Raw genomic sequence first — 288,358 nt, 5'->3', positions numbered from 1 at the left:
CTGCAGTGATGGTGGAAACAGAGTCAGCATCAACCAGAGCTTTCAAAAGGGATCAGAGTTAATGAGGGTGAGAGGAACTTGCACAGAGTAGGAGTTGAGACCTGGGGTAGATCAGCCATGATCATATTGAATGGTGGCGAAGGATCGAGGGGTCAACCGGCCTACTCCTGCTCTTGGTAGGCACTTTCTTGAGGGAAAATAATTTGCAGGGCAACATGAGTGGGGGAATGGATCTAAATAATTGCTCAACATGCAGTTAGCATGAACTCAATGGGTTGAATAGCCTCCTTCTAACAATGAAATCAATCCCAAAGAAGGTCAGCCAGTTTGATACTGGATTCTCACAAATAAGATCCCATTGCCCTGCTCTTTTCCTGTACTGTTGTAAATTCCTTTGCTTCTAATATTTTTTTCCAATTTCTCTTTGTTTTCTGTCTCAACTGCTCCCTCTGTATACCTGGAAGTTTTTCCATTCAGCTGACAGCGAGATCCTTTCATACCAACTACTGCAACAGCAACAATAACAACTTTCATTTACTTATCAACAACTCAGGGGCCAATCCAGAAGAATTCCAGAAATGCCTATTGTGAGCAAGTCCCAAAGAGAGGAACCCAACAGAGTACTAGAAATCATGGAGAAACAAAGAACTGCAGATGCTGGAATCTAGATGAAAGACACGATGATGCCGGAGGAACTCAGCAGGCCAGACAGCATCCGTGGAGAAAAGCAGGTGGTCAATGTTTCAAGTCAGGACCCTTCTTCAGGACTGAAGATAGAAAAAGGGGAAGCCCAATATATAGGAGGGAAAAGCAGAGCAGTGATAGGTGGACAAAGGAGGGGAGGTGGGGTGGGCACAAGGTGGTGATAGGTAGATGCAGGTAAGAGATAGTGATAGGCAGGTGTGGGGGAGGAGGGGAGAGCAGATCCACTGGGGGGTGGGTCACAGTTATGGAGAGAGAGAAAAAAAGTAGAAAAAAAGAGGCTAGGAAATGGAAGAAGCAGCATAGTGGGGGTTTGGGGGTGGGGGTTACCTAAAGTGGGAGAATTCAATGTTTATGCTGTTAGGCAGCAAGATTCCAAGACGGAAAATGAGGTGCTGCACCTCCAGTTTGTGCTCGGAATTCTCCTTGTGTTTTTATTAAGACCTCAGGTTGCAGTTTCTCCATTCCCTGCAGAAGCTGCTAATCTCTGCTTTTAATAAAACATGCAGTAGATTGGAATTTAACGAAGGATTACGGAGAAAATGTGTGTCTTTGGTTGTCAGTGCCAAATACATGGGAGAAACAGCCATTAGCTGCACTTGCCTGTGCATATTTCATTTCAAGGCAGCTCACGTTATCTTCTGGTATTTGGGGTAAAAAAAAGCTTTATAAATTATGTTAACTGCAGTTTTTGTAAATCTGAGACTTGTCAAGAAACATTTGAACTATTAAACAGAAACACAACTGTTATCACACTCAGCACATACCTGAGAACAGCACATCTACTCCCTCCTGCTTTAGGACCTTCATTGATTAGTGAGGTGACTGTTATGGTGCCTGTTTAAAAGCAATAGTACACCAGCCATTACACATTGATCCATGGGCACAGATGCCTATTGAGGATGTAAGGGAAAGCCAGAGAAACACTGGAATCCAAGTATTTTTGTTAAATTACCAGATCAAATTCATATCAAATCCAAGAGAATTTCCAGGCACATTTACCATAAAACATTTGAAACTTCAATAACTCTAAATAAAGACATTCCTTCTACAGGAACATTCGAAAGTCAATGACACTTACCCCACCCACTCCCCAAGATTATTGAACCTCCAACTATTTTTCCTAATTTACCCTATAAAAAATATATATAGATATATATCTCCCCTTAACCTTCTTTGCTCCATTGCAAATAGTCCTTGGCTCCCTCCCTTTCACACACCAATCCTGATCCCCTTCCTGATTCAGTTCTCCTTTGCTCAGTCTCTATACCTCTGTTCCCTACTCCATTTGCCTCATCCCTCAGTCTTCCCTCTCCCTCTCCCTATCAGCTCCCTTTCTTCCTTGCCTCATGACTTCCCCATTCACCAGCCTCTCCCCCAACTCTCTAACTGCAGGCTGCTCAACCAAGAGCAAGGGTGCCCACAACCGCCAGTGTCCACCTATATCAGAGCCATCGCTGATTGCTCTCTATTCTGCAGCCCGCACAACTCACTCCCAGCGGCCACACCATTGAATTCTTCAGCTCAGTCTGGATCCCCATCCTCTCCCAGAAAACCTCTGGGGAATCTTCAGCTGCAAACCTTGTGTCTGATGTCAGCAGATTGCAACCCTTGGTGTTCCACAGGCATCTTGTTGAGTTCCAGCATGCAATTTCCTGGCCAGTGGAAGTGGATTTTTCCTGCGGGAGTGGGACCCTTTCACTCAGTCACTGTCATCACTTACCGGATGCAATGACCCAAAACTCGTGGGGCCTTTGTCTCCTCTACTGCCTCTTGGATCATTCTTTAATTCGCTACCAATTCACTACCACTTCTTTTCCAAGAATATCTTGAAGCTTTGCTCCTCTACCCACCAGGATCTTCATTCATATTTCACCTTGTTCCCCTTTATTGAACACCTCCATTTAGTCTGCAAGGGTGACCCTGTGCTTCTAATTGCCTGTCACTTTAATTTTTCAACCACTCCTTCTGACAGTGTTCCAATGTGGCTCAGTGTAAGCTCCTGACCCGACACATTACAGCCTTCAGGATTAAGCGTCGAACTCGACAACTTCAAGTAAACAGCCGTATTCCAAACATTTCCAGGATTCATTTTATTCTCTCTCCTGTTAATTCAGATTTCATTTGTCTCGTCCTCTGTACGCTTCCTGAAGACAAACCTTCAATGCTCTCCTTCACACAGTATCACCACCACTTATGCCATTCACTCTCTCCTTGTTTCCATCCTTTCACAGCCATTTCCATTTGTTCTCTCTGCACCCTCAGAAGGGTCCTCTGCAATTTAAAGTCTGGTGCATTTCCCAGTCCTGACCTGAAACATTAACTCCATTTCTTTCTTCAAAGATGCTGAGTATCTCTAACAATTTCAGCTTCTATCACTTTAGCTTTCCAAGACTTGGTTACTAAGGAGGCCACGACAGCTCTGTTATCCCATGGCAGGCAAATGCTAGCAGACTGAGTTCAGCCCAAGTGGCTCATAACATATTATGATATCTCCAGCTAGCAAGGACACAGAATGTACTCAGGTGGGGTCTTTAATGTCCTTCACCAAGACTGGCTCGGCAGCACCACTGTAAACCAAGCTGAATGGTAGTGAGAGAACTAACACAAGTGATACACCTACTTGACTCTATTCACACTATTCTATATTCTCACTATGCAATTTTCACCAATCTACCTATGGCAGATGCACCTGTCCATAATAGCTTTGGTAGAAGTGACCACTGCACAACCCTTGTAGAGGCAAAGTCTTTTCTTCATAACGTTGTCAAAGTGGGGTGGACTCAGGACAGATCTGGCAGTTCAAAACTGGGCACCCATAAGATGATGTGGACCAGCAGCAATAGAAATGTATTCTATTGTGAAGTGCAACCTATAGACCAACACATCCCTCACTCTACCATTCCTATCAAGCCAGGTGAGCAACACTGGTTCAAACAGAAGGCGGTGCTGTTCCTACAAACCTGCTGCCCTTGACCTTCTCAGTGGTGGAGGTTGCAGGTTTGGGAAGTGCTGACAGCAACGCCAGGTGGAGCTGAAAATGAAGTCCTGGCTTACAAAACTGCAACGTGGGACTACATGCATTATAAGCAGCAAAAACAGCCTGAAATACACAGAACAAAGCAATCTCACAACTAATATAACAGATCAAAGCTCAGTGATCCTAGCACAAATGAAGCAGTCCATGACTACATGCAGCAAAGCCTCGGCAACCTTTAGGCATGGGCTGATAAGTGGCAGGTAATATTTGTCCCACAAAAGTTGCAGGCAATGACCATCTCCAACAAGAGTGAGTCTAACCACCTTCCCTTGACATTTTATAGCATTATCGTCATTCAATGATTATTACAGAGCTCCCCAGCATCACCATTAACCAGAAGCTTAAATGGACCAGCCACATACATAGCATGTTTACTAGGGCAGGTCAGAGGCTGGGTATCCTGTGCAAGTGACTCACCTCCTGATGCCCCAAAGTCTTTCTGCTATCTACAAACCACCCGTCAAGAACATGATGGAATATTCTTGGATGAATACAGCAGCAACAAATCTCAAGAAGCTTGACACCATACAGGCAAAGCAGCCTGCTTGATTGGCACCTAATCTACCACCTTAAACATTCATTCCTTCCACCACCAATGCACAGTGGCTGTAGGGTGCATCATTTGTAAAATGCACTGCATTTAACCACCCAGGCTATTTTGACAGCAGTCCCCAAACTCGCAACCTCCATCACTGAGAAGGACAAGGGCAGCAGGTTTGTAGGAACAGCATGACCTGCAGGGTCCTCTCCAAGCTGCACACCACACTGATTTGGAAAGATACCACCATCACTGCTTAGTCTAAATCCTGGATCTCCCTACTCAACAACATTGTAGGACTCACCACTACCTCCCTTTAGAGACAATGACAGATGGGCAATAGACACAAGCCTTCCTAATAATGTCCAAATCCCCAAAGTATATCCTCATTTTAAATATTTTAAAAAACTTTTTGTCATTTTTGACTTGTCCTTCTGATTTCACTGCATTGCTACTTAAGTGGACTTAATATCGTTCCAGCAATTAGCAGTAATGATTGAGGCTTGGAAAATAGCCTCCTACCCTTCCAATATGAAAAGCTGCCAAGGACTAGGAATTCATAAAGATTGGGTGTAGAGGATGAGGGGAGGAAGACTGAAAGAAGTCATAAAGTAAGTGAAAAGTAAAATAGGAATAGTACTGCTGACAACCTATTATACCATACATTTTGCAATGACCAGTGATCTAATTGAAAAATAAGATTCTGAGTGGGTGTTAATACTGTGAGGCCGTACCTCCTGGTGGGTGGATCTGGAACTTGGGTAAGAGTTTTGTGATAAATAGTCACCCATTTAAGACTGAAATATTGGAGAAAATTCTTCTCGGAATGTTGTGAATTCTTCGAACTTTTTATCCCAGAGGATTGTGGATTCTGAGTCATTAAGTTCATTCAAGGCCATATTGTCTGCTCCAGCTCCATTTCCTGTGCTAGTCAAAGAACATCAGAGCCATTGTAACAAATGCATTTCCCACTTTTCTTTTAGTACTTGCACCCCCCGCAATAGTTTGAAAATGCAATGCAAGCACTGAAGAAATGAGAAAACTAACAGGGTATTTATTCATGTCTTTATTGTTGAAATAGAGCATGCAAATGGATATGTGGGTGGAAGCTGTACAGATAATCAAGGTGACCGAAACCTGTAGTGACAACACCCAAGTTTAATTTCAATTTACATCCAGAAAATGACTGGATACTGAAGGAACAAACACTTTTGCTTTGTAACAAAAAAGCCACTGTGCATTCTATCATGGAGCATCTGTTGAATTCAATTAAGATTTATGGTCAATTGAAACAGAACAATAATCAGGAGAAATCAATGTAATTACATTATCGAAAAGCTGAAATATTAATATTACTACTATTCCTTCATCATTTCTAGAGGCTTGGCAAATGATGTCCTTAAAATGAAAGTCAACTTAATATGTTTAACATTGAGTATTTCCTCAGTTAAGGCAATTCCAATGGAATTTGAATGGAATTTGTTTCTCGAGTATTACTGCTCCACTGCAAAGTCTCTTCAAGGATGCCTAGAAGTTTTCTTCCTCTTCAGTCCTGAGGAAGGGTCCTGACCAGAAACGTTAACTACCTGCTTTTCTCCAATGGATGCTGCCTGGCCTGCTGAGTTCCTCCAGCATCATCGTTTCTTTTCATTTTGACTTTGAATATCTCTGTACTAAAGGGGATACAAAAGCTATAAACTAGGTGTCCATTTCTAATCTGCTGTTCTTCCAGGGAATCAGCACGTGCATCCACTTCAAAAGTGGTCCAAGATCCACAGGTCTGGGTCAGTATTAAAAACGAACCAAATACCTTTTTCCAACATGGAAAGTAAACCCACTAATGGGAAATCATTGATCATTTTCTGAAGAGGTGCTTTAACCAGAGGCAAATTTCACTTTTCACAAATACATTGTAGGAAGACAAATTACATTACTTTTAAAGGATTAAAAAGAATGACATCCCAATGTTGGAGGTGGATATAATTCAATTGAAGAGGGTGGTTATTCCCATCTTAGGTGTCTCTCCTTTTGAACAACACATTCTTTATTGAGACCTCCTAGCTTCTGAAATAAGACTGATGACATGAATAAATTCTGACACTGCATCAGATATGATTATGTACATTATGTATGAATGTTGCATGGCTATGTTAATCAAGGTTGTTGTCATGGGTGATTTCAACTTCCTTAATATTGATTGGCACCTCCTTGGTGTAAAGGGGATAGATGGGGCAGAGTTTGTTAGGTTCCTGACATAACATGTGGACAGGCCAACTAGAGAGGTCATTCTGGACCTGGTACTAGCAAGTGAGCCTGATCAGGTTTCAGATCTCTCAGTGGGAGAGCATTTTGGAGACAGTGACCATAACCCCTTGACCTTTACCGTAGCCTTGGAGAGGGATAGGAGCAGATGATATCGGAAAGTATTTAATTGGGAGAGGGGGAATTATGATGCTATTAGGCAGGCGCTTGGGAGTGTAAATTGGGAACAGATGTTCTTGGGGAAGTGCACAACAGAAATGTGGAGGTTGTTGAGGGAGTACTTGCATGGGGTTGTGGATAGGTTTGTCCCATCGAGACAGGGTAAGGATGGTAGAGTGAAGGAACTATGGCTGACAAGAGACGTAGAATATCTTGTCAAGAGGAAGAAAGAAGCTTACCTAAGGTTTAGAAAGGATGAATCAGACAGGGCTCTGGAGAGTTACAAGGAGGGTTAGCCAGGAGGGAGCTTAAGAATGGACTGGGAGCTAGAAGGGGGCATGAGAAGGCCTTGGCAAGTAGGATTAAGAAAAACCCCAAGGCATTCTACACGTATAGGAAGAATAGGAGGATGACTGGAGTGAGGGTAGGACTGATCAAGGATAAAAGAAGAAACATGTGCCTGGAGTTGGAAGAGGTAGGGGAGGTCTTTAGGGAATACTTTGCTTCAGTATTCACCAATGAGAGAGACCTTGACATTTGTGAGAATGGCATACAACAGGCTGATACGTGACGTGTATCATGTCGACGTGAGGATAGAGGATGTGCTGGAACTTCTGAAAACATTAGGATAGATAAGTCACTGGGGCCAGATGGGATATATCCAAGGTTTTAACGGGAAGTGAAGAAAGAGATTGCTATGCCTTTGGCGACGATATTTGCGTCCTCACTGGCTGCAGGAGTAATGCCAGATGATTGGAGGGTGGCAAATGTTGTTCTTTTGTTCAAGGGAGTTGGGATAACCCTGGGAACTACAGGGCAGGGAGCCATACTTCAGTGGTGGGCAAATTACTGGAGAAGATTCTTAGAGACAGGATTTATGGGCACTTGGAGAAGCATAGGATGATTAGGGATGGTCAGTATGGCTTTGTGAGGGGCAGGTCATGCCTCATGAGCCTGATTGAATTCTTTGAGGATATGACAAAGCACATTGATGAAGGTAGAACAGTGGATGTGGTGTACATGGATATTAGTAAGGCGTTTGATAAGGTTCCTCATGGAAGGCTCATTCAGAAAGGCAGAAGGCATCAGATCGAGGGAAACCTGGCTGTGTGGATTCAGAATTGGCTCGCCCGTAGAAGATAGAGGGTGGTGGTAGATGGAGCGTATTCTGCCTAGAAGTCAGTGACCAATGGTGTTCTGCAGGGATCTGTTCTGGGACCCCTGCTCTTTGTGATTTTTATAAACGACTTGGATGAGGATGTGGAAGGGTGGGTTAGTAAGTTTGCTGATGATACAAAGGTTGGTGGTGTTGTGGATAGTGTAGAAGGTTGCTGTAGGTTACAACAGGACATTGATAGGACGCAGAGCTGGGCTGAGAAGTGGCAGATGGAGTTCAACCCGGATAAGTGTGAAGTGATACACTTTGGAAGATTGAGTTTGAAGGCAGAATACAAGGTTAATGGCAGGTCTCTTAGCAGTGTGGAGGAACAGAGGGATCTTGGGGTCCACATCCATAGATCCCTCAAGGTTACCTCACAGGTTGATAGGGTTGTTGTGAAGCAGTATGGTGTGTTGGCCTTCATTAGTCGGGGTATTGAGTTCAAGAGCCGCAAAATAACGTTGCAGCTCTATAAAACTCTGGTTAGACCACATTTGGAGTATTATGTTCAGTTCTGATCACATTATAGGAAGGCTGTGGAAGCTTTAGAGAGGGTGCAGAGGAGATTTACCAGGATGTTGCCTGGAATGGAGAGCATGTCTTATGAGGATAGTTTGAGCGAGCTAGGGTTTTTTTCTTTGTAGAGGAGGAGGATGAGAGGTGACTTGATAGAGGTGTACAAGATGATAAGAGGCGTAGATCGAGTGGACAGTCAGAGACTTTTTCCCAGTGCGACAATGGCTAACATGAGGGGACATAATTTTAAGGTGATTGGAGGAAGGTATAAGGGGGATGTCAGTGGTGGGTGCGTGGAACACACTGCCAGCAAAGGTGGTGGAGGCAGACACATAAGGGACATTTACGAGACTCTTAGATAGACACATGAATGATAGAAAAATGGAGGGCTATGTTGGAGGAAAGCTTAGATAGACCTTCGAGCAGGATAAAATGTTGGCACAAGATTGTGGGCTGAAGGGCCTGTACTGTGCTGTGGTGTTCTATGAATCTGGATGAGAAAAAGCATGCAAGTCAAGATGCAAAATAAAAACACCACTGTTCAATAAGAAATATCAAATAATATTTAGTCCAAATCACTCTTTCTATATTGGTAATCAGTTTACTATTAGCTAAAATTAAATAACATTGTCATAACATTCTCTGCAATCATTAAGCTTTATTTGAATCTTGGGTTTTGAATACAAAATGCAAAGAAAAACCTCGATTTCTCAATAAAGCCACCCTGTGAACCTCAGATTTGGTCACATTCACAGACTGAAATACAATAGCGAAAAAAAAACAGGCACAAAGGAATATCTTGCAGCTCTTAAAATAATTCACGGGAGATTAAAAATAAACTTCTCAGGCATTCAGCTACACTTTCATTAACACTAAATGGAATCCTATTACTAGTCTTTGTTTTACATCTGTTTCAACAATTTAGTTTGAGTATCAGAAATGTTATTTAAATATTTTGGGTTTTTTTTCACAGAAAATATAACATTTTAATGTGTCATGGAATACCTCCAGCTTGTTAACACAGCTGCATGACTGATGTAAAATATTTTCCACACTCCATATAAATCCTTTCTAACATACTGTGATGTGTGGAGAATGTCTTCTTTTAATTCACTATCCCACCTGCCTTCCACTTGCCATTGAAATGTTGTGTACAGTGGGTACTCTGTTAACATTCCAACATTATAATGGAACATTACACTTTCCCACTCTTCAACTGCCTAAAATTAGAAAAATATTTGGCTAGCAAATGTCTGAATGATTTTACATTGCTCATATACAAATGAAATGAGCATACTAGTTTTAGACTTAAAAGTGCTTCTAAATTGAACTCTTACCCTTTGATACATTGTAATTAGTAATCAATTCAAAAAGGCTAATTCAAAGGTTGAACAATTTCTGCAGTTATAGCAACTAATGTGAAATATTGATTTGTATGCATGTGTTCTGCACAGTACAATATGTATAGAGGAAATCTCTCCGTCCCCATCCCTGAAAAAAAAACTCCAGTTTGATAATTCATCAGTAGTAAGGGGATTTTGTTCTCCCTTTTATGAGACCGAGAAATTATTGCATTGTCATTTATTGTCAATTTTATGCATTTTCCCAGCCAGAGTATCAGCAGTGAATCTATTTGAGAGAGACTTTGCATTTGCTATGTCTACACACTTTGTTCCATCAGGAGTCAATGCCTCAGAGTCCTTCCTTATAGTATGGGGAAAAATTTTCCATCAACTTTTCCATCTTTATTGCCACAGATGCTAAAATCCCACAAAATTGTAGATAAGGAAGGGCTTATGCTTTATCATCTGTTGTATGGGGGGGGTGGGGGGGGAAGCATTTCATGCCTTCAAACATCACTGTATTCTCCTGGTTCCGATATCAAGTTTTCAGCAAGATTTCATTCTTCTCAGATTAAATGTGGTAAAGTACCCAATAATGTTAAGGATAGCTGAACAGTTCTATTTCTTAAACCTGATGACCACATTGAATTACAGAACATTGATAATTGGTGGCTCACAATGATCAGCTCCACTTTAATCAGAGCTGGAGGTACTTGTGTAAGCCAGGGAGCTAAAAATCTTTGCACTAAAATCACGTCATCCTCATAAGTTTGTTTGCCAGAGGTAATAGCCACTCTAGCTGGCTCTAAGATAGCCTGTAGATGCACTTGTTACATAAGGCCTCTGTGGTGCCCTCATCGGGGGTATTTGTGCTGGATCTACCCCATGTCAGCACCTTACTAGGGAGACTACCTGCCATAATTGTCCTTCACATTTTGACTCACCTACATATTATACCCAGCAATTCTAGCAGCTTCACAGCCAGCATAGCTGCTACCTAAGAGGAATCACATGGTTATGAAGGTTAGTGCACCATGAACTTTCTGGGCATCAAGAAGCTTAAGGTTTTTATCCCTGGCTGGAAATTGAATCACATGGTGCCCATGAGAAATCATCACTCCTACGTGATCTAATCTCAATCTTATGGAGTAAATCATTCTACTGGTCATCTCTGGGTGAAAATGCCACTGTCACTAAACTGGACCAGGTACTTACTATTGGGATCCACACCAGTGAGTCTGAGTTTCTACACAGCAACAAGGACATGTGTAATGGCGTCACAAGTTCAGTACCAAATGTTTCATCTCGTATCGACTGAAATTTGACTTAAATCCAGAGAATAACAGTCACAAAAAACACTGAGCAAAGGCACTGAAATCCCCAATGAACTGTGAATTAAAAGTCTTGGTTTACAGTCACACAGCGCAGAAACAGGCCCTTCGGCCCAAACGGCCCATGCTGACCAAGATTCCCATCTAAGCTAGTCCCACTTGCCCATGTCCCTCTAAACTTTCCCTATCCATGTACCTTATAGATGTTGTTAATGTACTTGCCTCAACCACTTCCTCTGGCAGCTCATTGACCACTCTCTGGGTGAAAAAGTTGCCCCTCATGTCCCTATTAAATCTCTCCCCTCTCACCTTAAAGCTATGCTCTCTAATTCTTGATTCCCCAACCCTGGGAAAAAGACTGTGCGCATTCACCCTATTTACGGCCCTCATAATCTTATACACCTCTGTAAGATCACCCCTCATTCTCCTATGATCAAATGAAAATAGTCCAAACCATAACTCAGTCCCTCAAGTCCTGGTGACACCCTCGTAAATCTCCTCTGCACTCTTTCCAGCTTAATGGCATCTTTCCTATAGCAGGGTGACCAAAACTGAACACAATATTCCTCACTAATATCTTGTACAACTACAACATAACATCTCAGCTTCTATATTCAATGCCCCAACTAATGAAGGCCAGCATACTAAAAGCCTTGTTCACCACCGTCTACCTGCAACTCCACTTTCAGGGAAACATGTACTTGTACTCCTAAGTCCCTCTGTTACACAACTTTCCCCAGGGCCCTTCTGTTCACTGTGAAAGTCCTACCCTCATTTGTCTTCCCAAAATGCAACACCTCACACTTATCCAAATTAAACTCCATTTGCCACTCCTTGGCCCATTTACCCAGCTGATCAAGATCCCTCTGTAAATCCTGATAAACATCTTCACTACAAACGACACCACCTACTTTAGTGTCATCTGCAAACTTAATAATCATGCCTTGTATATTCTCATCCATATCATTGATACCGTTTAATGAAGTTTTGAAGATAAAATTTGATAGCCTCATAGTCCAGTGATCAAAGTATTCTCTCAATCATTTTTCTCTGCTCCATCATTCTTTGCAGCCTTTTTGTTTGATGCACTTCAGTACACCACATTGCCGTGCCTGTCTCAGACCCCCTGGAGCCTTGCAGTGGCATCAGGCTACTCACAGTATGGGGGGGGGGGGGGGGGGTGGCAGAGTGATGCAACAGGTAATGCTGCTGCCTCAGCTCCAGCAACCCAGTTTCGATGCTGACCACCTGTAGCATCTGTGGAGCTTGCACTTTCTCCCTGTAAGCTTGTGAGCTTCCCCTGGATGCTCCGGTTTCCTCCCACGTCCCAAAGACACGCTGGCTGCTGCAAACCACCCCTACTGTAGATGCATGGCAGGAGAATCAGAGTGGAGTTGATTGGCATGTGAGAAAGAGTAGGTGACAGGGAAATAAGTGGGGGTATGGGATTACTCTGAGAGCTGGTACGGACCCAATGGGCCACATGGTCTATGCCATGAAAAATTACGAGGCCGCACCAGGGCACTGGGTGGCGTGCAGGAGGGGCTGCAGACACCACTGCTCCCTGCGTGTTTTCTTTCTCCTCCACATAGCTGGCATGGAGAGCAGCCCTTTCCCTTTAAGGTCTGACGGCTCAGTAAAGACAGGACTGTCGTAATGATTCTCTGCCACTCCCGTCATGAATGGGTTTGGACATAATGGTTCATTCATGGTGGGAACAACATCAGTACAATTTATCTCACCTCTAAAATGAACTTTGACAAGGAGGGGCAGTTGAAACATTATCTGACACTGACATTCAAATTCAACGACTTCTCAGTGCATATAAATAGGTCCAACCCAACATTTCACACTTTGTTGTTAATCAATGCAGTCTAACAACAGATGTTAAAGGTACAAAAAACTTTAATGACCTAGCTCCTGCTACCCAGCTATAAAGAGTTTTCCTCGTCCCAACTAAATTAAATTCACTTATACCTTAAGTTAATAAATCAGATGCAATAAAGTAGCACTGTTTGCATGGTAAAAGCATTGAAAAGAGAAAGGATTTGCAATTTATCCACAGCAACTTTCATGACTTCAGGACATGACAAAGCATTCTACAACCACTGAAGCAGTTGGGAGCTTCCTTTCTACTGACCACATTTCACAATGTGAGGATCTGCTTCGTAATGATTACTGAGAAATAACTATAAGCTGCGACAACAGCAAGAGGTCCTCTGTTCTTCTTCAAAATAAAGTCACAAGTGCTTCATCTGAAAGACAGCATCTTCAGTAATTCTGACCCCCCTCAGTCGTGCTCTAAAATATGACTGGAGATGTGCTCAAGACACTGGGTTGGTGCTTTAACTTCAAAACATGACAAAGCCAAGACCACCACTATTTGAGGCCTGGCTGACATTTAAACTCAGAAAAATTACTACCACCGTAGTTGCAAATTGTGCTTCTGCCACATTCCATTATACTTGCTGTAATTTTACACAGTGATGCTGCAGATATGAAACCTTAATCCAAAGCATCACAATAAAACATTAGAGATGTGCTCCTAGGACTCTACAATGTCAAACAGTGCAATTAATATTTCAGTTAAAACATATACAGAGTTCAGTGAGCAACAAAACAAAAGCATTTACAGGTTTTATGAAATACTACTTTGTACACTTCAAGATGGGTTAAAAATTGCCTGAAGATTGATGGCGAAGAAATTTGATTGTGCAGAGGTAGTCAAACCATCGTTCAATATCATTGCTCATCTAATTGCTTTCCATTGTCTTCCCCTGCTAAAAACATAGGTGTTGGGCTCCAGCTTTTCCATTTGTGAAGTGCTAAATCAAACCCAAGATACAGCTTTTGGGGGAAAAAAAACTTTTTTTGAAAAAAAATCACAATTTAAGTTCATTCATTAGATTAGCAATCAAGAACAGGGTTTAATTCTGTATTAAATTACCATTAGATTAGCGAAGCTGATTCTATTGTATTCAAAGTTCAAATCCACAGGTTCAAGTACAACAAAAACTGTTTGTTCATTCAGCTTCAAATTGTCTGTGCCCTTACTCACAGTTCAGTTTTGATTTTATGTACCAAATCTTTCTGATCAATCATATCCAGATGTTGGTTCCACCGACTGTACGCCAACAAGGCTATGTTTTTGGCAGCAATGGCACTCATTTCAATGGCACTTGCCGTCCATTCTACACCATTCAAGTAGTATACGTTGTCATGAAGAATTATGGGAGGAATTCCTTTACCAGAGTTGTATTGAGGATATGCCAGCCAATCAGTGACCTGCACAGAGTAGTAAGAGCGGAAGAGTGTCTTCAGTTGTTCTTTAGCGAGGGGTTTGGGGGAGAAGACTTTCCATACTGCTGCTTCCTGTGGTTGTTTTCTTCTGTAATTAGCGGTGATATTCACTGGGCATATACTCCCTATGCTAAGCATGAAGAGCTTCGGACTTTCTACTGTTAAAATTGTTGCAAAAGGGAAGAGCTTGGGATCTGGGAACCCAAAATAGGAGGAATTAAGGTAACCATGAACTACAGAAACAATTATATGTTTGTATTGACCTGCAAATGGTGTGAGAGGTGGTGTAAAACCACTGAAGGTGATGTTTGTAGTTTCATGATGTAAAGGAGTTGCGATGACTATAATATCATAGAAATCATAACCACCTTCATTTTCATTTTCATACTTCACTTGGTAAAGAGGTTTATCACCTACAGAAAGAAGATATTACAATTACTTACAGAAATAGATCAAAACTTGCACAAAATATCATTAGTTTAGGGTTTAGGGACTTGACCGGCGTGTGATGCTCCATGTTTACGGCTTCTGTAAAAGAACAAATCTGCCTTCTCTATTTGGGCATGAAATGGGCTATTGCTACAGTTCAACAATGCAGAGTAGATTGTGGAATTCAACCCAGCAACTCTGCTTGCTGTTTCCACTATCCTATTGCCTTCTCATGCCCCTATTATGCAGCCAGATGAGTCAACTGCCAGACTGGAGATCTGATGGACCTATTCAATTCCTTTCAAAACAGCATATTCCAAAGTATTTCTGGTTCTTTTAGAGCATGTGATCATTCTGCTTAAGCAGCATAATCCTAGTTAACAACGTTAAAAGAACCAACACATGTACATCAACAGTAATTTCTTTTCAGTCAAATCATCTCCACTTTGTGTATGTGTTCGGCTTAATTTACTTCTGCCAGGCTGTGCATTGCCAAATATCAGCACTCCCTTTGATATAGTCTTTGGAGAATGGTGCATTGGGAAGCCGTAAACATGGAGCATCACACTCCGGTCATTTCCCTAAACCCTGAACTAGCTTTTCACAGGATGATGCTCTACTCTGTAAGGGAAATAATTTCCTGCACTTCTGAGTCTCAGCTGGAGCTCGTTAATTTAAAACCTAGAATTACATGCTCACAGGTCACGTCACCCATCAATCCGGCATGCTGCATTACCAGCCCGAACATCTCTTATCATCTTGTTCTGCTTGCATCTACATCATTTACACTTCTTGGGGGCATAACTAGACACTTCAGTAAATGTCAAAGGAAATGAATTCAGCTTATCTTTCATCTCGATTTATGAATCTTGAGACTCAGAATTAGCCCTGTTGCCCTCTTCTGAACCCTCTCCAATGAAAGCAAGTGAAACAGAGCAACTAAAACTAGATTCCAATCATCTGAATGTAGTCTCAGTAGTGAACTATACAACGTTAGAATTCACTTCTTTTACAGTTACATACCCTCAAAATTGACAAATTATTTGATTAGTACTGAATATCAGTTTTGCACTGACTGCACAATTTCAGTAAAATATTAATAATTTTCATCAATTTTGCCAAAACTATCTGCTTAATTAACAAGATATTAATAAATATTTGTTTATAGTGGTTTGTTTAAAGGGTTGAACATATCCCAGCTTGATGACGAAAGGCATATACATAGAATAAAAGCATAAGAACATAGCAAACAGCAGGAGCAGGTCACCAGGCACATCAAGCCTACTCTGCCATTCAATAAGATCATGACTTATCTGTTACCTTGACATCACTTTCCTGCACTAATCCCATCTCCCTCAATTCATTTATATCTAAACATCTGTTGATCTCTTGATTGAATACACTCAGCAACAGAGCCTTGACAGCCCTCTTGATACAGAATTCCAAAGATTCTTTGGTCGAAGCAATTTCTTTCCATCTGTCTTGAATGCCCAATCCCTTACTTTGAGACTGTGCCCTCGGGTTCCAGACAAGGAGCCAGGGAAAACATCAACCCTACATCTACCCTGTAAAGTTCCATAAGAATTTTGTGCATTTCAATGACATCTCCTCTCATTCTTCCTGACGAGGCAGTCTACTTGGTGTCTTCTCATATGACAAATATGCCATTTTAAGAATCAATCTGGTGACCCTTTGAGGCAATTTCTCTCCTACGTACGTCAATCCTTAGGGAGGGAGACCAGACCTGTACAGTATTCCAGGTGTAGTCTCACCACGGCCCTCTTTCATTGCAGCAAAATGAGTCTACTCTTTAATAAATGCCAAAATGCCTTTTGCCTTCCTAATAATTTACTGTACGTCCAACATTTATCTTCATCAATTCTTGTACAAGACTGATCACAACACCAACATCTTTCAATGTCTCACCTTTTAAAATAAAACTCCTTTCATTTTTTTCTACCAGTGGATGGCCTCATTTTTTCAAATTATATTCCATGTCTTCACAAAGTCATTTAACCTGTCCATATCCCCCTGCAGCCTCTCTGTATCCCCCTCGCACCTTGTAGTGCCACCTGATTTTCCCATCATTAGCAAACTTGATCCCCCTCATCCAAACCACTGAGAACAGCTGGAGTCTCAGCACCAGCCGCACTCCACTCCAGTAGCGACAGCCTCCCATTTATTTGCACTGTTTTCTGTCTGTTAATCAATCCTCATCATTATACAGTATTACCCCAATGCCTTGCACTCTAATTTTATTATCACACTGAAGGCCACTGAAAGTGGCTGCACAAGTCGATAGGGTGGTGAAGAAGGCATACAGTGTGCTTGCCTTTATTAGTTGAGGCACTGAGTTCAAGAGTCAGGAAGTTATGATGCAGCTTTATAAAACTCTGGTTAGGCCAATCTGGAGTACTGGTTTCAAATCTGGTCACCCCATTATAGGGAGGATGGTGCAGAAGAGGTTACCAGGCTACTGCCAAGATTAGAGGGCATGTGCTATGAGGAGAGGTTGGACAAACTAGAGTTGTTTTCTCCGGCATGGTGGAGGCAGAGGGGAGACTTGATAGAAGTTTATAAGATTATGAGAGGCATAGGTAGAGTAGATAGCCGCTATCTTTTTCCCAGGGTCAAAATGTCCAGTGCTAGAGGGTGCACTTAAGGTGAGAGGGGGCAAGTTCAAAGGAGATGTGCAGGGCAAGTAGTTTTTTTTTAAAACACAGAGTGGTGGGTGCCTGGAATGTGCTGCCAGGGATGGCAGTGGAGGCAAATATGATAGAGGCATTTAAGAGGCCTTTAAGATAGGCACGTGAATATGCAGAGAATGGAGGGATATGGACATGTAGGCAGAAGGAACTAGTTTAGTTAGCCATTTAATTACTAGTTTGATTAGTTCAGCACAACATCGTGGTCTGAAGGGCCTGTTCCTGTGCTGTACTGTTATATGTTCTACAACTCTATGAGAAGATGACCAAGGCTGTAGATGTTGGTCCTCAAAATATTGATTCATAGACTACGGGGAATAAAACTAGAAAGGGATAAAAAGCCTAAACAGTCATGAACTAAAACTTTAAACTTTACTTCCACTTTGCACTGATGAACAAGCCACTGTCTCAACAAGATACTCAGAACTGAAAAAAACTCTATTTTTAAACATTTGCTTACCTAATCAATTCTGCTCCTAAAACTCTGCATGCAGAAAAGATTCTTATTTAAAATGCCTTTTCTTCCTCCACACTTTATCCTTTGCCTCCAGGAAAGCCAGTCTACTGTATTAAGGGTGTGTGGGAAATGAGATGTAGCCCACATCTGAGAGTCATTAATATCACGTTAACTTTGGTTGCTGCAATGCATCCTAGAGAGATGCTATCAATGCTTGTATCTTGCAGCTACAGAATTTACAAAATAAACAGGATAGCTTTGAAGATTCACAAGAATAAAGCATGGCTAATCCTCTACTCCAAATGTCTTCTATGAGAAACATTTCTGCAAACAGACTGAGCATAATGAGGGCATGTGATTAAAATACCAGATCAATGGCCGGTATTTATACGGCACCTTTGGCATAATAAAATGCCCCAAATCGCATCGTGAGCTTGGTCAAAGAACTAAGTAGTGTCTTTAAGCAGAAAAGCAGGAAGGCTTAAGGAGGGGACTTCCAGGGTTTAGGACTTGAGCCAATAAGGCAGTGTTTAAAATTAGGAATGCACACAAGAGCAAAAATCTCAAAATGTTGTCGGGCTGGAGCTTGCAGACAGAGATGATATGAGGTTTCAATTGCTCAACTGAGAGTCAAAGGTTGGTATAATAAACATAGGTAGAACGGTCTATTAGCCATAGGATAACAACGGTTAATAAAACTATTCTTGACAAGTTTCAAAAACAATCAAGTCAGAAGAAGCTTTGAAATAAACAGACAAGTGTTTCTGTGAAGGACATTTTTCAAGGGTTCAGAAACGGACACAAAAAGGTCAAAGTCATATTGTTGGTGTTGGAAAAACATGGGCTAGAAACTGTAATGTGTCTGGTGAGCTGTGTGTGGGGGCTCTGCTCCAGTTTAGTGCAGGCCTCTGCTTTCCAGATCCCACCCTGTGCTTGATAGGACAGGGCATACTTTGTGCACACAAAAGCCTTTCATCTTCTGACTCTTGCACTGTAGAACTAATGGATGATGCCAGTTGATCTGTAGCTCAAAAGTCAAGCCAGGATAGGGGTTGCTTGGAGAGAGAATTGGAATGAAGGTGACCTTTGGCTGGTCAGCGAGGCATTGACATATTGGGGTCAGAGGTCAGTTAATTGGAAGATATCAGTGGTGGGGCAAGGATAGAGAGGACACTATGAAAATCACTTAAAGGCCAACCTACTTGAGAAACAACAGCTGTCTTAGACTTTTGGCAGTCAGCCAGATTAGACTGGGCCCAACTTAACAAATACAAACCATGCCTCAATGCTTCTGTTAAGGTCTGCTCCAGTGTGCCATTCAATTCCAGGGAAAGTTGTGTAAGTAACTTCAAAGGTTACACTGCACCACATTTCATGTCAACATTCATCAAATGAATGGGAGAACTGGACCTAAAATCTGGAAGTCTACCATCACGGAATAAAGCATCCAATAGATTTGATAAAATTCTGTCACTTAGCACTCAAAAATACCAATAGATATTTTAGACCTTGCTGTATAAACAAGCTAGAGTGGCTTTAATTTTCTATCCTCAGAAGAGCAGTATAGATTGATCACCCAGGGACATTTTTATATTATCTAACTTCCACTGGTTTACTCAAACCACTAAAATTCAATGCCAAGAGTTGCCAAGTTGCCCAAATAGTTTACGTGGCGACTTCTTTTTGCAAAGGTCAGCAAAATTTCCCCAAAATCGTGACTTGTACTTGAAAGACAGATGCATTGGCAATAGTCTAGTAGCAGATGGTCTTAGCAGTTGAAAATACTCTAGCTATTATTTTGATATTCCCTTGGAATTCCCTTCAAACCAAAAGTTTGACCCCAGATGCCTCAGTTAAGATTTTGTTTCCAGCAAAATCCCATTGTTCATTTGTAGTCCTGGATAAATAATACTGATCTGAATGGACCTACACAGTTAATAATCCATACTGGAATACAGCTTTAAATTTATGGGCCTGGAAGTTAATTTACATCAGCTTATCATCCTGGAAAATATTCCTGGACAGAAAACAGCAAGGCAGCACAACCCATAATAGGTCTGGCACCCCACTTACACAAGCCTACAAACTGCATACACGTATCAGGCCACCCATGCATTAACACCGCAGAAGGGTCTTGGCAATTTATGCTGGATCAAAGCTATCCTTAAGAATATCCTGTGTTATTACAATGATTTTAAAATTAATTGATTGAACATAAAACATCATCACGAAGATTATTCTTGCAATAACTTACTTCGCATCTACATCATTACTTCCATTTATTTATATAAATCTGGAGGTAGAAAAAGTACATACTTTTCAACTGACAAGCTAATTAACGTACCGATGATAAATTCCAGTCTGGGCTGCAAATGTTAACCCCTCAGTTTTGACTCGAAGTATTTGGCAAGCATACATGTATTTGGAGAACTACAACATTACCTCGCTTCCCCTCAGGCCCAGATAAATACAGAAGAACATTAGAAAACTGGAGGATGAGCCCCTCAGCCCCCAAAATCCGTCCCACCATTCACCATGATGGTGGGTCTGTCCCAGGGCTCATTTCCTCATGTGCCAGTTCCTCATAGCTATCAATTTCACAATCTTTCAAAAAATTATCTCCTTTCTTTTTAAGTACCCCCAATGTTCTAGCCAACACAACAGTCCAGGGTAGAGAACTACAAAGATTAACCGCACTCTGCAAGAAGCACCTATGCATCTTGGCTTTAAATGGTCGCACCCCAACCTTGCAATGACGTCCCCCAGTGGAAACACCTTAACATGCCCTCTAAAAATCTGGTCTGTTTCAATAAGATCACCCCACATTCTTCTAAACTCCAAAGAATAGAGATCTAATTTCTTTAGCTGCTCATCCCAGGAATTACCCTGGACCATCTCCAATGTCAGCATATCCTTTCTTAAATAAGAGGACCAAAACTGTGCACAGTGCTTCAGGTTTAAACTTACTAGTTCCCTGCACAAAGGTAACAATACTTCCCTATCTCTAAACTCCAGTCCTCTTACTATAAATATGCCATTTGCCTTCCTAACCATTGTTGTATCTGCCTGCTAACTTTTTGTGGTTCATGCATAAAAACACCAAGATCCCCATGTAGTTTGCTAATCTACCATCTTTCTCAATTTAGGTAATAATCTAGTTTTAAATTCCTCTTACCAAAGTGGTTAACCTCATTCCATTTGACAAGTTTTTGCCCATTCACTCAAACTATCCATATCCAGTTGGAGAATCCTAATGTCCTCATGCAACATGCTCTTCCACCTCAGAATCTGGAACATGAAAGGTCTTGGGTCATCTCGTGTTAAACAGAGAACTGCTAAAGTTCCCAGGATTGTTAGTTTGTCTTTAAAGAGTAATGAATGTTTCATTGTAGGGCCTTTTTGAGGAAAAAGTTGTCACACATTCACTGAAATAAATATCTGTGCACCCCCCCCCCCCCACCCCCAGTAGATTAAGGGTCCATTTTGCAGTGATTATAGTTATAGTGCATTCCACACCAGTTTCAGAATGTTCTAAAGTGCCTTATGACTAGCCAAGCACTTTTGAAGAATAGTTACTGTTATATTGAGGGAAACCAACACATAACTATCACGTTTAGCTTTAGACCTTCTCCAGTATTCTTATCAGAGGAGTTAATATCTTCACAGGTGGCTGATTAGAATCATACAACACAGGAACGGCCCTCTCAGCTCACCTCGTCCATGCCAACTGTGATGAGAGGTATAGACAGTGTCCGTGGAGGGGAGGCTTATTTCCATGATGCACAGGGCTGTGTGTACAGCTCTGCAGTTTCTTGCAGTCCTGGGCAGAGCAGTTGCCGTACCAAGCCGTGATGCATCCAGATAGGATGCTTTCTATGGTACACCGATAAAAATTGGTGAGTGTCAAAGGGGACATGCCAAATTTCTTTAGCCTCCTAAGAAAGTAAAGGCACTGGTGAGCTTTCTTGGCCGTGACGTCTAATCAGGTAATAAAGGAGTCTCCATGGATGCTGCCTGGCCTGCTGAGTTCCTCCAGCATCATCTTGTTTCTCTTCTGGTAAGTATAGCCCTCCATTCCAGGCAACATCCTGGTGCATTTCTTCTGCATTCTCTCCATTGCTACCACACATTTCCTGCAGTATTGTGACTAGAACCATATACAATACTCCAAGTGCAGTCTAACCAATGGCCAGTTCAACTACAACATGACACCCCAAGTTTTAGACTCAATGCCTCAGCCTATGAAGGCAAGCATATTGAATGCTTTTTTCACTACCCTATCCACCTGTGTTGCCACTTTCAAATTGTATTAAGATACACATTACAACAAATATAATCAAATAAACTGCTACTCCAAACTTAAATGGAGAAAGTCTCCACAGATTTTTTTTAATGTAGTATTTCTATAATGTATTAATTAGGTGCACTTTTATGGAGACATAAGAGACAGCAGATGTTGGAATCTGGAGCAACAAACAATCTGCTGAAGGAACGTAGCGGGTCGAGCACGCAGGGTTTCAACCCAAAACATCGACAATTCCTTTCCTCTCATAGATGCTGCTCGACCCAGAGTTCCTCTGGGAGAAACTGTTAGGTGCACTTTTATCCCAGGCACGTACAGGGCAATAAGCACAACTTAATCGTCTGCTATTCCCCATCTGAAGACAGCAGGAACAAATTACCAATAATTCAACTTGTCACCTTTGGTTTAAGAATTAAAAATCAAATTCATTCCAGCTAAAATATGCAGGACAAACGTAGCAGTTTGCAATATGATGCTGGACAACTCACTCAGAGCTTTGTAGGCATCGTCACCAGAGCTGTGCTGATAATACAGAAAGAGAAAACAAATCAGACAGTTCTAAACTCAATTGGAATTGGCTTCTTGCTGCTAATGGGCAGTTTATTGGATATTTGAAAACTTATTTTCACACAATTGCTAAGCGAACTGAATTCCTGCAAAGTGGTAATGGTCTTCCTTTATTACCTGATTAGAACGTCACGGCCAAGAAAGCTCACCAGTGCCTCTACTTTCTTAGGAGGCTAAAGAAATTTGGCATGTCCCCTTTGACACTCACCAATTTTTATCGGTGCACCATAGAAAGCATCCTATCTGGATGCATCACGGCTTGGTACGGCAACTGCTCTGTCCAGGACTGCAAGAAACTGCAGAGCTGTGCACACAGCCCTGTGCATCATGGAAATAAGCCTCCCCTCCACGGACACTGTCTATACCTCTCACTGCCTTAGCGAAGCAGCCATCATAATCAAAGAACACACCCACTCGGGTCATTCTCTCTTCTCTCCTCTCCCATCAGGCAGAAGATACAGGAACCTAAGGGCACATACCACCAGGTTCAAGGACAGCTTCTATCCCACTGTTATAAGTGGGATATTATAATGGTTATAATGGTTCCCTTATACGATGAGTTGGACTCTTGATCTCACAATCTACCTTGTTATGACATTGCACCTTATTGTCTACTTGCAATGCACTTCCCTGTAGCTGTGACACTTTACTCTGTATTCTGTTATTGTTTTTAACCTGTACTACCTCAATGCAGCTGCACTGTGTAATGAATTGATCTGTACGAACGGTATGCAAGACAAATTTTTCCACTGTACCTCGGTACAAGTGACAATAATAAACCAATACCAATACCTGACTGCTGCAGAGAGATAGAAGTCACCGTGGTGTGGATGACGTGGGCTTTTGCTGATTCGAGCATCTGCGAACAAACCAGTTTATTCCCTCCTTCCACAGCCCAAAGGCCAGACTGCACTCCTGCCATCGCTACTGCTCCTGCACACAGTCAAAAAGTAATTTGTAAGGATATCACATTCAACTTCCATTCACTCTTTAGAAATGGCAAAACAGTTGCTCTAGATGTTTATTACAGGATGGGTGCTATGACTTAAAAATGGAAAATGTTTCTCCTAAAGCAAAATGCCAACTTTACAAGACTTTCAACTAATCTTAGTTTCTGAAATATCTGCAGAATAACCTGCTACCTGATGGATGGCGAGGGCACTTTGTGGAGCCCACTCTCCCCTGATGAAGGTGACTTATGCTAGGTTAACTCATATTGAAATGTCTGCTGTTTGGTTGACTGTGGAGGGGGTGTCAATCAAGCCTGATTCAGCCTTCACACAAGAAACACAATTAAGTAGACAAGGTCTTCAATTAGTTAATACATCTTCAATGTGCGCCAGACACTCTTTGATACAATTCAAGGTGGTTCACAGGACCCATATGTCGAAGGACAAGTTAGCCTGTTTTTATCACCATATAAATTCTACATGTGATAGATGTAATTCGGAGGTGGCTTCCCTGACACGTATGTTTTGGTCCTGTCCTCTTTTCGAAAAATATTGGAAAGACATTTTTTAAATTATTTCAACTGTATTGAATGCTGATTTACAACCTCACTCAATCACTGCAATATTTGAGCTGCCAATGATGGAACCTGGCCACTTATCTGCTGCTGCTTGTTGTACGATTGCCTTTGTTACATTAATGGTCAAGCAATCCATTTTGTTTAAATGGAAGGATCCAATACCTCCCACTACTCTTCAATGGTTTTCTCAAACTATATCATGTTTAAACTTAGAAAAAATTAGGAGTGGCACTCTTGATTCTTCGCTTAAATTTGAGGAAGTTTGGAGTCCATTCATTCAATATTTTCATATAATATAGATCCCTTTTCAACAATCTTTGAACTTAGAGGAGCGGAGTTGACGACATAATAATGCTCTTTGCTTATCAAGAAATGTCAGTCTAGTTTTTTTTCTTCTGAAATTTATTTCTAGTTTGTTTCGTTTTATTACTTATAATTTTTTTCAATTTGGGTTTTTTTTTATATAAAAAATCTTTTTCTTTCTCGTTTTGATTTTTCTTGTAATATATTCGTTCACTAAGGAACCTTGGGGCTTAGAATATATATTTTTTTATTCTTTATGACTATATATATCATGATTGTCCTCCTGATCTCTTTGTATTACGTGTATAATTACCGACGTTATATGTATTATTTTGTATCAATCTGAAAATTAATAAAAAGATTGAAAAAGAAAGTAGACAAGGTCACTCAAGAGATTCTGCAGATGCTGGAATCTGAAGCCATACACACAAAAAGCCGGACGAACTCAGCAGGTCAGGCAGCACCTATGGAGAGAAATAAACAGTCGACATTTCAGGTCAAGACCCTTCATCAGGACTGGAAAGGAAGAGGGCAGAAGCTGGAATAAGGAGGTCAGGGGAGGGGGAGGAGTACATGCAGGCAGGTGATAGGCGAGTTCAGGCGATAGGCGAGTTCAGGCGATAGGCGAGTCCAGGCGATGGGGGGAAGGTATGAGGGTGGGGGTTGGGGAGAAAATAAGAAGCTGAGAGGTGATAGGTAGAAGAGGCATAGGGCTGAAGAAGGAATCCAATAGGAGAGGGCAGTGGACCATGGAATAAAGGGAAGGAGGTGGTGGATAGATAGGCAGGTCACGAGGGTGGGGGAAGGGAGCCACAGGAATGAGGGAAGACAAAGGAGAGCGAGAGGGAGAGAGAAGGAAGATGGGGGGGAAGAAGAGGGTAGGCGTTACCGGAAGTTCTCTTCCTTCCCCCTCTCACCTGAACTCGCCTCTCACCTGCCTGCGTGTGCTCCTCCCCCTCCCCCCACCTTCTCATTCCGGCTTCTGCCCTTTTCCTTTCCAGTCCTGATGAAGGGTCTCAGCCGAAACGTCGACTTTTTATTTCCCTCCATAGATGTTGCCTGACCTGCTGAGTTCCTCCAGCATTTTGTGTGTGTAGGTAGTCAAGGTAGATAGATCCTTTATGAATAGGATGTGAAAAGTTACTGTAGGTAGACAGGAATGCAGAACTGAGGTTACAATCAGATCAACAATGATCTTATTAAATGTTGGAGGAGGCTTAAGGGACCAAACGGCTTACTCAGCTTACTTGCTCCCAATTTGTATGCTTATGAACAATTTTCTATAGTTCAGGCTTGTTCATTTGCTTGCTCTCAGGTACACTTAATTCTAAAGGCAAAGTTCAACAATTTCATTGCATTTATCTCCACAACCAAAGAGGATTGAAAAATTAGTGCTTTCTTGGAAACAAATATTGCTGGTAAAACTGTGCAGTGCTGTTAATGAACTAAATGCATTAATGTTTCTACCAAATGGGGTAATTTGAACCCAACACTCCCCTTGGTAAAATGACATGCTCAGGGACAACACAACCCAGTTTTATTTTCCCTGAAGTCAATTGAGAATACCATGGGACAAGATGCAAAATTAGGCCAAAGCAGGTTAAATCAAATTATGGGATATTCTGGTTTAAGAACAAACCAGACATACTGAACATCACGGCAGCCTGTAAATAAAATTCAGAAAAATAGGCTTATTAACGGCAAGTAATAACACTGACAGGTGAATTGCTTTGTCATTGAGGTCATGTGATCAGTCTGATTTCCTGTTCTGAAAATGAAGTGGAGGAAGTAAGCTTCTGTAGAATCTGCATTATTACATGACATAAAGAACATAGAAAATGTACATTTACTTTTCTATTCAACACAAGCCCAAACATTTACACTGTCCTGGCACAGTTTTACAGGGAAATACACTTTCTCTATGGCAACAGTTGCATGGGTTAACATCTTATAATACAGATTTAAATAAAAGGATGACCTCATGGTCTCATGGCAAAGGCAGCGTTGAAAACGGCATTCCTCTGTGTATCACAACCATTTTAACTAATGGAGCATTAGTACTGAAGAACAAGACAGTATATAACAAATAAAATTTTATTTACTGCTAAAAGTCAGTAAATTTCTGCCTACGAAAGTAACAATGATAAATGCACTAACATGTCTGTGAAAAGAACACTTTAGAATCTACAAATTTAAGTGTTTAATAGAAGGCACATTAATTTTTTTAATGCTTCAAAGCATGGGAGATCCATCTGCACCTAAATGGTGAGAAGTGATTCACATTTTGGGGCAGGTCTTTTATCAGAACTTTAAGTGTGAGGCAGTGTTATATTAATAGCATATTCTGGATTCCGGGAGACTGGTGGTCGCAGGATGGGATGCTAAGTTTCTACACTACAACTTGTAATTGCATAGTCCTTTAATTGTCAGGAGGTTACTTCACAGTTGCACAAGTTATGCCGAATTTGCAACAAAACTGAAAAGGACAGATGGTCAAACACTTAGTCAAAAAAAAGGTTTAAAGTAAAAGGAGAGGGAGGGAATTATCTAGCTTGACATCTAGATAGCAGCAAGCATGGTCACCAAAGGTAGAATAAAGACTTTGGGGGAATGTTAAAGAGGCCAGGGTTGGGAAAATAAAAAGTCCTGGAGAGAAGAGGAGCTCCTGTATTCCCCTGAATGCAGGTTTTTGTGGGCCTACAGTTCCACTGATTTAATAAATGGGCTGCATTTAGTACAGGCTTGAGAGCTGGCCTTGTTTGAATCTGCACTAAATAGTTGCTTGTAAAACCTCCACATTAAATACCAAGTTATTCATTGCAATTATATTCAGAAGATTGCAGGGCTGTATTTCAATTAATGGAGCAAAATAAGCTGGAGCCGTTGCAGCCACATTATTTTAGTTTTACAATATTCACTGTGCCCAGCATACCTCACTACAAATTAGGAAAAACCCTCCCAATGAAACAAAATCTGCAGTTCAACTGCAGGAAAAAGATTATAGATCAACTAATATTTCACCTAGCATGAATCTTGAGGGAATAGATAGGTTAGTTTGTCCAGGCTCATGCCACCCATTAAAAAGATGCTCTATAGAAAGTATCCTGATGGGTTGCATCTCAGCCTGGTATGGCAACTGCTCTGTTTTGGACAGACGGAACCCACAGAGAATAGTAAATGCTGCCCAGTCCATCACAGGCTCATCACTGCCTTCCATCCAGTGTATCTTCATGATGTGTTGAATCAGGAAGGCTAATAGTATTGTCAAGGATGCCTACCACCTTGGCCGTTTCCTTTTCTCCCTTCCACCTTCTGGGAGAAGATACAGGAGCTTGAAAGCCCGGACAACCAGACTCAAGAACAGCTTCTTACCCACAGCTATCAGACTTCTGAACCAATCACCTCTTTCACATTCCCTTCCTGGTGGTGCTGCCACATTCTCAAACCTTTAATTCCACCTCTTCTGTTATTGTCACTTTAGCATTTCTTTTTGCACTAATTCAATTTGCACTCTCCTACAACCTAAGCTGAGTGGAGGCAAATTACTCAGAACAGCTTTGATAGATCTCCAGCTTTTGTGCAATTGGCTGGTCTTAGAAGAATTACAACTAAGGTCTCATTTGCTCTGGAGGTTGGGACTGAAAAGGGAGAAGCAAAAAAAAATTATTCCAGCTCCTGACCACAGAATATGAGGAAGGAGGTTTTGCAGCCTTGAAGCTCATTAAGATGGGCAAATTCCCAGGGCCTGACCAGTGCACCCCGGGACCTTGTTTGGGGGGGGGGGGGGGGGGTCAGAGAAGGAATCACGGAGGCCCTTTGTGAGATATTTGCTTCGTCGTTACCCACTGGCGAAATTCCAGAAGACTGGAGTGTGGCTAATGTTGTTCCATTGTTCAAGAAGGGTAGTAAGGACAGGCCAGGGAACTACAGGCTGGTAAGCTTGACTTCAGTTGCGGGGTAGTTACTGGAGGGAATTCTGAGGGGCAAGATCTACCATCACTTGGAATAGTCAAGGCCTGGTCAGGAATAGTCAGCATGGTTTTATGCGGGGTGGCACAGTAGTGTAGCTGTTAGTGTAATGCTATTACAGTGCCAGCTGTCTGTAAGGAGTTTGTACATTCTCCCCGCGTCTGCATGGGTTTCCTCCGGGTGCTCCAGTTTCCTCCCACATTCCAAAGACGTATGGGTTAGTAGGTTAACATAGGTATAATTGGGCAGCGTGGGCTCGTTGGGCCAGAAGGGCCTGTTACCGTGCTCTATAAATAAAGCTTAAAGTCATGTCTGACGAGCCTTTTGGAGTTTTTCAAAGGGGTAACTAAGGGGATAGATGAAGGTAGGGCAGTGGATATTGTGTATATGGACTTTAGTCCCACATGGCAGGCTGATCTGGAAGGTTAGGTCACATGGGATTCAGGAGGAGCTAGCGAGGTGGATTCAGAATTGGTTCAATGATAGGAAGCAGAGGGTGATGGTTGAAGGTCGATTCTCCAACCGGAGGCCTGTGACTAGTGGGGTGCCCCAGGGGTCAGTGTTGGGATCTCTGTTATTCATTATGTATGTAAATGATTGGATATGAATGTACATGGCACACTTAGCAAATTTGCTAATGATACTAAATTAGGGGGGTCTTGTTGATAGTGAAGCAGGTTACAATGAATTACAAAGAGATCTTGATCAGTTTGGGAGATGGGCTGAGGAATGGCAAATGGATTTCAACTTAGATAAGCATGAGGTGATGCATTTTGGACATTGAAACCAGGGTAGGACTTGTACAGTGAATGGCAGGGCGCTGACGAGTGTTGTGGAACACAGGCACCTGGGAGTACAAGTGCACAGTTCGCTGAAAGCGGCTGCACAAGTAGACAGGGTGTTTAGCATAAGCAGAAGGCGTTTAGCATGCTGGCCTTCATCAGTCAGGGCATCGAGTTTAGGAGTAGGGACACTATGTTGCAGTTATACAAGTTGCTGGTGAGGCTGCACTTGGAGTATTGTATACAGTTTTGGTCACACTGTTATAGGAAAGACATTGTCAAGCTGGAGAGGGTTCAGAAGAGATTTACGAGGATGCTGCCTGGACTGGAGGGCCTGAGTTATAGGGAGAGGTTGGCCACGGTGGATCTTTATTCCTTGGAGCGTAGGAGAATGAGGGGCGACTTAATGCAGGATTAAGTATGTTTTAGTTTGGAATAACAGCACCTTGCACAAGATGCGCATGAACTTGCATCTCAAAGGTCAATGTTGGGGAAGATAACAAAATAAGGGGAAAAAGGACCATGTACATCTCACAATTCCAATTTACTTGTCAATCATTCACACCAATTCCATGCTTCAACAGCTCCATTTTATTCTCCTGACTGTAGGCATTGTGATAGGCTTCAGAACATAGAAAAATGCTGAAACTTTGAGAGCTCTCACTTGCATGTCAGACATCCCTTGAACTTTACTCCATTAATTATAGCTCAGGATAACTGAGAAAGTTCTAGGGCTTCCAGGAATGGGCTGGCTGAATCCTTTTTAGTGACTTCTGAATATAAATGTTATCTTTGCAGCCAAAATTGTAATTCTCTTGCTAAATTAGAGGACAATTTTAAGTATGAACATGCTACTCTGATAACACTATTTGTTTTCGAAAGTTGCAGCATACAGATTAATAAATAAAAGGAGAGACTTGCAAGGCTTTATCTTGCATCTGATTATAGCTTTACTCAATTATTGGTTTATAAGTCACTGGCATGTTATGTAGAGCTAATTCAGTCAACTGACATCAATTACTCTACAAGTTCAGGTGGTGCTTATGGAAAGTTTATTCAGAGTCTGTGGAATTGGACTGCTGGGAGGAAACTTGAGAGTTAGCACTTCAATAAAACATCCTGCTAAATCTCCTAGTCACAAATGAGAAAGCGTCTGCCAATTCCAACCATTACAGCAAATGTTAATTAGCACCAAGACACAAGCAGTCACCAGTTTTAAGAACTCTGTTCTGCTTGCTCAGCCAGAATAGAAGTTAGTGCTTTCTAAAACTCAGCCTTATTGGTGAGCTTGAGAACTTTGTTTGCAGTGTGGTCCATTGGAAAGGAGGTTTAGTAATTGAGTAAATACTTCTAGAGCATACAACATTAGATATCCAGGTTGGAATACAGAATTTCTGTAACTTGTTTGAGAACATAAGAAATAGCAAATTAAAAATAGGGACAGGAGTAGGCCACACAGCCCTATAAGCCTGCTCCACCATTCATCAAAGTTACGCTTGAACTTGTTCAGTAAATGTTCTTATTAATAATGGTCATTAAACCAGAATCTCAATGGTCTGTAACATAAATTGGCCCGGCTTGACTGCTTGCTTTCCGTGAGCTCCTTTTCTCCCTCCAAGAGGTAACAGAAGTAGGACTGCATCAATTATAGTGATGGGAAAATATTTGGCCTTGAAATTCTTCTGCACCAAGGAAAGCACACAAAAGGCCATTTTGTGCAAGGCCACTCCAAATCTTATCAAAGGCCAAGACGTCAGAGTCAGACTGATAATGTATGGGCAAATAACATTTTAATATTTTAGCAGTTAGTGTGACGCTATTACAGTGCCAGCAACCGGGGTTCAATTCCTGCCACAGTCTGTAAGGAGTTTGTACGTTCTCCCTGTGTCTCCAGGTGCTCCATTTCCTCCCACATTCCAAAGATGTACGGGTAGGTTAACATGGGTTCAAATGGGTGGCGTGGACTCGCTGGGCCGGAAGGGCCTGTTACTGTGCTGTAAATAAAGTTTTTAAAAGCTTTTTTTTTTAAAAGTTAAGCTTTTTTTTGATTCGGGCCCTTTGGCCCAACCAGTCCATGCCAACCAAGCCAGTCTCATTTGCCAGCAGTTGGTCCATGTCCCTCAAAACCCTTCCTATCCATGTACCTGTCCAAGTACCTTTGTTAATGTACCTGCCTCAACCACTTTCTCTGGCAGCTCATTCCATCTACTGACCACTCTCTGGGTGAAAATGTTGCCCTTCAGGTTCCTACTAAATCTCTCCCCTCTTACTTAAACCTGTGCCCTCTAGTTCCTCGTTCTCCAACCCCAGGAAAAAGACTGTGCACATTCACCCTATGGTTGCCCCTCAATTTTATACACCTCTACAACATCACCCCTCACTCTCCTATGCTTCAGTGAAAAGAGTCCCAACCTGCTCAACCTCTCTCCATAACTCAGTCTCTTGAGTCCCGGCTACATCCTTGTAAATCTCCTCTGCACTCTATCCAACTGAATGGCGTCTTTCCTATTGCAGGATGACCAAGACTGAATGCAATATTCCAAATGCAGCCTCACCAATATCGTACGACGTGTAATAGAATAATCAAATGTGAACAAGGCCTTCCCTCTGCGAGCTCCATCATAGAGGAAGGCAGGTAAACTATGGAGGGAGATAGATTATTGGGCCTGGAGCTTGGCAGGATCTGGAATATGGGTGGAGTATCAAGAGATGGACATGCCTGCTTCAGACTGCACAGCAGAACAGGTCTCCTTAAACAGCCTGCCACTTAAAGAGTCTGTTCTTCACATCTCAAATGCACAAAAGAATTTTCAGCATCTGATGACAGGACACACACTGTATGCCAATTGATGTTGCAGAATATGCCCAATGACTACGTGTCATATGCATGGAAAACCCAGGATATCTTGATTAATTTTAGGAATCAAATTTCAAATAAAACTAATCCATGTTGCTCACAGGGTACATGGAAGAGTTTTGAGCTGTGATTAATTTCCCCTCTCAAGAAACAAAACTACATTGTTAGACATTAAACAAAATTCCCCCAGAATGAAACACTTAAAAATAATTTCAGGGCTGTTTCACAGCTTCCAGAAAAGTCAACTGGAAACACATGGAAGGGGGTCGCTTTTGCGATGCTAACATGATTCCTACCAATTCCCAGGCAATGCTCCCTTGAGTGCTGCAACTCCCTTCCGCATATGGAGGGGAAATTGATCATGACCACAATAAGTGTGCCTAACTACATTACTTTTGGATGAAGCTTTTTCAAAAAGAATAATGTTTCAATATTTCAGCAGAATAGGAAACTAGAGAAACTAGCACTGTAGAGGAACTTTGACTTGTAGTTGGGTACTCCTGGGACAATGTGGTCCTACTAAACTCAGTGCCAAACTGGGAGGCTTGCGTGTAAGTAAATTACACACTCTCCAATTCCCCACAACTCTCCGAGAACCACTCCACCAATCGGTTCCACCACACCAACTCTGCACAACTCTGACTCCACAATTACATCCACCTCCCAACCTGCACTGTCTGCCTTATTGCCCTCCAACCACTGCAGTCCCGTCTCTTCCTTAACCCAGGACGCAGTGTTTTACCATAAATACTAAACTGCCAGTTTCACCTTGGAAATCAGCTAATACAACCAAACCCTCCCCCTCTCCCCACATAACCCCCACCCCACCCCTCAGCCACCACAGAGGCCCGATAACCTTCTGAGCCCAACCATTGAAAAGGAACAGGTGGCGCATTTGCAGTTTTCAAAATGTGTTGGGACAAGCACCATAATGGGTGCACTATAATTTCCAAACAAGTTTAATTTACACAATCTATCAGCTTGGTGATTTTCCACCTGGAGGGGAGATAGCAAGAGTTTAGTAGATATCTCGGGTTATATCAGGCATAACTCAGCAGTAAAATGCATGCTTGAAATGGGCAACCAAGCAGTCATTCTGTGCAGAAATAATAAAATTGTGTGTGCGTGCGCCTGTGTGTATACACACACACATCTATATACATACATGTAGGCAGCCATTAAATTCTCAAGATCAAAACCTGTAATGTATTGACCTCAGATCTTGGCCGATATGTGATCCCAGGTATAATGGTATAATCTGATTATTAGTAGTCTTCAGCTTAATCCAACAAGAGTTTAGCCACATTACCATCACCAAGTCCCCTATTATTAGCATTCTGGGACATCATAATGCACCAGTCCCCTAAATACAAGAACAGACCATAGTCTAGATATTTTACAACAATGACTCAGCTCTTCATTCCCTGAAGTCTTTCTGCCGTCTATAATACATAAGCCAGTTTCCCAAATGCTGCTCCAACACTCATGAAGCTCAACACCATCCAGGACAAAGAAGCTTGGCTGATTGGCATCATAGACTCCATCTTCACTCCCTCCACCACCTGTGCACCATGACTGTAGAGCATTCCCAGCAGCTGCAATTGTCCCAGATCCCTGCTAGATTCTATATCCGTCAGCTTCTCAGACAGTGCATTACAAATCCAATCACTCAGTGCAAATAAAAGATATTCCTCATGTTGCTTCTGGTTCTTTTATCAATCACCTTCAATATCTGCCTGCTGGCTTTTTACCTTCCCACGATGGAATCAGATTATCTTAATTCACTCCATTTAATGTTGTCATATTTTTAAAATAGACTTGTGCTTAAATCATTTTTGACTTCCCTTTCTGAGCCATTGTAAAATTTCTAACAGTGAGAGCAGTTGATTTTCCCCAATGTGATGCTGTGGAGTGGCAGTGTATGGAGATGTAGCATCTGGGATAGATTCAATGTTCACCCATCTACCAACATAATTCATTCCCTTTTGTTAAGGCACCTCAGGGGTGGAAAATGGAAATGTCTGAACGATAGCTGACCTGGTGCTCCTATTGTGCTGCCTCTAGCAGGCCATTTATCTTGACACTTACGGAAGTCTGAAGACTAACTCACTGCTCTGTTAGCTACAAGACACACATACATTTACTGGGAAGATTGGTTTAGGAAAAGCTAAATTATTGGCTACGATGCTTGGAAATCAGAAAGAAAGGTAAGATTTTTGTTCAAAACCTTTCTGCCCTAGGGAGGCAAACGGGAGCGAAATCACAAATTCATTCAATTTGGATTTGTTAATACAATTGAAGTACCATTTAAGCTTAATTGATAGCCCACTGCAAACCACATCTGACCTTGAAAGGGCAAGAGAGGCAAACCACGAAAGCATTTCTTTTGCTATTCTTGTCTATTGACAGATATATACTGCTAGCCAGACAAAGGCTGGCTAGACAGAAGCTCACTCTGCACAGACCCCTCAATTCCACATTCGTTCTTGTGCAGGTGGCAGCACGAAAAATCTTGACCGTTTCCCCTTTAGTCCCAATCAAGGAACAGGCACAATGGGAGCACAATGGAAAAATAAAATAAGTAGTGCTGCTCCTCTGGGGGAAAAAATAATTCTGCTGAAAGAATATGTGGTCTGCAAATTAAAATTCTGTCAGTGCAAAAGACACCCACAGCCAGTTGCTTAACAATATTTTAAGAATACATGACTTTGGATAAAGAAATGTCACTTTGTTGGCCCTCAAAGGAGTGCATAAGCACGCTGCACAAGCACCACTGTTACAACCTACAAACAGTGCTGCTGTGTGGGGAACAGGGGTAGGAGAGGGGAAGAACCAGCTCCACTGACAGGGACTTGCAACTTCTATTAGGAGGAGATCACCAGAAGAGCACAATCCTCCGGGCAGGCTGTCCAAGGCGACAACGATATGGTCCTGATGGAAGATTGCTTGGGAGATTTCTGTTGGGAGAGAAACCACCGTCTACAGATCCTGTACTTTTGGGAAGCCTGCAATGCTCACAAGTCCTAGTGCCTGCTCCTGTGAGTTGGAGGAATAGTAGATGAAGAAGTGTTCTCTCGTTGAGTCTGGAATTTGGGTCAGTTCCTCAGTGCACAGGTTGCAGCAATCTGTGGGATGTGTAGCAACCTGGTGTGATCTTGTGTCAAAGAAGTTGAGTGGCGAGGACCTTTAATTGCAAGATCTGTCCAAGTCATGTGCAAGTCTATATTTGAGGTCAGGGATCTGAGCGAGGATAGTCTTGCTGATGCAGAGCCAGTAAAGATTGTTCCTCAGAGAGGTTTAAGTAAGACCGCATTACTGTAGACCTTGGATGGATCAGGTTCTGGATGATGAGCCCTTTTCTGCTTCCTGCCATATACCTCTCCATGACTGCCCACGAGGCCTCTCTATCTCCATGCCATTCAGCAAAAGAGAATTGGGTGCAGGCAATACCCCTTGGAAGTAAGTTTTGTTGAAATGTAATTAAAGAGGCAAAGAAAGTTCGATCTTAAGTGAAAACAGCAAGACCGTAGGGTACTCTGGAGCAGCCTGGCAAATAATGTTTCTTACAGTGTTGTCCATTTAAACAGCTTGGTTTCAAGGGAAGCAGCAGCAGTGAAAGTTGCTTGTTCCACAAACGAACAAGGATTGCTGTCATTCAGACCAGCGGGGGGGGGGGGGGGGGGGGGGGGGGTGGAGGCAAAAGGCACACTAGAGCACTACTGCTGGCATCTACTGTGGTGAATTTAATGCTGGAACGTCAGGAGTGAAATTTCCCATTAGCATCAACAGGCCTGAAGATGGGCAGAATTCTGCTCAACTCCTTGTCAAACCTATTTTCATCTACACAACAATTTTTTCCAGTGTTGTGAGAACAAATTCCTCAGCCTATATATTCTAAAACACAAAAGGTCCAGGAAGTCTTCTAGTGCTTTCCCAAAAATAGAACTCCAATTTATTAATAAGCATCAGCAGTGCAGGCTGTAGAGCACATCAGCATCTAGAATCAACAGCTAACTCTGCTCTTGCTGGATGGCATGGAGATGGAAGACACACCGACACAAATGCACCCAAATGGGTGCCACAGTAGTGCAGCGAGAAGAGATCTGGGTTCAATCCGGAGCCCCAGTGCTGTCTACATGGAGTTTACATGCCCTCCCTGCTTTGACTGCATGGGTTTCCTCCAGGCGCTCCAGTTTCCTCCCACATCCCAAAGGCTTGCAGGTTGGTGGGTTAGTTGCCCACTGTACATTACCCCAAGTGCATTGATTAATTATAGGGGCGTTGATGAGAAAGTGGGGAGAATAAAAATGGAATTAACGTATGATTAGTGTAAATAGGTGGTTGATGATCAGCTTGGATTCAGTGGGCTGAATGGCCCATTTCCATGTTGCACCTCTCTGACTTGATCAGTCTTTTCGTAAAAGTCTGTTATAAGAATGCAGGACTCTCTTATTAAGAAATCTTAAATGCAATAGATATTGCTTTACTATGCACCCAGATTAAGATTATTAAATGAACAATGATTTCATTTCTGCTGTGCTGTTTCAACATTGCTAATTAAGAATAATTTTTTAAGCATGCTATTTATACTTGGAACTACAATTATCAGCAGTAATATTCTTCCGTACCTTTATTAAATGAGCAATATTTTAAATAAATTATCCAAACATCCGGTGTTTAGTGTATTGTACAGCTTTTTATACCTGTTAAACTATTGTATGTTGATTAATCAGATCCAAAAGGGATACATACCAACAAATGCTGGAATGGATGCCGACTGGCCATAGTTGACTCTGGTAACCGCAGTAACTATTTCATCAATGAACCGCTGAGTGATTCCCAGTTCCTGCAGGGTCTCTGTCACAGAGCGCTGTGTCAGGTTAATGAAACGCTCTCCACCCAACGACTGCAACATCTCTTCCATTGTACTGAACGCGTAGCCATGGGCCTGATACTTATAGATCCTGTGTCAAAATTATATCATAGGATTAAATGACTTCTTTTTCCTTCAACAACTTTAGACTTAACTGATTGTTACCTTACCGTTAGAAGATGATATTCTTTTTTAAGAAATCGTTATTGACTGTTCAGAAACAAAGTCTGAGACTACTCAGGTCGGGCTGCATCTGTGGGAAAAGAAGTTTCCCCAGAACAAATGTAGATTTTTTGGCCCAGCATGTTTAGCTCATAAATAGCCTATCCTGCATTACTACATGTTGGCAACTGCAAAGTCAACTACCAGTGGTAAAGAAACAAAAATCAAAAGCCCAAAGCAACAGACATGATAAATGACAAATTTGAAACTGGTGGTTTCAATGATCTTAGTGACAGCACTATTTCTAACATAGGGTCACAAACCCAAAACATTGACCGTTTCTCTTTCCACAGATGTTGCCTAATTTACTGAATTTTTTGTTATTCAAGAGAAGACAAGAGATTGCAGATGCTGTAACTTGGAGCAAAACTCAAACTGCTGGAGGCACTCAGCGGGTCAGGCAGCATCTGTGGAGGCAAAGGGATAGTTGATGTTTTGGGCCAAGACCCTGCAGCCTCCACAGATGCTGCCTGACCCACTGAGTTCCTCCAGCCACTTGTTTGTTCCTTTTGTTGTTCCATCTTCTCTGCTCTACCACAGGCTTTGTGTTTTGTTCTTCCTCCCTCCACCGTTTTACAAATGTCATACTTGCTTAAAATCTAATGTCCCAGTTCAGAATTGAAACATCAATTTTGTTTCTCTTGCCACAGATGCTGCCTGTCCAGCTCAGCATTTACTGCTTTTACCCAAAAACCGAATCCCTGGTGTTTATTTCATTGCTATTTGTCGGATAGTCTGTACCCACACAGGCTGTTGGCATTGTACATTACGCCTGCCACCACACAACAAAAAGTACTTTGGTATATCCAAATATCATGGAAAACACGACATCAATGCAAGTTTACTCTTTCAGTGAATTTGCAAGAAAGATAACTGGGTGAAAATTGCTTCAAAGTGCCCCTTCATTGGAGACATGCACATTTTATACAGTATATTGTACTCTCAAGCTACAGTCAGTAACACAATAATTACACGATGTCCATACCTCATAAACTTTTCCATTATTTCCTCTACCCACATCTGCAAGCGCAGTAAACCAAACCCATACCGCCACCACAATTTAAACAGATCCTGGAGATACCAGTCAGTCTCTTCAAACACAAAGTGATCCCCATTGAAGATTGCCGCTTTCTCAGGGACACCTTTTCTGTGCTTTAGCCCTTGGATAGGGAGAGAGAAAAGAAAAGATTAACAAACAACAGATTAATATGTTGAAAGATGTCAGTTAAATCAACCCTGTCAACTTATACAAGATATTCTTGGACTTTCATCCACGTACATTTAATGATAAAAGGACTCTTTAATTGCTGCACCATTTAAGGCAGTGAGTAAGCAAAAAAGGAGCCAGGTCCAACGCCTGCTTGTGTCCTCAGAGCAGGGATGGTAGCAGAGGGCCTAACATTGGCTTTGGCATCATGGTTTAGAATTGGGAAGGAAGTTAAATCAACCTGGCCCTGCTCTCATTGAAGGACACTTAGGTTTGATTCAACAGTCAAAGTTGCCAGGATAGGAAGTGGAGAAGAGCCAGAAACTGATAGAAAAAAGGCAGGCTCTAAGTCTTCTGGGGTTGCATCTAACAATCTTTGCTGATAAGCTTATTTTAGTTAGAGGAAGAAAAGTAATTCATAAAGCACTGCCCTCATCATCAAAATTTTTTGGTAAGCAAGCATGCATTTTATCAGGCTCCATATCGCAAAGAATATCAAATGAAAAAGTTATTCATCTGTAGTGAGTGATTTAACTACTTTAAAGATTGTTGTTTGTGGAACTGCTCAAACAAAACATAATTGTTACTTTATAGAATCAGTCACAGTTGCAATGTTGCTTGCTGATTAAAGTCTCATATAACACTGTACAGAAAGTAAGAGGGAAAAATGCACTGCAATCAAAGTTTCAATGAGTTTCTTTGCACAGTGATTGCCAATAAAAACCACACTTTACAGCAAATGCAAATTGTTGATCTGGCATATTGTTCTTTAAAATGTTATGGATGGTATTTCAACAAAAGATTTGTCTGTATTTTTTATGCTGTTGCAGACTTTAACCAATGCTTTTAAAAGAGGTAGGTATAAAAGGTTAGAGTTATGTATCCCCATCATATATCAATATTAAAGCACCACGAGTCTGGTTTTGATACAGATTGGAATACAGAGCCAGAGATTCCTAGCAGGCTGACGCTAACAAACACATGCAGAATTTCTGCTTTGATAATTTAGTGGGGTAAAAATTCTTCTGCAATACAATACTGAGCTGAAGGGGCCCTGCACCAGTGAGCTGTACAAAAGAATCTGGTTACCTTAGCTGAGCACAGTCAAGCCCAACAGAACCCAACTATCCGCTCTGGGTATCAAAAGAAAATCTAGGTTCTCTGTCTTGGGCTGGAACACATCAGCTCTTTATTAATACTTGGACACTGAGGATCGGAACTGTGAGACATGGTGGAACTGAATGCTTGCAAGTAGCCAGGAGAATGCAAGTGGCACAGGATGTGGTTCCTATTCATGAAAGCAAGGTTTCAATGTAGAGACCAACTAATCATCCCGAGTCAATTGGATCAGATATTAGAAAAATTAGTTCTTAATCTTGGGTCTGGCTTGGATTGAATGTGGTTGAATTGGATTTTAATTTTATACCCGAGGCAAACTCACTAGTTTCATGCAAGGCCACAGGAGAGGCCTGTGGCATGGCATCGCATCGCACATCATGAGAAGCATGAGCTTTACTTCATGATCTCTGACCATGCCAGGAACTCCCAGGTCATTGCTTAAAATGGTGGAGCTGCTTCTGCCCTCGAGTTGCGTCTGGGCAATACAGATAGATGCTCCAGACCTTGGATGGCTGATGGCACATCGCATCTTTCAGATATGGGATCCTGGTAGTTCGGGCTACCCAGCAATAAGGAATGGAGTGCTAATCTTCCATGAAATCAAGTCATCACTTTAGCCCATCATGCAGGAGCTGCCCATCATGCTCTGACTAAATCAAGCTGCGTGCACTTGTGTGATGCATTCTAACTGGATATTTCCATTAGTAGGAGAGTCTAGGATCTGAGGGCACCGTCTCAGAATAAAGGAACATCTCTTTAGAACTGAGATGAGGAGGAATTTCTTCAGCCAAAAGGGGGTGAATCTGTGGAATTCATTACCACAGAGAGCTGTAAAGGCCAAATCTTTGGATGTATTAAGACAGAGACTGATAGCTTCTTGATTGGTAAGGGGTTATGTGGACAGCCATAATTGAATGGCAGAGCAGACTTGATGGGCCGAATGGCCTAATTGTGTTCCTATATCTTATGGTCTGACTAACGTCTCTAAAAAATCCTGGCTGCCTAAGTTTATCTATTATGAAGGCTCACTGTCATTTTCCCAAGTCTGTTACACTTGGTTATTCAGGTAAAATTCCATTGTGTGATGCATTAAATCCAATACATCAGTAAGTCATTTTATAAGAATTTGATTTGGGGTAATATTTAATACATTTGGAGAGACTGCACTAAAATCACTTACCCTGAACCAAACTAAACCTGGAGCAACAAAGGGAGACAAAGGACAGAACTAATTCCAATACCTACCAAATTAGCAGTGACCTGCCAAATTTTGAGGTGACAACTGGACACAAGTAACATCATCAGGGCACCCAAACCCCTCCTAGACTGCGGGATCTAACTTCTACTGTAACTAAAATTACCACATACAGATTGATTTAGACACCTAGGCAGACTCAAATTAAGGGCTATTGAGATCTGGCACAGAGGAGGAGATCAGTCGTGATTATACTGAATGGCAGAGCAGGCATGAGGGTCATGTGACCTACTCCTGCTCCAATTTTCTTGTGAAGCAATCAGCCACCCATCAGGATGAGTAACTGCAAAGACTATGGATTGCAACATTCACTGGAAGAGCGCAGGGGACAGAAGAACCAAGGAATAGACTCATCACTCATTCTAATTTGTACATGTGTTGCTCATGACTGCAGAGGAAATGAAATTGCATTTTATTGGCTGAGACTGAATTAAAGTGAGTTGCTCAGTTCAGGAATCGGAAACGTTAGCTGTTCCCCCACCCACCCAAGGTGGCAAACATTTCCAGTGTCTTCTGCTTTTATTTCAGATGTTGTGAACCAGTTGCAGTTTGCTTCTGTGCTGCACTTAGAGCTGGCTCACAGGGGTCAAAAATTTTTCCTGGTCACCTTTGTTAAAGACACCATAGAACAGCAGCTCAGGATTCTACTCTGCTTCCTGGATAAGGGTTTCATTGAAATCTGTGGAACCTAATTTCAGAAGCAGAGTACAGTGCACAATTGTCATGATATTTTATATTTAGTCAAACAATCAAGGAATAATTTCCACCCCAAAATACCACACATTGCTTTGCACTGTAGCAGGCTCTTGGTAAGTAACAACATGACCCTCCTTACAAAAAGCATAATTTTTTATTCTAGCTGAAATCCAACCAAATTTAACACTACAGTTTAGTTGAGGTTGTACCCTTATAGAAGATGAAATCCACTGAGCAACAAGAATGATCAGAGATGCTTGGATTAATTACAAAAACCTATAATCCATAATGCTACAAAATAAAATAAACAGAACTGCAAGGGACTGTCTAACTTAAATCTGGTGTCTGATTCGGAAGCATTGTATTACTAAGAGATTAATGCATAAATTGAGTGAAAAGACAACCCCATGGCAAATAGATTTTACTGTAGACAAATATGAAGTTAATTAATTTGGATTTTAAAAATGAATATAACAGTATCTTCCACCTGGTGAAAAGAGGTGGAGAGAGACTGGCGTTTCTGTGCACCGAGATTATTAAATGCCATGGGCAGCTGCAGAAAGTAATAAAGGCTTACACATTGTGGGCTTTTATATCTGGAAGACTGGAATACAAGGAGAGTAGAAGTTGTATTACAGTTATCCAATTACTGTAGAGGACACAAGGGAGTCACCATACACCAAAAAGATATGCTAGCCTTGAGGGCCAGAGCTGAGATTTACCAGAATAATAACTGAACTCAAGAAGGTGAAATATGGAGGAAAGATTATGGGAAGGAGGATTATATCTGGGAACTGCCATCCTGTGAAAGTAACTTGAATGCTAATAAATATTAAGTTGTACTAAACCTTGGTTTAGAATCTCTTCGTTCAACATGTCAATTGATAGAGCTAATAGGGTCAACAAGGGAAACTATTTTTGTTATTTAGAGAATCCAGGAAAAAGTCAAAAAAATTAGAGCCAGACTGTACAGGAGTGAAATTAGGAAATGTTTCTACAGAGAGGGTGCCCACAATTTGGACACTCTTCTGCAAACAACAGATGCCAGATTAATTCCAAAGCAATGAGGGGAAAAGGCAGGTGGAGAGAGTTAGGCCCAGGACAACAACCACCTCACTAAATGGCTGGATAGGCTTGAGGGGTTAAGTAGTCTACTGCATATGTATATGCCTTTGGAGCAAACCTCTCTGGCTACCTCCCCCTTTCTTATCAAAAATCTGGATTCCATTTGACATTCTATCACGGCAGTAGTGTGGAATGTGAGGATGCTATCATGTCTTCAGTATTACAGTACGAAGACAAAAGGCCCATCAACAGGCAAGTCCAAGTCAGCAGGAATAACTGGACAACAAAAAGGAGGAAAAAAAATAATGTGATGTTTTTCTCTGAGTTGGAGAGATTAGCTGCAATGTGGGTTAGCAAATTCATTGCACAAGAATGGCTTTCCGGTGAACTATACAAATAAGTTTAGTTCAATACTTTCATTTGTAAACAAAGTGTTTAATATTTACTAACCCAATGGTCAGAGAATCCATTCCCTCACTGATGCCACTTGATTTCAGGATAACATTCTTTCCACAAAAACTTTGTCATAAAAGCTGCAGTAAGTGGCCCAATTCTCAAGAGTATGAACACGTCAAAGAAAATGTGTGCCATGTATATTGTAAGACATCAATTTACCTGCATCATAACATCTAGCTAAAAGAGCTAGTTAAATCCTTGCCCTTTTACCAGCAAAGTTTGTGTCTGCACCTAGCTTGATGCCTACTCCAGAAAATCTTATTATTCTGAATTTAAGCTCTCCTCAGTGTTCTGTAGAAAAATTATTAAGAAAATCAACCTGCTGAAAACTTTGAAAACAGAACTACCAACCATAGTCTTACCTAACTGTTTAACAAATTCTTGCATATGAAGATTGAGTGGGTGAATGACAGAGCCACCAATTTCATACTGTTGACCATTTACAGTAACTGTAGCCAGACGACCTCCAATGGCACCCTTTTCATAGACATAAATTCCAACATTGTGACCAAACTTCTGTCTAAGGAAATAAGCAGCTGAAGATCCTCCAACTCCTGCCCCTATTATAGCTGTGGAAGATAGGAAACAGACATTCATAATTCTAGTGTGCATATTTTGGTTACATTGGTACAACAAAAACAATATTCGTATACAAAGCAAGTCTCAAACAATTTGGTAAAAGTGACAAAAGGTTAAACTGATTGTCAACAAATATCAGAACAAAGATTCTCCTCTTAAAAATCTTTGATAACAAAATGTCCAGAAGTAGCCAATTCAATTATGCTCTGGAAAAAAGGAAACATGCTCCTGAGGTGTGATCAATATCACTTTTTCCCAATATCGTATCCCAGAAACCCACTTACTAAATTGGTTTACTTTTCAATTGATAAAGTTTACTTCATCAAGTGTTTGAAAATGACCTTTTAATTACAAACAGTGATCATACTATGGTGCAAAAAAATTGCAAGTACTACAGTTTTGAAAGAATTCCTCATTTTATTGGTGTTAATTGCCTGTCCTCCCTGTCTGAATGTTGATTAGTTGCGGTCCTGTTACCAGGCACCACCCAGTACCTTGTTCAGCTTCCCATTATTCTTGACAATATACCTATCCACGATCATCCTCATTGCCATGTCCAGCATGAACTACTATATGATGAGCAGAGCTAAGAATTCTAACAGATCTGCCAAATGCCCAAACCTACAATCCTGGGGCCAATTGAAGAACCAACTTCTGACAGCCAAGATCTCAACATCAACATAATCTCAGCTAGTCATGAAAATTCTGCACCCCCCACGAGTTTCCTTCTCACCTCTCCTGGAAGTAGAAACGTAGGTGCGGGAGGGTTGCCTGGGTGCTGGTATTGTCACCTCATTGACTCTAAACAGGGAGCATCCAAACGTCAATCAGCAAGAATTTCACAACCCAACTTGACACTGGCCTCACCCGATGTGTGCAAACACACATACACCTTCTACAGAAGGAGGCTTGCCATCACCAAGAGATGGGACTTTCACTGACTCTTCCTTTCTTAGACAAAGGACTACAATATCAACTATAGAAACTCAAAATAATACTCAAAAGATTACATCAATTTTTTTCTTAACACTGTTGATATGCAAAAATAAATGGCAGTTGGCAAACACAGCACATCAGGGTAAAATCCTGAGGAAACGGACAGACCTCGAGCAAACTTCCACTCCTACTAATGACCTTAATACCACAAATCAGAGCTGACCTTTGATTCCAACATAGTCTTAGATCAAGCAAGGAAGCCATTTGACTGACCTTGCTCATGATGGTTAGAATCAAAACCCCCAAATCCCATTTGCAGCTCTCAGCTCCAGTGCAAATCCAGGTAAAGTTTTTTTTAAAGTGTTATGAGGACTTTTGCTTCACCACCACTCAGGCTGTGACTTTTAGATCCACAACTCTTTTGATGATTCCCCTCCCCCTCCAAACAAAAAACTTACAACAATTAACTTAAATCTATTAACGAATCAAAGCAAATCAAAATTCCGAGCCAAATGGAAATTAATCCAGCATCTGTACAATCACCATACCAACTTCACCTATATACAGCTAGAAGCATATCCCACACATTATTCTTTCAATCCTTTCTTGAAGCCTCCATGACTTACATGCAAGTCTTTCTGCACAACTTCAATTTTTGTTTCGTGTAGGAGGCATGATGCTCTTTGACGACAGAATCAGCGGACCAAAGTAGGAAGCAAAGAAATCCCAGAGGGATAACGCCAAAGCGTCGTCAGGTTCCGGGGATCATTAATTCAAATTGTACCAAAGAGCAGCTTTGTGAACAACATTAGAGCAAGACTCTTGTTCAACCTCATGCGCCGTATTCTCCAACGCACATAACTGACATGCATTAGTACCCAGTTCCTAATGCATCATTTTTGCAAATTGGTAAGGACCAGTTCTCATTTTATTTTAACATTAATAGATGACATTTCTACAACATATTATTGCCTGCATTATTAGAAGGAAAATATGACATGCATTATCAACATTGCAATTTAAATATGATATTCCATGTAACAGCTTCCACAACAAAGTCACACTGCAGGCACAAATCTTACCTATTTTTTTAGGAGGCGCTTCTACCAGATGGCATAAGATGACTTTAGTGTTGAGTAAGAATACAAGCGTTAGCCAACCACTAACAGCCATATTGCATGGAAGCAAGGCCCAACAGCACAATGCAAGGTGACACAGAGAACAGAGCGCGGCCCCGAAGAAGGAAGCCCCTGCAGCTGAAAGGCTGGGCGTCAGGGAGAGCTCACATCAATGGTGCGTCTGACTCAGCGCGGTCATCCGTGAGCCGCCGGTCGGGAGTGAGCTTCTCGCAAAACCCGGAGCCGGATTTCAACATGCTCCATCCATATCAGAGGCTAAGGCTGCTGCCTGTCACTCGCTACTTTGTGGAGGCAAATCATGAGATGAAAAGCACTTTTTCTAAACCGCCAGATTTTCTGGTAATATTTTAATTCTTCCATTCTGATCTCAGGCACCCAGTTCAATTTCTGAGGTGCTCCCAATGCCCCCTTCTGCAGAATCCCGCAACGTTCACAAAGACCGACAAACACGCAGGCGCAGTCTCTCAGCAGGAAATCTGGGGAAGGTTTCCCCTTGGTATGTGAAATGAATAGTCAGTATGTTACAAGCCCAGGAGCTGATGAATTCCCCGCTCGTTTGAAGAGATGTGTAAAAAAACAAACAGTAGATGCGAATGGATAGAAATGCTCAAAAGTGATTGTTCATATATTTAAACATAAACAAGACATCCACTGTTGGAGACTCATAGGTGCTGCCTCACCATGCTGAGTTCCTCCAGCCTTTTGTGTGCTGCTCAAGACATCCATTAATCTTCGTGCACGTCTGTCTCTTAAATTCCTTGGTTGTGCAACAAAAGGATTTTATAAAGATACTTGCCAAGGGCTTTGCCACAATTGATTTAAAAAAGGCAGGGTGAGGACTCATAGCAATTGAATTCTGGATGTAGAATTTCAAGCAAGGATTGAACCATTTGCAGAGGTATCAAAGCTGTTTCAGGTCTGTTTAAATGTCTGCCTGTATGCAATTAGCCTGTGTTTCCTACCTGCATATTAGAGAGATGGGTGGCAATTTACTGCCTGTAAAATTTACCATCCAAATTCACTTTTATTTTGGAGGCATTAAAACAACTATTTTGTTGCAATTAAAGACACGGGACAGCTTGGGAGTTTAATCTTTTTTTTGTGATTTTAAAAAAACACAACCTTTTGGTAAACGCAACTTTAATTATTGAGAAAAAATGAATTTTTTTGAAAGATTGGAGCAATTCGATTGGTTCAGCTTTTAATTACAGTTCCCGAGATGATTAGTTGCTTTCAAACGTACTAAGTAAATGTTCATTTTTATTATTCTACTTATATTCTTCACTTTTGATTTGCACACTATCACTCTCTTCACTTTTTTTTAAACCGCTGATTTAGTTTGAGGAAATACCAATTGGAAACAATGTCCAAGGCACTTCACAGGATCAATAAATAAAACAAAATGACCCTGAGCCATATGAAGAGATGATGGGGCAATCATTAGGTTTTTAAGGAATATCATAAAGTACGGAAAGAGAGGTTGGGAGGTAATGAGGTTTTGAGATGGAATTCCAATGCTTAGGATTTTGGCAGCTCAAACGACTGTGATTAAATTTGGAGAGTCCAGAGTTAGAGGAGTTCAGAAATCTTGGAGGGATATCAGACTGGTGTATATTATTGATATTGGACAGTGATAGATCATGGAGGGATTAGAAAACAAGGAATTTTAAAATCCAGGTGTTGCTTACCTGGAAGCCAGTGTATGTGAGCAGCCATGGAGTGGTGGACAAGAGGGACTGACAGGAAGGATTTAGATGACTTCAAGTTTACAGACAACAGAATAATGGAGTCAGCCAGAAGTCATTTAAATAGTCAAAACAAAGGCACAGAAGTACAGTGGTTGTGCTGGGCTAAGAGTGGAGAGGAGCAATGTTGGAGAGTTGGGTATGAGATCAAAAACTCAACATGGTCAAATATAACACAAAGGTTGCAAAAGTCAATGTTAAACATTTGTCAGGAAGGATGATGGAATCAGTGGCGAGGGAACAGAGTCAGAGATGGGGACCTATGGAAATGCCATTGATATTTAATTGGAGGAAATTTCTGTTCACCTAGTCCTGGATATTGAACAATTTAGAAAAAATGGAGAAGATGACAACGCTGGTGCATCTGGGTGTGATCGGGTACTTGTGGACACTGATGAAGTGCTTTCAATTGACATTGCCAAGGAGCAGCATATGGATGAGAAATATGTGAAAATCAATGACAGATCACTGGACGGCATCTGAGGTGCTGTTGGGCACAGGCAAGATCATGAGAAGTGAAACCACTATACGTGATGTTTTGGCTGTGACTGGATAGTCAAAGATGGAACCAGGTGAGTGGAGTCTATGTGTGTGAAGTGGTCCATTCCTTTTGCCACTTACATAGGGCCTATCGTGTCATAGTGTCATACAACATGGAAACAGGCCCTTCGGCCCAACTGGTCCATGCTGACCAAGATGCCCATTCCAAGCTAGTCCCATTTACCAGTGTTTGGCCCATAACCTTCTAAACCTTTCCAATCCATGTACCTGTTTAACTGCCTTTTAAAAGTTGTTATCGTACCTGCCTCAACCACTTCCTCTGGCAGCTGATTGCACCCTTTGTGTAAAAAGTTGCCCCTTAATTTCCTCTTAAACCTTTTCCCTCTCACCTTAAACCTATGACCTCTAGTTCTTGATACCCCAACTCTGGGAAAAAGACTGAGTGCATTCACCCTATCTATGCCCCTCATGATACTGGTGTGCTCCAGTTGCTTGGCTTTGAGGATCTTAGTACCATCCCAAGTACTCCTCCATTCTGAGCATTTCTTCAAGAGGCTTAGAACATGGTCCTCGAATGTGTTGCTCTGTCCACATGGTAATCACTTTCCATTTCAAAGTTTGGAGTAGAATGTTTGTTTTAGCAGTCTGGTGTTGGGTGAGTGAATGACATAGCCTGCCAATATCATTAATAGGTCAAGGGAATAATACAGGTCAATTATATTAAAAAAGTATTTTGAGTGAATTTGTTAGTTTTCTTTTCCTTTTATTGGTAGCTGACAGCTAAATCTTTGATTTGTTGCACTTGAACATAATAATTGATGTTTAATTAATATTCAGTTATCAACTGGAAAGAATTTCCATTGACAATGTAGGACAGGAATTATGAACAAGAGGAAACATGATGCCAAAGTCTTACGGACAAACTGCATAATCGCAGACACTGCTTTTGTTTTTTTTAAATTCTTCCAAATATCTTTGTTGCTATCATGGCAAATCAGAAGTGTTTCTGCTATAAGAATAGGATTATTCTAAATTTTAAAACAGAAATTGTCCCTATTCAGCTATGAAGTCCAAATGCAGAAGGTCTCCATGCAGTGACTCCATCTTTTTGTTTTCTGGGGAGCATGTTTTTTGGAGGTTTGATAAATTAATGTGGCAGCTGAAAGACAGGAAATACACACTAGTATCCTCCGAGTATCCCAAAACAGATTGTTCATGTTTTATTAGGTTATAAAACAAAAAAGGTACCAGTAAATAAAAACAGCAAGTGCCACAAATACTCAGCAAGTTAGGCAGCAAGGGTGGAAAGGAAACAGAGTTAATGTTTTGGGTCAATGACCATTCATCAGAACTGGAAAAGTGTGTTTCATGTCACAGAATGGGGAGAACAAAGGGAATATCTGTAATAGGATGAAAACCAGGTTTGTCCATGCAACAAAATGCCTTTGGTGATGTCTGATTAATCAAAGAGTGAAAGCAGTTAGAATGAGAGAAAAAGGACAAATAGAAATACTGGAACTGTAAGGTGCAGAACAGAGCCGTTGCTGAAAGTCTGAAACCAAAGAGGATGCTGGAAGCACCCAAAGGTTCAAGCAGCATGGAAGTTCTACTCCTCTCTAACAGGTTTCCATCAGTTTCTTTTTGTCTTGTTCATCCTCAATGATTTCTGTTTGCCATATTGTCTTTAACAAGGTGTGACTAGATACCTTATGTGAGTGGCCAGATTCTGCTCTAACTCCATCTACAAGTTTGCAGATGATACCACCATAGAGGGCCGTATCTCAAATAACGATGCGTCAGAGTACAGGAAGGAGATAGAGAGCTTAGTAACATAGTGTCGTGACAACAACCTTACCCTCAATGTCAGCAAAAAAAGAGCTCGTCATTGACTTCAGGAAGGGGAGTGGTGCACATGCTCCTGTCTACATCAATAGTGCTGATGTCGAGACAGTTGAGAGCTTGAGTTCCTGGAGTGAACATCACCAATAGCTTCTCCTGGTCCAACCACGTAGATGCCACGGCCAAGAAAGCTCACCAGCACCTCTACTTTGTCATAAGGCTAAAGAAATTTGGCATGTCCCCTTTCACACTCACCAATTTTTAATCGATGCACCATAGAAAGCATCCTATCAGGATGCATCATGGCTTGGTATGGCAACTGCTTTGCCCAGGACTGCAAGAAACTGCAGAACATAGAACAGTACAGCACAGGAACAGGCCCTTCAGCGCAAAATGTCGTGCCGATCCATTTACGTTAGTAATAAAATGCCCAACTAAACTAGTCCCTTCTGACTACACAATGTCCATATCCTACCATTTCCCTCACATTCATGTGCTTATCTAAGAGCTTCTTGAACACCCCTATCGTATTTGCCTCCACCACCACCCCAGGCAACGCATTCCAGGCACCCACTGTGTAAAAAAAACTTGCTCCGCACATCTCCTTTGAACTTACCCCCTATCAGCTTAAATGCACGCCCTCTGGTATTAGACATTTCAACCCTGGGCAAAAGATACTGGCTGTCTACTCTATCTATGCCTCTCAATCTTATAAACCTCTATCAGATCTCCCCTCAGCCTCCGCTGCTCCAGACAGAACAACCCAAGTTTGTCCAATCTATCCTCATAGCACATGCCCTCTAATCCAGGCAGTATCTTGGTAAACCTCTTCTGCACCCTTTACAAAGCCTCGACATCTTTCCTATAATGGGGCAACCCAAACTGAATGCAATACTCGAGATGCAGCATAACTAAAGTTTTATAAAGCTGCAGCATAATTTCCTGACTCTTGGACTCAATGCCTCAACTAATGAAGGCAAGCATGCCATATGCATTCTTTACCGCCCTATCAACCTATGTAGCCATTTTCAGGGAGCTATGAACTTGGACCCCAAGATCCCTCTGTTTTTCAACACTGTTAAGGGTCTTGCCAGTAACAGTGTACTGTTTCTTTACATTTGATCTCCCAAGGTGCAACACTTGACATTTGGCCGGGTTGAACTCCATCTCCACCCATATCTGCAACTGATCTATATCCTGCTGTATCCTTTGCCAGTCTTCTACACTGTCCACAACACCACCAATCTTCAGATCATCTGAAAACTTACTAACCCACCCATGTACATTTTCATCCAGGTCATTTATATACATCACAAACAGCAGAGGTCCCAATACAGATCCCTGAGGAACACCACTAGTCACAGACCTCCAGCTAGAATAAATCCCATCAAACACTACCCTGTCTTCTATGGGCAAGCCAGTTCTGAATCCCATCAGTCAATTCACGTTGCATCTTAATCTTCAGGGTGAGCCTCCCATGAGGGACCTTGTCAAACACCTTACTGAAATCCATGTAGACAACATTCACAGCTCTACCTTCATCAAACACCCTCATAAGGCATGACTTGCCCTGCACAAAGCTATGCTGACTGTCCCTAATTAGGCCATGGTTTTCCAAATACTTATAAATCCTATCCCTAAGAATCCGCTCCAGTAACTTCCGTACCACTGACACGAGACTCACCGGTGTATAATTACCAGGATTATCCCCATTTCCCTTCTTGAACAATGGAACAACATTAGCTACTTGCCAGTCCTCCGGGACCTCGCCTGTGGCTAGACAGGACACAAAGATATTGGTCAAGGCCCCAACAATCTCATCTCTTGCCTCTCTCAATAACCTGGGGTACATACTATCAGGCCCTGGGGACTTATCCACCTTAATGCTCTTTAAGAGACCCAACACTACCTCCTCTTTTATCTCAAAGTGCCTCAACATATTAACGTGCTCCACATTGATCTCCCTATCCTCCACGTCCTTCTCCTTGGTAAATACTGATGCAAAGTACTCATTAAAGACCTCACCCACATCCTCTGCTTCCAAGCACATGTTCCCTTCCTTATCCTTGAGTGGTCCTGCCCTAGTTATCCTCTTGCTCTTTATGTATGTATAGAATGCCTTGGGATTCTCTTTAATCCTACTTGCAAGGACTTTTCATGGCCCCTCCTGGCTTTCCTAATTTCCTTCTTGAGTTCCTTTCTAGCTTTTTATAATCCTCAAGGGCTCTGTTAGATCCTATCTTCCTAAGCTTTACGTATTTTTCCTTTTTCTCTTGGCTAAATTCACCACCTCTCTCAACATCCAAGATTCCCTTTCCTTGCCTTTCTTGTCCTTCCTTCTTACTGGAACATACCTGTCCTGTACTCTGTGCAGTTGGTCTTTAAACACCCTCCACATGTCAGATGTGGACTTGCCCAAAGACAGCTGTTCCCAATTAATTCTCCTGAGTTCCTGCCTAATGCTGTCATAACTTGTCCTGCTCCAATGTAATACTCCCCTGCAAGGTCCATACTTATCCTTAGCTATCTTAAAACTAAAGGAGTTATGGTCACTGTTCCCTAACTGTTCTCCCACTGAAAGGTCGGTCACCTGGCCGGGCTCGTTACCTAACACCAGCTCTAGTTCAGCCCCTCCTCTCGGACTATCTACATAACGATTTAAGAAACCCTCCTGGATGCACCTAACAAATTCTGCCCTGTCTAAACCTCTTGCACTAAGGAGGTCCCAGTTTATATTAGGGAAGTTGTAGTCCCCCACAACAACAACCCTATTAGTTTTACACCTTACCCTAATCTGCCTGCATATCTGTTCCTCAATGTCTTGGTGGCTATTGGGGGGTCTGTAATATAATCCCATCAGAATGATTGCACCTTTCTTATTTGTGAGTTCTACCCATATAGACTCAGTGGACGAGCCCTCCATTATGTCCCCTCTGAGTGCAGCTGTGATAGTCTCCCTAATTAGTCGTACAACTACCCCCTCCCACCCTATCTTTTCTAAAACATCAAAACACTGGAATATTAGGCACCCATTCTTGTCCTCTCTCAACCAAGTCTCTGTTATGGCCACAACATCATACTTCCATGTATTGATCCATACTATCACAGAAACCAGCCTCCCCTCCATGGTCTCTGTCTATATTTCTCACTGTCTCGGTAAAGCAGCCAACATAATCAAAGACCCCACTGACCCCAAACATTCTCTCTTCTTCCCTCGGGCAGAAGATACAAAAGCCTGAAAGCACGTACCACCAGGCTCAAGGACAGCTTCTATCCCATTGTTGTAAGACTAATAGTTTAATAGGTTCCCTAGAATGATAAGATGGACTCTTGACCTTACAATTTACCTTGTTATGACCTTGCATTTTACTGTCTACCTGCCCTGCACTCTCCCTGTAGCTGTGACACTTTATTCTGCATTCTGTTTTACCTTGTACTACCTCAATGCACTGTGTAATGAATTGATCTGTATGAATGGTATGCAAGACAAATTTTTCACTGCACCTTGGTACAAGTGACAATAATAAACCAATTCCAATTCCAATTCTATGGAAGAGATTTGTGTAAACATCCCTTTCCTTAACAAACACCTCAGGCCTCAACTCATCCCATGTAGATTCCAACTAAAATTCACCCTTCACAAATCCACCCAGCATCACATATATGTTCAAACTATCCAGTGTTTCTACGGAGCTAGTGAGGGATAAAGTCATGGAGGGATTTGAAATCAAGGGGAATTTTCAAATCAAGGTGTTGGTAGACCAAAGCTAATGTAAGTCAGTGAGCACAAGGCTAGTTTGTGAACAGAACTTTGCATGAGAAATGGGCAGCAGAGTTTTGAATAATCTTATTGAGCAAAGTGGAATATTAAAGGTTGGCCAAAACTGTATTGAACTGGTTCAACCTAGAGATAACAAAGGAATGGAAAATGGTGAAAGCAGCAGAAGACATAAAACGGGTAGAATTGGAGAATCTATGAAAATAGAAATAGGCATCCATCTGGGTTGGGATCTGTGGTTGAATGTTCACTTTTAGGGCACAGAGATGGAAGCACAAGATCTTCCTTTGGCTGAAAATTCCATTCTGCAGCAGGGTTTTGTTCACAATTGCAATGAGAAATCTAATGATGCAGACTCCAATCTCAGCCTCCAATAACATCCTTCAGCCAACAAGAGTGTTAATTGCAGAAAAAATGTACAAGTTTAAGGCTTTTTAATGATACACTTTTGCCATTTCAGAATTACAGCCAGCATTTTATCACAACATTTAAACCAGCTACAGGCCAGCAGTGGCCATTTTTGAGGGGTTGGGGTGGGTGAGGGGTGAAAAGAAAGCAAAATTGTTAAGACACAAGAGATTCTGCAGATACTGGAATCTGGAGCAACATAGACAAAAAGTGCTGGAGGAGCTCAGTAGGTCAGGCAGCATCTATGGAGAGAAATAAACTGTCAACGTTTCAAGTTGAGGCCCTTCATCAGGACTGGCTATAAAGAATTAAAGAAATTATTGAAGGTAAAATAAGAACTCATTTCCTTACTTCTCAATCGCAGCTGTTTAAATAAGGTTTGAATTTTTCATTTTATATTATTGTTCAGTTAGAGCCTTTTCTTGGTTATTGTTTGGCAAGCATACAGTTAGTTATTAAAAAATGTATCAGCTTTCAGTGACTAAAGAGAAGCAATTAAGTTAGTTATAACACATGCAAAATTATTATAAACAATACTCATTCAATATACTCTGGTCCTTTTTTTCTTTGCTTACACAGATATTAAATTATTAAAAATATACATAAATGTAAAACGTAGGGTTGAAGTGCAATTGTCCATATTAAGATTCAGAAAATCCAATCATGGCAAACATTTTGAATGGGTTCGCAGAAATTGATGATTTGAGAGACGGAAGGCTCCAGATTGCGTCAGTTATAGAGCAGCTATTTTTGACCACTTGCATGTTGCGTTTTTCAGTAAGCTAGTGCTCTGATACGTTACATCTGTTGTGGGCGGAGTGAGCCTGTTTCTAATAACTGGTTCTGCAATACTTCTTGACGTCCTGTATTAAGGTTTTAGGGAAATGCTCATTTAGAGGTTCAGTGACTTGTGTATTAAACCCAATCTTTCCTGAAATTGCAGTGTCTCGGTGCCTCATTATTGACTCCTGCTTGGTAAACATTGATTAATTAAAAAAGAAAGACATAAAAAGATGTTTCAAACCTCTGTTCTCTTTGAAAGGAGCAGGTGGAAGGTCGGGCTTTATCACCTGGATGTCGAGGGATAGCAAGGGCTGCATAGAGAGAAAAAAGGAAGCATATAACAGTATAGAGAATTAAAGATGGGGGAGGCCCATCAAGAGCATAAAAAGTGTAGGGTGACATTTGAAAAGGAAATTAGAGGTGGTGTCACAAAATATCACTGGCAGACAGGATTAAGGTAAATCTAAAGGTGTTCTATAAATATGTTAAGGACAAAAGGCTAAGCAGAGAAAAAGGAGGACCCATTAGGGAAATCTGTGCATGGAACCAGAAGGTGTAGATGAGGTCATTGGTGCTTTTCATTGGTATTCACAAAGGAAACAGATTTAGTAGTTGGAGAAGGGGAAGGTGAAATTCTAGTGCAAATCTCCATAAATAAAAGATACTCGACTTAGTGGGCTTAAAGGTGGATAAATTCCCAGGACCAGTTGGAATTTATCCTAGGCTGCTATGAGAGGCAAGGGAAAAGATTATTGGGGCTCTGGCTGTGATGTTTAAATCTTTGCTGGACACAAGTGAAGTAACTGAAGGAAGACAGCAAACACGGTCCCCCTTTTACAGAAAGGCAGCAGGAAAAAGCCTGTAACTGTAGACCTATGAGCCTAACATCAGTGGTAAGGAAGATACTGGAAAAAAATTCTGACAGAGAGGTTTAAGTTCACTTAGAAATGCAAGAACTAACCAGATACAGCCAACATAGCTTTGTCAAGGGCAGATCTTGTCTGAGCCATCTGACTGAATTTTTTGAGGGAGTAATAAAGTGTATTGATGAGGGCTGTGTGGTATATGTGATTTACATAGATAGATCTCAGTAAGGCCTTTGACAAGGTCACACATGGGAGACTGGTGCAAAATGTTAGGGCCCAGGGGATCTAGGTCAACTTGGAAAATTGAATCCAAAATTGGCTTGGCAGTAGGAGACAGAAGATGATAGTACAGGGCTATTTTTGTGATTGGGTGCCTGTGGTGATACACAGGGACGGATGCTGTTTGTAATATATGTGAATGATTTGGACATTGATGTAGGAGGCATGGTTAGTAAGTTTGCAGATGACAAAGATTGGTGGAGTTGTTGACAGTGTGGATGGTGGTCAGGCTATTAGGTGTTATTGATGTGTTGGTGAAATGGGCTGAGAAATAGCAGATGGAGATTAATCCTGATAAATGTGAGGTGAGAATAATGAAGCTATGAAATAAACTGTGAATGGTAAGGTCCTAGGGAGTATTGAAGAACAGCGGTCCAAAGATCCTTGTGGCAGTGCAGATAGATTAGTAAGAAGGCACACATGACACTGGCCTTCATGAGTCGAGGCATTGAATTCAGAAATAGGGAGGTTATGCTCCAATTTTATAAAACATTGGTCAGACCTCTGCTGGAGTACTGCATGCAGTTCTGGTTACTGTGCTATAGGAAAGATGTCATAGCGCTGGAGAGGGTGCAGAGATTCATCAGGATATTGACTGGGATGGAACATTTCACATATGAGACTGGAGAGGCTAGGCCTGTCTTCGCTGGAGCTTATGAGGGGACATGATTGAGGTATAACATAAAATTGTTATATTTGGTTATAGATGGGGTAGATGGCAGGAAACTTTTCCCTTCAGAGGTGAATAAAACTAGAGGACATAGATTTAGGGGCAAGTAGCTGGAATGCACTACTGGGGAAGAGTGGTGGAAGCACAGAGTTGCTGACAGCATTTACAAAGTATCTAGACAAGCACTTAAATCACCCAGGCAAAGGAGGCTATGGGCCAAGTACTGGAAGATGGGATCAGTATGGATGGGTGCCCACAGTATGAACGTGGTGGGACGAATGGTCTCTTGTAATGCTCTGTGACTCTAACCATGAATCTAACAAGCAGTAGGTCTCTGTACATTCATTCCTGCAATATCAGGGGAAGCAGGTTTTAATTCACAGAATCTGTGCACAAACATAATCCACAAACCCATGACTTTGAATCCTGTAGATATTTACTGAGAATATTACCAAACTGAGGGAACTGCTACAAGCACAATTTTCATTTGATCATTTCGTCCTCCCAAATATTTCTTTCTCAACTCACAGCTGATTGACTATGCTTCTCAGGGATTAAGCATAGTTGTTTTTAAATCACCCAGCAAGCTTGTAATGCATCTTAAGTAATTTACAAATATCCCTGGAAATACTTGCTGTAAAGTTACTATGCATGTGATAGTTTTAACATCTCAGCAAGCAGATTCATCCGCATGATTCAGAGCAGCCCCCAGCTGCATCATGACTCACAAATTCATGAGTCATGTCCTCCTTCCATGCTTTCAAGTTTCTGTTAGTGATGTTCATATCTCAGCAAATTAATCTACGTGCACAACCCACATTTTGAAAGCCACATGCAGCATTCTTAAAGAAAATTGCAATTGACATTTGTTCTAAACACAGAATTTTATCAGTGTAAATAAAAAGTCCAGATTAAAATAAGGGAAATGCAAACCCAATTTATGCTAATTAGAAATCAGAAAAAAAATCTGTTGGCAGATGCAAAGGTTAGAGACACATCTCACCCACTCTGCCCTGCATAACAGCTTTACCCACTCAACTATTCAATTATTATCATTAGTTGGGCTGAAACAAAAATCATTTGTATCACTCTACACAAAATAAAAACGCTGGACTAAAATTGACTCATGCCTCAAACACTAGTTTAACACCCAAGACCAGCCAAAGGAAACCTGCAAATTTGAGACAGATTATTTAAACCCTTGTTTTAGACTAAGATATAGGAGCAGAGTTACACCATTTGGCCCATTGAGTCTGCATCACCATTCAATCATGGCTGATTTATTCTAGATAAATCATGCATTTACAGATGATTTAATAAAGTACTTGCAGGTAAAACAGACTAACATAAGCCATGAGGTTACCCTATATGGTTTCATATCTTTTTCTTTCTCACACTTGCAGTAATAGCAGGAGATGACCAATGGTGGCACAACTTTTAAAAATCTAGAAAGCAAGACAAAGTGCAAGTTCCATTTAGAAGAAGAGTTTAAGTTTTTCAAACACTTTTTATTACAAGAAATGTTTTCTGGTCAACAATGTATTTTTTAGTTTTAAGCTGTTTTCCATTCACGTACAATAACACACTTATTGGCTCAATATAAAATAGGCTTTTGGCACACAATAGGTTTTAGTTGACACAAAAGTGACAAAATAATCCAGATATGGTACAAATATATTACAATTTCCATTGGCATACCTACACTACTTGATTACAAAAAATAAAATCTTGCATGTCATGGTATGTTATAAATACATTTACAGTTTAACATCACTGTAATAAATAACATACTATTTTGTCCACAGATCAGGCAGAAAAAAGGCAATTTTACATGTAAGTACAATGCAGGCCCACACAAAATCAAAAGTCAAAATTCAAGTGAAATATTCAGGGAAAAACACTAACCAAGCCCATACTTCCAAAATAAGTGATGGGATGTGATATAGAGGGTTGGTTTAACCAACCCTTGAACAAACTGATTCACTTACATGACTAGATTTAACAGCAGCCTTATTAAATTCTCCAAAGAAAAATAAACAAAATTGTGGCTCTCTCCTTCATAGGTATGTAGGTTCTATATATTCCTTCTGGTAGTTTCCCCCAGATGGAATATATAGAACCAAATTACACTTCCAAAAACTCCAAGTAAATTTAACATGCAATTCGTGTTAAAAATTCACCCTGCATGCTTTCCACTTTTACCTCATACATTTCCTTTTTCCCCCCATTGGGATGTAGTTCAATAGAGTCCCTCTTTTACTGCACCCAACCTATTATCCACTGACGCTCCAATGCAACCAGATGAAATTGCTAATTTCTTCACTGTCCAGATGAATTTCATCCCCACAAGGGGACTACCAGTTTTGTTATTGAGTGCAAATACGAACTGAGGAAAGAAGAATTTAGGAATACTAAGGTAAATTGTACCAACTCTACAATCACTTCAACTAACTTGGCACAGTCCACAAATAGCTGCTGACTTAACCCTCTGGGAAGCATCCTCTTTCATTCCCATCTACCACTCACTACACCCAAATGGACACAGTTGGCAGGTCATTGGCAATGATCGGGAGAAACCATCCATTTCAGGAAGGCCTTAGCTTTAAGTACATTAGGAAATCACCTTGATCTGACTTCCTTGCAGTGCATGAAAGTGGCCTAGCCACTTTCACATAAAGCACTTACGAACTTGTAGAATTTTGTACTTTCTCCCTCCTTGCTACAAAGACAAATCTTAAAATTAAGGCTTAAAATACTATAGCTAGCCATAATGAGAAGTACAGGATGTCAAAATTTTTTTTTCATAAATTACAGTTCTTACGATCATAGACTACATTGTGACCATCATGCATTTGTCAAGATCTACTCCTGCCTTTTCTTAAATGTGGTTGAGTCTCAATAGCCAGCCCAACCTGTGCAGTTCTCAGGATTCTCCCATGAAGCTTATAACCTTCTTGCACTATCTTTACCACAGTACCAGGTAAAGCTTCCACAGATGGAACACGCGAAACAATCTCATGTTCTGCTGAGTTGTACTGGCGGCCAAAGGAGTTCATTTTCTCCAACCCATGCTTGGCAAATATTTGGCATAATTTCTCATTTATTAAGCATAATCCTTCGCAGAGGTTCTTAACTGTTGGAGTGGAATTTGCAAGCTCCACCTCAGTTACATTCTGTGTGATCTTTTCCAGTAAATCAGCCACTGCCAGGATATCTTTGCAAAAACTATGGATACCTAGTGAGGCAAAAATAAGCTTTTGTTAAAACATATGAACTGCTGAAACTTCTAATTTGGCACTTGCTTCCTGGAACTGGGAGCTAAATCAACACAAGCTAAGGTTTCCAAAAAGTCTTTTGGAGCCTGTCACAATAGTTTGCAATGACCAATTTAAAGACATTTAAAAGCATATTACCAACATTAATAAAGTACTCTAGGCATAAGGCAACCTCATTCCCCTTCCTCCTAAATGTACTGATTAACATCGGGACTGGGAAATTTAATAGTGTCATTGGTCCTTTTTATCTTACTCAAATTCTTAATCAGTTTGCTACAAACACCAAGGACACCAGTAAAGTGACTTTAATTGGAACAGGAAAAACCAGAAATCAAAAATCAAAGCTCAATCCCTAATTCTTCCTGCACCAAGTGGCTGGCAGAAAGCAGATAAGAGCTGAGCCAATCCCAGAGATATACTGCTGAACCTGATGGTGTTTTTTTTAAAAAAGCAGCCATCTGGTAGATCATCTCATCATCATCAAACTAGGCTTCCAATGTAATTAACCAAATTTAAATTCCCCCAGTTGCAATGGTAGGGTTTGCACAGGTCTTGAGATCATTAGTCCAGGTAACTAAATTGTAGTCCAGCAAGTTAGAGACTATAATTAAAACAGTTATTTGACTTGAAATGTTAAACCTGTTTCTCCTTCCACAGTTGCTGCTGTGTCCGGCATTTTATTTTCATTTCAGATTTCCAGGCTCTGCACTTTTTTGATATTCATTTCAGTTATTCACTATGCTAATATACCCCATTGACATCAAGATCTCACTTTCAGCTCATTATTTGTACCAAGTTACAGATATGCAATGAAATTTTTCCATTGAAGGTATCAGCTTCTAGTCATTACTCTGCATGAAGTCCTCTTGCATGACTTCTTTAACCTTCCAACAATTTACACTAGGAATTCTTCTCACCATATATCCTGGCATCTTCTACACATTTTCGAACTCTTCTATTGGTGTCTTCAGCATGGGCTAAAACCCTTCTGTAGTTATCCTATAAAATCAAACAGGAGATGAAACAGACACTTAAAATATAGCTTTGGGGAAAAAGCTTGTACAGCTAAAATACCAAAAAAAATAAATTTAGTTCCATTTCAAAGCAATTATACTTTATCCAGGGGTGCTTGTGTCAAAGCCCATAATGTCCTACAGCTTATAAAATTGTTAACAGAACACATCATAAAATACCAATACTCCAATCTTTCCAAACAAAACTATTCTGTTGAAAATATGTGCAGTTCAATACATTTTCCAAATATTCAATACACACTTGATGAAATCTGGAGGGATAAGTTCAGTAAACAACAGAAGGTGAATAGGTGATAAAGATGGCACATGACAAGCTTGACTGGTGTGGCAAAGAATATAAGAATTGGAATGTTATGTTGCAACTTTACAAAGCACAGGTTAGGCTGCACTTGGGAGTATTGTGCGCAGTTCTGGTTGTCACACAATAGGAAAGATTGCCTTGGAGAGAGTGCAGAGGAGATTCACCTGGATGTTGCCTGGATTGGAGGACTAGTTATAGGGAGAGATTGGATAGGCTGGGCTTGTTCTACCTGGAATGAAGGAGGCCAATGGGTGACCTGATAGAAGATTATGAGAGGCACAGATAGGGTAGATAGTGAAAGTCTTTTTCCCTTGGTAAGGGTATCAAAAACAGGAGGACATAGTTTTAAGGTGAGAGGTAGATTTAGGGGTAAGGTCAGGGAATTTTAGTAGTAAGTTTTTCGTCCCCCCCACCACACAGAGTGGCTGATATCTGGAACAGAGGAGGTGGTGGAAACAGATACAATGACTATTTTTAAATATTTAAACAGACACTTAAGGCAATAGAAGGATACCGTCCTAATGTAAACAAATAGGATTAATGTAGATGGGCAAAATGGTCAGCATGGATGTGGTGGGCTGAAGAGCCTGTTTCTGTGCCATACATCTCCATGACCCCTGACTCCTCAATGATCAGTTGAAGCACAGAATCAAAGGTTTTACCCTTGCCTTGTATTGTACGAGGAAAAACCAGCTTGGATGCCTGCACCTAACTCAGCAGCAATTTGTTGAGACGTTAGTTGGGGATCTTATTGTGTTCACCAAAACCACCAGTTGATTAGTGCTGACAACCTGGCTTTGTAATATCAGATGGCCACTTGGAACACATGCTGAGATAGGCTGGGAAAAATACGTAAACTAAAGCTGATAATTACTGTACATTTGTATTACCATTTAATATATTTATGCTGCAATGCAACTTACTTAAAAAATGAACTTAAGTCATTCAGTGCCAGTTGCTAACTTAAAAAAAAATTGCAACCAATTCCCAGTTTGCCACCATTTTCCCACATGAAGTTGGCTTGCTTTGTTTAGAATCAAGAGCTTGTTCTCAACAAACTCCTGACAACACACCTTCAACTTCAAGAATCAGAGCCCCTGCAATTCCGTTTCACAACAAATCGCTCATCCACCTTGATGCTGCAAGTCACCTGCAGAGAGCATTCGGATGGTCCGGTGCAGAATCCAAACTTCTGATGTTCCACACAGGCCTGAAATTTGGCTTCAGGAATACAATTCAATTATTAGAATGCAAGGTTATAATCCAGCACACTTTAAATATCACTTTCAAGTAACATTTGCTCACACTAGTGTTAAAATTATATACGTTTCCACATTTGGGAGCTAATTGCAAACTGGCTATAGCTGAAAAATAATTGAAATGAAAAGTTAATTTGGTCAATGCCTTCAAAGGGCAATTCTAAATTTTGAACTGTATATCAAAATAGATGTGATAATTTAGTGTCAATAAGGTAAATCAAAATCTACAATGACAAAAAAAATGACACGGCTCCATTGGGCAACCTTAATAGTAATTGCAGTTCTTGGGGCATTTCCTACTGGACAATAATCAATGATCTTTGAACTGTTAGATGTATTCTTAATTTCATCAGCCAATGACAAAAGAGATGGATGACATTACAGATAATATAACCAGTCAGTTCCATCCATTAACGATGTAATAAGATCAGAAATGCTGAAGATACTCAGCAGGTCAGATAGATTCTGCAAAGAGAGAAGCAGTGACCCTTCTTCAGAAATGGAAAAGGTCTTGGTTAACATTTCAGACCAATGGCCTTTTCCTACTGACCCAAATAGTTAACTCTGTTCCTCCCTACATAGAGGCTGCCTGACCTGTCAAGTATTTCCAGCACCTGCAGTATTTCACTATTCTTGTATTTATAATAGTGCCCGATCACATTATAAGTTTGTCTCACGAATTGTCTTTATTTCATATTTCCTGCATCTGGAGTTTTTTGCTTTCCAAATATTAGTATGCAGGTGACTGATCACCCAAAGGCAGTCAGAGATTCAATGGAGTTTAGTTTCTACGACAAATGGGAGGTCCTTCCAAGTTGCTAGCAAGGTTGCAAAGGAAAGTACAAGTAGCATGAAAAAAAAATACATGTAGCATATTTGGCTCGTTTTCCAATACCTCATTGTTCGGCTATGTATCCACCTGCTCCAACAGTTTATGTATTATTCCCAAAAGTTAATCCTATTCTTCTCATTAGATCTGCTTTAAGCAACAAATTGCTCAGCATAGCCTTCCAGGCACATTCCAAAAATTGTTCCAGTAATGCATTAACTCTAGTAACCAAGCAGATTTTATAAATTCCTGCACCATTCAACCTTGTAGCCCTTGATGATGATTGCCAGTTGACTGCACAATGACCTGTGCTAGAATTAGATGACTTTTGAGATGAAGCCACACAACTGGGCTAGATTGCAGCTTCTCATAACAACACCCATCCATCACCACACTACTACCCTATACAATATTATCTGGATCAGCAAATAAGAGACCCTCCTGTATTCAAGGAAGGCTACAAAGGATTTTTTTTAATGTTTATTCCCAATGAAAGCTATACTCTTTTATAGTTTCCCAGATGTTAATATTTCAGCAGTCACAGACAGGTACTAGTTCAGCGAGCAAAAATGGCTAATGTAATTGGCAATCATAAATAAATCAGGACAATGCATGGAGCAGGAATTCATAAAACTTGTCACACTCAAGACAGGCAGAAAATAAGCTGATTGGATTTGATTGGAGGCACCTAGTTGTCAACTTCTCCCAAAGTTCCACAGATTTTAATATGGTTCTCTCCAATTAGAAAGTAGCAAAGGAGGGAGAGAGCAAACAGAACTACAGACCAGTTAGCCTGATATCAGTACTAGGGAAAATGCTGGAATCTATTATTATGGGAGAGGCAAAAAGGCACTTGGAATGGGCAAAGTCAACATGGATTTACTTAAGAGAAATCATGTTTGCCGGTCAATCAGCACTTCCTGAGATTCTAACTGACAAAATAGATAATGACAAGCCAGTTGAGCTGGTGTATTTGGACTTTCAGGAGACCTTCAATAAGGTGCCACAGAAGAAATTATTAAACAATAATAGAGCACGTGGAATTGGGGAGGCAAATATTGGCATGAACTGAGAATTGGTGAATGTACAAAAAGTTAGGAATTTGCTGGGATGGCAGGCTGTTACCACTGGGTTGCCACAGGGACCACTGCTGTTCGCAATCCATAAAAAGAAAATGCTTTGAATTCATTACCCCCGATCCCTTCATCTAAGTTACTAAGCTGGGTGGCAGTGTGGGTTTGAGGAGGGTACAAAGAAACTTCAGGGGAGTATAGACAGGTTAAGTGAATGGGTGAGAACTTGATAAATGGAACATAATGCGAGATAAGAACATCCACTCTCATCCAAGACTTTAAGAGTAGAAAAATACAAACATGGAATACTTGAGAGACTGGAAGGTCTGAAAGAATGCAAGTATTGGAGTTCAAGGGACAAGTGCATCCCTGTACACAAATTACTTGAGAGTTAACATGCAGATGCAGCAAGCATTTAAGAAGGCAAATAGTATGCAGTTCAAAGTAGAAATGTGTTGCTATATTTATTCAAGGCACATGCAAGAACGCAAATGGAATAATGTGCGCAGATCTGCTCTCCGTGCGCAGATCTGCTCTCCCTACCCAAGGAAAAATATACTTTCAATAGAGAGAGTGCAGCAAAGATTCACGAGACTAATTTGTTGGATGGTGGATTTGTCATACTTGGAGAGATTAAGCAGAATGGGCATGTGTTGAGAGCTTGGAAGGATAAGAGGCGAGCTCATTGAAATATACCAACATTTTTTCCAAGCTTTTAATAGGGCAGATGCAGGGATAATGGTTCTCATGGCTGGAGTATCTATAGCCAGGGCTGCCTCATAATAAGTAGTCAGCCATTCATAAATGAGAAGATCCTTTAACCCAGAGGGCAGTGAATCTTCGGAACTGCCTTCTCAAGAGGCAATGGAGTCTCAGTTGTTGAGTATACTCAATACAGTTTGACAGAATTTTTGATAATGAAGGAATTAAGGGTTACAGGGTTAGAGTGGGAGAGTGGCACCAAGATAAAGGATTAGCCATGATCTTACTGAATTGTGGAGCAGGCATGAGAGGCTAAGTGGCCCAATCCAACTTCTTTGTTCTTAAGAATACACAAGTACAGGGCTCTTTCCTGGCAGTGCTTATTCCTGATGCTAATTGAGAATGCGTTCTACTGTCAGCATTCGTGAAGTTTGACATAAATGGGTACAAACAGTTGGAGCTTATTTAAGCACATCATCCTATGATATCAGATGCTTCACAGGAACTTTACAACATATATGCACATATTCAGATCAATACTGAGCTAAAACTACTGCAAAAAAACATCTAGCACCTAAAACTTACATGTGTGATACAACTTTTGACAGTTCCTAAGAAAATAACTGCTCCCATTAAAAAGTTAAAGTCCTGCAATTTCACCAGGTGAGCAACTTCTAAGCACTAGTGAAAAGTGTGCACGCAATGGGTAACAAACATGGTAGCAAATAGAGGCTTGGCTGCAGATTCTATTTTTGTCGCAATCACTGCCAAAAGGAGACTTGCCTGCAGGGTCCTATATTCTCTATCCAACTCATTCATTTTGAGTTGTAGCATGCTTTGACCGGCACAGGGACTAGAATTCATCTTGTGTTGCACCGTATTTTCAGCAGGGCACTTAGTCGTTTTTGCAGTATTCAATGAACCTTGATTTTCTTCAGTTTTGTGTTGGATGGGAGTAGCGCAGAGGGTCAAAAAACTCCTATAATTCAAACAAATAATACATGACTTAGAAATAATTTACATTTATATCTTGCAGCCTTGTAATATGCCAACTTATTCACATGCACTTATGTATTCTAGCAGTTCTACTTCAAGTAGTTACAGTCAGATCAACCATGATCCTACTAAAATAGCAGGGCACAATTCAGGGCCTACTCCTTTTAAATGGCATATTTATAAGGGGTTAGGTTATTTCATAAAATGACTAGCAAAAAAAATTCCAAGGTTCATCCCTGGTCTTATGTAGTTGGGAGACAGCTGTACTATTGTTTAGCACCAAGCTAGCTTGAAATCTTAGCCACTCGTTGCCTCAAAGCAGAAACCAAAACGTTCATTTTAAATGAATCTTGCCAAAAACACAACCCAAATTCCCTGGTCTTCTTCATAAAGTATCAAAGCATCATTTACCTCCTTCAGCACTACATAAACCTGATAAAACTACATGCCCAAAGTCTGGGAAAAGTAGTATACAATCTAATACTCAATAGTCCTCACAAGAAGCCTCAAAAGCAGAAGATAGTTACAAATATTAGCCAGAACCTATTCCATCTGAGACTTAGACTTAACTTTGACAACTTCTGTTGTTTAAAAGTCTGTAATTATTAACCAGCTGCAAATTTTAAAACCATTAACTGTACATGCAGGAGAGTGCATACAGCATGTCTGCCACCCTGTAATTCTACACCCAATTCCTTAAAAGGAATTTAAAAAACTGCTAGATTTCAGCTGCAACCAAAGAGTACTCATGGGACTTTTGCCATTCAATGAATCAGAATGCCTAATTCTATTCTCTACATTCTTGCTATCAGATAAATGTACTTAACATAGGGACCACAGTAGTGACCATAGCTTATTTCATGCACAGCCAAGCCACATTAAACCTGAAAAACTGTTTCTCTCAAATTGGATGCCCTCAGCCTATTGGGGATAGCAGGGGGCACCTTAAATTAGCTTTCTCCTCCCAACTGCCAGTGTTCATGTCATTCTGTCAGTGCATTTTCCTTTCTTCAGAATGAAAAAAAGTGGTTTTAATCCCTTTTCACGTTTTGAGAACAATTGGAATGCTGACAGTTCATCTGGCACTGGTAAAGGAGTTGTTGCTTCGTTTACTAATTTCTCAGGAGCCATAAATTATGGGCAAGGGCAACTGTTATTGCCCATCCCCAAGTGCCTTTGAGGAGAGACCAATGAGCCACCCATCTGGAATTGCTGCAGTCCAGAAATATTTCCAAGTCTGGATGGCGTATGACTTACAAATCCATCATCTAGAAGTTCACCTACAAGTATCCTTATCAACATATTGCTCTGAACACAAGTTAGATTAAAAAATCCAATCTGGCATTTTCAGGATGTTGGTGTCATGTTACCACATTAAAGTAATCATTGAGATTGTGAATTTGGGACCTCTAAGCATCGTGTTAATTAGTTTAATGTCAAAGGATAAGCAGTTATCCATTCGTCAGTTGTCCGTGGTCTACAAAAGCTACTGAAGTGAAGTGAAATACAAGAACAAAAGAAGTTAATAATTCTTTTAGGACAATTCCATTATATCTCACTTAACAGCTTTATACTGAACCTTACTGACCTAATTCAGTTTCAGCTCTGTGTTAAATAAATCCATCATCATGGCAGCTGTGGGTAACTTAGATAAAAACTCACTTAAAAAAAAGCATTTCTATCCAGGGTAGAGGAAATACAGCATTGTCAAACTTACCTACTTCCCATTGATGCTTGGCAACCATTCCAGAAAAAAAATGTTCAAATAGGTTTGGCTGTGCTGGTTGAAGATGATGCTACCAATATGTAGCACAAAGTCAAATAAAATTATTTGAGCAAGATGACAATAATGTGTATGTAGTGGTCCTCTACTGAGGGGTAATTCAGCGCCATGCAAGGGTTAGAATTATTTTTTAAAAACCGTAAAACATTGTTTAAACAATGCAGCTTTCTGGTATACAGTTTGAGGATACACATCCCAAAATCCATCAAACTCTGAATTACATGAATGCATGAACAGGTTGAAAATTTAGAGGTCTATAGAGAATAAAACGAGTAAAGTGAATAAAACAGCAATGATCTTAATAGTTCAGAAATAACGTTTATTAAATAATTATTTTGATGGTTTTAAGTAGTAACAAGTAATCAAAATCTCTGTATCTCCTTTGGCAGTTGCTTACAAATTAAAAATACACATCAAAATAATCCGAAATCTATCCTGGAGCTCCTAGAATCTAACAAAGCGTTGATTTTATCTTGTAACAGCACCAGATAAAACCAGTTGAATGGCGTAGTAAACCGGAAACCAGTTCAAAAAACCCCAACTGATTTCACGTTATTACTAACACCACCACCAGCCCTTCCCTGCTCTATACTTTTCCAAAAATTAATGAAAATATTATCTTCGAAAAATCATCAACGCCAAGCCGCTTACGCGAAAAAAATCCCCAGTCTCGAGTACCCACCCAGACACAAGCTCATTTTAAAAATGCGGCTGTGAATTATAGATTGCTTAATATGCGAACCCGCTTCCCGGTCAGTTTATTCACTACACTGCTTCTTTTCGAAGACTTTGTACATAATCCGCACAAAATTACAACGAAATTAAACAATGATCCAGTGAAATCACATATCAGTTATACAAACACACTGAAATCCAAGTGTGGATTTCCAGAGATTTAGATTTCTGCTGGTTTTACACTTGGTTTCCTGCTCCTTTAAAGCAAACCCAAGCGCCTACGTGACAAGCAACACGATGCAATAACTTGTTTAATATCGAACTCGAGGGGGTCAGGCGTCAAGCACGGCTACACATTGCACATCACTACAGTGGAGACCAGGGCTACCCGTGAATGACTGACGGCCAGCACCCCGTCTGCATTCACTCCTCCAACTCACCGTTAGACAATCAGCATGCGGGTCAGACAAAGGCAAAGCAACAACATCCGCAGGGAGGGAGAGCAGAGAGCCGCGCTTAACCTCTCCACACTGCACCACGATCGGGCACCGTGCGGCCGGGAGGGGGGGGGGGGGAGAACTGTCGGGAGATGCGGGGGGGGGGGAACTGTCGGGAGATCCGGAGGGCGGGGGGAAAGAACTGTCGGGAGATCCGGAGGGGGGGGGGAAAGAACTGTCGGGAGATCCGGAGGGGGGGGGGGAAAGAACTGTCGGGAGATCCGGAGGGGGGGGGGGGGGAAAGAACTGTCGGGAGATCCGGAGGGGGGGGGGGGGAAAGAACTGTCGGGAGATCCGGAGGGGGGGGGGGGGAAAGAACTGTCGGGAGATCCGGAGGGGGGGGGGGGGGAAAGAACTGTCGGGAGATCCGGAGGGGGGGGGGGGGGAAAGAACTGTCGGGAGATCCGGAGGGGGGGGGGGGGGAAAGAACTGTCGGGAGATCCGGAGGGGGGGGGGGGGGGGGAAGAACTGTCGGGAGATCCGGAGGGGGGGGGGGGGGAAAGAACTGTCGGGAGATCCGGAGGGGGGGGGGGGGGAAAGAACTGTCGGGAGATCCGGAGGGGGGGGGGGGGGGAAAGAACTGTCGGGAGATCCGGAGGGGGGGGGGGGGAAAGAACTGTCGGGAGATCCGGAGGGGGGGGGAAGACTGTCGGGAGATCCGGGGGGGGGGGAAGAACTGTCGGGAGATCCGGAGGGGGGGGGGGGAAAGAACTGTCGGGAGATCCGGAGGGGGGGGGGGGGAAAGAACTGTCGGGAGATCCGGAGGGGGGGGGGGGGGGAAAGAACTGTCGGGAGATCCGGAGGGGGGGGGGGGGGAAAGAACTGTCGGGAGATCCGGAGGGGGGGGGGGGGAAAGAACTGTCGGGAGATCCGGAGGGGGGGGGGGGAAAGAACTGTCGGGAGATCCGGAGGGGGGGGGGGAAAAGAACTGTCGGGAGATCCGGAGGGGGGGGGGGGGGAAGAACTGTCGGGAGATCCGGAGGGGGGGGGGGGAAGAACTGTCGGGAGATCCGGAGGGGGGGGGGGGGAAGAACTGTCGGGAGATCCGGAGGGGGGGGGGGGGAAGAAACTGTCGGGAGATCCGGAGGGGGGGGGGAAAGAACTGTCGGGAGATCCGGAGGGGGGGGGGGAAAGAACTGTCGGGAGATCCGGAGGGGGGGGGGGAAAGAACTGTCGGGAGATCCGGAGGGGGGGGGGGAAAGAACTGTCGGGAGATCCGGAGGGGGGGGGGAAGAACTGTCGGGAGATCCGGAGGGGGGGGGGGGAAGAACTGTCGGGAGATCCGGAGGGGGGGGGGAAGAACTGTCGGGAGATCCGGAGGGGGGGGGGAAAGAACTGTCGGGAGATCCGGAGGGGGGGGGGGAAAGAACTGTCGGGAGATCCGGAGGGGGGGGGGGAAAGAACTGTCGGGAGATCCGGAGGGGGGGGGGGGAAAGAACTGTCGGGAGATCCGGAGGGGGGGGGGGAAAGAACTGTCGGGAGATCCGGAGGGGGGGGGGGGAAAGAACTGTCGGGAGATCCGGAGGGGGGGGGGGAAAGAACTGTCGGGAGATCCGGAGGGGGGGGGGAAAGAACTGTCGGGAGATCGGGGAGGTGCGGGACGGTAGGCCTGGGCAGATTCCTCCCACCCCCTCCCACATCCTCGCCTCACTCACCTCCCACTCTTCCAGGGACCCCAGTTCGCCGCACTGCAGCCCATCCGCACCACCCTCAGATACATGGTCACCATTTTCTGCCGGCGCTCAGCCGCCGCTTCCCCGCTTTAACGGGCAGCAGAGCGGCCCCCCCCCTCCGTCACCCCGCCCCCACCAGCCGTCGTTTGTGACATCACAGAGGAGAGGCCGGCGCGTCATGTGACAGCCCGGCTCCGTTCCAGTGATTGACGTGTCTGCCGATGGGTCACGCAGGGGATTCTGCAGATGCTGGAAATCTGGAGCAACACACACACACACACACACACAACATGCTGGAGGAACTCAGCAGGTCAGACAGCGTCTGTGGAGGGAAATGAACAGTCGACGTTGGGTCTCGGCCCGAAACGTCGTCTGTTCATTTCCCTCCATTGATGCTTCCTGACCTGCTGAGTTCCTCCAGCATTTTGTGGGTGTTGCTCCGGAGTACTGCGGGTGTCCCGTATCGGAATAAGTACAGAAATAGCTGGAAGATGTCAGATCCATCTGCTAGAGGGAAACAATGTTTTGGCTCCTTTACCCTTGTTCAGATGCATTGTCTGTTTCTTGTCTCATCGTCAAGCTCTTGCAGAGCAACGTATCCCTTTTGTCATTTAATGAGTCCTGGCCTTACAGATTCCCTGTTTGTTTTAACAACTCCCTCTTTCCCCCCTCCCCCCACAAAATCTGTTAAATCTTTAATTTATGTCCATTTCAACTTGAATTATTAACATTCCCCCCCCCAACCCCTGTCAGAAACTGTCCAGAAATCCTTTATTTCACTTTTCCTATCTTCCTTCCCATTATCCAGGGCTCCAAATACTATGTCTGGCTGAGGTAGCGATTCCTACTTTTTGCAAGATAATGTCTGATATTTGCTACATGATGTCACCTCCACTTTTCCAAAGACCTAAATTCCAGTCCACAAACATGATTCTGGCTACTTGACATCTGTCTCCCCCCCTCAGATCTCTCTGTATTCAGCAGGAGAGCCTGTTGTGCAGTTCAAAAAAGAAGCACATTTGAGAAGAAGCATCTCATCCTTTTACAGAACAGTATAGCACAGGAACAGGCCCTTCGGCCCACAATGTGTTGCCAAACTAATTAAGCTAATGATGCCGAATTAAATTAATCCCTTCTGCCAGCACATGGTCCATATCCTTCCACTGTCTGCATATTCATGTGCCTATCTAAGAGCCTCTTCAACACCTCCATCCTATCTGCCTCCACCACAACCTCTGGCAGTGCATTCCACACACTCACCAGTCTCTGTCTTAAAAAAAACTTGCCCACACATCCCCTTTAAACTTTCCCCCTCTCACCTCAGATGCATGCCCTCTGGTATTAGACATTTCAACCCTGGGAAAAAGATACAGGCTGTCTATCTATGCCTCTCATAATTTTAAGAAAAACTTCCACCAGGTCTTCCCTCAGCCTCTGCCGCTCCAGAGAAATTAACCCTAGTTTGTCCAACCTCTCCTTATAGCACATCCCCTCTAATCTAGGCATCATCCTGGCCTTCTGCATCGTCTCCAAATACTCCGCACCCTTCCTATAATGGGGAGACCAGAAATGAATGCAATGCTCCAGATGCAGCCTAGCCAGAGTCTTATACAGCTGTAACATAATTTCCTGACTCTTGAACTCAATGCCTCAAATAGCCCTTCCATTGCATTAAAATAGCATTAAATAGCCCTTCCATTGAACTTACCAGCTTTAAGTTATGATAACAGCTGAGATATAGAAACATAGAAATTAGGAGCAGGTGTAGGTCATTTGGTCCTTTGAGCATTCTCCCATTCAATATTGCTGATCATCCAAATTCAGTTCCAGATCTCTACTTTCTCCCCATGGGCCTTCATCTCTTTAGCCATTAGAATTATATCTAATTCCTATTAGAATATAATGAATTCACCTCAAGTGCCTTATGTGGTAGAGAATTCTAGAGGTTCACCACTCTTTGGATGAAGACATTTCTCCTCATCTCAGTTCTAAATAATCAAGGACCACTCCCATCCAATCAGTCTCTCTCCTCCCCCCTCCCATCGGGCAGAAAATACAAAAACCTGAGAGTACAAACCACTAGACTCAAGGACAGTTTCTTTCCTACTGTTATCGGACTCTTGAACCTAGTTTGTCCAACCTCTCCTTACAGCACATCCCCTCTAATCTAGGCATCATCTTGGTAAACCTCTTCTGCACCCTCTCCAAATCCTCCACGTCCTTCCTATAATGGGGAGACCAGAAATGAATGCAAAAGATGCTTTCATATGCTAAAAGATGACTTCTTGGACTCCTTATCTACCTCATCATGACCCTTGCACTCTATTTGTCTACCTGCACTGCACTTTCTTTGTAACTGTAACACTATATTCTGCATTCTGTTTTCTTTTTACAACCTTGATGTAATTTGTATGGAATGATCTATCTGGATGGCAGGCAAAACAAAAGCTTTTCACCATACCTTGGTACATGTGGCAATAATAAACCAATACCAAAATGGCCTAGCCCATCCATATCCTTATGCTGTGATCCCAGGTTCTAGACTTCCCCTGTATTGTGAATATCTTTCCCACATCTAGTCTGTACAGTTCCATCAGAATTTTTTAAGTTTCAATGAGGGCCCTTCTCATTCTTCTAAAGTCTAGTGATTATAAATTCAATCATCCCAATCTCCCTTCAAACACCAGTGCTGCAACCCCAGGAAATGTTCTGGTGAACCTTTTCTGTGCTTCCACGGTGTGGTGTCCCAAAGCCCTGTACAATTACAGTAAGACATCCCTCCTTCTGTATTCAATTCCTCTAACTAAGAAGGCCAACATATTATTTGTCTTCTTTACACTGACTTTCATCAATCAGTGTACAAAACATCCAGGTCTCAATGCCATCATTCGTCATCTCACTTGCTCCATACAGTAACCTCCCTTCATCCAAATACAGACTTTCACTTATTTTTAGAAAGCATTTAGTCCCTAATCTTTATGCTCTCCATTACTGTCCTGTGCTGAGCAACCCCATTCATTTGGATTGAAGAAAATTTAAAAAAATTAATTATTGTCACTTAAAATGTACTGGTAAATAAATGTAATATTTCTTTTGTGATTTATTTTTTTAAGTGTTTCAACTATTTTTTTAAACCAGGGACAGTTAAATATAGTGTAAAGGGCCTTGATTGCTGTGGTCTGGGATTGGAATTTCAGGATATGTGTCCTGAGGCCCAGACACTGCTCACAGACTGTTTCACTTTGCAGGAAGGCTGTGGCAGAGGCTCTGCCACAGATTGAAGGCTCTGGGAAAACTCCCAGAGGAATTTTCAACTCATGGAGCTGCAAAAGGTGCGGCTGTGGGAACAGAGGAGTAAGTATGTTGGATCATGCACCATCTAGCCTAATGACTGTGTAAGAGTTAAACATTTTTATTTCTTGGATTTTAATGTTTTTTTGTTGTTTTAATTGTTATTGATCTTTTCTGATGTTTCTGATGCATAATTAAAAACATGACCAACAGAAGCAGGAGTGGGCCATTCAGTCTCTTGTATCTGCACTACCATTCAATAAGATCAAGGTGGATCTTTTAAATCAGTACCTCTTTCCTGCATTTATCCACTATCTATCTGTATCTCCCTGTATCCCCACTATCTATCAACTACTACCCAGTGGGATAAGTGAACGTCTTCAAAGTCAAAGTCTAGTTTATTGTCGTATGCACAGGTGCAATGAAAAACTTACTTGCGGCAGCATCACAGGCACGTAGCCCCATAAAAGCAGCATTCACAAGAAAAGCATAAATTAAACACAACTTTTACAGGAAAGAACACAATTTGAACTAAAAAAAACAAAGTCCATTTTAGTGCAAAGTGATGGAAGTGGCCATAGTGTTGCTAAACTGTAATGATTAGGATTGTGCTAGTTGGTTCAAGAACTGAATGATTGAAGGGAAGGGATTTCAGGCTTGTATACCAGCTGCACGCTGGTAGCTGCAAGATGACATAGCCCAGAAAGTGAGGATCTTTGATGATGGATGTTGCCTTGTTGAGGCAGTGCCTCCTGTACGTACTACTGATGGTGGGAAGGGATATGCTCATGATGTATTGGGCTGAGTCCACTACTCTTTGCAGCTTCTTCCGTTCCTGCAAATTGCCATACCAGACCATGATGCAATCAGTCAGGATAATTTCAACAGTACATCTGTAGAAGTTTGTTAGAGTGTTTGGTGACAAGCCAAACCTCCTTAATCTCCTAAGAAAATAAGGGCACTGGCATGCCTTCCTTGTGATTACATCTGTGTGCTGGGCCCAGAACAGGTCATCTGATATGATAACGCCCAGGAATTTAAAGCTGCTGATTCTCTCCACAGCTGATCCCCCAATGTAGATTGATACATGTTTATCCTCCTTCCCTGTCCTGAAGTCAGCAATCAGCTCTTTAGTTTTACTGACATTGAGCGAGAGGTTGTTGTTGCAGAAACATTCAACCAGGTGTCCTACCTTGCTCTGGTAAGCTAACCTATCACCACCTGTGATTTGTCTGACAATAGTGGTGCCATCAGCAAATTTGAAGATGGCATTGGAGCTGTGCTTAGCCATACAGTCATGTGTGTACAGAGAGTAGAGCAGGGGGCTAAGCAAGCAGCCTTGAGGTGGACCTGTGTTGATGGTCAGCGAGGAGGAGATGTTGTTACCAATCCACACTGATTGAGGTCTGTCGATGAGGAATCCAGTTGCAGAGGGAGGTACAGAGGCCCAGGTCCTGATGATGAGTTTCGATGGGATGATTGTGTTGAACGCTGAGCTGTAGTTGATGAAAAGCAGCCTGACATTTAGAACCATAGAACCATAGAACAATACAGCACAATACAGGGCCTTCGGCCCACCGTGTTGTGCCACCCTTCAAACCACACCTAAGGCTATCTAACCCCTTCCTCCCACATATCCCTCTATCTTAAATTCCTCCATATGCTTATCTAACAATCTCTTGAACTTGACCAACGTATCAGCCTCCACCACTACCCCAGGCAGCACATTCCATGCACCAACCACGCTCTGGGTGAAAAACCTCTCTCTGACATCTCCCTTGAACTTCCCACCCATTACTTTAAAGCCATGTCCTCTTGTTTTGAGCATTGGTGCCCTAGGAAAGAGGCGCTGGCTGTCCACTTTATCTATTCCTCTTAATATTTTGTATACCTCTATCATGTCTCCCCTCATCCTCCTTCTCTCCAATGGGTAAAGCCCTAGCTCCTTTAGTCTCTCCTCATAATCCATACTCTCTAATCCAGGCAGCATCCCGGTAAATCTCTGCACCCTTTTCAACGCCTCCATATCCTTCCTATAATGAGGCGACCAGAACTGGACACAGTACTCTAAGTGTGGTCTAACCAGAGTTTTGTAAAGCTGCATCATTACTTCGCAGCTCTTAAACTCGATCTCACGACTTATTAAAGCTAACATCCCATAAGCTTTCTTAACTACCCTATCTACCTGTGAGGTGACTTTCAGTGGTCTGTGGATATGAACCTCCTGATCCCTCTGCTCCTCTACACTGCCCAGAATCCTGCCATTTACCTTGTACTCCACGTTGGAATTTGTCCTTCCAAAGTGTACCACCTCACACTTCTCTGGATTGAACTCCATCTGCCACTTGTCAGCCCAGCTCTGTATCCTATCAATATGCCTCTGTAACCTTCGACAGCCCTCCATACTATCGACAACACCACTGATCTTTGCGTCATCTGCAAACTTGCTAACCCACCCTTCCACCCCCTCATCTGTCATTAATAAATATCACAAAAAGTAGAGGTCCCAGAACCGATCCCTGTGGGACACCACTAGTCACAGCCCTCCAATCCGAATGCACTCCCTCCACCACAACCCTCTGCTTTCTACAGGCAAGCCAATTCTGAATCCACACTGCCAAGCTTCCCTGGATCCCTTGACCTCTGACCTTCTGAAGAAGCCTACCATGCGGAGCCTTATCAAATGCCTTACTAAAATCCATGTAGACCACATCCACTGCACTACCCTCATCAATCTTCCCGGTCACCTCCTCAAAGAACCCTATCAGGCTTGTGAGGCAAGATCTTCCCTTCACAAAGCCATGCTGGCTGTCTCTAATCAGTCCATGATCCTCTAAATGCTCATAGGTCCTATCTCTTAGAATCCTTTCTAACAGCTTACCCACCACAGACATAAGGCTCACTGGTCTGTAATTCCCTGGACTATCCCTACTACCTTTTTTGAATAAGGGGACAACATTCGCCACCCTCCAATCCTCCGGTACCATCCCCGTGGCCAATGAGGACTCAAAGATCCTAACCAACAGTTCAGCAATCTCCTCCCTCACCTCATGAAGCAGCCTAGGGAATATTCCGTCAGGCCCCGGGGACTTACCTGTCCTAATATTTTCTAACAACTCCAACACATCCTCTCTCTTGATATCTACATACTCTAGAACATTACCCTTACCAACACTGTCCTCAGCATCATCAAGACCCCTCTCTTTGGTGAATACTGAAGAGAAGTATTCATTGAGAACCTCACCCATTTCCACAGCTTCCAGGCACATCCTCCCACCTTTGTCTTTAATCCGACCCACCTTTACTCTAGCCACCTTTCTGCTCTTCACGTACGAGAAAAAAACCTTGGGATTCTCCTGAACCCTACTCGCCAAAGCCTTTTCATGTCCCCTTCTTGCTCTCCTCAGCCCCTTCTTAAGTTCCTTCCTTGCTACTCTATATTCCTCACAAGCCCTGTCTGATCCTTGCTGCTTACACCTTACGTATGCTGCCTTCTTCTTCCTAACTGGTTGTTCTACCTCTCTTGTCACCCACAGTTCCTTCACCCTGCCATTCCTTCCCTGCCTCACCAGAACAAATTTATCCCTAACATCCTGCAAGAGATTCCTGAACAATGACCACATCTCCATAGTACATTTCCCTTCAAAAATGTCATCCCAATTTACACTCCCAAGTTCTCGCCTTATAGCCTCATAATTTGCCTTTCCCCAATTAAGTATCTTCCTGTCCTCTTTGCTCCTGTCCCTGTCCATGACAATTCTAAAGGTTATTGGAGCAATGATCACTGTCCCCCAAATGCTCACCCACTGATAGATCTGTCACCTGTCCCGGTTCATTACCTAAAACTAGATCTAACATGGCATTCCCTCTAGTCGGCCTGTCAACATACTGTGTCAGGAATCCATCCTGGACACACTTAACAAACTCCGCCCCGTCTAAACCTTTCCTGTTCCTGTTGTCCAGATGGTCCAGAACTGAGTGAAGAGCCAGAGAAATTGCATCGGCTGTTGACCTGTTGTGGCGGTAGGCAAATTGAAGCGGGTTATCTCTGAGGCAGGAGATGATTTGTACCATAACCAATTTCTCGAAGCACTTCATTACGGTTGATGTAAGCGCTACTGGACGATAGTTATTGAGGTAGGTCCTCACACACTTAGATACAATAGATGCCTTTTTGAAGCAGGTGGGAACCTCACACTGCAGAAGCGAGAGGTTGAATATGTCTGTAACTACTCCAGCCAGTTGGTCTTCACAGATCTTTAGTACTCGCCAGGTATGCTGTCTGAACCAGATGCCTTTCAGGATTCACCGTCCTGAAGGATGCCCGGAGGTCAGCCTCAGAGACTGAGATTACAGGGTCATCCAGAGATATGGGGGCTCGTGTGGGTGTGTCATGGTTCTTCCTATCAAAGCATTCATAAAAGCATTGAGCTCATCCAAGAGTGATGGGTCGTTGCCACTTATGCTATCCAATCTCGCCTTGTAGGAAGTAATATTGTGCATGCCCTGCCACAGCTGTTGAACGTACATCTGTGATTCCAGCGTAGTCTGAAATTGCCTCTTTTCGCTCGCAATGGCCTTCCAGTGGTTGTACCTGGACTTCTTATGATTTAGGCACATCCTAACACACCACACTATGGTTATTAGCAAGTACACCAAGTAGCAAGGTGTTAGGGTTTCTAAGCCAGTGATAAATCAATCACTTTGGATATTATAGAATAAAATGAGAAGGAGCTACGTATGAGATAAATGTTTTTTTTCTGTTTGTTACTGCTGTTTTCCAATTTTTGTATCATTTTCACTGGATCTATTATGAATTGTTTTAAAGTTTCATCCATCTGTCCACTGTAATTTTAGTGGAAAACCTGAGTAAGTACTAGGGAGTTGCCTTAAATGTTATTTATATCATAACTCCAAGCTTCCATTGGTCTGAAGTTGTTAGAGATAATTGGGTAAAGGCTTTCTTGTGTTTCTAAGAATTATGCACAACAGGTTTTAATAGGCAAATGCATCTTCAGACTCTTTTCTAAAGGCTAAGAGGTGATTGGAGACGTATCTAATTCACTTTTATTAGACCAGAAGCAACATTCACTGCATGAATACCACTGTAGGAATTAGCACAGAAAATATTAGTAGAAATGCTTTTAATTCAATTCCTGCTCACTGCCCTGCACAATTCTTCCCCATCACCTCTTCTTAGTATGCCTGTTAGTCTCTGGTACTTCATCAAAAGGCTATTTCTTTATGTTAAATCTATAGAACATTTAAAGATAAAAATAGGAAAAGGATAAAAGAAGACAAACTATTCACTATAAGGACAATAGTAAATTAAGTTGCATTTTTAACATGTAAGAATTCTAAAGAACCACACAGGAGTGTTGGCAAACAAAATTTGTCACCTCACCACATAAGAAGCTATAAAGGCTATTGGCCAAAAGGCTGGTCAAAGAGATTTGTCTTAAAACAGAAAAGAGGGCTAGATAAATGAAAATTTTAATTGAGGACGTTCCAGAGCTTGGTGCCTTGTAGTTAAATGCACTGTCACCAATGGTTCAGACTTTATCAATAGGCCAGAAATGGAGGAGCACCATGTGTCATAGAGCTGGAAGGATTACAGTCCTGGAGAGAGGTGAACTATTTTATTTTTTTATCAAAATAAACTTTATTCATAATAAAAGAAATTTTATACAGTAATAAAACTGTTCAAACCTTTACATTCGTGTACAGTTCAATTCTTAGTGTTACCTTTTTATATATAAAAAAACACAGCACCGATGCCACATGTGTGGCTCCCTGGGGTGATACCCCAATCCCATATTTACAACATTTGTGCGGCTTCCTCGCCTGACCCCGCCCCTCCTTCTCCTGTGGCAGAAGAACCCTAAACTGTCGTCCTTCCCCACCGAACCCTCGTGCTGGCTGCACCTAGCTTCAGTGCGTCCCTCAGCACGTACTCCTGCAGCCTGGAATGTGCCAGTCAGCAGCATTCCCCTACGGACATCTCAGACCAACAATTTTTGGGCAGACCAAAGGGCGTCTTTCACTGAGTTGATGACCTTCCAGCAGCAGTTGATGTCTGTCTGTGTGTGTGTCCCTGGGAACAGCCTGTAGATCAGAGAATCCTCTGTTACGCTGCTGCTGGGGATGAAACGTGACAAGGACTCCTGCATCTTTCGCCACACCCTCCTCGCAAACCCACAGCCCGCGAAGAGGTGGGCGACCGTCTCGTCCCTGGCGCAGTCCTCCCGGGGGCAGCGCGCGCTGGGGGTGATGCCCCAACCGTGCAGGACTAATCTTACTGGGAGGGCCCCTCTCACTGCCAGCCAAGCGAGGTCTTGGTGCTTTTTGGTAAGTTCTGGCGATGAGGCATTCTGCCAGATGGTCTGGACAGTCTGCTCAGGGAACCACCCCACGGTGTCCATCGAGTCCTTCTCCTGCAGTGTCTGCAGGATGTTCCGTGCTGACCACTTCCTGATGGACTTATGGTCCAAGGGGTTGGTCCGGAAGAACTTTTCCACGAAGGACAGGTAGTGCGGCAACATCCAGCTGACTGGGACGCCGTGTGGCCACGGGGCCAGGCCCATCCTTCACAACAGCCGGGACAGGTAGAACCTCGGTACGTAGTGACACTTGGTGGCCACGTACTTGGGTTCCACGCACAGCCTGATGCAGCCACAAATGAAGGTGGTCATCAGCATGAGGGTGACATTGGGGACACCTTTACCCCCATTGTCCAGGGACTTGTGGTTGGTGACCCGTCAGACCCACTCCATCTTGGATCCCCAGACGAACCGGAAAACGGCCCAGGTGATTTCCAAGTCGGAGGACCAAGGAACAGGCCACACCTGCACCAAGTACAGCAGCCCTGAGAGCACCTCACTCCTGATGACCAAGTTGTTCCCAGTTATCGATAGGGAGCGCCGTTCCCACAGTCCCAGTCTCTGCTTCACCTTCCCAATCCGCTCCCGCCAATTTTTGTTGCATGCCCTGGCCCCTCCAAACCAGATCCCCAGCAACTTCAGATAGTCGGGCCTGACGGTGAAGGGGACGTTGGATCGGTCGGGCCACTTGCCGAAGAGCATGGCCTCGCTCTTCGCGCGGTTGACTCTGGCCCCTGATGCCGACTCAAACCGGTCACAGATGCTGATCAATCTGCCGACTGACCTCGGGTCCGAGCAGAAGACGGCGACGTTGTCCATGTACAGGGAGGTTTTCACCTGGGTGCCCCCGCTGCCTGGCAACGTCACCCCTCTGATGCTCTCGTCCTTCCTGATGGATTCGGCAAAGGATTCTATACAGCACACAAACAAGACAGGGGAGAGAGGGCAGCCCTGCCTGACTCCAGACTTGATGGGGAAGCTGTCTGTTTTGACTGTCCTGTGCACTGGTGGGAAGCCACAAAGGAGAACATCAAGAGGTTCTTCATCTGCAGGGGGGTCCAGAAAGCAAGACAGAGTCAGAGGGAGCTGTGTCAACTCCAGACAGACTTGCAGCAACTCCTCCTACTGCAGTCGAGGGGGGTGGATGTGAGGGAGGATCTCCGAGAGGTGAAGAGCCGGCAAGCCCAGCTCCACGCCTCCGAATCCTCCAAGATATCTTCCTATCCAAGGTGCGCTTGGTGGAGCAGGATGAGATGAGCTCACGTTTCTTCTTCCAGAAGGCACACAGGGGGAGCTCTGTGATCCACAGCCTTAAGGAAGAGGACGGCTCAGTAACATCCTTGCAGACGGACATATCAAGGATCTGCAGATCCTTCTATGCCAGTCTGTATGACACGAAGGCCACAGACAGCACAGCCTCCCAGAACTTCCTGTCCTCTATCACGAAGGTCTTAGAGGACAGCAAGCGGGAGAATCTGGACCAACCACTGACCCTGGAGGAGCTGACTGGCTCCATCTGTTCCTTTGAGTCGAATAAAACTCCCGGAAGCGACAGCTTACCGGCGGTGTTGTACTCGGCTCTGTGGGACTGGATGGGCCCCGACCTGCTGGAAGTGTACAACGCTATGCTTCGAGCTGGCAGCATGTCAGAGTCCATGAGGAAGGGTACCATTACCCTCATCTACAAGCAGAAGGGGGAGAGGGAGGACATCAGGAATTATAAGATCCTGTCCAAGGCCATCGCCAACAGGGTCAAGTCTGCTCTGGGACAGGTGATCCACCTGGACCAAACCTGTGCTGTGCCTGGCAGGAAGATCTTTGACAGCCTTGTGCTGCTCAGAGGTATGATCGCCTACGTGCAGGACAGAGGGGTGGACACCTGCCTGGTCAGCTTGGACCAGGAGAAGGCCTTTGACAGGATATCACACACGTACATGTTGGACGTGCTCTCCAAAATGGGCTTTGGGGAGGGAATCAAGAATTGGATCCAACTGCTCTACACAGTCATTTGTGAACTATTAGGGATTTGAAATCAAGGCTGGGAGTTTTAAAAACACCAGCCTTTGGAGAACAGATCTTGGCATTTTTGAGAAGGGCAGCAGCTTTTTGGATGATGGAGAGTAGGAAAAGGGAGACTGATCAGGAGTCAAAACAAAATCAAAAGTAGGAACTTCTAAGCTTCAAAGTAGAAGATAAACAGAAATAGTTAAAACAATTAAACTAAAGGCATGTAAGTTGGTATGTTAATTTGGCCACTGCAAGTTGCCTCTAGCGTGTAGGTGAGTGGTAGAATTTGGGGGTGGGGAGGGTGGGTGGAGTTTGATGAGAATATGGGTAAAGATAAAATGGGATTAATGTAGGATTTGTGTAAATAGGTGGGCCATAGGCCTGTTTCTGTGCTCTCTCTAAAACCAACAATAAACTTGTGCCGGCCTACAAACATCCTTACACAGTTCACCAATTAAGGCGATAATGACTGAGCAGAATTTCCATTTGAAGACTGGAAACATTTTTGATCAATTTTAGCCTTGTATTTATTTGCACAACATACATGTAAGAAAACTCTCACACAGAATGCCCAAGACTGAATGGTAGATCCAATTGTAAAACCATACTTAGAGAGCAGCTGTGGAATGTGCAGCTCAAATTGTACTGAAAATGGTACAGAAAGTGTAAGTATGGCAATGATATTCCCAGAACTTATGAAATGTGATACTGTTCACAATAAGTAAGCCAGATACAGAAATGATGTTACAAAACGGAAATTAGTTACTTTTGTTGCAGGAAAATTGGCTTATTCAAAAGGATAAATACCATCGTGGTGCCAGAAATGGAGCCCCTGCTGATGCTGCACACTATCAAATGCATAAGCAAGCAAATATGCAGATGGTAGCTGATATTCAACAATGACACCATGTTAAAAATCACGCACAAACGTCTTCCACGCTACAATATGAAGATCAAATGAAATGCAGGTAGGAAAATATTGTCTTGAATTAAATGGAATATTTGATTTAGACGAAGGGATCTATCAGTTTAAATCTGATTCCCAAGAATAGCAGTTCTTCATTTAAATTATCTATTTTTTTCAACCGTGATGCAGCTCTGAAGAACAGGTCTTGCCCGTTTACCTTGTAGTGGAACTTCCTACGACTCAATTGCATTCTGCCACCATCACCACATAATCAGTTTCTGGGTTGCAAACTATGCATATACAGTATTGGCCTTCAATTAGCATCTCTTAATACATCTGTTAGTCAAAATTGGCTCCTTTCGCACTTGTATTAGATTACCTTGATCTATAGACTTAAGAATAACTTACTCTGTTGGTTCACCACTTGAGCTAGTAATCAGTCACGTTGGCCTAGGATAGTTGAGGAAAGAAATTGAGAAGAGGAATAAAATACGTAGTAATACATAATTATTTTGTTTATCAGAGGGCGACAGATATAGAAAACCTCAACAACAACAAGCATTGACATAGTTTCTTTGTCACAGTAAAACATCCTAAGGTGCTTCACATGATTGATGGGGTGACAGATTTATGGATGAAAGTTTCAGCAGCAGATGACCTGAGGCAGGGAGTAAGAGATCATTGTTACACTGATGGAAGTAGGTGGTCTTGGTGATGGCATGGCAATGTGACTGTAAGCTCATCTTGGTGTCAAATTTGACAGCAAAGTTAAAACCAGCTTGTTCAGCCTCAGACAGATGCCAGATGTGGGCATGCTATGTTGGCGCCAGAAGAGTGGTGACACTTGCGGGCTGTCCCCAGCACATTCTCAGTAGCGCCAAAAGACGCATTTCACTGTGTGTTTCGATGTACATGTGACTAATAAATAAATATCTTATCTTATTTTATCTTACCTTATATCTTATCTTATCTTAGATGTAATCGATGGTTAATAGTTTGTAAAGATGGCTAAAGGCAATTTCCGTGGTCTTCCAATATTTTGTTTAATGAAATTAATGTTCATTCAATCTTTTTCTAAGGCAGTCCCTCAGGATCAAGGGTAACTTGCTTCCCCTCCACGTTTGTGGAATCTAAGGTAGTTAATGAGGCCAATGTGAGAATCACAGGCTCTTCCACAAATGGAGCAAGAGGTACCTGATGCAGATCTCCCCACAACAGCGTGTCTGCTTTGGGAGTCTGGTGTCAGGCATGCAAACCAAGTAGCGCAGTGGAGCTGACTGAGTGTAATTAGGGCCTTTGGCCAATGGGGAAAAGGTATGTGAGGATCAAGTCAAGTCACGTTAAGGTGAGTTTATTGTCATGAGCACAAGTACGGTGAGTTGGTATGGAAACTCCAAAGCACAGGAATGCAAGAGGCTACAGAGAGTGGTGGACTCAGCCAGTCCCATCATAGGTACAGCTCTCCCCACCATTGAGGACATCTGCAGGAGGCTATGTCTCAGGAAGGCGACATCCATCATCAGGGACCCCCATCATCTAGGCCATGCCCTCTTCTTGATGCTGCCATTGGGCAGGAGGTACAAGAGCCTAAAGGCCCACACCTCAAGGTTCAACAACAGCTACTTCCGCACTGACATCAGGTTCTCGAACCGACCTGAGAAACCTTAACACTACCCCGGACTATTTCTTTTTCTCTCTCTCAACTTGTATTAATGTCATTATGTTTATTTTGTCGTGTAAGTTATGCATAATGGGTGGCACGGTAGTGTAGTGGTTAGCATAACGCTTTACAGTGCCAGCGACCCGGGTTCAATTCCTGTCACTGTCTGTAAGGAGTTTGTACATTCTCCCTATGTCTGTGTGGGTTTCCTCTGGGTGCTCCGGTTTCCTCCCACATTCCAAAGACGTACAGGTTAGGAGCTGTGGGCATGCTATGTTGGCGCCAGAAGAGTGGCAACACTTCTGGGCTGCCCCCAAACAGTCTACGCAAAAGATGTATTTCACTGTGTGTTTCGATGTACATGTGACCAGTAAAGGTATTTTATATCTTATCTTATATCTTAATTTATGTTAACTTAAGAGGATGTTAACAGTAACATACTGTGCTGGTGCTGCAAAAAGCTAAATTTCATTGCATTTGTACCCTATGAATGTATGCCTATGACAATCAAATTTGATGAACTTGAAGTACAGGTATAAAGAAAAACTTGCTTACAGCAGTATCACAGGCACTTGGGTACAGACAACACAAAAACCATAAATTATACAAGACAGTGAAGAGAAACAAAAAGACTGTGCAAAAACAAGACATTAGTGCAACAAAAAACACAATCAGAGACAAGTCTATAGTGCAAGAGGTGGTGTTCCTTGCTGAGGTAAGATTAGGGTTGTACAGGTCAGTTCAAGAACCTGATGGTTGTCGGAAAGTAGCTGTCTCTGAACCTGGTCGTGTGGGACTTCTGTACCTCCTGCCTGACAGTAGCAACAAGAAGAGGATATAACCTGGATGGGGGGAGGGGATCCTTGATGATAGATGCCACATTGAGGCAACACCTCCTGTAGATGCTGTCAGTGATGGGGAGGGTTGAGCCTGTGATGGACCAGGCTTTCGCCACTAATCTCTGCAGCCTCTTTTGTTCCTGTGCATTGGAATTGCTGGACCAGGCCATGATGCAACTAGCCAGGATACTTTCAATGTGCTTCTGTAGAAGTTTGTTAGATCAGTGGTTTTCAACCTTTTTCATGCTGTGGCCCCCCAGAACAGTCCTTGTTAGATGGCGGACCCCCAAAGCCCACAAAATCAAACAATCGATAATTCATGCATACAACACTTAAATTACTGCACATAGGCCCTATTGAAATAGTGACTATTTCAATCACTGCTAATTACCAGCGGTGTCTTTCAGTGTTCAGTTCAATGTGAAGGTTGTGCCTGTTTTGCACTGCAGAGTTTGTCTAAACGTGGTGGTATGTGCGACAAATATACGTGTATGTCATCCTCAATATTCAGTCTTGATCTGTATTTGGTTTTCATGACAGTGACTGCAGAAAATGCTATTTCGCACAAGTAATTGGTTGCAATTGGTAACAGAACATTGATGGCTTTGCTGGACAGCAGTGGATACTCCTGGGAACATGCTATCCAGAATGACAACAGTGACATTCGGTTGAACTGCAAGCGCAAAGTCCTGTCAGATGACAGTTCAGCCAATTCTTCTTGTTCACGTTCAGTTAAGTCAGTAAACATGCATTCAAACAGATTTTGAATCCAATCAAACATGCTCGTGTCATTGTCACCGAAATACTCATGGAAATAATGTGACAGCTGTTGAATATGTTTCAAAACGGTGCTCTCAATGGCCTCTGTCTTAGTCTCGTTCACTGTCAGAAAGTCAGCCAGCAATGGAAACATATCATGGGCGGCTTGCTCGCATCTTCCCTTCCAGATACGAAGTTCTTCTGGAAGGCATTGATTTTGTCATGTGTTTTCAGAACATTTGAGCCATGTCCTTGCAATGATAGATTTAAGATGTTCAAAATGTTGAAAATATCTGCAAGAGAAGCTAATCTGGCAACCCACATCTCATCAGTCAAGAACTGTGCCAATGATCCGTTATGCTCATTTAGAAAAATGAGCAGTTCATCTCGCAATTCATATACACGCTGCACAATGTGGCCTTGTGACGGCCATCTGATTTCTGTATGTAGCAACAAATGCTTATGCTCGGCTTCCATTTCATGGCATATGTTTTCAAACAAACGATGATTGAGCGGCCTGACTTTGATAAAGTTAATGATTTTAATACATGTGGAAAACACATCGGTAAGATTTTCATCCATATCCTTTGCAGCCAAAGCCTCACGGTGAATCATGCAGTGGGTTGCTGCTACATCTGGAGCTACTTCTTTCACTCGTGTGACTAGACCCAACTTCCGTCCCGTCATTGCGGCAGCACCATCTGTGCATACTCCAAAACACTGTGTCCACGCCAATGCCGATTGTACAAAAAAAGTGTCAAGCACACAGAAAAGTTCTTCACCAGTTGTATGCCCTGGCAGCACCTTGCAAAACAAAAAACCTTCCAAAGCCTCTCCTTCCCAGCAATATCGAACATAAACCAACAACTGCGCAGCACTGGCAACATCAGTACTTTCATCGAGCTGAATCGTAAATCTGACTTGCTGAAGACAAGCTATCAGCTGGCTCTGTATATCTTCCGCCATATCGCCAATTCTTCTGCTTACTGTGTTATCAGACAGTGGAATGGCTTTCAGTTTTTCACTGGATTCTTTTTCCAGTACAACTTCGCAAATATCCACTGCTGAGGGCAGTATAAGTTCTTCTCCAATTGTGTGAGGCTTTCTGGAACGTGCTATTCGTAATGCTACCAAATATGATGCACAAAGAGCCTTCTCACTTACAGTGGCGCAGGCTGTCATTTTGCCTTTCTGCTTGAGGTACAGCTCCTTTTGCCGCTCAGAATCTTCCGGTTTCTGGTCAGCTTTTCTCTTCAGAAATTTCTCCATACTCAGCAATACATGCTGGACAGTTTAATTACTATTACTGATAAACAAAATTATCAAAACTAATCTAAAATTTACACGCTTGCGCACTTCTCGTTTAACAGTGACGTCACTGTGACGTAAATGCACGGTAAATAAGCAATATTATTAAGGCACACCAACAACGTCACTCAGTCTCGCTAACACTACAGTGCACAACAGAATAGTAGTGAGTAGTGAACACTACTGACTACTCTGACTGCACAAATCGAATATTAAGCGGCAGCTTACCAGAAGGGAACACTGTCTAAGTCTCTAAGATTGTCGCCTACAACAGATAGAATAGATATGGCCGATTTTCTGAATAGTGGAAAACTGGAGCAAGCAAGTAAGCTACGTCTTTGTAACAGGTTGCTTTTCCATTTTTTCCTTGGCTTGCTCACGGATCCCCTGGCAACCCGCCACAGACCCCCAGGGGTCCGCGGACCACAGGTTGAAAACCTCTGTGTTACAGTATTTGGTGACATGACAAATCTCCTTAACCTTCTAAGAAAGTAGAGGCACCGGTGTGCCTTCTTCCTGATTGCATCTATGTGCTGGGCCCAGGACAAGTCATCTGAGATGCTAATGCCCAGGAATTTGAAGCTGCTTAGGCTCTCCACCTCTAATCCACTGATTAGAACTGGCATGTGGTCTTCTGACTTCGTTTCTGAAGTCAACGATTAGGTCCTTGGTTTTGTTGACATTGGGCGTGAGGTATGGCGGCACCACTCAACCAGATGTTTTATCTCACTCCTGTACGCTGACACATCACCACCTGTAATTCGGCCAACAACAAGACCTCTGACCTGGGACAAAACTCATGAACTACCAGGCAACAGTGATCCTTGCCCTGCTCTATGCTTCTGAGACTTGGACTGCATCCAGCAGGTATCTCAAGGCACTGGAAAGATGCAACCAAGGCTGTCTCCACAAAATCCTCCAGATTCACTGGAGGGGGTAAGTAAATCAATGTCAGTGTTCATTCATTATCAGATATCAAAGAAACTGTGATAAACCTGAGCCATGGAGGAGGCAAAAGTGGTGCTGATGTTAAATTTGCAAAGACATCACCAAGGAGGAGCAAGTACAAAAGATGAAGAGGGCTAAAACATGTACTTTGGGAGACTCCAGATGTAGCTATGCAGGAGTGGGAACAGAAATCACTCCTGTTTGACTGTTTGATACAATGTGAGAGAATGGAACAAGGCAAAGCCAGGCAAATTTGGCTGGGCAATGAAGGAAGTGTTGGAGCAGGATAGCCTGATTAACCACAGATTAATTAGAAGGCCATGAATTCACAAAAACTAAATTCACAAAGTTAAATTGATGGAAAGATGTACTGAAATGGGCAGGAAAAGAATTGGATGTACCGTATTTGCATTTTAGAACTTTAGTTTCTGAAGTTGAAGCTTCATTTTAAAATCAGTGGTGGGTAACATGTTGGTAGACTATCCAATGTTTTAAACCCTATTTCTTTCTGAACTTTTCCTCCAGGCTTAAGTTTATTGGAGTATCTGTAAAATAAGTGGTGGTGACAAAATGCAATTTGGAAGGAGATTTCCCAAGGTGACTTTAAGTCCTGGGTGCCTGTTACAACCGTTAATCTTCATCACATTTTAAGTTGCTCTGACATTTCAAAACTGGGTCTGTGTGGGCTGACTTCACAGGCTTTGTGGACACATCAGGAATTTGCTTCAGTAAGCAGGAATTTCCATTGTTACAAAATGTCACTAGTAAACATTCCACTCTAACAATGCCTGGTTTTATTTGCATAGGGTCGTTATATAAAAACATTTGAAAAGAAAGACAGGAAAAACAGAAACAATGCAGGATGTTAGTTAAAGTTGTCTATGGCTTACATTGCTTCTTGCTTCAGGCATGCTTCCTGAATCTTTTTCTAACTTTATGCTTTCATAAGATGCATTGATAGCTCCCACCTGTCCTTACCTATTTTACTCAAATTGTAAATCCACCTTGGACTGAGTTTAATTTGAGACTGAGTTTAATCCCATTTCAATTATAAAGATTTAAATTATATTTCCTTATTTGACTTCACAACCATCTCATGATATCTCATGAACACCTTCCGTGTTCTGAGAATTACAGTCCGCAGATTCTGCTCCTATTAACTTTGCATGTTGTACACATGCCTCTGTCCAAATGCATCTTGTTACATTTGTCAATATTGAATGATGTTTCACATGAACCAGTCTGATCTAGTGTTCTCCTGATGACTCAACTCAAATCTTTGATGACGATGAACAACAAGCCTAAAATAGATTTCTCCTTCCTCAGTACCATTGAAAGGCTTCTTTCCACCAGCGCTGCCTGGCCTGCTGAGTGTTTTCAGCTTTCACAGTTTTTATTTGGATACCTGTGGATTGAGTAGTACTGGATATCACACTTGTTCCCATTTAAGCCCATGTTTTGTAAATGTTGCTATTTTGTGATTCAGCTGAATATTTGCCTCTATCTGCCAGTCCCATAAGATGCAACTTTACTAAATTTTTAAGATTGCGCTTTGTGAAAGGCTTCCAAAAAATTTAGATTCCAACATAGCATGCTAACAGTAGGTAATTTACTAAAACAGAACAAAATGCAATTCAGCAATGGCTTTCAGGCTCTTATATGTATAAAACTCCATTAATGTAAATGTCCCAAAGACATAAAACTCAAATGAAGAGGGAATGCTGTATTATTAGAGGGGTACTACTGTAGAAATACTGCATTTTAAAGCAGTAGCATTGAGGGAAAGCTGCATAATTAGAAGGCAAATATTCAGTGAATGTTACATTTAGATGCATATGTTGGTGCACAATTGGAGCAGCAATACTGAGGGAGACAAGAACTGTTAAAGCGGCAGTACTGAGCAAATGCAGCACAGTTGGAAGAGCAGTTGCAAAAGAGTGCTGCAATTTAAGAGGGGTAGTCCTAAGGAAAATCTTCGCTGTTATAGAGGTAGCACTAAGGATGCTCTGTTCCATTAAATGAATAGCACTGAGATTGTTCTGTGGTGTTAGAAGAGTACTACTGATGGTGTGATGCAATGTTAGAGGTTAATGCTGAGGGACCCTTACACTATAAGAGAAGTAGGTAGGGGCAGCTTCTTCACACAAAGGCTGGTGTGTATTTGGAAAGAGCTGCCAGAAATAGTGGTTGAGGTGGGCACATTAGCAATGTTTAAAAGCCATCTAGATAAGTATATGGATAGGAGAGGTTTAGAGGGCTATGTGCCAAATGCAGGCAGATGGCACTAACTCGCTGGTCAACACATTTGGCGTGGACGAGTTGGGACGAAGGTACTGTTTCCATGCTATAAGACTCTATGACTCTAAGTTTAAGTATACCATGGATATCAGTGCTGGGACCTTTACTGTTTGATATGAACATCAATAATTTGGATATGAATGTACCATAGAACCATAGAACCATAGAACCATACAGCACAAAACAGGCCCTTCGGCCCACCATGTTGTGCAGTCCATCAGACCACCCTCACACTACCTAACCCCTTCCTCCCGCATATCCCTCTATCTCACATTCCTCCATATGCCTATCCAACAAGCTCTTGAACCTGTTCAATGTATCTGCCTCCACCACCACCCCAGGCAGTGCATTCCATGCACCAACCACTCTCTGGGTGAAAAACCTCCCTCTGACATCTCCCCTGAACCTCCCAACCATAACCTTAAAGCCATGACCTCTCGTCTTGAGCATTGGTGCCCTGGGAAGGAGGTGCTGACTGTCTACCCTATCTATTCCTCTCAATATTTTATATACCTCTATCATGTCTCCTCTCATCCTCCTCCTTTCCAGTGAATAAAGCCCTAGCACCTTAAGCCTCTCCTCATATTCAATACCCTCCAATCCAGGCAGCATCCCGGTAAATCTCCTCTGCACCCTCTCCAATGCCTCCACATCCTTCCTATAATGAGGCGACCAGAACTGAACACAGTACTCTAAGTGTGGCCTAACTAGAGTTTTGTAAAGCTGCATCATCACCTCGCGGCTCTTAAACTCAATCCCGCGATTTATGAAAGCCAACATCCCATTGGCCTTCTTAACTGCTCTTTCCACCTGTGAGGCAACTTTCAATGAACTGTGAATATGAACCCCCAGATCCCTCTGCTCCTCCACACTGCCAAGTACCTTGCCATTCACCCAGTACTCTGCCCTGGAGTTTGTCCTTCCAAAGTGTACCACCTCACACTTCTCCGGATTGAACTCCATCTGCCACTTGTCAGCCCAGCTCTGCATCCTATCAATATCCCTCTGTAAGCTCCGACAGCCCTCCACACTATCCACAACACCGCCTATCTTAGTGTCATCTGCAAACTTACTAACCCAGCCCTCCACCCCCTCATCTAAGTCATCTATAAGTATCACAAAAAAGTAGAGGTCCCAGAACCAATCCCTGTGGGACACCACTAGTCACTGCCTTCCAATCCGAGGGCACTCCTTCCACCACAACCCTCTGCTTTCTACATGCAAGCCAATTCCTAATCCACACAGCCAAGCTTCCTTGGATCCCTTGGCCTCTGACCTTCTGAAGAAGCCTACCATGAGGAACCTTATCAAACGCCTTACTAAAATCCATGTAAACCACATCCACCGCACTGCCCTCATCAATCTTCCTGGTCACCTCCTCAGGCTTGTGAGGCAAGATCTTCCCTTCACAAAGCCATGCTGGCTGTCCCTAACCAGTCCATGATTCTCAAGGTGTTCATAAATCCTATCCCTTAGAATCCTTTCTAACAGCTTACCCACCACAGACGTGAGACTCACCGGTCTATAATTCCCTGGCCTATCCCTAGTACCTTTTTTGAACAAGGGGACAAGATTCGCAACCCTCCAATCCTCTGGCACCACCCCCGTAGACAACGAGGACTCAAAGATCCTTACCAGGGGTTCAGCAATCTCCTCCCTAGCCTCTTGAAGCAGCCTGGGGAAAATCCCGTCAGGCCCTGGAGATTTATCTGTCTTAATATTATTTAACAACTTCAACACATCCTCTCTCTTGATATCAACAACCTCGAGAACATTACCCCTACCAGGACTCCCCTCTGCATCATCAAGACCCCTCTCCCTGGTGAATACCGAAGAGAAGTACTCATTGAGAACTTCTCCCACTTCCGCCTTGTAGAGGTGTGATCAGTAAATTTGCAGATCACACAAAGACTGGCAGTGTTATTGATAGTGAGGAGGATAGTCAAAGGCTACAGGATGGTACTGATCAATTGGTAAGATGAGCAGAGCAATGGCAGATGGAATTTAATCCGTATAAGTGTGAGATGATGCACTTTGGGAGGATCGAGAAGGGTAAGACACACACGATGAATGGTGGGGCCTTACAAAATATTGAGGACCAGAGGGACCATGGTGTAAGAGTCCAAAAATCCCTGAAGGTGGCAGCAGAGGTAGACAAGGATATTTGCTTTTATTAGCCAGGGCAAAGAAAATAAGAGAAGAGATATCATGTTACAATTTTACAAAACATTAGTTTTGGCCACAACTGGAGTAAGGTGTGCAGTTCTGATCTTCACACTATAGGACAAATGGGATTGCACTAGAGAGGGAACAGAGGAGATTCACCAGGATGTTGTCTGGGATGGAATGTTTCAGTTATGGGGAGAGACCTGATAGCCTGAGTTTGTTTTCCTTAGAGTAGGGGAGGCTAGGGGGGAACTGAGAGAGTATACGAAGTATGAGAGGTAAAAATAGAGTAGACATTAGGAAACATTTCTCCACAGCAGAGATATCTACAACTAGAGGATAAGGTGTAATAAGTTTAGAAGGGATGTGAGGAGGAAGTTATTCACCCAGGGAGTGGTTGGAACCTGGAATGCACTGTCTTGGCTGGGTAGTGAAGTCCGGTAATCTCACACCACTTAAATATCTCGATGAGTATTTGAATCGTCAATGTATAGAGGGTTAAGAAGCAAGTGCTGGTAAATGGGATTAGTATAGATAGATAATTGATAACAGTAATTACAGTGGGCCAGAGGGCCTGGTTCTGTGCCATATGACTCTGACTCAAATAAGTTTAGGTTATCAAAGATTGAACAAAGGGTTAGGCTTTGTGAAGCATCTTAATAAAGGAACGTGAGTTTGGAACTTAGGCAGCTGAATTCAGAACCTCAACAGGTGGAGCAAAGAGAAGGGCAATGATCGAAACGCCACAGGCAAACAATAAAAGAGTTCAGAGGGAATGTAGCACTACAGGAGGTCATTGGAGATGAGGAAAGGAATGTCATGGAAGGCTGAAGAACAGGACCTCAAGGGTAGCAATCTCGGGATTGCTGCCAGTGCCACGCAATAGATAGGAATAGGAGGAGATGGCAAATAAATGCGTGGCTGAGAAGTTGGTGCAGGAGGGAAGGTTTTAGATTTTTGGATCATTGGGATCTCTTCTGGGGAAGGTGGGACCTATACAGAGAGGACGGGTTACACCCGAACCTGAGGGGGGGCCAATATCCTTGCAGCCAGGTTTGCTAGGGTGGTTCGGGAGGGTTAAACTGGTTTGCGAGGGGGATGGGAACCGGATGAGTGGGTCAGAGGAAGAAGGGGATGGGGAAAAGTCAGATCTAACAGGTAGAGAGGCTTTGAGGAAAGAAAAGCAAAGTACAGGCTATAAAAGTGGTAAGGCCGATGGGCTAAGGTGCATTTACTTAAATGCAACAAGTATCAGGAATAAGGGAGATGAACTGAGAGCTTGGATAAATACATGGGACTACGACGTTGTGATGATCACAGAGACATGGCGGACATCAGGGCAGGAATGGATATTGAATATACCTGGTTTTCAGTGTTTAAAAAGGGATGGGGGGGGTTGAGGAGAAGAGGAGGAGGGGTGGCGATACTGGTCAGGGACACTATTACAGCTGCAGAAAGGGTGGATAACGTAGAAGGATCCTCTCTAGAGACAATATGGGTGGAAGATAGGAACAAGAAAGGAGCAGTTACTCTACTGGGAGTATTCTATAGGCCCCCCAGTAGCAGTAGGGATACTGAGGAGCAGATTGGGAGGCAGATTTTGGAAAGAAGGGAAAATAACAGGGGTATTATTGTGGGAGACTTCAACTTTGCAAATATTGATTGGCACCTGCTTAGTGCCCAAAGGTTTAGATGGGCAGAGTTTGTTAAGTGTGTCCAGGACGGATTCCTGACGCAGTATGTTGACAGGCCGACTAGAGGGAATGCCATATTAGATCTAGTTTTAGGTAATGAACCGGGACAGGTGACAGATCTATCAGTGGGTGAGCATTTGGGGGACAGTGATCATTGCTCCATAACCTTTAGAATTGTCATGGACAGGGATAGGAGCAAAGAGGACAGGAAGATACTTAATTGGGGAAAGGCAAATTATGAGGCTATAAGGCGAGAACTTGGGAGTGTAAATTGGGATGACATTTTTGAAGGGAAATGTACTATGGAGATGTGGTTGTTGTTCAGGAATCTCTTGCAGGATGTTAGGGATAAATTTGTTCTGGTGAAGCAGAGAAGGAATGGCAGGGTGAAGAAACCATGGGTGACAAGAGAGGTGGAACAACTAGTTAGGAAGAAGAAGGCAGCATACGTAAGGTGTAAGCAGCAAGGATCGGACAGGGCTCATGAGGAATATAGAGTAGCAAGGAAAGAACTTAAGAAGGGGCTGAGGAGAGCGAGAAGGGGACATGAAAAGGCTTTGGCAAGTAGGGTTAAGGAGAATCCCAAGGCATTTTTCTTGTACATGTAGAGCAGAAGGATGGCTAGAGTAAAGGTAGGTCGGATTAAAGACAAAGGTGGGTGGATGTGTCTGGAAGCTGTGGAAGTGGGTGAGTTCTCAATGAATACTTCTCTTCAGTATTCACCAAGGAGAGGGGCCTTGATGATGCTGAGGACAGTGTTGGTAAGGGTAATGTTCTAGAGTATGTAGATATCAAGAGAGAGGATGTGTTGGAGTTGTTAGAAAATATTAGGACAGGTAAGTCCCCGGGGCCTGATGGAATATTCCCCAGGCTGCTTCATGAGGCGAGGGAGGAGATTGCTGAACTGTTGGTTAGGATCTTTGAGTCCTCGTTGTCCACGGGGATGGTACCGGAGGATTGGAGGGTGGCGAATGTTGTCCCCTTATTCAAAAAAGGTAGTAGGGATAGTCCAGGGAATTACAGACCAGTGAACCTTACATCTGTGGTGGGTAAGCTGTTAGAAAGTATTCTAAGAGATAGGATCTATGAGCATTTAGAGAATCATGGACTGATTAGGGACAGCCAGCATGGCTTTGTGAAGGGAAGATCTTGCCTCACAAGCCTGATAGGGTTCTTTGAGGAGGTGACCAGGAAGATTGATGAGGGTAGTGCAGTGGATGTGGTCTACATGGATTTTAGTAAGGCATTTGATAAGGTTCTGCATGGTAGGCTTCTTCAGAAGGTCAGAGGCCAAGGGATCCAGGGAAGCTTGGCAGTGTGGATTCAGAATTGGCTTGCCTGTAGAAAGCAGAGGGTTGTGGTGGAGGGAGTGCATTCGGATTGGAGGGCTGTGACTAGTGGTGTCCCACAGGGATCGGTTCTGGGACCTCTACTTTTTGTGATATTTATTAATGACTTAGATGAGGGGGTGGAAGGGTGGGTTAGCAAGTTTGCAGATGACACAAAGGTCAGTGGTGTTGTGGATAGTGTGGAGGGCTGTTGAAGCTTACAGACGAATATTGATAGGATGCAGAGCTGGGCTGACAAGTGGCAGATAGAGTTCAATCCAGAGAAGTGTGAGGTGGTACACTTTGGAAGGACAAACTCCAAGGCGGAGTACAAGGTAAATGGCAGGATTCTGGGCAGTGTAGAGGAGCAGAGGGATCTGGGGGTTCATATCCACAGATCACTGAAATTTGCCACACAGGTAGATAGGGTAGTTAAGAAAGCTTATGGGGTGTTTCATAAATCGTGGGATTGAGTTTAAGAGCCACGAAGTAATGATGCAGCTTTACAAAACTCTGGTTAGACCACACTTAGAGTACTGCGTCCAGTTCTGGTCGCCTCATTATAGGAAGGATGTGGAGGCGTTGGAAATGGTGCAGAGGAGATTTACCAGGATGCTGCCTGGATTAGAGTGTATGGATTATGAGGAGAGACTAAAGGAGCTAGGGCTGTTCTCATTGGAGAGAAGGAGGATGAGGGGAGACATGATAGAGGTATACAAAATATTAAGAGGAACAGATAGAGTGGACAGCCAGCACCTCTTTCCCAGGGCACCAATGCTCAATACAAGAGGGCATGGCTTTAAGGTAATGGGTGGGAAGTTCAAGGGAGACGTCAGAGAGAGGTTTTTCACCCAGGGAGTGGTTTGTGCATGGAATGCGCTGCATGGGGTGGTGGTGGAGGCTGATACATTGGTCAAGTTCAAGAGATTGTTAGATAAGCATATGGAAATAGGGGATATGTGGGAGGAAGGGGTTAGATAGTCTTAGGCGTGGTTTAAAGGTCGGCACAACATGGTGGGCTGGAGGGCCTGTATTGTGCTGTATTGTTCTATGGTTCTATGGAAAGATTTAAAAACACACAGATGAGAATATTAAATTTAAGGCATAAGTGTGCTGGGAGCCAATGTAAATCAGTATGGATAGGATAATGGGCTGTCAGGCCACACACTCAAGGGAAAACAGCAGCAATGTCCATTTAACCAGAATCTTTAACCCTAAGACACAAATTAGGGGAGTTTCCAGGTGTATTGTTAGCAACAGCTTAAGAGCTCATCAATATCAATTTTATGATATCTGATATCACTTCACTGCCCCCTAATTAAATTACTGATCTCTGCCTCTCTCATGATAAATCCTGCTTATGCATTGGAAGCTTTATAGGCAAATTGAGGGAAATTAATCTTTGGTCTCCAGCACCAACGTAAAAGACAGGCATGGGGAACATTGAATAGTAGGAACTGACATTTAGAGAAAGGGAGGGAAAAGATCATTGACTTCACAGAGTGCACCTGATTTGAGCAAAACACTCGGTTTTGAAGAAAAGATGTAACAGCACACTTCAATAATTGTAAAGGTGAGGAAATTTACTGCAATTCTCATCAAACCAAGGTTTTATCAGTGTGAGAATTAACTAGCTACTGAGACTTAGGGGTCAATGTCATAAAGCTCAGATTTTGATGCAGCTATTTGACATTAGCTTAACTCTTGTGTGATGTCAGCTAATACCTCAATTGCAGGACAAACAATTTTAATTATGTGTGCTCAACATGCTGTGTCTAAGTTGGTGTATTTCATTTGATGGTATCTATTACTATGCTGCATTTAACAAATGCTGCATCAAAGTTGGCTGTGTTTGGATAAAAACAATTTAGAGAGAGCTCTAAACAGATTCTAACTCATGTATTCGTTACCTGTACGTGTTTGCTGACACAGTTGAGAGGGATATTTAATCTGCGTCTTATGTTTGCTGAAAATTGTTCTTGGAATGTTTGATGGGACAGCAGGGAGGAACATTACTCCATTGTTGCTCATGACGGTCATTCCAGTTCATGCTTTTTTAGTTATACATCATTTATTACAGAGAATAACCTGGTTTTAGAGTAACCTTATTTTTTTTCCTGGATCACTGTTTTGCAGAGCGGAAAGGATAACAATAGCATGGAAACAAAGAATAAGGAGACATTCTGATACATACAAATGAGGTAGACAGGGAGACGATCAATAGGATCTCATCTTTGGACGATGGAAGTGATAATCTTGGAAGTCTATTTGCCTGTAGCTTCAGTGTGTGGAGAAGTAGATGGAGGTGGGACCAGCTGTAAATTCCAGAATAATTCCCTGTGAAATTATACACCAAAATTGGTGTCTGATCATGTAATTATGTAGTACTTCAAGTGAGAGGGGCTTGGGCAGTTTCTGACGCAGATCCAGGCTGTTATGTGATTGGCTTTCAGGTCCTTTGTGATGCCACCTGGAGATGGGTTTAAACTCATGGCTACACACGGCCAGGGAAGTGGTTTATGAAAGGTGCTGGCTCTCTGAATGAATTTTTGTCCAAGTGATTAGGGGAAGGGAAGGTAGAAAACAAGTTCAATGTAAATTCAATCAAAAATCATTAATTGCAAATATTTTCAAGTTAAATATAATAATTACATAAACGGTCACGCTCTGTTTCTGTTACAGACTCCAGAAATAATTAAAATAATGTTTACATTAAAATATATATTGAAATGGACACTATGATCATGAAAGTGAGGAGAGAGAGGTGACAAGTATCACAAAGACTGGAAAAAAAAGTCACAATCAGCAGAGTGTATTTGGTTCTACTGAAATCCTCTGAATCAAAGATAGGATGAAGCAGCTCACATCATTGATAGGAAGCAGTTAGAAAAATGGGCAAATATTAAAATGGACAGAGAACTATGTTTATTGTTAATGAAATAAGTGTCATTATCTAAGAGTTAATAGAGACTGTTATTGGTGAAAATGCATATCAGCTGAGCAGAGTTAACCAGTGAGACAACTAATTTGGAGGAACAGTATTTTAAATCAGCTTCTAAACTGGGCAAACTCTTGAAATATATTGTGAGTTCTGTGATCACAAATGGAACTAGTCTGCATGTGGTTCCTTCTTCTGGGTTGACAATCCTGATGGGAATTATACTGTGAGATGAGAAAACCAGATCAAGTATTATGTTGTCAGTGTCCTTGGGCTGGGCAACTGAAATTGTGATTCCTGCCAGTCTATGTTAAACTTTGGTCAAGCTGCACTTGGACTATTGTGTGCAATTCTGGTTGCTCCATTACAGGAAGGATGTGGAGGCTTTAGAAAGCATACACAAGAGGTTTACCAGGGTACTGCCTGCATGAGAGGGTATCAGCTTTTAGGAGAGGTTAGACAAACTTGGGTTGTTTTCTCTGGAGCATCGGAGACTGAGGGGAGAACTGACAGAAGTTTATAAGATTATGAGAAGTATAGATAGGATAGACGGTCAGGGTAAAAATGTCAAGTATAGAGGACATTCATTTAAGGCAAGAGGAGGAAAGCTTAAAGGAGATGTGCAGGGCAAAGTTTTTACTCAGAGTGGTAGGTGTTTAGAGTGAGCTGCTGGGGGGAGTGGTGGAAGCAGATACAATGGTAGCATTTAAAAGGCTGTTAGACACATGAATATGCAGGGTTATGGATCATGTGCAGGCAGAAGAGAACATTTAGTTCAACATCATGTCTGGGGCAGAAACTGTGGGCCAAGGGGTCTGTCTCTATGCTGTACTCCTCTATGTCCTGTGTACTCCACCTTCAACCTCCACTCAAAGATGATTGTGAAGCGGTATTTGGTGCAAAACTAATACAGGCAACATTTTGTTTTTGTTCAGTGAGACACTTCATCTTCAGTGTTGTTTTTGTGTTAAGGATTTTAGTTTTTTTAACCTGTCATTGGTTTAATCTATATTGAATAAAAAGGATTTTGGTGATCTGAAAGGAAATCTGCCCATGGCAAGTAAATGAGGGTTGGATCTGAGTTCAAGTGTGCATTTGTACACTCATGCTTGGCAGATCCTGAGTTAATGGCAAAATCCCTTTGCCTGGAAAGATACGGGGTCTAGGTCAAACACAATTGATTATCAAAAATGTTGGTAAATTTAGTTTAATGACAACAGAGGCCAAGCAAAGTAGGTTTTGGAGTCTGGGCTTAAAGGTACAGGGAGCTGGGGGTGGAGTTCCTGCAATCAAAGCAGAACAAAATAGTTCGTTCAATAGGCTACACGTTTGTTAGCTCCTTGATTTACTACTATTCCCCACTCTCTCTCCCACCAATGAAAATTCCTTTCATTACATTCCTCTACTTTTCTTTCCGAGAGTAACTTCTGTGTCTGGTTCCAGCACCTGAACAGTATCTTCCAAATCACCAATCACACATAATTAACTCCAGCACGGTCTTCGGCCCTTGCCCTATAATCTCTTTAATTTGGTTATTAGTGGCACTAATAACCAAAGCACCGTGGAGAAAATGTTTCCTCATGCAGCACTTGTTTTATAAATAACTTTTACATCTGCATTTTTCCATGAGAATCTGCATTTCCAGTGGTTTGTCCTCTGAGGTTTATCTTAACTTTTATTTGTTATTATTATTATTAATTGGCGTAGTTAGTACTTCCCCTTCACAGCTGTGCTTTGTGGTCCATTTGAAACAAATGGAATGATTTCAATTGCCGTTAATGAAAATGCTAATCGTAGTGAGTTTTGAGAGAGAAGCAGAAAAAGGAGGCAAACTGAGGTGATAAAGACAGAGGGAATAAACAGAAGATTAGATTAGAAATACGTTTGCGTTCCGACTCTCGCCCTTTGCATAGCTGACCCACCACAGGGTGAAGGGAAGGAATTTCACACATAGAGGAGCCATTTTGAAGGTATGTTGCCAAATGGTCAGAGGTAACAGCGTGTGCCACGTGACTCGGTCACATAGGTTTTATTTTATTCACAAGGGAAACGACATCGTCCTAATTTAAAGATCTAAATTAACTGTCATCGTTAGAACACAATCTTCTGTATGCTAAATGTTGTCTGAGTTTACGGGAAAACAAAACTTTAATAAATGATAGTTGTATATGAAATAGAACATTACAGCACAGGCCCTTCAGCCCACAATGTTGTGCCAACATTTTATCCTGCTCTAAGATCTATCTAACTCTTCCCTCCCACATAGCCCCCTATTTTTCTGTCATTCATGTGTCTATCTAAGAGTCTCTTAAATGTCCCTAATGTATCTGCCCTCACAACCGCTGCAGGCAGTCCATTCCACGCACCCACCACTCTCTGTGTAAAAACAAAACCTTACCCCTGACATCCCCCTTATACCTTCCTCCAATCACCTTAAAATTATGTCCCCTCACGTTAGCCATTGTCGCCCTGGGAAAAAGTCTCTTGACTGTCCACTCGCAAAACTACTACACACAGTACTGAAAACTGAAACAGAAAATACTGGAAAACACCACCCCTAGAATTGCTTAAGTATATTCTTAGTCCCTTCCTTGCCCACATGTTGCCCCTTGGGAATATTACAGGTAGACATGGGATTGGCTTCCAATGCTCCTTTTTATTACCACTACTTCCTCCCCTCCCACTGCTTCAGTTTTTCCCCACCTTTGTGTTATCAGACGGCTTGCTGCTATGGGGTGTTGGATGAAGTGTAACTTTTTTCAGTTAATCCAGTCAAAATCTAGGAGGGGAGGAGTTTGGAACCTGTTGCTTGATAGGGTGGTGGAGACAGAAACCATCATGTTTGTGAGTGGCATCAGGGTGAACACTTGATCAGCTATCAGCAAGGCTGCAGTTGTTGAGTAGACTAAACATGTTTATTTTTGGCCAGCTTGGATGTAATGAGTTGGATGATCTCCTGTGCTGTAAATTCTTTGTGATTCTGTAAACAGTAAAAACGTTATCATCAGTAATCTTATCCTTGCCATTGACTGCATTCCCATCACCACCCATCTCAGATTGGGCCACCCGTTCACTGCCTCAGAGTCTTTTCCCTTCTGGAGTTAGCTTCTGATGCCACATTCTGAACCACAGTTTGTTGCCTTCAATCAATGCTCCTACCCCAGGCTGTTGACATGTCCACTTTTGATCGCTGCTCTCTTGGCGGGTCTTCCATCCTCTGCAGGCATCAGCTCATCCATCTACTTCACCCTTGCTGACCTACTTTGGGCCTTGGTCTAATTAAATATTTCATCTATGAGGTTAAAATCCTGAACTGGAGCAGGGCCAATCTTGAGGGCATTAGGCAAGATCTAGCTAGGGTCAACTGGGTGACTCTATTTAAAGGCAAAGGATCAGTTGGCAAGTGGGAGGCTTTTAAAAGGGTCATATAAAGAGTCCAGGGGCAGCATGTTCCTGTTAGGGTGAAGGGTAGACATGCCAAGTTCAGGGAACCCTGGCTGACGAGAGATATTGAGGCCCTGGCTCTGGTCAGGAAAAAGAAGGAAGCGTACACTGCATTTAGGCAGCTGGGTATGAATGAATCCCTGGATGAATATAAAAAGTTTAAGACCAGGTTTAAGAGGGAAATCAGGAGGGCAAAAAGAGGGTATGAGATGGATTTGGCAGGCAGGGTTAAAGATAATCCCAAGAGGTTCTTCAGTTATATTAACAATAAAAGGGTGACTAGGGAGAGAATAGGTCCTCTATAAAAACCATCAGGACTGCCTATGTGTGGAGCCACAGGAGATAAGCTGAAATTTTTAAAGTCTATTTCTCCTCTGTGATATTCTCTAAGGAGAATATCATGGATGCCAAAGTAGTGAGAGCTTACCATACCTTAGGGGAGGCCAAGGAAGAAATTGCAGAGGCCCTTGCAGAGATATTTGCTTCGTCATTAGCCACTGGCGAAGTTCCAGAAGACTGGAGGGCGGCTAATGTTGTTCTATTGTTCAAGAAGGGTAGCAAGGACAGTCCAGGGGATTACAGGCCATTAAGCTTGACTTCAGTTGTAGGGAAGTTACTGGAGGGAATTCTGGGGGACAAGATCTACCATCACTTGGATAATCCAGGCCTGATTAGGAATAGTCAACATGGTTTTGTACGTGGGATGTCATGTCTGATGAATCTTTTGGAGTTTTTCGCAGAGGTAACTATGGGGATAGATGGAGGTAGGGCAGCGGATATTGTCTATATAGTGTTTAGTACGGCATTTGACAAGGTCCCGTATGGCAGGCTGATCTGGAAGGTTAGGTCTCATGGGATTCAGGGGGAGCTAGCGAGGTGGATTCAGAATTGGCTCGATGAAAGGAAGCAGAGGGTGATGGTTGAAGTTTGATTCTCTGACCGGAGGCCTGTGACTAGTGGGGTGGCCCAGGGGTCAGCGTTGGGACCTCTGTTATTCATTATGTATGTAAATGATTTGGATATGAATGCGCATGGCACAATTAGCAAGTTTGCTGATGATACTAAATTAGGGGGCCTCGTTGATAGTGAAACACGTTACAATGAATTGCAGTGAGATCTTGATCAGTTGGGGAGACGGGCTGAGGAATGGCAAATGGATTTCATCTCTGATAAGTGTGAGGTGATGCATTTTGGACACTCAAACCAGGGTAGGACTTGTGCAGTAAATGGCAGGGCACTGACGAGGGTTGTGGAACAGAGGCACCTGGGAGTACAAGTGCACAGTTCGCTGAAAGCAGCTGCGCAAGTAGACAGGGTGGTGAAGAAGGCATTTAGCATGCAGGGCATCAAGTTTAGGAGTAGGGACATAATGTTGCAGTTATATAAGTTGTTGGTGAGGCCTGTATTGTGTACAGTTTTGGTCACCCTGTTATAGGAAAGACGTTGTCAAGCTGGACAGGGTTCAGAAGAGATTTACGAGGATGCTGCCTGGACTGGAGGGCTGGAGTTGTAGGGAGAGGTTGGCCATGCTGGATCTTTATTCCTTGGAGTGTAGGAGAATGAGGAGTGACCTCACAAGTTTAAAATCATGAGGGGTGTGGATAAGGTGGACGGCTGTAGTCTTTTCCCCAGGGTTGGGGAGTCCAAAATTAGAAGGCACAGATACCAGATAAGAGGGGAGACATTTAAGAGACCTGAGAGGTAACTTCTTTACACAGAGGGTAGTGAGTACCTGGAATGAGCTGCCAGAGGAAGTGGTCAAGGAGGGTACAATCGCAACATTTAAGAAGCATTTGAACAGTTACATGGAGGGGAGGGGCTTGGAGGGTTATGGGAGGTAGGTAGGCAACTGGGAATAGCAGGGAGGATGTTGTGGTTGGCATGGACCAGTTGGGCTGAAGGGCTTGTTTCCATGCTGTATTACGCTGTGACTCCATGAAATCTTTTCACAATGTCATTCCCTGTTTTGACTGCTTCCAGAGTCTTACACATCACAGCTTTGTGAGAATTCCACATTACTCTGCCAGAGGCAGCCGCATGTCGGCCTTGTGCTATGAACTTCCCTCCTTCAACCCCTCCACCTCCCTTTCCTCCTAGCAGGCCTCCCTTAAAGGTCTATCTCTTTATATCCCTTTCTCTGGCTCAGTGTCTAGTTCTCGATTGTGGATCTACGAGTTACCTTGTTTCTCTCCAGTGTTATAGTTTTGATGCTGTCATTGTCATCTGATGCCCACATGTGAACTTTACAATGTTTAATTTTAGCCAGCAAAGTTGAAAAGCTTGTCTCTCTTGAGCTATTTTGGGGCTGGAAGAACAAGGAGGGGAATGCTTAACTATTTTAAGTAGTTTTTGTTGCAACAAAAATACTTCCTTTTCAAAGTAATATTTTCCATTATATACACCATACCTAAGCAGTTCTGAAACAGATATGAGTGGTGGAGGTGGCCATACATCACTGCAGTCATTTCAGGTGTAAGGCATCTGTAATTGATCAGATATCTTTGCAAACCTACAGTTTAACACTCTGGGATGCAGTGCTGAATTGAAATGGCCATAGTGAATTAGACCATGGATGGCAGCATGCTTTTAGCTTTCTCCAGAGCCTCATCTAAAGATGTAATATACAAATGGGACATCTTTGACCATAGCTAGCTGGACCAAAAAATAAATGAACTTGAATGTCAGATGCCTGCAGGGATTATTACTACATGCAACTTGTATGCTAGAGGACACAATTGTTTGAATCTTGGGCCTTTATGGCACTTTTCATCACATTCCTGTCTGATTTGTAGAAAAGTCAAAGTCGAGTTTATTGTCATATGCACAAGATAAGATAGATGCAATGAAAAACTTGCAGCAACATCACAGGTACACAGCATCATATAAGCAGAATTCATAAGGAAAACATAAACATAAATTATACACAATTTTTATAAGAAACAACACAATTAGAACAAAAAAAAACAAAGTCCATTTTAGTGCAAAGTGGTCAGAGTGTTGCCATTACTGTAGTGATTAGGGTTTTGTTGGTTGGTTCAAGAACCAAATGGTTGAAGGAAAGCAGCTGTTCTTGAACCTGGTGGTGTGGGACTTCAGGCTTTCGTACTTCCTTCCTGATGGTAGCTGTGAGAAGATGGTGTGGCCTGGATGATGGTGATCTTTGATGGATGTTTCCTTCTTGAGGCACTGCCTCCCCTGTAGATACTACCAATGGAGGGGAAGGATGTGCCTGTGATATATTGGAGAGAGTCCACTACTATCTGCAGCTTCTTGCGTTCCTGTGCATCCGAATTACCATACTAGACCATGACGCAACCAGTCAGGATACTTTCAACAGTACATCTGTAGAAGTTGTTAGAGTGTTCTGTGACAAGCTGAACCTCCTTGACCTCCTAAGAAAGTAAAGACACTGGCACATCTTCCTTATGGTTTGAATTTATGTGCTGGGTCCAGGACCGATCATCTGATATGTTAACGCCCAGGAATTTAAAGCTGCTGACCCTCTCCACCGCCAATTTTATTTCCCCACCCAATGCAGACTGACACACGTTCACCCTCCTTCCCCTTCCTGAAGTCAACTATCAGCTCTTTAGTTTTGCTGACATTGAGCGAGAGGTTGCTGTTGTGGCACCACCCAACCAGGTGTCCTACCTTGCTCCGGTGAGCTGACTCATCACCACCTGTGATTCGTCCAACAACAAGTGTTGTCGGCGAATTTGAAGATGGCATTGGAGTTGTACTTGATTGAAGTGGTGAGTAAAGGAGGACAATAAATGGCAAATTTGAACTTGGACAATGGTGACCCTGAAAAAATTAGGGCAAAAGCAGGCAAGAAATACCATTAAGCCTTGTTGGAATTGGTTTATTATTGTCTCAATAATAATTGGTTTATTATTGTACAGGTACAGTGAAAAGCTTGTCTTGTATACTGTTCATACAGATCAATTCATTACACAGTGCACTGACGTAGTACCAGGTAAAACAATAACAAAGTGCAGAATAAAGTGTAAAAGTGACAGAGAAAGTGCAGTGCAGGTAGACAATAAGATGCAAGGTCATTCAGTTATTTCAGATAATTCACAATGGTCCATCATTCAGTTAGCCAACCCATTACATCCAGCCCATTCTCCTACTCAATCCCCATGTCCGTTGGCATCCAAGATGCTTGCAATCTCTAGTTTGAATTTAATTCTCAGCTGACCATTCCGAATCCTCTTAGGTTAAGGAGATTTACAAATTTTGCATTTTAAAAAAATCCCCTTGTTTTAATCTTAAATGGTTGATCCCTCATTGTCAGAATATGGTCTCTTGTTCAAGGCTTTCCAAACACAGGAAGTGTGTCCTCTCAATGTCATGGTATCTGTGATATCAGCCCTGATTCTTCTCGGTTCCAGTGGCTACTCGACACCCCCACCACCCCCACAGGACATGCCTCTCATTCCAGAAGTAAAGCATGTGAATCAGTGCTGCACCTCCTCTTTGTCTTTATTAGGAAGTAAGGACTGGAACCTGTTCTTCAACATGGAAGTCTGCTGTGATCCCATGTTTGTGCTTCCACTGATTCAGAGCACCAGGAGATATACAGAGAACTCTAAAAGTACGCAGTCTCGGTTACAAACTACAATATTAAAATCCTGGCTGAGTAACTTCCAGACGCTGTAAAAGCAAGTAACAAATCATAATCGTAGAGAGGGAAAGCAGAGGAACAGTGCTTTGGCCCACTGAGTCCTTGGTGATGATTGATTAACCACCTTGGTTTGTACCAAGTTGTATGATGTGTCTGATCTTCCAATGCCAGTTTCTTTCTTCATTCGACAATAGAAGTAGAAATACTCAGAGGGTCAGACAGCGTCTCTGGAGAGAGAAACAGAGTTAAGGTTTTTACTTCAACAATGTACTTTGTATTGTCTATTCTTTTTAATAAACAATCAGTATACAGCTTTCTATACATTCGTTGTGCCAGAAAAACAATACACATCCTTAGCACCAATATCACTCATGTTTTCTCTTTGTACTGTACACCCATGAAGTGTTTTGAGAGGGTGTAACACAGGACCCAGCCCCTTGGTGTCTAGTGATGGCAGGACCCTAGACTGTGGTCCTTCCCCACAGATGCTCTGCACTGAGCTTCAGTGAGTTGGCAGCATCCACTTGCGGATATCTCATTACACTGGGTTTCGGGCAGACCAAACCGCACCTTTCAGCAAGTTGATGATCTTCCAGCAGAACTCGTTGTTTGTCTCTGTATGTGTCTCTTGGAACAGCCCATAGATCAGCTACTGTTATGCAGCTACTTAGGATGAACCTTGACAAGGGCAAGTGCAAGCTTTTCCACACCTCCTTGGCAAACGGAGTCCACAGAGAGGTCTTGTCCACATTGCAGCCATTGCAAGGTCAGTGTGCATTGGGAGTGAGACTCCAGCGATGCAGAAAAGATCTGACAGGGAGAACCACTCTCACTGCCAGCCAGTCAAGGTCTTGGTGCTTTTTAGTAGGTTTTTGTGATGAGGCGTTGTGCCAAATGATTTTGATAGCCTGCTCAGGAAGCCATCCCACAGGATCCATCTTGCCCTTCCAGCAGGATGTTGCACATTAATCCCCACTTGATGGACTTGTGGTTGAAGGTGTTTTCCTGAAGGAACTTTTCTGTGAAGGACAGGCAGTGTGGCAAAGTCCCACAGAATGGAACATTGTCCAGCAACAAAGCCAGGCCTGTCCTTATCAGCAACAGGGATATGTCGAACTTACGCACGTAGTGACACTTTGTGTTTGTGTACTTTTGTTCCATACACAGCTTGATGCAGCCACACACACAGGTGGTCATCTAGACAAGGGCAATGTAAGAGTGAAATGGAAACAGACTCTGGTGACTGCTATAGTGGAGGAGCAGGTATGGCCCACACCTGCACCACATACAACAACGCTGAGAGTACCTAGAACCCCATGACCAGGTTCTTGCCTGCCATCAAAAGGGAGCCCCGCTTCCATGTGCTCAGTTTTTGTTGGATCTTGCCTATAGGCTCCAGCCAATTTTTGCCGCACATTCCAGCTCCTGACGCAGATCCCCAGCACCTTCAGGTAGTCAGAGCTGACGGTGAAAGGAATGGAGGATTGGTTGGGAGAGTTGCCAAAGAAGATGGCCTCATTCTTCCTGTAGTTGACTCAGGCTGCTGAAGCCAACTTAAACTGTTTGCAGAGGCTAATCAATTAGCATGCTGACTGTGGATCTGAGCAGAAGGTGGTGACATACACCTGCATCATGTATAACAACACTGAGGTCAGTGACAGAAAGGTCATTGGTCCATTTACTAAACCTGGATTATGGGGTCAGTGTATCTTTATAAGAGTGCTCCTTTACAGCAGTGGGGCTCCCTTCACTTATCTTAAGCTTTTAAATTTGTCCTTGACTTTAACATTTTTAACTTTTAACTTTAACTTTTACTTGTCATTGTTCCACTGATTTCCGTATCATGGCATTTATTTTATAATCTCTAAGCTTCCAATGCTGAGATACAGGGGATTCTGCAGATGCTGAAATCTGGAGCAATACACACAAAATCCTGGAGGAACTCAGAAGGTCAGGCAGCATCTATGGAGAGAAATAAACAGTCATGTTTCGGGTCGAGACCCTTCATCAGAACTGGAAAGGAAGAGGGAAGATGCCAGAATAATAAAGGGGGGTGGGGGGGGGGGGAAGCACAAGCTGGCAGGTGATAGGTGAGTCTAGGTGAGAGGGGGAAGATAGGTAGATGGGGGATAGATGAAAGGGAACGTTGCAAGAAGATGAGAGGTGATAGGTGAAAGAGGCAGAGTGCTGACGAAGAAGGAATCGGAGAGGATAGTAGACCAAGGAGAAAAGGGAATGTGGTGGGGAACCAAAGGGAGGTGATGGGCAGATTGGGAGGGCAGGGGAGGGGAAAGTGTGGGGGCCACAGGAATGGGGGGGGGGGAGGGAGGGGAAATAAAACAAAGGAAGGGGTTACCGGAAGTTAGAGAAATGTAATTCTCTACGTGGCAGTGGAGGAGGCCGTGGATAGACATGTCAGTAGGGGAATGGGAATCTATGGCCTTCTCCTGGAGGCCAGACGCAGGTTAGAGGAGTAACACCTCATATTCTGTCTTGGTTTTCTCCAACCTGACAGCATCAACATCAATTTCTCTAACCTGCTAACTCATCCCCTCTTTTTTCCCCCACTTTTTCTCCCCCTCACCCCCTCTTTTCCCTTCGCCCCACCCTCGTGACCTGTCCATCACCTCCCTCTGGTTCTTCACCTTCTTTCATTTTTATTCCATGGTCTCCTGTCCTCTCCTATCAGTTTCCTTCTTCAGCCCTTTTGCCTCTTCCATCCTATCACCTCTTAGCTTCTCACATTATTCCCTTTCATTTCCCCCCACCTACCTTCCCCTTCTCACCCGGACTCACCTATCACCTGCCAGCTTGTGCTCCTCCGCCTCCCCTTTATTCTGGCTTCTGCCCTCTTCCTTTCCAGTCCTGATGAAGGGTCCCGACCCGAAACGTCCACTGTTTATTTCCCTCCATAGATGCCGCCTGACCTGCTGAGTTCCTCCGGCATTTTGTGTGTAAAGCTTCCGACGCTGCTACTGTGCCTTGTTTTCTATGGTCAGCTTGTTATATTTAACCCCTTCAATTGGTAAACGTTGCTGATGAATTTTACCTTATTACATCATTTTTTTAACAGTATTTAGTTCTGTTAAAACTCTCAAATATGGATGACCGATTTAAGACAAAATTGATAGCATCCAGGCTCCACCTGGTGGCTGTTGTACAGAATTCCTTGAGGAATGGCACACACAGCTGTTTTGAGTACACTACATTTTTCTGGGATTCTGACAAAGGCCAACTGGAGAATCCCTGTGGTTCTGTCAAAGAGTAGCTGGAGAATCCCTTCAGATATTGCTGGCATGTTAACATTCAGTGGTATAGGCTGTATGTCTTACAGGAAAGAATACTAACTCTTTTGAAGTTTCTTTTCATGCAACAATCCTGTATAAAAGCCCACCTAAAGCCTCATAGGAGACACTAGAGATTCTGCAGATGTGTGTTGCTGTCTAAGACCAGCAGTGTCTGATTTAAAATGGAGAACAGGACAAAGATGTACTGCATGCTTCATGCTGACAAGCAGCCAAATCTCCATCCACAAGAATGCCACTGCCCTTCACAGCCAACATCAATATTACCTTTTTTAATATAGTGGTTCAATTTGAGCCCAAACACAGGAACAAAAACCATTTAAAAATTTTGCAGGTGCACAAAATAAATGACCTACACCCTATCTGAGCAAGAACATTTATCCCCTTTCTTTAGACAATAACCAACAGTGTTCAATTCTACTGAGAGGCAGTATTCTTGAAGGTTCTTTAAAAATGTGTCCACAGTATATGTTCCAACACACTTCATCCCACAAAGCACAAAGATTCCATTCTCCAAATCCTTTCATTTGCAAGCATTAGCATTCTAAATATGTAAGTCAATACTTGTTGCCTAAATAGCTGTCATGATGCCAACTTAATTCGCCCTACTGATATTTAACTCGAGGTGGGTGACCAAGGCTCTATCCTAAACTCATGACACCCCTGTACAGTTCAGGAATGCTGGCTGAACCCATTGCTCCTTGGGCAAAATGATGCAGATATAGCGATATCACATACAGCCAACTGAAATTTTCAGTTAGTTAGTTGCAGACAAAATAATTTTGTCATAATTTCTCTTGCTGCTCTGTGGGTGGGTTGATTGGTTCCAGCACATCACACTGATGGAGGTGGATGTATCTTGTGGGAATGAGAGCCTCTCACTTGGCTGCTATCATAGCTCTTTACTCTGTGTGTATAATGACCTTGAATCCACAAGGTTTCCATCCCCCACATAAGCTCATGAGGCCTCGGTCTACCTCATTGTTTTGGAGGGAGTGAGTAGTTGGAGAATTGTGGAAGGTTAGGGAATTGGGAGGGAAAAGGAAAGTGTAAAATAATAGTAAGTGAAGGGGCATGGAGCTGAGGGGGTGGGGGTTGGGGAGTAGCTCGGGGAAAGGAAATGGAGGTAGGGAGACCGAGGGAAGAATGATGGGAGGGCATCATAGTAGGGGCTTGTGAGGGAGGATGGGCAAGGAGAAGTGTGTGTGGTAGGTGTCTGTGTAGAAACTGATCTCCAATCCTCTTGCAACACGCAAAAAGCTGGAGGAACTCAGTGGGTCAGGCAGCATTTATGGAGGGAAATGGACAGTCAATGTCTTGGGTTGAGACCCTTCATCTGGACTTGGATGAAGGGTCTTGACCCGAAATACCAACTGTCCATTTCCCTCCATAGATGCTGCCTTGTCCGCTGACTTCCTCCAGCTTTTTGTGCATTGTCCCAAATTCCAGCATCTGCACTCTCGCTTGTGTCTCCAGTCATCTTGGATCTCCTTGCCTTTTGGGCCAAGACCTTGCTCTGTCAGGATTGTGCAACATCTATCCCACTTTAAAAGAACTCCTTCCCACTTCAGGACTGCAGCGGAGGCAAGTCATCTCTGACCCCAATGGATTGCCTATGAAGAGGAGTATGGAAAGTGGATACTCCTGCTGTTTTCACTGGGCTTCCACATGATCCAAATGAAGTTGTTCTAGTGTCATCCTGAACATGCCTTAGTCTTAAGCAGACATGGGCAAGGATTCCCAGGAGTCAGTGGGGATGATACTTTTTTTTAAAAGGCTTTGAGAATATTCTTGTGTCTTCTCTGTCCTCCTCCTCATTTCTTAGCATGGTGAAATTTGTGTTTTGGGAGTGGTATCAGGCATGTGAATGATGTGGCTTGCCCAGCAAAGCCAAGTAATGGTGGGGATATTGTTCTGAGGATGTTGGTTCACTTATTGTGCCTGTAAGGTTCTAGAATATTTTTATGGCACTTGTGATGTTAATGCAGCTAATATAAAGTATGTTCCAGCAGAACAAATGACCTTCCCTAATGAAATAGTGGGTGTGCAAATACTAACAAACAACTCACTGGAACGTCCTCTTGAAGATGTTATTTTACAGAGAATTATAGGATTGTAAAGTCAATGTAGAAATGTCCATGGCTATACAGATGGCGATTTATAGAAAAGGCTTAATTGACGTGTTGGCTTCAGTTGACCAGCTATGTAGACCTATAGGAGGTAAAAATGATAAAGGATCCACAGCTTGTTCCTAAAGAAATCGGCCCCTGCAGGAATTTGGGGGGAGGTGATAGGTTTGTGAACACAAATTGGTGGTAGAGGAAATATGGTTACTAATAACTGAACTGTTGATTACTAATGATCTTAAAAGAAATGTGACATTGATGAATTTAAGCAAAAGGATGTTTTGACCATATACTGACCAGGGCCTTGTCTTGGGTTGGTCTAGAAGTGATTGCTAAATATTTGTATATTGGCCAAGAAAATGCTCATGTGATGTGCAGCCTTAGCATTGGATGATCCAATTCGTATGTAATTATGCTTGGTGTATAATAATCAGTGCATGAGATGTGGCTTTTAAGTCATCTTGGAGCTCTATATCTGGGTAGCTTCCTTACACATGCTCAAATAAACCAGTGAAATGAAGAACTTATTTCCATTGGCTTCTGCAGATGTGGAGGCTGAATTAGTGTACAAAACTGCCAGTGGATGAATATGATTTTGCAGCGATCATGTCTGCAGTATCTCTGAGATACCTGCTGTAGGTAGTCCACATTTCTGATGCATAGAGGAGGGTGGGGATCACTGCTGCCATGTAGACCATGAGCTCTGTGCTGGGTTGTAAGTCTTGATCTACAAAGACTTTCCTGAGTTAACCAGAGGTTGTGCTGAAGAGGATGGTAAATTTCATCATTTTAACTCTGAGGTTGCTCCTGTGATATGAGAGGTGGCCTGAATTTTCTGGAGTCATGGAACTTTTATTATCGGGGGACAGGAAAAGTGCAGTGGAGGCAGGTTGGTAGATGATCTTTGTTTTAGGGATGTTGAGTGTAATGCCTATACTTTTATCTGGTTGAGTGAATAATAATTTGGACCTTGCTTAGCAATTGTGTGTATACACAAGTGTTGTCAGTGTAATGCAGCTCAAAGCCCGAGTTTGGCCTGATCTTGGCTGTGGTATGGAGGTTATGTAGGTTGAACAGCTTTTCATTATCCCTGTAGATTGACCTTATTGCTGTGGGGAAACTTGATGAGCAAATAGTTGGACCTGTTGTGGTTTGAATCTTGGGGAGGGTAAATGAGATGGTGGCTGCTGTCAGTGAACAAAAGACTTTGGAATTCAGGTAGTCTTTCCCTCTCCCTGCTTCTCCTCACTTCTCTAGCACTTGCAACCATCACAAGCTGTATCAGCTGTCCAATCACACCTGCCCCTGGTGGACTTTTAAACTGTGTCCTGGATGGAGGGTCTAGACGTATTACTGGTCTTCCTCTTTGTGAGTCAAAAGCCAATTTTGTTCCCAGGGACATTGCCCTAGAAATTCTTATGAACCCTAAAGGGTGCACCAGGTAGACATTTTTACCTGAGCCACTAGTCTTAGCAGTCAGGGTGCTACTTAAGTTTGCAGTAGGTATCCATGATCAAACCACTACAATGGCTATTGGTGGATCAGGGTCAAGGATAGGGAATTGGATGTGAGAATCAGTCTCTGGTCAATGGCTGCAATTGAGGAAGGAGGGTAGGTGTAGGGTGAAGATCAGGGCTTTCGTTGGAGGCCTCGAGGATTGTTGGGAAAAGGTCTGGGCCTTAGGTAATTGAGACCTTTGGATATTGAAGCATCAGGACCACTGGAGGCATCAGAGGGTTGGTGGGAGTGGAAGGATCAGGGTCTGGGTCATGTGAGATTGGAGGTGATGGATATTGGTGTCATAAATCACAACCATGCTGGAAACATTTCAGGTCCAAGACTCTTTGTCAGAACAGGAAGTCGCCTTCAGAGGGGTCCCAATTCAGTCCTGCATTGGTAAGATGGTTAACATTTTGCTCCTTTAACTACTGCAGATCTTTAAGCTCTGCAGATTGGGTGGCATAGCTAGAAGAGCTGCTGCCTTACACCTCCAGTGACCAGGTTTCAACTCTGACTTGCAGTGCTGTCTTGTGTGGAGTCTGCATGTTCTCCCTGTGACTGTGTGGGTTTCTCTGGAATTGATGGGAATGAGGGAAGAATAAAAAGGGATTTGTGTTAATGAGTATTTGATAGTTGGCACAAATTCAGTAGGCTGAAGATCAAGTTTCCATGTTGTAAAACTCTATGACTATTGCACAAGTCAAAAGGCAATCTCCTACTCGCTGGCATTTTTTTTGAAAGATTTCTTTATTAGTCACATGTACATCAAAACACACAGTGAAATGCATCTTTGCGCAGAGTGTTCTGGGAGCAGCCCGCAAGTGTCGCCACGCTTCCAGTGCCAACATAGCATGCCTACAACTTCCTAACCCATATGGCTTTGGAATGTGGGAGGAAACCGGAGCACCCAGAGGAAACTCATGCAGATACAGGGAGAACATACAAACTCCTTATAGACAGCGGCCGGAATTGAACCCAGGTCGCTGGCACTGTAATAGCGTTACACTAACCGCTACACTACAGTGGTGTATTGGTGTTGCTCAATTATACTGTGAATTTGAAGTTGATTGTAATGATATTATGACACTATAGGGTGAAAGGGTGGTGTTCACACTTTGTTTACATCTGATTGGGAAAAACCTCGGTTTGTAGTTTAATTAAAGCTTGGCTTTGTTCTAACAGAACTGGAATTACTTCTGTTAGGTCTGTAAATTGCATTGCAAGAGACAGCCTTTAAGTTTCTTTTTGACCTCGTACAGCAGAGTTGCTGAAATAGGCAGTGGGTCTGCAGCTGGCTGAAGCTCTGACGAACTCCATGGCAGGAAACTTTAATCACCCTTCCCTGACCTGGTTTTGAACTCTGTAAAAGGGCTGTGATTAGATCACTGTCTTTATAAAACCCAGCCCAAATCTTTGAACACTGACCCAACTTTTGTGCTTAAGCAACAAAACAGCTGTCTTGCATCATTAAAAAGGATGCTTGTAAAGCACCAGAATGCTGTTTTTTTTATTTTGTTTAAGCAATGATGTGGTTTTGCTGACTTAGTAATGAGTATGGACCTTGTTACTTTTCAATTCTGAGAGTGTCCAGTTTTGATATCAGTAAACTCAGCACATCGGTTGGTTGGCGGAGTAGGGGTAAGGATAAAAAGCTTAATCTCTTGTTACCCCAGGATTTTTGTAAGATGAATATCCCCAGTTAAGGAGGCTATGAACCTAATAAACAGTTTGGTAGGTGAACTGCAGGAAGGTTTGAATAAAGTTTACACGCATAATATGATATTGGGGGTAGTGTTACATGTAGAATGGTTTATCAATTCTGTGTGATGATCTCTACATGTAATTCTGGATGGTAATCACTTGCAGAATGTTTGACAGCTAAGCCCATTTCCCTACCACATGTTCGCTATGACGTCCGGAAAGGAAAATGGATTTTCTTTCTCCTCTACTGCCAAGGGTACTGAGGCCGGATTGTGGACTGGTTATCACTGTCCCAGGTAACAGAAAGTGCTAGAAACAGTCAGCATGCGTAGAAAGAGCAACAGTTGACGTTTCAGGTTGAAGGCCCTTGATCTTTGTTTCCCTTTCCACAGATGCTGGCTGACCCTCTGAGTGCTTCCAGCCATTTTTGTGTATACCTCAGACTTACAGGATTTTTGTTTTGCTTTTCATGGGATAACTCAGCCCAGATAGGAGACAGAATTTTTTTTTCCCGCAGATTAACCATCCTAAACTGAAAATTCTTGGGAACTTGTTTTATATTTTTGAATTATCTTTGACATGCAGCATTTGTAAATGAACTTAGCTGTTAAAGGCCCGTCCAGAGAAATGTTTCTGCACCAAATGGAAAAAGAAATTGATTGGCTAAAATGTTTAAACTCTGTGTGTTTATGAATGTAGAAATAATTGTAATCTACATGGTGTAAATGAACAGTAAATTACTGAGCAACAGTTACTGGATTGTAATCTTGATGGATGATGCAATTAGATAGCAGTAATGCAGAAACAATGCAAGGATAATATGTTTTCCTTTTGGGTTTGTGCATTAATATTGTTCTCAAGCTCCTTTCGTTTGTCTCTCTCTAATTCAGAACTTTTACACTTGTGTTTAAAGTGGAGAGGTTACCTGCTGCAAGTCATCTGCTGACATTGCAATGAACTGGAATTCCATTGGCTTATGTTTTTGTATTTCTGATATTCCACAATTGACCTCTGGTTCAGGCTTGGCTGAAGGAAGGTACCAATCTTCACGCACACACTTCTGGATGATTTTTTTTTCCCTTGTTGGCTCAGAAGCAAATTTACTTCTCCCAGTGTGAAGCTAGCTAATTTAGTACTTATTGAACCTAGGCATCTTACATTATCTCTTTCTGATCTTCCAAAATCTCTCAGTTCTGCTGCTTATATGGCTTACCCCACACTTCCCCTTACCTTGTTCCAGGTAGCAGAGACTCTCACGTTTAGGACGTTCCAAAGCACGAAGCAGCCAAGGGAGTAGTTCATTTACTCATTGGTATAATAAGGAGTTTGCCAGCAGCCCACAAGCAGCATTGTGCAAAAGACCAGAAAATCTATTTTCATATTATTGCTTGTGGAATGGAGACCTAAGGATTTTCTTGTTCAAAATAGTGCCAAGGGGATTTTCCAGGATGTTGCTCAGGATGCAGCATTTCAGTTATGAGCAGACACTGGATAGGCTGGGGTTTTTTTCCCCCTTGGAACTGAGGGGGATCTGACGGAGGCAGACAAAATTATGAGATGCATAGATAAGGCAGACAGTAAGAAACTTTTCCCCTTGGCAGAGGTGTCTACAAATAGAGGGCAAAGATGTAAGGTGAGGAGTAAAAGGTTTAGCGGGGTTTTGGAGAAGATTTTTTTTCACCCATAGGGTGGGTGCAATCTGGAACTCTCCGCCTTAGAAGGTTGTGGAGGCAGATACTCCCACAACATTTGAGCAGCATTTGGATAAGCACTTTCATTGCCAAGTAGGATATGGACCATGTACTGGGAAATGGGATTACTATAGATAAGTACTTCATGGTCAGTACGGACACAGTGGGCCAAAGGGCCTATTTCTGTGTTTAATGACTTTACAACTGAAGGGCCATGGCGCCTTCTGCCTCCCATTTACGTGACATATTAAATCTACATTCTGTCAATAAAGATCGACAGAATGTAGATTTAATATCTCACATAAATGATAATACCTGCAACAATCTCTCAATGCTCTGAGATTTTTAGATCCCATCTCTACAGATGGACTCGAACCCACAAACATGAATCAAGAATACAAGGCCTAAGATATGAAATGTGGTATAACTTTAACATGGGACTGAATACTGATGTTGTCAAAAATGAACACAGTAATTGAGTGCTCAAGGCTTGCAGAAAATTGCACCTTTTAATGCAAGGTACAAATTCAATTTTTGATTGGGTGGTAGTTGGTCCTGAAAATATTCAAGGTCACAAAGTATCTTATGGCTTGATATTGTATTTAACCAACAAGCAACAAATCATTTCTTAATACAAAAATAGCAACACTTCTTCACCTTTATAGCAAAACAGAATTCAAAACCTGTAACAAGGTGAAGCCCTTCAATTAGATTTGATGAACACTGTTTTGAGGATATTTTTATTCAGGGGTAGATAGAAGCAGGTGTTTGCTATGATAATAATGATCCATTGGTAAAGCCTACTTCACACATACACTTCTGGATTTTTTTCCCTCGTTGGCTCAGAAGCATATTTACTTCTCCCAGTGTGAAGCTAGCTAACTTAGTACATATTGAAATTAGCACATGTTGGCTAGTTGATTGGGATTTCTAATCCTGTAAAGACCACCAATTATTTTAAGCAATATAGCTTGGAAATCAAATATAGAGTTGAGGTTCTCAAGAGCACAGCTACAAAAGGTTTTGATTACAATTTAATCCATTTTCACCATCCTTTTGGACGATGAACTTCATACGACGATAATTTGGTTCTTTTCCTTGTTCCTGGTTATCGACCATTTTACCAGCAAAGTGTTTCCATTTATTTACTTTAAAAAAACTCTCAATAATTTTGAACACTTCTATTACACTTTACACTGGTATTCTAAATTTATTAACCTGCAGGTAGTGTTTATAAAATCTTGGCTTCTTAACAACAGTGACTTTAATGATTGAAACTAAAGTCCCTTCATTCGGGGAGAAAGTATTGGTCTAGTGACCAAAGAGCCAGGCTATTCAAAAGATTATATAATGCATTAATGCTAACTCAAAATAATTTTTTTTGGTCTGTACATCTCTGGATTTAATTTCTCCTGTGGCTGTTATTTTTGGATTAAAATCCAGGCATCTGTATTGAAAATCTCAAGTGGAATTTGATTCCTGAGCTGATGAACTAATATCAGTGCAATCAAGTCATGGAAGTGTAAACTTAAGCAATTTAGATCGTACCCGATAGCTTGGCCTCTTGCTTGAAGCCATGCCATCTTTGGTAAAACTTTTTAAGCTAGCACTCAGTTGTTATAAAATGCAAATAATTTTTCTAATAACAAATATGCAAATTTAGTCGAGAAGGTTAAGATAATGTGTTACAGGACTTGTGCATGTTCATTTACATGTGCAGACATTCTAAGATACAGTCATTTTTAAATAACTATGGTGAATTTCTTCTGCTTTAATTTCTCAATGTCTAACTTTTAAGTTAATGTAATTTATAAGACATTACATTATCAGATGACTTGGCATCACACTGATGAGAAAATCACACTAGTGTAGAAATTGGACCTGTATTCCCATGCACAGTGACTTTAACTGCGTTAGACGGTGCTGATCATTTCTGGCTGAAATCCCATCTATCAGGAAATTGGCCTCGGCACTTCTGTGTGCAATTCATCCTGGTGCAGCTGAAGTTTTCCCAATGTCAGGCGAGCATCCATTAATGTCATAAGTCATGCAGTGCATGTTTCCTACACTACCAGTAGAAATCAGAGCTTCTGGAGGCAACCTATGACCTTCACGTCACTCATCATAAAACTAGAAATGCTTTGTACGGGGAAAGGCATTACAAATTGGGTGAAAGAGTCTCTCAAATCCGCCCTGCCATTTAATAATCTCATGGCTAACCTGACTGTAATTGCAAATCTGCATTCCCATCTTTCCACTCTGACCTTCTGCACCTTATCAAGTGTCCATCTGCCCTTGCAGTCAAAAGGTGTTCACTGGGACGGTGATGACTGGTGTATATTCCCATAGTCTCTGTTTTCAGTGGTCACTGTGTTATGTAAAATGATTTGGTGGTGTTCCCTTCACTAATTGCATGCTCTTTGTGCAAGCCAGTTCTGAGCTGCAATCAGTAGCCTGTTGATCAACTTGCATTTGGCATGGCGGCAATATGACCATCACACAATGTAGCATGGAGCTTAAGGTCTCTGTGAAACTTTTGGTTATATAGTGTTAACCATATAGTTCTAACTACCAAGCACCAAAGTTATTTTATTAGTGAACTCCAATATCAAGACATTGTCAAATGCTTTTGATTGAACCTTAGTCTTTATTTTAGTGACCCAAGCTGTTTGTTGTTCTATATTGATGTAATTTAGTTAAGCAAATGCCTCTATTTTCATTAGAGTGAAGCTATAACATGGACAACCCATGGTGGAATTTGATTGGGGTTGCCCTGACACACAGGGAAGTGCCATGCCCAGCCTCCCCTACATTTTCCCTTGTCTATATGATAACCTGTTCTTCAGCTGCAGTGGAGAATTTTTTTTTAAGCTCTAACTTGCTTCCTACTGGCAATGATGTGGCAACTGCAAACCCTTCAGGCAGCTCCTGCCACGAACTGCAAATATCCTGTTTTAGTGTGTGATTCTCTGTGCAAAATGTTGCAGTGTTATTTTGTTGAAACATTTTTGCCCAATTTCACACACTTCTTTTTGGAGAGGTGAATGGGTATTAGTGCTATATATCAGCAGATGTTTAGTCTACTAAAATAGAGCAAATCTAATTTCTGTGCAATTAAATCTCTATCCATTCACCCCACTTTACCTTTTCAACAGTAATCTAGGCCATCCAGTTTCTTTTAGTATTCTCTGCCTCACTTGTCCTTCGTGGGAAACCATTTCATGCACCAATAACTCATCCCCAAGTTTCAAAAAGAATGTAACACAAGTGGCAGATCCAATTCCAATCAAATTAGCAAGACATGGCTCTGGTTAATCAAACTTCAAATCAGGATGGGTACATTCATGACTTGCACTCAACTTTGACATTCCTTGACACAAAACTTTTATTTTTATGAGTTGGGTAGGGAGTGTATATAATTAACAATTGGACATAGAACAAGTTATGAGAAATGAAAAATATCCATTGGTCCTTAAATACATGCGGAATCTTATCCCTTAAAGTGCTTACAAATTAAACAGTATCTTGTTGTAAGTTTAAAAATTACTGTCGATCAAATTATACATGATTCAATTGTCCTAGGTTGGACAGAAATTCCTGCAGCATTGCCTTTAATTCTATACATGTACACAGTAAAGAAATAAAAACAGGGATTGAACAAAAGGAATAAACAAAGCTCTAGGCTGCTTGTAAGTTTCATTTGGAAAGCTGAACGGAGAGTCAGAAGGAGAAATACAGTAATTCTTTAAAACAGTGAAAATGCAGATTGATTCCACTTGTTTTTGAGCTGTTTTTGGAATGTTTTTTATAAACATTTAATTCACTCATCAGCACTGAAATATAAGTTTTAAAGTTTGTTCCAAAATACTTTGTGTGGGGGGGGTGGAATTCATTAGTCATTTGTTTCATCAATTACAATTGCCCGGAATTATGCATTCAGTCATATTGGAAGGCTGCAATGTAATCTTGAGTGCAGTGGTACCTTAATAACATTCAGCATTTATCTTGTTAACAAGATTAAAGCTAAAGAGTTTGGCAGTGAATATGAACAGCTAGATCTTGTTCAAAATCCATTCTCATTCTGGCATTTTCTAATTTGTAAATTATCATAATTCTGAATTCAAAATGACTCCTGACAGTTGTTGAATTGTGGATTTTAAAGTAAAACTTTTCCATCCAGCTTTGTACAAAGTGCAAACTGTAATCAAACAGTTTTGGAAAGCATTCAAAGCATGGCAGCACCATGACTATCATACAATGTAGCATGAAACTTCTCCCTGTTTAACTTTGGTTATTTAGCCCTAACCATAGTTCTTCTGGATGACTACTTAGCACCAATATTATTGTTGGTGAATTCCTAAATCAAGATATTGTCAGAATGCTTTTGATTGAATCTTAGTCTTTGTTTGAGTGACCCACGCTGCTGCTTGTTCTATATTGATGTAATTTAGTTATACAGACTGACTTAAGTGAATTTTGCTCTATTTTCATCAGAGTGAAGCAAATGCAGAGGTGATGTGATATTAACATAGTGAAAGTAATCAGGTACAATAAGTGCAGAATATGATGCAACATATTCAATAGCCTGGAACAAAATTGGCCTTAAGTTTTTCCACAGAGCTGCACACTGACCATCGGAAAATGATTTCTTTTCCCCCCTTGGTCAGTAGCTGTCCAGATAGGATCCTATGGATTGCAAAGACGTTAATTGGTCTTGCAGTGAGCATAGGTGTGGTGGAATACTATGAAGAGATAGTCATGCAAGCCTGTGCTATAGTATGGCAAGTGGCTTTTATTTCAGCCCAAGATTTGTTAAAGTGTACTGATTTTGACCATTAGTTGAGCAATGCTGCTCCAGAGAATGCAAAGGGAAGTGAAGTCACAGCCTGTACAACAGAAAATCAGTGTTTCTGCAATCTAGTTAAAGATGAATTACACACTGTTGTTGCTAAAAGATAAGGTCAGGCTGTCTTTTAACAGGCATGAGAAGCTAAAGGAATCCAGATTGACACACAAGATGAATTTGAAGTATAATAACCAGGAAGTTATGACAAACCATTATTATCCCATATCTTATAGCATTTTACTTTCTTTACACGTCCCTCTGATTTGCAACTTCTGCTTGAACAAGAGGACGCATCAATTTCCCATTTCTGAGAACTGATAAAATCCTGAATTTCTTACACATTTTCCAATTTAATAAATAACTTCATGTTCCATCTTCATTGGATCATTTCATGTTCCTGTCTTTTTCTCCCATTCCTATAGGTAAAAACACAAAAGAAATCTGATGTTAGAGTTTAATTTTTCAGTCTATATGATAAAGAAACATTTTTTTTTCTTTAATTTGTCTTTATAGCTGAGTGACATATGCAGTGTTAATCAGCATAATTCTGCCACTTTACCTCCCACTAGGGTTTCACTTTGATTTAATTATGATATTAGTTCAGGAAATGTCTTCTCCCTCTTTCATCTTGCATGCAATATATTAACAAGTTGCATGTACATACACAGCAGGAATCATAAAAAATGAATTAAAACAAATGGAGTGGTGCAGCAGAAAAAGTGCACAACAGTGCTCAAAACATTTAGAGGAGTGTTTTGAAGTTCATTCTTCCTGTTTTCTGTGGGGAATGAAAATCTTTCCAAGACACCTGATTCACAGCCATGAGTTAGCTCTCAGATGAGCATCAGTATTAACTCTTGGAAATGAGAGACACATAACTCACCTTGAACATCAACACTAGAGTAGTCTTTTCCATTACAGAAAAATGTAGAGATTTAAATTCGTGCTACATTTATGAAGCAGAACTCAGTTTTGCATGATCATGTACATTATATCTCTGCCTCTGTGCGCACATTCTTTTCCACTAACCTCGGAGCAACGGTAAATCACCAAATTAATTGAAAACTTGGGTAGAAAACAAGGAAATGCATTGAGATACTTTTAAATATAAAGTTGTTATCTACTAGGAACAGGTTATGAAAACAAAATTGATACCTTAGCTTTCTGTAAAACACACACTTTACTGGAGGGTATTGTGGTGGGAGTTCTCCTCTTTTCTGAAGCACAGTTTACTGGAATGAAATGATGCTCCGTGTAACTGTTTTCAGTCTATGGAAAATACAGGACAGTATTTTGTTAATTGAACAACTTATCCACACAATCTCGGGGCTCCATTACCTTTTTTCTATATAACATTTTTAATGTGGTTAAAATGTTGTGCTGTTTCACAGGAGCAAAAGAATATGACACTGAGTCATACATGGAAATTTAAGGAAGATTGGTCCAAGAGGTATTTTAAAGAGCCTCAAAAGAGAAAAGGAATAGAGGGACTTTTGGGGAAGGAATTCCAAAACTTGGGGCCATTCACTCAAACATCAGTTTGTTTGTTGCAGCAAACGATAAAAATGTATTACATAGCTATCAGAGACGACCTCAGTAAATTTCTACCTTGCATATTTGTGGGAATGAATTAAATACTTGTTTGGCTTGACTCAGAACCCCAGGTGCATTTCCTACACTGAAAATCTCAGTGCCATTTTTTTTTCATCGTCTTCCACCAGGTAGCAGGGAGATTGTAGTACAGCTTTATAAAAGGCCACAACTGAAATACCATGTACAGTTTTGGTTACCACACCAAAAGAAGGACATGATTGTGATGTAGAGAGTGCAGAGGAAATTCACCAGGATGTTGGCTGGGGGCTGCAGTGTTTAATTTATGAGAAGAGGGTGTACAGGCTGGGTTTGTTTACCCTGGAATGGGGGTGGGGGGGGGGGGTGGAAATAGGACCTGATTTGAGGTTTACAAAACTGAGGGGCAAATAGTAAGAGACAGAGGTGTTTAAAAACTAGAGGACATAGGTTTAGGGTAAGGGGGAAGAGTTATAGAAGGGATCTGAGGATGAATTTTTTCACCCCAAGTGTGATTGGAATCTCGAACGCACTGCCCAAATGGGTAGGGAAATGGGTACTCTCTCAGCATTAGTATCTAGAGGGGCACTTGAATTGCCAAGGTGTAGAAGGCTGGTAAATGGGATTAGTGTAGAGGGCATGGATATGGTGGGCCAAAGGGCCTGTTTCCGTGCTGTATGATTTTCACTCTGTGACTTGACAGCATCTGAAATTTGCAGCATAAAATTTTGTAATGTTGTTTTCACCTGAAAGTGTCAGCTTTCATTTCCGTATGTTGTCCTCCAGGACTTCATACAAGGTCAGGGTGAGACTAAGTAATGTCTATGATCTTTTTTTTAAAACCAAAACCTTTTAGAGGCATTGCAGCTAAATGAGAAATAGTCCTTGTGTTTCCAGTCCAAATCACTGATTGGACTTGTTTCCAGCTTTAGTCCAGCTGCTTGAACTAATGGCAATGCTCCATCTTGGTTCCAGTTAAGATTATGCAAATGGATACAATGGAAATCAAGTGTGGGACCCAAATCTGTCATAGGGCTCATTTTGCAGAACAGATTTTGGCAACCATGCTATTTGGAGACTATCTGTTTATAGATGTAGCATCTTGTGTTTTAAGAGTGATTTTTTAAAACAAAAATCCTTTTGGTAAAAGATCCACTGACTTCAAGTAGCATAGAAATTCAGTTGGATACAGAAGCTTTTCCACAACCAATATCCACAAACATTGGAAAGCAATTTGGCTTGTGAATTTTTGCTTTTTTTCCCCCAATGAAAGCTATGGGAAAACAATGGTTAACTGAGGTAAGGATAGTATTAGATTTTTTAAAAAAAAATCTTATTTGTTGCCAAAAATTTCGAAGTCTAATGATTAAGTATTTCAGAAACTAGCAGAGGATAACCAAAAATTGAAAATGAGGGTGGTAAAAATCCAATGCAAGTGTACACCAGCAGGAAATATGTAGAATAGGTATTAAGAGCCTCCATAAAGATCTAAAATGGAAGGAAGTAGTAAGATCCCTCAGTGGCTGAGACAGGAGAAATTGTAGGGAAGTGCAAGTAGTACAGCTGCTGTCTCTCAGCCCTGGTGACCTGGATTCAATCCTGTACTGTATGCGTGGAATTTGTACATTCTTCCCGTGACAATGTGCATTTTCCCTGGGTGCTCTGGGATGCATGTTTCTAGGTTAATTGGCCACTGCAAATTACCCCAAGTGTGTAGGTGAGTGGTAGAACCTGGAGAAAGTTGATGGGAATGTGGGATTAGTGTAGGATTGGTGCAAATGAGTGCTTGATACTTGGTGGGGAAAAAGAGCCTGTTTCTGTGCTATGACTTTAATGGAATAAGGAAATGTCTGACACATCTTGCGAATACTTGCATTTGCCTTCACCGTAGAAGACTCGTAATGTACCAAAAAAAAAATCCAATAAGAGACACTTCAAGTAACCAAGTGCTTAAAGTAAATAATTTAGTAAAGAAAAAGAAATACGGGAGAAATTAGTGAGACCAACAGCAGAGAAAATCCCTCGATTTGATGATCTACGCTCTAGAGTTCTAAATGAAAGGAGGGAGAGAGAAAAAACAGAACTATGTTAGCCTGATATGAGTGGGTGTTAAAATGTTGGAAGCCATTATTAATAACTGGTAGAATGGCACTAAATGAAGATGTCCTGCATAGTAATCACCCAGTCTGGAATGGTTTCCTCAGTGTAGAGGAGATCGCATTACGAGCAGTGAATACTGGTTTTATTTTCAAAGAGATGCACATAAATTGCATATCCACTTGCAAAGCATTTTGAGAACAAAAGTGAGGGAGGGGACCTGTGTGAGATTGGATCAAAGAACATTCCACATATTCCAGAAAAAGGCACCCACATGGGCTTCCATAATATCACCTTTTTATTTGGAGGAATGTGCCTGATGTCAAAGGAGATAGTCATAGAATAAAACAGAATGGAAACAAGCCCTTCAGCCCAACTCATCCATGTTGACCATGGTGTATACCAAGCTAGTCCCAAATCCCCCTAAACCCCTCCTATCCATGTACTTATCCAGATGTCTTTGGAGATGCTATGTAGGGGAGGGTGATTGTGGATGGTGTTTTAATTAGCCTCCATTCAAGGAAGAAGTGGAGAGCCCTCAAAATGTCCTAGTGAGGGAATGAAGGTACAGAGGGATTGCACAACCTTGGTAACAGTGGGGCAGTTAGGACCAGGAATCCTAAAATTGGTAAAGTGGTAGAGGGCACTAGAAGAGTTATGAATGTGGATAGGAAGAGACTGGACAATGGGAGGAGAAAATAGATCTGGTCTGTTGTCCTTTATTGCAGAATGATTGTCGTCCAAGAGCAAGAAAGTCTTGCTGCAAATGTACAGGGCTTTGGTAAGATCACTTCCAACATACTGTGTGCAGTATTGGTTACCATGTCTGGGGAATAAAATGCTTGCCTTACAAGTTGTACAATGAAGGTTCACTCGATTAATTTACATTGTTTTGTAAGAAGAAATTGAGCAGGGTGTGTGTGGGCTTCCTTAAGTTTAGATGAATGAGTCGGAGAAGGCTTGGTATGGTGGAAGCAGAGAGACTCTTTATCCTGGCTGGAGAGCAAGGATAAGGAGTTTAGGAGAAGTAGTAGATCATCAGGGATGGAAAGGAGGAGAGAATTCTTCAATAGAAGGTTGTGAATTATTGGAATTCTGTAGTCCAGAGGGCCATGTTTACATAATCAAGAATGAGATGGATGTATTTTTGTATCTAAGAGAAGCAAAAGATGTGCAGCTTGGCTGAGAAAGTTTTCAGGCATGGATTTATCAAGAAAAGGCATCATATCATTTAGCTCTTGGTTTGATGATAGTCTTTGTATACTATCTCTTTAAGCAAAAAAATGTTAACTTTGGGTGGAACGTTCCTTGAAACTTCCAGTTGCACAGAAAAGGACTTGAATTTAAATAACACATTATTACATTTCTTGTAAGTGTCTCAAAACACTTCATATGATGAATTAAAATAAAAGTTTAATGACAGTTGTTATACAAACAAGTTGGAGAAACCATTTGTTCACATACCAGAGGGAATGAATGGTTGGCTGAATCATCTATTTCTGTTACTGAATGAAGACCATAGTCCAGAAGACTATTGCAGTGTATGTAGATGTGCAATATAAATGTATGATGTATGTGCATGTGTACAAATTAATTGGAGAGAGTGAAATAAACAAGATGCACATGTTTTAGCAGCCTTCTGTATCTCCCCGTGGTTCACCATAATCCTGGCACTATGTACTAGTAGAGTAAATGAACACACACATATTTAAACAAGCACTTCCTACTGTGTTATCAATTGTATAATGGAAATTTAGATGTTCAGCTGAAGAGGCATCTGGGACATTACACTAACTTGTCATCTGAATGACCCCATTTTCCAAAAATGCAATACTCTCAACATGGAAATGGGGCTTGAACCAAATGTGAGCTTGGGCATTGGAATGGGCCTTGAATTTACAACCCTCTGATCAAAAAAAAAGGAAGACTCTAAACCAGACTGGAAATGTTATATTCAGAAGACATTACATTTGGTTGTTGTAGTTTTCTGAACTTATTTCCTTATATACTATGAATATAAATGTTTCTCAAGTACCTGTGGAGCGGTAGGCTCTGTTTTGGACTCAACAGATAAACTAATTTCTGCTCCCCTTGCAATTGCTTTCTTCAGATTCTCCTTTACTTGTGTTAACTTGAGTTCCAAGTCCACCCGCTCTGTCTCTTTAATTTTACATTTTTCTTCCAGTGTTCGTATCTTTTCCTCCAGCACAATTTGAGATTTTTTACCTATGGGAAAAGTTATATGCATTAACCCATGCCTTTTTTAGTTGATGCTTAAAATTCTTAAAGGACTTCCAAACACTTGGGCCTAGAAATTCTACAGCATGTGAAAATACACACCGAAGCAATGCTACAGGGTGGTCTCACACCAGTTTGATGTGAGGCGATTTCAAAGGTTCGCCTGTGTTAGTACTGGTGAACTTGGATGTGGATGCACATTGTGCATTGGACCAAACTCTGCCATGAAGCATGACTTTTGCCTCTAACCTCCCTCCACCTGGAAACTCTAAAGAATCGGAGCTTAATCTACCGGGCCGCCCTTGCGGTAGTGTTCCCTAGGGCTGGGGAAGTGGAGAGGCAGTGGTTAGTAAGGTATTGGCACCATTCATGTGTGAGAGAGAATAAGCTGTAGGGGTACAGAGAAATAAGGAGGCAGGGATGGGACTATTGGAATTGCTTCCTGGCTGAATGGCCTCTTTCTGTCTCATTATAAGTTTAAAAAAAACATGAGGCAAGTTTCACCACATTGGAGGCTACGGATGATAGGCTTTGGGCCTTTAGAATACCAGGATAAAAGAAAATGAGAATTTAATGAAAAACACTCCATTTTGTTGGCTTCTTCACTGCTGGAAGCCGTAGTAGTGGCCCAGGTAGGTTTGGGTCCTCGCAATGTCCTCAGGTAGAGGTCTGCTTCCTCCAGGCAAGGTCTTTGGCATCATTCCCTGGATTTTTTCTTCCACAATCATCTCTGGTCAGTATCACACAAGTCCTTTATAAGCATGGAGGAGTATGACTGAATTTCTGGAAATGTGCCAAGTGCACATTGTACCCAATCATGTTTTACAAATGTTTTGGTAAAATTTGGTTACAATTTACACAAAACATTAAAGTTTGGCTTGGTTGTAGCAATTAAGAATGGGTGTGCCAGGTGTTAAATAATTTGTCAGTCTGAAGTTAATGCCTTGCTGCTGGTATTCTTTCTTTCTTCCACCAAAATCTCAATTGGGATCAAGTGTTAATGGCACCAGTCACTGTACATTACCACCTTGCTCTACAGGCAACAGTTCCTCAGCCAATACATCTACGAGTGGCAGAAGTTATATTATGCCAACCAAGGAGATAGTTGAAAGTCATACTTATAAAATTGTAAGCTCATTTTCAGTAAATTTGGCTAAAATTTTATTACTATCAGCACAGGGGAGCTCTTCTCACCTGTAAATACATACCAGATGTTCATACACATTTTTTTTCCATGGATAACAGTGTGGTACATTTTACTTGCTTTCAACTTCTTAATGCCAGGTTACTTGGGGAAGATTTTTTTTTCATGCCACCATTCCAAACAATACCTACTAACTCGTCAAAGCCTAAGGATGTAACAGCTCGTGTGTACACTTGATTAGTCCAGTGACCAATTGGAAAAGTATTCCATGCTACTTAAATTGAATGTATTGCCAATGACCATATCTTTGGTTCTCATTTCCTCCAGCTTTTTAAAGAGGTTAATAGATTTCTATCCCCAGCTGTTGTTGAAAGGGCCGGCAGATGGCACGCTCCGGGCTTCTGCCAATGTCACCCTTCATCAGATTGCCAGGAAATGTGCAATACTGATATGATAATTGTTTTCCATTCCAAACAAAACAGATAGTGGGAGCTTCTTCAAATGACAGAGCCGAAGAGCTTGGTGAACTGGACAGAAATTCATTTGTCCCTTCACTTTGTGACAATGTGTACTGGTGCTGCAATGGAATGGAGCTCTGGGGGCTCTTATCCTTTGTGTGTTATTGGTTCGCACCATTGGATGTTTTATACCTAGACTTTATTGATAATTTCACTGAATAAGTAAATTTGTGTTTTTGAGGATTTACTTTTTTTTAATAATTTGATATTTTTTGTTGAGCGAAGGAGGCGAAGAGGTGACCTGATAGATGTATGTAAAACGATGAGAGGTTTTGATAGGGTAGGTAGTCAGTACTTGTTTCCCATGGTAGCGGTGTCTAAAACTAGAGTAAAGTTAAGAGGGAGGAGGTTCAAAAGAGATCTGAGGGGTAAATTTTTCCACACAAAGGGTAGTTGGTATCTGGAAATGAGGTGGTAGAGGTAGGAACAGCAACAACAGTTAAAAGGCATCTGGGCAGGTACTTGAATGGGCAGGGCATAGAGGGATATGGAATTAATACATGCAGGTGGATTTGTACAAATAGGTATGATGGTCAGTAAGGATGCAGTGGGCTGAAGGGCCTGTTTCTATGCTGTACAACTCTATGAACCAAAGACTCTTATTTTTCTTTACCTTTTTTTGTTTTTTCCAGTGTTGCACATGATGATAGGGCTGCATCTTCATTAGCTGAAATACACAAAAGACTATTTTGTGCTTAAGTGAAACTGGCACAGTCAACAAGGAATATTTGTAATGTGGTTGTATTGGAATAGCAAAACAATGTAAAGTAGCTTCAGTCCAGAAGGATGACCCTGAGCTTACAGTTACCCAACACTTGCATTCAACAAAGACAAACATCAATACTAAAATCTTCTATAATTATTACAATGAATGTACAGCACAGGAATGGGCCTTTCAGCCCAACCTGTCAATACCAGCTTCTATGTTCTATTTGAGTTTCCTCACATTGTTGCTCATCTAAATCTATTCTTTTCTCTCTTATATACCTGTCCTTCCTCTGTTTAAATGCATCTATGATTTAACCACTTCCTGTAGTAGTGAGTTCCACATTCTCACCCTCCCCAACCCCACCCTTGAGTAAAGAGATTTCTGCTAAATTTCCTATTGCATTTCTTGGTAACTCTCTTGCATTGATGGCTTCTAGTTATACCCTTCCCTATATGTGGAAAAATTCTCTCTGTAATCACTCTATCAAAGCTTTCATAATTTCAAATACTCTATTAGGTCACTTTTCAACCTTGAGAAAAGAGATCCAGTCTGTACATCCTTTCCTGATCAGTGTATCTCTTATGAGATCCTTGCTGTCTATAAGGAGATTGTATGTTCTCCCCATGACTGCATGGGTTTCCTCCCACATTCCAAAGATGTATGGGTTAGGCGTTGTGGGCATACTATGTTGGCGCTGGAAGTGTGGCGACACTTGCGGGCTGCCCCCAGAACATTCTATGTAAAGATTTATTTCACTGTGTGTTTTGATGTACATGTGACTAATAAAGATACATCTTATTCCTTTCATCATATGGTGTCCAGAACTATGTGCACTACTATTAATGTGGCCTAGCCAAGGTTTGGTACAGATCTAGTACAACTTCCCTTTTCAATTCTATCCCCCTTGTAATACATCCTGGAGTTTCTTTAAATGGCCTTGCTAACCTGTAGTGCAAATGTGGCCTAGCCAAGGTTTGGTACAGATCTAGTACAACTTCCCTTTTCAATTCTATCCCCCTTGTAATACATCCTGGAGTTTCTTTAAATGGCCTTGCTAACCTGTAGTGCAATTCTTCATGATTGGTATGTTTGTACTCTCACGCACCTTTGTTCCTCTACCCCACCTAGAGAGGTCACTTAGCATCTCGCAAGATGGTACCAAAATGTACTATGGTGCACTGATCTGTTTATCTAACTATTATTTGTTTATTAATTTTTTATTAATGTCTTCCTGTAATTTGTTGGAGTCTTCCTCAGTAATGACGACTGTCTCTTTCCCACCCCCCCCAAATCTGGCCTCATCTGCAAATTCAAAATAGTGTTTTTGGTTCCAAAGTCCGCGTTATTAATGTAAATTGTGAACAGCTGCCTTCCCAGCACTGTTCCTTGTGGAACACCATTATCCTCCCTCTTCTAGAGTGAATAGTTTCTCCTTCCCATTCTCTACTTTGTCTTGAAAACAACTAGCAATTCATTCTGTTACTTTTCCTCTGAATCCACTTTCTCTGATCTTATTCAGTAATCTATTATCTTTCAAAGAATTTTTAAAAAAATATCTCAGGCAAGTTGCAACTACTGGATTACCATTGTCCACTCTATTAATGCTTCAAAAAAATCAGTAAGATTAGTCCAGCAAAATTTTCCCCTTTTTTGAAATTCATGCTTTTTTTTATTATCATTTTTCACTTCTAAATTTGTCTATTCTCTTGTTAAGTCGAGTTTCTATTTTCTCTACCACTGATGTAAAGCTAACTGGTCTGTAATTGCCCAGATGTGTTCTATCCTCCTCCTTAAATATTGGTATTAGGATAGCTTTCTGTCAGTGGTGTCATGGAATCTATTATATCCACCTAAACTAAAAGGGGACCACTGTTTTAAATTTACTCTAAAATACAGCTCTTTTGGTGAGATTGACAGGGTTTATGCTGTTAACCACTAGATGGCAATAGCTGTTTTAGGAAAAAGCAACCGAAACAGTGAACAGATTTCCCCCAACACCTTTTATCGTTTGTGCACCAAATTGCTGAAAGTATGAGCTGATAACATTGGGGATCTGAACAGGGAAAGTGAACTCCTTAACCAATCCATCTGAAGGAATATGACTAATAGCGTAAGGATCTGAGGAGGACATGCAAATTACAGTGGATAAGTTCAGTGTCAAAAGAGGGTAGGAATTTTTAACTTCTAAAATGTACAAAAAAAAATTAACACCCCCCCCCCCCCCAATGAATGAGTCTCCACTGTGGTATTTCCAATTTCAGTAGTGGTGCCAATGACAATATTTCCATTTACTAATCTGGGGATACTGAAGTCGATTATGATGGTGAAGAGCTGGATTACCCAAGATCAGCTGACTTAAAACAAAGCAGAGATTGAACATGGGTCCTTCTTGTCTCTCTTCCACCCTCCATCTCCTTCTCCACAGGGCAATTTCTCAGCTGAACTATTGGAGAGCTTATAATATTCTTCCTTCTTGGAATACAAATGAAAGCAACTACAAAAACCAATTGCGTGCAAACCTATTCTTTATCTTGATGTCAAACATGTTTTGGAAGAGAAATGTCTTCTGCAATATGCAATAAATGTGATACTCTAATCTATGTATCTTAACTTTAGCTTGTACAATTAAGTTCTACTGAAGCTAATTTCTACCCAAACCTTTAGCTCAATTGCAGCAGAGTGAGAATATAAATACTGACGTTTTAAAAAAAAGAACCATCCCATGTATAATGTTCAATCTCCTTTCAACAGTTGCCTACCTAGCGCAGTGCAATGATGCAGCAGGTGGTACTGTTGCCTCTCAGCTCCAGCAACCCAGGTTTGATCCTGTCTGTGTGGAATTAGCAAGTTTTCCCTGTGACAGTGTGGGTTTCCCCCAGGCGTACTGATTTTCTCCCACCTCCTCCTTAAAACAAAATATACCGGTTGCTGGGTCAATTGGTGCCTAAATTACCTCTAGTGCTGGTAAGTGGTAGAAGGATCAAAGTGTAGTTGATGAGCATATGAGTGAGCATAAGTTACTGGGATATAAATAGGGGAAATGGGTTTGCTCGTAGACTCAATGAGCCGAATGGCCACCTTCTATGTTGTAAGAGAAATACTAAAAAAAATTAAAATGTAATTTACTAAGTGAATGATACCAGTGCCCACCTAACAATGGCAAGCTGCATGCATTTGAGAAAGTAGATTTTAAGCTGTACCTATGCATTCTTTCAGAGCCCTGCGGAATTCTTTCTTCTCTTTTCGGAGCTGCATCAGTTCTTTACGAATTGAATCCTTCTGACTCTCGAGTGATTCCTGTTCATACAACCATTTCTTTGCATCTTCTTCAGCTCGAGTCTTCCCATATTTAGACTGATTTGCATCTGAGAAACAAGAATGGAGTAAAGCTACAGGTGGGCCATCTGACCACTAGTTTTCAGTAAAAGGATTTTGATTGTGAAGTGCAATGTGATTCCCACTTGCCAAGGACACAGTGCCTCTGCTTAGATTCTGACCCCTGGTATGATTTGTATTCTGTTCAGCTAATTGGGTGACTTTTTACCATCATTGGATAGGTGGTGGGGGGAGGAGAGAGCATGCACATTAGCCAGGAGAAGAATTTACAAAAAATTTACAGAAAAAGTAAACTCCTTCAAAACCATGAAAAATAGTGTACACTGAAAATTCTCCACAAAGATGCATTAATTTAATAGCAGTTAATAGGGGAGCAATCAGATAGAGCTGCAATTTCAGTTAGTCAGGTATCAAAGATAGTTATCTGGCATTCTAACAAAGCATTGAATGAGCAAATTCATTCCTATGTTTAATGAGCCATTAACAAAATAGTTAGGAAGTAATAGGTAAGACATATATATTGAACATCAGCTGACATTAGATATTAATCAGCTGAACTCAATTTGTTTTTTTTAAACTTTAAACAAATGACCTAAATAAAATTGTTTTGTTTTTAGTATTACCTAGAGACCCTCAAATTCCATACAGGGGTTATTTTTCACTTGGATGCAATACATTATGCAGGTTTGAGGCTAATTTATCCCCAAGTCATGTTCCAAAGTATTCGCAAGCACTATATGCACAATGAAATATTTTTCTTAAATTAATAATAGCCTCACATTTACAAATTAGAATTAAAACGATTTAGGAGAGAGCTATTTGAGGCAAATATTATATACATGGCTAAATTTTGTGGAAAGCAAACTTGGAGATTAACAAATTTAAAACATGGTTCTGAAATGCCAGCTGAGCTGTTGTGCAGATTAACAGTGAAGCCTAGCCATTGACTAGGCTTCAAATTAAAAGCCTTTACCATTGCTATTGTTATGGAAAGTAACAAATTACACTAGCTCCCTAATGAAGTAATTATAATATCTCATATGACACACTACAGTTTACAGGAGCTATAAGTACAATATTAATTGAGCTGTTTGTTTACTTGTGTTTTGCTTTTAAATGGTTATTAACACAGTTCACAGAAGTGAAATTCCCTTCTCTACACTGGTATTGGCCCTTTGTGTCCATTTTGATGTTCTCTCTGGCAAGGGAGAATACAGGTCCCAGAGACTTTGAAAGAAGATTTATTCCTGCATTCTGTGGTTAGCCTTGAATTTGAGCACTGTGAATAGGTGCAATAGAGACCTCCCTCTACAGAAAGCAAGCTCACCAGCTGTATGACAAGCTACCGCTGGGACACTGATGTTTAACCACAAGCCTGGGCATGAGTCTGTCTTTAATCTCAGCACCTTGTCACCATGTGATGATGACAATGTGGCCACAGGAAATGAATGTGGCTGTGGACATCTGTGGGCTCAAATGTTTGAGTCCTGCAGTGAACGCCGACTTTGTCTCGGTGACAGTTGGGATTGAGTGATGAGTGCAAAGACTATTCTCAATTCGGCTTTCATGTTTTTACAAATGGTTTTATTTATACTGAAACATTTTCTCCTATTTCTAATACGGATATGACTTTTTTTGGGGTATCTCATAGCTCAGTTGATTCAGATGTGAGTTTAGATTACCATAGTACCCTTGGATACATCCAAGGCAACATAAAAGGAGTACTATTTACCTTTGGGTAGAGAGGGGAAGTGGGAAACTTGCAGAGCTTACCCTGGGAATCCTCACTAGTTGGTAGTGAAAATAGGGATCTATACAAGAATCAATTACAATACTCTTCCAAAGCCCTGGCACAGGCACAATAGAATGGAAGAACCTCTGTATGGTACACTTTTCTAAGCACTCCACCCAATGGAAATTAATTTAAGTGTAGCTAAATAATTAAGTACATAAATCTAGACATGACACAAAATAATATTGGGCCACTTCAAATTTCAGCTCAGTAAACTAAAATATTTTAAATAACACTATTCTCTGGTAATAAATTATCATGACCATTCCTTTGGGACCAGGAGAGACAATCAGTAGAGGAGTCATGAGAACAGTCTCGTCTCTTCCTGCATGTATCAGGTTTCAGGCAAAGTCCTGAAATCTTGCCACACCCAGCAGGCAAAGTGCAGCTTTACCACAACCCTGGGAACATGAAAGTTCCTTTTAGTTGGAAACCAAGTTCCACACCTCTTGAATTTTAATTGACCATCACTGCCATTGCTTCTTATATTGCTGTTTACAAATATTACTACTGGCTGTATTGATTCTGCTTGATAGGAATTTAATTTTCTTTACTATTTTGAACTCCACTGATGCAGACCCATTATATATTAAATCTCTATTAAAAAGGGACAGAGCAAACTGAAATTTCTTTTGCATTCACTGTAGTTAATACCCTTGAGTACACCAGAACTTACTCACTTGGGCAGAAACAATTTTACTTGAAAACTTAGGCCATTGTCTTAACTTTATTCATGTCTGTTTTGGTAACAGAGCCTTATCCTGCTGAACCATCTATTACTTGGCATTCTGCAGCTATCGATGGCAGTGGGATTCCTTCCATTAAGAACAACTTGTGTAATGAATCAATAATCCAATGAATTAACTTGCTATATTCAAATCTGCAAGTAGAGTCAGTTGGTATAGAGTTATTTTCCCACGTTCCAATGGTAAGTGCCAAGATCTAACAAGATCGCAAAAGAATAAATTGAGAATAAAATTGTGTGCTTACTTGAACCCTGACGTTTAATTTTGTTTTGAGAATTAGCTTTATTTGAGGCATCATTTGACGTGGAAGCTTGGTGTGTTACTTGCGAGGTGACAGGCTGCTTCTGTTCTTCAATCTGAATAACACAAGACACAACCGTGAAGCAACAATCCCCTTGAAGTTGCAGTTTGACACTTGATAAGTACTAAGGCACTGGTAGGGTTGTTATGAATGTCTAGTGGTTTCATCAGGATCCATGCAATGTACTACCATGAAGTATCAGAATGGAGAGGCACCAAATCACTCTATTGTGCAACCTGACCTTCAAGTGAGATCTGAATAGAATTAGTACGCTCTCCCTGTGACCTTGTGAGTTCACCTCAGCTGCTCCAGTTTCCTCCCACATCCCAAAGGTGTGCTGGTCCCAAAGATATATTGTCCCTTGTATAGGTTGGGTGAGGAATTGATGGACATGTGAAAGAGCATGGGCTACAGGGAAATAAGAGAGGGAACAGAATTGATGGGAATGCTTAGAGCCAGCAGAGACTGGATGGCCTCCTACTATGTCGTAAGAAATACAGAAAAATAATTGGAAGGAATTTTTTTTTTTGGCTACATGGTCCCAGTGCTGGTCTGGGCCCTTTGAACTTTACTTGCCTCAGACATCAACTGAAAAAAGAGAGGCAAATCTGGGGAAAGGAAGGCAATTTTTATTTTTGGGGGGGTAGGCTGCTCTTTGTGCCTTGATGTTAATGTGATCAAAAGAAATTTGCCACAGAAACACTCAGCAGGTCAGGCAAAACAGTTAACATTTCACATTGAAGACTTTATGTCAGAACCAATTAACGCTCTCTCTTTTCACAGATGTTGCATGATCTGCTGAGTGTTTCCAGCATCTTCTGTTCTTTTTTTTGTTTCAGATTTTCAGCAGCTGCAGGTTTTTAATTTTCAAAGGAAATTTGCCAGCTGGCTACTTTCATGGCTGTTTCAGCATCTGTAGTGGCTGGAAAAAAAAAGTTGGAGATGGTGTCAGTACAATATTCAACTGCTATTCATAAGTTTCAAGAACAGGTAAGAAATGAGTGCTGGAGGCTCAGTTAAATATCTAAATACCTGACCAAGAGTCACTGTCTTGAAGAAAAGAAGGAAAACACAAGTACAATATGTTCTGATGCACTTGTGAGAGCTTGCCATGTACAAATTGGCTGCCACATTTCCTGCAATTACAATAGTGGCTATACTTCTAAAAGTGCTGTGTTTGTTGGATATAAGATGCAATGTAAAAACAAGTCTTTAGTTCTTTCTTTTGGGAACCGTCTGTGTGGAGAAACCAAGTAAGTATCCACTTGTTATATATCAACATTTTTCAAAATACTTTCCATCTATTTGAATACTTATTTAGCATGTCTGCACCCACTAGTAGTAATCAAAAGCTAAAGGAATGCAAAAACAGGATGTTTTTTCTGTTCAGATAAAGAAAACATACTATAGGGTATAGCTGGAGAGACATGGGCTTGATTTGAGGTTTCGTCCTTCTAGGATATTACCCCATTGACAAGAAACTGACTTTTTTTGGACCAAGTATTATGAAATTATGAATCTATTGTGCATTGCAGAGCCTACTGGACATTACAGCTTCAGGAACTACATGTATGCTGGGGTGGCAACAGTTGATCCCACGAGAGTCAAGCCATCACACCCTTGCTAATCTACCACAATTAAGAAAAACAAAGACAAAGCAGGTTTATGCAACAGATCTTGGGAGGAAAAGCATTGAAAGCAGCTGTTTTCTTTGTAGCAAGGCTTAATTCCCACTGCATTGTCGCACCCCCCCCCACCCCCACCCCTCCCTCAGTCTGGGAAGTACTCCCTTAAGACAAAAGTGGGAAAAGCTTTTGTTCCTGTGAAAGTTTATGGGAGAAGCTTCTCAGATCAGAGGTGGACCTGTGGTGGTCATAAATTATACGAGGCTCTTAGGAAACTGGAGGCCTGCAGAGGTTAAATAGTCTGGCTTTTATGTCACACCTGTCAATAACTTCCATGCTCATGTTTTAAATTTGTTAGAAAAACACAACTGTTAAGACTGCTGTAAATTTAATGGGGAAACAGATAAGAAGTGAGAACTGCCAATACCACATCTGAAGCAGAAGCAAAGATTGGTTGAGAATTTCAGAAGTTATCACCATCCAAAGGGTGACTATTTCTTGTGCAGTCACTGTAAAAAAACTGTCTAAATTCTACTTCTGAAATGATAACCATTTTTTCTCTTCAGACCTTTGAGTTGAATTTTGATCACCCCACCCTCTTCCCCACCCAATTAAATTGATGTGTGGGAGAGGATAAAAATTATTCTCTTTGGCCTCTGGGCACAAACTTTAACCTGTCTGCTCCGCAACATTATACTTTCTCAATCTTTGAAGTTGGTTCATATGCTGATGTAAATGTTGTTGGCACCCCAATGCTAATTTGGCTGAGGCACGTACCACCAGACTTAAGGACAGCTTCTACCCCACTGTGATAAGACTATTGAACGGTTCCCTTATACAATGAGATGGACTATGACCTCACTATCTACCTTGTTGTGACCTTGCACCTTATTGCACTGCACTTTCTCTGTACCTGTGACACTTCACTCTGTACTATTATTGTTTTTACCTGTACTACTTCAATGCACTCTGTACTAACTCAATGTAACTGCACTGTGTAATGAATTGACCTGTACGATTGGTTTGTAAGACAAGCTTTTCACTGTACCTCAGTACAAGTGACAATAATATACCAATTTCAGAGCAGCATTTGAACGTGTAACAAAGTCATTCAGAAAGGGAACCAAGTGATGAGGTTGAATGATGTAATGGAAAGTTATAGCAGGAAAAATCTAGAAACTAAAGAGAGAAAAATTGCCAGGTTTTCCTTCAACGTTCATTCTTCTGAGAGGAATGTGTTAAAATGTAAATAGTTAACCAAGGTATTCCCCTTTATCATCCTCCACATGGGTTTGCACTGGGCACAAGCAGTATGGAAAACAATGGTCTGAGAGTTTTTAATGGCCATTGTGTCGAGGTGCAGGATAGAGTCTGTCAGTGGCTGCTGGAGGAAACATCTGTGAAAGTTTTCAGCAGCAGACCACTTTCTCACTCACCAGGAAACTAATGTGAAACTGTTTCATACTAAAGGGAAATTGCACTTGCCATAAGAGTGTGGGGATGACTGAGGTTTGTGTTCACATTTCTTAAACTGCTTTGTATGCTAAAATTTAAAATTCATTGGGGTTTTGAATTAAGTCGTATTAGCCGACAATAACTCATTGGTATCATATAAAATTATAGTTTGGCTTTTAGTAGCTCCATAGAGGTTTTGTGCATGTGCACAAGAATTCTTGGGATGGCAAGGAGATGCCAGGAAGAAAATGAAGTGAATTCAATTGTTACGTATGAGCCTATGAAACAAGAGCTGCAGTAGGCAATTCTGCCCCACCATTTAATGGGATCGTTGATTGAGCTGATTTGTTACTTCAACTCCAGTTCTGTTCAGCTGTGGCAACCTTTCATTCTCTTGCTTATCAAGAATCTATCAACCTCTGCCTTAATCATATTTCCAGATTCTGCTTCCACTGTCCTTTTGAGAAAGTGTTCCAAACATTCACCACCCTCTAAAGAAAATATTTTGCCTCCCTTTCCATCTTAAAAGGGTGACCCTTATTTTTAAACAGTGACCCCTTGGATCTAGATTCTCCCATAAGAGGGGACATCATTTGTCTACTTTTAGGCGCAAAAAAAATTAGAAAAGCAGATCTTTTTTTAAAACAGTTGTGAGAGACAGTGATGATGCTGAAAGAGACCTAGGGGTCCTTGTGCACAAATCACTGAAAGCTAATATTGCAGATCCAGCAAGTGAATAGGAAGGCAAATAGTATGATGGTTTTTATTATGAGAAGGTTTAAGTACAGGAGTAAAGATATTTTACTGTAAATGTATATAAGGCTTTTGTGAGATTGTGTACAGTTTTGGTCTCCTTAAAGGATATACTTGTCATCGAGGGAATGTAGCAAAGATATGTTAGGCTAATTGCAGGGAAGGCACATTTGAGGAGAGATTGAGCAGACCAGGTCTGTGAACTCCAGAGAATGAGATAAAATCTTACTGAAACTTGCAATATTCTCCTAAGGCTCAACAAATTGGATGCAGTGAAGATCCTACTCCTGGTCAAGGAATCCAAAACCAGGGACTATAAGGGGTAGGCTGTTTAAGACTGAGATGAGGAGAAATTTCACCAGATGGTGGTGAATCTTTGGACATCTCTACCCCAGTAAACTGTGGCGACAAAGTCATTGAGTTCATTCAAAACAAATATAATTTGCAATATTAAGAGAATTGAGGGATATGGCATTGAGGTAAAAGATCAGACATGATCTTAATGAAGGCACACCAGGCTCGAAGGGCCAAAATAGTTCCTCCTGTACCTATTTCTTGTCCCCTCTGTCAAGACCCACCCTGGATCTTGTGTTTCAATCAAGTCCCCCATTCTTCAACAAACCTAGCCTGTCCAATCTTTCCTTGTAAGACAACTGCCCATTCCAGGTATTTGAACTGCTCCAATGCACTAACATCCTTCCTTGAATAAGGAGACCAATACTGTTCACAGTAAATAACATCCTTTTTTTTGTATTCAATTCCACTACCAGTAAACAACAGCATTATTAGCCTTTCCAATTACTTGCTGTACCTACAAACTAGCCCATTGTGTATCATGTAATAAGATACCCAGATCTTCTTGCATCTGAGCTTTACAAATTCTCTCAATTTAGATAAAACAGTACATTATTTTTTCCTGGCAAACTGAATACATTCAGATTTTCACACTCAATGTGCTAGATCTTTGCTCTATATTCCTTTGGTGCTTCCTTCTGACCTCTTCACAACTTGTTTTCCTACCTATCTTTAGTAAATTTAGCAGCCATACTTTTGGAGTCTTCATCCAAATTATTTGCATAAGTTGCAAAAAAAAGTTGAGGCCTCAGTACTGATCCCACTTGTTACATCTTGCTGACCAGAAAAAGACCCATTTATTGCCTGTTAGCTAGCCCATCTTCTATCCATGCCAGAATTTGTCAAACATGATTTTTTTTTCCTTTCTCAAAATGCTGCTGATGTTGCCTGTTACCTTGAACTTTTCTAGGCCCCTGCTATAACATCTTTAATTATGGCTTCCCAGAGGATTGTCTTAAATATTTTCATTGAATGATAGCTCCACATGCTCCAAACAAGTGCTGGGTCCTATTATAGGTTCAAACGTGTTAATGTGTTAGAGTACCAGTCAAAGGATGAAATCCTGAAATAAAGTAGGTGTTGATATGTAAACACCCATACAGTTAAAATTGGATTTAAACAAATCACCATGGAAGGATTTAAATTAGCTCATAGGCATAGTATTGTACACGAATGTTTCATTGGGAAATTCAGCCACAAAAGTGATTCTCAAACACTAGAATTTTGATTTCTCACGAGGCCAATATTCACTCAACTGGAGACGGGATAACTTCAGTTCAATGGCAGTTTTAAAGGCTGGTTGTGATTGAATGCTGTGTCACATGCATCCACAAAAATGTCCTTAAAAGGATTTTTTTAAAAAATCAGCTTTTTAACTATCAATTACTGAGTTTATCAGCAGCCAATGATGAAGTATTACACAGAAAGTACTCCTTTTAGTCTGAATTTAATTGAATATAAAATGTGCAGATCAAGACAATGCATGGGAAAAACTTGCTCCATGATGAAGTTTACCTTCTCCATTGGAGTCAACTGGCTGAATAGAGTTCTCTACATTCATTACAAGGAACAGTACCACATAGGTTACTAGCAACTAGGTCACTGGAAAGGAGGAGGATGAGAGGAGACATGATAGAGGTATATAAAATACTGAGAGGAATAGATAGAGTAGACAGTCAGCACCTCCTTCCCAGGGCACCAATGCTCAAGACGAGAGGTCATGGCTTTAAGGTTATGGGTGGGAGGTTCAGGGGAGATGTCAGGGGGAGGTTTTTCACCCAGAGAGTGGTTGGTGCATGGAATGCACTGCCTGGGGTGGTGGTGGAGGCAGATACATTGGACAGGTTCAAGAGCTTGTTGGATAGGCATATGGAGGAGTGTGGGATGGGGGGGATATGCAGGAGGAAGGGGTTAGGTAGCGTGAGGGTGGTTTGATGGATGGCACAACATGGTGGGCCGAAGGGCCTGTTTTGTGCTGTATGGTTCTATGGTAATTTCCACTAAGAACATAAGACTTGACACACCTGCAGCTCCAATATTCTGTGTCAATAAAAAAAAAGCCATGCTTAATTCAGTAACTTCCTGTTTCCTTTACAGTTTTGCCATCTGGAACAATGCTCTTTTGATGTGGAAACTTAAATGGAAACTTAAACATCCTGTTCTGAACCAGAATTACTGGACCTTGCATTAGGCTCAATTACAATTTTTCAAACCTTTCTATGCTCACAGATGCCAACAAAATTAGCTATTTATCCCGGTGGCAGTTTACCATTAATGTACATCTATTGTTATACTGTTTAATGCAAAAGACCCAAAGACATGACAAACTCTCATGGAAAGCAGATGAACCTCAATGCACCAGTTATAACCAATCTGTAATCATGACTTTACAAATTTTAGCACAAGTAAGTGCCCTACTGCAACACGGCCTGGGGTATTGATTTTACTTAGGGCACATGAAGAGGGTGAAGTTGTCACAATGCCGGTCAGACATGATTGGTGAGAGATCTGCACCATTTTGATAGCTTGACATTATTTGATTTTAATTGGCACACTGTGCAATTCATTTCTGTCCTTGGCAAATTTGGAAGGGAAGGAATAGCAGTATCTTAATGGATAGTGGATGTTGATGGGTGGCAAACAAAGAGCTTCATTTAAAAAAGTAAACTATTGAGATTAGGTATGCCAGTGAGTGAGATTCCAGGAGAGTGGGGTTACGGTGAATATAAGGCGAATTCTTTGTATGGAGGGAGAAGTTTAGGGCAGTGAGAGGAAAATGAAACATAGAATGTGGGGTGGATGCAAAAGTAATTGAGATGGAGATTAAAATCTGTTTTTTGGAATGAGAAATCGAAGGTATACATCATGAAGGTAGGTGCTCAAAAGTTAAGACTTGGAAGATCTTCAGGTAAGCAGCTATGCGAGATACAAGTAGATAAAGGACCTGATTTTTGTGGTGAACAACTAAGCAACAATGCTCATTAGAGTCAGAGTACTGCAGCACAGAAACAGGCCCTTTTGGCCAATCTAGTCCATGCCAGCCTGGTTTTCTGCCTAGTCCCATCTACCTGCACCCAGACCATAGCCCTCCATACCTCTCTCGTTCACGTACCTATTCAAACTTCTCTTAAGTATTACAATTGAACCCGCATCCGCCACTTCTGCTGGCAGCTCATTCCACACCCACACCACCCTCTGAGTGAAGTAGTTCCTCCTCAGATTCCCCTTAAATATTTCACCTTTCACACTAAACCTATGACCTCTAGTTCTAGTCTTACCCAACTGGAGGGGAAAAAGCTTGCATACGTTCAACCTGCCTATACCCCTCATAATTTTGTATACTTCTATGAGATCTCTCCACATTCTCCTGCAATCCAGGGAATAAAGTCCTAACCTATTCAACCTTTCCCTATAACTCAGGTCCTCAAGTCCCAGCAACATCTGTGTAAATTTTCTCTCTTTCAAGCTTACTGATATCTTTCCTGTAGGTAGGTGACCAGAACTGCACACAATACTCCAAATTTGGCCGCACCAACATCTTATACAACTTCAACATAACATCCCAACTCCTGTACTCATTGCCCTGATTAATGAAGGCCAATGTGTCAAAAGCTCTCTTTACGACCCTATCCACCTGTGATGCCACTTTCAAGGAATTATGGATCTGTTTTCCCAGGTCCCTTTGTTCTACTGCACAACTCAGTGCCCTATCATTCACTGTGCAAGTCTTACCCTGGTTTGTCCTCCCAAAGTGCATCACCTCACACGTGTCTGCATTAAGTTCCATCTGCCATTTTTCAGCCCATTTTCCCAGCTGGTCCAGATCACTTTGCAAGCTTTGATAGCCGCCTTCGCTGTCCACTATGCCTCCAATCTTGGTGTCATCCACAAATTTGCTGATTCAGTTGACCACATTATCATCTAAATCATTAATATAGATGATAAACAACAATGGACCCAGCACCGATCCCTGCAGCACATCACTAGTCACAGGCCTCAAATCTGAGAGACAACCATTTACTTCCACTCTGGCTTCTCCCACTAAGCTAACGTTGAATCCAACTGACTACGTCAACCTGAATGCCAAGAGACTTAACCTTCTGGAACAGCCTCCCATGTGGGACTTTATCTACATGGGCTTTAGCAAGGCCTTTGACAATGTTCACCACATTCCCTTCATCAACCTTGCTGGTAACCTCCTCAAAAAAGATGGTTAGACATGACCTGCCACTCACAAAGCTATGTTGACTATCCCTAATCAGGCCCCGTCTATCCAAACACTTATATATTCTGTCCTGCAGAATACCTTCCAATAATTTACCCATGACTGACATCAGCCTCACAGGCCTATAATTTCCTGGCTTATTCTTAGAGCCTTTCTTAAACAACAGAACAACATTAGCTACCCTCCAGCACCTCACCCGTGGCTAAGGATGTTTTAAATATCTCTGCCAGGGCCCCTGCAATTTCTGCACTAGCCTCCCACAAGGTCCAAGGGGACCCCTTGTCAGGACCTGGGGATTTATCCACCTTCATTCACCTCAAGACTGTAAGCACCTCCTCTTCCATAATATGGACATGATCCATGACCTCACTACTCTTTTTCCTCAGTTCTATAGACTGTGTCCATCTCCTGAGTAAACACAGATGCAAAAAATCCATTCAAGATCTACCTCATCTCTTTCAGCTCCACACATAGATGACCACACTGATCTTCAAGAGGACCAATTTTGTCCCTTGCTATCCTTTTGAAACCCTTTGGATTCTTTCACCTTGTCTACTAGAGCAACCTCATGTCCTCTTTTAGCCCTCCTGATTTCTCTAAGTGTTCTCTTGCATTTCTTATATTTCTCAAGCGCGTGATTTGATCCTAATTGCCTATACCTTATATACGCTCCTTTTTCTTTACCAGGGCCTCAATATCCCTCGATAACCAAGGTTCCCGAAACCTGTTAGTCTCGCCTTTTATCCCAACAAGAACATACAGATTCTGTACTCTCAATATTTCACTCCTGAAGGCCTCCCACTTACCAAGCATCTTTTTGCCGGAATACAACCTATCCCAATCCACGCCTGCCAGGTCCCTTTTGATACCATCAAAATTGGTCTTCCACCAGTTTAGAATCTTAACGCTAGGACCAGTCCTATCCTTTTCCATAATTATCTTGAAGCTAACAGAATTATGATCACTAGATCCAAAGTGTTCCCCTGCACTCACTTCTGTCACCTGCCCTGTCATTCTGTCAGAGGAGATCCAGTATCGCATTCTCTTTAGTTGGGACCTCTACATATTCTAAATTTAGTTGGGACCTCTAAACTTTCCTGAACATATTTGAGAAATTAAATCCTATTTATCCCTTTTACAGTATAGGAGTCCCAGTCAATATATGGAAAGTTAAAATCACTTACTATCACAACTTTATATTTCCTGCAACTGTTTGCTATCTCTCTATAAATTTGCTCTTCCAAATCCTGCTGACTATTGGGAGGTCTATAATATAGTCCCATTAATGTGATCATCCCTTTTTAGTCCTCAGTTCCACTCAAATTGCCTCGGTAGTCAAGCCTTCCAGTAGGTCCTCTGTGAGCACTGCCGTGACATTCTCCCTGATCAGTAATACCACCCTTCCCCTTTAATACCTTCCCCTCTATCATGTCTAAAACAACGGAATCCCGGAACATTGAGCCGTCAGTCCTGCCCCTCCTGCAACCAAGTCTCACTAATGGCTACAACATCATAATTCCACGTGCTGATCCATGCTCCAAGTTCATCTGCCTTACCTACAATACTCCTTGCATTGAAATAGATGCAACGCAGAACATTAATCCTAACATGCTCAATGTTTCGGTTTCCATCTTTGCTTGTAGTCTTAACATCTACTTTCCCCACAGCCTCTCCATTTGCTGTCCTGCCACCCTGGTTCCCACCCCCTTGCAATTCGAGATTAACCCCCCCCACCCCACCCCACCCCCCGAGCAACACTAGCAAACCTTCCTGTAAGGATATTGGTCCCCCTCCAGTTCAGGTGCAAAAGTCCCGTTAGTACAGATCCCACCTGCCCTGGAAGAAAGCCCAATGATCTAAAAATCTGAAGCCCTCCCTCCTGCACCATCTGCTTAGCCACATATTAAACTACACTACCTTCCTATTGCTTGGCCCACTAGCATGTGGCACAGGTAGCAATCCTGAGATCATCACCTTGGAGGTCCTGTCTTTTAACTTAGCACCTAACTCCCTGAATTCACTTTGCAGGACCTCATCACTTTTCCTGGCAATGTCATTGACACCAACGTATACCACGACCTCTGGCTGCTCGCCCTCAAGTATGCTTTGGACTCTATCTGAAACATCTCACCCTGGCACCTGGGAGGTAACATACCATCCCAGAGTCTCATTCTCATCCACAGAACCTCCTGTCTGCTCCCCTCCCTAATGAATCCCCTATCACTGCTGCTTGCCTCTTCTTCCCACTTCCCTTCTGAGATAAAGAACCAGACTCAGTGCCTGAGACCTGACCACCGTGGCTTTCCCCTGGTAGGCTGTACCCTCCCAACAGTATCTAAAATGATATACTTGGCAACAGGGGTACTTTGCACTGACTGCCTATTCCCTTTTTCTCTCCTGACAGTCACCAGCTACCTGCCTCCTGCAACTTAGGTGTGACTGCTTCCCTGTAACTCCTGTCTATCAACTCCTCAGTTTCTTGAATGATCCAAAGTTCATCCAGCTCCAGTACCCTAACACAGTCTGCAGCTGGATGTATTTTTTGCAGATGTAGTCATCAGGGCCACTGGAGATCTCCCTGACTTCCACATCATGCAAGAGGAGCACACTACTGCACTGGGTATCATTCCCACTGCTCTACTTGTGCAATAGTAAAGAAAGAAAGAGAACTTAACAGAACCTCACCTTAGCCTCCACCTCTTCACTCCTAAGCCTCTTGAGCCAAAGCCTCAGCTACCCACTCTTACACTGGCCCACTCACAAAATGGCCATTCTGCTTTACCCTACCTACCTTTTATTGGCTGAGTGGCCATGCACTTAGCCAATCAGAAACAACTTAAAAAAAAGCTCTTGGCTCCTCCCCTCTGCTGATCTGGCTGCAGGAACTGGGGAAAAAAAGTCCCAACTGAAAAACAACTTTAAAAACAACTTTTAAAACAAGCTGCTGGCTCCTTTCCTCTGCTGCTCTGGCTGCTTCTCACCTACAACTACCCACATTTGTAGAACACAAACATATTCTAATCAGTTATTCAAATCAAATGGGGTGCCCACTGCAAGCATCTACAAGACATGAGCAAGCAAAGCAAGAAAGAGAGGGGTAGTAAATTATTCATGCATGAAAACGTGTGGTAAAATGGCACTGCATAGTTGCCTCCAGTGGCACTGCAAAATGGCTCGGCACAAATCATGCAGGTCCTCATGCGCATGAACAATGCAGTACACAATCTTGTCTATTTCCTTTCATGAGCTTTTGTGAGTCTACATTTTCTTGTTCATTTATATACTTTCACAAGTCAAATGCACAACAGCAAATAAACCTGTCCGATTTGGATATAATGGCTGGACCTCAAAGCGAAATGCTCAGCTGCATCTGTTGCTATAAAACTGTGCAGCTTGGGTGAACTGCATGGAAGAGTGGCTTGGCAATCATAGCAGAAGTATTGAACAGAAATCTGTTTGTTGCAGCTCAGATGACCCCAACCAATACCTGTACAGTGACAGATGTAACTGCTGTGTGGCCAGCCTGTTTCAACATATGCACATTATGCACACAGATCCGCGTGATTGAAAGTTTTAATACGCCAAACGTGCCCTGAAAGGTTTAAAACGTATTTACCCACATATTTTGCATAACAATTTAATCCTGTGGCACGCTCCAAGACTACAGCAAGTATAAAGCAGAAAATATTTTTTTTTAAATCATGTACATAAATACTACAATAGAGATGTGACTATGGCAGAGAAACAAAAGAGACACACAGAAAAAGTAACACTTGATTTTTTAAAATCCCAGTACTGACTTTCTTCTGAACAAATGAAATGACATTTTAAGGGCTGAGGACACTGTTTCTTTATCACATCATTTAAACCTCACTTGCTTTTGAATGTATGGGATTTAACCTTTTCAGCCATCTTTAGTGCAGAGCCAGTTTGCCTCAGCATTGTACTGCTCCGTTCAGTTTAATGTGGCCTATAGGCAGCAACGTTGCATCCTGTGGAGGAGCAGGATACCCCTGACTGCAACTTCTGGATCTCTGCACTAACTGTGCAGGTACATACTTCGGAAGTTGCAATCTGATTTATTCCATTACAATGTCGTACACAGTTAGCTCCTAGCACGAAATTCAGCTCAAAATACTGGTAATTTAAAAAATATCTGCTCAAAATTGGCACCATTTGCTTGATTTCTATTTCAGTGCTTCTTTCTACCACTAAACACCTCACCTGTACTTTTTCATATGGTACGTCATCATACGTTCTGGAATCACACAGATAAAGTGCTGAGTTATTTGAGGAGGTAGCCCACCTGCGTATTGAAACAAATTAATTTACTAAACATTATCATATTCTACTCTGAGAAACAAAAGTACACCAGTATATTTTAAGTATCCAGAGGCAAAGGATGAGAGCATTTCTGCTTCTAATTACCACCTGGAATTGCTTTGGTTTACAATTGCCAACTTATTTAAATAGCTTATTAACACTCACAGTTCATATCCACAAATTATAGTGTATATAAGTAGACCTTTATGAATTGAGTATATCATGTCATATGATTTTGATACACTGTTGTATAAGCTACTGGTGTGAATTAAGAATTACTGCCTTCAATAAAGGATGCTCTGTTGATCGCTGTACCTCTTATTCAAACGGCAAAACGAAAAAGCCCTACTGACATGACACAAATGTAGAATGTTCAGGAGGCTATTGGAAAGGAGAAGTTAAGAACAGCTCATAAAATTGGATAGATTCCTTCACAGCTTTGTTATTTTTTATTTTAATCCTAGTTTCCATTTGTAGATGGAGTAAAGCATGAATTGTCCTTCTAAAATAACATAGGAATAAAATAAAAACTGCCAACACAACAAAAGAACAGTCAGAGTTTTCTTTTTCATCTTGCACATTATGGATAGAGTTCTTACCAGAAGGAATGTCTGACAGCATCAACAATGTTGGCTATTGTTTCCACATCCACATAATCATAATGTAGAGCCTCTGGCTTTGTGGTAGAGCCTGTCTCAGCAAGCAGAAGTCCCAGCCACCTACCCATCTCCTCAGAGGAACTGGTCTGTATAAACAAGAGATGAAAAACGTGAACAATACTCCAGCACAAGTTATTAAATTCATCAGTCAAAATGAATCTTACAACAGGAATATCATTTGGAAATTTCATTCATATTTATCAACTGAAACACCAGTGGCTGATGTAGATTATTTCACATCGATTTTATCTTTAACTTCCCACTGGAAATTATTTTGTCCCCTTGTGCTCTTATATTGATGGTGTGCCATATTATGTTTACAATCCATCCTCAGAGACAGATTGAACTGATTGAAATTATTTTATTGCAAAATATTAAGGATTTAAATCTTATTTAAAACCTAAATTAGAATTTCATATTTTACATGTATTTATATAAATACATGGTGTCAAAAATGAAAACCAATAAGGCTGCCACCACGTTGTAACATATACTTGAAAATCACCTTTGGATCATGTAATCATCAGCATTAAAATTTATGTTATTTTGTTTTATTTTGACAATTTAACGCTTTTTTCTTTCCTGAAGGTATTGACTGTTTGATGAGATATTTTACCTGAATGGGCATTGTTTATGAGTAAACCTTGATCGTAAGCATCAGAAGCTATTCAAGCACATGTGCCCTCATAGTCCAATAACAGGCTCCTTGTTGTACATTGCTCCACTGTCAGTCTGCATTTTCTCATTTTTCCTTTTGTTTGTTAGGTATTTGGGAGAGGAAAGCAAATATTGAAAGGTGGCCTCAGAGATCTTTAAAGTTATGAAGAGGTTTAAGTAGAAAAGGACGGTGAAATGATTGACACCTTTAAACGTGCAGGAAAGAATTGTTGTGTGGTGCGGCAATGATCGTCTTGGACATAGTGTAGCATCTGAGGCCCAAGTGTAGGAGCGGGCTCAGTGATTGGGGATCTGGGGGAAAGGGTGGGGGTTTACGGTGGCCCGAAGAGGAAGTGAAGGACATGTGGATCAATTGAGATGAAGTATAGGGAAACTTGTGTGAGGCACAAATTCAGGAGGTAGACCTGCTGGGCTGAATGGCCTGTTTCTGTGCAGTGAAGTTCCTTGTTGTTTTAATTCTAAACAGCCTGAGTCATTCCTCACCTCCTCTTTACACTTCTGGCAAGGATAGCAATTAGGAGCAGGAGATCCATTGTAATTAGAAGATGCCAAAAAAATCAGTTGTAGTATCACTTGCAATATCCTGGCTGAATTCAGCTAATGTAAAAACATGCAATCAAATCTAAATTTGTTCATTCCTGAACAAAGACCCAACCAGTTCTTCTCCACGAACACTCTTATCCACTTGGCAGAACTTGCCCTCAATGACTTCTCTTTCAATTCCTCCCACTTATTGCAGATCAAAGGGACAGCCATGGGCACTTGCATGGGCCCCAGCTAGGCCTGACCTTTTTTGTTGGCTATGTGGAACAGTTCTCTTGCAACCCTATTCTAATACCACCCCCCCCCCCCCCACCGACCACCCCCACCCAGCCACCAAGCTTTCTCTTCTACATCAATGACTACATCAGTGCTGCCTCCTGCAGAAATCTTCAGTTTCATCACCTTTGCCACCCACTTCCACCCTGCCTTCAAATTCACCTGTACTATCTCTGACATTTCTCTTCCTCTTCTGGATCTCTCTGTGTCCATCTCAGGAGACAGACTTGCCAGTGATGTATTCTATAAACTGACCAAATCCCACAGGTACCTTGACTATACCTCCTCCCACCCTGACTCCTTTAAGGATTGCATTTGAATTTCTCTTTCTCTGCTGCATCTGTTCTTGAGATGAGACTATTTGCTCCAGAGCTTCTGAAATGTCCTCCTTCTTCCAGAAGTGTGGCTTCCTCTCTGCCTTAGTCAGTGGAGCCCTCACACATACTTCCTCCATTTCCCACTTGTCGTCTGCTGCGACCCTCCACCTCCCCTGCGACAAAGCAGTAATAGAGTCAAGCAACAGCAATTTGCTGAGCACCTGCGCCCTGCCGCAACAGCCATTTCAAGTTTCCGGTTGCATGTCACTGTAACTCTCCATCCCACTACCACACTGACCCGTCTGTCCTCAACCTTCTCCATTGCTACTGAGAGTCCAAACACAAATTGGAAGAACAACATCGTCACAGGTGGATAGGGTCATAAAGAGAGCTTTTGGCACTTTGGCCTTCATAGATCAGGGCAGTGAGTACAGGAGTTGGGATGTTATTGTTGAAGTTGTACAAGATGTAGGTGAGGCTGAATTTGGAGTATTGTGTGCAGCTCTGGTCACCTACCTACAGGAAAGATAACAAAAAGCTTGAAAGACAGCAGAGAAAATTTACAAGGATGTAAATTTATAGAGGTATACAAAATTATGAGGGGTGTAGATAGGGTGAATACATACAAGCTTTTTCCCCTAAGGTTGGGTGAGACTAGAACCAGAGGACATAGGTTTAGGGTGAAAGGTGAAATAAAAAAGGGGAATCTGAGGAGGAACTTCTTCACTCAGAGGGTGGTGTGAGTGTGGAACAAGCTGCCAGGGGAAGTGGTAGATGCAGGTTCAATTGTAACATTTAAGAGAGGTTTGGCTAGGTACATGGATGGGAGGGCTTTGGAGGGATATGGTCCAGGTAGATGGGACTAGGCAGAAGATCAGGTTGGCATGGACTAGATGGGCTGAAGGGCCTGTTTCTGTGCTGTAGTACTCTATGACTCTATAACATCTCATATTCCGATTGGGTAGCTTACAACCCAATGGTATGAACATTGAATTATCCGATTTCAGGCAACCTACCTCCTGCTGCTCATAAACAGTCACCTGTCTACCTCGTTTTCATCTCCCTTCGTTCATCCCTCTCTTCCCCTCCCCCCACCTGGTCCCACCTGCCCATCAATCCTCTGCATCTGGTTGTACCTGTCACCTACCAGGCTCTAACCCAAGCCCAATGTTCTGCTAATATACTGGCAATCTTTTCTCTTCCTTCTCAGTCCCAATGCAGGGTCTCAACCTGAAACCTCGACTTGCACCTATTGCCTGTACAGATGCTGCTTGACTCATTGAGTTCTTCCAGCATTCTCTTTTTGTTCTAGATTCCAGCATCTGTAATCTCTTTTGACTTCTAATCAAATCTAAAACCTTCCTGGTCTGTACAGCTCATCTGAACAGAATGTCTGCCTCATGTGCTGACTGAATTAACTCACCGAGTCTATCTCAGAGCAATTCACATGAAAACAAATATGTTCAGGTGAGCTGAAGTGCATGGTAATAAGCACAAGAGGTGGAATATTCACTTCAGCTAAGCTTATTTTTGAAGCTTTTTTAAAAAAAAACTTAATTAGAAAATGGCTGCTTCAGAGTTAAATAATGAATATTAATTCATAATAAACAACTGCACCTCTAGAACACAAACGTCCTGTCCATTTCGAAGGATCCGGAAAGCGAAGGGATGCTTTGGTCCAAATCCTGGAACCACTTCACAATCCTTCAGTGCAATGGAATTTACATGTGTCCGTAGATCTGTTCTGTCCTTGTGGAAGTACAGTGTGTTGACTTTCAGCCGGCACCAACGTTCTCTCCAGCAGTTATTAACCATTACATTGAGGTAACCTAGAAAAGGGTTAAGAGCAAAAGGCACAAATTAGACTGCTGCAAACGCTTTCCATATAACATCAGTCTGAGCATAATGGTTTGATTATGGAGATAGAGGGGTACATTCATGTTTTGAGATCAAGCTTATTGACTTGTGCTGTATGCAACCCAACCACACACTAAATTGCATAAACTTAATCTCATCAATGTTCTCAATATCAGCAACATTTCTGGATTTAAGATTGACCTAGACATACTCTTGCAGCATGAACCTGCCAAGTTACTCTCAAAACATTTCAATATTCACTCTTCTTAATAACAGCAAAAGTGAATAAAATAATGTGACAAATTATTTCTGAACTTTACTATTAAGCAATAGATTCATAGAGAAATTACATAATGCAAACCGGTCCAGTGGTCCACCAAGTCCACGCCGACCATCACACTCCCATTTTTATACTAATCCTACTCTAAACCACTTTGTTCTGTCTTGGTATCTGCAGGTCACAGCTAGTTTTAGCAACAAGGATGAGAATCTGCTCACAAACTCACACTGCTGTTGCTTTGTGGCAGCCATGAAGAAATGATAAAGAACAGCCTGGTAATGGTATTCTTCCATGTATCCTTCTCTGAGAGAAAACACCCATCCTATTCCTTCCATTGCAATACAGATGAAAACCAAAAAAGAAACACTGACACTTGAAATCCAAAATAAAAACAGAATATGCTGGAAATACTCGGCAGGTCAGGCTGCATCTGGGAGAAGAGTTATCATTTCGGGTCGAAGACCCTTTCATCAGGTCTTAGACTTGAAGCGTTAGCTCTGCTTCTCTTTGCACAGATGTGACCTAACTTGTGGGATACAGCTGAAGGGGTAGCATGGTAGTGTAGCCGTTAGTGTAATGCTATTACAGCACCAGCAACCCAGGTTCCATTCCCGCCGCTGTAAGGAACTTGTACATTCTCCCCGTGTCTGCGTGGGTTTCCTCCGGGTGCTCCTCGGCATGCTAAGAGTGTGTTTCGATGTACATGTGACTAATAAATAAATATCTTATCTACTTCTCATCATTCTGTGGAGCCACAACACAATATCAGGTTATGCAACCAAGGTGGTTGACATATCATTACCAGGAAAATGCAAAGAACATCATCCTCCACTTCCCCCCAGAATTTATCTTTGCCCCAACTTCACATGCAGAGTATTTGCAAGGGTTAATCCTCACATCAACCATCTTGTGGTCTTTATGAGGAAGTTTCTCAAATATTGCCACGTGGATAGCGGCCAACCAGAACTGGTTTGAGATGACCCAAATTTATTTTTAGCTGAAACTAATGCACCATTAGTTGGCCAGGATTCAAATGAACATCCCAGAGCTCCCAGGGTTCCAAACCTCAGTTCCTTTACAGAAGTTTTTTGACTTAAAAGATTGTGAAATACAATTAATAAATAGCAATGAAAAGTACAATTGGTTAAAGTCCTATCACTTCGAAGCAAATAGAAATCCTGTATCTGAGATCCAAAGTACAGGCAGTTCAACACCTGACACTTCTGTTTGTGGTTTTACTTGGTTCCTGTTTTAAACTTTTCAAGAAGTGAAGTGCCAGGAAGGAAAATCACAAAGAGTAATTGAAGAAATCTAATCTATTCTGGTGACCTATATTTGCAGTCCACATTCCCAGCAGCAGTATTAATATTCTTTTCCCCCTTATGGTCTCTTCTCAATGACTTAGAATTATACTCAGTCATACAGTAACAGAGAAACAAAGGACTGCAGATGCTGGAATCTGGATGAATAACACTATGATGCTGGAGGAACTCAGCAGGCCAGGCAGCATTGGTGGAGAAAAGCAAGTGGTCAACGTTTCGGGTCAGGACCCTTCTTCAGGACTGAAGATAGGAAAAGGGGAAGCCCAATATATAGGAGGGAAAAGCAGAGCAGTGATAGGTGGACAAAAGAGGGAAGGCGGGGTGGGCACAGGGTAGTGCTAGGTAGATGCAGGTGAGAGATAGTGATAGGTAGGTGCGGGGGAGGAGGGGAGAGCAGATCCACCAGGGGATGGGTCAAAGGTAAGGAGAGAGGGGAAACAATGGTAGAAAAAAAGAGGTTAGGAAAGGGAAGAGAAGAAGCATGGTGGGAGGGTGGGGGGGATTACCTAAAGTGGGAGGATTCATTAACAGTCCTGTTTACACCCCGAATTGATATGCAATGCTGGGAAATTATTTCCTATATTAGTACAAACCAAAATGAATATCACCATCCTCAAAGAGTTGTCCATTACTATCCCTGGCTCAGTTGCAGAAAGTTGTATGTTCATGTTACGCTCTGGAAACATCATTTCAAAGTCTTGGCTGACAGTCCAGTATAGAACTGCCATAATTCTGCACTACTGGGGCTGCTGCCTTTGACTCAGATCAGAATCAGAATCAGAATCAGGTTTATTATCACTGACTTGTATGTTGTGAAATTTGTTGTTTTGCAGCAGCAGGGCAGTGCAAAGACATAAAATTACTATAAATTACAAAATAAATAAATAGTGCAAAAAAAGGAATAACGAAGTAGTGTTCATGGGTTCATGGACCATTCAGAAATCTAAAAGTGGAGGGGAAGAAGCTGTTCCTAAATAGTTAAGTGTGGGTCTTCAGGCTCCCGTATGTCATCCCGGATGGTAGTAATGAGAAGAGGGCACGTCTTGGATGGTGAGGGTCCTTAGTGATGGATGCTGCCCTCTTGAGGCACCGCCTCTTGAAGATGTCCTTCCCGTGATGGACCTGACTGAGTCTGCAACCCTCTGCAGCCTCTTGCAATCCTGTGCATTGGAGCCTCCATACCAGACGTTGATACAACCGGTCAGAATGCTCTCTACCATAAATCTATAGAAATTTGCAAGAGTCTTTGGTGACAAACCAAATCTCCTCAAACTCCTAATGAAGTATTGGTATTGGTTTATTATTGTCACTTGTACCGAGGTACAGTGAAAAACTTGTCTTGCAAACCGATCGTACAGGTCAATTGGCATGCTTTCTTCGTGATTGCATCAATGTGTTGGGCCCACGATAGATCCTCCGAGATGTTAATGCCCAGGAACTTGAAAGCTGCTCACCCTCTGAGGGCTGGTGTGTGTTCTCCTGACTTCCCCTTCCACAATCAATCCCTTGGTCTTGCTGACATTGAGTGCGAGGTTGTTGTTGCGACATCGTTCAACCAGCCAATCTATCTCACTTCTGGATGCCTCCTCGTTGCCATCTGAGATTCTACCAACAACAGTAGTGTCATCGGCGAATTTATATATGTTAAAACGAGGCCCTGCTTGCTCTCTCAGGTGGACATGCAAGATCCTATGACATAATTCTGAAGGATATTCCCAAAAGTGCAGCTTGTGGAAATCAATGCATGGGAATCAATGCTTATAAAAACAAAGCCTCAGCAGGAACCCTTAATGCGCATACGGTGAATTGCAGCGTGAAGTTCTCCTGGTTTTACTGTGAGTGAAAAACAATGGTTGTTGGTGGTGACCTTTTGATCCAATTTCTGTCAGCAACTTAAGGAGGTGCACCACACATCTTAATGACAACATCACACATGGAAAAATTGATAGAAATGACACCAGCAATATGGTGAATTGTGACAGATGGAACAATATCCCGATGGATAGAATTCCAATACACGTGCAAAATATATATAATATGCAACTTATAAATAAAAACAGACACAAAAAGTTTTTTTTCTAATCCACTTTCTAAGCTTTCATTCCATATTTTGATAAAACTGTCTCTGGTTATAGTACGTGCAGCTGGTTTCTGTTGGGATGAGGTGGGGCTTATCAAATTCCTGCAGAATGGAAAAGCCAATGGATGTCTCTCATCTATCCAAGGCCCTGGCCAGAAATTAAGGATGTATGGGTGTGAGAGAGAAAAAGCCCAAATGCAGATCTTCAGACAATAAAAAAATGCATAAAATCACACTTGGTATGACAACTTCAAGGAAATACTCATGAGGAGGCCATACCCAATGGAACTGATCTCATGGTAAACTAAAAGAGAACAAAATGTGTGTGCTGGTTGAAAGAAGAAATAAATAATTAAAAAATCCACACCAGTGTTTATTTTGGCGGTACCTGAGGTGCTATGACATCTGACAACAATTAATTCTACTCCTCCATATCAAACCTACCACCGTAATACAGTTGAGAAGCAAGTCTACACATTGGTAACGTTTATACTGGGTCATTTGTTTGTGGGTTTCGTAAGATTTATGTTTTATGCCAGTCTAGCTTATTAATCCCCAAAGTCCAGTTACCTGCACCTCGCCTACTTATGTGTTAAATCAGTCCTGACACCCAGTAAACCTCTATATATAACATAACTAGAAAGTTATTTGTCTTAATTACTCACACATCCATTTAACTTTTATGCACATTGCAAAAGCAAAGGAAAAACTGGCCAGATGGTGCAGATGTCCTTGATAAGTGTCTGGCTGATGGGGATACATGAAACAGACCAGACATGTGGCAGGCAGACACTAATTCTAACCTTGCTGGAACTCAGAATTGGAACTGTACTGGCCTGTGATCAAGTGTTTGTTGATATGCAACTGGGGTGTGATTCTTTCCCTGATGGGTGGTGTTGGATTTAACAGCAATTGTATCTGTGGAATTACCACCATTGCCAGAAAATCAAGCGAACCTTTTGGGAGTGGTAGGAAATTAATGCAAATCTGCACATATTTCCAGATCACAGGATGATTGTTGTCCCTTATTTCTGCAAAAAGGCTAATAATTTCTATCAATATTGTTTCTCTAAACTCCCATCTTTGAGAGTTAGTGTTACAGAGAGATACAGCACGAAAATAGGCCCTTCGGTCCACCGAGCCCTTGCCGACCATCAACCTCTTATTTATACTAATCCTATATTAATCCATTTTATAAAAAGTCTCCCTACATTGTCATCAACTTCTCACAAACTCCACCTCTCACCCCACACACCAGGGGCAATTTACAGTGGCCAATGAACCTACCAATCCACATGTCTTTGTGATGTGGGTGGGAACTGGAGCACCTGAAAGAAACCCACACGGTCACAGGGAGAATGTGTAAACTCCACACAGACATCAGCTGAGGGCAGGACTGAGCCCAGATCTGTGGCACTGAGAGGCAGTGGCTCTACTAGCCGTGCCACTGTGCTCCCCATAATTCTGTCTTCTAGTTTCTCACCACTTCTTCTGAAACTATTTTCCCTTCTCTTTGTTATTCATATGTTGTGCAGAGTTCCAATCAAACCTCTTCTGCAGGGAGAATGCCCTACATAGGCATATTATTTATAATATCTATTAAGCTAAATTTACACAGCACACCTTTTTATCGTAAAATTTTACATTTTAGTATTTGATGCCAAATATGATTAGGTAAATTCAGAAACTTGATCTTAAATCTGAACAAGCAAACTACATAGATACAAGATAGCAAAAGTAGAAATGAGATTAAAATAGGTAATCAATGGCAAATAGTTAATGAATTAATTGATTGGTTAATTAATCTGCAATAAATATACATATACTTTAATTAGAACACTGCACATTCTTCTCAACCACAGCTTTACCTCTTCAAAAACTTTCTAAATACGATAATTCCACTTTCCATGATAGTCACCATTGTGTATACCTTGTGGGCCGAAAGGCCTGCTTCCATGCTGTATGACTCCATTCCAAGCGAGTAGTTCATCTGTACAGGAATATTCAACAAAGCCTGGTACTTCTTTTCCCTGCATGATGTGCAGGCCCCAAACAAAACCATCTCCAGGGCCTCAACTGTGAATTGGTTAGTAGTACTTATGCCTCTGAATTGGAAGGTTCTATTCAATTCCCTCTCCAGAGACATGGGGGCAAAAATTTAGGCTGATGCATCAGGTCAGAACTGTGCCTGTACAGTTTTGATTGAACTGAGGCAGGCTGGGGAGCTAACTCTAGTTTTGTGGCCAATAATTATCCCTCAATCAACATACCTAAAAAAAAATTATTTGATTAATGTCAGCCTGTGAAAGCTTGCTGTATGTAAATTGCCTCCCACATTTCCTTCATTAGAATCGAAGCATCACTTAAAAGAAAGTACTTCACTGGTTCTATTTGGGATAATGTGAGAGACCCTCTATATTTATGCAAGCAAGCACTTCTCTTCCCTGCCATTCTCATAATGAATGAGAAATGTAATTAATCCTGAGACAAGTCAGTTGACCCTCATTGTCTCAGTTGAAAGTCAAGCTTTGAGCCGCAGTAATCCACAAATTGCCTCAAGTAGACTGAATATACATCTTCAGTCTCTGGCTTATTTAAAAATATAACATTTGGTATTAATGTCAGCACCCTGTGACTTGTAAAACCAGTGTGTTCATTTTGCATTTAAACAGAATGCTTAAAGAGTTCCAAATCCCAAATCCTTTGAGCATATCATTCCACGAAGTTTAGTATTAATCATGAACTAGACTCAACACCCAAAATAATATTCCATCCACCAAGTGTTGTTTATACAATTATAAGCAATAACTGCAAAAAATTTTAGTACAAACCCCAGATGAGGTAATGGAAGTCTTAAGACAGTATGGAATATTGCCAAATGTAAAAGCATTACTTCAATATTGAATTGAATTAGCTTTTTGAGATAGTTTTCTTGGGACATGCACATCATTCATGGAAAAGAGCTACCAGTCTTTGTTGAATGTTTACATGCAGATGAACTACTCACTTGGAATGGAATCATACAACACAGAAACAGGCCTTTCAGCCCACATAATTTGCACCAACTAGCAAGCACCCACTTATACTAATCTCATATTTTACCCAGCCACATTCCAATTAACTCCTCGCAGAGTCTACCAACACTTACACACTGGGGGCAACTTACATTGGCTAATTATCCTACCAACCTGCATATCTTTGGGATGTAGAGGAAACTGGAACACCCAAAGGAAACCCATGTGGTCTCAGGGACTACGTGCAAGCACCACACAGACAGCACCAGTAGTCAGGGTTGAACCAGGGGCTCAAAGGACAGATGTTTGCTATCAGTTTTAAACAGAAAATTCAAAGATAAATTCAACCTTGACTGGAAGCTTAACAGCACAAAGAAGGTTTTTGCAGCAAGTGTTTCCCTGGAAGGAAAGATAAACCCACAATAGAAAAGTATTTTTTTGCCTTATGTAGCTGGAAAAGCATTTTTTAGATTTTCCTGTGATTCCATTGGCTGATTTTCCTTGTTTAATTTCCCTTTTCCTGTGGAAATTTAATGGTTACTGGGATGAGTTGGAAATATCCAGTTGTAATGCTCTAGGAACATTTCTGGGAATTCTCTGGACGTGACTCAGATTTCCCAGCAATTCACAAACATAGATGGTCCTGGGGTGAACTCGGGGTCACCGAAGGCTGCCAGGCAGCCTACATACAGCTGATTTCATGACTGCAAGTGTATACCCAGTGTCTCGATGGTGCACATGCTCCCAGTTGGAACTTGTGGCCTGAAGGATCTCAGGGTCTGCTGGTTGCAAACATCTCAAGGTGTGTCCAGGCATCATGAGTAGTCCCAGCTGGTCATTCATATGACCACAGGAGTTTACTATTCTCCTTTATCAAGGTGAGAAATGAAGAGTAAGTACAGCAAATAAGATTTGCTTATAATTATTAATTTGTATGATCATTCACTGGTTGGCTAAGCACAGCTCCAATACCATCTATAAAATAGCTGATGACACCACTGTTGTTGGCCGAATCATAGGTGGTGATGTGTTGGTGTACAGGAGTGAGACAGAACATCTGGTTGAGTGGTGCTGCAAATAACAACTTCATGCTCGATGTCAACAAGACTAAGGAGCTAATCACCGACTTCAGAAAGGCGACGCCAGGAGACCACATGCCAGTTCTCACTGGTGGATGAGAGATGGAGGGAGGAAGCAAATTCAAGTTCCTGGGCGTTAACATGTTGGGTGACCTGTCCTGCACCCAGCACATAGATTCAATCATGAAGAAGGTGTGTCAGCTCCTCTACTTTCTTAGAAGCTTAAGGAGATTTGGCATGTCACCAAATACTCTAACAAACTTCAACAGATGCCCTGCTGAAAGTATCCTGACTGGTTACATCACGGCCTGATATGGCAATTCCAATACACAGGTACGCAAGAGGCTGCAGAGAGTAGCGGACACAGCCCAGTCCATCATGGGCATAGCTCTTCCCACCATTGACAGCATCTACAGGATCTCAAAAAGGTGGCATCTATCATCAAGGATCTCTGCCATCTGGGTCATGTCCTCTTCTCACTGCTACTGTTAGACAGGAGGTACAGAAAGTCCAACACCACCAGGTTCAGGAATAGCTTCTTTCCTACAACCATCAGGTTCTTGAACTGACCTGCACAACCCTGATCCTATCTCAGCAATGGAACACTACAGACCACCTCTGGCACTACTATGGACTTGTCTCTGATTGTGTCGTTTTTTGCACGAAGGGCTTGTTTTTTTTCCTCTCTCTTTTCATTGTTTTGTATAATTTATGAATAATTTATGTTCTGTGTGTTGTCTATACTGATGTTCCTGTGATGCTGCTGCAAACAAGTTTTTCATTGTACCTGTGCCTCACCTTACTTGTGCACATGACAATAAACTCGACTGACTGTACAATAATGATTCTTATCTGGTCTCATCTCACTAAAATATCTGAATTCAAAAACTGCAGATGCTCAAAATCTGAAATAAAAACAGAAAATGCTGGAAACACTCAGCAGGTCAGGCAGCATCTGTGGAAAGAGAAATAGAGTTAATGTTTCAGGCCAAACATCCTTCATCAGAATGGCTCCAGTATTTTCGATTTTGCTTGTCTGCAATGTTTTTTTGGTTCGTCTACCCTGAGATCGGAAAAGAATACGTGAGAAGACATGCAAAAAAGGAAACCTAGATCACATGGGTGTGCTATTTTTCTGCTCCCAAGGTTATACAATTATATAAATAGATATTTGCTCGCAAACACACACTTCTGAACTTTAAACACTTTGACCATTTACAGTCATTCAACATGGGGATTTTGCTTTGGTTCAGTATCATAAACACAGGGATGTAAAAATATGGGTGTGGCTTAAATGAAAGGGAGTGACACAGGTCACATCTGGTGCACTTTGTTCAATTTTGGTAATGACACAACCGGCAAGTTGTATAATTATTGGCGGGAGTCAGGAGGAGAACCAAGCAGCAGATTCTTGAACTGATGGCTCTGAGCTGTAATAAGATTGTTGAGTCTGTATTTTGACTCTCTGGAGAAGTAAACAAAGAAGGTATTGATAGAGATCTTCATGATTTTGATGAATATCAAGACTTTTATCAAGAAAGCTTTACTGCCAAACACATGATTTAAGGATGTAGGATGAACATTTAGTTCAGTGATAAAACAAATTAGAATACTCAGGCAAAATTTCATTCTAAGTTATAAAAGTGTGCAAAAGTTTGCAAGAAACCCATGATTGGTTTTATAACATGATTAAATCCCTCTCAAGAAAGTGGCTTGGTTCCAGTAACATGAAAGAAAATTGATGGGAAGTTTGGAAGGGTGGATTAAAGGAAACAATATTTCTCACATGATCGTATCTTCAGTGTATTACTACATCAGCACATTTTAAAGACACCCACATTGGAAATGCATTGACAAAAAGGTTTACAGAAAATCTCATAGCCTGGTGTAAGTACAAAGAGTTTCCATTAGGAACCTACACGTTCTCTACAAAGGACATTCCAGGGTCTGGAAGAGGTTCCCAAAAGTTGACTTCTAATTTCTGGGAAATCTATGTACTAACGTGGAAGTACCAATATCCAAGAGGGCCTCACCTCTAGGAAACAATAATTTCTGGTTTCCTTAGATCCCTTCATACATGGAATGATACTTATCAGTAAGAAGTTAAATTATTTTAAATTCTTGTAGTCAAGCCTGCAATTCCTTGGGTGATGCCTATTTCCATCCTGAAAGCTACTGGTATGCCTGTTTTTACCAGGGTTACCAATGCCAAAGCTATGCCTAAATAATTTGAGATTCTGGGCAAGGTAACTCTGATGATAGGAAGTTGTCTGCCTTGGTAATGCCTCACTTGAGTCGTGTAGACTCTCTGTTCTCACAGGCCAAATGGATACAGGTCAACAGCATTGGGCTGGAGCTGTTGCGTTAAAGTGCCATGAGGAGTACTGATTTTTAATTACACTGGACCACCTCATGCAGATGTCAAGCTGCCCTTCATGTGCAAAATGCTGGCTGGCTTCAGTGACCATGCCATGTATTCCAGACTTTAGTGTCTGTACAGTGCAATGCAGAAGAACAGAACGGACAGGAGGTCAGACCTGGGTACATCAAACCTTTTGCTTCCTCCTTCTTCCTGGTAGGCAATCCCTCAAGATGGAGGATGACTTGCTTCTTCATCAGTTCTCACGGTGGATAGTTTGTGATGTGGTCTACCCCTTCTGCTATTTATACTGAACCTTTGTGTGCTCCTGACCAATGGACACGACGTTCTCAGTGCCTGTCTACTGGGCAGCAGTGATTCCTGTTCTCGTCTATGCTGAGATGTTATAATCTAAAGCAGACACCTCAAAGTATTGGAGAGATGATTCACACACATACTGAGACACAAACACACTCTAAGCATATGTAGATGCATTCTGACTTCACACACTGGAATATAGACACACAATCTTACCCACACACTTTTCCTCCTTAGCACTCCCCACACCCTAATCTCCTCACTCCCTATTTTTGTCCCTCCTCCCTTAACTGCCTCGTCCAGTCTTCCTCCTCACACTTAGCACCCCTCATTTACTCACCTCATTCCTTATCTGCCATCTCCATAGTTTCCATTACTAATCCCCCAGACTCACTTTCTATAGGACTAACACTCACTTTAACTCTTTTTCTTTTTTTGAACATTTTTAAGATTTCAAGCTTGCTTTGTCTTGTACTCAATTTTTTCTTTATTAATTTTTTTACTCATTCTGTTTGTTTTCTTATAGTCTGCCCAATCTGTTGACCTGTCAGTCATCTTTGTGCAATGATATGCTTTTTCTTTATGTTTAATGCAATCTTTAACCACTAAAGGATGATCCACCTCTTGGAATTATCCTTTCCCATTGTCATATATCATAAGAGTAACATCACTACGCCCCTGGACCTAATATGAACTTAAGGGGCAGTTCTTCTCTGTACTTGAGGAGCTGGATACACTTCATACCTGGCCCCTCAGTTTCCTGCCAGCCATTGCTAACTTATTTAACCCTGCCTCCATTCATTGAATCTGGATTGAAAAGGCAAGTGAACTGCTTTATAATATAAATAAAAATATGTTCATGTAAGATAAATGCTTTTTAAAAGAGGCATTATTTTAACTTTTTTTCAATTTTGTTCTATCTGGTAAACAGGATTGTGGATTTGCATTGGAGGCATTCTCAAGGTGTGGGATATCTTGTGCGCAAATGAGCTTATCATGTCAAACATAAATAATAAAACATCAGAAATGTTTATTAAAGTAATGAAAAGCAGATGAGTACTAACCACAGCATGGGATGTCCTCTTCAGTTGAAGAAGTCTGCTCTTCTGAGGCCTGTTTCTTCTTTGCCAAACTCATGATGCGGGTAATCTTCCTCCCTGCAGCCTTGCTAACTGTGCCTTTTAGTTCAGCCAAACCACTTCTCTTCCCTTTCCCTATTTGATCATAAACGATAAAATAGATTAAGCCGCGTTGATGTGCCTGCAGAATGCAGAGGGCATGTGACACAACTTGTGGAATGCTAGGGAGGGTCATTTGCAAGTTGGGGAGTGACTGTTCTATAGCCCATTCCCATCTCACCCCACAGAATATGACAGACATTTAAAGAACATCATGAAAACATCCCATATGTCTGTGGCAGAGTCTGGATTGTGTCAAACAAACGTTATTCCTTTTAAAGTCAAAAAACATTTTATCTGGTTTATGTATTAATGTTATTCACATAAATAATGAAGAGTTTGCAGTTTTCAACAGAACATTTATAATATATCAAGCACAATAAGGGAGGGGACATCCGTGTAAAGGAGATTAATGAACATTATGGATTATAATTAAAAAAGGATAAGGAGGACATCTACAGACATAAATTTGATTGGCCCCTAAAATGGGTGCTGGGGTCGAGGTGGGTGATTAATGCATGCTGGTTCAGTGTAATATAGCAACCTGACAACTTCATGCTGCCTGCTAATTATAATTACCATAAGATAGAAGGAGTAGGCCAAAGAAATAATGTAGCCATTCAAAAGGTTTATGCCAAATTCTTGAATTCAACTCCACTTTCCTGGTCAACCCAGATCTTTTGATTCCCTTGGTGTCCAAAAGTCTATCAGTATCTGTTCTGAATATGTATCCAGCCAAAGGTAACTACATCTGTCACAAGCTGGATGGTTCAGAAGGTGGCTGAGTAGCTAGCACTAGTTAAAGCTAGCCTGTACTAGTCCAAAGCCAGCCTGCCTGCATATCTTCAATGGAAAGTGCACTGTGGCGACAGCAGGTGTTGGCAGATGTCTTACAGTTGAAGTTGATCTTGGAAACATTGAAGAGTGGTGCAACATGAGAGAAATTGGACTGCACTGGAGGAAGTAGGGAGGAATAGAATGAAAGTCCTATACATGCTGGGAGCCATGCACCTTTCACACAAAGCAGAGGGAGCAGATGGTCCAAGAAGTTAATGCCAGGAGTTGTGTCTTAAGGACCTGGATGCAATATTCCAAGAAGTTCGACCATCTTATCTAAGTGGGTGCATCTTCAAGTGTCACATCAGACCACACAGATTCACCCATTCCTTTTCACTCACCTATCATTAAATTTGTTTCTGTTGGAGGCTTTACTGCCATCTAATGTTTCAGTACTGTTGAATAATCATCATGGCCGTGGATTGCTGTGTACAAAGGAGATTTCAGGATGTCCAGTATTCTAGTAATTTGCCCCCAAAGTCCCTTCCTGCTATCATTTTGCTTCTGCATAGGCAAGAGCACTGCCTTTATGATGGGCAGAATAGTAGCACACAGCAGAGGATAGAACAGTGTGAGACCCTCACTGGAGGACACACGGTTAATTAAGGACACTTGACGTGGATTTGTGAAGGACAGGTTGTGTCTGACTAACTTAAGAGTTTTTAATAGATCTAGTAACAAGGTTGATGTTGAGTGTGGTGTGTTTGATGTAGTCCATGTGGATTTTAACAAGGCATTTGAATGAAAAACTTAGTTGTAGGAAGCAAACAGTAATGATCGACGGAAATTTCAATGACTGCAGCACTGTTCACACCAGGGTTTTGCGGAGCTCTTGTTTTTTGTAGGCTAATGATTTGGATGCAAATGTGGGGATCATGATTAAGAAGTTTGTTGATAATAACAAAATTAGCAGTGTGATTGACAGGGAGGATGCAAGTTCTAGGCTACAATAAGATACCAATGGTTGGAAGGACACAAAAGCAGCAAATAGAATTCAGTCTGGAGGAAAGCAGAAAACACTGGAAACACTCAGCAGATTGGGTAGTATCTGTGGAAAGGGAAACAGAATATCGGGTCAAAGGTCTACAGAACTCTGCTTCTCTTTCCACAGTTGCTGCCTAACCTGCTGAGTGCTTTCAGCAGTTTCTGGTTTTAGTTCAGATTTCCAGCATCTGCATTTCCTTGAGTTTCAGTATGGAGAAGGTTGAGGTAATGTATTTGGGGAGAACAAACAAACCATTGGGAATACACAATAAATAGTAGGATAATAAGTATAGTGGTGCAGGGCATCTTAGATTGTATGACAACAGATCCCTGAAGTAGCAGCACAGGAGGATAAGGTGGTTAAGAAAGCATAGGAGATACTTGCCTTTATTAGCAGTGGCATAAAACATAACAGCAGAAAAATCACATGAGTACTAAATAAATATTGGGTAAGCTACAGCTAGAGTACCGTGAACAATTCTGGCCACCACACCACAGGAAGGATGTGAGAGCACAAGACTTGATATGGTGGAGATTTACGAGGACGTTGCCAGGGTTGGAGAGTATAGTTATGAAGAGAGACAGTGTAGGCTTGGGTTATTTTCTTCAGCATTGACCAGAAGGAATTTCCATTGACAGTCACATATCAACTGCAAGTTCAGGAGGTGATTGGCTTTGTGTTCAAAAAGAACTCTGGGTTCAGATATAAAGCCTGGAGTGCCATATTTATGAACTAGCCCTCAACCTTGGCAAATCCTCATCACCATTATGAAATCTCCTCTCCTTAAGTTGACAGCAACCATCATGTCCTTTATGATGGGTGAACTAAAAACAATGCAATGTTGCCGAGATCAGCTATCGACACCTACAGCAATCCAGACACTAACTGCAGGACCTTTGACCTTTGCATGCAGAGCCATTGAGGCATTAGGTAATGTGGCTAGAGCCCTGTGTGAAGGAGGTGACCGATCTCTGAAACAATGGCTAGGAGAACTTTGGGTGCATTGATACCCAGACAATTGGAGGTAGGAGCATTGCTTTTGGAAGGCACTAGGGGACAGCTTAACCTGGCCTGAGACCTTCTGCCTCTCCTCCCTCAAGGTTCCTCTGGTAAATCATTCATTTCCAATAGGGGGGACTTCTCTAGCTCCAGATCGTGCTGCAGTCTCAAAAGGATCACTACTAAAGCTCTCACTGTAAACAGCACTGAGAAGCAGCAGACTTGCTGCACAACTTCTAAATGCTGCAAAACAACAAATTTCATGATATACATGTCAGTGATAATAAATCTGATTCTGATTCCGAAATGCAATTGTCTGTCCTTTGAAATGTAATGGTACCCACTGAAAATGACTTGTAACCTAATGAATAATTTTAGTGCAGGGGCAGAGTTTGACTGTGCTGTTTAGCCTTATGTTCCTGTGCATGGTGCACAACGGGTGTTATGTACCTGCGATTTAACTTCACAATCAATAATTGGTCCTTGAAAGTGGTTTGACATTAGTCACACATGCTCTACATGCTCCATGTGTAGTCATGTCATGCATATGGAAGCATCCAAACAAGTCACAATTTGCGCTGACGACTAAAACACCCAATCCCATTTCATAATCAATTTTATACTTAAAATCAATGGCAGTGGTTAAAAAACATGCTCTACATGACTGAATTTCTAGGTTGTGACAGCAAACGCAGACAATTTTTTCAATATAACTCATCAGTAATGCACACCTGATGTCAGCATGTCATCTGAGTCCACTGTAACTGATATTTGAATGTCAAGCTGGTAACATTATTAATGCAACAGAGAAACCTGATGATAGCATTGATTTGTAATGCTTTCATCTGCAACTTTTAATGGTATGCAGCCTTTTGCTTTCATGAAGGCCAAGGTCCCCAAGGTGGTCTTCCCTTGAAACTGGCATTGATCTGATGTATATAATTTCCAATTATGTAAATTATTGGAGATCAGATTTGGAAGTAATCAACATATAAAAGCCAATATAAGCAAGCAGTTAGAGCTTGCATACAGTATCACACTAATCTTTAAAAATCACTTAAAATATATTACCCTATTCATTTTCTTTGTCTCTTATCTTTTTATGTTCAAGTCAAAAGGAGCTTTTATCTCCTTGAAATTCTGACTTTTCTTTGTTCTCCTGTACATGTTATTTTATTAGAAAAGAGTAGGCTTACTTTAGAAATACTGCTCTATGGCATGAATAAAACTCATGACCTGAAAATAGTAGAAAGGAGACCTTGTTGATTTAAATACAGGAATATCCAGAAAGGTGGGAAAAGCAACTATTGTCTTAACAAGTAATCAGCAGGCCTATCCCATACTGGCATTGTGTAAATTTTGTACAGTACTAACCTCCATTCACTCCAACATAAAAAGTAGGAGTGGGGAAAGGAGTCTTAGGCCAAATTTGTAAAAAAGTAGAACCCATGGAGGCTATATTTAACTCTAGTGTTCGGATACACTTCACTATAGCATTGGTATGAATTCGTGTATATTGTTCCTTTTGTTCCTTTCAGAGGTTGCTCAAAAAATAGGTCCAATGGAGCTGGAGTTTAAGATGATTGTTTACATATCAATGTAATGGCTTACCATGTTCTCTACTCTCTCTGCCATTAACTGGAGATCCACTCTCTCCTGTTACTATGCTCTCGGCATCTGAAGCCTGTTTTTCATTTGATAATCTCTAGAAAAGCATGGAAACAAAGATTAGTCTTTCTTTTTCACAGTATCAGGAAGCCTTGCACTATTTTCCCAAACATCTGCCACAATGATTTTAATTTGAATGGGGTACCAGCAAAAATATAAATTACTACAATAAGGCTAAAATCCCTGTATCGTTTTTTAAACTTACTTCAAGAAAGCGGTGAAATATATATCTTAAGCTTTTAGCTTTGCTTGCTTTTTCACCAAAACAAGCATCTTCTAGATCAAATTGCATAGAACCATATCCAAATTTTTCAGATGCCGCTGCTGAACTTTCTGAAGACTTGAGCTCTGAGTAAATACCTGAAAATCAAAATAACTGCAGATGCAGGAAATCTAAAATAAAAACAGAAAATGCTGGAAATACTCAGCAAATGAGGCTGCATCTGGGGGAAGAGCAAAGGAATTAACATTTCAGTTCGAAGGCCCTTCGCCAGAACTGGGAAGGAGACAAAAGAAGCTCATTAAACTGTAAGGGGGGGTGGGGGACAGCGGGATATCTCCGAGAGGGTAAAACAGGGGTGACCATGGGGATAAGCTGTAAACAAGGTTATATAGTTGATGCGTGAATGGGAGCAATTAGAGAGTGAGAACATAGACATAAGAATGCAGGAGTTGTGAAATGCAGAGCAGGGAGACATGTCCAGCTGATTGGGTTAGGCATGTCCTCCAGTCTCAGAGAAGAAAAGGAAAAATAAGACAAACAAGCTGAGCCAATATCACAGATGGGTGACTGATACAGACAGAGAACCTCGTGTTCCCTTAAGTTGTAGAATTCAGTATTGAGTCCAGAAGTCTGCAACATGCCCAGACAGAAGATAACATGCTGTTCCTCAAGCGTGCGTTGGGCCTCATTGTGACAGTCAAGGATGCCACAGACTAATAGCTCAGAGTGGGAATGGGGTGGACAACTAAAATGACAGGCAACAGAAAGCTTAGGGTCGCCTCTGCGCACTGAGTACAGGTACTCTGCAAAGCGATCACCTAATCTGCATTTGGTTTCTCCAATGTTGTGGTCTCCTCTACTGGACTGGAGGTTCTCTCTCTGTATCAGTCACCCATCTGTGATATTGGCTCAGCTTGTTTGTTTATTTTTCCTTTTCTTCTCTGGGAGTGGAGGACATGCCTAACCCAATCAGCTGGGCATGTCTACTGGACTTTAGTCCCTTGTGTCTTATGCCTCAGGTTCTATTGAAGCTAACAGTTGATTAAGCCATGACCAAAACGGTCAATGGTGTGCCGCACATTGACCATATAGAGTGACTTTAATAGAGCACTACAGTTTGTAAGACAGTATATGTAGGCTGTCTATTCATCAACCAGGTCTGGAAACAATCATTTTTGACTATGTATAACTGGTTACTCTCAAGTTCTCCTACAGTCTCGGTGTTCTATGAATGCTGTTATTGTTTTATCGATAAATGAATTTTTCCCAAAGAAATGAATTAGTCCTCCCAGTTTAGCACACATACTAAATTCCCAGCAAGAAGCTAAGCAAATGTGTCCTTTGGATTCTGCTGATGTTGGCTTTCAATCAGCTATAAAGTGAAATGCAAGGGATGCACTCAAACGAGTTTTCTTTCCCTCCTGTATCCTTCATTCTAACAGTAAATCTAAAACTGGAACTCAATCTGAACAAAATCAAGGGTTAATAAGCAAAATTTTATTAGACAATGAACTTCCTGTATTGTGCCTTACCAATAATAGAGCAAAGTTGTGTGAAACTTAAACCTCCTTTATTACTTCATGTGGTGAATCCTATTGCATTGCAGTGTCATTTTGACCAGATTGCTTTTCTTTATCCTAAAAGTGTCAACCAGCCTTTCCACCATCAAACTAAGCCTGTCTCTGGAAAGCATGGAGTAGCAATCCCTGTTGAGCCTTTCTCTCACTCCAATGGGCAAGGCTGAAAAAAAAAACTACCTTAATGCAAAAGAGCTGCCAAATCTGGTACTTCTTGGAGTGTATGCCGAACTGCATTTATCCATTGAGCCCTGTGGGTGTATTTTGAATTTTTGGAAGTAAGCTTCTCAAAATGTAAAGTTATTTAAATCTACCTGCATAAGTAATTTATCCTGATGTTTGTAAATTAACCATTATATTCAACATTAATATTTTATTCCAAATTGATTCAGAAAATCTTGGAAACACTTATCTGGTCAGGTAGCATCAGTGGGGAGAGAAACATAGTCAATATTTCGGGTTAAATATCCTTCAGCTAAAGTGGAAAATTTAGAAAAACAGTGCATTTTAAATTGCAGAGAGGTGGAAGGAGCAGCGGGAATGTCTGTGATAGGGTGAGGACCAACATTGTCAAGGTAACAACTACTTTAAAAACTGACAGAGACAGAAGCAAAATAAAAGAAAAACAAACTGAAGCAGAAAAGTGCGGTCACATCTGTGCAGGGAGAAAGGATTATTTACCTGAAATAATATTTTGTTCACACTTTATTTTAATCTCATGGTTTTGAACAGAGGTGGTTTGAACATCAATTCGTTTGTGCATTTATTAAATATAACATCCATTGGTTCAAGTGTAAGTGCATCTTACAATTTACCTTTTCCAGTTCTAACTTTGGTAGAAAAAGTGGTGATGTTGATCCTTCTATTCCACTGACTTGGCTGCATACCTCCCTGATTACCTAAATAAACAAAATACAACACATCAGAGATAGCAAATTGAAAGCCCATTTTACCTCTTGCCTATTAAAGTCCAGCAGAAATTTACCTTTTAACTACTGTTGAGAGAGTTGAGGCTCCCACTGGCAGGAAGACCGAATGGAAAATACAGAAAAAAAAATTAACTTCTTTTTCAGGTTAAATTAGGACAGCATATGGACTGACAACACCGAAGTATAATATGGAGATTAATGCATTAGGGCAATTAGCAGAGCAGTTGAGGAAAGAACACAGATGTTATAGAGAGGTAATAGTATCAAAATGTCAGGATTGGGGACAGTGAAGATGTATCATTTTATTATATTGAACAATGATCAGTTGGGAGTGGGTGAGGGGTTGGAACATCACACTACAGAGAGTTTACACTTGAGCAGATCTGATTTGTGTTAATGTTTGTGCATAAGTTACATATCTATACAACAGCTAGTTAAGATGGGCTTTCACTATTTTTCTTTCTTTGGTGAGCAAGGGCCTCTCTGTGGTCAGATCTGCTGAGGTTATGTCTGGATCTATCGTTCTGCTTCATGCATTTCTCTAAAGATTTAACACAGAAATCCATGTGTGAAACAATGGAAGGAAACTGTAGAAGGATTTCACAGCATTGCACAGTCTTGCTGAGGGATCACACCATCTGAAAAGCTAGTGGGGAGGTAAGTTTTTCCTAACTAAAACAATCCATTACTCTGATTCACTTGGAGAAGCTGTGAACAGAGGAAAACCAGAGTGGAAAATTCAGACAGATCAGATATCAGACAAAAATAATCAGAATTATGATCCACACCAATAAAAACAGGATTCACTCCAGAAAGGGTGTCCATTTTCTTTCTCAGTTTCCCTCAGCTATGGTTCAGACTGACAGAAATCAAATCTCCAGGACAAAGGCTTTTAATTTAGATGTTCCATGGAAATACCAACAGATTTAGTCAGAATATAAATGTGAACACTTAACAGGCATGCAAATATAATAGTTATTATTCTTTTGAGTAGTTCTTTCAGTGCTCTTTATTAAGTTTGCTTTACGAACTATATATCAATCAACAAAGAATAGCCTTCAATGAAATTGTTTAAAGTATAATTTGGCATTTAGAATTCTAATAAAAGGAATATATTTTTTGTCTTCAACATTAAATACTGCAGTGATTGGCTCACTGAATCAATACTCTGCTAACCTCAGCAAAGCTGCTGTAACTTGATTTGGAAGTTCTGGACTTGAATGTCACAACTAGTCTGGTGTTATGTCATGCTACAATCTGGAAGCTCAATGGCAGATAGAGACTAACACTCCAGTGTGTATCTGGAGGAATGCTGTGCTATCAGAGGCACAGGCACCTTCCAGATGAGATGCAAAGCTGAGGCCCTGATTAGTATTTTAAGTGGTATAGATGCATTGGCACCATTTTGACAATGGGTAAGGAAACTATCCTCAGAGTTCAGGCCAATACTTGTATTACAATCATCATTTTAAAAATAGATTGTTTGGTCATTATCACATTGTTGCTTTTGAGAGTGAACCGTGTGAAAAATATCGTCACATACCCTACATCAGAACAGTGTCTGTACTTCAAATCTATCTCAATGGTTGTCAAGTACTTTGGAACGTCTTGAAGGAATGTGAAAGCTGATGTTTCATCTTGATCCATTTTAACTTATTTAACATTGCATTCGCAGTAATTAAACATTGCACACAGGCATTTTAATCACACATTTTATTTATAATATTTTCATATTGTAATATAAAGGAATCACACCTCGGTCAATTTCTCAAATACATGTAAATAATAGTTGTCTCTTGTTCTAGTCTTTTCTATATCTTTAAGTTTTATTCAGGGGTAGATATGTCATGGGTTAGGGGCAATAGAGAATAATAAACATACTCCTCTACATCAGGTGGACATTACTGTTGCTGTTGTCAATGGATGCGTGCTTAACCGGTTAGTTAATCTCCCTCCATCTCATTTTAAAGAGGCAACAACCAATTTATTTTATAACATCTCTGTTAAAATAGCTGACTGCAGAATATTAGGTGAATGCTCAAAGCATTTGGCTTCAAATGTTGGCAACAGTAACTTAAGCTCAATAAAGTGATATGAATTTTATTTGTTCATGGGACTTTTAGTGGTGCAGTCATCTTCATTTTGTACTCAAAATTGATTGTCTGACTAAGTTGGCACATTGAACTTTTGAAATTAGCTGAAACATCAGCAATGCAAAAGACACTGTTATCCACTGAGGATTATTCTAATGTGTACTCAGTAGGAAGTGAAGGAGAGAGGGAAAAGAATGCTTCAATCGCTAGCTTTTGGGCAAGGAATTGTTTCAGATGTTCATTTCCAAACAAAACATATGTAGCTCTTAAACACTGAATATTAACAGTTGGAAGCAACCTGGTACACGAAGTCTCCTGTAGAAATCCCTACTAGTCATGATCACCAGAAATGTAACAGTGGATTTGACGTGCTTTGGCCAACCAGAAGCATCCTGCTATGATTCAAAATCTATAGACCATGTAAGAGCATATTGGAGAGTCAAAGATTTGATAGTCCTGATTTGTATCGCATATACGATAAATTGTTGCCAGTACCTTTAACCATTCCTCTGCTTGTTCTTTGCTTTGTACTGCTAATACAAGGGCTTCAGTTCCTGGCTGGGAGAATCTTAGTTCATGCTTTTTGCGTCGACCATCTTTAGGCACATAAATAACATTGCACATGTTCAGTGGCAGCTCCATGTGAGGCTGATGGTCTTTGGAGCTTTTGTAACACTGAGAAAAGGGAAATGTACATTAGTTTCTTTTCTGAAGGAAATCCGTCAGTACAAAGGCAACTCTTTTTCCTCAACACATGCACTAAATTAACCGTTAATGAACAATATGACTTGATAGTGTTGCTTTTTGGTTATTTAATACAGAAATAATTATCAAACACGCCTAACATATTCATGCATCCCATTAGTTTTCCCAACCGGATGTCTGGAAAAAGCTGTAGGAAGTTTCCCATTAACAGACTTGCATTGAAAGAATTTCCTGCAGCATATTATATTCAGAGACCAATTTATATCCTCTGGACTGAATTTGTAGCAAAGCTACTTATTTCAAACACAGAGATAATGCCCTGTGTGACTATCAATGTGATTTTAACATTATCCTAAATATTAAAAAGCCTTGTAGTTAACACTGACAGAGACAGAAGTAATATTACTTTATTGATGTGTTCAAAAAAAGTTTTCTCTGTTTGATGACTTTATGCTTTAATTACAGTAAATTTATATTACAGAAGTATCTAATTGGGAGAACAGAACAAATAATCTTGACTTTGCCATTTTATTTTTTAACAGAAATTGGGACTACATACTAAATGAGGCATTGTACTGTCAGAATGGAATATGCACTAGTGAAAATTGTAAACAAAAATTCCAAGAGTCTAAGGTTTCCGGGTTAAATTGATTCAAATATTAATTCTTGTTATGTCCACTTTCAACATAGAACAAAGTATACTTCTTTGCCTTGACATGTATGGTCCTGACTTTATTATCTCATTAGCTTCCATGGCCTAATTGGTTAGATTGACAGTAACCTGATTAAGTTATTTTATTATCACATTAGACATAATTTTGCTTTGGAGCATTGCACAATGCTGCCCCATAAACAAGTGTTTTTTTTTCCCTTTTCCTCTCCATTGATTTAGTGAAGTGGTAGTAGAGTGGTTTTGGCAGAGTAAATGGAGATGACATGTCCATTAAAGTTTTGTTAACTAGGATACCTAAAAATTCAGTCCTGAATTGTACAACTGAACACATTGTATAGTTGCATCTGTTGTTGCAATCTAAAATTAATTCCGTTAAATATTGTCACCAATATTAAAATTATATGTTAGTAAAACTACTGTTTGGAAGTCACAAGTCGCTTTTTCTTTCTTAATAGCTCGTTAATTTTAAATTTATTAATAAATGGATCTTCTCATTTTCACAATAGACATATGGCTTTGATGTGCCTAGCTGAAATTGGATTTAGGCAATCTTATTACAACAATTTGAGTTTTATCCAAATCTTAAAGGCCTGTAACTGTATATAACTTGGGGGTGGTATTCAATGGCATTGGAGCGTAATGCTTTAGCCCCTGTTTCCTCCTGAGCACAACCATGTAGTTCTCCTGTGGCACTGTTGACAGATCCAACAGTGAGTTGATTCATTATTACATCTGTATCCTAATTGACTGCTCGATCACCACCTCTAATAAAAATCATATGTTCAGGAAGTGCATGTTTTTACAGTTATGTGATCTTTGAGACTTGTTCAAAACTTGTTAATTAATACAGTAAAAAATGACATATTTTTGGAACAAAGGGTTTAAAATTGCACATGGATCATTTATATATAGTAATATACGTGATGTTAACAACCTTCCACTTAAGTAATACAGACTGCACTTTAAACCACATTTAGATATTTTTTACCCCCCCCCCCCCAAAGGCATTCGGCTGCTTTAACCTCGAAACATTTGATAATGACTTAGCAGTTAAGTGGTTAAAATACAAATGGGCTTCCATGGTAAAGCCTCCCATTAAAAGTTTGACATCAGCTTACCAGTAGTCGGTTTTCCTTAATGACACAGAGCTGCTTGGCCCACTGCCCAAAGCGCTTCTTCCTCAGCAGGAAGGCACAGATCCTGCAGTCTTTCACCAGGTCCATGGAAGCTTCCTCTGATGGCCACTGGTGGGTCAGCTGTTGACCTTTTCCGTCTTCCTCTTCATCATCGTAAGATTCATATGAGCTGCTCATTACGTCTGAGTCATTGTCTAGGTGAAGTAATTAGGACATTTGTCAATGAAGCATTACAGCCTGTTGGGAGCTCAATAACACTGGCATGACAAGAAGCAATTCATGTTCAGTTCACATTCTGCATTTTTATTAACCACAATATAACCTGTTCCTTGCAAATAAAACAGAAAATGTTGGAAATACCCAGCAGGTCAGGCACCACCTACAGAGAGAGGAACAGTTACAATTTCTGGTTGATGACTTCTCTTCGGTACTGGGAAAAGTTAGATTTAAAATAAGTTTGAAGTGATGCAGAAGGCATTGGGGCAGAGAGAACAAAAGGGAAGATCTTTGATAGGCTGGAGACCAGGAGAGAATGAATGACATAAGTGGTGGATAACTTATCAAAAACCAGAAGGAAAACAGAATTGCAGGTGTCAAGGTAAAAGAAACCAATAGAAACCTAGTCAGAGAGAGAAGCAATCTATGTCACCGCTATCCTTCTGTTCCTTTTTATTCCTCTTACGTTTGGAACTCTTACCCTTTTAACCAGAGTAACCCTTCCAATCTAACTAATTATGCCCTATACAGTGGATCACCACAGTTCATTCTGTATTCATTCTACTCTATTACTGTCAAATGAACAGAGGTCCTGGTTCCATCCGTATTGAAGGAATTGTTTATACTAAGTACATTTAGCTATTTTCTTAACTTTATTTATTCCCTTTGCTTAGATAAGTGAATAAAGCTATAAACAATATCAGTCAATAAAAACGCAAAGGAGTATCTTTTTGGCACTTGAAAAAGTGACTTTGAATTGTCAAGACAACAAATGAATAGAAATACACATCTGGGAATGTAATTTGCAGATATTATCAAGCTAAACTTTCAAAGTTTACACGTGATTAATGTCCACTGAGGCAATATACTGACATTGGCATAGAGGGAATCATATCCCAGAATAGAGATCTTAGAAGAGTGGGAAGAAAATGAACAAGAGTATGAATCAAGTTCTTGTTATGAGCTCACCGACTGCAACAATCGCTATCCTGCATAGCATGGGATAGAATCAGGCAGTGCCAGCAGAGAGAAAAAAAACTATCCACAGAGTCCACATCCATAGCATTAATCCATCTTTTATTTCAGATATTCTGCTGTATATTTTCAGCAATTTCTGTTCTTTTGGAAAATTGCAGTTATTTAAAAATCTTTAGTTTGATACACATTAACACTGAATATCATGCTCCAATGCCACCTAGGCAGGAAATCTACAGATGTAAAGACTGTCTAGACTGCAGCTAGAGCAATGCATCCAAGTATTTGGAGTATCACATTCAAGTCTGGTTGTCCCATTGCAGGAAGAATGTGGAGGCCATAGAAAGGATGCAAAGGAGGTTTACCAGGATGCTGCCTGGATTGGAGGGTTAGTGCTATAAGGAGAGTTTGGACAAACTAGGGTTGTTTTCTCTGGAGTGGCGGAGGCCAAGGGGACACTTGATAAAAGTTTATAAGATTGTGAGAGGCATAGATAGACAGCCAGTATCTTTTTCCCCAGGGTTGAAATGTCTAACACTACAGGGCATGCATTTAAGGTGAGAGGAGGAAAGTTCAAAGGGCAAGTATTTTATCCCCCACAGAGGGTGGTGGGTGCCTGGAATGTGCTGCCAGGGGTGGTGGTGGAGGCAGATATGATAGAGGCATTTAAGAGGCTCTTAGATAGGCACATGAATGTGCAGGAAATGGAGGAATAATGGACCTTGTGCAGCCAGAAGGGATTAGGTGTCATTAGCTTAATTAGCTCGGTACAACATTGTGGGCCAAAGGGCCTTTCCCATGTTGTTCTATATAAAGTCCTGTCAATGGACTTTAGGAAGGATGTGAAGAAGTTGCAGAACAGGTATACTGGAGTAGTTCTGGAGACAAGGGACGTCAGCCACAAGGACAGACTAAGATATCTTTATTAGTCACATGTACATTGAAACACAGTGAAATGCAATTTTTGCGTGGAACGTTCTGGGGGCAGCCTGCAAGTGTCACCACGCTTCCGGTGCCAACATAGCATGCCCACAACTACCCAACATGTATGTCTTTGGAATGTGGGAGGAAACCGGAGCACCCGGAAGAGACCCACACAGACACGGGGAAAACGTACAAATTCCTTACAGACAGCGGCTAGAATTGAACCCAGGTCGCTGGCGCTGTAATAGCGTTACACTAACCGCTACGCTATCGTGCCTGCCTGTATCGGTGATATAAACAGAGGCAGGGTTTTCAAAAGAAACTTAGATAGGTACTTGAGGGGAAATAAGTTATAATCGTATGATCTTGCAAAACCATTTGAGTGCTGAGTTGGCAAGTGTGATGTGAATTTGGATGGAAACTACTTGTCCTTTTAAATGATTGCCTCTGCTGCAGACTCCTCCGCTGCCATCATCAATAAATTCTGTGATCATACTGACAAAGCTGCCTTCTCACAAGTCTTTTGGCTTTCCCAGTGGAACACTCAGCTGTCATCAAAGGTGATGTGTAATAACCCAGTGGAGGGTTGGGAAAGCAGCTGAAGGCTCCCAAGTTTGAATGACATTTAAATCAAGGACTGAAAGCAGAAGATTTGCATGAGTGGGTGCAGCTACCATGACAGTGAGCCACAAGCTTCCCACTTAAAGTACCTTTCAAAAGATTTTATAAACTTACTACTTGACTTGTAGGCATGAATCATTTTCAGATAGTGTTGAAGCATTGTTTCTATGGTTTTGTATAATATTCAGGAATAGCTAGAAATATATTTGGGAGAAGGAGAATTGAAGGTTACAGAAGGTATGTTTTGATTCTCTTATCTTCAGTAAGACCAATCCTGAAATTACTTTAGGAGGCCAACTTATTTTATGAATTAAATAGTAATTAAGGTAAAAATTGTTAAACAAAGTTCTTAAACTTGCAGATTCATTTCCAGTTTTTAGTAAAGGAAGCTGCTCATATTATTAAACAATTTACACCAAACAATTACTTCAAACATTTGTCTGAATGAGTGTAGAGTGCTGGTAGATGGCCTTCATAAACTTAACAATACGGATTAGAAATACTTTCAACTAATCTGATTCAAAATTCCATCATTATCTTGAAAAAAAAAGCTTATGGCTACCAAACCTAGAAAAGAGACTAAAAACCTAGAACATAATTTTGTCTTTGCAGGGTCCTGTCCATCAGTAACATTTCAACCCACCCAGTTAACTTCAGTGCTTAAAGTGACAGTCTAAATGTGTAAGCTGGAGTTTGAAACCAGCAAGTGGCACAACAGAACACAGAATATCAAGAACTGTGCCTTGGTTCAGTGACAGTTCCATGGAGGGTGTTGGAGTGAGACACCCTTCCTTATCAACGGGAGAAAACGTTTGCAATAGAGACTAATGTGATGTTGTGGAAAGCGGCATAGAAAGTTACAAGCCAGGAGCTTGGTGCCACACTCCTGGATTCAATACAGAAGGCACCTTAATGAGCCAAGCTGGTCAGAAAATGTGATTGCAGTCACATCTCTACCAAGACCCTACAGTACCACCCTCACCCCTAGTCTATGCTCCTGAACATTACTCCTCATACTGTTAGTTTGTAGATGTACCAGTACAGTGCTGTCCATGTAGTGTTCTATGGTTCTATGTATTCTCTCATATCTCCTTCCATCCACCTACCCTCGTCACTCACACTCATCCTTAAGCAATGCCATCTCTCTCTCTAGTCGCCTCACCTAATGCACTTGAAGGAAAGCATGCCTTTTACATTCATTCATCTTCTCCTTCCTTGTAGCAGACAGCACAGAAAAATGAGGTAAGGAAAAGAACCAGGAACTCCACCCTACCCTCACAACAAGCATCTTGTAAATGATAGCAGAGAGAAGGTGGCAATGGGGATAAGACACCCTGCAAAAAAAAAAACAAAATGCTGGAGGAACACCAATCTCATCCACAGGTTCCTTACCAGCTCTTGTGCATCCTTCAGTGCCCTCCCTAACCATCTGAGACCCAAGATGGCCAGTCCAGCTGATATCTGATCCAGGATCTGGTATAATTTGTTGTGGAGTTGAAACCAAAGCAAATGGGGAGCCTGAACTTTTGGGTTAAAGGCCAATTTGGGTATGCAGGTGTTTTCAGGAATTAGAGTGACTGGTACTTTGAAGGGACACATTGCTGGATCATTACTGCTCAGGTAATGTGTATTCTTGGTGATTTTTTTTTTCTTCTTTCACCAGACAGTTAAGCCTACTCCCCTTTACAGAGTTTCATGCTTTCCTTTCCAGCTTTTCTGGTCTCCCTCTCATTTTGATCTCTTTCTCTTCTCCTATTCCGTCTCCTTTTGTTTCCTGTTAATATTTAATTAATATCTTCCTTTTGCTCAATACTTTAGAAGCCATTCCATTTCTTTTACTGCGATTTCCCTTGCACATTCGTTTCCAATTCCCTCCTCCCCACTGTGTTCCTTTATAAATACTTTGACAGTACCCAGATTTTAGGAAGGACTAAAGCTTCATAAAGTTGATGACTGTCAACCATGGCACAGATCCAATGAGTATTTCCAGTTATTTCTGTTTTAGTACTCATAGCTCTGAATTCCAAAAGCCAGCACATTTCTGTCCAAGGTTGAATCATCTCAGAGAATGGTTTCCTTGGAAAGACTTTCCTGGTAGCTGATTTAAGAAGGCATCAGCTTCAAGCACTAATTTTTCGATTCTTTACTATCTGTGGAATCTCAGTGTATACTCTCCATTATAAGTATGGGAATATTTGTTTGGAACATTCACAATGTGCAGCCAATATACGTCACTGGTATCTTTTGAACTGAACACTTTCTTTTCACTAATACACGTCTCCTCTATTGCTCAGAATATTGAAGTATCTTAGATTTGACAACACGATGTGATAAAACTAAGCTGAGGTTTGAGCTTTTGGCTGAGATCAATGTCTCATGGATGCAGCTGAATGAAGTGAAAATTTCCTTCTAATACATATGAAATGAGTCACAAAAGTGTTATACAGGTCATCCCCAGGTTACAGCAACGTTCCATTCCTGTGAACTGTTCATAACCCGGACAGTTCACAGGTCAGAAATGCGGCCACAGACTGAGTTCCCAGGCAGCAGAAGCCGACAAATCCATCTTGTAGGTCTCTCAAATTCACATTCACATGTACAGGCTGTGCATAAGTCGGATGTTCATAACCTGGGGAAGACCTGTACCTGACACACAGTATTATTTAAACCAGGGTGAAACCATGCAACTGAACAAGAAAGCAGCAGCATAAACAGAAATTCTGGAAGAACTCAGTCAGTCAAGTAGCATCCGTGGAAAGAGAAGGAAAAGTCCCTGACGGGAAGTGTTGACTGGTTTCTCTTTCCACAGATGCTGCTTGACTAGCTGTGTACTTCCGGTATATCCTTTTTTGTTTCAAATTCCAGCATCTACAGTTTTATTTGCTTTCCTTTAAAGAGGAACTATTATCTAATTACATGAATGCTTATGTTCTCCCATAATCCTGGTGATTGGGTAATTACTGTCAGCATCTTCATAGTACCCATCCTCAATAGAATTCGGTGGACTGGAACTGTCTAGAAAAAAAGGAAAATACACCAAGTTAGAAAAAGAACTTGCATTTTTTTAAAAACTTAAAATACTTACCAACTAAAATAACAGCAGATTAAACAAACACAAGAGAATAAGCCATATAGTTATAAATTGCCTTTTGCAACCACAAGATGTCCCAATATGTTTTGCAGTCAATGAGGTTTTTCCGAACAGTAGATTTTCTTGCAATTGAGAAATATGGCAGCTAAATTGTGCACAGCAAATTTCCACAAACTGCAATATTACAAACTCCTATACCAAATTTAATTGGTTTAAAATTTGCCTGCAATCTTTATTTCTGAATGCCAGATCAAATATTTTACTAGATGCACTGGATTTTTCCGATTCCCTCAAGGTTGTTTCTCAAGGGAGCACTTCAAAATTTTCTTCATCGTTGCTCATTGTCTCCCAACCCCCTCCTCAGATCAAGTTGACTTTCTGCCAGAGTAGTTCTGCAGGTACTAGTCACATACGGGTATATTGCAAGCAGTCAGACTGCATTAGCTTGCTTAGTTTTGACAAGCTATTCTATACCATTGGGGGGGGTGGTGGTGAGGGGAAATCACAGTAGAGCAAATTCATCTCCTGAACTTATTTCTAGATTCATATGCTTATAATTACTAAATCATTGGTTAATAATCAAGAGCAGAATCATTTCCCTTGCTTCAGTAGAGACCAGTTGTTTTTCTTCAGGTGAGATTAGCTAATTATTACAGACTGGGAATCAAATTTTCAGTTGTGGCTCAGTCACAATGTATAAGCAATTTAAACCACCAGGACAATTCCTCTGTTAATATTTCTATCCAAATTATACCTTAATGAACATTATGTCATAAAAGGAAGTGACTTTTTATCTGCCATTAATAATTCTAATTTATGGAGCTTTCATGCAATAAATGATCACTTTGGTTTGGCTCCCCAACAGTTGCCTAACCTGGACATACCTTCTAAAGAACCAATACGAGATATTGAAAAACAAGAAAATACTGATTATTGGAGTGAGTTCACATGAGATTTTACTGCACAATCCTAGCCTGTAAACAATGGAACAAAGCAGTCTCTTGCCTTAAACAGAGGATCTGCAAGGATTTGCACATGACTCTCAATTTTTGTGAGCGATGCTTCCCTACATAGCTCATACTTGCTCCTATACTTCTGAATGACTTTTTATCCCAATCTTTAAAAAAATGTAAGTTGAAATTTCCCTTTTCCAGCTTGGCACATTTTGCCAATTGAAACACAATGGAGTACAAAGTCTAAAAACAGCATGAATAGTGTTACCATAGTAACTTGCTATTAAACTCTCATCTCAGATCTCATTTGGGTGCTGCGCATCATCCCTTTAAGCTTTACTGTTATTAGCATATCATTTGTAAAATACTGTAAATATTTCTGAGATTTCCCATTGATTAAACAAACACGGTATAAGCAGTATTTTTAAGGCAGACAGTAATATTAGAAAGACAGGAAAATTTGCAGATGGGGAGATATTTTTATGCCAAACAAGCAAAATAATTCTCTTGAGAATCAGCAAGGCATTTTTAAATCAACGTGTGTATGAGGCTGCAAACTTATTCTTTCTCTCCATGAGCAACATGAATTAAAATTATAATGCTTCATTCTCTGTCTTGAACTCATTCATCAAAGACCACAGTACTGTGCTTCTTTTGTGATATTTGCAGGCCCATTCCCTTAAAGTAGAAGTAGCATTCCAAACTTAAAAGGCTGTCATAATAAGAAATAAATTAAACCATAACTCACTCACTCGCTTATTTGCTCTGGTTTCTATGTACCTAGGTATTTTCTTCGGTGTTAAGCTAGCAAACTTGAAGATCTGGTATTTGAGATGAAAGACACACAAATCATCCAAATTCACTATCTCTGAATTCCAGCCCGAGGTAGTGATTCTGACCAATATTATCAAGAAAGAACAATACAAAAAGCCTCGAAGTGCATGGAAAGGATATCTTCGTAGAACTAACTGTTCTTCCCAAATACTACAATGCAGATATTTATTTTCCTAACCATCCTCATGCAGTATTATATTTACCGTTTTAACATAACAGAAAGCAGGTTAAAATTGGCTATAACATTTAATATTGTTATAGCTTTTGCATTTTTAAGCCATCACATTCAAGATGATTCAATGGCTTAATTAGCCTGAGAAAAACTCAAAAGTCACATTAAAGCTTTATGAAATTAACTTTTTAGCAGGCCATATCAATACCACCCAGTTTTTCAATGTGTTCATTTGCCACTGGTCAACGGGCTATTTTCAACAGAAACCTGAATCACTGGTTAGTGGATTACCATCTGTGCAGAGAGATTCTGTTAAATTTCAGAAACTGACGGCAAAGTGAAGCCAGACCTGAATTTTCCATCGTTAGAACTGATGCAGTGGTTAGAACAAAGCAAGGTAGCCTCATCATGTTACTGAGCTGAACAATTAACTCACATTTCCTCTTCAGAGAGTACTGGAATTGTCAGCTCCGTGGGCAGTGTAGCAGTTACCCATGTGTGAAATTGCACCAAAGGTAAAGGGATCCAAAAAACATAGAGTTTTAAAAGAATTCTAACTAGATCTTCTCTTCGTTGGCAGTATCACAAATTCAAGGATTACAATGCTCATTTTGCAAAAAATGTGGACGTTAAAAAGTATTAAACTAGGGCTGTTTTTTCTGGAGCAGCAGAGGCTGAGGGGAGATCTGATAGAAGTTTATAAGATTAAGAGAGGAATAGATAGACAGCCAGTATCTTATCCCCAGGGTTGAAATGTCTAATACTAGGGGGCATGTATTTAAGGTGAGAGAGGGAAAGTTTAAAAAAAAAGAGGGGCAAGTTACTTTTACACACAGAGTGGTAGGTGCATGGAATGAGCGGCTAGGGGTGGTGTTGCAGGCAGATACAATAGAGGTGTTTAAAAGGCTCTTAGGTAGGCACGTGCAGAGAACGGAGGGATACGGACCTTGTGTAGGCAGAAGGGTTGAGGTATCATTAGCTTAATTAGTTTGACACAACATCGTGGGTCGAAGGGCTTGTTCCTATACTGTCCTCCATTCTCCAATCTAAGATTGGATTTTCAGATTAATCCGAAACAACTCATTTTCCTGGCTTTTGGGACAGCAGTTAGTGCTTCACAGCTCCAGTAACTGGGGGTTTGATCCTGGCTTTGGTGCTGCCTGTTCTCCCTGTGACCACATGGGTTTCTCCCAAATGCTCCCATTTTCTCCCACATCCCAAAGACATTTTGATATTTGAGTGGCTACTGTAAATCATCCCTGATGTAGGATGGGTGGCAGCAGAATCAGGTGTGTGAGCAAATAGGTTCCATGGAAGTGGGGGAATAGGAATATTTGGATTGTTCTGAGAGCTGGTATAGATTCAATGGGCTGAATGGCCTCCTTCTACTTGTAAGGAAATATGATGTGATATGAATGAGGTGCAGAAAGGAAAATGACAAAGGGGTCGAACACCAGCTGGTGACGGGAGAAGTCAGTGAATTTAATTCTTCTGGGCTGATACCTGAACCACTTAGATGATATCGGACATTAAATGCTATTTTATCTTGTTTAGAACAAAATCCAAAGGACACAGCATACAATTGAAGTGGTGCAAATTGAAGTGGCAATGTCAGAAAAGGAGTTCTGATGAAGGATTATTAACTTGAAACATTAGCTCTATTTCTTTCTCTTCAGCTGCTGCCTGACAAACTGACTATTTTCAGAATTTCGTGTTTTTATTTCAGATTTCCAGCATCTGCAGTTCTTTGCTTTTAGATCATAAATACTGATACTGGCGTGGATAAGAATTCACAGAATCTTGGGCCACTGTGTGGTATATGCTTATCTCAAACCTGCACACAGATCAGTGTGACTGCACTAACAAGCAGAAATAAAGTGCACTCTCTTTGTTCAAGGGACACCTGCAACTGAAAAGAAATCATAAGAACAGGCTAACAATTTTATTGAGAGCTTGCTATTTGAATCCTAGTCTGTCTGGTTCATAAGGTTTATATAATTAGCTCACCATATAAAAATATTTAGCTGTGTCCTCTTCACAAGGCCAAGGTACTTACTGCGAGAAGTGATGTACTCTGGAGCTTTTCCTGGGCTTAAAGGTACAGCTTCTTCGTAATAATCCTCAGGTGGAGGAGTTGTAGGGAGGGGGGGTGGTGTATCAGTTACTCCCTGAATATGAGAGGAACTTACATTAGAATCTCATTAATTGACTTTCAATACAACAAGGATCCAAAAACACAAATGTGATAATGACCAGATAATTTGTTAAAGTGAAACAAAAACAGAAAATGCTGGAAACACTCAGCAGATAGGGCAGCATCTGTGGAAGGGGAAACAGAGATAACATTTTAGGTCAAAGAACCTTCATAAACATTCTGAGTGTTTCCAACATTTTTTGTTTTTATTTCAGATTTTCAGCATCTGCAGTTTTTTTCTAAATTTTCAGTTTGTTAAGAATGACGTTGGTTGGAAGATAAATATTGTCCAAGGCACCAGGGAGTACAAACAAAGTGCATTTTGTATTCAGCTAAGGTGGCAGTTGTTGCCTTGGTTTAACGTGTCATCCTAAAGTCTGTTGATCCTTGGTCAAATCTGGCCAATGTCAGCCACCAAATAAAGTAGATGATAAACTGCCAAAATTCAAGTTTAATCCTGAAATTCAGTATACTACACAAGATATTCAACTTATTACATCACTCCGTGGTCAAGTACTCCGCATTGTTTTTCAGTTCTACATTTCTTTTTGAGTTCTCAGCTGCTCAAGGGTGTGTTTTGTGGTTGCCATGTTTACAGGACTCAATCATAGGAAATCGAGCCAACTGAGGGGGTCAAATCACACTGCAAGTTCTTCAAAACTCAACCATCTGGTGCCTCAGGTTTTGATTAGTCTTGCTGCTTAAAGAAAATAACTACTATCAGCAGTAATTTTTTTTTACAGTCCTTAATCAACAAAAAATATTGCTCATTAATTAAAAAGATCTGTAATAGTTAACACACCTTGATTTATCATAGTTGACCAAGAAAAACTAGCTGATGTGAGTGCATATAAATAAAATGACGACCTCTACACAGATTACAGAAGGAGCATACCACCTCACACACTACTCACCTGCCTGTCCATTCAGGCACCTCCTGCCCCATCTGTGGAAGTGTCTGTGGTCACCACATTCAGTCACCTCAGAACCCACAAACCGAATTGGAAGCAAATCAACCCCAATACTGAGGGGCTGTGCAAGAAGGACTTCTGCAGAAGAAATTAAATAACCAGATACCCAAGACTCACCGATTTGGAATGGGGCGTTTCTGGCAGCGGCAACTCAATACGGTTTCCATCCTTGTATTCCTCCTGCATGTCCTTAAGGCCGCGTAGTTCACAATCTACAATTACATCAACGAGATTTATACTTCAATAGTTAAAATTATACAGCGTATATGAAGTGGTGTTATTTAACAATCAGTGTTATTTGAATATACTTGATAGAGCACATGCTAGAGGAGATAATGTAACAGGAGGTAATTGCTGAAAAATAGCTGGGGTGATGATTCCCTAGCATTGGCACTGCTGAAAAGTTGTAATAAATTTCACATCCTACACTTTTTAAAAAATTCTTTGTTCCCTTCGGAACACTTATTCACTGATGGTGACAGGCATCCTTTTCTGTAGTACTTTATGACTTCCTTGCCTACATTTTCTTCTCTGTATGTGGTTCCCATGTGCAGCATCTAAAGGACATAATTCAGAGTCACATACAGTTTGTCTGAACAGTACGCCAGAGGGAAATTTGAAGAATTTGTTTTTTTGAAAAAGGTCTAACTGCAGCATTCAACACAGTGATACCAATATCTGGAAAATTCCTCCTTGCACAGTTTGTGCTGTGGACTCCTTGTTGCAGGAAGGTAGTTGAAAGCCTGGAATCTTCTAAGGAGTACTGTAATTTAATGCTATAATTGGGAATTTGAAGTGTGCTCCTGGATCAATGAACTGATATTGTCTGATTGATCATCCATAATGATAATGTGAAGAAATCCAATCAAGATGTTGATCCTGGCATAGAGCAACAATGGGCGCAGTAACACACTACCAAGAAATAAGGCTGAACTTACTACAATTATATAGGGCCTCAGCAAGACCATACCTGCAATATTGGTATTGGTAGTTACATAGAACATAGAAAAGTACAGCACAGGAATAGGCCCTTTGGCCCACGATTGGTTTACTATTGTCACATGTACTGAGGTACAGTGAAAAACTTTGTTTTGCATGCCATCCATACAGATCATTTCAAAACATCAAGGTAGAACAAAGGGTAAAGCAATAGCAGAATGCAGAATATAGTGTTACAGTTGCAGTTACAGAGAAAGTGCAGTACAGGGAGTCAGTTAAGATGCAAGAGCCATGACAAGGCTGATTGTGAGGTCAATAGTTCATCTTTAACGTACAAGAGGTCCGTTCAAGAGTCTTATAAGTGGGATAGAAGCTGTTCTTGAGCCTGGTGGTGTGTGTTTTCAAGCTTTTGTATCTTCTGCCCGATAAAATGGGGGAGAAGAGAGAATGTCCAGGGTGGGAGGGGTCGTTGATTACTTTGGTTGCTTTTCCGCAGCAGCGAGATATGTAGGCAGAGTCTGTGGAGGGGAGGCTGGTTTTCATGATGGACTGATCTGTGTCCACAACTCTCTGCAATTTCTTGCGGTCTTGGGCAGAGCATTTTGCTATACCAAGCCATGATGCATCCGGTCAGGATATTTTCTATCGGATGCATCTATAAAAATTAGTGAGGTTCAATTGGGACATGCTGAATTTCCTTAGCATTCTGAGGAAGCAAGAGGGGCTGGTGAGCTTTCTTGGCCATGGCATCTATGTGCTTGGACTAGGACAAGCTATCAGTGATGTTTACACCTAGGAACTTGAGGTGTACAATTTCAATCTCCTCGCCTAAAGATTGATATGAGGAGTGCAGTGAAGGTTCATTAGAATGTTTCCTTGCTTGGTAGGTCTATCATGTGAGAAACCGAGTGGACTGAGTCTCTATCCTTTGCAGTCTTATGGAATGATCTGTGATCTCACTGAGACAAACACAATTCTTAAAGGGCTCGACAGAATAGATATGTGAAGAATATTTTCCCTGGCTGAGCAGTCTTGAACTAGGGGTCAGCATCTTAAAATAAGGGGTAGGCCACTTAGGAGAGAAATGTTCACAAATTTCTTTACAGCCCTCTGGAGTGGAAAATTGCAAAGATTCACCACCCTTTGAGTGAAGGCTTAGTCACTGGATTTAAAACTGAGGATATATTTCTGGATATTACAGGAATCAAAGGATATGGGGGTGGATACAGGCCAGGATAATGGTTTTGAGGTAGAAGATCAGCCACGATCTTACTGTATAGCAGAGCAGTCTTGAAGGCCCAAATGTTCTATACCTGCTCCCATTTCTGATTTTCTTATGCATGCAAGAGCAAACAAGGAAGGAACTGTGAACATTGGCAAGGGAACAAAACGGCTCACCACAGTCTCTTCTAGCATTGGTTGTATTACTGTTGTTATGTATCTTGGTAGTTCTATTGGTCAATCATTAAAATTTATAATGGGCTCAAATATGTTGGGTCTGACCCACTGGCCAGAGTTGTCATAAAGACATACAGAACAGAAACAGGCCCTTTGGCCCAACTGGTCCATGCTGACCAAGATTACTTCCTTCTAAGTTAGTCCCATTTGCCTGCATTTGACCCATATCCCTCTAAACCTTTCCTACCCATGTACCAGTCAAAGTATTAACTATTGTTAATGTACCTGCTTCATCCACTTCCTCTGGCAGCTCATTCCATATACTGATCACCCTCTGGGTGAAAAGGTTGCCCCTCGGGTTCCTGTTAAATCTCTCCCTTCTCACCTTAAACCTTATGCCCTCCAGTTCTTGAAACCAGTTGCCACCAGTGCTTCATCACTGCTTCAAGAACTAGTTGTCACCAGTGGTCTCTGCATTCATTTGGACCATGGACCTCGCTGGTTCTCCGCCCTCTTCTGTTAGCCAGTGAGGTTTCAGCAGGTTGTCTGGTGCAGCGGCCCCTTTCCCTGAATGCCTGTGACAGGCTTTGACAGAAGGTAAAACTGAGAGCCAAGTTTTTCCATCTATCAAAGCCTATGAAGGATTTTAGCAGTGTGAAATGTCTCTAACATTTACTGACCATATAAAAATTATTAAAATATAAGTAAACGATTAACAAAGAAACAACAGATTTTTAGGAGAACTAAATTATCAATTATGAACATATAAGCTACTTAGGAACAATTAAAAAACATTAAACTAAATAATTAAAAAATATCATTACCTTCCCTAATGTCTCCAAATCTACTGGCCTAGAAATCCCCATTGAAATGAACGGTATCTCAGCTCCTGTGCCAGGTCAGATTGGCACTAAATCTGAAAGGAGATTCTGCAGCAAACTGGGAAATCTCAGCAGGGTTGGACTCAGCTATTGGATCCCTTGCGGAATCCAATGGGATGTGTCACTCGATTAAATATTGGGCTTCTGGGTTTGACAGTGCACCTGCAGAACAGCTGAGGTCCGTGCAGCTGAATGTGGTGTGGCCAATTAAGAAATGCTAGCTTCCACCACCAAAATTCTCTCCATTTTATTCATCAAATTATTCAGAAGAGTTTGTCTGTCTAAACATACATGTACGTGCACAAGGTTAAGACAGTTCCATCATTTACCCATATAAAAATCCTGAGTGCCTGATCTTTCCCAGGAAGCAAACAAAAACCTCTGAGCACATCTGAATTGGGGTTCTGGAGAAACTTCAGCCAAAGTTTGCTCAAATACAAAGAGCTAAATGGTAACATTTTTTTAAATGAGCAAATTCCTGAGGAATTTGAAGTCATTAAAAATATTATTTGCAAATACTTTACTGTGAATAACATCTTCTTTTGGTAGTCTGCCATACATGCATACCTACCAACTCAAGACAGGCAATGTTGTGAGTTACACACAGAAATTTCACTAATAATATAAACTAATGAAAAACAATATTTTAAATTACAACACTCAAATCGCCACCACATGGAATCCCAGAAGCCAGATGTTGTGAATGCAGCTGGGTCACTGGTACTGGTATCAGCACTATCACAAACCAGTTTCTTTGAAGCTTGGTTTGTGTATCTGCACCATTCACCTCTGCTTTTCATGTGAAGTTCTGTGACTGCAAGGAAGCCAAGGACAAAGAGCAGACATCAGAGGCAAGAGTAAGCAAAGCACGTAATCCTGAAATTGATCTCTCCTGTGGAAACTTGAACTTCTTTAAACCAAACAGAGTTGGAAAGAAAATTTTGACAGGTAGATTTAAACCAACTGTGAGCTACCATAATGTTTTTTCTTTAAATTAATATAGTTCTGGATTAGAGATCGAGGACAGAACAAATGTTTGCTTCTGATGTGGATAATCTTATACTGCCATTTCTCTCTTTTTTAAACTTATCAAATGTCAAGTTTATGTGAAAATTTTTCTGATCAGTGAGACTTTTGCTGCTGGCTTAGGTAAGGAATGTTGCAGTAGTTTTAAAATGATGAAGATTTATCTGGCATTCTGCTAGACTCTGCAGCATCACATTTCCTTGGTCTGCTCCGTTGGGCTCCTCTATAAAATGTGCAACAGTTTAATTTCCACAATCGGTGCAACGAAGTGGAACATTTCAGTGAATATCATTGGGCTGCTCAACGTGCTTAACAAAATCAATGCAAGAGGCCAGAAATGAAAGAGCATAAGTATCTTGAAGACTTTTCTTTTTTTTACAGTCTGTGGAGATTACAGAGCTAATGAGTGACGAGGCCATGGAGGGATTTGAAATCTAGGAGGAGAATTTTAAAATCAAGGTGTTGGTAAACCAGAAGCAGGTGCAAGTCGGCGGGCACAAGGCCGATGTGTGAACAGAACTTTGTGCGAGATTGGACAAGAGCCGCAGAGTTTTGGATAATTATATTTAGGAAAGATTAAAGGTTGGCCAAGACTGTGTCGGACAAGTTAAGTCCAGAGGCAACAAAGGAATGGAAAATGGCAGGAGCAGTAGAGGACATAAGGCAGGAGCAGAATTGGGGATTGTGAGGAAAATAGGAACAGGCAGTCTAGTTGGGTGTGGATTTGAAGATCACTGTCAGGGCCAAACATGACAGAAAGGTTGGAACAGTCTGCTTCAGCCTCAGAGGATGCCTGTAGAGGATTAGAGGATGGGAACAGAAGTTATGGACACACTAGCTTTGGCCTTCCCAATATTTTATTTGGTGGAATTTAGTGTTCATCCATTCTGGATGTTGATTATGCCTTGTGGCAGTTCAGGGAAAGTGGAGGGGACAAGCGAGGTGACATGAGACAGAGCTGAATGTGCTTATTATACATCTGCAACCTGGCATGTCTTGGTTGATGTCACTGAGTAATAGGAGGAGAGATAAGAGCGACTCCACATGGATACTGGAGCAGGGTTGAGAAGAGCAATCACTGCTGCTGGTTCTTTGACTTCAAGTGGATAGATAAGAATGGAGCTGGGCAAGTGCAATCCTACTATAAGCAATGGTGGAAAGTCATTGGAGGAGTATAAATGTGTAACTATGTCAAAGACTGCAGCCAGGCCAAGGAGGATGTTTTTTATATGTTTACTGCAATCACTGCCATTGGTCATTTGCTTTGTTAAGTGCTGTTTATGGTAAGGTGGTGTAATGGTTGAGCTACTGGATTTGCAATCAGAGTGTGGACCATTGATTCAGAGACAGGAGCATGAATCCCAACCTGGCAGCTTGGGACTTAAATTCAAGTAGATACGTAAATCCGGAATTTACAAAATAAAATCTCAGTAATGGCAACCAAGAATACGTTGGATTACTGTGAAAACCTATTTGGTTCCTTCAAAAAAAGGGAAGCTGCCATCCTTCTCCTATCTACCTTACATATAGTGCCAAATCTATCAAAGTGGTTGATACTTAATGCTTCTTCGGTTCAGGTCAATTAGGGGTGGACAATATATGCTGGGATTGTCAGCAAGGGGCACGTTCCAACAGTGAATAAATGAAACAGGACAGCTATAGAGATAGAAGCCTGATTAAATGGAGTTCTGTGAAAGATGGGAAGCAAAAGACATATTCAGAAACTTTGGAGAAAAGAGATTTGGCAATAGGCAGCAAAGACAGAGGAATGAAAGGTTTTTTTTAATGAAGAGGTTTTACAAGAGGAAATTTAAAGGGTCTGAACAATATGCATGAAGAGAGTGGCAATTACAAAAAGCAGCTAACATGAGGGCAGGAAGGGAATTTTGGGTGGTCAGCTCAGTGGAAAGAATTTTGAAGGAGCAGGTGATAGATCTCCTGGTCAGAGATTGGATTGCACTTATTTTTGGTGCACTGAAGCACTTCTGCATTTAGTGGCCCACCCCCAAATCAGACACTGCTCCAAAACAAATCTGAGACAGCATTAGTGTGTTCACCATCCAGAAAGAAGTGTCATAACGCAACCGAATGGTTTGCTGATTGGTCTCTTGCGTAGACTGTACTCATGGACAGCCACCTTAGACAGGTCCAGTACAGCACGGTGAAACCAGCCCATCTCAGGCAAGAGATTCTCGTGATTCATCATGGACATCTTTGCGGACTAAAGGGGAAAGGGAACAGCCTTCCAGCAGCCAAGAAGGTGACACTGTGATGGAGCACGAGGATTTATAATTCACCTCCAAGACTATGAAATGGGAAGGGCACAAGGGTGTGAAACTTTAGACAAGTATTGTGATATTCTGACACTCTCAAGCAAAAGCTTGATTGATTTGAGATGGTGAGGGATGCTTTTCATTAAAAATGATTAGTACATTGCAGTAGAGCACATGGTGGGGAAGTGGTCTGACTGATGCAATAGCTGTCATGTTATTCTGGCAATGATTGTATATGACCTTCAATGTGAAGTTGATTCCTGTCTCGGATTTCTTCCCGCCTGCTTGTTTCTCTACTACAAAATTTGTCATGACAAGCTCTGAGGGAGGGTCTCTTATAAGAGGTTGAGGAGATAATATAACATGGTCCAAGTAGAGGTCTGGTCTCTGTCACAGGATAGCAATTTGAAGTTCTACAGAAATAGCAATAAACTGTTAAGGATATTGAAATACATCATTGGCTCTATGATGCCTACTCCTTTTGGGATTGAAAATGACAGCAATAGGTGATAAAGTATTGTCAAAAGTGCCTGTTTGCACGTTGCAGAGTTACATCATTGATTATACTCAATTGTGTGAGCCGAGGAAAACATGGTATTGGTTCTCTTCATCCGTTCTTTCCCATTGTGTAACTTGAAATGGTCAACTGGTACAGCAGTTTCAAAGGAATATCACTTGGAGTTCCCTGAGGCGTGTTCTGGATAAATAACATATCTCTCTGACATCATCTCCTACATCAGTATGGATTATTTTGGAGCCCACTTTCTAATGTAGTAAGTTCTTCTGTCTTTTTCCATAGCAGAGTGACCTACAGCACCTGTTCTGGCCCTCACACCATCCCTTTAAGCAATGCAAACCAGCTTCATGTTGAGCAGGTGTGCTGATATGTATGAGTTAACAGTGCAATTAGTACTGATTACATACTACAATTGTATTAATTAGCAGGCACATCTAAATTAGTATGCTACTAATGGCTGCTGGTTAATCCTGCATCACAATCCATACACTGTTTCAAATCTGGTTCTTCAGAGATTACAACAGTCACCAGTAAAGTGAGTGCTTTATTAATGAATGATAGTAAGAGGTTTTGAGACAAGGAGAGCAGTAAACACTTCAATCTACAAATTACGATCTATCGAGGAGTTTTAAAAAAGATCATTACAGCACAGTAATTCATAACCAGCCCATTTTTTTCTGATTTCTTTATCATGAACCACAATCTGTTTTGAATTTTGTTTTGTATGAATTTCATTTTCTGATTAATCTGTAGTATCTCCAATTCTAAGGTTCCCTCGACTATGTTTGCATTTTTACAGGAGTCTGTAATTATCAACTGATTTTTTTCTTATTTCAAGATGAGAGCTGTACTGAGATAATTTTCATGGTGCGAATGCCTTTCAGTCAATGCTTCAAGTTATATTGGATTTGTATCCTGATGTTCCAGTTGATGAATGGAATATGTTCATACATGATCTTATCATTCCCTCTAGTCCACATTAGTTGAAGTATTCTTAATGGGACACAAATGGAAAATATAAGTGTTCAGTTTGAAATAACTCCAAACATGCAAAATGTCAACTAAAACCTATAAAGCAATGAATGATACTCAGAGGTCTCTTTATAGTCTCCAGGGCTGCAATATAGTGCAAGCAAACCATGCAAATAAAAACATTTTTTTTCTACAATGAAACCAATGGGTATTCAACACCAAAAAGCTATTTTTCCATCAAATAAATGCCAGACAAAAAGACTGAAGTCTTGGACTGGGACATTATATGACAGAAGTTTAGGAATTGGGGCTAACTGAAGAAAGTATTAGATTGAGAACTAGATGACTGAGGGCAGTGGTGGACGGGGACAGGGCTGGGAGTAACAGGAGGCAGGGTGGTTTAAGTGAATGAGATAGGAGGGAAATATGTTTTCCCAATTCTTTATTCAAACTATTCTTTGCTTCTTTGATCAGGGCTTTTGGAGGAATTGTTTTATAGCGTTATGTTATGTTATATGATGTTTCATAGCGCTACTTGCAGAAGTGATTGCATTGCTGTCAGTCCCACTCAGCATCAGGCACGGTAGTGTAGTGGTTAGCGTAACGCTATTACAGCGCCAGCGACCCGGGTTCAATTCTGGCCACTGTCTGTAAGGAGCTTGTATGTTCTCCCTGTGTGTCTGCGTGGGTTTCCTCCAGGTGCTCCGGTTTCTTCCCACATTCCAAACACATACAGGTTAGGAAGTTGTGGGCATGCTATGTTGGCGCCAGAAATGTGGCGACATTTGCGGGCTGCCCCCAGAACACTCTACGCAAAAGATGTATTTCACTGTGTGTTTCGATGTACATGTGACTAATAAAGATATCTTATCTTTCTTTGATCAAACTATTCACAGTATCCAAACTCCTGTATTTGCTGATTGCTCCCTACACTAAGTTGTAATTTGTCATATTGTATCTCAAACAAAAATAAATGGGTATTGGTCAAAAACACCATGAATTTTCTTCTATTACATTTGAATACTGCTTACATCGGATTAAAAAAAGGTTTGCTCTTAATTTAGTTACCTTTTCCCACACAAGGCAGCAACAAATGAGTTAATAATGAATTTAAAATTTGACATGTCTGTAAGTAGATGATAGACATGAGTGCTGTGGCTTTCCAAGAAATCTATGTCTTTGTCAATAACTTGATTAAAGGTCAAGTATAACTTGCCGTGGACAAGCAGGCTTTGAATACTGGAAAACTGAATTATTTCAACTCTCATTTTAAAGCAATATATCCATTGTAATTTTTATGCTCCCATTATATATTATTAAGTCTGCACGTATAATCGGGGCAGGCTTTGTAAATGGTCACACAATAATTACACCCTCCTACCTGATGTGGAACTGTAGGAACAGACTCTTTGAAAATATAACCGTATCTAGATTTTGCCATCAGCATCACAAGAATAGCAACAAAAAAAGAATGCTGGAAGAACTCTGCATGTCAAGCAGCATCTGTGGAGATAAAAGGAGTAAACTGATGGTTTGGGTCGAGACCCTGCATCAGGATTGATAGGAAACCGGAAAGCTTGTTGATATATAACAGTATAAGGGGTGTGGAAAGGATGGGATAAAGGCTGATAGGTGATAGGTTGAACCAGATGGTGAGGGAGTGATGGGCAGACGGAACCAAGCGGAGGAGCTGGGTTGATACAGAGGCTTTGTTAGGTTATAGGTGGAACCAGACAGGGAGGGGATGATGGGCCGATGAAACCAGGTGGGGGAGTGGATGGGAAAGGTGACCCAAAGGAGAAGAAAGCTAGGTGGACAGGTGAGTGTGTGTGTGGGAGGCCAACCCCAGGGCTCTGGGTTGGAGCAACAAACAATTTGCAGGAGAAACTCAATGGGTCGAGCTGCAGATTGAGTTCCTCCAGCAGATTATTTGCTGCTCCAGATTCCAGCACCTATAGTCTCGTGTCTCCAGGGGTGTGGGTTACCAGAAATTGGAAAATCCAACGGTTATACACCTTGGGGTTGTCAGCTACCCATTTTTGGCTTTACTGTAGCAATGGAGAAGGCAGAGGACAGTATGGGAGTGGGAAGGAGAGCTGAAAAACATGCAGCCAGAAGCTCGAGATGGCCGTTGCAGTCAGAGCACAGGTAGACCTCTGCCTCACTTGGAAGACTGAGATATGAATTATTCCAAGTGAGGCAGAGGTTCACCTGCGCCTCTTCCAACCTAGTCTACTGCATTCAATGCTCACAATGTGGCCACCTCTGCACTGGTGAAATCAAGGGCAGACGAGGCAACTGTTTTGCAGAACACCTGCACCCTGTCCACAACGGCTTCCGGTTGCATGTTATTTTAACCCTGCTTCCCACTCCCACACCGACTTTCTGTCTTCACCTTCCTTATCATAACAAAGAAGCCAAATGCAAATTGGAAGAACAATATCTCATTTACCGTTTGGGTAGCTTACAACCCAATGTGTGAATATTGAATTTTCCAGTTTCAGGTAACCCACATGTCAGTGTTCTCCTACACACATTGACCAATGTGCCTAGTTTTCTTCTTTTGTTTATCTTTCCCATTCCCTTCCCCACTTGCTCCCATCTGCCCATCATCCCCTCCCCACCTGCTCCCACCTATCAGAGCTACCAGTCTCTATCAACCCCCTACCCTCCCCAACCTTACACTGGCAATCTTTCCTCTTAGTCCTGATGCAGGGTCTTGACCTGAAGCATCGACATAAACCTTTTTCCTCCACAGATGCCACTTGATCTGCTGAATTCTCTGAGTGTTCTGATTTTTGTTCCAAATTCCAGCACCTGCAGTCTCTTTTGTCTTCAGAAGAACAGCACATCACTGATCCTCAAGAAAGTGTCCCAAAGCACGTTATTTTCTGCACTTGTAAAATTAGTTTTTTTTTAAAAAAAGATCCAAAGCAGTGGTTGAGCAGCAATTACATTGTACCCCTTCATAGGAACTTGGTTAGTCACTTGAGGGAAAATAATTTGCAAGGGGGCAGGGAGAGCAGGAGAATGGCACTGTCTAGACTGCTATACAAGGATGTGGCATGTACACACTGGGCTAATGGCCTTGCTTTGGACCTTGTAGATTCTATGATTTTAGGAATACATTTACACTACATTCAACAATACGTCAAGTTTTCAAGGTGTTAACATTTAGAATAATACATAAATATACAACTTCATGTCACATTCTACAAAGGTTGCAACAACTCATGCTGGGACAGGCAGGATATCATTGGCAACAATTTCTGGACCGTCACATTTCACCATACATGTGCAGACACAAGGCCTTTCTGACAATTTTGCATAGCAAATTGCAGTGAGTACTGGCAATTATGCTGCTATTAAAACGACAAATCTGGGTCCTCATGGTTCTTAAAAGTCAGAATTAGCCTTGAACTTGCATTTGTTTAATAATAAAGCAAAATTGCTGCATTACATACCAAATTCCTCAAACAAGGATTCCACAAAACTTGTGCCATTCCGACAGTCTGAGGTATTCACGTACATGTAGTTTGTCTCAGAAACTGAGGAAAGAGATACAGCAAAATCTAATTATTACAGGTGAAAACTAATATTTAGACTCTTTGCACTCCAATTCTTACACTTTTTCCATTGATTAACTGTTACAAATAATGGTTTGAACAGTTGCTGCTGTGTCAGTCTCCAACTTTTTATGGATTATCACCACTCGATTGTTTATTTGCCAGTAAATCAAAATCCAACTATTTGCTGCTTAGCTTGCCCAGTCAGGTAGAAATTTGTCATTGAAGCATAAAGTGATCCCAAATTCCTCATGAAAATACCTGGATGGAAAATGATTGAAGCATTCAAAGATGCAAACAGTGATTTAAACTTGTGATCAAAAATTTATAGCTTCCCTTAATCTTTACCCTGTTAATCTCATCCTACTTGTGACATGCTATGTTGGCACCAGAAGCATGGCAACACTTGTGGGCTGCCCCCAGAACACTTGACACAAAAGATGCATTTCATTGTGTGTTTCGATGTACATGTGACGAATAAAGATATTTTAACTTACTTTCCCCTTGTGCATGGAATAGAAGCTCCTTAATAAGTAATACTTCTTCAATGTTTTTCCTGATTTTGATCAAGTTAGCATTAACAGAATCCCCAAAGAAACTAGCTCCAAGCCAGTGACAATCAACACCAGGCTCAGGTTCGTAATAGTTTGGTCTTATGGAATTATAGAAAGTATTACCTCTGCTTCTTATAACTTTGAAAACCTAAGGCTTTAAAACCTCCTCTCGATGAGGATTTGGAAGTCAGAAATTGTAGCAATTTCAGATTTAATACTGTCCTGTGACCTTTTTAGTGTAATAGTAGCAAAATATTTTATATATACAGTGGCATGCAAAAGTTTGGGCACCCCTGGTCAAAATTTCTGTTACTGTGAATAGCTAAACGAGTAAAAGATGACCTGATTTCCAAAAGGCATAAAGTTAAAGATGACACATTTCTTTAATATTTGAAGCAAGATTACTTTTTTATTTCTATCTTTTACAGTTTCAAAATAACAAAAATGGAAAAGGGCCCAAAGCAAAAGTTTGGGCACCCTCCATGGTCAGTACTTAGTAACACCCCCTCTGGCAAGTATCACAGCTTGTAAAAGCTTTCTGTAGCCAGCTAAGAGTCTTTCAATTCTTGTTTGGGGGATTTTCGCCCATTCTTCCTTGCAAAAGGCTTCTAGTTCTGTGAGATTCTTGGGTCGTCTTGCATGCACTGCTCTTTTGAGGTCTATCCACAGATTTTCGATGATGTTTTGGTCGGGAGATTGTGAGGGCCATGGCAAAACCTTCCCGCTTGTGCCTCTTGAGGTAGTCCATTGTGAATTTTGAGGTGTGCTTAGGATCGTTATCCTGTTGTAGAAGCCATCCTCTTTTCATCTTCAGCTTTTTTTTACAGACGGTGTGATGTTTGCTTCCAGAATTTGCTGGTATTTAATTGAATTCATTCTTCCCTCTACCAGTGAAATGTCCCCCGTGCCACTGGTTGCAACACAAGCCCAAAGCATGATCGATCCTCCCCCGTGCTTAACAGTTGGAAAGGTGTTCTTTTCATGAAATTCTGCACCCTTTTTTCTCCAAACTTTCCTGCACCCTCACCACAAAATTCAGCATCAGAAGTTTGCAAAGGAACATCTAAACAAGCCTGATGCATTTTGGAAACAAGTCCTGTGGACTGATGAAGTTAAAATAGAACTTTTTAGCCACAATGAGCAAAGGTTTTGCCATGGCCCTCACAGTCCCCCGACCTAAACATCATTGAAAATCTATGGAAAGACCTCAAAAGAGCAGTGCATGCAAGACGACCCAAGAATCTCACAGAACTAGAAGCCTTTTGCAAGGAAGAATGGGTGAAAATCCCCCAAACAAGAATTGAAAGACTCTTAGCTGGCTACAGAAAGCGTTTACAAGCTGTGATACTTGCCAAAGGGGGTGTTACTAAGTACTGACCATGCAGGGTGCCCAAACTTTTGCTTTGGGCCCTTTTCCCTTTTTGTTATTTTGAAACTGTAAAAGATGGAAATAAAAAGGTAATCTTGCTTAAAATATTAAAGAAATGTGTCATCTTTAACTTTATGCCTTTTGGAAATCAGGTCATCTTTTACTTGTTTAGCTATTCACAGTAACAGAAATTTTGACCGGGGGTGCCCAAACTTTTGCATGCCACTGTATATGCTTCCAGTACAGTACTGAATTTATCACCCAAATTGCCTGTATACTAAATGACAGACTTTACTGTAATACCACACAGATCAAACTATTCTTTACAAACTACGATCCAGATTGACAAGATAAAATAAAGGACTGCACTGCTGGCTTCACAGCTTAAGTGGAAGTAGTATGGAATTTTTATGTGCCTACTGTTGGGCATCATTAAATTCCACGTGCCAGTATGTTTATTGCAAACCAGCAGGGTGATGAAGCATACCCTAAAACACTTCTGAGACTAAATGGTGACAAATTAAATGCAGCACACTTTCAGGATTCACAATAGCCCTAAAGGAGCACCCATGTTGTCAAGTCACAGCTGGGCTGTGAAACTTCAAAGCCAGTAAACCATTTGGCTCTGTGTTCCTGGAAAATGTAAGACAGCAAAAATCTGCTCTAATCACTTCAAAGTGAAGTAACTGTTTGCTCATTTTGCATATCTACATATGATGAAAGGAAAAATGCTGATTGCTGTGCTTTATCATGTGGGAACAGGCGCAGAGCCGGTAGAATTGTTGAATGACCTTATCATCCTTCTTTACCATCAGGCAATCTTGAAGGATAACCAAATTTGTTAACTAGTTGGCAATGCAGGTTTGGCAACAAATGGATAAACAAAATTACAAATATTCATAGTTAAATGGCATCGCATTTTGTAAAAGGGAAATGCAAGAAAATATCTGGAAGAAATATTTTAAGTGGTGGGAACATCACTGTGAAGTGCACCATTGATCATCTTATTTGTGGGTCTTACATTGTAAACTACAGCAGCGCCTAGGGGTGTAGGAGAGGCCAAATTGTTATTGCAAGTTTTTCTTCATTCACAGCAGGTGAACAAACAGAAAACATGGCGTTCGGAACAAGGGCCGAGTGCTATGTCCCAGGGATGGGAGAGAGCTGGTGGTCAGAAATCCAACTGAGACGAGGAAGATTCATTCAAGTTTCTGGGCCCAGGAAGACGTGGATCATCCACAGGAGGACGTGGGTCTATGGTGATGGCATGGGAATTGATGGTGAAGACTTGGCCAATGGAGAGCCAACTCAGGCTGGAAGGCAGGAGTTTGGAGCTAGGTACAATTGGGAGGTGGTACAGGTGGGCAGTGGGGGTCAGCCCAATGGTAAGTAAGTAAGTAACGGGGTCCCAGCCCACAGCCTCATTTTAAATAAATGGTTGTTCCAAGATTAACTAATCATGGCTGTTCCCTGGGGCAGGTGATCCAATTTCCCTTGCAATGCTTCATGCTTCAAAAGAAACGTTGCATGGGGAATGAAGTAACTTGATAGAGAAACGTTGTCCTGTGACTTTTTTAGTTTATTCATAGTAGATAGAGATAGCGGAGGGATATGGACCATGTACAGGCAGAAGGGATTAGTTTAATTTGGTGTCATTAGCTGAATTAGTTCGGCACAACATCAAAGGCCGAAGGGCCTGTTGCTGTGCTATACTGTTCTATGTTATATGCAGAAATCACATCGTGCCAGGATGACTCAAGCTGGGAAGCGCCTGGTTGAATTTCTGCTGTTACATGGAACTACCTGAAAAGATTTACTACCCTTATTTCACACTGCGAAGTATTCATTTCAAATTGCTTGGTCCCAAAATAAACAGTGCTACAAGATTGCCTTTCTACAGTATGGATTGTGATTTTTTGGGTTTAATAATGCAAGGACTGCTCCAGTGAAGGGAATAAAACAGGTTTGACTCCCTTCTGAGGATTATGAGGTTGGGGCTAGAATTACAGGAGAGCAGTCACTGCTGTACCAAAGCTATCTTGTGCCTTCAGTAGGCCTCAGCCCCAACCTCTGAAGAGCACCCCTTAGTGCACTGGTATTACATCTTTTTGCAAGATCTTACATCTGAATGAACTTGCCAATTTAGATCAAGAGTTTTGTGTTGTAAAAATCTCACATATCAAGAACCTGAGATTTTCACCTTGGGACGAATCTCCCATAAGGCACACCTCCAATTAGCTAGTTGTGCAATGGCATGGATGGCAGCTGTGGCAGGCTGTAGATTATGTCCCACCCCATCCCTGTTCACCAGTTAGAGGAGGAAATTAGATGGTGAGTGAGACGTCTAAACTTGGTAAAATACACAAGTACTAAACCCAATATTTCATTAATAAGGAAACATTCTTGAAACATAATTCTATTCTGGTTAGAACTCAGCAAAGTGGAGTGGGTGCAAAGTCACTTTATTTCTGTCACTAACCAGAGGTCGGCTGGAGACGTTGCAGCATGCTGCTCACTGTCATCGTCTTCTCTCTGGTGGTGGCACTCAGGTATTCATGGTCCAGTAATTTCAGTAAGAGATTCAGTTCGGGGATCAGCTGCTCCACCACTAGAGAAAGAAAATCAAGTTGCACAATTATCCCATTACAGAAGTTTGAGCATAAACAACAGTAACAACTGCTACCACTGAGACTAAACCAACAATATTTAAAAGTTTCTCAGGTGCAGAAAGGTGCCTTGAAGCACTTTACAACAAGGACTACAATAGATTCCAACCTTGGGGTAAGAGAAGGGGACAAGGATCCTGGAACAGGCAAAGGAAACATTTTAAAAGCAGAGCAGGAGATAGGTTGGTTCAGTGCCTGAAGGAGCAGCTGAAATAATGAAGAGGAATGAAGTGATGAGGAGATAACAGTTCACGCAGGGTTAGAAGAAATCAACAGAAGAACATGGAGTTTTTTAAAAACTACTTAATTCATTGCTGCACATTTACTGAAGGAACAATTACTTTAATGTTGTGCTGATAAGCTTCTTGTGTACTGCCTTTAATTAATAACCTCTAATTCCTCCTACGACCAATGACAGATTTGTTATGATTACAAATGAACAGATTGGTACTTGCAGTAAATAATCCCTCAACATACCCACCAATTTTGGGAGGGCAAACTCAACACTGAACTCTCAACTCATTCTGAAGAATTAAACATACATGATAATTTGACAGTTTCTTTGTATTCATTCAGAGCATGAGAATATTGCTACAGGCTCAGCAAAAAGTGAAGTTGAGCCCAATGATCAGCCATGACCTTATGCACCAATAGAGAAGGTTTGAGGTAAGGCCCACTCTTCATCCTATTTCTTATGTTCTTACATTCTTATTGCCCCTGAAGGGGGGGGGGGGGGAGGGGGTGAGGGCAAAATACCACTTCTGCCTCCAGTGTGAATACTTCCAAAATGCTATTAATGTCCACTGTTAAACTTTTCTAATGTTAGTACCAAAACTGACTTCACTGCAATAAACCAGGTAATGCTTTGCTGTTTGGTATTTTAATCCAATGTTCATTCACCAATTTTTGTTGCCTGCCTGAAATAATCCATTACATCTTTTTGTTTGTTATGTTTAAGTAATTAAGTCTACAATTAGCTGCTTACCAATGAAATCAAAACTTTGTGACTCATCCAATGAGGAAATGCTTTTATGACATTTTCATTGCAGTGCTTCACATCCACACAACTTTCAGCGTCCACAAGCATTGTGTCCCTTCCCTTCCCCCTCCTCCTCCTCCTCCTCCTCTCCCTCTTGGGCTTATCATACATACCTCACGGTTAGATCAGAGGCCAAAGCAAACTTAAGATAAATAAGTCAAACTATCAGCAGGGGATATTTTCTTTGTCAATAAATAACACTGCTCCCACAGAAAGCATTCACATACTTTCTAACCACAACTTCCTCTGAAATGGAACAGCACAAGACCCACTGAATTACACAAAACCAAGTCAAAAATCAAACTCATTAGTATAATTTTCACTCACCATATCAGCAATTTTATATAGGATTTAAAATATAAGCTCCCTTACTAAATTTCTGTGGCCTACTGACATCAGAAAACCAAATAAAAGGGATAAGGACAATAATAGGTTTATTGTAAGTGTTTCCATGTTCTTAGGGCTGTTAGTTTCTGGTAAATGACTTCAGGTGGTAAAACAGAAACACTCAAGCTGCAATAGTCAAGATTTATGACATGGTCATGCTGTATTTCAGAGATCACACTGAACTCCAAACCACTCGAAAATCTATTGATTCCATCATCTCTATTCGCAACCCAGCTGACTAAAAATGAAAAAAAACAGCAATCTTTTCAAACTGTTCAGGGTATTTCTCACATAAAGTCTGATAAGCGTGTAGATGCTAACAATGAAAACTGAAGAACAATTTCAGAGAGGCTCAGCATCTTAACATGAGCAGTTTTACTAATTTGTCCACATACATCACCAAGATACATTTGGCTCAGTGGAGCAGATATTCTTTTGATTCACATATTCCGGGTTATTGAAAACTAAGCCCCTTTTCTTTTTACTGCAACTTCTTGTTCTCTTTAAATTCCCTTAATTTAGAGAGCTCCAAGGATATTTTAACTTAATTATCAGTACTTCTACATAATTGATACAAAATTAATTAACTGTCAAGAACAGATGGAAGAGTTTCTGAAATACATTGTAGATTTTAAAAAATCAAGAAATCAGAAGTTATTTTTATGGTGAAAACAATTATGTAACTTGACAGAAATTATACAGGGCCTTGTGAAACCACACCTGGATTACTGTGTACAGGTCAGTTCTTCCTGCCTAAAAACGAATATACTTGCAAAAAAGGAAATACAATAAAGGTTCACCAAATTGATTCCTGGGATGGGAGGGTTTATTACGTGAGAAGAGATTTAGCAGAGTGGGTCTATGCTCTCTTAAACCTAGAAAAATGGGAGATATATTCATTAAAATATGCAAAAACCTGAAAGGGCAGAAGCAAGAATGATGCTTCTTGCTTCTTGCAATAGAACCAAGGTCATGGTCTCAAAATAAGGGGTTGACTATTCAGGGATGAAATGAGAAGATATTTCTTAACCAAGTGGGTCAGTGAATCTTTGGAATTTAGTGCGCAACAATTGCTAAGTACATCCAAGGGGGGAAAAGTTGACAAACTTTTGGATATTAAGGAAAACAAGGGATCTTGGTGAATGCAGAAAAGCAGCTCTGAGGTAAACTATCTGTATGGTGGCTCAAGGGGAGAAATGGACTTGTTCCAATTTCTATTCCTTAAAAGTTTTCAAGACTTTTCTTTGCATTATTACAACTTTGCTTCAAGATTTGGTACTTTCTGCTTTACATTAGTTTTTGAGTCTAGGCAAATGTAAAAGTTTCTGTTGACATCTGCTGTAAGTACTCAATAGATTTTTAACTGCTGACAACCAAGGTTGTGACACAGTCACATGTCAAAGCATGCTCCTATATTGATTTAGAAATAGACTATTAACCATAAGCTGTAACTATAAACTGGGCACTTTATGGCTTATACTACTTGAGTACAAACTGAACTCATGAGTTTCAAGTAGCAAAAGTCAATTCAAAGCAGAGTTGGATGATTCATGGGAGAAGGGCAACAGGTTACTTGTTGTACTGGAATTCAAACCTGTTGAAGGAATTAGGTCACAGTGGATTTGAGCCAATTTAAGTTAACAAGCTTTCTTCTTTATCTTGGCTGTCATGACTTAGCCGAGATTTTCAGCAATCAGTGCTGACATTTAAAAGATACGCTGCCTTAACTCAAGGCAACACAGGTGGTTCTGCCAAGCACTGCTTTCTTCCTGAGAGCTGAACACCAAATGTTTGAGGTTGTAGCTTAAGACTCTGCATTTAACTTTGCATGCATCAGTTAATATTTCTTTATTCAGAAACACTATGGAAAATACCTCATCTAGCAAACTGATATTGCCTAACAACTCAATGGCATACAGCTGTTTTTTGTGGAGGGGATGCAATTGAAAATTGATTTTCTTTCTAGAAAAAAAACATAATTCTTACCACTTATGGTCGTTGTGATGCAGTAGAAATTTGACCAGGTGTTGTTGGTTATGTTACTCTTGTACCCCTGACATGAATTCTGCTTTGGGGGCAGATGGGATGAACTTTATCCCCATGTAAAGCTGCTTTTGGAGCTTTGCAGGAGAACTTGTTCAAGCTACAAACATTGTTGGGATCACTCTGGAAATCCTGATCTTCCAGTGCAGGACTGGACAAGGCTCCTATCAAGCAGGTCCTTTATTTAGGCATCATCCTTCATGCTCTCCCCTCACACCCAGTTACAATCATGGCCTACCGTCCCCTGCTTTCATAATCTCCTGAAGCCCAGGCTCAAACTCCTTAACCAACACACACCACAGACCCCAATATCTTCCCCAACCACCATCCATCAACCCCTTGATCTGTCTCTTCCCCTGCCCATCCAACAATGCAGGCCCACAACATCTCTAACGTGCGTCACTTACACTCGCCCTCAATCCCCGATCTCCAAAGTCCCTCTTCAGCCCCTGACTATTCATTTGTGCCAGCTTCGATGCCACCCTTCCCACCTCCCTCGATGATCACCCATTTTACAGAGCTCTGATTGGATCTGTGGCCAACACCAGCCCAGCCTATAAGTTCAGAATCTTCCCCCCCCTCCCCCCCCCCCAATGAAACAAGTGCTCTCCCATCTAGTAGCTGAAGGATGGACAATACTTACACAAGTCATTTGTGTCACACTAATTTTCCCTTTTGGATGTAGGAACACCTGGAGATCAGACATACTTTTGTTTCTTTCCCTTTTCCTCTGCTGTTATAGGGGAATATAATAATCAAAACACTCATCCTTAATTTCTCCTCTCCCTGTTTCCTAACAAAGTGAAAAGAGCTCAGCATTTACTAGACCAACCTCCTCTTAAATGTGTAAAGAATTATTGGTGATATGTTGGCCCGCCCCCCCCCCAGTTACAACAGGATAATCTCAGACAAACATCTAGCACGGAGGTACTGTTTGATGTCAGTACCTTTGGGACTTATCATCTCAGTCTGTAACCATCTCTCAGAACATGATGAGTGCAAAGAACAGAAGACAAATGACATTTGCAGAAAATTCCTGCTCTTGCAAAGTCAGGGGGAATGGGCTGAAGAGAATACAGAGGATCAGAAGGAAGCCAGAAAAATCAAAAGTAAGGAACATATTGAGAAACACCAACTTGTTAACTTTAGCTGGTGCAAAAAAGAAACAACATGAAGATGGAATGTTTTAGACTCAAGTTATTAAAGAAGCAGTTTACAAGCCCTTACAAGCTATCCCCAGGTAATGAATGGGTTCTGGTTTTACAGACATTCATAAGTTGAAAGATATACTAATCACTCAATATAACAGCTGTACTTCCAGCATATGGTAATGAATAGCACAGAAGACTGATAAGAAAGAACAATTACTCAAAGTGGAGAGAGAGAGAAAACTAGGTCTGTCATTTGTAGGAACAAATGTATGCACATATGTTGGCCCTTTGAATTTAGTAATGACATGGGAACTCATTCGTATGTAGGGATGTCCATAAGTTGGGTGTTTGTAACCTGGGAATGACATGTCGTAACAATTCAGGAGAAAAGGAAGGAGAAACTATTCTTCCACCAGACTTCTGATTTAATGTGTGGTTGCATACACAGTGAGAATGAATCTGCACACTAAATGTTTATTATTAAAATAACTGCTTCTGAGAAAAATGCAGCTTCATGGATTTATTCCCCCAAAGTTTCGCAAGTGCCTCAAGTAAAATTTCAATTTTATCTATTCAAGTGGACTGGCATTGCACTGCTTGGGTGTTCTATTTGATAGCAGCTTAAAACTGGTGTTAATTTGTGATAAGTTTTAAATTATATTGACATTCAGAAATTATTGACTGATGGGGACAATCCTGCTTTAAAGGCTTCTACTCTTTAAAAATAGTGACATATTAGTTGTGTGTCCCCACAAATTTAATGTGAGTGTAATTTTGGGATGTCAATATAAATAGAAGTCTCTTGTTTCTTTCTTATAGAAAAGCTATTTTGGCTTCATCTTCCAAACGGGTTTGGGGATTACTTTCTTTTGTGCTATTAGGAAGGGACATAGTACCTGAAACAGACACACTCCTGAAGATGCCAATTGTCCTCAGAATTACTGTGACTTTCATTAGAGCATACATGAACATAAAATAGTAAATTAGTGGGCTCAAGGAAAGCTCCCATCATAAAGTTCTAATTTTGCAATTTTTAAGTTTCATTACATTAATCTGTCAAATTCTTATCAGCAATCTTGAGAATATGCAGTTGGAGGGGCAAGGTTTTCAATTTTTAATGCAGCCGAAACTAATATCATAAAAGTCCATTAAATGTAACAAAAATACAGGTTAGATATCAGTGAGGATAAACTAATAAAACTGCTCCAAAATGGCAATGAAATCCAAGAAAATTATTTTTTTGGGCGGCACGGTAGTGTAGCGGTTAGCGCAATGCTATTACAGCACCAGCGATCGGGGTTCGATTCCCGTCACTGTCTGTAAGGAGTTTGTACGTTCTCCCGTGTCTGCGTGGGTTTCCTCCGGGTGCTCCGGTTTCCTCCCACATTCCAAAGATGCACGGGTAGGTTAATATGGGTTTCAAATGGGCGGTGCGGACTCATTGGGCCGGAAGGGCCTGTTACCACGCTGTAAGTAAAATTTAATAAAATTTAATTTTAATTCCCTGCTGTACCTGAAGATCTGTCCATAATTTGACAGACTCCTAGCAAGTGCAGCTGCACGAAGCTCACATGCGAGGCTCTCTAAATGGGTGGCAAGGCATTCTGATGGGAAACAAGCAGGAGAACTGACCAACAGCTGTAACTGATGGAGGATACTGTGGCATATTGTGTTTGTATGAGTAAGTTGCTTAAATGCAAAATTCGACAGTCTTTTGAGCCACGTTTGACATATGCATCGACTGTGTGTTGCCAGCCGCAAAAAAGCAGGAAATTCCCAACTCACTGAATATAAATCAGGCTTCAAGATGAAACTAAACTTTGAAGCAAGGCGGAATAATTCCCTTTCTACAGGTGGTTTCAATCCTTTACATTCTGGTGTTAGATCACTGACTTCAGATTCAAGCCATATTCAAGGTAACTACGATAGTGAATTAAAATGCATCTATTTCAGCCTACCTTAACTTCTAATAAATGCGGCAGCTATTGTCAATATATTCATAACACTGCATGAACTGGTTAACAGCACTGCTGAATTCTAAGCCTTCGTGACTTGGAGGCTTGCTCTATAAGTATAGTGCATGGTAGGATAACCGTTATTTTACTGTTTTATATCATTTTGGTAAGCCACATCTCAATGTTTTTTTTTGTCATATCCATTTATAAAAAATGTGATGCAAGACAAATCTAGACAAACCCTAGATTTAACTAAAATACTTATTCTATATCAATTCTACTTTTTAAAAAAGTATGAACTTTATCTCCACTATGCAAAAAAGAAAATAAAATTGAAAATTGGAAATTGGAAAACCTATTTGTGGTTTAAATGAATAAATGAACAGTTAGAACTTACCACTTTCAGCAGCTTTGCAAGGATCAGACAACATATTTAACTCCAAGTCTACCAAGCAGTTCCAGCAAATGTTTTGTATTCAATTACTAAATTTTCCTCTTCAGCTTGAGCCCAGCTATTGCAGTCAAGACTCTCACTTGGTTTAATGATTTCTACTGTTGGTCTTTGAGCAGCCCTTCCTGATCCCTCCCACAGGGATGTGTCCTGCCACAAATGTTCCACCAGTAACTTGCTCCTTTGGTTTCACTGGTTCAACACTCCTCTCTTTTATGATTGATATCACAGTCTCAGTTAATCACAAGGGTTACTCTCCTTAACCGGCACCAGTGTGTCTGATTGCTATTAATACAGTATATGATCTCACTAGATTCCTACCATCTAATGATATTGAAGAATATACAACTCATAAAGGATGAATTTCTTAAGTTCTTGAAAATTAAATTCTGTGGCTTTCCATCAAAATGCTCCTGACTTCTTAAAGTTCTCCAGCCACCCTGTTTGCAATGGAACAGTGAACAACACCTGCCTTATTTCCAATAAAATGAACTGCACTTTGGTGCTGATACCAGTACAATTAGGAGTACAGTTGAAAAAAGTGATAGAATCTTGTGCTGAATGTTATTTTTTCCTTCCAGTTTTTTTTTCCTTTCTCTCTTGAACATTCAGATGGGATTCAAATTTGTTTTTAAAGGACAAAATGAGTTAGACCCCCTCCTTGCCCTGGGCTATGTAACGACTTAGTTGTTGCTCCAACTTAGATCAGCTGACTTAGCACTGACTAGAAACATGATACTCGCCGAAATATAAAATACAAATTCTGATAAAAGAGATGTGCAGTTTCTTGAAAAAGTTTCAATGACTGCTCTCTGCCAAAATATATTACTTCTCCTCCCCATTTCTGACCTCCCACTCTCTTCAGAAGACCTCAACCAGGTTTAGACTTGCCCTCCCCAACCACTTTTATAAACACCCCATCCCATCCCTTTCAGGATCTCTGGCCTCAGTAATCCCCTCACCCACCTACTCCTGGACTATAGCCCAGTGCCATAGGAATTGGGAGGGGAATCTGTTTAAACATAAACACACAATTAAAAGTTCAAGGCATCCAACATTTCTCCCCCCTCCACCTCATTTCTGAGCACCAACCCAGAAATTTGGGGGCCACTAACTCTCACTTCTGTCTTCAAAATTCCCACTTGACCTGCTGAATATTTTCAAGCGCTTTGTTTTCATTTTTGTTCAGTGCTAAGCCAGCTGACCCAAGTTGTTGTAGCAGCTGAGTTATTACAATTACCCTCCACAGCCCTGGACCCAGGAGAGGGGAAAGAAAAATCATTCAGGGTTTCTGGTCCTGTCTGCTAACCAGTGACCCTTACTAGAAAGGATGTGTGTGGACTTTGGGTGAAAACAAATCAGGCTATGATTGAAAAGCCCAATGGCACATATTATCACACATGTGAAATGCTCCCTTGGGTGAACACTTGAGGAATATTAGCAGGAACAAAAGGCAGTACTATAGAAAGGCCGCGAGAAATTGGGAGTCTTCTGTATCAGTTCACAATTCACTTTTTAAACAGTGATTCAGTAGACAATTAAACTCTTTCAGGCCTTGCTGTTTTTAGATATTTTAACCACTTTTTATTAACTGATCAACACTGAATCACAGAGTAATTTTTTATCAAAACACTTCGAGATTTAATCTTCTTCATACTTTTTTCAATGTACCTGCACCATTTACTGCTTGTTTTGCAGTTTGGTGAGTTTTATGATTTAAGTAACACTGTTAATATACTTGGTAGTTTCAGGGCAGGCTGACTGAAAGCATAGAATCATAGAAAGCATCCTATCTGGATGCATCACAGCTTGGTATGGCAGCTGCTCTGCCCGAGACTGCAAGAAACTGCAGACAGTTGTGGACACAGCCCAGCACATCACAGAAACCAGCCTCCCTTCCATGGACTCTGTCTATACCTCTCGCTGCCTTGGTGAAGCAGCCAGCATAATCAAAGACCCCACCTACCTGGGTCATTCTCTCTTCTCTCCTCTCCCATCAGGCAGAAGATACAGGTGTCTGAGGGCACATATCACCAGGCTCAAGGACAGCTTCTATCCCACTGTTATGACTATTGAACGGTTCCCTTATATGATGAGATGGACTCTTGAACTCACAATCTACCTTGTTATGACCTTGCACCTTATTGTCTACCTGCAATGCACTTCCCTGTAGCTGTGATGCTTTATTCTGTATTCTGTTATTGTCTTTACCCTGTACTACCTCAAATGCACTGTGCAATGGATTGATCTGTATGAATGAAATGCAAGTTTTTCACTGTACCAGTGACAATAATAAACCAATACGGTGGATTTATTTTGATGCACTCTACCCACTCTTTAATATAAATAATCGAACACACAGATCCAATTGCACCAGAGACCAATTCTCATGGACATAAGAACAAGTGCTGAGTCTGCACTTAAAACCAAAAGCCTAGAACCAGGATTCCGTTTGAGAGGAGATCTCAATGCAATGTACAAAATTCTGCCAGGGTTTGACAGGCTGGATTCAGGGACGATGTTTTCCCTGGCTGCACGTGTCAAGAATGAAGGGTCACTGTCTCAGAAAAGAGGGCAAGATACTTAGGACCGAGATCAGGAGAATTTCTTCATTCAGACCATGACGAACTTGTGGAATTCTCTATCGCAGAAGAATGTGGAGGTGAAGTCACTGAATATATTTAAGAAGGTGATGCAGAGTTCTAAACACAAAAGGCATCAAGGGGTGTGGACAGAGAGAGAGAATATACTATTTAGAAAGAGGATTAACTATGATCATACTGAGCGGCTGAGCACACTCAAAGGGGAAAATTGACCTTCTCCTGTTCCGATTTTGAATCAATCAGTGTGAAACTCTTAATTCACACTGCTAAAACTCTATTTTAGCAGTGTGAATCAAGAGTTCCTGGCCTTGAAGGGGCTCTGACAGGAAGAAAAATGGTGGGCGAGGCACATGGAAAACATTAGTTTGCTTTTGAATGCCCTGTCCTGGGATTGTATGCTTCATGTTCTGTTTGCAGGAGTGTCTATGGAGGTTGAGAATGGGGCTTGTACATCTGTCGTCTCTCTCTACTTCAGGCTAAACTCTTACCTTGGGTCATTTGAAGTTCACAGACTGGAATCAATGAAATCTGTTTGCTATGTGATTCAGTTTCAACGAAAAGGACAACGTTAACAGAAAATCAGGAGTTTACTGCAAGTTGCACAAACTTCATAATTTTCCAGATGCACAGAGGAGCCAGGAAATGAGCATGTGTGCCTCACTCCAACAATGGGCTTTGCCTGCAGAAACTGATTTTAGGGCTTGCAAGACCTAGCCCATCAAGTACAGAGGTAAGAACCTGCTCTCCCAACCTACTCCTAGACACTCTCATCGACCTAGCAATTCGATCCCACCTCTGAGACAACAAACCCTCCCTGCCTCCATAACAACCTGTCAACCACCTCATCAGCCACTGCCTGTCCTTCTCCAACCACCAAACAGTCAATTGTCACCCACAACATGCCCAACCACAAACTTCCCGACTGTCTTGATCACCTGCAGCTGACTGTTTCCTTGAACTTCCTATTAACCCAATGGCCTGTCCCCTCTCCCAGAATCCCAGCACAATCCCCCTCCTGGGATCCTCCCCTGACCTTTCCATCAGGATCCTGGTCCAATCTCCACTGCTTATGTCTTGGACCATAAGCACAACTGAACTTACTAGTAAACAGGCCCTTGAATAAAATGTTCTTCAATGAAACACATAATCAAATTATCACACCCAAATAAACAAAATTCAATTCCTAGGTAATCATATTCTGACAGCAATAAACTCATGGAAGATTCAGTAATTGAGATCTCTTCATCACAGAGTGAGTGGATCTACAATACACTGGACTGTCAGCTGCCATTTCTGCTCAATATTTCTTGGTAAACCACTCCTATACCGATGTTAAATGCAGTTAGTGTTCTCAGTCTTAGTCAATTACTGAATTAGAAAGATCTGGAGAATAGTGCAGAAATGCTTGCTTATGAAACACCATGCATTAAATAAAATAAAGACATTAAAAAGAAATCTCAATTCCTTTTCTCTTTAAATGTATCAATGGCGCCGAGGTGGAGATGGTTAAGAGCCTCAAGTTCCTAGGTGTAAACAATTTGTCCTGGTCCAGCTGCATGGATGCTATGGCCAAGAAAGCACACCAGCGTTGCTACTTCCTCAGAAGGTTAAGGAAATTTGGCATGTCTCCGATGACCCTCACCAATTTTTACAGATACACTGTAGAAAGCATCCTATCCAGATGCATCACAGCTTGGTATGGCAACTGCTCTGCCTAAGAGCGCAAGAAATTGCAGAGAGTTGTGAACGCAGCCAGTCTATCATGAAAACCAACCTGCCCTCCATTGACTCTGTCTACCTTTCCTGCTGCCTCAGGAAAGCAGCCAATATAATCAAGGACCTTGCATATCATGATCATTCTCTCTTCTCCTTGCTCCCATTGGGCAGAAGATACAAAAGCTTGAGAACACATACCATCAAACTGAAGGACAGCTTCTATCCTGCTATTGTAAGACTCTTGAAAAGACCTCTTATACGATAAAAATGAACTCCTGATCTCTCAACCTACCTCGTCTTGGTCCTTGCACATTATTTATAAGGCATCTTTATTAGTCACACGTACATCGAAACGTACACTGAAATGCATCTTTTGCGTATAGTGTTCTGGGGGCAGACCGCAAGTGTCGCCACGCTTCCGGCGCCAACATGGCATGTCCACAACTTCCTAACCCGTAGGTCTTTGGAATGTGGGAGGAAACCAGAGCACCTGGAGGAAACCCACACAGTCACCAGGAGAACGTACAAACTCCTTACAGACAGCTGCCGGAATTGAACCCGGGTCACTGGTGCTGTAAAGTGTTATACTAACTGCTACACTACTGTGCCTGCCCAATCTATCTTCACTGCACTTTTTCTCTAACGGTAACACTATATTCTGCATTCTAATTTTTCCCCCCTTTTGTACTACCTCAATGAACTTATGTATGGAATGATTTGTTTGGATGGCATGCAAACAAAAAGCTTTTCACTGTATCTCAATACGTGTGACAATAATAAACCAATTAAATCATGTCCTTATGGACTAACAGCATTGAAGGTAAGATATGTTCCTAGACTTTCAGTAATGCTACCTTTGAATAGTCTCTTGCTCCTCTGTGAGTAGGGCTCAAACTTGTTTCAATTTTCCCTCATTCTTTGTGTTAATTAGGCACTCTTAAGCCACAGCTGAAGTTTGGAATTCATCGCAAGGGAGGCTATTTTTTTTAAATGTGCTTCAGGCAATTCACATATTAATGCATTCCCAGGCATCGAACGTTTCTAATGAACTGCAATATTTATCACCTTATTTGGATCCTGTCTGCTTCACTGTGGATATATTAACATTTACTATAAGCTATTTTACAAGGAAGAAAACAACTAAAATATTCAGAACCCAGATCATAACATACACTTCTAAAACAGTGATTTTTCTTCTGTTCAAATAAATAAAGAGAAACTCAAAATGTAGGGACTTGAATATTTTCATTCAAAACATCAGTCACGTCATTAGTGCAGGTAACCTTCATGGAATAATCAAAGCTGAAACTATCTTAAATTTTAATCTGTATTTCAAAGAGACTCAATCAAATACACTTGAACATTCTCTGAGAGTGAACCGAGTGGAATTAATGTTGAATACAATTTTAAATTGAATGAGATGAAAAAGAAAGCAATTATTGGAATGCAGGGCAAACATTTAGTTTGAAGTTATACTATACATTCCCGAAGATGTTAGTGCTTAGTGCTAAACTTGGTGGATCCAGAAACAGCATTGTTTAAAAAAAAATCTCCTGCCAAATGTGCTTGGGTTTGTCACCTCCAGACTTCCGATAGTTTTCAGTTCCCAAGAACACCCTAAACATACTGCCACCTTTATTTGGGCCTGCCTTTTTCTGGCCCATTCTTCCAATTCCAATGTCTTTGAGAATTAAAGAGACAAAGGAAAGGCAATCATGTACTGGTTCAGTGTTAATAGTTGGATTGACAGTGAGTGATTAGGTGGGTGGCCTTTCTAACCTGTTGTATTGTTGTCGTTTTTCTACATGGTATCCATTTCTAACCTGTGCTGTATACTAAACGTCAAATTCCCATGACTAATGTTATGTTTAAACTCACGTCAGGAAGCTCTTTCTGCAGTTGCACTGCGGGTTTTGATTATAGTACTAACTAATATAATTCCAGGTTCTTAGTCAAGTGGCTGTTGAAAATCCCGTGAGACCTTTAGAACTACAGCTGAAGATCCTTCTGCTGCCCTGACCAACACCTATCCATAAACCACCACCGTAAAACACATCATTGTCTCTATTTTTATTTCCAGTTACTAGGAAGCAGTTGATTGGAGATCATCTCAAAACTTCTACAACACCTCAAGTATAACATTCCATGAAAATAAAAAAAAATTGAGAATAATTTCTGCTCTTCCTTTGCCCGAGAGCAATCCTTCAATTGTTCTCTCGAAGGTCACCTTTTTCTGAAGCACTGATTATTTGCAGATGTTGATAGCAAGAGAAATGAGTTTATTTTCAATAATAATTAGTTTAAGAGGTACAGATATCATTCTTAAATTCTCCATAACGCTTCACATTAGTAAATCAACCTTTACAATCAGTTTATTTAATCCAATCAAAGAAATAACGATTACACCCATGGAAGACCTTGGACTGGCTTCAGCAGAACTTGGGAGTTCCCCAGCATTGAGCTTTGCTTGGGAGGATTGCACCCTGTTTAATGTAATTTTAAATCCGCCTTGAAGATAAATACATTTGCCTTGGTCTCTTCTTCACACGCAAGGACAGTTTACTCCCCTGCTGGGAAGATAATAGAACATGTGCTAACTATTAAGCAATCTTTAACAGCATAACAGGAGTGATAACTGCTTCACAGAGCACAGAGTCAATGTCCTTCAATTGTTTTGTTGAATTAATCATCCGATAACTTTTGATGTGGCTACAGAGTCCAAAGTTATTTGAATTCCAATCAAAAAGCATAGCATATTTTATTTGTATGCTCCTTTAGGCTGAATTTCATATCCTTGAGGTTTTGATACAGTGCAGCCTACATCAGACTGGTCTCAAGGCTCGCAATACAATTGCACGCTACTTCCCACCTACTAAACCTTATTGATTCCACCTGCAGCCTAATTGCACCATAGAAAGCATCCTATCCAGATGCAACTGCTCTGCCCAAGACTGCAAGAAATTACAGAGAGTTGTAAATGCAGCTCAGTACATCATGCAAACCAGCCTCCCCTCCACTGGCTCAGTCTACGCTTCCCACAGCCAACAGAATTAAGGACCCCTCCCATTCTCTCTTCTCGCACATCCCGTCAGGCAGAAGATACAAAAGCTTTAAAGCATGTACCACCAGGCTCAAGGACAGCTTCTACCCCACCGTTATCAGAATCCTGAATGGACCTCTCTCTCAAACACTAAAGATAAAGTCTTGATCTCACAGTCCACCTTGTCATGGCCCTTGCACCTTATTTGTCTACGCGCACTGCACTTTCTCTGTAACTGCAACACTATATTCTGCATCCTGTTTTTCTTTTCACTACCTCAATGTACTTATGTATGGCGTGATCTGCCTGGATTGTACACAAACAAAATCTTTCAACTGTATCTCAGTACACATGACACTAATAAACCAATACCAATTGGTTGTTGTCTAATTACTATTATGCAGTTTTGACATCAACTGTATTCAACTCCTTCACTAAATTACTTACACATAATACCTCTGCTACAAAAAATAGAATCTTAGCCCTTCATTGTCTACCAATAATAGTAACACAGTTCTTGATCCTTTCAAGGAATAATTGCCTAAAAATTGGATTGTATCTAATTTTGGTGCATTCAAACATTGAGTAATACAGGTGCTAATTTGAGTTCCCCCTCAAGAAATTATGAAATTGGTCAAAATTAAATGTGCGATGGTGTGATGATGTTTCCACATAGAAATACATGATAAACTGAAGCCCACAGAGCTCCCCATTGGACCAGCTTCTATTCAAGACAGTTACTGTCACTTTGCCACAATGCAATCAGAGCAGGGCATCAACCCATTAAGGCACACTCCCCATAGCAGCAAAGTACAGGAGAGAGAGGTGTTGCAGGGGAGGGGGAGAGGGAGAGGGCTCTCGGATTTACAAAAGGGGCATTGTTATACTCATAAGTGCACACCAAGAGGGCAGTCCTGTGTTCTGGTCTTAGACAGGAGTGGGGTGGTGAAACCAGTGATGGGGGTACCACAAAAAGAGCTTGGTAGGAGGTGGTTCAACCTGTCTCTTCCAGAAGGGAGAATTCCTGCTCAATACAGCAATATCACAAGAAATTTTATGACTTAACAAAATATGACAAGATAAGCTACAAACCACATAAACTGCTGCTCTCTACCACAAATACTCTCCCTCTCTCTCACACACACACACACAAAACCTATTGACTCCACGCACACCAACACTTAGCCTCACATACACCTCATCACTGCCAATTTACACTCACTCCCTCTCAACACGACATCCAGAGGTCAAGCCCCCAAAGGGCAGAATAATGTAAAGGTTATTCAATGTTCTTTATCTGCTCCATTTAAGCTAAAACAGCAAGAAATAGGAGGGAGGGTACATACATGACAGAACCTATGTTTGCTTTTGCTGAATTTTACTTGGGCAGTTAATGACCTTGGTTATGTTGAAAATAAATAATAAAATGTTTTTCTGGGGTAGCAAGGTGGGTGAACTTAATTTGAAAGTGGTACAAATTCAGATGAGCAATTTCATAATTGAAGATTGACCAACTCTACTATTTAAACCCTGTTGGAAATGCTTCAAGATTCCTGTTAATGACTCACAGAATTTGGATCAAAAGCACTTTCTGCAGCTGTGTGTTTCAGAGGAGTTTTATGCCAAGGAGGTGAACAAGCTGTTTGGCACCACCACTGCTCTTGAGATCCATACAGCACCCAATGCAGTTTCATTGCATTTTTAAGACTGATACAGGAGGTTTAATTTAATTTTTAACCCAATTGACTTCATTAGGCTAAGTAATGAGATGGGAAACCATAGAGAAATTTATGACATTTTCGCTGTACTGGGAATTCAGCCAGTATTATGGCGCATCATCTTTCTTCAGTAGTCTGTTAACTACCACAAAAGACAGACAAAACATCTTAAATTCTTTCATTTTGTCATGTGCTTACCACAACCTGAATTATAAATGTTGATGGGTTTTTTTTGGTTGTTTGTATTTTTAAACAAAAGGATTTTTTCATCTTTTACTAACTTTAGTGTTCAGAAGTGAAATACGAATTGATAATACCATGTCCTTCTGATAATTTCCCTCCAACCTACAGCCTAATTGGGTCCACTTTACCAATCTACTGCATTCTAGATCATGTCAAGAAATAGTCATCTCTCTCCTGCTCTTCACCCTCACTTCAGGAATCAACAAAGTTCTGTTTTTGGCCACCTCCTCTCCAATGCATAATCTTTCTTGTTGATATCACCTCCACACATGGGGTAAGTTTCCACATATATCCAGCTGTGCATCGAGACTACCTTTCATGACATTTTTTTGTTAACTTTGTGCTATTCCTTTCCAACATTCAGGTTTGATATGAACCGTTAATTCCTCCAGCTAAATAGTCGAAGACCAAATCCTTTATTCAACATTGGACTCCTGCCAAGATTTCATTCCCTTTCATAGAAAATCATAGAACATCTAGGCAAAGGAGAGTTCTATCCATTGTACCTCAATGCCTTCTAATTTTTGACAACTTTTCTGAAGGAAATAGCTCCATCCTATTTACTATAACAAATTAGACTCCCCTCCATGGACTCTGTCAACACATCTCGCTGCCCAGGTAAAGCAGCCAATGTAATCGAAGACCTCCACCATCCCGGACATTCTCTATTCTCCCCCTCTCCCATTGGGCAGAAGATACAAAAGTCTGAAGGCTCGTAACACCAGGCTCAAGGACAGTTTCTATCCCACCATTATAAGACTATTGAATGGACCTTAAGATGTACAATAAGATCTTGACCTCACAAGCTATCTCGTCGTGGCCTTGCACCTTATTGTCTGTCTTCACTGCTCTTTCTCTGTAACTTTAACACTATATTCTGCATTCTGATAGTGCTTTTCCCTGGTACTGATGTGATGAAATAACCTGTATGGCTGGCATGCAAAACAAAGTTGGACAATTGGTTTATAATTGTCAAAAATACTGAGCTACCACCAAATAGCTTGGTACTTGTGACAATAATAAACCAATTTACCAAACTTGCCAACAAAAAAGCCCCTCGTAATGTTATGCACCTCAATTAAGTCTCCCCTCAGCCTCTTCAGACGCAAAGGAAACAAGCCTCAGCTACTTTCTTAGACTGAACATTATTTGCTAAAATCTTGGCATCCAGTGTAATTTTGAGTTGGTATTCCAACCTCAGAACAACTCCAGGATGAACGCCATCAGCTCACTGTTTCAACGGGCAGTAAACCTGATGATGATAAACACTGAGTACTTGCCTGCAAAAGCTGTTTCAAAATGACAGCTGAACAGATCATGGGGAGGTGGTGAGAGAAGGCATGCTTTAAGGATAGGAACTTTACAGAAGGAGCAGAGAGGAAAGTTCAGATATTCCTGACCACTTAAGCTTTGCCACTCAATAAATTCATCGGCTGGTTATCCTGCACCTTGTAACATCCATCAGCGATGGTTGGGTTTTATCACTGATGAATGCCATGAAAATGACACTGGAGTCTTAAGACATTACATTGGGTCCCAAGACATTACAGTACCCAGTACATAGAACAGTACAGCACAGGAACAGGTCCTTCGGCCCACAATGTTCTGCCGAACTAATTAAACTGGCAAGGACCTCATCAGCTCCTTGCATGTACAGGCAAATTACAGTCTTCCCAAATTAAACAAATCCCTTCTGCCTCCACGATGTCCATATCCCTCCATTCCCTGCATATTCAGTCCCAATCTAAGAACCTCTTAAACACCTCTATCATCTTTGGAGTAATGAGACTGCTGCCTATTTTGAACAGAAGTACTGACCTAATCCAAGTGCTTCGGTGGAAGGCCTTGGGTGGGCAAAGGACAGGGAATCAATGGAAGGTTTAACTTTTAGCTTATACACACTGAAAAACAGCCCTGTCAAAACTTGTTGCAAGGATAGAGTCAAGGAAAATTAGCAGGGTTCCTGGCAGTCCTTGAAACTAAACTTCCCAGCATCTCCTTTTCCCTGCAATGCTTTCCTTCAATAGGTGCGGCACAAGAGAAGACCTCATCAGCTCCTTGCACGTACGGGCATGTTACAGTCTTCTCAATGCCAATAGGTAGTACTGTAGCATAAGCTTCTAAAATAAATAACCTTTGCTTCCAAATTCTCAATGAATCCTTTTTGTTTTCGTAACAGAATACAAGACAAGGCCAATAGTGGTGTGGGAGAAATAATGATCGGAAAAGACTAGGCAAGAAGGAGTATTTATTCAAATATATCAATTGGAACACAATTGCCTGGATCTGAGAATGAATAAATACCTTTGTAAAAGTGACTCATTGACAATTCATGTCCTTGAATTGTAAAAACAGTTTGTGACCTCGCAAAGCACTAAGTGCCCATCCAAAAATAATTTGCAATGTTCAGGCATGAAAAGTTGTTTTAATTAATATGCATACTCCATAAGATATTGGAGTAGAATTTACTTAGCACCTGCAGTCATTTCAGACACTACTGAGTCTGGCGTGCACGAGAGTGGTTGGTAGGGTGAATCACAGGCTGGAGGAGAGCTGGAAGCCCGTTTCTGCTGGAGTGGTCTGCAGATCATGGGACCATCCAACATGAATGAAAGTTGTGAAGTGACATTCAGAAGTGCATTGTACATTATGGCATGTTACTGTGCACATCCAAGGCTCTCTATATTATGTATCAGATGCTCAAAGGAACCTGAAACAATAATCATTGGCTTCACAAATCAGGTGTGCATCCAATTTTAATTTGCAATACATCTTCATTAAAATAGTGCTCTGCAATTAAATTTCCAGACAATTCTATACCTAAGAGGGTAAATCTGCACTGTTTTATTACAGAAGTGCATGCTAGTAGCAAAATATTTGTTTTTCCCCAGTTGATGTTATTGTGACAAGAACATGGACTGTAAAGGAATTAACTACGACAAGCCAAAGTCGAGTTTATTGTCATATGCACAAGTACATGCAGGCACAGGTGCAATGAAAAACTTACTTGCAGCAGCATCACAGGCACGTAGCATCAGATAAGCAGCATTCACAAGAAAAACAAATTATACACAATTTTGTTTTACAAGAAAACATAATTAGAACAAAAAAAAGTCAATTTTAGAGCAAAGTGGTCAAAGTGTTGCTAAACTGGTGATGAGGGTTTTGCTGGTTGGTTCAATACTCAAATGGTTGACGGGAAGTAGCTGTTCTTGAACATGGTGGTGTGGGCCTTCAGGCTTCTGTACCTCCTGCCCAATGGTAGCTGTGAGAAGTTGGCATGCCCCAGATGGTGGGAATCTTTGATGATAGATGTGGCCTTCTTGAGTCAGTGCCTCCTATAGATACTACCATTGGAGGGGAAGGATGTACCCTTGATGTACTGGGCAGAGTCCACTACTCTCTACAGCTTCTTACGTTTCTGTGCATTTGAAATGCCGTACCAGACCATGATGCAATCGGTCAGGATACTTTCAACGGTACATCTGTAGAAGTTTGTTAGAGTGTTCAGTGACAAACCAAACCTCCTAAGTAAAGAAAAGAAGCTGGTGCGCTCTCCTTGTGATTACATCTGTGTGCTGGGCCCAGGACAGGTCATCCGATATGTTAATGCCCAGAAATTTAAAGCTGCTTACACTCTCCACCGCTGACCTCCCCCCAATGTAGAAAAGGTGCATGTTCGCCCTCCCACCCCTTCCTGAAGTCAACAATCAGATCTTTAGTTTTGCTGACATTGAGCTAAAGGTTGTTGTTGCAGCACCAGTCAACCAGGTGTCCTACCTTGTTCCGGCAGGCTGACTCATCACCACCTGTGATTCGTCAAACAACAATAGTGTCATCGGCGAATTTGAAGATGGCATTGGAGCTGGGATCAGCCATACATGTACAGACAGTAGAGCAAGGGGCTAGGCACGCAGCCTTGAGGTGCACCTGTACTGATGGTCAGCGAGGAGGAGATGTTGTCACCAATTGTCTGCTGGTGAGGAAGTCGAGCATGCAGCTGCAGAGGGAGGTGCAGAGGCCCAGGTCTTGAAGCTTGTAGTCAATGAATAGCAGCCTGACATACGAGTTCCTGTTACCCAGATAGTCTGGAGCTGAGTGAAGAGCCAGAGAAATCGCATCTGCTGTTGACCTGCTGTGGCAGTAGGCAAATTGGAGCAGATCCAGGTCATCTCTGAGGCAGGAACTGATTTGCCCCATAACCAACCTCTTGGAGCACTTCATTCTGGTTGATGCAAGTATCACTGGACGGTAGTTATTGAGGCAGGTCTCCATGTTCTTTTTGGGCACTGCTACATTAGATGCCAATAGAACTCCTACAGTTCTGGAGTACAGTAAGCAGCCTTTGTAAAGAAAAAAGATTGGTTTGGCAACCTGGCTCAGGTTTGGAAAGAGTGCTAGAAGGGCTGTGAATGCCTTATTTGGTGAGTTGGTAGAGTGGAGCCACTGTGGTTCATGGTGGCTTTATGGATACTTTGCCAAGGACAGACTTTTGTGGGTTTTTGGATTAGGTGAATGAGGAATCCATTCCTACGGTCAGATAGGTACAAGTGGAGTCTAGAAAATGCAGTCTCTCAAGACAGGGAAACAGGTGAGAAGTGACAGAGGAGGAGGATGCATCAACCATGATGACAGATAGCTAAGAAGGAATAATGCATCGTGATCACCCTCTTGGACACTGGCAAGGAGCATGTTGGGGTGCTATCTTAGTCATGAACTAATGGATACAAAAAGACAGCTTGAGTTCTTGAATCTAATGACTTTCCCCTTATTTCAACATAGTGTGTGCATGGATGTAGGACTAATACAGAACTGTCTCCATTGCTGAATGAGCCACTAAAAATCTTGGTCTCACCCCATAGGCGATGATGTCACCTCGGCAAGGAGTTAAGGGACTGTTGGTGCCAAATGCCATGATCCAGGAATTATTAGCAAAGAGACAAAATGGGAAAAGGTATTTTATTAGGGAAACTTCAAAAGAATTTATAAGATGCTTTGTGCTTCATACACACCAAAAAGCAGTGAATTGTTGCTCTGTATGTCTATTCTATAACATGGGAATTCTTGGTCAAATCCTTAATGAAAGATTGAGGAGAGTTAAAAGAAGGTATGGGGAACTTTCTTAGTTTGAGATATTCTCATATATCATAATTTAGTTTTGGAATAAGAAGGGTTAATTGTCACTTTTGCCAAACAATCAAGTTGCATGTCTTGCATCAAAGATTTATTTCCCTTCACAAATACCATGTAGTCAAAGTGAGATGTATGTTCCTGTCCAAATTCACAGCAAAATGAGAAAGTTAAATAATTTTAATGCAACTCTAGCAAGGTTTACTTACAATGTTTATTATTTCAATTTCTCTGCTCCGTTAAAGTCAAAATGCAAACAGTGCTTCAGAAGTTAAATAAAAATCAAATAATATAGTCTGTGCTGTTCCCTATTCTGTGAATGGATAGGATTTGTCGACAGTTTCAAACTGTTTAACATTGCATTGCTAGTCAGGATACAGCTCACAGATGGCCTTTCCTGAAAACCTTGGGTGTTGTTATATCTGTAGTGCCTTCTGTTTCCTTTTCATGCTATAGTCACATTCATTTGGCAGCAGAGCATCTAAATAGCCAGTTTAAAGGAACTGCATCCCAGATTTTGGCCTTGATCTGAGGCATCAAGACTCATTCATAGCAAACCTTTATATTAAATTTTTGAGGTCAGCTATAGACCAACAAGGATAAGTTCTGTAATAAGCTGGTACAACTCAAAGGATATGGAGAGTATTCTGTGTTATTAAATCTCATTCAGGTTCAAATCAATATAAAGCTTTTGAATTTCAATCACTCTTCAAATATAGCCATGCCTTCAAATTCATCAAGCTATTAGACTACTTCTGTTAAAAAGGTTCCAGGGTACAAGAGATTGTGCATGTCAGAACACATTGATAATTTTGACTCAAACAACTGGCATGGGGGAAGTAGGGGGTTTTCATTAAGAATCAATGATAAAGCTCCTTTTAGTGTAGAGCTGAAATTGGGTATCTAGACTGCGGAGCAGGCAGGGACATGAAAACTGGAGGTTTGCAGCTGTCGGTGGAATTGAACCCTAGCAGGCTTTGGCTAGAAAGAAAACAGAACCTTTCTCCACAGGAGGCCATTTGGCCTGTTCTTCCTTTGCTGGTTCTTTGAAAGGGCCCTCTGATACGTCTTCCCCATTCCCCGCAGCCCTGAAAATATTTCCTTTCATGTTTAAAAAATTAATGAAACAACATAATACACAATAAGAGAGTGGGAGTGAGAGCAAGAAGGAATGAGAGACAACACCAGAGGAAGGAAAAGATTGATACATCTCCCTGCAGACATTTCTCCGAGCAAGAGTGAGGGATTGTGCTCTGGTTTTGGGAGAATGGGAATTTGAAATGTCTGAATTGTTCACCTGACACTTAGTTGCAGTGTTGTGCCAGAATGAGTCTGAGGAAAATTTATTCAATAATATTGTGCTTTCAATTGAGCTGCAGAGTCTGTGCTCTCCTGGTCTCAGCTTCCATCAGATAGCCCCTGGACCACCATTAAACAGTTCCACAATTAATGCTACTCGCTGGTTCACCTTTGGAAGGCAAAAATATTGGAGCCAAATTCAGGACATAAATCAGAACTACTGGAGCTAGACTTGTTTAAAAGTATATTGAGGGATCCCTGTCACATGACCTCCTTAGGACCTTCTCTATTCACAGTGTGGGACAAGCTTGAATAAGCTCAAAGTGTAAATCAGAGTGAGAACCGATATTTCAACAGTTTAATGGACTCATGTATTATACAATTAACACAAACAATGTTCTACATTTGGATATTTTACTTACAAATGTTTTCAAGTCAACTGACAAGAATTATTAGCAACTTTTCTTGTTACTCAGTTCCATTCATGGAATAAACATTGTCAAAGGTTATGAAGAGTTTCATGCTTGCAGTTATACGTTTCTTTTTGCCTCTCCCCTTCACTCTATGCCCCTTTCTCCACTTGCACTTACAGCACAAGTGTACACTGTATATATAACATGCACTTTGAGAGAGTTAAGGAGTTCAGAATTCAGAGAGTTGATCTTTACACTAACTTAGCTAGAGCTGTACCTACCAGTGGAAAACAAGCCTAAATTCTACCATGTTAATTATGTTAGCTTAATTTCTCACAGTTCAGTTGAGGCAACTTTGTGAGATTAATATTTTGTTAATTTCCATACTTAGCATAGTTAATCTTTCACTGCCCTTCTCCAAAATGGGTGCGAAAAAGTGGCACAAGTGCCTGAAGGCTGGTTTAACCTGGGCAAGCAATTCAAGACTTTTGGGTTTAAATGAAGAAAGTGAATTGTACGCAAGATGGATTATTATTGATTAACAACTAATTTTACAAGCTATGCCTACTCATTTGAAAACAGACTGGTTCTATCTGGAATACGTCCACAAAGTACAATGAACTCGCCTTTGTAAACAAAAAAATCTAATTTGCTATGCTCCTTCAAAAGGAAATCAATGTCATGATAACAGAATAAATTGTAATTTATCTACTGAAGTTGAATTGCTCCCAGTTTATTCTGAAGTGAAAAAGATTATGTAAAACTCTTTTAAATTGTAACATTGGGAGAACTGTTACACAGCACAAGGCTTTACAATTCCAAATCTATTTATATCAGTCATTGCAGAAAATTAATTTTCCTATACTTGTTTTCTAATCCCTTTACAGCAGCAACAGTAACAATTGATGTATCATAGGAAGGAAGACTTCCTTTTGGGAAAATATTCAAACCAACTAGATGCCTCTGTGGGAACCCATATAATATTCCAGAGGTAATCGTATTGAATGATTATTCTAACACCGTGCTGGAAGTAGATGCAATTAATAGTGAATATGGTTAGCAATGTTCTACATTAGTCTGAATGTCCTACCCCTTTGCACCTAAACTCAGGTCAAATGACTATAACATTTGAGAAACAGAGGGCTCCTGTTCTAAACTTATTTTTTTTCCCTAAAGTGGACTTTAAATGCCTTGGCTTCTGGAATGGAGTTTATAACTAAAAATCAGTCTACCAACTCCCGTTCAATGATGCCCAGTGAAATGGTTCAGATTTCCTCTGCACTTCTTGGGTATTTTGGTCCATGCCTTCCATCATCCCGATAAAATATTCCATCATCTGAGTATTGAATGTTTATGAATATCAGAGGGTGGGGAGTCTTTGGAATTCTCTAGCTCAGAGGGCTCAGTCAGTGTTCATTCAAAACAGAGAATGAAAGATTTCTCGATATCAGCAATATGGGGATGGTGCAGGAAAATGGAGCAGAGATAAATCAGCTATGATCTTGATGAATGGTGGGGCAGGATCGAAGGGCCAGGTGCTAATTTTATCTTCTTGTATATCTTTGAATCTACATATTGAATAGTATCTTAATTTGGCATGATTACCAACCAAAGTAGTATATACAGCAGGTATATTATTTGTTGTTTTTGATAGAAATTTACATTAGGAAATTTCACACTACGCATCGAGTGTCACAGATGTACGAATGGCTTGGATGAAGAAATAAAAGAGTCTCCACTCACAGCCGAACAGGACACTAATAATAGTCACTCTCACCACCTACAACCAACAAAATAAATTGGAAACCATTTCAATGAACATAATTAAATATCAAATTACTTAATAAAGGTATCCTATTAAAACATCTTAAGTTTAATTTTTGTCTTTTCTTCGCAAAGCTCAAGACTTCTGTAGAACTGTTTACTGTCCATTCACCATTTGCCTTCCTGCTAAACCAGCTATTTTGTTTAGTAGGTCTCTTGGCATGAATTTCCTCAAGGAACCTGGATGCAGCCTGATCACTGAAGCCCCAAGCAATGCAGGGCTTCATTGCCGATCAGTCCCACAGAATGCTTAGACAGCTGGCAAAACCCTGACCCCAAACCACAGCACTGTAGTACGAAGCTGTCAAGAGCTTGAATGCTGTAAACTTCTTTGACAGTCACAAACATTTGAAAATATACAAAAGCTGTTAAAATTAAACATACAATGAAGTTTAAACAATGTTAAAAAATGATAAATAATAAAATTACAACACCTAACATTAACACTTAAAAAAATTAAATGTGTTCAATTAAAGATATAAATTACCAATAACATTCTCCCTTGCATGCATTCTTCTTCATTGAAATGACAGGAGTCCATGAACCTGTGACAGGATGAACCAAGTGTGGGTTCAGTGGGCAGATTCCTCAGCAGTCCATAAGTACTTTAGAATCAGAGCTCAAGTGGAGTGCTGACTTTTTAAGCAGGAGTTTCAGGCTGACCTACTTCCACCAGTACACCATCTATCACCTCTAAGTGTGTTTAATGCTCTGCCATATGATTCATGTGTACTGGGCAACCTTCATCAGCCAAACAAAGTTCATTTTTTAAATGCTACATAGGGAGGGAGTATCGTGAGACTCTTTAACTCTGCATGATATTGTAGGCAACTGTGACCCATTCTCTATAAGCATTCACACACTCATGTATCAATATTTGTGTTATTAGTAGCTGTTGTTGGAAAGCGATCAGGAACAGATGTTGGACAGCTTTTTGCTTCCTTTTCGACAGTGACATAGAACAGGAATTTTCCAGACTTTGCTCTCTTGTCTCAAATGAAATTATAGTACCTGGGTACTTAGTTAATGAAGTCAAAACCAGGTGGAATTCCCTCTCTTGATCATTAAGTGAACAAGAGTCAGATAATGTTGTCTTCTCCACATGACCAAATAATCTGCTGATAGTACTTCACATGCAAAGAATGGCTTCATGGTTTTGGGATGAAATATAAAACAGTAAAGGACTAATACTTTCAGGAAACAAAGGTGTCCAAACATTGGTGTAGGGGTGAACACCATTTAATGATGTTTATTTTCAGAACAGAAAAGATTCACAAGGATGTTGCCTGGATTGGAGGGCTTGAGTTATCAGGGAACATTGGATAGGCTAGGTCTGTTTACTCTGGAGCGAAGGAGATGTGATAGAGGTATACAAAATTATGAGAGGTATAGATAGGGTAGATAGCCAGGTAAGATTTGACAGGGGTGTCTAAAACTAGAGGGCATCGGTTTAAGGTGAGTAGGGAAAGGTTTAAAGGGGATCTGAGGCTAAACTTTTTTCACACAAAAGAGTAGTTGGTATCTGGAATGAGCTGCCAGAGGTGATGGTTGAGGCAGGAACAGTAACAACATTTAAGAGGCACCTGGACAGGACTCGAATGAGCAGGGCAACGAGGTTTATGGAATTAATGCAGGGAGGTGATATTAGCATAGACAGACATGATGGTCAACATAGACATGGTGGGCCTGATGGCCTGCTTCTTTCTGTACACCTCTATAACTATAACACAATTTTGGACTCCTTCTCCCCCCCCCCCCCCCCCCCACATGCAAATCACAGAAGGGACTTTTGACTTTGCTGTCCTAAGGTGGAGCACAAATTACCAGTTGAAAAATTACGCACAACAAATTTTTTATATCTGCTCCCAAGTACAGCTCTCTACTGGTCAATCAGTTCCTAAAGTGTAATCTCAACACACAAGCATAATGTAGAAGCACAATAAACCTCTTCCAGTTTGAAAGCATCACTTTCTGCAATATCCTTCCTGTACCAAAATAAAAAAAAAATCACAAATTGCATCAAAATCAAAGTGTTTTGTTTGCTTGAGGAAACAACTGGAAGAGCAATGCTATTTTTGAATTATACTATTTTCCACCTTTGTGTTTGATGGAGGAAGGCACAAGCTACTTCCACTTTCTTTTTTATTCCACATAGGTTTTGATTCCCAGAATGTCTATCTTAAACATGCACATCGCCCAATCTGCCAACAGTGACACGCAATATCACTTTTTTTGAATATTTTCAGAAAGTTCATGACATGATTGAAAAGCATCAGACCCAGACAAAACAGACTTAAATAACCAAAATTACTGCATGCAGTTCTGTCATTGATGCAAAACTTCATGAGCTGTACTGATTGGAGATGTATTGATATTCAGTAGCATCTACATTTTCCAATTGATTCACATATTTTAAGAGCAATACCAGATAAGCTCATTCATTATGTCTTAAGATTTTGGTATCATAGGAATTAGCAACTTTTTGGTTCAGTTATTGGCAAAAGAAATTCAAAATTTCCAATATCAAACCAAGAAATGTAAAGATTACTTAGAAATGCAAAACCTAAGCTAGTGCAGGTTCTAGAGTATCCTGACAGATGAGGCCCAACTTTCTTAGTATCAATCCCTCATGTTCAAATCCATTTGTGGATTGGTTACTTCCCATCTCTTAACCTTGTGAGAACTTATTCCTCTAACCCTGTCCTCTGCAACCCCCTTGTCTGCCACTTCACCACTGACACTTCACCACTGACACCACTTCACCTCTTACATATTTCCAACTAGTCATCAAAGTGCACGAGTCAGAGCCCATTAAATGTTACGTATCTGCTTGCTTGTTCAGTAAGTAACTGATCATTTGGAGCGAGGGTGGAGCACTAGAATGGGATTGGATGCGATTTGATGGAGGGAAGTATACAAACTGAATTAGGAATACGAAAAGAGGTAAAAGATGTACCTGTAGTAATGCTGACTCATGTCTGAGTTAATCTTGGAACATGCTCACGTGATAACAGTTCTTTTGTTAAATAGATGGCCTGTCTCACAGAATCACCATCTGACTGTAGGCAGCAGATGCCTACAGGAACTGCTCCTTATTGCTTAAGGCAAGGAGGAGTTCCAATCCAGGAACACCCTGCATTTGTGGTTAATTAGATCCTGGATTTCCTGGTCATTCTCATCAAATTGTACTGCTCTTCTTGGTAGAGCAACGGAGAGTTTCTTCACAGGTGCTAATTATGGAGGATTTTAGGGCAGTCCATATGCTGTGGACACTACAGCTCTTGTTGGCTGGGATGTTATCTGCAAGGCACTAAGGACTACTTTTGCAAGGCAAGCATTTTAAAAGGTGCAACCATTGCAACATTCATCTAATTTACATCCCAGTACAGATGACTTCATGCACAAGGAGAACCTGAAGTATAACATCTTGCATGCTAATATCAGTGACATCTTTTGTGTGGCTGGTCTTTTATTACACCAAATCACCTGGTCAATTTTGATGAAACCTCACTCAGCTCTTTTGAATCATCTGAGCAATACAACTAGGAATTTATTCCACATCAATTATTCTTTACTGACACAAATATTCCACTCAGGTACTTTATTAAAATGATATAGCATCACAGAGGCCCAGCCATTTAAGGCAATAGTACTTAATCGGTCATGCTTTGTGATTAGAAATAGGAGTACATCATGAAGTGGAACTATACATCACACAGAGAACCAGTAGTTTGATGTTTATATGTTGAAGTTCTTTTTAATCCTGTAAAAGGTAAACAAATAAATCTTTTGAGGGTGTTATTGAGCTTGTTTTGCTAGTAATAGTGCAAAACATACCATGTCTGTGAAAAACTTTAATGCACAAGCGACTTACATAGGGACGCTATACAGGGATTGTGCTTAAGAAATAAGACCACAGATATAGTTTGTGTCCTTCAAATACGAAGAAAAGTTCTTCCACTTCAAAAGTAACTTGTGTAGCAACTCACCGCACCGGCATCAAACCGGCTCCCGACATCGCAACGTCGTCGGAAGCCCCGATCCAAGATGGCGTGGGGCCCTCCTTCTTCCCCAGCATTGGGCTGGGAAAGCCCACGTGCGGGAAGGTCAGGTGACATGCGCGTGACGTCAGTGCGGGAACTGTAGCGCGGGAATTGCTCAGCTATTAAAGGCGCACCGTGCCCCGGTCGGCTTTAGACCTTCGATTTCGAAACCAGCGACTCTGTGTCTTGATTTGGTAGTATGTAGCTAGCCGCTACACTTACTTGATTTTTTTTTAATTATTTTTTTTAAATTATCCGATTTAAAAACAGTATAAAACTACCTGATGATGAGCCCATCTCCCACCAAACTCATATTGCTCACCCAACTAACCCATGGGCCAAATTAATCTCTCCCCTCCAAATTCTGGGCATTTTATTTCTCATGACTCTCTGAACCAAGGTCCAGCTCTGAACTTTCCCCAATTTCCATTGTGTGTACCACATTAGCAGAGCACACAAACAAAAGGTCTTCAATTTGTGACACCTCACGCGCAATCAAGTTTCTCAGCAATAGGACATCAAACCAAATGTTCAATGGCCCTCTGCAAACTGACTAATTAACACAACTTTTAGGCACAGGTCAACTTCAGAACAAGTTCTCTATTTCATATGAATAAAATATGAAAAATTATGAAATTAGATAGTTTCAGTGCCCAAAGAGTCAAGATTCAATGTAACATATTTAGAACAGAGGGCAGGAGAAACCAGTACATTCTAAGTATTATGAATTCACTTCCAGGGTTATTGAATGAGATAGAAATCATGACAGAATACTGGATAGATTGGAGGAATGAAAGAAAATATGATGATGGAATATTGGAGCAGTAAATGTGCTTAGATCTATTTGTTCATGAGGAGACAGAAAATCATTATGGACTGGTTAGATCAAATAACCTGTGCCCATGATGCAACTCTGCATTTCTCTGCCTTGTGCTTTCACTTTTGATCTAAATGACCAACAACTTTTGTATCGTCACTGAAAAACAAAGTAAAATTTATGTCTCCTGATTTTCAAATAAGTAATAAAATGAAATTGTAAGCCAAATTGTTTTGTGGCAGTGATGAAGGATTCCACCTCAAATGGATGAGTAACCAACTAGAACAACTGCCTAAGTGGTTAATGTCAGGGATTTATGAAATATCTTGTCTCAATTTTCTTACAGCAGTACACACATAAACATATTATTCATAAATCTAAGCTCACAATTTTGTTTCTGGTACATTTTTCAGCAAGAAAACAGTGGCATTTTAACATACGAAATAAAAACAGAAATTGGTAGAAACACTCTACAGGTTAGGCAGTATCTGTGGAAAGAGCAACAGCTAAATGTTTCAAGTTTAAAGCCACATAAATTCACCCTACTCCCACTATGACCTTTCTGTCTGTGGCCTCCATTGTTATAGTGAGGCCTAATGAAAGCTTGAGGAACAGCACCTCGTCTTCCTTCTAGGTACTTCAGCCTTCTGGACTCAATATCGAATTCTCCAATTTTAGGGAGCTCATTCTGTCTATAATCAGAACTCATCATTTTTGTTTAGTTTTTCTTACTCTATTCAAATAATCTAGCATGCTGTATTGTCCCACAATCTCACCATTAACAACACATTAGACAAAAAGCTTAATGTGCTTGTAACTTTACCCATTTGGACACAGCCCATCAGAGATATTCCCTTTGTTCCACTCATCTCTCCCCCCCCCCCCCCCCCCCCCCGTTTTCTTTGCTACTGAAGAATAATTGTTTTTCTCTTTCCTTGTTCTGACAAAAGGTTCCAGACCTGAAATGTTAACTCTTTCTGTCTCCACAGATGCAGCCTGGCCTGTTGAGTGTTTCTAGCACTTTCTGTTTTTATTTCAGATTTTCAGCATCTGCAGTTTTCTGATTGCCATTTTTACATTGAACAGTGTTTGATGACACAGATAATCTCATCTAGGTTTGAAATCCCAAATGAAAGTTGGCATGAATGTTATATTACTTACAAGCATGGTTGAATAATCAGTGTTATTGATAAATGGACATGATGATACTAGAAATTTGCAATGCCACTACTAGATATACTTGGTCTGCTGGATTTTGCTAATGCCCATCATCCAATCTCTTTAGATTTTAATTAAACACTTCCTAGAAAATACCCAATTTTAATTTTAAATTAAAAGCCACACCTAACATAAAGTACAATGAGCAGTCACCTGTGATATTAATTTTGGCTCAGGAATTTCAGTGATTTGGAAATAAATTTGATTTCAGTCAATTGAAGGTTGAATTAAATCAATGATGCCTCTTTGATCTCTTTTTTAGCATATGGTATTCATCATAAATGGAATGGCTAAACCACTGAACTTTAGACTCCCCATGGCAACAATGGTGGTGAAATAAAGATATATTTTCTTATACCATTCAGTACGAACAGAACATATAATAGTAAATCTAAAGAAATGTATGTTACTCCGCTTCAGAAGTGGTCCAGTTTTCTTTGTATATTTGAAGATAAAAGCTAGAATTTATATAATCCAAGGCATTTGACAAAATAGGAGCAAGGAAATGAACACCAGTCCAATTCAATTCAAAACAAACCAAGTTTCATGTACATTTCCCTTGCTCATTCCCAGCCATTTAATCTACATAAAGCTTTTCAGTAGAGCTTGATCCGAAGCTTTCACACAGTTAGATTGAAATGAAAATTGGTAACTTTCTTTTACTTCTTATAATGTCAGTAATCTATAAAAGTTTTAAAATAAGTAAGCAGCAATCATCACAGCAGTTATGGAACAATCTTGGCTGCCTATACACTTCCAACCTGCTGATTTAATAGCCTATGTGGGGTACTTAATAGTAACACACAAACCACTGCAGAGTAAATGGCTTCAAAATAGTTTGCAATAAGATCATGGAACAATAGTACAGGGAAATACTTAATTATTATATACTTCATAATTCAGTATTGTTTATAAAGCTTTCATTGTTCCTGCTGTGAATGTGGTTATATTTGATAGTGATATTTTTTTAAACTAAGTATTCTTCATAGTAGATGAGATGGTAAAGGACCCCAAGAACATAAATGTTGCTGACTTGTTTGGACTCCAAATTGTTCCACAAGGTGTTGAACAATTTAGCCATACTCTAAAGAAGCACAAGGAAATGGAACTGGATGGGGCTAGTTCCATTGTGGAACTGGAATTGTGGCTGGGCAGAATCTCCAGTGCTGAAGGAATAATTTCAAAAGAAGTGACTCAGAGAAAAAAAAAACTCTGACATGTCAACTGTCTCTGACATTCAGAAACATTAAAATAACTATGAAAAATCAATTTAACTAATAAAATTTTAAAATGATTGAACACAAAATGAACAAATCGCTTAAGTCAATTTCAACAATTTAAAACGATTAAATCAATTAAATACATTTAAACAATTTAAAAAGTTGAACATTTTTAAAGAAACATAACTGATAATGTAATGGTAGGAAAAGTTATTAATGCTAATAAAGGGGAAAAAAAACAGAAAAATAATCTGGAAACCAAATATATACTAAAGTATGGAAACACAAGAGACCTCAGATGCTGGAATCGAGCAAAATAAAACAAAATTTCCAGAGGAACTCAGTGGGTCAAACAGCACCTGTAGAGGCAAAGGGACAGTCGACATTTTGGATCGAGACCCTGCATCAGGACTGAGAGTGGAGGGAAGATAGCCAGTATAAAGAGGTGAAAGGGAGGGGTGGGGCAGGGACTGGGAGGTGATAGGTAGAACCAGGTGAGGTGGGGGATGATGGGCAGATGGGAAGGGGAGGGGGAGTTTTGGTGCAGAGACTGGTGGGTGATAGGTGGAAACAGGTAAGGGAAAAAATGGGCAGATGGAGAGGGTTTGGGGAGGTGGTGCAGGGGAGGTAGGTAGAGATGGAGACTGGAAGGTGATAAGTGGAACCAGCTAAGGGAGAGTGGTGGGCAGATGGAGCCAGATGTGGGAGAGGATATGAAGGGTAGGCCAAGTAACCCGGGTGGATAGGTGTAATGGGCAGATGGAGGTAAAAAAAAGTGAACAAAGGGAGAGAGAACCTGGTGGACAAGTGGACAAGTGGGAGTGGGAAGGGAACACAGAGGGTGTGGGTTACCGGAAATTGGAAAATTCAATGTTCACACTGGTTGGTTGTAGGCTACCCAAGGCGAACATGAGGTATTGTTCTTCTAGTTTACATTTGGCCTCGCCGTGGCAGAAGGCGGCCAAGGACAGACAGGTCGGTGCGGGAGTGGGAAGGGGGAGTTGATGTGACGTGCAACTGGAAGCTTAAGATGCCCGTTGATGACATAACCATTGAGGAGAATAGTCAGCATGGACTCCAAAAGGAAAGTCTTGTTTGACCAACCTCATTGAATTATTTGATGACGTAACGGAGAATTGACAGAGTAATGTCGTAGATGTAACTTGTGTGGATTTTCAATTGACTTTACTATGGTGGCACACATTAAACAGACAAGAGACCAGGTTGTGTCATGGAACAAGTAGTAGAATGGATAAGCACATTATTTTAAGTTAGGACGCACAAAACAGAGACATTCAGAATGGCAAAAGATGGAAAATTTGGAATAAAATTGAACTGGAGAGTTAATTAACACAGAGGATGACAATAATAAATTACAAGAGACATACTGTAAGTAAACATGTAGGTTAGGCATTCAATCACAATTGGTTTGAAACACTGATATTATACTGACAAGAAAAATAAAGAAAGGTTACATGTTAGTTGGAAAATTCAGCTAAGAAATTTTATCACATAGTGCAATGATTAGGTATGTTGTAGGATTGAATTTTAACAAACAGAAAACAAAAATGAAGATTTGTTTGCATGGCATCACAAACTCCATCATTTTCTTTTCAGGACTACCAACAGACTAACGTCCAATACATAGAGATGTCCGTTCAAGCACTGATGTCCAATAGTGTGTACAGTACGTCTGAAAGCCACTTCGATTTGCATGTGTGTATAGATAGCCCTCAACACACCTCCTTAGCAAAAGACAAAGGGAGCCTTTCTGAGCAGGTCCCAGCCCTAGGATCCAGCATAAGGAATCAATTTGGGTTAGGTCTACTTCATTAAAAACTTGCCCCTCATGGCATCTGCCCTCCAGCCTCCCAGCAGCTCTGCCCAACAATGCGTAGCCCAAAAATTCCCCAACACAATTGTGATTGTGACCTGACCCCATCCTCCCAATTTTATGCCCATCCATACCTCCCAGCTGTCTCAACTCAACTGTTGAAGTTCTGATCATACACTCCCCACGACAGATATCTTGACTTTCCCCACATATCTGCAATCTTCCAACAACCACCTGAACCCATCTGCTCTCTCTGCACTAGTACACTGGGTGGAGGTAAGGCCTTGGAAGTGGCTAAGATTGCAAGGCCTATTACTTTGAGCATAATAACTTGGGCTTGGTCCTTAGAGAGAAAAAAAAATGTTTGTCTGCTGCACACTGCCCATTAAAGTGTCCTTCCAGATACCAAAGAATTTCCAGGTCCAAGAAATTGGGAGCAGTGCAGTGGTGTAGCTAGTAGAGGCACTGCTTCACAGTCCCAGAGACCCAGGTTCAATCCTGACCTTGGGTGTTGTCTGTGTGGAGTTTGCACATTCTCTCTGTGACTGAGAGAGCTTCCTCTGGGTGCTCCAGTTTCCTCCACATTCCAAAGATGTGCAAGCTGACAGGTTAATTGGCCACCATAAGTAGTCCCTACTCTATAGATGAGTGGTAGAAACTGGGGGAGTTGTTGAGAATAAAAATTGGGATTATTACAAGATCAATACAAGTGGGTGGTTGATGGCCGGTGAGGACTTGGTTGATTGTAGGGCCTGTTTCGGTGCTGTTTCTCTCTATGCCTCCAATTTAAGTGTGGCAAGGAACAAAAGGATCTTGGACCATCAAAATACAAGACACTAAAAACACCACATTAAACAAATGTAATACCAGGACTCACTTCTGGGAATTACTGGAAAGTAGAGAAGTTAAGTCAACTTGTATTGAATAATCTTTAGACAACATTTGGAATTCTGCTTATAATTTGGTCATTGTATTATAAAAAGTGTATAGAGGAACCAGAGAAGGAACAAAAAAAAATTTATAAGAATGGCTCCAGAAAGGTGAGATTGTACCCATCATGAAAGAATGAAAAGGCTGAGTCTCTTTTCCCGTGAAGGGTGAGGACTGATATATTGAAACACATTCAAAGTCACAACACCCCTCGTACACACACTGGCTATACCTCCTGTAACCACCGTTCATCACCCATCTGTCCAAGTCTCTGATCCCCTCGGATCACTCTCTAGCCCCTCCCATCATTACAGCATCCATTCAATAGCACATTCAGCTGTAGAAGGAAGAGTATTGCTTTTATTGTGGGACGTTTCTTTATCAGGCAGCTCCAGTGATTGCATCTGCTGTGTTGTACGCAGGCAATGCAAAAACTTGCAATGCATCTATGTGCAGTTTCAGTGCTGCATTACACATGGAAACAAGACAATGTCGAGAGATCTTTTCAAGGCTCTCACTGCTTTAATACCGAAAAAAAAGTGGAAAAAATTATAGGCCTGTCAATGCACTAACCAATTCCCTCCATAGATGCTGCCTGGCCTGCTGAGTTCCTCCCACACTGTGTATTGCTCCATCACCTCTCAGCTTATTACATTTTCTCCCCCTCCTCCCTACCTTCCCCCTCTCACCTGGACTCACCTATCCCCTGCCTACTTGTGCTCCTCCCCCTCCCCCCACCTTCTTATTATGGTTTCTGCCCTCTTCCTTTCCAGTCCTGATGAAGGGTGTCGGCCCGAAATGTTGACTGTGTATTTCCCTCTATGGATGCTGCCTGACCTGCTGAGTTCCTCCAGCACTTTTTGTGTTTTGCTCCAGATTCTAGCATCTGCAGAATTTGTGTCAACCAATTCAAAAATGACTTTCACATATTTCTAGATGCTGAGTCCAAGAATGCTGTTTTCAGAAAGTTTGCAGTTTAACGTTTTTCTTTGGCGAAAAGTGGCAGGAAAGGCCTATGGCATATATTTCACAAGGATCTGTTCCCTCCACAGCTGATGCACCACCATTTGTGCTTTGATTCCAATAAACATTGGGTATTAAGTAATTCCAACGACTCAAAATAAATTGGAGTCTCCAAGAAATGCAATTTTAGTCAATATCATAACTGCAGGGCACTATTATGCCATGAAGTCATTTCATCCATATAAATGCCATTAATCAGTTTAAACCAAGGGTTAGTTTTGACATTCATTATTGTAAGTGGAACTGAAAACAATACAATCAGTGTTTGTTGGCTTGAAGAATAATGCACAATGCAATGTTTCATATTACTGCTGATAACATGGTCATTGAAATACATTCATTAAAGCTAAAAATGAATTTAGCAATGAATCTGTTTGATACGACAAAACGAATGCAACATTCTACAATTGACAAACTTCAACATGCATTCATTGCTTGTCCAAAAATAGAAACAGAGGGCTTTTGGGCAGGAATGATGCCACAGTACAAGTGTGGTGGCACTGCCCTACAAACAACACCATCCCCATTGGTGATCTGCCCGTTGCCATTTCCCTTCGATCCTGGACACTGCCAATCATGTGTATTGCAGCCAAACCAGTAATCCTTAAAGGAACCACTGTAATGCTGCTTAAAAATGGCAAGCAACAAATAGCTTTCAAAACATTTAAATAAGCTCAGTTAAAATCAAAATACGAATCTGCTACCTATCCTTGTCCCTCTTAGTTTTGCTTCTCAATTGAAGTGAATGGACTCACCATTCTGACCGTGGGTCTGAACTGGTGCAGACTCAGTGTGTAGATTCTCCACAATAATAAGACATAAATGTAGAATTAGGCTACCTGGTGGTGGGGAACTGCAGCAAATCTGTGCTCCTCTGTTGGTCTCCATGAGGAGTCCAGCATTGGAGCATAGTTGGGAATTCAAATGAAGAGCAATCAAAGTTGACACTTTTGCATTCACTTGGAAATTGTGAATTTCATTGTGGCACTTATGTAGAGGAATGCTGTTATTATCGGTTTGGACCACCGGCATTTCTCAGTGATTCTGCTCAGATGGAAATTCCGTTATTAAATTGAATGACTCGAGGTCAAATTCAAATTGTAACACAACTCCAAAGAAAATCCCCCAGAAATTCTTCAGTGTGTGAAAATGTAGCTGGAAGCAGCATGTTTTCATGAATTTCCAGGCTATTCTCTTTTGGAGGGAGGGGGAAAAGGCACATCAGATTTGGGAGAGGTTCCCAGGGCTCTGATATTCCACCATGCATAAGATCAGGGCATTGTACACACAAAAAAAATCTTAAAGCTACAAATGCACACAATGGCATTTCCCCTGCAATCTCCTGTCATTGCCAAGCATGGAGGAAATGGGGATATTTGACTGGTGAGGGAATAAAGAGAACAAGGGTTGGAGTGTGGAGAGAACCGCAAGGATACCTGGAGATGATTGAAATGGGTAATGATGGTATGATTAGGGGCTTGTGGATCTCAGGAGGGAGAAAGGGCAAGGGCATGATCTCTAACAATTAAGAGTTAAAGGCAGAATCTCTGTGGAGAAGGATGCACGCCTTGCACTCTATGACATTGGTTCAGATAGTTCAGGCTCTTTAAGTAATGCCAACATGAACCTAAATTCTCTGAATGGGTCCGCTTCAGTGTGAGAGACCTGCGGCATTGCTTCTGCAGTAGGATTTTGCACGTGACATAAATTGCCCTTTGTCATCACTGCGCTTGACCAGTGGACTTAGTGCTACGTGAAGGAGGCCTGAATCCAATATCTGGAAGTGCATAGTATTCAAAGAACTTGATCAATATACATCCAGAGTGAAAGTTCTGCTCCAATTTTAAACCAACATTAAGAGTGCTTATGTTTAATACACTAAAAAATTGATAACATGACTACTTCTAGATCAAGCACAGTTTTATTTTACAGGAGGTACAAAATTAAATTTTGCTGTTCAATTTCAAAGAATCTAATGAATTCAATAAATATTCATCTGCTGCAGGATTGCATCCTTGAAGTTTAACTCTATACATCTCATTCATCTGTACAAGGCAATTGCTTAAGGGAGTTGTATCTTAATTGATAAGATTGACAGCAGGATTGTTAATATCGCCAGACTCCCACGAGCAAATTCCCATTTGGAAAAATGTAATTAAAATGCAATAATTCAAGCTGGAGTAACTTGGGCATGGAGGAAGGAACTGCAAATGTAGGTGGGCTGAGCCATCTGCAGCTGTGCAGTCCCACCCACCCGAAAGTCTTTTCACTCTCCCAGTGAGTAGACATGACAACTATGATTTTGATCCACACATATGATCAACACCCACACTGGCTCCATTGGGCAGGTTAGAGCTTTACTAAAATATCAGTCAAAAATGTACCTCAGTTCAATTTGGCCATTTTGTTTTCATATTGGGAAGGTTCTGTTAATTTTTTCCCTCAAAATCTCTTAAAATTTCCAGCTTTTATGTTTGTTAATAGAACTCTTAAGTCTCGTTGCTTTAAACATTTTTTTTCCCCCAAAGCTAACTCTTGAAATTACTTTGTAAACCAATCTTAGAACTTCAGTGCTCCCACACAAACCCACTGCTTCTTTTGATCCTGGTATAATTAAAGACCACTTCTATACTTACAGAGCATTAAGATATTTTCTTCTGTTAGGTTGACAAATTTAATTGAAGCCTGGTGTTACAATGCTTCAGTAATTTGTGACATCTGAGATAGGTGGTACATTAGTGCAGATAGTAGAAATGCTGCCTCGCAGCTCCAATGACCTAGTTTCGATTGTGACCACCGGTGATGTATGTGTGTAGTTTGGACATTCTCCCTGGATGGGTTTCCTCTGGATGTTCCAGTTTCCTACCACAGCTCAAGACATGCACACAGGCAGTTTAAATGGTTACTGTAAATTGCCTCTAGTATGTAGGTGAGTGGTAGAATCTTGGGGAGTTGATGGGAATGTGGTGAGAATAAAATTGGAGTAGTGGGATTAGTGTAGATAGGCGTTTGTTGGTTGGTTTGTTTCTGTTTCCTGAATAACGCAATGACCAAGGAGTAGCATTTACTCCTGTTCCATCACAGAGGTGGGGTGAAGAGAAAGAGAACATACATGAAAAAGCTGAAAGTTGGTTCCAATCCACAAAGTAATAAGTGGATTCTTTCTCAGGGCACAATTGTTTTCAGTGCATGGATGTCTTGATTTTTTAAAAATCACTATAAATTAAGATAATGGAAAAATTAAGTATAATGAACACTTTGGGAATATTATATAACATTGGCAGATTGCACCAATGTCTTAGGCAGCAGCTTCATTAATTAGCTAGTTTCTTTCACTCCAACATGTCTTTAAAGTAATCCAAGCCCATTCAAACAACTGAAATACAGAAGAGCACATTTCTTTCATAAAATATTCCTGGGGTACCAGAATAAACAAACACATTCACGTGATCAACAGGGTTGAAATCATGCAAAGACAAAAGCCATATACGCATTGGAGGAAACAATTTCTTTGTTTTTAGCACATGCTCACAGCTTAGATTGTCAATGATTTTGACAATTTACTGTAATTAAAACATCTTCTAAAAATAAGAATACAGTACATGCTATGTGTTGATTGAATTTTTTTTAAAAATAAAGCAATTGTGGCATATGCAATTGAGTCATTACTGATTCTCTTGTGATTATACCATCCATACTGAGAAGTAACATAAATCAGTTATTGAAGATCTAAACGATTCTCAAAAAAATACAGTAAGCTTTAGATGCATCTGTTTGTTCAGCAACCGGTCCCCAGTTTATTTTGTCGCCTATTTTAGTACAGCTTTATTAGATGGTAAGCTCTTGGGGATATATCAAGGTCGTGAAGTATGCTGTGTAAGTGTAAATTCATTTCCCTCTAAGTGGTTTTGGTTCTCAGAGCTTTCAATGCCAGATGATAAGACACCATATAGTGAAATCCATTGAAATACAAAAACATTGGGAGTGGGGTGGGAGAGAAGGAGCGGAGAGGGTGTGATTTGTTGATCTTCCTGCCATAGGAAATATCCAGCAATTCAACACAATAAAAGTCATAAATAATGAGAGAAGGAAAAGTCATTTCAGCCAGATATTTTCTTTTAAAATATATTCATTCTGGTGCTTTGTGCATAGCTCTTTGAACTTTAACAGACATGAGAACTTTGAAAGTCATTCAGTTCCATGAACTTGCATTCAATCAATTAGATTAATGGGCCCCGTTTTCACTGGGGCACCTGACAAATAGGCCGCTGGTGATCAGAAGTTGGCCTGAAATTTCTGCAAAGTTCTTTGGCATTAGAGATCACAGTTACTCGACTTTCTGCTAAACCCACTCTTTCACTGACCTGGTGCCTGGGTCGGACATCTACAAAGAGCCAGCTCCGACCTGACTGGCGTGCATGGGCCTTGTCCAACAGAAGTGCTTTGACGGGCAGTGAAGATGTGCCTCCTAGCTGAATCAGCTGTCAAAGCACTTTATAAGTTTGTGAATATCTTTGTCATTCACAAAGACATTAAAAAATGATTTAAAATTAAAAAGGCACTTAAAATAAAAATTACTGACACATTTAAGATGAATTTAAATGCATAAAACACTAAAACAAAACATTCAAAACAATTAAGTACATTTAAATCAATCATGAATTTTAGGAGTAGAGTACTCAGCCCCTTAAGCTTCCTCCATCGTGCAATAAGATTATGGCTGATCTAATTGTAACCTAACTCTGCATTCCCATCTACCTCAGTAACTTTTTACCCCCTTGCTTACCAATAATCTAATGTATAATCTAACTGAAGAGCGGAGGAGGCTCAAGGAGCCTAGTGCCTTTACTCCTTCTCCTACTTCATACGTTCGTACGAGTTAACTTAAATGCAGCACATCGCAACTGTTGGGATCAAATTCCATCTGCCAAAGTTCCACCCAGCTCTCCATTTGATTTATATCCTGCTGTAACCTTAGATAACCTTCCTCGCTATCCACAACACCACCAACTTTCATTTCATCTGCAAACTTACTAATCATACCTCCCACATTCACACCCAAGTTGTTGATATACATCACAAACAACAAAGGTCTCCACACAGATCCCTGCAGTGCACCACTGATCACAGAGTTGCAATCAGAAAAGCATCCTTCCACCATTTTCCCCTGCCTGTTACCTCCAAGCCAATTTTGTATACAATTAATGAGTTTGCCTTATTTTCCCATGCGCCAGCCTACTATGCCGAACCCTGTCAAATGCCTTACTCAGGTCCATATAGATGTTGTCTACTGACCTGCCTTCAACCTTCTTAATTACCTCCTCAAAAAATCAAATTAGTGACAACACGCATAAAATGCTGGAGGAACTCAGCAGGTCAGGCAGCATCTATGGAGGGAAATAAACAGTTGACATTTCAGGTTGCAACCCTTGATCAGGACTGATGAGGGGTCTCGACTCGAAAAGTTGATGGTTTATTTCCCGCCATAGATGCTGCCTGACCTGCTGAGTTCCTCCAGCATTTTGTGTATGTTGCTCTAGATTCCAGCACTTGCAGAATCTCTTGTGTCTCAATCAAATGAGTGAGGCAGGATCTCCCCACACAAAGCCATGCCATCTCTGATCAGCCCCCATCTGTCCAACCATGCATAAATCCTATCCCTTACGATTTTCTCCAACAATTTCTCTATCACTGACATAAGGCTCACCAGCCTGTAGTTACATAGCTTAATCCTGCTGCCCTTCTTAAATAAAAGGCAAAACATCAGCTCTCCTCCAGTCTTCTGGCATTTTATGTGTGGCTAATGAAAATGCAAAAATCTCTCTCAGGGCCCCAGTTACCTCCTCCCTTGCTTCTCATAGGAACCTGATCTCATCTCGCCCTTGGGATTTATCAAATTTTATGCATCCCATAATATCCTACACTACCTCCTCCTCAATACCGACCTGCACCAGATTATCCACATACCCCTCCCTGACCTCACCATCTTCCATGTCCTTGTCCTTGGTGAATGCAGAGGAGTAGGACATTTAGGACTTTGCCCACATCGCCTGGCTCTACACATAGATTACCCTTTTGGTAACCAAGGTGACCCACTCTTTCCCTGGCTATCATCTTGCTTCTGATAGGCTCATGTCCCAAACGTTTGGCCTGGAATTTCTTCAGAGTAGTGAGCCACCTGAAACTGTTGCTTGCCTATCCCACACCAAGAATTCCTGAAACAATGTTGTCTCTGACTATATTGGCAATGCCCACCCAGCTCAGCACCTTACACTGCAAGTCCCATTAAAATATTTTGACAGCCGATGAAGCCACACCCCCAAGCTAAAGAGGATGTTAAAGCTGTCAAATAGCTTTATAGTTTGTGCAATGTCTTTGACATTACCAGAATTCAAAAACACTCAAAGCCTATGAAATACTGAATGAACTATTAACACGCCTTATGAATAACTTTAAAGCAATGGAAAACAATGGACGATGACAATTTAAAAATAAATAAATAACGTAGAGCAAAACAGAATCTCAACCCATTCGAAACTGCCAAATTATCTGAAACCTTTCTCCCTTGCTGCCTGGCACAGGTTCAATAGGCAGATTTTCCAGATTAACATCTGTGAAACTACAGGGAGTTTGTGTTACCGCAAGTTCAGCAGCAATCAGCTGTGTAGTAGTTCAGGGCGTCCATGTTTGTATATGGTCGGGCGGAAGTCCTAAACTTGTTCATGGTCATGGTGTTAATGCTGGCAGTTCCATGCAGAACCAGCAGCTTTTTTGCATGAATTTCATGCCAATATTTATTTTATTAAATAGAGGAAATAATATTCTTCTATTGAACAAAGCTACTGTTTAACATCATGCTTCAATGAGCTTTATCAATCAGAAGATTATAAAATCAATCTCAGCAGTTGGGGAGTTTTAGTGAATTGGAACCTCTCAAGATAGACAGTAGTAATTAGCATTCCAACTCACTAACATTTGACTACTGTTAGAAACTCCATTTGTGTGGGCTTTTGTTAAGGATTTGATTGATTGTCATGCATTTGTAATTGAACAGACTGTCCACCTCTGCCAACACTTATACCTGAACAACCACCACATTAATCAACAGCACAGGGGCTCAGGATCTGGTGCTGTACCTTGTAGTCGCCAACAATGTTAGTATATTGAAAAGCAAGAAACTGCTGATTATGGAATTCTGAAACAATAACAGGAAGTTATGGAACTACTCAATATGTTGGTATCTCCAGTATTTTCTGTATTTATGATTTTTGTACGTTAGGGAAAGGTGGAGGGATTCAGGAAGAAAAAGTGAAGATAATATGACAGGAAATAGGAACACGAGTGCTTTCTGTGGGGAAAAATTGAAAGCATAGAAGTCATAATTACTTTTGGAAAATTCAGTTTAATATAATTTTAAATTGTACACGCAAATTGTTTTGTACCTCCAGAGGGAAACCTGCTTAGATTCTGACAACAGCTATGACTCTGAATCAGGTATAGCCTGGGAACTGTGTGGGACAACATCTTGTATAGCTCCAGGCAGGTATCTGCCTGCACCGTCACCCAGAAATAACCCCGTTGCAGACATAATGTTCCTTGGTAGCAGGAGTGTCTAGTTACCACAATAACATGAAATTGGATGTTTTAATGGGCTTAGGCTACATTAGAAAACCCTTGAGTCAGAAAAAGGCACCCTGTTTTATTTGAACCATCCAACTATGAAATAGCATCATCATGCCATGACCGGAGGGATTAATGTTATTACTAACGAAACTAGAGGCTAAACTGAGATTCACCTGCTCAGTCATTTAATTGCTTTGATGTAGATTTGCCTTTCCACCCAAGGGAAACTAAGTTTTGATGTTAGGCTGGGTTTCGATTTCAAGGTCGTGAGGTTTATAGCCAAATCTAATTGCATTGCTGGGGCTTCTCTGCTCCACCAGAGCTGCTTCCAGACAAATGTTGTTATCGGGCACAAACAGAAATTTACCCTGAATTCAGGAATAAGTCTTTCTTCACTTGTATTTTGTTGAAAGATACAGAGAGTATTTTCTGATATACATCCACAGGGAATCAATTATACTACTATTTATTATATGATTTTACAATGCAAAATTTATAGGAAATTATTTTTAGTTATCCTATTAATATTTAACAGCACAAATATTGACATGCTATTGTCATTTTTATGACCTGCACACAGGGTGTATAATATTAATAGAATTAAAATTACTTAATATGCTAGTCTTTAAAAAATTGTATCTTCACCAATGCCCACCCAAGATTTACAAACACGCAGATACATGAATATATGGCTGCTGCCAAGTTACCTAGAAGCCACTCAGAGAACAATACCCCAGCAAGTGGGTCCTGCCTTTAAGTGAAAAGATTGAAAATAGAACAAAATTTATTTAATACAAAGTGATTTAACATTGTTAAATTGAAAAGCACCTCCTTATAGCGATTCAGCAAAGTCATTGATGATCATTTAATCCTGACACAAATAAGATTTGCCAGCTTGCAAATCCTAGGTAAAAGATACTTTCACCACATTGCCAGGAAGATGACAAGACCGGAGAAGGATTGACAGGAGCTAGTATTTACGTCAGTAAGAATATAATGCAATTCTCCCAGACCTCTGACTTTTCTAATTCTGGTCTCTTGTGCATCCTGAGTTTTCATTTCTTCATATTCAGCTGAAGATTTTCTGGAATTTCTCCATAAAACTCTTACACTATTTTTTAAACCTCTATTTCCACCTTAAATGCTCTCTTTTCCATTAATCTTTTTGCGCTCTCCTACTATTTCCTAATGTGGCTCAGAGTCAATTTTTGTTTGATAATACTCAAGTGATTCAGCTTGTAACCGCATTACAATGATAAAGTTGCTACATAGATGGAAGTCATTGCTGTCGTTGTCTTGATGAATTAGGAGCTGCTATGCAGTACGGATTGCAACGTTTAGCTGCCTGCTGATGCTGCTGAAGCACCATTCCAAAACACTTGTTGTGACTGTAGATTAACTAGGAGAATGTAGTGTTTGCACGGAGAGTCAATGTTACATCCTGCCAAGATATATTTTTACACTGAAGTACAATGAAGTAGTTGGCACTGTGCAAGAGCCTCAGTTAGAGCTTTTCAGCACCAAAAGCAGCATGGTGATTATTCAATAATCAGCTGTGGCAGTTTTTATTCTTTTTGCAGCTTATCAAGGAAATGTTTCATGGGCTTCACGAATGGAGCATTTTATTCTTTACAAGCCAAGCTCTAGTATTGTAAATTTACTAGCTGGATCAGGAAAAAAAAAACTAATACTCCCTCTACAACTGAGATATATTCCATTTTACCAACAATATTAACAATCAGACAGAATAGGTAGGCGGAGGATGTGAAATCATTCATTAGCAATCAAATTACCAGCCTGTACAAGGTTTCTTTGATTTTGACTTTGATATTTTGTTCAAGATTGGGGAGGCATGAATAAAAAACAAAGATCTCCTTAGTCTTCCAAGAAAGACTTTCCACAAATATCCAGTTCAGCGGTCTAAAGTGACCAGTTTAGCTCTATGACATCATCAGTGAACCATTTCATAGAACAAAGATAACAGATCATTGCACATTCCTTCTCTAAACTCTGAGCTGCCCTTCATTTATTCAGGCTGTTGGCTGTAAGACAATCGTGAACTTGTGCTTGCAGACTGCACACAGACAAGCTGCAACTGTACACACAGTAGTATCTGTCTTTTTTTCTGAACTGAGCGTTGTGTGATGCACTTTCAATATGTATTTCACTGCCAAAAGGCCCAGACGCAATTGTAGCTACTACAGTGTAGCAGACATTGCTTGTTTTTTAAAAATCATTTCAATTGCCCTCTGTAACAACAGGTGTAACAATGCAGACAGCATTTCTGGCAGGAACATTCCATTCTTATAAAGAAGGTAAATCTGCCTTTTAGAGCTTCACCATTAAGTTGCCAGATAAAAGTTTGCCCAGTGATGGATTTACATCTGGTGAACCACAGGCACCACACTTATGCACTATGACACTGATCAATTTCATTTTAATATTGTTGGCAGGCCTTCAATATTATTTGCATCCTCTGTTGAAAGATTTTCTCACTGGTTAGAAGAATATAGGGCTGCAGCAGCGGGCAACTGTTTCAATTGGAGGAAATGAAATCAGTGCTTCTTCAAGGCACCTCCCATTTATCACCTTCACTTTCTGTGTAAAGTCAAATCACATTCAATTTAGTGAACATATTACCTATTCCAAAAGCCTTAATTTCCCCTATTTACTAAGCAAGTTTTGAAAGCTCAAGTAACTAAGTAAATTACATCAACTAATCAAAGTAACAGATGAGGGTAAAGAATTGCAATAGGCAAGAAAGAATATAGCGACAAATTATTTCTGTATGTGTGACTGTGTGGCGACTCACTGTCCGAACAAGCGAACCGCTTTGGCGGTTGGGTTGTGCGTCGTCGGAGCAGCGAGGCCCAAGATGGCGCTGGACCTTTGTCTTCCCCGAGCGACGGGGAGAACCCGCGCACAGGAAAAGTTTGATGACATAGCGCATACGTCATTTCCGTTTTTGGTGGGTGGGAACCATTCCTCTTAAAAGGCCCGTGCAAGGCGGGAAAATAAATCAGTTTTGTTCTGCAGCTCATCGACTAGTGTCTTACTTTCACATCGCGGTAGCAGCCGCTACATTGGTGACCCCGACGGTCCAAACGGATTTTGGACCCACACAATGGACGACAACGCAGCAGCCAACGCAGTGGCACTCAAGTTGCCCACCTTTTCGACACTTCGGCCCCGCGTCTGGTTTGACCAGGCTGAAGCACAATTCCAACTTCGGCAGATCACCTCCGACTCCACAAAGTACTACCATGTGGTCAGCTCTCTGGACCAGGAGGCAGCTGCCCAGGTCGGAGACTTCATCCAGTCTCCTCCGGAGGAAGGCAAGTGCCCGGCTTTCAAAGACCTTCTTATTCGGACCTTCAGCCTCTCCTGTCGCGAGCGCGCTGCCCGCCTGCTTCATCTCGACGGCCTGGGGGACAGATCCCCATCGGTCCTGATGAATGAGATGCTGGCCTTGGCTGAGGGACACAAGCCCTGCCTCATGTTCGAACAGGCCTTCCTCGAACAACTACCCAACAACATTCACCTGCTGTTGGCCGACGCCGATTTCAGCAACCCACGTGAGGTAGCCACCCGGGCAGATGTCCTGTGGAAGGCCAAACGCGAGAGTGGGTCGTCCATCAGCCAATTTACCAGACCGTGGGCCCAACGCCTACCTAAACCAGTCCCAGTAACTGAGCAAGCACACCCCGGAAACACAGACGAGGACACTGGCGACCAGCTGTGTTTCTACCATCAGAGGTGGGGAGCAGAGGTCAGTACTTTGCCCCCAACCGGCCGTGACACTCTTAGCAGGCAACAGGGTCCTGCACTCAAAGCCGCAAACGGCACAACGATACGGACTTTCGGTACCCGTACAGTTCAATTACAATTCGGCGACAGCTGTCTTACCTGGAACTTTACCCTTGCCGCTGTCGCCCAGCCACTCCTGGGAGCCGATTTCCTTCGGGCTCACAGCGTGTTAGTCGACCTGCGAGGGAAGCGGCTAGTGCAGTCCAGAACTTTCCAAACCTACCCCCTGGGAGAAGCCAGACTACCAGCCCCGCCCCTGGACTCCGTTTCCCTGTCTGGCAACGAGTTCACCAAGCTCCTAGCCGAGTTCCCATCAGTTTTGGCACCTCAGTTTACAAATTTGATGCCCAAACATGGGGTGCGGCATCACATCATTACTACAGGGCCACCCCTTCATGCCCGAGCATGACGACTACCTCCAGACAAGCTCTGCCTGGCAAAGGAACAGTTCTGCTGCATGGAGGAGCTGGGGATCGTTCGCAGGTCAGACAGCCCCTGGGCCTCCCCACTGCACATGGTCCCCAAAGCCACCGGCGGGTGGAGGCCCTGCGGCGACTACCGCAGGCTGAATGATGCCACCACCCCGGACTACTACCCCATCCCTCACATCCAGGACTTCGCAGCGAACCTACACGGGGCCCACATCTTCTCCAAGGTGGACCTCATCCGGGGATAGCACCAAATCCCGGTCCACCCTGACAACATCCCCAAAACTGCGCTTATCACTCCATTCGGCCGCTTCAAATGCTATTCGGCCTTAAGAATGCCGCGCAGACTTTCCAGCGGCTGATGGACGCGGTAGGCCACGACCTAGACTTTGTGTTCATTTACTTAGATGACATACTAATCGCCAGCTGTGACTGCCAAGAACACCTTTCCCACCTCCGCCAATTGTACTCCCGTCTCCGTGATTTCGGCCTCACTATCAACCCGGCCAAGTGCCAATTCAGACTCGACTCTATCGATTTCCTTGGCCACAGAATCACCAGCGAAGGAGCAACACCCCTACCCGCCAAGGTGGACGCTATCTGCCATTTTGCCCGTCCCAACATGGTCAAAGGCCTGCAGGAATTCCTGGGGATGGTCAACTTTTACCATCGGTTCATCCCTGCAGCAGCCCGTATCATGCGCCCTTTGTTCTCGCTGATGTCTGGCAAGGGCAAGGACATCGTCTGGAACGACGAGGCCGCGGCTGCCTTCGTTAAGGCCAAGGACGCCCTGGCAGACGCCGCGATGCTGGTACACCCTAGGACAGATGTCCCAACTGCCCTCACGGTGGACGCATCCAACACCACGGTTGGTGGGGTACTGGAACAACTAATCGAAGGCCGTTGGCAACCCTTGGCATTTTTCAGCAGGCACCTTAGACCACCCGAACTGAAATACAGCACCTTTGATCGAGAACTACTACCACTGTACCTGGTGATCCGGCATTTCCGGTACTTCTTAGAAGGCAGGCCTTTCACCGCTTTCACTGACCATAAGCCTTTGTCCTTCGCCTTCTCCAAGGTCTCTGATCCCTGGTCAGCTCGTCAGCGGTGACATTTGTCCTACATTTCCAAATTCACAACGGATATCCAACATGTCTCCAGAAAGGACAATGTCGTTGCTGATGCGCTTTCCAGACCAACCATCCACAGCCTGTCCCTGGGTGTAGACTACACGGCCCTGGCTGACGCACAGCAAGCCAACGACGAGCTGCCCAGCTACAGAACCGCAGTCTCGGGCCTGCAGCTCCAAGATTTGTTAGTCGGTCCAGGTCAGCAGACCCTCCTTTGCGACATCGCAACAGGTCAGCCCCGCCCTATAATTCCTGCAGCCTGGCGGAAATGCGTTTTCGACTCGGTACACGGGTTGGTGCACCCGTCCATCAGATCAACTGTCCGAGTGGTCACCAGCAAGTTCCTCTGGCATGGCCTGCGCCAACAGGTCAGCGAGTGGGCCAGGACTTGTCCACACTGCCAGACATCAAAAATCCAATGACATGCCAAGGTCCCGCCACAGCAGTTCGAGCCTACCCATAGAAGGTTCGATCACATCCACTTCGACCTCGTTGGTCCTCTGCCAATTTCAAGAGGAGCCCGGTACCTCCTTACCACCGTGGACCGGTTCACGAGGTGGTCAGAGGCAACCCCTCTATCCGACATCATGACTGATTCCTGCGCCCGGGCGCTGCTCACAACTTGGATCTCACGTTTTGGTGTTCCGGCCCACATCACCTCAGACAGTGGTGCCCAGTTTACCTCCAGCCTCTGGTCTGCATTAGCGAACATGCTAGGGATGCAGCTGCACACCACCACGGCCTACCACCCTCGATCAAACAGGTTGGTGGAACGTTTCCACCGCCATCTGAAGTCAGCCCTGATGGCCCGCCTGAAAGGTCCTAACTGGGTCGACGAACTGCCTTGGGTCCTGCTTGGCACACGCACTGCCCCCAAGGAAGATCTCCACGCTTCGTCAGCTGAACTCGTGTACAGTGCGCCCCTAGTCGTCCCAGGCGATTTCATACCTGCCCTTCGGGGCCAAGAGGAACAACCCACGGCAGTCCTGGAAAGACTGCGCGAGAGGCTCGGCAGCCTGGCACCGATTCCCACTTCGCGGCATGGTCAAACCCCATCCTGTGTGCCCAAGGAACTACGAGACTGTAAGTTCGTTTTTGTTCACAGGGGCACACCTCGGGCACCGTTGCAACGACGATACGAGGGGCCGTTCAGGGTCATCAGGAATAATGGGTCCACCTTTATTTTTGACATTGGGGGCAAGGAAGAGGTTTTCACGATGGACCACCTCAAACCGGCTCATTTAGATCTACAACAACCGGTCGAGGTCCCAACACTGTGACGCAGAGGCCGACCTCCTAAGCAATGGCTAGCACAGCCCGCGAACCTTGGGGACCGTATCGCCGGTTCTGGGGGGCGGGGGGCGGTTGTGTAGCGACTCACTGTCTGAACAAGCGAACCGGCTCGGCGGTCAGGTCGCGCATCGTTGGAGCGGTGAGGCCCAAGATGGCGCTGGGCCTTCGTCTTCCCCGAGCGACAGGGAGGACCTGTACGCGGGAAAAGTTTGATGACGTAGTGCATACGTCATTTCCGTTTTTGGTGGGCGGGAACCGTTCCTCTTAAAAGGCCTGCGCAAGGTGGGAAAATAAATAACTTTTGTTCTGCAGCTCATCGACTAGTGTCTTACTTTCACATCGCGGTAGCAGCCGCTACAACTGCTCCTTTTGATATATCTCTAAATTTTCTGCTTCACTCTTCAGTAATTAGGTCAATCTTTCAAAAGCATTGCAAAAATATGTTGAGCTGCCTTAAATATCTTTACAAAATTCTTATGATCTCCCCCACCCCCAAATGAAATTCACCTTATAAGTCAGCATAAAAATAAATCATTTTTAGCCTGCCTGTAGTGCACATGGATAAAAAAGGAAAAAAAGAACTTAAAAGAAAAGCAATTTATTTTATATAGCACCTTTCATATAGTAGATTTTCTTTGCATTTACCACCTGTTTTGAAGTAACTTAAGGTCAGTTTAAAATGATCTCCACAAATTTAGGACCGGAACCATCAGAGATTGTGGCTTGGCACAGGTTTCCCTGTTGCTAAGTTGTTACGATTCGAGTTCATATTGTCAGCAGAAAACCTATACCAAGATCCATAACAGTTTTCTACAAACCATGAAATATGACATAAGAACTAGCAAAATGTCTCCACTAGTCATCTGGTTACCATTTCTCACTAAAACTATATAGGACACATAGGGAGGGATGTCACAAGGAAAGGCTAAGTCATGATGAATGAGAATTTCCTACATCATCAAATTGTGGAGGAGCCAGTTGTTCCAATGGATTAAAGTACAGCTCTTTCACTCCTGAGTTCTAAATTTGAATCCCCATGTGGCTAACTTGAAAATCTTACTTTACTTTGAAGGCCATTCACAGTTATAAATAAAATGAATTTGGACAATCACATCCCAGTTCCCATAGGATGAGGCCATAGTACAAAAATTCATGTAATTCAGCACTAACTCTGGATTCTTCCTCAAAGAGCTATGATTGGGAAATGAAAGTGTCATGTTCCTTCAGTGGCTCATGATGAAGCACAGCACTGAGGAGATGCAGGAGTATTGCTCATTTTCATCATTCCTCCCTAATGCCCAATCAAAATTATTATTAAATATATGTAAAAAATCTTCCTTTTTCAGCATCACCATTCCACAGGGATTCAAACCAATATGGCAAAGTAGAGAGGAGGATCAATTAAGGGTAAATTTATAAGCCTAAATAGAAAAGTCAAGGCTAAAGAGCAGGCGAACAATTTGGGTAAAATGAAGCAAATTTTTTTCTGAAGAGATGGCTTCACAAAAGGTAATAGAGCAGTTACAACAAGGCCATAATCAGGGAAAAATAATAAAACCCAATTGGCAAAATAGCAAAATGATATCTAGGATCTAGGAATTCTATCCAGGACAACTAATAACCTCTGTTTAGACTTTAGACAAAACTGTCTTATGCAAATAAGCAGAATGAATACACAAAAAAGGGATTTGAGTTATTCACAGCAACACTGTAAAATGTTGTTGTGAATAACTCAAAATCAAAGTATGAGTTATTCAAAGGCTAAAAAAAGATAAGCACATTATTAATGCTTTTTAATAATGCTATGGATGAATGAAATAACCAGCATTGTGCAATGCAAAGAATCATGTAAATAAGTTAATGAACTTAAGGATCAGTCATTCATTGTTATTTATTTTATATTTTTGTTCAAATAAAAGACTGAGCACCCAACTCTGCCAAAATCCCAGATACTTTTAAAAAAGACTATTCTGATTTCATCTTGGAACAAGCATCAATATCATTGTAGAGCTACTCCGAATCAACATACATGTATTATATTTAGAATTCCCATAATCTTTAGAAAGAATTCTCATTCTAATGAATGGACAACCAGAAAATTAAAATAGGATCTGGATGTTTAATCAACAATTTGGGTTTGATTCTATTAATGGGAATATCCATGAAATTTGAATTTATCTACCTTTTCAATTACTGGAATAGACTCAAAAGTTCATCTGGAATCTTGTTTCGCTTTGAGGCCAAATGGTTGCATATCTGCTCACTTACAAAACAAATACTGGTCATGAACCTTCACAAAAGTGTCTTCAATTACCTTGCAACAGGTTTGTGGAGCTTGAGATGGCAGACAATAAAAAGCAAGCAAATTGGGATAGAAAGTTTGGTCTGAGATGACTTGAAAGCTTTGACTATAATGCTGACCACATCATTGAGCTATTTGACTGTAAAATATAGGAAATCACTTCACTGATCCCTGAAGTATAATTATAATTTCACTATACAATCCATGTGGCTCAGATTCTATTAACTATTTTATAACTGGATTTTTTTTCTTTTGGTAGACAGTAAAAATGCAAATTTCTTGGTCAATAGACATATATATCTTTTGTTCTGAAGTTTGAATCTATTTGTGCACGATAAGTAAATACATTAATCTCTGCTACCTATTATTTGAACATAAATTTCTCCAAGGATGAAGATTTCCCAGAAACCCTATTGAACTAATTAGAATTACAGACTTTGGAAAATAGTGCCAGGACCACCATCATTCAAGTATGTTTTCAGAAAGAGGATTTTGGACATTTCTTACATAATATCTTAAGTCCTCCTGAGAGTTTTGTAAATTTAGCTCCCTTTTGGGAGTTCATTTACAAAACAAAAGTATCACTCTTCCTGTGTTTGGTCAACAGCGTTACTTGGCAATCATCTTTCCAGTGAACTAAGTGGGAGAGAGGGTGGTGGGTTCAAGAAAGGCTAGTAGCTCTGCGAGTTCAAATTTGTGTTTGGATGTTCCTGAAATTCAGATCATTTCAAATACATATTTCCTTCAAAAACATTCATTGTGTAAGTGAGCAAATTGTAGAACCTTTCTGATTCGTCAGGAAGAAAGAATGGTTTCAGATAAACAACAAGCTTCACAAAAAAAATTCTTGTAACATTTGATTTTAAACAAATACACCATTAGAACTTTTTGTTCGGTTAAAATGGAATCTGGAATATGTCTGTAAGAATGATCAGCTAATTTGGTCTCTCATTTTAAAAGGTCCTTGCTTAAATAAACTCTGCCAGAATGCAGGTATTTCTACCTGTTTATAGCATCACTGCTGCATTGTTGGACAGTCTTTTGAGACAGTAAAATGAGCTTCAGTTTGCCTGTTCAGACCAATTCATAAGATCCTATGAATTATAATAAAGTAGGGAGATAGCCTAGCGTCCTGGTTATGATTTCTTCCTTACATGAATCTGTGAAACAACATTCATCCATTACCATTTGCTTTGAGCAAACTGAATGCCTGATTAGCCTAGATAACTTAAAAAAACAAATTCTGGCAATGAGGAACATTGGCATACTCTGAAGATATACAGTTGTACATAAATGTGTATTGCTTTTGCACTCACTCTTTCAAGAAAGCAAGTACAGTCACTGGCAGTATTTTAATCAGAATGTGGATGAACTGTTGCACCGATCCCCCTCCAGACACAAAATTACTCCTGGAGCTCATCATCCCATCGCCTCTGCAAGGGATCCCAGCAACCTACTGGATTCACCACCATTGCCCTGGCTACAACCCTGAGGTGGGTCACCACTATCCTTGCAAGTAGGTCAGAAATAACTCGCTTCTTTCCTGGTGAGCGCCTTGGTGCAGCTGCCCATTCTCCCAGTTGGAGTTCATTTAATTAGGGTGCTTGCTTAGCTGCTGAGCCACTCTCAGTTAAGAAATCTCCTTAAGTCGGATTGCGCATCGAACATGAAAATTGGTGGAGCTGTGGATAGCAAGGAAGGTTGTCAAAGGATACAGCAGGATGTAGATCAGTTGGAAATTTATGTGGAGAAATGGCAATGGAATTTGATACGGACAAATGCGAGATGTTGCATTTTGGGAGATCAAATGCAAGAGGAAAGTACAAAATAAATGGCAGGACCCTTAGGAGTACTGATATACAGAGGGACCTTGGGGTGCGTGTCTATAGCTCCCTGAAAGCATCAACACATATGGATCGGGTGCTAAAGAAGTCACACGGCATGCTTGCCCTCGTCAGTCGGGGCAATAAGTATAAATGTTGGGAAGTCATGTTGCAGCTGTATAAAACTTTGGTTAGTCCATATTAGGAGTATTACGTCCAGTTCTAGTTGCCGCATTACAGGAAGCATGCGTAGGCTTTGGAGAGGGTGTAGAAGAGGTTTACCAGGATATTACCTGGATTGGAAAGTATCAGCTATAAAGAAGAGGTTGGACAAACTTGGACCATTTTCACTGAAGCATCAGAGGATCAGAGGTCGAAGGGCGACCTGACAGAAGTATATAAAATTATTGAGAGGGGTAGATAGAGTCCTTTTCCACAGTGTGGAAAAGTCACCTACGAGGGGGTATAGGTTTAAAGGTGGGGGGGGGGGTGGGAGTCTAAAGAAGATTTGTGAGGCAAGTCCTTGTTTTGTTTAGACAGAGGATGGTAGGTACCTGGAACATGCTGCCAGGGGAGATGGTAGAAGTAGATATGATAGTGACATTTACGAGGCATTTAGACAGAAACATGAACAGGCAGGGAATAGAGGGATACAGATCATATGCAGGCAGATTAGTTAGACTAGCAGCATGATCAATTCAGACATGGTGGGATGAAGGACCTGTTCTTGCATTGTATTGTTCTATATTCTATTAACTGTACAACACATTTGATGCCTTCTAATGTGTTTTAATATCTTCTGCATTATCTGTGGAGGTGCTTCCTCCATTACCCTAGATAATTTAACGTTGTGTAAGATTAGCCCAGAACACGATTCACAAGCCAATTCATTTAAATGCTACTTGCACAGCTATAAGGAAGATATGAAAAAATGAGTCACGATTTTTAATTGGAATTTTAAAATAAATGTATTCTTACTTTTCTTCCTTGCAGATGTACAAGCACCATTCATGTGAATGAGCTTGTCAATCCCATTCTAGGTCCAATTTGAGCAGGATACTCGAAAAGATTCTCCAGTGTAAATCCTGGAGAATTCCAGCAAGTTCTTCTTCCATGGTTTGACTCCAGCAGTGGAATCCAGCTGTGAATCTGCATTCACGTAGGAGACCAGGACTTTCTGGTGCTTGCCTAAGTGGATGCCAATGGTTCAACGAGGAACTGCTGACAAATCCCAGCAAAATCTGGACCAGTGCGTCATGCACAACACAAAACAAAGTAAAAACAGAAAATGCTGGAAACAGTCAAGGTCTTTGACCTGAAACATTAACTTTGTTCTGTTTTCCACAGATGCTGCCTGTCCTGATGAGTGTTTCCAACATTATCCATTTTATTTCAGAATTCCAGTATCTGCAGTTTTTATTGATTTTCATACAAAAAAAAGATTTTGCTAAACAGTAGGTTGTAAAGGTTACTCAAACGTGTATTAATATCACTTGCAAGTATAATATCTGAGCAGGGTACTTTCTTTAATTGGAGAGTGTAAAGGGCAGAAAATAGGAAATTAAACCACACAAGAATGCTGCATTTACTGGAAAGAAGTGAAGATCAAAATGTGTTTGAAATAATTATATAGCAATTTATAATTATATAAAATCTAACTGCATCTGATAATTTTCACAGAAAGATATACTCATAGTAAATGCAGTACTGACATACAGAGCATGTTGTCTTTTTAAATTCTTAACCATGTTGAATCAGCTGATTTGGTGGCAAGTGAATGTGCATGTGTGTGTGTCTGGGCACGTGTGTATAATTAGACCAATAAAAGGTTTATCTTTAATAGTCATGAATTGAAAATTATGGTGATTAATAGTACCCACGAATCCATAACTCAGCATCAATTAGCACCCTCAGGCTAACAACCAGAAAACTAGTAATCATGCGAAAGGCAGAATGTGAATACCAGCTAGGTATAATATGCATCTATTTGGCATATCCAATCAAATAGCTTGTGTGATTTATTAAGCACTGCAGCGTTGAACCACATATTAATATGATCTTATATTTAACAAATTCTCTTATTGTAATTTTTGTCATGGGTTTAAATAAGGAAAAAAAATGTAGAAGCAGAGAATGCCATAACACAAGAGAGTTTAGATGAGTTATTCTTTACAGTGAAATATACTTTGGAAAATGTTCAGAATGCAGGAATATGATCAAGCTGGGATTGTGACAGTTCAAGTGATGTACCATCACAGGATGACACTGGGATGGCACAAGAGACCTTCTAGAGAGGAACTAAATCACTATCATAGTTGTACCCATAAGTCATAACTATAATAGTTTATGTTATTTGATCTGAATTGATTGATAGTAGAATTGCTCCCGAAATAATATTTTTTCAGTGCATCATTTTCTGTAAAATACAAATGAAATGAACAGGAAGCATATTATGCAACAGGATCTTTAATGCCAGTAAGGAACAGAAATGATTCCATATAAATAAGGCAGAAACAAAAGAAAGAAGGATGATTAGGCCATACAGCCTCTCAGTCCTGCTCAATAGATCATGGTTGATCTGATCTTTGACCTCAGCTTCACTTCCTGTCTGCTCCCCATAACCCTTAATTTCTCTAAAGTCCAAATAATCTATCAGCCTTTATATATTAAATCACTCATCATCGATAACTTCTGGAATAGGTAGTTCCAAAGATTCCAAACCTCTGAGAAAAGTAGTCTAATCTCAGTCTTGTGGCCAGCTCCTAATCTGAAGACAATACCCCCTTGTTCTAAACTTTGCTACCAGGAGAAACACCCCTACAGCATCAAGCCTCTGAGAATTTATCTATTTCAATGGGATATCATCATTAATGGAAATGCCTACATTTATTGCCCATCACTAATTACTCTTGAACAGAGGAAAGTAGTTAAGAGTCAACAACATTGGTGAAGATGTAATCAATCATAGTTGGCCTGATGAGGTTAGAATAGCAGATTCCCCTCTTGAAAGAGTGGTGAACCGGATGGATTTTTATGACAATCTGGTAGGTTTGTGGACTCCATTAATAAGACTAGATTTAATTCTAAATTTAATTTAACTACTTGAATGTAAATTCCATCCCAGCTGCAGTAATGGGATTTGATCTCATGGCTCTGGATCAATGGTCCAATACTTTGGCTGCCAGTCCAGTAACTTCAACCCGATTGCCTCTCAATCTTCTGAACTCTTAAAAATGTAGGCCCAATCCTCATAATTTTCTCCATTGGTTAACCCCCCCATCCCAGTAAGCAATCTAGGAATACAATCTTCACTGCACCTTATCTTATATCTTCCCATCTCCAAGCATATTCCCCCTTAATTTAAAGAAAACAAAACTCTGTGCAGATACAATGTCACATGCAGTTACAGAAAGACTTTCTTACTCTTCTACTCCATTTTTCAAGTAAAGGCCAACATTCCATCTATCTTTCTGAGTACTTGCATCTTAATTTTTCATGTTCCTTGCACAATGACATCCAGATTTCTCCTAACACCACTGTTTAAACATCATTTTAATGCTATTTTTACTATATTCTTCTTTTCTATCCCTCCTGGTGGATAATCTCACATTTCCAAATGATACGCATCTTTTCTTCAGGAGGCAACTACAAATTACGGCATGATTTTGATGTTTTACTGGTATAAATTGTATGTTACACTTATTCACTATTTCCTCCTCTAAACTTAAATGTTCTTACTGTGAAATATTCTGCCAAGAATGACTAAGACCACATTTGCTAGAATTAATTGCCTGCTCATCCCATGACTCAAATTCATGAAAGCAGACTTATAACAGAAGCATGTAAATTTTGCACATTATGCAGACTCGCACCTTGGCATTAAGAATAAATGGCTTAATGGAATCTCTTAATCTTGTTCATAATCAGTAGCATTAAAAATTCATTGTTGCTTAATATCAGAGCAAAATTGGAGTGAACTTTCAGCATTTGGTTCTTTTTCATTCTTTATCCTGTCAATACTGCAAGGCATTTGTTTCATCTCCCAATTCCAGTCCTAATCTAACCATAAGAGATATTGTCTGAAAAGTGATTTTTTTTTATTAATCATGGCTTTACCAGAATGCTTACAATCTGGTGATGTAGAGCACCCAAATATAAATTAAGTTTCCTTAGCAACCAAGTAGCATCAACTTGAGTGTATTTCACCGTCTAACATCAAAGTAGAGAGTGACACCTATCACATCAAGATAGTCCAGTCACTTGTTTCTCCTTTCTTAGTCTCACACATTTTGTCCTTGATGGATGAGATGGTGTAACGAAGTCGTTATTATCTTGCTTAATGATACATTCTTTCTCATGCTGAAGTAAACGTGACTATGCTGTTTCTAGCCTGCAGGACAGGAAGCACTTATTTAGCAACCAAACAATCCCAAGGCCTGTCCTTCACCTAGATTTTGAGATGGGAAATTTGCGCAAATGTACATCGTGAGGAAGGAACCGGGATGATGTCAATCAAAGAACACGGATGCTTCAGTGAAAGATCCTGGGGAAGCTGCAGTGCTTTGGATCTTAGCAGAGGAAACAATTCAGTATTGTGGTCACACCCACATCCGATGGGCCTTCCATTGATATTAAAGAATGCTTCATGTCCTTGTGCACATAACGCTTAAAGGGATATTATCCCAAGGAAGGTCACAGATAAAGCAAAAGAGGAAATTCAGGACTATAGGTCTTATAAGTTCTTAAGCAAGAATTCTTTATGAATGTATTGTGTAATAAGCCTCTAGCTTACCTTTAGATATTTCAGAAAATGTGGATATTCCATCCACAAACAACAAGTTGTTTCACGAACATAGAACAAATTGTAGTCTGCAGTGCATCATATCTTGTGCTACAGAGTCAGAATTCAGGATGGCTGATACAGGAAAGCCACCAGATGGAGGAAGGAAGATGTTTCCCCATAAAGGATTAAAAAAAAGTCAAAATGTAGGTCAACTCAAACTGCTGGTTAAAACCTTCATCAGTAATTTCACAGGAACATTAATGACTGTTAATTTCTGCAGTGTGACCCAAATGAGGTAATGTATTCCACGTACACCAATGACGGCAAAGACCACCAGCCAGGAAAGATACAAGTCAAGTAGCCCCTCAGGCCTGTGCGGCTCCTCAGTTAAATCATGGCTGATTTGAACCTCATCTCCAGTTTCCTCAATTTCGTTCCATATCCCTGGTTAACACCCTTCCCTAATAAAAATCCATCTATTTAGCCTTGATATCTCCTGATGTTTTCACAGCCTCAGCTTTTTGGACTAGGGTATGATAAGTTTCCATTTTTACTTGGGCAGAACTCTTTTTTGATTCCATCCTTTAACGAGCTTCCTTTTGAAGATGATGACCCATTGTCACCGATTTCCTGCTGAGAGGAAATAGGCACTCAAAATCCAGCCAAGGGAATGATTTTAAACACTTAATCATTTTAACCAGATCACCTCTTTAATCTGTTTTATTTTGGGGAATACACAATGTGACCCCAAACCATAGGATGGTAAATCCATGCTGCATCCCATCTAATATACCCTTCTTTCAAGGGCTGGTACCCAACCCTGAACACTGAATTCAATTAAATTTTGAACTAGGTTCAAGATAACTAAAGCATAACTTTTTCATTTTTGTATACCAACACTGTAAAATAAAGGCCAACACTCTAATTGTATAACAAGCAATCAAAGACAGCCTTTTGATGCTTATTATACAAGTTCCTTCGCTTTTAATGATTTGTGTAGTAGGATTGCCAAAAACTCTTTACTCTAGCCTCTCACTATTTAGAAAGTACTCCAGTTTAGGTGGGAAAAGAGTGACCTCACATCTGCCTTTGTTGAACTCCACCTGCCACAAATTTTCCCCCACACATTTAATCTGCTTATGTTCCTTTGCAACTTCCCGTTTCCATCCATACTATCCCTCCAAACTCAGTGTCACCTGCATTAAATATAAACAAACCACAGGGTCTGACACTTAATATTTTAGGTTAGCCAGGATAAAGGATACACCCAAGGCAATTAGTGCATTTGTGAATTCACAATGTACAAAATGAAGCAAAAAATTCATCGTTCAATACACATTGGCAATAATCCAGCCTTCTTCCTGTAGAAATAAGGTTGTACACAGAGACAACCAGAAAATTCCATAAGTAATAAAATCCAGCTCAATCAAACCCTTCTCAACTTCATATCCCTTACCTAACTGCTCTATTCATTTTAGTTTCTCTTCTCCTGAATACTTTCTTTTAGGTCCTTTGACAACTTGCGCAAACTTTGTCGAACTACTGAAATTCATTTCATATTTACTCAAGAATTACATTAATAATGTTTTAACATTAATTGAGGCAACAATAAGTCATCATGTCTTATTAACTTGATTGAGTTTCTCGAGGAGGTGACAGAAGTGATCGATGAAGGTAGAACAGTGGATGTTGTCTACATGGATTTTAGAAAGGCTTTTGACAAGGTCCTTCATAGCAGGCTCATCCAGGACATAAAGATGCATGGGATCCACAGTGACTTGGCCGTTTGGATTCAGAACTGGCTTGCCCATAGCAGACAGAGGGTAGTGGTTGATGGCTCTTACCTCTGGTTGGAGGTCTATGACTAGTGGTGTTCTGCAGGGATCTGCACTGAGACCTTTGCTGTTTATATGAAAACATGGATGGGTGGGTTAGTAAGTTTGCAAATGACACAAAGACTGGTGGCATTGTGGATAGTGTGGAAGGTTGCCAAGGGATACAACGAGATATAGATCAGTTGCAAATATGGGTGGAGAAATGGAAGATAGAGTTTCATCTGGGCAAGACTGAGGTATTACACCTTGGGAGATCAAATGCAAAGGGAAAGGACATAGTTAATAGCAGGACCCTTAACAGCAATGATGTAGAGGCATCTTGGGGTCCAAGTCCATAACTCCCTGAAAGTGTCTGCACAAGTTGAAAGAGTGGTAAAGAAGGCATATGGTATGTTTGCCTTTATTGGTCAAGGCATTGGGTTCAAGAGTCAGGAAGTTATGTTGCAGCTTTATAAAACTATGATTCGGCCACATCTAAGAGATATCTTTATTAGTCACATGTACGTCGAAACACACAGTGAAATGCATCTTTTGCGTAGAGTATTCGGGGGGGCAGCTCGCAAGTGCCGCCATGTTTCCAGCGTCAATAATAGCATGCCCACAACTTCCTAACCTGTACGTCTTTGTAATGTGGGAGGAAACCAAGTGACCCGGAGGAAACCCACGCAGACATGGGAAGAGCGTACAAACTCCTTACAGACAGCGGATGGAATTGAACTTGGGTTGCTGGCGCTGTAATAGAGTTACGCTAACCGCTACGCTACCATGCCTGCCCTAGAATATTGCATTCAATTCTGATTGCTTCATTATAGGATGTGGAAGCTTTGGAGACAGTGCAGAAGAGGTATACTGGGATGCTGCCTGGATTAGAGGGCAAATGCTAATAAGGAGAGGTTGGACAAACTAGGGTTGTTTTCTCTGGAGCGGTGGAGGCTGAGGGGAGACCTGATAGAAGTTTGTAAAATTATGTGAGGGAGGCCTATACAGAATAGACAGCCAGTATCTTACCCAGGGTCAAAATGTCTAATACTAGAGTGCATGCATTTAAGGTGAGGGGGGAAAGTTCAAAAGGACAAGTGTGGGCAAGTTTTTGTTTTGAAAATCGAGAGTGGTGGGTGCCTGGAATGCACTGCAAGGGATGGTAATGGAGGCAGATATGATAGAGGCACTTAAGAGGCTCTTAGACAGGCACGTGAATGTGCAGAGAATGAAGGGATATGGACCAGTATGGACCATGTGCAGACAATAGGGATTAGTGTAATTAGGCATCATTAGCATAATTAGTTTGGCACAACATTGTGGGCCGAAGGGCCTGTTCGTCTGCTGTACTTTATGACTAAATGAATATAGAACAGAAGTACAGCACAGAAACAGGCCCTTTGGCCCACCATGTCCATTACAACCTTTGTGTCCATCCACACTAGTCATAGAGTCATACAGCATGGAAACAGGCCCTTCGGCCCAACTGGTTCATACTGACCAAGGTGCCCCAACCAAGCTAGTCCCATTTGCCAGCGTTTGGCCCATAACCTTCTAAATCTTTCCAATCTATGTACCTGTCCAACTGTCTTTTAAAAGTTGTTATTGTACCTGCCTCAACCACTTCCTCTGGCAGCTCATTCCATATAGATACCACCCTTTGTGTAAAAAAAGTTGCCCCTCAAGGTCCTCAAATCTTTTGCCTCTCACCTTAAACCTATGCCCTCTAGTTCTCGATACCCCAGCTCTGGGAAAAGGACTGAAAAAAGATGGCATTCACCTTATCTATGCTTCTCATGATTTTATACACCTCTATAAGATCACATCTCAATCTCCTACTCTCGAAGGAATAAAGTCCTAGCCTGTCCAACCTCTCCCTATAACTCAGTCCCTCAAGTCCTGTCAGCATCCTTACAAATCTTTACTGCACTCTTTCCAGTTTAGTAATATCTTTCCTGTGGCAGGGCGACCAAAACTGAACACAATACTCCAAGTGCGGCCTCACCAGCCTCCTGTACAACTGCACCATGACCTCCTAACTTTTACACTCAATCCCCTGACTTACGAAGGCCAGTGTGCCAAAAACCTTCTTCATCACCCTGTGACTCCACTTTCAGTGAACCATGTACTTGTACTCCAAGGTCGCTCTGTTCTCCAACACTCATCAGGGCCCTGCTGTTCACTATGAAAGTCCTACCTGGACTTGACTTTCCAAAATGCAACAGCTTGCACTTAGCCGAATTAAACTCCATTTGCCATTCCTCGCCCACTTACTCAGCTGATCAAGATCACCTTGTAATTTTTGATAACCTTCTTTATTGTCCACTATACCACTTATTTTAGTGTCATCTGCAATCTTACTAGCCATGCCTTGTACATTCTTATCCAAATCATTGATATAGATGACAAACAACAATGGGCCCAGCACCGACCTGAGGCACACCTCTAGTCATGGGCCTCCAATCTTAGAAACAACCTTCCACCATCACCCCGCTTTCTACCATCAAGCCAATCATGTATGCAATTAGCCAGCTCTCCCTGGATTCCACGCGACCCAGCCTTCCAGAGCAGCCTACTATGCGGAGCCTTATCAAAGGCCTTACTGACGTCCATATGAACCACATCTACTGCCCTTCCCTCATCAACTTTCTTAGTCACCTCATCAAAAAGCTCAATCAAGTTTGTAAGGCATGATCCCCCATGCACAAAGCCATGCTGACTACCCCTAATCAACCCTTGCCTTTCCAGTTATACTTACATCTTATCCCTCAGAATCCTCTCCAGTAACTTACCTACCACAGATGTTAGACTTACTGGCCTATAGTTACCAGGGTTTTCTTTGCCACCCTTCTTAATTGAAGGCACAACATTTACTACCCACCAGTCTACCAGCACCTCACCCGTGGCTAACAATGATTGGTATTGGTATTGGTTTATTATTCTCACTTGTACAGAGGTACAGTGAAAAGCTTGTCTTATAAACCAATCGGATGTAGATATCTCAGCCAGGGCTCCTGCAATTTCTTCTCTAGCAACCCACAGAGTTCTTGGATAAACCTCGTCAGGCCCTGAAGATTTGTCTACCTTCATACCTTTTAAGACATCCAGCATCTCCTCTACTGTAATGCCAACTATCCCCAAGACCACCCTCCCATTTACTTTTCCTAGTTCCAAAGTCTTCATGTCTTTCTCCACAGTAAAAACAGAGGAGAAATACTCATTAAGGATCTTGCCCATCTCCTGTGGCTCTACACAAAGGTGTTCCCTTCAGCCTTTGAGGGTCCCTATTCTCTCTCCAGTTACTCTTTTTCCATTAATATACATAAAATCTCTTTAGATTTTCCTTAATCTTCTCTGCCAAAGTCATCTCGTGCCCCTTTTTGCCCTCCTGATTTCCTTCTCGAGTACACCTCTGCATACCTTTTTACTCCTCCAGGGATTCACTTGATCCCAGCTGCCTGCACCTGACCCATGCCTCCTTCTTTCTCCTGGCCAAGGCCTCAATATCCCTCGTCATCCAGGGTTCCCTACTCCTACCAGCCTTGCCCTTCACCTTAACAGGAACATGCAGACCTTGAGCTCTCACTATCTCATCTTTAAAAGCCTCCCACTTGTCTGTGTTCCCTTTGCCTGCAAACAACATACTCCAATCAACCCCTGGAAGCTCCTGTCTCATACCGTCAAAATTCACCTTGCCCCAATTTAGAACTTGAACCTGTGAACCGGTTCTGTCCCATTCCATAACTATTTTAAAACTAATTAAACTATGGTCACTGGTCCCAAAGTGCTCCCCTACTGTCACCTCAGTCACTTGCCCCGCCCTATTACCCAAGAGTAGGTTGAGCTTTGCCCTCTCCCTAGTAGGGCCCTCTATATATTGCCCAAAGAAACTTTCCTGAACGCACGTAACAAATTCCACCCCATCTAAGCCCTTAACAGTATGGCAGTCTCAGTCTATGTCAGGAAAATTAAAATCCCCTCCTATTACAACCCCATTGTGCAGAGTAGTAAGAATAATTGCCTTGCATATTTGTTCTTCTAGTTCTCATTGACTATTTGGGGGCCTATACTATAATCCCAGAGCACCTGTACCCCAGAATATTAAGCTGCCAGTCCTGTCCCTCCCTTAGCCATGTTTCTGTAATAACTATAACATCCCAGTCCCACATAGCTATCCAAGCCCCGAGTCCATCCGCCTTACCCGTCAGACCTCTTGCATTGGAAATAAATGCAATTTAATCCAATAGGCTTTCCTCGATCGTGGCCATTCTCCTGCCCATCATGCCTATTCAACCTGCTGTCACTGACTTCTGCATCACTTTCCAGCCTCTCATTTGCCTCCCTGATGCTTGGGAACAACACCACCCCCCCACCCCCCAACCAATAGTTTGAACCCACCCTAGTAGCCTGCCAGGATATTGGTCCCATGTCAGCTCAGGTGTAACCTGTCCTTTGTGTACAGGTCACCTCTGTCCCAGAAGAGATCCCAATGGTTCAAAAATCTGAATCCCTGCCCCCTACACCAATTTTTCAGACATGCATTCATTTACCATATCCTCCTATTCTTACCCTCACCAGCACGTGGTACTGGAAGTAATCCAGAGAATACTTTCCTCAAGGTCCAGCTTTTTAAACTTCTTCCCCAGCTCCCTATATTCACTGTGCAGGACCTCATCCCTTTCTCTACCCATGTCATTTGTGCCAACATGCACAACGACTTCTGGCTGCTCCCCCTCCCCCTTCAGAATGTTCTGCAGCTGCTCCGTAACATCCTGGACCCTGACCACAGGGAGGCAACACACCATTGCAGAGTCCCTTTTGTGGCCACAGAATCTCCTGTCCGCCCCCCCCCCCCAACTATAGTCCTTTATCTTCACCTTTCCCCACTGAGCCTCAGAGCTGGTCTGGGTGCCACAGACCCATCCACTGCTGCCTTCTCCTGAATGATCATTTCCCCCCCCCCCCCAACAGTATCCAAAACAGTATACTTGTTTTTGAGGGGAATGGCCACAGTGCAAGATTCCCCGATCTGCCTACTCCCTTTTCCTTTCCTGGTCACCCAACTACTTTCTGCCTGTACCTTGGGTGTGACCACCTCACTAAAACTCACATCTATGAAACTCTCAGCATCTCGGATGATCCTGAGTGTGTCCAGCTGCTTCATGTAGTCAGTCAGGAGTTGCAACTGGACACACTTCCTACAGGTGAAGTCCTCAGGGACACTGGAAGTCTCCCTGACCTCCCACATCCTGCAGGAAGAGCATGCCACTGCTTTAACAGCCATCTGAATGCTCTGACTAAAAACAAAATTCAAGGAACCTTACCTGTGCCTCTGCTCGCCAAAGCCTCGCGAACCAAAATCTCTTAACTTACCACTCAAACATTAGCCCACTCTCACAATGGCTGCTCTGCGAGAGCCTGCTTTCTTTTTATTGGCTGAAGTGTCTCACAATTAGCCAATAAGAAATGCTTTTCTGGAAAGCTCTATCACTTCACTCAAAGGCTCTTTCTTTAAGCTTCCTGCTGCTAGTTCTATTTACCCATATCAGGTCATCGGTATCCTTCACTGCTTTACCTATTTGTGCCTGTTTCTTAAATGCGTCTACTCCACTACTTCCTTTGCAATGCATTCCAGATATCATCCACTCTGTGTAAAAATACTTGCCCCTCAAATTCCCTTTAAATCTCCTTCCTCTCAACTTAAACCTATGGCCTCTTGCTTTTGATATCGCTACCATGGGGAAAAGATTCTTACTCTCTATGCATCTTATAATTTTATATACCTCTATCAGGTCACCACTCAACCTCCTTCATTTCAATATTTTCTCCACTGCAGGAGAGAAAGCCATCAAATAGGAAATATTCGTGCCAGAAGTGAAGAAATTTGCTCCCTGCAAGTTAGTTTCCTTGAATTCTTAGTCTGAATCCATAATAATTTTGAAGTTTTGGGTAGTTATCTGGTTACGCACAATGCAGCTTTGTACTTCTTAAGTCAAAATGCTTCTTCATTCTTCATTTTTACTTTCTGCAAACACTACTCACTTAATCACTGTCTTGATTCACTGATAAATCTAAACTAAAGCAAATCTGTATTTTCCAACATGAAGATCAGTTGCATTGCAATTCCTTCCTTTGTTGCATCGATTAATAATTTTGCTATACCAAGATTTTTTTGCATGCATTCCAAATACTTATGCTATAAATGAAAGTCCCAGAATAGAAGCACGCATTCCTGTCTGCTGCTGTCTCTGTCACTTCCTGCCTAATCTGGTGTGATGCAAGACTGTATCGGATGTAACTTGTGCCATCAGATCATGTACACAAATAGACAAATAAACACCAAAGCTACTTATGCTATTTTTGCTTCAAAAATGTAATGAGGCGAGGCAAGGCAGCACACCTGAAAATAAAAATAATGGAGATACTCAGCAGGTCAGGCAGCAGAAGCAAATTAACTTTCAGGTCATAGAAAATGGTGCAGCCAAAATGGGCAAGTGTAAAGAACCAGAGGGAAGGTCTGTAGAAGATGAAAAGGAGAAGAATTAACTGCCAACAAAAAAAACAACAAAATTAGATAAGAAAGAAAATGCCCCAGAGGAGGCAGAAGTGGGAACAGCAGAATCATTATCTGAAATAATTGATAGGGAACTGATCCTGGAAGTTATGTTGAAAATTGCAACTCTGTTGGATTCTGAGGATAAGGAAGTCACAGTAAGATTGAATAACTAAAGCGATTGTTATGGTGAAGCTTTCAAATTTGGAGGAGGAAACCCACAGGCTTTTGCAAGCACTTTGTGGAGGGAGTCACAGTAGCAGTGATTTGCATCTCCTTAACCCATGGATTAGTACAGAAAATAAACTGCTGGAAGAACTCAGCAGGTCAAGCGGCATGTGTGGAAGCAGAGGGATGGACAGTGTTTTGGGCAAAGACCCTAAATCAGGGCAGAGAGCGGAGAGGGAAAATGGCCGGTAAATAGAAGTGAGAGGGAGGGGTGAGACAAGAGGCTGGTAGTGGAGAGGTGGAAACAGATAAGGGACGGATGATAGGCAGATGAAACCAGTTGGGGGAGGGGAGCGGGGACAGGAAAAGTGAACCGAGGGAGAAGACCTCCACATATGTGGGTGTGGGTGATGGGGGCAGATAGAAAGAAGGGGTGTACGTGTGAAAGAGTAGGGATGGAAAAGATGAAATAAAGGGAGAGAGACCCTCAGTGGACTGGTGGGAGGGAGTGGGAAAGGAAAAGGAATGTGTGGGTTATCCAAAATTGGAAAATTCAATGTTCACACCACTGGGCTGTAGGTTACCCAAGCGGTTTTTCTAATTTGTGTTTGGCCTCGCAGTGGCAGTAGAGAAGATCGAGGACAGACAGATCGGTACAGGAGTGGGAAGGAGAGTTGAAACGACGAGCAACCGGAAGCTCAAGACGGCCGATGCCTTGAGAGGTCCTGCGCTGTTTTCAGTTGCCTAGTCTACGCTTGGTCTCGCCAGAGTAGAGGAGGTACATCACAAGCACCAAATGGAACGGACCTGGTTGGATTGGCCAGTTGTTCAGCAGCCCCACTGGCCTGAAAATGTAAAGCCAGATGCTTTTCCATCCATTCCTTGCAATATGTGGGAAACCTACATTAACTACCCCACTGGTAGTGTAGGTCTGCACATTAAATATCTGATCTGAGCTTGGAAACTTCGACTGCCGAACTTGTGATGCCACATGGGAAAGAAGCCCAGGATATTCCTGGGAGCTATGTAGCTAAATCTGATGGAAGTGGGAAGACCAGCAGTAACTAATGATACATATGAACTGCCTGCAGGTTACCCTCATGGTGTTTTGGAAACACAAATAGTAAAACAAGGAGCAGGGAGTGGGCAACTTCAAAATCTGTCTGAGAATCACTGTGATGGCCACATGACATCAGAGCAATTTCTTGTCTTTTCTTTTTCCAATGCAAGCAGATGTTAAGGGGAGAAAAAGGAAAGGGAAGGTGAAGGGAGCGACCTGCCACATTTGCTTAACCAGCGCAAGAACACATGCCATCACTGACACTTTTTTTCTTTTTAAAAAGTCCAGACAAATGATCGCAGAGTTTACAGGTTGCTGAGACACAGAACACAAAGGTGGAGAAGTTGGAGTTGGAAGTGGTACCAGGGAACAGGAAGAGCAGAGGACACATAGAATTCATTCACTAGTTTCACATCCTTTAGGACTAATATCGGAGGGATTTTGCTCCTGAAAGGAAGATGCTGGTAGAGGGTGATTTATTATTATACCCCTTTAATGTTGTTTGTTCTTAAATCACTTTGTACTTGGGATAAACAGTCACCTCTTTTGACATAGAGGTTACAAGGCCTGTACATTCTTGTAAGAAATAATATCGAACCGGTTTTCTTCTCTCTTTGTGTAGCTTTATCTTGTTTCTTTCTCATTATTTCTTTTCCTCCAGTCATTGATCTCCCCCATTACAAAGAGACATCAAAGCAGCACCTAGGCCAGGCCATAATCAGCTACTTCATAAATAACCATAAGATAGTAAATGAAGATGCTCACTGATGACTCACACTGTTCAATTTCATTCGCAACTCCTCAGGTAATGAAGTTGTACATGGCCACAGGCAGCTCGACCTTGGTAACTTTCACACGCAGGCCGATAAGCAGAAAGTGATATTTATGCCTTACAAGTGCCTGGAAATGATCACCTCCTAATGAAAGGACATCAGACCACCGTCCCTTAATGTTGCCAACACTGAGTCCCCTTTCATCTCTGTCTCACGGATTGTTATGACTGGAAATAACAGGAGCAGCCATGTAACTACTGTGGCTGGAAAAGCAGATTATCTTGAGGTGAGTGACTACTATGAGGTGAGAGCCATTTTACTATCCATAACCAGCACAAGGTAACAGTGTGATGAAATACTTTAGACCTTCCCAAGTAGCTACAGCTCCAATAATACCAATAAGTTTGACAGTATTCAGGAGAAAACCACTATTTGATTGACACCTAATACGCCACACTAAATGTTTACTTCTACCAAAACCAGTACACCATGGCAATACTTTGCACTACTACACAATGCATTGCAGTGACTCAAAAGACTTCAAAGGCATCTCTTAAACCCAAGATCTCTACTATCTGACTTAAAGGGAGCACTTGTATAGGAATGCAACTGCCTACAAATTGCCCTCTAACTCAAATGCTTGGAAACATATTGCCATTCTTTCATCGTCATCTGAACTGCTCAGCTTTAATACCATGAAGTCTACAAAGGATCAAGAAGGTGGATTGCCGCCATCCACCTTCTCAAGGGCAATGTGATGTGTAATGAACACTGACCTTGCCAGCAACTCTTGCATCCTGCAAATTAATAAACAGTACTTATGGGGCAATGCAATTAGATTGGCAATGGAAAAATACTACAGTTGATGGAAATCTTGAATTAAAGAAAGTGGAAAACACTGGAAATCTTCAGCACATCAGACAGAGGGTGAAACAGAGTTAATGTTTTACGTTAATGACTTTCAATCAGAACAGATGACAAGTCAATGATTTGCAATCTTCAGCGTTTCCCTCTCCACAGATGCTGTTGAACCACTGAGTATTTCTACTTTTTCTGGGATTTGTTGATCTTTATTTTGGGCATCCTTCACGTTGAATTTTTTTGTTTCAACAATCAGTCTATTCACTTGCATAACAACTTAGAATACCCATGCAATAATTCCAGAGTTTTCGGATTTCATGCTGGACAGTCCAGTGACCATTTTTTTTACTCACCGCACACCATTCTGGAGAAACCTTAGTATGCTGATTACTGGAATGCATCTCACATGATTGGTCTTTCTTTAGAAGGTTGGTTAAAAATACACTTTTACCAGAATAAATCTCAGATTTGAGCCAAAAAAAGGTGTTTTTGTTCATGCATGATGGGCAAATAAACTAAACATCACAATAAAATATACATTTCTATTCTCAGTTATAATGTACTAATTCACAACATTGATGGTCACATAAACTCTTTTTGGCCTATCCAGCCTGTTCCACATTACAGTTATACTTTGGGTATCACAATATATTTACATCCACTAAAAACTTTATGATCTCCCAGGAGATGTTAAAAAATAAAATAAGGTTTACTTTGGGGAGGTGGTGTATTGGGAAATCTGGCAAATTCCTCTACAACACAGCGTGGAAATATCTCTGACCCCAAATTTCCAGAAGTACTTTTTGTAGAAGGCGAGATCTGCTCCAGCAAGAAACACATCCAGTTCTTGCTTGAAGGAATTCAGCAAATATGGATCAACCTTATAAGACAGCAGTCTGTTCCAGCAGTCCGCCATTATCTGGGAACAAAATCAGCTCTGAGGTCTAATCTAAACGTGGCTCAATCACAACTTAAAATGGTGACCCCTGATCCTCTGCCATCCCTACTCAATTAGAACATTTTCAATTTTAACGTAATATATTCACGTTCTCCTCCACAAACCTCTATCTAATCAACCCCATGGTTACACGGGACATATCTTTTATGTTATAGGTGATCATGTTAGTCTACATCTAGCCTGAGGCTACATTTCTCATGTGTTAGGACTAAAATGTTTTGTACTGGAAATTAGACTGGTGACCCTCCTCTGTTTCTTTCCCATGGGATCAATGTCACCCATTATGTGAGTAGCTCAAAACAGGACACCACATTCCAAGTGAGGCCTAATCCAGGTTTTGTAGAGGGACAAGTGTGTCATTCTGTATTATTAAATGGTCAATGGATACACCCCCAATTCACTCTGTGTGCTGGTTCACAGCATTGCTGATGTACTTTTCTTCACCTCTTTGGTACTTTACCCTGAAGGATATGCATCGTTCAGGATTTGCCTTACCCATCAAGGTAACAACATTTTCCAGATTAAACATCATTTGCTAGTCATGAGCCACATTTCCTAACACATTGCTAGGCATATCATTAATAAAGAATGATTCCAAAACTGATCCATATGGGACACCACTGCTGACTGGTTTCCAAACAGATCAAAATCCATCACAGCTTTGTTTCCTACATTCTTCCAGCCTGTTCTCAAAGCAGCTCAACACATCGCCATTAATATTATTTATAGATTAAAAAGCATCACAGTAACACAGCTGCTTCACAGTTCCAGTGACACAGGTTCAATCTGACCTCTGGTGCTGTTTGTTTGGAATTTGCACATTCTCCTTGTGATCATGTGGGTTTCCCCTGGATGGTTTGATTTCTTTCCACAACCCAAAGACGTGCAGGTTGGTAGGTTAATTGGCCATTGTAAATTGCCCCTTGTGCGTAGATGAATGGTAGAATTTGGGGGAGTTGGTGGGAACATGGGGAGAATAAAAGTTAAATTAGTGTAGGATTAGCATAAATGGGTGCTTGAGAGGCAGCATGGGCTTAGTGGGCTGAAGGGCCAGTTGCTGTGCTGTTTGACTTGATGACTAAATAATAGAAGCCATTTACTTTCTTATTAGACATTTATCAGACTTAAAACAGATGTCGCTCTCATGTTAAGACATATTACAGATAAATGGTTAGAATCTCTGAAGCAATTTCCTTGATCTCCTGCAGTATGCATGGCAGTAGGTCTATGGAATCCTTGGAGAAGAGAAGTGAACAGCTGCTTATGTTGTTGCTCCAGATTTCCTGCCAAAGTTACAGGAGAAATTGAGAATCCCCTCCTACACCCACCTCATCTCACTCACTCCCATCATCTTCAGGCACAAGGAAAGGCAATTCCAGACCACAACTTGCCAGCTGCAAGACTCAAACACCTAATAGTCTGACACTCAAATTACTCATCAAGGCCAATATAAATTAGGAATCCGAGACTCTTGGCTGTAGAGCTGTCCATCAAAGAGAGCCATAGCAAGCCAATGATGCTGTTTTCTGCTCAAAGGTTTCAGGCAAAGCTGTCAAGTAAACTCATTATCCAGGCTAGCTCTGATCTGTGTCAGGTATATAGAGAACATAATTGTCAACATGCTCACCTACATTATTGATTTGTCCTCTGTGATGTTATATAGAAATAAAAGACAGCTTATTTCATAGTTACATTACATCAACTGACAGCTAGAAATATTGAATGATGCCAAAAATAACAAGGATGAGTTCCAATACAATAATTTCTGCTAAGTAAACAGTTATTATTTCAGAGAATGCATACTTCTTCAGGAAGTTTCCAGTTAACACTTTTTGTTGTCTTGATGCCTCTATCATAAGATTCAAGTTAAAAATTTCAAACACATTTTAGTCATAACTGCCCTGTATAGAAGATATTGAAGACTTTTTCAAGGAATAATCATACAGATATGTTTTTCGACAATAGTCTAAAACTTGCTGAATGAAAGACACTATGATGCTGGAGGAACTCAGCAGGCCAGGCAGCATCCGTGGAGAAAAGCAGGCGGCCAACATTTCGGGTCAGGACCCTTCTTCAGGTCCAAAGATAGGAAAAGGGGAAGCCCAATACACAGGAGGGAAAAGCAGAGCAGTGATAGGTGGACAAAAGAGGGGCGGCAGGGTGGGCACAAGGTGGTGATAGGTAGATGCAGGTAAGAGATAGCTTTGTTTCTCTAGTATTACTGCACATCTGCAGTCCTTTGTTTGTCTAGAACTTGCCTTTCAGTTGCAATATAATTTAAAATACCAGTCTAAATTAATATGTTCTGTTCCAATCTATTATCTTTTATCCTTATAGGGAATATTAGAGATTAGCATTCTTGCTTTTCCTTGCACCAAAAACAAAATTTGACTGTTAGGGGAGTAGAAGCAACTGGAACATTCAAGGTGGGGTTCAACTCCAGCATAATGGAGCTTCAGTACAATGATGAATTACACTTTCTTGGCAAAACTCTCCAGTATTCTTTGCGCTTTGTTAATTATTGCTTTGCCTCCACAGAAGGTTCTGCAGAACCTATTTCTTCCAGATGTCTTTCCCTACCCAACTTACTTGGTGTGATTTCCATTTTTCTCCATTTGCATCCATCTTCTTTAAAATGGTCACCACATGAGCCTACTTTCAACACTTTCCCTGCATTCACGGACAATGGCCATCGTGAAGTTCGCTCCTGGCACCTTAGGGTAAGGTGGTGGTGAAGTGATTAAGTCACCGGAGCAATAAAGTAGAAAACTAAACTCAAACCCCACTATAAGCAGCTGTGGAATTTAAAGTCAGTTAATAATCTAATATTAATAAGAAACTAGTCAGCAATAATGATGACCAAAAAACTATCGGTGTGTTGCAAAGATCTATTTGGTCCAGTAATATCCTTCAGGGGAGGGAGGAAGTCACCATCCTTGGTTGTCCTGGCTTGCATGTGTGACCTAAAGCCCACTAACATGGTGCACACTTCAATGATCTAAAGAGTGGTCCAGTTCATGAGCAATTTGGGAAGGGCAATAAATGTTGGCCTTATCAGCGATGAATTAAAAATAATTATCACTCATTGTTAGATTTCCTTGTAAAATTCTGCTGAGGATTTTGTTTTTGGCTCATTAAAAAATGTAACAATAGACCAAAATAAAACCCCACCAAACTATACTATTTCATTTCCTGAGAATACATACATGCCTACTGCCAGCATAACACTGAACATGAACAGCTGGGTGGGTGACCAACCCTCTGCAAATGGGACCAGGCCCAGCTGGCCGGGGTTGTGCTGCTGCCGCACCTGGGTGTGGGTGGGGCAAGTCAGTAACCCAGGGATCAGCTCACGGCGAACAGGATGAGTTCATCAGCAACAACACAACGGCAGTGATATCCCACTCGGACTTGCAACTAGGGTTTAAGTATTTGCCACTGTAATGAGGTCTCAATGTGTCAGTTCAACAGATCAACCCCAAATCGCTGATTTTTTCCCCCCTGGCAAAATGAAAGGAGAGGGCTTTTGTTTCGTAAACGAATCAAAGTCATGGCATGCAGAGGACGCACAGTGCAATGCTTCTCTGCAATCCAAGTAAAACTATACAGATTGTTACAGTAGTCACTTAAAGCACCAGAAATGTATTTTCTGGACTTACGATTGGCCTTCTTTCTATTTGATTTCGCAAGAATCAAGAAAATAAACAAACAAACATACTTTGAGAGGGACCCAGAAGAGAGTAGTTTCGAAAACAGCCTTTATCATTTGCCTTAATGTAAACTCTGAAACATCGAGAGAGAAAGAAGGTAAATAAATCTCTGCTTTCGGATGGACCCCAGGTGTTACAAGGCATCGGCATCTGCAATCAAATCGATTTCCATGGTGTACTTCCGAAGGTGCAATGTACAGGAATGGGAATGGCATTTTAAGGAAAAAACAGCAACCCCACCAGTCTGAAGGTAAACTGCACGCAAAGCGTCCAGGTGCACATAGTTTAGTTATCTGGAGAACTAAACGACAGAGTAACCTCCATTTCATGAAGTCGGTGCAACTTCTGATTTAAAGATCAGTAAACTGAAGCACAGTCATTATTTATAAGCTGCTGCACACGTGTGCTTTGAATGAAATTAAATGTTCAAACTGGTTACAACAGCTTCAAAACACAAGAGTACTTCAAAGTTAAACTTACCACTGTTTTTCTCCATGGTTGGTTAAGGGTCACAAATAAAAGAGCATGAAGACAGCAGAGTTACCAGCACACAGCAAAGAGCAACGCCGTCTCTGTCCTGTCGGGGACACTCGCTTGCTCAGACTCCAGGACAGTGAGCATCCTCCTGAAGTTTCTTTAGTCGCCCAAGTGCCACGGTTAGAGAGAAACACCCACCCGGGGTCCTAGCGCCCTCTACCAATCAAACAGACACATGGACAACTACTACTACTCAAGATTAAGATTTGAATTTAGAACATAGAACATTACAGCACAGTACAGGCCCTTCGGCCCACAATGTTGTCCCGACATTTTATCCTGCTCTAAGATCTATCTAACCCTTCCTTCCCACATAGCCCCCTATTTTTCTATCGTTCACGTGTCTATCTAAGAGTCTCTTAAATGTCCCTAACGTATCTGCCCCCACAACCTCTGCCGGCAGTGTGTTCCACGCACCCACCACTCTCTGTGTAAAAAAACCTACCCTTGACATCCCTCTTATACCTTCCCCCAATCACCTTAAAATTATGTCCCCTCGTGTTAGCCATTGTCGCCCTGGGAAAAAGTCTCTGACTGTCCACTCGATCTGTGCCTCTTATCTTGTACACCTCTATCAAGTCAACTCTCATCCTCCTTCTCTCCAAAGAGAAAAGCCCCAGCTTGCTCAACCTATCCTCATAAGACATGCTGTCCAATCCCGGCAACATCCTGGTAAATCTCCTCTGCACCCTCTCTAAACCTTCCACATTCTTTCTATAATGAGGTGACCAGAACTGAACTCAATACTCCAAGCGTGGTCTAACCAGAGTTCTATAGAGCTGCAGCATCACCTCGCTGCTCTTGAACTCAGTACCTTGACTAATGAAGGCCAACAATCCATATGCCTTCTTAACAACCCTATCGACCTGCGTGGCGACCTTGAGGGATCTATGGACGTGGACCCCAAGATGCCTCTATTCCTTCACACTGCTAAGCATCCTGCCATTAACCTTGTATTCTGCCTTCGAATTCGATCTCCAATTGTGGAAAAATTTATTCAGATGGATTTATTCCTTACACAGTAACAACTGGAATTGCATCTCTTACATTATGGAAATAATACTTAAGTGGTCCGTCAACTAAAACAAATGCATTACAATAAATATTACATTTTTTAATTTAGAAAAGTTTTGTCGGGTTTTATTTTTGTTTCAGTTGGGAGGTGTTTTTTCCTCCTCAGATATTATCATTGTTTGGCCAATTCTGGATTTTCTGCATCAACATCTGGTTTTCCATTAAATTGCAACTAAATTGGTAATAACTAAGGCCCTACCTAAATAATGATTTTACAGAAATTGTAGAGTCTGCACTTAGGGATTTACTGCAAATTTCTGGCATGTGCTGAGTGTTGACTTGCCCACTGCTTCACACACTGACTTTGTTCAGGACACCTGGTCCACAAAGGAGAATGAGACAAGCAGTGCAGATGAAGCAGTTGCATCTACAGAGGGAGCTTGTAAAAGGACCAGTGGGTATGAGCACACTCCAGTGACTGTCAGAGAATTGGACACACATTGAGTGACGTAGACTGTGTGCGAAGATTTTGAGGAGTCAGTTCACATTGCCACTGAGGGCCAGTGAGCAGACTGATGGATGTCCCCAGGGTTGGATTGGGCTGTGCTGGGGCCACGTCCCCACAGATTGAGTGTGAGTGGTCGCCTACCAACCCCCCCCCCCCAAACCTCCCCCCCCCGATTATCACAGCTCAATGCCTCCTTGCCCACTCCCTTGTCCTTCCTGAAGAACAATGGTTACTCTTAGGAAGGGCATCGGCTGATTCCCAACAGGGGCCACAAGCCAATATTAACAAGTATAAAATGTTTTCATTAAGTGCGGAAAATGTCTGTGGTTGAAGCAGTTTTTCCTTGGAGAAGTGAATGTGCCCAATGATTATTGCAAATTACTGTCATATATTAAAAAAAATTACTTCTCTGCAATTTTATTTATCTTGTCCACAGCTCAAATAATCTTTTTTATGTTCATCCTGCAACTTAGGTAGAGTTTCAGGAATGATAATAAATGACATCTGTGTGTTCAAAGTCATTCACCACAACTCACATTTTTACCAATCCTGAATTAACCAGTCCCATCACAATTAAACTTCCTTATTAAGTGTTCACAAAGAAATATAATGGTCTATGTATAATTACCCCCATTTAAAAAGCTGTAGTCTTAAAGTGAAAAGCCTAGGTGTATTACAAAATATATTGCCAACACAATGTTATCTGCGTAAAAAGAAAAAAAACAATTCTTTAAAGTTGGGTTCTGGGGCTGACTTTTTTTGGTGTTTTAGTAAAAACCTAAGGAAAATAAGCATAATTCATACAAAAAATGACTTAGAGAATGTCAAGCAAACAATTTAATGTTAGTGCAATTCACTCGACCGACTGTCAGGAATGAATTGACCTTTATCGTACAGATGCTGCTGAAAGCCAATGAGCAATGCAGATAAATCTGGAAAGCACATCAATTTAAAAATTCTTAAATGTGTAAGAACTTGAAGTGGAACTGCATATGCTCCTGTGTCAGGATATTTCTTCAGGAGTTCCTCAGAATATAGTCCTTGGCCCAACCATCTTCAGTTGCTTCATCAATGACTGTCCTTCACTCATAAGGTCAGAAGTAGGGGTGTTTACTGATGATTGTTCAATGTTCTGCACCATTCATAACTCCTCATATAATGAAGCAGTCCACATCCAAAGGAAGCAAGACCTGCACAATGTCCAGGCCTGGGCTGATGTGTGGCAAGTAACATTTGCAGCAAACAAGTGCCAGACAATAATGAAATCCAACAAGAGAAAATCTAACTATCACCCCCTGACATTCAACGGCATTACCATCACTGAATCTCACACTGAATATCCTGGGAGTTACTATTGCCCAGACTCTGAATTGGAGTAGCCAAATACACAACGTGGCTACAAGAGCAGATCAGAGGCTAGGAGCCCTGTGGAGTGTAATGGAATACTCTCCACTTGCCTGGATGAGTGCACCTTCAGCAACACTCAAGAAGCTTGACACCATACAGAACAATGCAGCCCATTTAAATAGGCATCCTATCTACAAACATTCACTCATTCCACCACCAGTACACAGTAGCAGCAGTTTGTACCATCTACAGGATGCACTGCAGCAACTCACTAAGACTCCTTAGACAGCACCTTCCAAATGCACAACCTCTACCAGCTAGAAGGACAAGGGCAGCAAAATTATGGGGAACACCACTGCCTGGAAGTTGTCCTCCAAGCCACACACTATTCTGACTTGGAAATATATCACCATTCCTTCATTATTATTGGGTCAAAATCCTGGAATTCTCTCCCTAAGAGCGTTGTGGGCATATCCACACCTTATGGACTGCAGCGGTTCAAGAAGGCAGCTCAGCACCACCTTCTCAAGGGTAAACAGGGATGGGAAATTAAACGCTGGCTCAGCCTATGAAGACCACATGCCTTGAATGAATAAAATAAGTTGGTGTGAGTCCTCTGGAGAGCAATATTTTAATGTATAACACATTGCAATTATACTTCAGTCAGTAGAACCGTGCCTTAAATGCAAGAACTATGTGGTAGGCCTGAAGTTGCACAGATACTTAGATTTTGCCTCCATGATCTTCCATCATTACTCACTTTATGGGTAGAATGGGTGGAAAGTGTGTGTGCATGTTTCCATTCCTGCAAGTATGGATAGGTGCAGTGTGTCAGAATTTCCAGCTTATGTATAGTTTCTGGCCTATTATGGCACAGGAGGGTCCATACAGCCTGTCAGATCCATGCCAACCCCCAGCAGAGTCATCCTATCGGCCCCATTCCCCTTACTCTCTCACATGCCCTCCAGCCTCCTTTTGGTTCTTATCTCCTTATCGACACTAATTTACAGCAGCCAGTTATCTTCAGCATGTGGAAGGAAACCAGAGCATCCAGAGGAAACCCATGCTCAAACTCCACACAAGCAGCACCCAAGGTCAGGGCTGAGCCCAGGTCCTGGAGTTATGAGGCAGCAGCTCTAACTGATGTACCACCATTTCCATTTCAGTCATTCTGTAACATTTCTACACAAAATAACTTAGAACCATAGAAACATAGAACAGCACAGCACAATACAGGCCTTTCGGCCCACCATGTTGTGCCGAACTTTAAACCACGCCTAAGACTATCTAACCCCTTCCTCCCACATATCCCACTATTTTAAATTCCTCCATATGCTTATCTAACAATCTCTTGAACTTGACCAACATATCTGCCTCCACCACTACCCCAGGCAGCGCATTCCATGCACCATCCACTCTCTGGGTGAAAAACCTCCCTGTGACATCTCCCTTGAACTCCCCACCCATTACCTTAAAGCCATGTCCTCTTGTTTTGAGCATTTGTGCCCTGGGAAAGAGGTGCTGGCTGTCTACTCTATCTATTCCTCTTAATATTTTGTATATCTCTATCATGTCTCCCCTCATCCTCCTTTTCTCCGAAGAGTAAAGCCCTAGCTCCCTTAGTCTATCCTCATAATTCATACTTTCCAATCCAGGCAGCATCCTGGTAAATCTCCTCTGCACCCTTTCCAATGCTTCCACATCCTTCCTATAATGAGGTGACCAGAATTGGACACAGTACTCCAAGGGTGGCCTAACCAGAGTTTTGTACAGCTACATCAATACCTCGCGGCTCTTAAACTCGATCCCACGACGACTTATGACATCTAACATCCCAGAAGCTTTCTTAACTACCCTATCTACCTGTGAGGCAACTTTCAGTGATCTGTGGATATGAACCCCCCAGATCCCTCTTCTCCTCCACACTGCCCAGAACCCTGCCATTAACCTTGTACTCCGCCTTGGAGTTTGTCCTTCCAAAGTGTACCACCTCACACTTCTCCGGATTGAACTGCATCTGCCACTTCTCAGCCCAGCTCTGCATCCCATCAATATCCCTCTGCAAGCATCGACAGTTCTCCACACTATCCACAACACCACCAACCTTTGTGTCATCTGCAAACGTGCTAACCCAGCCTTCCACCCCCTCATCCAAGTCATTAATAAATATCACGAAAAGTAGAGGTCCCAGAACCGACCCTTGTGGGACACCACTAGTCACAGCCCTCCAATCTGAATGCACTCCCTCCACCACAACCCTCTGCTTTCTACAGGCAAGCCAATTCTGAATCCACACGGCCAAGCCTCCCTGGATCCCTTGGCCTCTGACATTCTGAAGAAGCCTACCATGTGGAACCTTGTTAAACGCCTTACTAAAATCCACGTAGACCACATCTACTGCACTACCCTCATCAATCTTCCTGGCCACCTCCTCAAAGAACCCTATCAGGCTTGTGAGACATGATCTTCCCTTCACAAAGCCATGCTGGCTGAGCCTAATCAGTCCATGATTCTCTAAATGCTCATAGATCCTATCTCTTAGGATCCTTTCCAATAGCTTGCCCACCACAGATGTAAGGCTCACTGGTCTGTAATTCCCTGGACTATCCCTACTACCTTTCTTGAATAAGGAGACAACATTTGCCACCCTCCAATCCTCCGTGGACAACGAGGACTCAAAGATCCTAGCCAACGGTTCAGCAATCTCCCCTCTTGCCTTACGGAGCAGCCTGGGGAATATTCCATCAGGCACCGGGGACTTATGTGTCCTAATATTTTCTAACAGCTCCAACACATCCTCTCTCTTGATATATACATGCTCTAGAATGTTAACCTTACCAACACTGTCCTCAGCATCATCAAGGCCCTTCTCTTTGGTGAATACTGAAGAGAAGTATTCATTGAGAACCTCACCCACTTCCACAGCTTCCAGGCACATCTTCCCACTTTTGTCTCTAATCGGTCCTACCTTCACTCTTGTCATCCTTCTGCTCTTCCTGCACCTGACAAAAGCCTTGGATTTCTCCTTAACCCTACTCGCCAAAGCCTTTTCATGTCCCCTTCTTGCTCTCCTCAGCCCCTTCTTAAGTTCCTTCCTTGCTACTCTATATTCCTCATGAGCTCTATCTGATCCTTGCTGCTTACACCTTATGTATGCTGCCTTCTCCTTCCTAACTAGTTGTTCCACCTCTCTTGTCACCCATGGTTCCTTCACCCTGCCATTCTTTCTCTGCCTCACTGGGACAAATTTATCCCTAACATCCTGCAAGAGATCCCTGAACAATGACCACATCTCCATAGTACATTTCCCTTCAAAAATGTCATCCCAATTTACACTCTCAAGTTCTAGCCTTATAGCCTCATAATTTGCCCTTCCCTAATTAAATATCTTCCTGTCCTCTTTGCTCCTCTCCTTGTCCATGACAATGCTAAAGTTTAGGGAGCGGTGGTCACTGACCCCCAAATGCTCACCCACAGAGAGATCTGTCACCCGACCCGGTTCATTACCTAATACGAGATCTAATATGGCCTTCCCCCTGGTCGGCCTGTCAACATACTGTTACAGGAATCCGTCCTGGACACACTTAGCAAACTCTGCCCCGTCTAAACCTTTGGCACTAAGCAGGTGCCAATCAATATTTGGGAAGTTGAAATCTCCCGTGATAACAACCCTGTTATTCTTGCACCTTTCCAAAATCTGCCTCCCAATCTGCTCCTCAGTATCCCTGCTGCTACCGGGGGGCCTATAGAATACTCCCAGTAGAGTAACTGCTCCTTTCTTGTTCCTAACTCCCACCCATACTGACTCTAGAGAGGATCCTTCTACATTATCCACCCTTCCTGCAGCTGTAATAGCATCCCTGACCAGTAACGCCACCCCTCCTCCTCTTCACCCCACCCCTCTATCCCTTTTAAAACACTGAAATCCAGGAATATTCAATATCCATTCCTGCCCTGGTGACAGCCAAGTCTCTGCAAGAGCCACAATATCATAGTCCCATGTACTTATCCAAGCTCTCAGTTCATCACCCTTATTCCTGATACTTCTTGCATTTAAGTAAATGCACTTTAGCCCATCCACCTTTCTACTTTTATACCCTGTACATGCACCCGTCTACATCAATGGTAACTCAATGCAACAGCACTGCGTAATGAATTGACCTGTACGATCGGTTTGTAATACAAGCTTTTCACTGTACCTCGGTACAAGTGACAATAATAAACCAATACCAATACCAATACTCTGCTTCTACTTCCTCAAAGCCTCTCTACATGTTAGAATGACTTTTCCCCATCCACTTCTTCCTCTGACCTACCCCTCTGGTTCCCATCCCCCTCACAAACTAGTTTAAACCCTCCCGAACCACCCTAGCAAACCTGCCTGCAAGGATTTTGGCCCCCCTCTGGTTCAGGTGTAACCCGTCCTCTCTGTACAGGTCTCACCTTCCCCAGAAGAGATCCCAATGATCCAAAAATCTAAAACCTTCTCTCCTGCACCAACTCCTCAATTCATCTGCCATCTCCTCCTATTCCTACCTTCACTATCACTTGGCACTGGCAGCAATCCTGAGATTGCTACCCTTGAGGTCCTGTTCTTCAGCCTTCTGCCTCGCTCCCTAAACTCCCTCTTCCTACCTATGTCATTGGTACCAACATGTACCAAGACTTCTGGTTGTTCTCCCTCCCGCTCAAGAATGCTGTGGACCTGATCAGAGACATCCCAGACCCTGGCACCTGGGAGGCAACATACCATCCGGGATTCATGGTCACTTCTACAGAACTTCCTATCTGTTTCCCTGACTATCGAGTCCCCTATCACTACTGCCCTCCTCTTCTCCTCCCTTCCCTTCTGAGCAGCAGGACTGGTCCCAGTGCCAGAGACCTGGCTACTGCTGCTTGATCCCTGCAGGTCATTTCCCCTCAACAGCTTCCAAAGCGGAAAACCTGTTACTGAGGGGAACAGCCTCCGGGGTCCTCTGCACTATCTGCCTGTTCAATCATATTGTTCCTACATAGTAGAATTTTGTAACCCTCATCTGAAAATTGTGCACATTATCTCCAGAAAATTTTGCTTTTATTTACAATCAACATCATGTCTCATTCATAAGAAGAGAAGCATATGCAGTTACTGAAATAAAGGCTGGTATCTGGAAAAGGA

General features: G+C 41.4%; 3 protein-coding genes across 4 annotated transcripts; all 3 read right to left on the bottom strand.

Annotated features, from left to right (window-relative positions):
• Positions 1-12,937: 12,937 nt before the first annotated feature.
• LOC127569795 (prenylcysteine oxidase-like) lies at positions 12,938-46,176 on the bottom strand. The gene is made up of 6 exons (XM_052014698.1): positions 45,741-46,176; positions 43,506-43,712; positions 38,331-38,505; positions 37,003-37,214; positions 23,604-23,744; positions 12,938-14,763 (listed from the first exon to the last, which is right to left on the bottom strand). The coding sequence occupies exons 1-6, from the start codon at positions 45,829-45,831 to the stop codon at positions 14,105-14,107; spliced, it is 1,485 nt and encodes a 494-aa protein (XP_051870658.1). The 5' UTR covers positions 45,832-46,176; the 3' UTR covers positions 12,938-14,104.
• Positions 46,177-58,149: 11,973 nt separating this feature from the next.
• On the bottom strand, positions 58,150-70,868 carry LOC127569830 (grpE protein homolog 2, mitochondrial-like). Its single transcript, XM_052014777.1, has 4 exons — positions 70,746-70,868; positions 65,923-66,118; positions 60,859-60,940; positions 58,150-59,901 (listed from the first exon to the last, which is right to left on the bottom strand). The coding sequence occupies exons 1-4, from the start codon at positions 70,817-70,819 to the stop codon at positions 59,522-59,524; spliced, it is 732 nt and encodes a 243-aa protein (XP_051870737.1). The 5' UTR covers positions 70,820-70,868; the 3' UTR covers positions 58,150-59,521.
• A 50,176-nt stretch (positions 70,869-121,044) lies between these two features.
• afap1l1a (actin filament associated protein 1-like 1a) lies at positions 121,045-280,420 on the bottom strand. 2 transcript variants are annotated; one of them, XM_052013836.1, is made up of 20 exons: positions 280,275-280,420; positions 204,422-204,550; positions 199,918-200,001; positions 188,565-188,659; positions 187,339-187,450; positions 183,149-183,247; positions 177,479-177,690; positions 175,478-175,657; positions 172,776-172,859; positions 170,104-170,197; positions 165,558-165,707; positions 153,802-154,013; positions 150,311-150,456; positions 149,613-149,694; positions 136,920-137,031; positions 134,002-134,166; positions 130,706-130,759; positions 128,228-128,418; positions 123,682-123,795; positions 121,045-122,942 (listed from the first exon to the last, which is right to left on the bottom strand). In XM_052013836.1, exons 1-20 carry the CDS (start codon positions 280,288-280,290, stop codon positions 122,916-122,918), a joined length of 2,358 nt encoding a protein of 785 aa, XP_051869796.1. In that variant the 5' UTR covers positions 280,291-280,420; the 3' UTR covers positions 121,045-122,915. The 2 variants fall into 2 exon arrangements, with proteins under 2 accessions (XP_051869796.1, XP_051869795.1); XM_052013835.1 differs by lacking the exon at positions 280,275-280,420 and adding an exon at positions 211,581-211,709 and having other exon boundaries at positions 121,050-122,942.
• Between the last annotated feature and the right edge of the window lie 7,938 nt (positions 280,421-288,358).

Source organism: Pristis pectinata, chromosome 4 (assembly GCF_009764475.1).
Source record: "Pristis pectinata isolate sPriPec2 chromosome 4, sPriPec2.1.pri, whole genome shotgun sequence".
NCBI classification, from domain to species: domain Eukaryota; kingdom Metazoa; phylum Chordata; class Chondrichthyes; order Rhinopristiformes; family Pristidae; genus Pristis; species Pristis pectinata.
This window is presented reverse-complemented; position numbering and strand designations above follow the sequence as displayed.

Excerpts from the sequence above, each read along its gene's own strand:
- LOC127569795 (XM_052014698.1), bottom strand. The coding sequence starts at position 45,831 with ATGGCTGTTAGTGGTTGGCTAACGCTTGTATTCTTACTCAACACTAAA. Across the intron at positions 43,713-45,740 it reads AGCGCCTCCTAAAAAAATAG|CTATAATAGGGGCAGGAGTT; the intron begins GTAAGATTTGTG and ends TATCTTCCACAG. Across the intron at positions 37,215-38,330 it reads ATAATGGAAAAGTTTATGAG|GATCTATAAGTATCAGGCCC; the intron begins GTATGGACATCG and ends ATTTTGACACAG.
- LOC127569830 (XM_052014777.1), bottom strand. The coding sequence starts at position 70,819 with ATGGTGACCATGTATCTGAGGGTGGTGCGGATGGGCTGCAGTGCGGCG. Across the intron at positions 66,119-70,745 it reads GGTCCCTGGAAGAGTGGGAG|GAGTTTTTTGACCCTCTGCG; the intron begins GTGAGTGAGGCG and ends TTTGAATTATAG. Across the intron at positions 59,902-60,858 it reads AGAAGATGCCAGGATATATG|GTATCCATAGTTTTTGCAAA; the intron begins GTGAGAAGAATT and ends TTGCCTCACTAG.
- afap1l1a (XM_052013835.1), bottom strand. The coding sequence starts at position 211,614 with ATGTTGTCTGATCCTTGCAAAGCTGCTGAAAGTG. Across the intron at positions 200,002-204,421 it reads ACGTCTCCAGCCGACCTCTG|TTTCTGAGACAAACTACATG; the intron begins GTTAGTGACAGA and ends CTCTTTCCTCAG. Across the intron at positions 149,695-150,310 it reads GCTGTCAGACATTCCTTCTG|GTGGGCTACCTCCTCAAATA; the intron begins GTAAGAACTCTA and ends TTCAATACGCAG.